The sequence below is a fragment of the Eubalaena glacialis genome, chromosome 9 (assembly GCF_028564815.1).
Source record: "Eubalaena glacialis isolate mEubGla1 chromosome 9, mEubGla1.1.hap2.+ XY, whole genome shotgun sequence".
Taxonomy (NCBI): domain Eukaryota; kingdom Metazoa; phylum Chordata; class Mammalia; order Artiodactyla; family Balaenidae; genus Eubalaena; species Eubalaena glacialis.
The window spans coordinates 6614280-6864553 of NC_083724.1; the positions used below are offsets into that span (position 1 = coordinate 6614280).

The 250274-nt window shown below is 53.7% G+C and overlaps 2 protein-coding genes across 2 annotated transcripts; both read right to left on the minus strand.

The window, feature by feature from the left end:
- Positions 1-30541: 30541 nt before the first annotated feature.
- On the minus strand, positions 30542-81408 carry ASS1 (argininosuccinate synthase 1). The gene is made up of 15 exons (XM_061199761.1): positions 81300-81408; positions 74178-74287; positions 72179-72247; positions 70314-70502; positions 64408-64464; positions 62324-62398; positions 58945-59015; positions 58339-58369; positions 52988-53078; positions 50012-50096; positions 49416-49480; positions 41150-41281; positions 36123-36279; positions 32057-32122; positions 30542-30829 (listed from the first exon to the last, which is right to left on the minus strand). The coding sequence occupies exons 2-15, from the start codon at positions 74280-74282 to the stop codon at positions 30784-30786; spliced, it is 1239 nt and encodes a 412-aa protein (XP_061055744.1). The 5' UTR covers positions 74283-74287; positions 81300-81408; the 3' UTR covers positions 30542-30783.
- Positions 81409-91931: 10523 nt separating this feature from the next.
- HMCN2 (hemicentin 2) lies at positions 91932-242750 on the minus strand. The gene is made up of 98 exons (XM_061200924.1): positions 242501-242750; positions 222893-222963; positions 221488-221646; positions 220538-220660; positions 214294-214465; positions 213526-213632; positions 212508-212628; positions 210215-210478; positions 207660-207804; positions 207024-207145; positions 204879-205151; positions 203637-203778; positions 203032-203159; positions 202191-202304; positions 199805-199954; positions 192684-192872; positions 191086-191181; positions 190653-190780; positions 188540-188684; positions 185314-185426; positions 185030-185189; positions 183811-183976; positions 174415-174542; positions 171962-172216; positions 171218-171304; positions 167675-167869; positions 166564-166694; positions 166080-166227; positions 165530-165656; positions 164543-164697; positions 163290-163568; positions 161504-161785; positions 160739-160847; positions 160324-160493; positions 159287-159441; positions 158748-158844; positions 158035-158130; positions 156317-156493; positions 154446-154603; positions 153475-153598; positions 152873-153048; positions 151748-151844; positions 151436-151555; positions 148775-148936; positions 147668-147949; positions 146473-146640; positions 145216-145329; positions 144685-144771; positions 143744-143935; positions 142711-142884; positions 142468-142581; positions 141817-141959; positions 141299-141449; positions 140469-140687; positions 138710-138823; positions 138113-138300; positions 137373-137469; positions 136443-136604; positions 136155-136268; positions 134979-135181; positions 134187-134268; positions 133719-133850; positions 131366-131509; positions 131118-131277; positions 130905-131029; positions 130262-130445; positions 127847-127944; positions 127035-127301; positions 126325-126515; positions 125779-125860; positions 125547-125683; positions 124786-124927; positions 124556-124700; positions 123555-123682; positions 122778-122934; positions 121829-121950; positions 120812-120976; positions 119439-119546; positions 119070-119204; positions 118622-118756; positions 117877-118067; positions 116292-116505; positions 114897-115031; positions 113712-113902; positions 112078-112159; positions 103242-103511; positions 101067-101216; positions 99497-99634; positions 99275-99396; positions 98704-98941; positions 98498-98560; positions 98265-98387; positions 97423-97557; positions 96211-96339; positions 95335-95652; positions 94270-94389; positions 93283-93409; positions 91932-92277 (listed from the first exon to the last, which is right to left on the minus strand). Exons 1-98 carry the CDS (start codon positions 242748-242750, stop codon positions 91932-91934), a joined length of 15219 nt encoding a protein of 5072 aa, XP_061056907.1.
- Positions 242751-250274: the final 7524 nt, after the last annotated feature.

Consider the following 250274-nt stretch of genomic DNA (forward strand, 5'->3'; position numbering starts at 1 on the left):
CAGGTATCCCTGAAATGTTCCCTCCTCAAGCAGCCTTCCCAGCTCACTCCTGTCCGCCATCAGGGCGGGCCCTCAAAGCTCTCTGTAGCCTCTGTACCTGGGGGTACCGCACAAAATCCTGAATGGCTGCATGGACCAGGTACAGCCAATCACAATGGGCGCTGACTGCAGCCCTGCAGCAGGGGCCTGGAGACCCCCAGGTGGGCAGGCTTTAACTCTTTAGTTAGTGGGCCTGGTGAGGCCTGTGCGGTGGGTCCCAGGGGACGGAAATGGACACAGACACATCGCCATAGTTCGACCACCATTCCTGCCAGTGAACATCAGCTTGCCCGTCCCTGTCCAACGCGGCTCTCCACCCACTGGTCATTCTTGGTTTGATGTCCATCACCTCCACGAGCTGTAAGCCCCGTGCGGACGGGCTGTGCTCCCTGTTGTACCTACAGGGCAGTGCACAGCGCAGGTGCTGGATAAATAGCTGTTGACAGGGACTTCCCTGGCGGTCCAGTGGTTAAGACTCCGCCCTTCTAATGCAGGGGTGCGGGTTCGATCCCTGGTCGGGGAACTAGGATCCCACATGCCGTGCGGCATGGTCAAAAAGTTTTTAAAAATTAAAAAAAAAAATAGCTGTTGATGGACTGAAAGGCCTTTGGGACAAGGTTCTTTCTGGGGACCACTGATTTCTGTGTCCACCGGTCCCCTCTTATGCCTGCATGTAGCTTAGCCGCGTGTGGGCAGCCAAAAGGTAAGTAAGTCAGGTGGAACAGGACATGTGTAGGACCCATGACATCATAGTTGTTCTTCAAAGGTTCAGGGTCAAAGGGCCTGGATGCAAATTCCAGCCTCAGAGCTCTCTCTCTCTCTCTGGGTGGCCTTGGGCAATTGATTGAGCCTCTGTGCCCTCACCTGTAAATGGGCAGGGAAAATGCTATTGTGTGTAAGTTACTTAACCTTTTGTGCTGGCTTATAGCATTTTGATTATTGAATTAGCTTTATTTCTTATTTTCTTATCCTCTTGTCTTCCGTAATCAAGAGGGATCCCTGGTTGATCCCTGCTTGCCTCTCCAATCCACTGTCTACTTCTCCATTCACTTGACATGTATTTACTGCATGTCTATTATTTCCGGGTGTGAAGATGCAGCAGTGAGCAAATCAAGCAAAAAGCCTGCCCACAGAAGATACCGTCCATGGAGCGCCCACTGCATGTGGGTTCTAGGCTGATGGCTTCACACAGTGTCTCAGTGACTCCTCTCCACATCTCTTGGTGGTAGAACCTATGACTGTCCCCATTTTATAGCTGGAGAAACTGAGGCTCAGAGCTTGAGCAATTTGCCCGAGGTCAATGGTTAGTGTCAGAATTGAGATTTGAATTCAAACCCTTCTGAAGCCAGATCCTGAACATTCCTCCACTAATCACGCATCCGATTGGGCCACTCCCTTGCATAATCCTCCTCTATGGCCTCCATACTCCTGAACTCGGCCCAAGGGTCCAGCAAGACCTGACCCCTGCCTTCATCTTCTCCCTCAAGTCTCTCCTGTCCCCCTTGAGCCCCTTCACCCTGGCTGGGTACTTCCCTCCAGCCACACGGATCTATCAGGTCCCCAGACAGGTCTGTGGCTCCCTGACCTCCTAGCCTTTGCACGTGCTGTTCCCTCCACCCAGAACACCCTTCCCCTCCTCTTGGTCTGGTTAACATTCCTTCTCCTCCAGATCCCAGCCAGACCTGACCTCCTCAGGGATGCTCTCCTCCTTTCCCTGAGGCTATTATACTAACTGGCTAATCCCTCTACTAGCCTGTGAGTTCCCAAGGTCAGGGCCTTTGTTTGCCCTTTTCAAAGTTATATCCTGAGCACGTAACACAGGGCCTGCCTGGCACACAACAGGAACTCAACAATATTTGCCGAATTAACGAGTCAATGAAAAATTGCAGAAGTCACTCTCCCAGCCTCCTCTTCTCACCCATGTACTGCAAAAGTGAGCTGTAACATAAACATAGGGGATATTTTTTTATGAGACATGAAGATGGGCAGTTGTTAACAGGCTTATTGACTGTATATAAACTTGACATATCTGGGGAACAGGAAAATGAGCATTCCACTAGCATTTAAAGAATTATCTTCCCCTTAAAAAAGAAAGATGTGAACAACCTGGGAAAGATCAATGAGCTCCCTGTGCAGAGGGAATATTCCATAAAAGCGCCCATGACGACATACTTTGTAGAGGCGGCAGCGCTGAAAAGCAGAGCGGCTCCTCCAGAGGGGAGCACACTTCCCCAGTCGTGGTACCCCATGTGGGTTACCGCGCAGCTTAATCCAGCATCAGTGTTGCAAAACAATGTGCCTCAGGGGCAGACTTACTGGAACTCCGTGCCAAACCACGCAGCAGCTTTCTCAAGCTGGGGCTGGAGGAGAGTTCCAGGAGGGGCCCAAGACATCAGGGGTGTCGGGAGGTGCCCTGCAGAGCAGAGGGAGAAGAATTGGGGGTCTTTGGGGCTGGGGGTGAGGAGCAGAGGTGTGGGGGGAGCACGGGCTTCTCTGGGACCCCCTAGCCCAACCATCTCCAGGAAAGGCCACAAAATCCATAGATGCCGGTGTGAGCGACTCTACAGCAGGAGATGAGGATGGAACCGGGGATCCTCTTGTAGTTGCTGTGAGAGAAGATGGACCCCCAGAGGCAGAGCAGGAGGCCAAGAGGAAGGACCCCTAATGCTGCCCCCAGCACAGGCATCCTGGGCAGCCTCCAGGGCCCACATCCCAGGATTGGAAATGACCACCCACAGTCAAGGGCAGGGAGGCAATTAAGTTATTCTCATTTGCAAGATTTTTGTGTGTGTGTGTGGTGCCTCTGAAATCACACGCACCAAGGACGGTTAAAGATAGCAAAGCAAAAATAAAGGAGGCATCAGAAGCAGTGATGAAGGGGGTGGTAATTATACCAGGAACCTGGGAAGAGTGAGTTATTTTGACCAACGGTTCACTTTGACTTTGAGCTTCCAAAGACAAGGCCAAAAGGGAAACTGGCAGAAGCGAAAGATCGGGTGATAATAATAACCAGCACCTCGCAATGTAGAAAGGCAGGCGACAGAAGTAAGGAATATGATAGCAGCTCCGGTGTGCTGGGCACTTCCTTGAAGCCTAGGGCCTTGTTGAGACCTCTCCGTGGCCTCCTGGGGAGGCTGCCATCACCATTTTCACCGTGCAGATGAGAGAGCTGAAGCTCAGGGAACTGAGCATCATATCCGAGGTCCAGGAGCTGCAGAGGCAGGCTTCAAAGTGGGGCTGCTCAGACCCAAGCCCACACATGCTGCCTGCACCCATGGCTCTCCTGCCTCTGGGGAGGCTGCAGCGTGGACCAGCGGACAGGGCTATCTTCACATGCAGGTGCAGTGGGGTAAGGACTTGCCGTCCTCAAGACCCCTGGCCTGACAGCTGCCAGCCAGCGCCTGGGCCCCCTAAATGGAGTCCTGATACAGTGCACAGCGGTGACAGTTGAGCCCAGAGATAGCAGGGTGCGTCGCACCTGTCTGACAGAAGGGACAGGTCACCCGCAACCCTGTAATCCTCTGATTTCTGCAAGACTGTGGCGCTTAACCCCTGCCTCTCCAGACTGGGCAGCGGCCACACCAGCAGGGCCAGCGAGCTGGGGGTCCTGAGGATCCAGAGCAGGGAACACTGGCTCCTCCCTCTTCCCATCCCAGGGAGGACCCTTCACTTCTGCCACCCAGCCAGCGCCTGCTTGGGCTGTTGGAGCAGCAGAGGGAGAGCTCCCTGCCTCCCAACTCCTTCTCCACCTGGAAGCCAGTAGGGGTCTTTGAAAAAGAGAAATTTCGTGAGAACACCTTGTTGTTCTCATCCCTTCCGTGGCTCCCTATTGCCCTCAAGATAAAGCCAAGCTCCTTACTGTATCCTGCAGGGTCCTTCTGGCCAGGTTCTTGTCACTTCACGAGCCTTTCCCCTGGGCTCCTTTCCGGTCCTCCAGTTCAGCCCTGCCTCAGGACCTTTGCATATACCGTTCCTTCCAACTGCGATCCCGCCCCACCTCACCTCTGCCCACACGGTGTGCAGGCTCAGCTCTTAACCTTCAGGTCTCAGCTTAACCTGCCTGATTCCTGAGATTGGGTCAGGGTGCCCTGTAATGGTCCCCAGCAGCCCCCATCCTTCAGACTGTGATTCTTTGAGAGCTGGGGAGGACCTGTGCTCACGGCTCCAAGATCCAAACAGGCACCACCTCAGTGAATCCTCATAGCATCCGTGAGGGCTGACATTGCAACTATCCTGTTTTCCCCACCAGGAAAGTGATGCTCTGAGAGGCTGGGACTACAGGTCACATGGCCTGTCTGGAGCAGAGTGAAGATTTGAACCCGGGTCTGTCCGAGGCTCTGGAGCACTACACCAGACAGACTTTGGGAGCTGGGAGAGACCTTAGACGCCACAGTCCAAAACCCTCCAGGGATGTAAGTGGAAACTGAGTCCTAGAGTTGGGCAGTGACCCCTCCCCCTCCCAGGGTCCCGTCGCAAGTTGGTGGGGTGCTGGGAGAGAATCCTGAGCCCCCACCCAGGCCTGTATTCTTCTCTGCCCCCCACCCAGTGAGCCCTGTCTCTTCTCTCCTAGCGAGAGCCTCCCGGTGCAGAGGCAGGAGAGGGAGGCGATGCCTGGGCTAGGACCCTTCGCTAGGAGCTGGGCTGGGAGCAAAGGGGCTTCTCGCAGAGGTCCCCTCCTCACCCCTCCCCCAGCCCTGCCAGCAGCTGCTTAGCACAATTAGCCAACAAGTGGCTGTTTTGTGGAGTTACTGTTGATGTGTTTTAAGTGGCTTTCTGAGTGGGGAATGTTCAGTAGGAGAGTCAGGCAGACAAAGGGGAGCAAATGCATTAGGTTTTATCGGTCTGTTTTGCACACATCTGACAGCACTCTTTGAAACAAGTTCTCTTTAGCCCTGGGAGAATGATAAAGAGACAAGAGGAGAGAGTGCAGACAGGCAGGCACGCTCGCTCGCTTGCACACGCACCCGTCCTCCGAGTGGAGGCATAATGGCCGGAGACATTGGAGCGAACTGTCCGACAGATGGGGCCTGCCCTGCTCCGAAGGAGAGGCTCAGGCAGCAAAGACAGTCTTCAGGTGAAACAGAATAACTGAATTAGCCAACCATTGTGCAGTGAGAGGGTAATGCGTCCGCCTCTTCCTAATGGCCGCCCAGTTGCCAGAGAATGAAACTTCTTCTGATCACGCAGACGATCCAAGGACAAAAGTCACCGAGAGATGGCAGAGGGAGTGGGGAGGAGGGCGCCCCCCTACCTGGGTTGAGGCTTGGACAAAGGGTCCATCTCCTGGCCACACTCATGCCCAGGGCTTCTGCTCTAGGTTTGGTAAGAAGTAGTGAGCAAGGAAGTAGCTACTTGTGAGGGGATGCTGGAGTCGGGGGCAGGGGTCCGGGGAGCAGGAAGGAGTGTGGCAGACAGGCAGTTGACACAAGGGTACATAGACAGTGGGATATGGTCTAGAGTTAAAGCAGTTTTCCTTAACCTCAATTCAATGCAGCCATCTTTATTAATCCTCTTTTCTCCCAGGTCTTGTTTCTTAAAAGGAGAGGATTTGATTTAACCCATTGTCCATCCATCCATCCACTCAATTATTCATCCATCCAGATGGACAGTCATTCATTTAACAAGCCCTTTTGTTCAATAAAGGTTAAAAATATTTTATTTTGCTGTACATACAGCTTTGAGTACTGAGGTTGACATATACGTTCCTACTATCATTCCTTTTTCATGGTGAGCTCTCTCCCTGGAAACCCCCATCTTTCCTCCTTTGTTGATTGACATTTTATCTACTTTCAAAGTCCATTTTGCATGCTAGCTCCTGGGTGGCTCTTTTTCAGATTCACTCCTCTCTATTTGAGTTATAGATCATTTAATAAGTATTTTTTGAGCCCGGATTATGGGCCAGGCATTCTGCTAGGGGCTGGGAATACAGAGTGAACGAGAAGCTCACAGGCTAGCAGAGGGACAGATGATAATTAAAAATCCCAGAGATAATCATTAATTATAGTTGTGATGTGTACTCCATGGAGAAGCTGCACGGACCTGTAGGGCACCTTGGTGGAGGGTCGGGAAGACTGCCTGGAGGAAGAGACCTTGTGGGGGGGACGGTGCTGGGAAGTGGGGCAGGAGGAGGGGGATGGGGGACACTGAGAGCCTCAGATGGGCAGAGAGGGAAGGAAAGGAGACATCTGGGCAGCAGAAGGGTAGTGAGAAGGCTCCGAGGAGGGACAGAGCCCTGAGGAGTGGGAGGGGACACACTGAGGGCCAGTGAACCCACGTGAGCCTGGGCGCAGGGGTGAGACCAGGATGGGTCTCTGTTCTCCACGTTTCAATGGTAAACACTGGCAGTGACAGAGGGGCGGATGAAGGGAGATGCCAAGGACAGTCCTTGCCCAGGAGGAACTGTCCTTGGAGGGGAACCCAGTCTGTGCTGGGAATCTAGTTGATGGAGGAGAATGACGCTCTTTTCATCAAAAGCAAGAATTTCATTCAACTCACCAAAACCTTCTTGCTGCCCCTGTTCCTCACCCAACCCCCAGTCCTCTGTTCTGGACCTTCTTCTGCTCTGTGCATCCCTGTGGGCCTTGGTCAGAGGCTGGAGGACAGGAAGGGCATAGAATGAACAAGGACAATAAGAGACCGACGTGTGTAGCAGGCAGGTTCGGACCCGCCCTGCTTAAAGTTCCCTAAGTTGGATAAACCATCTTCAAGGGGCACCTGGGGAAAGATGGTGCCTCCTGTAATGCGCTCCCCTCAGGATCGCTTTCAACGAAGAGGATGCTTTTTTCTCCCTTCAGTAAAAGATGTACTTTCTTTTTTCTTTCTCATTACAATAGTAACAGGTATTTGCTGAAAGAAAAGGTCAAAAGTCACAGAACTCAACAGACCAGAAACCTTGGGGCCCCCTTTTCTCCCACCCCCATGTCCAGTCCATCAGCTAATCCTGTTGGCTCCACCTTCAGAATCAATCCTGACTCCAACCCTGGCTCTACTACTGCCACCCTATCGCCTGGCCCAAGCCCCCATCATGGGTCTTCTAGACCTGGCAGTAGCTTCCTAATGGTCTCCAGACTGAGCTCCTGCTTCAGGCTCTTCACTCAGCAGCCAGTGGAAACCATGCCACTGTGGCGGGGGAACAGCGAGGGACCATGACACATCTCTGCCTAAGAGCCTCTGGTGCCTTTTGTCTCACTCAGAGCAAAAGTCAAAGTCCTGGGACTTCCCTGGTGGCACAGTGGTTAAGAATCTGCCTGCTAAGACAGGGGACACAGATTCGAGCCCTGGTCCGGGAGGATCCCACATGCCGCGGAGCAACTAAGCCCGTGTGCCACAACTACTGAGCCTGCGCTCCAGAGCCCGCGAGTCACAACTACTGAAGCCCGCGTGCCTAGAGCCCGTGCTCCGCAACAAGAGAAGCCACCTCAATAAGAAGCCCGTGCACCGCAACGAAGAGTAGCCCCCGCTCGCCCCTACTAGAGAAAGCCCGCGTGCAGCAACGAAGACCCAACGCAGCCAAAAAAAAAAAAAAAAAAAAAGTCAAAGTCCCCTTCTCTACCCACAAGACACTATATGATCTGCCCTCCATCTCTCTCCTCTTCTCTCCCTGCCTTCCTCCCTATTCTTTCTCCCCTTCTGTCCTCTACCCACCCCCTTCCCCACTAGCAACTTCCTTGCTGCTCTTTAAACCCATGACCCCACTCCCGCCTCAGGGCCTTTGCACCTGCTACTTTGAACATCCCTCCCCCACCCCCCATCTGGAGGGCTAGCTCAGGTTGCTCCCCAAATGTCACCACTTCAGAAAGGCTTCCCTCACTGCCTTGTTTAAAATAACCCCTTCCCGGGCTGAGGGGAGAGGGAAATGGAGAGTTACTGTTTAATGGGCACAGAGTTTCAGTTTAACAAGGTGAAAACTGTTCTGGAGATGATGGTGGTGATGGCTGCATGACAACGTGAATGTATTTAATGCCACTGAACTGTACACTTAAAGATGCTAAGATGGTAAATTTTACGTTATATGTATTTACCACGATTAAAAATAAAAATTCAATCAGGTATGCAAATACAGCAGATGGTACTCCCATGGGTAGAACTCATAGGAGGTATAAATACCTGAAATGCAGCCTCTAACCTATGAGCAGATATTTTCATTCTTTGGGACTCTAACGTGGAAACAAGTGGATGGTTTAAATGCCATTTTCAGTTACCAAGTAATGTAATGGCTCTAGGGGAGAGGGCAATGCCAGCATTCACTGCCATGGAGCTAATTATAATAGAGCAAGTCCCAATGAAAGAAAAAAAAAAAATAGTCCCTTACCATCACTCTCCACCTCTTTGCTCTGCTTCATGTATCTTACTAGCCCTCATCATCATCTGACGTTTTATTCTATTTGTTTCCAAGTCCGTGATCTGCTCCCCTGCCTCTTGAGTGTGGGCCCCATGGGCATAAAAACTTGGTTTGCCAACCAGGGCATCCTCAATGCCTGGTGGAGTGGAAGTTCACAGAATGACTGTGGCTGGACCAAACGCTGACCTTCCACCACCTTCCTTTCCCTCCTTCTCCATTCTGGCCGTCAGAGCAGGAAAGGGGGTGGCTTCTCCAGCCTCGTTCGTTCGTTCTTTCATTCATTTATTCAGTGCATGTTTATTAACTCCTGCTCTGCCCCAGTTGTCCTCCCCTTTAGGATCAGGACAAGATCTTATTCGTTTCTGTCCCTTCTGGTTCCCCCCAGGGTTAGCCCAATAGCTGGCACACAGCCCATCAGTGCCCACTGTGTGCAGTGCCTTGTGCCACAACTGAACTCCCTCCCGTTGGTCTCTGCCCCCTTGGCTTCTGAGATGAGCCTGGCTGTGATGGGTTCCTTGCTATCATCCAGTGTGAGTGAGATAAGGAAGCAAGGCGGTGGGTAGAGGGGGATAGACACTTGCAGAGCTTGCGGGTCAGGGAACACAGGTTTTATTTTTCTAAGGATAGTTTGTCCAAATGAATCAGGTGTGATTTTATTTTCCTTCTCCTTGGCCTGACTCTGGCGGTGCAGGAGAGATTTAGAACAACAATGACAAAAATGTTGGGTTTCATCTGAGGGCACCGACTCCAGCCCACACTGAGGGAGAGACAAGAGACATCAGGGAGATGGAGGCCCTCAAGGGCCCTGCCCAGCATTCTCCTGGTAAAAACTCACAGGCTATGGAGCCCAGAGTTGGGTACTGATTGCCCCTCGTAGACACATTAAAATAGTCTGAAGACTAGGGGACAGGCTGGGTTTGGGGTTCCTTCCTCTTAACCTCTCAAGCAGCTGAATGAATAATTTTAGCAAAACAACAGTGAGACCCAGCAATTCCACTCCTGAGTGGTAATAGATGAGTGCCTATGAAACTAATGTACAAGAATGTTCAAAGGAGCTTTACTCCTGTGCCTCTAGTAATTTTTGATTATATACTGGACATTGTAATGATGCGTTGTAGAGACTCTGGATTCTGTAATCTTCTTAGGAAGACTATTGGTTCTTATTGGAGCAGGCAGTTTCATTGCTAGCTGATCACCTTGGGCTCATGCATGCTTGGTTTTGTACCTTGTTAGAGCAGATCTGTAGAGAGCCCAAGGTGTTTCTCAAATCCCTCTAACATGGCAGGTCTGAAACTCTTAATTTTGCTTCCCCTGTGGATCTTGTCAGGGCTTGTTTTTTTGTTATTAGGACATGTAGACCTTACTGCAGGGCACAGTCCTCATTCCTAAGGGGAGACTCTTCTGATGTCAGAGCTGGAGGCCCACGAGGTTAATGAGGTCCCTCCTCTCTGGCTGGACCAGAATGCCAACATCCCCCAGCATTGTTTGATTTCAGTATCTCTGTTCCACTCCCCACCCTATAGCAGCTGCTCTCTGGGAAGACCCAAGGGGTCTTGTCCTGAGCACATACAGCCCAGATCTGGACCAAGGACTTGCTTAGAAACCCATCGCTGTGCAGCAACTTATTCTCCAGCCCCACAGATTCCAGCTGCTTTAGCAGCTCCAAACTCTGACCTCTGCCTCCCCAGCTCAGTGGGATGACTGTATTCAGCTTGGACCCCAGCTCTCTGATCTGTGGTTGGGGCACTGGCCCCAGGCAGAGGGCCAGGTGAGTGCAGAGCTCACCTCACAGGTTTCCCTTCTCCCGGGGATTGCAGTCTTGTACTTCCTGAAAATAACTGCCTCATATATTTGATCCAGTTTTATGGATGTTTATAGTGGGAGGGTTAGTTGGTACCTATTACTCCACCATGGCCAGTAGCAGATGGTTGCTAGCAGCATTATTCATTTGCTTCTTAAGTAAAATGTTTATTTTGGGATAATTTGAGCTCTATAGAAAAGTTGCAAAGATAGTACAGAGAGCGCCTCCATGTGCTTCACCCAGTTTCCCCTGCAGTTAACATCTCATATGTAACCATGGCACATTTGTCAAAACTCAGAAACTAACATTGGTCCAATATTATTAAATCAGACTTAGATCTGATTTTACCAGTTTTTCCATTAATGTCCTTTTACTCTTCTAGAATCCAAACCAGAATCCCAAGTGCTAGCAGCTCGATTTGACTAGCCAGAAACTAGGAACAACTGAAATATCCATCAACAGAGGATGGGTGAATAAATCATGGTACATTCATGTAATGAAATACTATGTAACAGTGAAAGGAAACAAATTGCTATATAGGCAACAACATGGATAGATATCGTAGACACAATGTTGAGTGAAAGGAGTCTTACACAAAGAGACACTGATTCCTTTAATGTAAAGTTCAAATTGATGATGATAGAGGTCAGGATAGTCATTACCATTTGTGGGAGACAGATCCTAGGATGAGCCCCATAATTCCTGGTGTCTACATCCTGTATAATCCTCTTCTCTTAACTGTGGGCGGGACCAGTGATTTGCTTTTAGCCAATAGACTGTGACAAAGGGGAAGGAGTTTTGTGGATGTAATTAAGGTCCCAAATCAGTTGGATTTTGAGTTCACCCAAAGGGTGGGCCGGACTTAATCAGCCAAAAGCCTTAAAAAGAGAGATTCTCCTTTTTAAGCAAGCTTCTGTGGTGTGAACTGCCTGTGTGAGGGCCACATGGCAAAAGCAGCCGCAGCTGACAGCCAGCAGGAAAACAGAGACCTCAGTCCTACTGCTGCAAGGACCTGGATGCTGCCAACAACCAGGAGGTCTCGGAAGACAGTTCTGGGCCCCAGAAAGGGACACGGCCTGGCCGACACCTTGACTGCAGCCATGGGAGATCCTGAGCAGAGGATCACAAAGGTGGGCCCAGACTCCTGACCCACGGAGACTGTGAGATCATAAATGGATGTTGTTTCAAGCTGCTAAGTTTGTGATCGTTTGTTGTGCTGTGATAGGTACCTAATACACCCTTGGAAGGAGAGTGACTGGGAGAGGGTATAAGGGGGCTTCCAGGATGCTGGAAATGTTCATATCTGGATCTGGGTGGTGGTTATGTAGGTGTATTAAGTAGTAAAAATTCATCAAGTACACTTAAGATTTGTGTAATTTATCATATGTAACTTATACCTAAATTAAAAAAAATTTTTTTTTTCCATTGGCGAGCACAGTGGATGGCCAGCCCTGGTTTTCTATCCCTCCCTCCCTCTCCCACCCACCATCTTCTCTTATCTATCCAGGCACTCAGGACCACCAAGGCCTCCCTCCAAGTGTCAGACATCCTCTCTCCTCTTTCCCTATTAGTCATCACTTGCAGAAAATCTCACTTACTTGGGCAGCATTTAGAGAGCAGAGGCGGTAGCCCTTCCCAGGTGACCATCTTTCCAAAAATTTAAATCAAAACCTGTCACCCCTATCCAAAATCCTCCAGTGGCCCGAGACTCTGAGTGATTAGGGTCCTGCCCAAACTACCGCCCATCTGGGACCACCCCTGTCTCAGCCACCCCACCTCTCTCTGCTTTGTTCAGGTGGGATCTATTTTGTTTTTCTTTTTTGTTTGTTTGGCCACACCGCATGGCTTACGGGATCTTAGTTCCCCGACCAGGGATCAAACCTGGGGCCCCAACAGTGAAAGCACCGAGTCCTAACCACTGGACAGCCAGGGAATTCCCTATTTTGTTTTTCTTCAAGTGAGTTGCCATGTGCTGTTCTGAAGTTACATCAAATACTTTTGGACACAAAAGAGTATCCTCCCTCCATCCCCCTTCTTCCCTCTCTTCTTTCTTTCTTCATCTTTAGGCTCTTTCTTTAGGGTAAAGATCTTAACATGTACACATGCCCCCTCCACACACACACCTACTTATTTAACTTTACGAGACCAGCACCTCTCATTCCTTAACATGTATGTGAATCAGCTGAGGACCTTGCTAAAATACTTCTGATTAGTACATCCTAGGGAAATGGGCCCCTGATTCTGCTTTTCTAGTAAGTTTCCAGGTGACCCCTTTGGTCCATGGGCACTGCTTGGTGTAGGAGATTGGAGCACCCGCTCTTCCTGCTGGCCCCACTGGTGAGGGTGGCAAGTCACATGATGACTGAGGAAAATTTGGACTCAAGGCCCTCCAGCTTTTGGTAAACTTCTTCCCTAAAATAAAGGCCACTGTCCTCTCTGGGGAGTGAGAGGGTCTGAACACAGGGTGGCTCATTGCCTCTGGCCTCTGCCCTCGGTGGGATGTTTCAGCTGAGACAGAAGACTGTCCTGAGGTCTGGTTTCTACACGTGGAGTTAAGGGCAGGGAGCTCCATCCTGCTGGCACGTTGGATCCACTGAGGTCCGATTTGAAGGCTGTGGGAGAGACAAGCTTGGCCTTCCAAGGTGCCAGTGACACCCCAAATACCAGGACTGCCACCCTTGCCCACAGGAAAAGGCAGAAGTGCTGAGCAGGGAGAGGAAAAACCAGAGACCTCCTTGAACTTGCTCTGTGACCTTGAGGAGCTCCCTCAGCCTCAGTTTCCCCATCTGAAACCTAGGTGGCTGGGCTCAGTAATCTCCAGCTCTTGTGGGCTCGTGCCTGAGACACTTTGGTGGACAAGCCTGGAGCTGTCCTGCGCCCACGTGTGCACACAGACCTCAGCTCAGTGGCTGCCACGGTGGGGTTTCTGGGGGAAGGGGTCCTTCTCTGCTGTCCTAACTGGTCCACTTGGGGCTGTTTTTCACAGCTCCGCTGATCCAGCTAAACCAGGGAGATGCATTACATCTCCTCCCGAGGTCAGGGGTTGGGCAGCCCAGCTGGTAAATCGCCCAGGGGCAGCGTTTTAAAGCCCTGCCCTGTGTTTTGCCTCCTTGGGGCCTAGCTTGGGAGCAGCGAGGCTGCTGAAGTTTGATATGGCTCTGGGGGCTGGCAGGGGCAAAGGGCTCCAGCCAAGGGAGGGACAAATAGATCAATGGGAAACTGCCATGACCTCATGACCTCAGAGATGGCTTCAAACCATGTTCTTAACATGCCCTAGTAAATCTGGGAGTGGATCTACCTCCCCTGGGGACAGTGGGGGCTGTGGAGACAGGGGCAAGGGGGAGGTGAGACAGGAGATGCCAGGGAAGTGACAGACAATGGCCCAAGTGGCTAGATGCCCAGCATCCCTGGGCAGCCTGGGTTTGTCTGCTCTCCTTTGTCATCATAGAATGGGGTTCACAGCATTTTACAGTTTGCATGGAACTCTCCACGCCCTGTCCTTGTGGCAGCAGCCTCCGAGGGGGTGGGGTTCATGGCCTCCTCTGACAGTGGGGAAACTGGGCTCAGACTTGGCTCAGCTTGCTGGTGGCAGAGCTTTTGAGGAACTACAAAAGGGCCAGTTTGGCTGGGGGACAAAATACAAGGAGGTCCAGACAAGTGGGAGTGAGGCCCCAGAGGTGGCCAGAGACCAGCTTCACTCTTTAAGGAGCCACAGGAGGATGCCAGCTCAGGATGGGGAGGGGCACGGCATGATGCGTTTACTGTTCTGGAATGCTCGCAGGGCGTGGGTGTGGCGAAGGCTCACGTGGGCATCCTGGGGCTGTTGGTGGATGATGGGGTTTAAACTTCCCTCCCAGCACCACTCCTGGCCCCCACCATCTTCCCAGGCAATCACCCCACAGTTCCCGGACAGACCTGAGTTCCATCTCTGCCCCCGACTTGCTGTGTGGATGTGGGCAAGGGACTTCGCCTTCCTGAGCCTCCGTTTCCCCAAACTTACCTCTACGAGTGTGAAAGGTTTAGCAGCGCCTGGGGTGGAGAAGTGAGTATGGCTGTTGTCTTTATATCCCATTTCCCCTTTCCTCGACCTCAGCACCCCTCCCCCAGATGACTCAGTGCTCCTGGCCTTGGACTTCTCTAGCTGTCCTCCAAGGGGGCCTCCAGAGGTAAAGACATCACACCTGCAGGTCCCTGGTGCCCAACACGGTGGGCTGAGGGCACAGATGCAATGCAGAAGACTGGGCATCTGCCTCCTGGCGGCACTAACTGTCCTTGCTGGACCCTCCAGCCCTCCGGGTGAGATTCATCCAGACGCCAGTGGGCCCAGGTTCCAGCCTAGGCTTTGCTACAACTGGCCCTGCACTGCATCTTCTCTTTGGGCCTCAGTCTCCCCATTTGTATGATGACTGGTGTTTCCCCAAAACAACAGGCACAGCTGGTGGCCCACAAGCTGAGCTAGGATTTTGCATGTAATAACATCGGACCCTGTTGTGATAAATATACTGTCCTTTCAATTCTCTTCCAACCCTTCTCATTATGTCAGGGAGACTTGGGTTGGTGTTGATTTGTCTTTAGTGGCTTTTTAAAAAAAACTTTTTATTTTATATTGGAGTGTAGTTGATTAACAACGTTGTGTTAGTTTCAGGTGTACAGCAAAGTGATTCAGTTATACATGTATCTATTCTTTTTCAAATTCTTTTCCCATTTCGGTTGTTACATAATATTGAGCAGGGTTCCCTGTGCTATCTAGTAGGTCCTTGTTGGTAATCCATTTTAAAGATAGCAGTGTGGACATGGAAATCTCAAACCCCCTAACCATCCCTTCCCCCTACCCTTCTCCCCTGGTAACCGTAAGTTCATTCTCTAAGTCTGTGAGTCTGTTTCCGTTCTGTAAATAAGTTCATTTGCATCATTTCCTTTTAGATTCCACATATAAGCAAGGTCATATTTCTCTTTCTCTGTCTGACTTACTTCACTCCATATGACAACCTCTAGGTCCATCCATGTTGCTGCAAATGGCATTATTTCATTCTTTTTAATGGCTGAGTAATATTCCATTGTATATACGTTTAGTGCCTTTTTAATCCTTGCTAAACTCACTTTTAAAAAATGTTTGGGGCTTCCCTGGTGGCGCAGTGGTTAAGAATCCGCCTCCCAATGCAGGGGACATGAGTTCAAGCCCTGGTCCAGGAAGATCCCACATGCCGTGGAGCAACTAAGCCCATGCACCACAACTACTGAGCCTGTGCTGCAGAGCCTGCGAGCCACAACTCCTGAAGCCCAGACGTCTAGAGCCCGTGCTCTGCAACAAGAGAAGCCACCGCAATGAGAAGCCCGCTCACCGCAACTAGAGAAAGCCCACGCGCAGCAACAGAGACCCAACACAGCCAAAAATAAAAAAAATAATAATTTTTAAAAAATTTTTAAAAATGTTTGAACATTAAAAATTGTTTTTAAAAATGTGGTAAAATACACATAACATAAAATTTACCATTTAACCATTAAGTGTATAGTTCTGTAGTGCTAATAATCTCACTTTTTATCAGAGAGAGCAGAGTCCCTTAAAGAAATAAGGGCAAGTAAGTAGATAATAGCAGTAAGTTGGTCCCCTGCGGGAGGATGACCAGGTGTCCTCCCAATTCTTACACCTGCTGTGTCCACAGATGGAACTGACATGGGGCTTCTGCACACACCTGCAGCAGGCATTAAACATATAGACAATGGAATACTACTCAGCCATTAAAAAGAATGAAATAGTGCCATTTACAGCAACATGGATGGACCTAGAGGTTGTCGTATGGAGTGAAGTAAGTTGGCTGGTGGGCAGACCCAGCTCAGCCGGGAGGCCCGGCGCTCAGGGCCTGGGCTCTGGCCTCTGACAGTCCCGGGTTCGAATCCTGACTCTGCGTCTCCCCAGCTGGGTGGCTTTAGGCAGAGAGTCTAACCTCTCGGCTGCTGTATCCACACCTGTGAAACAGGGCTGCCATCCCCTGCCACAGAGGGTCTTGTGGACCTCAGAGGTAATCTCCGAGGAGGCACGTCATGGACACCACGGCTGCCATGGTCAGCATTAACCAGGGCTAAGCAGGGGTGACAGATGCAGCTGGAAGGCATCTCTTTCTGGTTCCCGTCCTCATCTCCAGACTGCCCGATGGTGGCTTAGGGCATAGGTCTTTCTTGAGGCTCCTTTTCATTTGGAAGACTGCCCTCCTTGACGGTTGTTCCCACCCTGACGCTTCCCAGGACAAGAGAAAAGGAGTGGGGAGCAGGCCCGGGAGATCTGGTTACAGGTGGCTCAGCCTCACCTGTCTCCCTTCTCCCAAAGGGCAGGGGCTGCACAAAGGGCCATGTCACTGACCAGTGCGATGGAGTGACCAGATTGCAAAAGGGTGCCTGTGTAGTTCTCTTGTCCCCCTCTGAGGTGGGGGACAGCTTTGACAGGCTCCCCCCCCAGGGCACTCGTTTGTCCCCGGCCTCTTTCTGCATCTGCGGCCTCAGGAGTCAAGGCTGAGGCTGCCGCCTGGCCCATGTGCCAGCCCCGGCCATCCGCTTCCCAGCGATCTGCCCCGAGACACACATAAAGCCGCCTTTCAGAGCTTCGTTCAGGCCACTGCAGGGGGCCGGGGAGGAGTCCTGGGGTCCTTGGAGCTGGCAGACAAAGCTGCCTTGTTGGCAGGGTTCAGAGAGAGCAGGGACCACCACCCCCCCCCCTGCCAACCGCTCCGGTGAGACCCTTCCCCTTAGGGTCTCTCCAGGGTGCATGGGGCCAGCTGCTCCCAGGGGCAGGGCATCGGCCTCACTGAGTCCTGGGCGCAGGAGGGCAGAGAGGGTGGGGCTAAGGGTCCTGGATCCCTGAGAGCAGGGGTCCTGGATTTGGGGGTGCTCTTCTCAACCACATAAGCCACCCGTTACCCTGGATGCTCTTAGAGCAAACCCAAGGCCCATGAGGCTGTGGGTGACCTGGCTGAGCCCACCTCCTCAGGCCCTCATTCTCTCTCTCTCCTGAACCCACTCAGCCCTTTCGGATGCTTGAACCTCAGGTCTTGGAACGTGCTGTTCCCTCTGCCTGGAATGCCCTTCCCAGCACTTCTCACATGGCTGCCCCCTGCTCACCGTCCTCGGAGGCCTCCCTGGCTCCCCTGTCCAACCCCGCCCCCACCTCAGATCCCATTTATTCCCCCTCTAACGTCCCTCCAGGACACAGTGGAGGTGAGGCAGCTTGTTTTCTTCACCTACAACAGTGAAGAATCTAGAACAGCCAAGCACCTAGGACATGGGCAGTAAATAATTGTCGAATAAAAGAAGCAGCCCCGTTTCTGACTTACATCACTTACCATATGACATCACGTATATGTGGAATCTAAAATATGGCACAAATGAACCTACCTACGAAACAGAAACAGACTCACAGACATGGAGAAAACACTTGTGGTTGCCAAGGGGGAGGGATGGACTGAGAGTTTGGGTTTAGTAGATGCAAACTATTACGTATAGAAGGGATAAACGGCAGGGTCCTGCTGTAGAGCGCAGGGAACTATATTTAACACCCTGGGATAAACCATCATGAAAAAGAATATAAAAAAGAACGTATATATGTGTATAACTGAGTCACTTTGCTGGGCAGCAGAAACTAACGCAGCATTGTAAATCAACTATACTTCAATAAAAAAATTAAAAAAGAAAAAAAGACGCAGTCCTCTTCCCCGAGGGGGTGTCACCCAGCGAGTGGAAGCAGTGGCCAGGGCCTGGAGCCTGCCCGTGTTTATCCCAAAGCTTTTCTAGGGGCTCACAATCTCCCACTCACAGCTGTAGAGTGTCGCCCTTGGGCCACTCCCACCCCAGGAAAGGGGAGAGGTCCCCGTACCCCTACCTCTGTCTCATCACCCACCCCGTCCTCTGAGTGGTGCTGAAGGGCTGGGGGCTGCCTCTCCACAGCCATGGCCGGGACATCTGTCTTCATGATTGGGGCCTGGCAGGGGCAGGGCGAGGCCCAGGGGAAGACCAGCAAAGACAAATGGGAGGTGGGAACCGGGGCCGTGCCTGTGTAACATGGACGTAAATAAATGATCACACCAGGCATAAACAGCCGGGCTGGGGGGTTTGGAGTCCACACGGTGATTTCTCAAACCTCAGGCAGGAGTCGGGTCAGCCGGGGTCCCAGATGGGAAGGCATCCTGTGTCACAGCCGCTTCATTACCGTCTTAACTGAGTGGCCGGCTGGGTCCCTAGGAGCCCCAGTGGAGGTGACTAATGTCGTGATTAGTCACAATTGGTGCCTGCGCCCACCCTCAGGGTCAGGGTGTGTGTGTGGGGGGGGCGGAAGCAAGTGTGTGGGGTGCTGGTGCAGTTGTGATCATTAATAATAATAGAACAGCAGTTCTCGTTTCTTGGACAGTTACCAGGGGGCCTGGCCTGGTTTAAGCTCTTTAAGTGCGTTATTTATTCCTCAGGCCAGCCTCAAAAGGTCAGTACTATTATTGGACCCATTTTACAGATGAGGAAACTGAGACTCAGAGAGATGAAGTGATCGGCTCCAAATCCAGGTCCACCTGAGTTCTAACTGGAGTTTGCAGCCACTGTGCTCTCCATTGTTACCGTGGCTCTGCAGGGAGCCCTCAGAGGCCCTGGCAGCTCTGGCCCTCTTCCCCAGGGAGGCTGGTGAACACGGCCAGTGACGGCTGAGTCTGCACAGTCCTGGTTAAACACACAGGTATTTGGCCCCACCTAGATCCTATGGAGGCGAGATGGGTAAAGAGGAACCATCACAGAACACATTTATCAGGCCTCCCCCTCGGTGGATGCAATCAGCCACCATCTCTCCAGGCCTATGGTTTTCAAGTTTCAGTGAGCATCAGAATCACACAGGTAGCTTGTTAAACAGACAAGAAAGGCCCAAATCAGGAATCTGCCTGTTTATCAAGAAACATCGCACCACCAGTGGCAAAACACAGCTCCACCATTTCAGAAGTCACAAAGGAAATGAGCCCAGAGTGCTGTCTCATTGGCCTCCCTGAGCTGGTCCAGAACGCAGACAAGTGGGCTGGAACCACGTCTAAAATTCTGACTTGTCCTCACTGAGCTCTCCAGGCTGTCACCAGCTGGGACTGTGGAGATTCACAGGGAGGATGCTGGAGTGGCTTTCACAGCCTCACAAGCTGTAAAAAGAACATTTGAAAAGAAAAGGAACCTAGAGGTCGTGAAATCTAAGCCCTTTGTTTTACATTTGGGGAAACTAAGGTCCCTAAAGTTAAGGGACCTACCTAAGGCCACACAGCACGTTAGTGGTAGAGTCATTTCAACAATTTTCCACGATGTCAAGCTGCCTGGGGCAACAGGTGTCTGGGGTTCCATCCCTGGAGGGCTAGTACTTACTGCCAAGTTCTCTCAGGTGCACATGAAGCCATTAAAATAAAGGGCTTTGTGTTAGCTGGGCTGATGTGTTCCAGCCTGGCACGGGGCCTGGAATATAGAAATTGCTCAGTTAATATTTTAGAGATATGCACTGAACATCATCCACAGCAGTGGGCAAAACAGACGCAGCCCTTGCTGTTACGGGGCTCACAGCCGGTCAGGCTTCCGTGGCCTGTGAGCCAGGGTAAGGAAGATTAGGCAGTGGCTCCTCTTTTCCAGGGGAGAAGGCTGATTCTCTTCCTTCTCCTCACCCCTCTATGCCAAGACCTCAGTTTCACTGATCCCAGGTCAGACAGGGAACTAAATGTATGAAGCAGGTGGAGTGTGAGACATTAGGGAGAGGTAGGGACTGTGGCCAACAGTGATGGCCTTTGAATCCTAGTTTTTTTCAAGAAGCATCGAGCCAGACAATGGAAAACACTGACATACCTAAAGGCCAAGTATGGCCCATGGCCATGGGTTTGCCATGGCCAGCATGCTGTGTAGTACTGGATCAGGAGTCTGAAGACCAGATATTTCTGGTCCTTGGCTGACTGAGTGACATTGGGTGAATCACTGGCTTCAGTCTCCTCAAGCATGCCCAGAAGAACTGGGTCATGGTCACCTCTGAGGCTTTGTGCCAGGAAGCTGCCGGGAAACCAGGACGGACACCAGCATGCAGCGAGGCTGCTGTGGCTTTAAAAGTGCCTGGACAGCCCCAGTGGCAGCAGCTAGCGGTGCGGGCCACCTGCGGAGCCCGCCACAGCTGGGAAGATTAGTCTCTTCCACTAGACAACACCCATTACCATGTTCCAATAGCCATCACTTCCGCTAGGAGAGCTGCAGATGAGATATCGATTGCACTGACCCCAGATGAGCCCTTTCCCCAGCCTGAGAGGCGTGCAGATCAGCTCTGCACCCGGCTGGCGGCTGCCAGGGCCCTGCCGACTCCTATCCGCAGCTCCCCCCCCCCCCAACCGTGTGCTCAGGATCCAGGGGAAGCTGACAGCAGCCCCGCCAGGTGCGCTGATCTGGGTTGGCCAAGGTCTAGGCTCCACAGGTTCTTTGCTTTCAAGAGGGAGATGGGGAGGGGGCAGTTCACATGATCAAAGGTGAGAAGGTGGGAAAGGACAGTCAGTGGAGAACCTCGAGAGTGAGGTCTGGCTGGGCCCCCGGGAGAGGGAGAAGCAGGAGGCCAGGCTGCAGGCGGGGGAGGACGGCCTGATGCCAGCATTTGGGTGGGCAGTGCAAACTTTGGGACAGGAGGTGACACGACCTCAACTCCACCTTTGCCTCTTGAGAATCCAGCCTCCTCTCCAGGCAGCCTGGCCTGCTGGCAGCTCCTAAGGTCTGTTCCTTCTCCCTCAGTTCAGGCACTGGAGCACCGGAAATGGAAAGGGGATGCCCACGGGCCTGGGTCCTGGAGGTAGGCTCCCTGAGGGCAGAGGCTGTGTCTGCCCCACCCTGCCCACCCCGCCACACCGCCCCCACCATGGCACGGGGCTGGACGCATTGCCCACATGAGAGGTGGAATGTCTTAGTAGAAATCAGCTGACCGTCAGAGGCAGGTGCAGTCTCCTTCACCCATTCACTCATTTGTGGAATCCTGCAGGGCAGGAACCAATCAGAGCTCAGAGCTCTTCTCCCACAAGCAAGATGCTCTCGCTGGCCCCGGCCATCCATGGGCACTGTGACGGCAGCAGCCCAGATGGCTTGAAGCTTTCTTATTTGCCCAGCACACCCCCATACATTTTTTAAAAGAAGAAAGGCATTCTCCTTTTCTTTTTTTAACCCTGTGATGTCCACCAGTCTCACCATGGCACCAAGGAGCCTTCTGGGCACTGGAAAGTTTCCGTAGCTTCACCTGGGTGGTGGTTACACAGGTGGATACACTGGGGAAATTTATCAAGCTGTCCACCTCAGATGTATGCACTTTTCTGTGTGTGTACGTGTCTATGCGAGTGTATGCATGTGTACGTGTACACGTGTATGTGCATATGTGTACATGTTTATATGCACGTGTCTGTGTATGTATATTTTACCTCAACAAAAACCAACTCTATCTTCCGCCTTTGAACAGGAATGTTTTGTTTCTTCCAGGGAAGCAGGAGGGGCCTGGAAGGTGGGTTTGGCTGGCCGGTGGCCTGGACCCCTCCTCAGCTCCCCAGCCACAGAAGGTGAGGGGGCCTGGGGTCCTTGCTTGACCCACCCTGCTGAAGCCCAACCTCCCAACACCTGACTTCTCAAGATTCCCCCAGACATGAGAAACCCCCCATTGCCCAGCCAGGAGCTAGAGGAAGGAGGGGGGGATTTACAAACAGTAAAGAAAATAATAAAATGATAACCAAGAGGGGATGGGAGAATCCCATCATTCATTCAATACAATTTCATTGAGAGCCTCTTACCTGCTAAGCCCTGTGCTGAGTGCCAGGTGATACAGTGGTGGGCACAGCAGACATGGTCACTGCTCCCAGGGTTGCCTGCAGCCTGCAAGGAAATGGAATCCATCCCAGGAATGTCCAGGGCTGGGCATTTAAGGAAAGCTGGAAGATGTGGTTTTTAACCTCAAAGGCCAAGAAGGTCGCCCTTGTCAGGTCCCAGGCTCACCAGCTCAGAGGCAGCAGCCACCAATAAACAAAGTGCACCCAACTGCCATGTTGTGACTTTATAACAAAAAATTGAATTGTCACACACACAGGCCAAGCTCGCACCGACAGCTCCTGCCCCCTGTAAGCGTGCTGCACGGGCTGGCACACCGTGGTTAGGAGCCAGGAGCCCTGAGACCCACAGTTGCTGAATAAAAAAGTGCTCCTGCAGGGTGGGCACTATTGTTATCCTGTTTTGATAGCCAAGGACACTGAGGGCCATCAGAAATACTGAAGAAGTCACCCCAGGTCCCCAGTTAGGAAGTGGCAGAGGCAAGATTTGAACTCAGGTCTGTGCAGCCTCACCTGTAAAATGGGGATTCCCCTCCCCGCTTCCCTCACCATGATGGTTTTCCATGGCATAAAGGAGAAAAAGAAAGGATCTTCTCACAGGCTTCCCTGGTGGCGCAGTGGTTAAGAATCCATCTGCCAATGCAGGGGACACGGGTTCGAGCCCTGGTCCGGGAAGATCCCACATGCCGCGGAGCAACTAGGCCCGTGCGCCGCAACTACTGAGCCTGTACTCTAGAGCCCACGAGCCACAACTACTGAAGCCCGTGTGCCACAACTACTGAAGCCTGCATGCCTAGAGCCTGTGCTCCACCACAAGAGAAGCCACTGCAATGAAAAGCCCTCGCACCGCAATGAAGAGTAGCCCCCGCTCGCTGCAACTAGAGAAAGCCAGCGCACAGCAACGGAAGACCCAACGCAGCCAATAAAATAAATAAATAAATAAATAAAATAAATCTTAAAAAAAAGAAAGAAAGGATCTTCTGAACTGTCCACCCAGGGCACACATGAAGGGCAGCTTTTATTTGCCTTGACCAGATTTTGTAATGCTTTCGTGCCTGTACGTGGAGTGGTGACTGAGACCAGGCTCTGTCTCTGATGTCCCGCTGGGTGCCTCAGTGGGGCCTCCAATATCCCAGGAGGAAGGGCCCCTTAAGGTCCCATCCTACAAACGGAGAAACTGAGGCTCAGGGGGAGTGAAGTCCTTGCCCAAGTTCTCACAATGGAGGGGAGTAGCCAGGATTTAGCATGAGTCTAGCCTAAGTCTGGTCCCTGAGCTGGGGATCCATCCCCCGCACTGCCCTGCCACCCTACCTGCTTGCCCACAGTTGCCTTTCGAGGATCCGGTGCTCCACTCTGGCCGAACACCTTCTCTGTACTTCCCAGAGGCTTGCTCCAGCCCAGCGCTTTCCTGGCCCATGCTCTTTTCCATTCCTTTCTTTAACACTGGCCATCTTCCCCCTACCCCTTATCTTTAAAAATTTATTTATTTTTAACAGCTTTATTGAGATGCAATTTATATCTCATACAAGATTCACCCATTTTAAGTATACAATTTAAGTTTGTTAAGAAGCCTATTAACAATGTGGAAAATTAATTGCACTATTGTGGTAAAAAGGGAGAAAATGAAGCAAATGTGCAGGTACACAATGTAAACAAATTACGTTACCTGCATGAAAACATTTTGCACATGCAAAATGACTAGCAGGAAACTCATAAAAATATTAACCAAAACGTTTTGGTTAACATGTTGGATTCAGAAATGAAATTTTTTCCTAACGATTTTCCTTAGTTTCTGTAATTTTCGATATTATTCTACTAGGACACTCTGGCTGAGCCCGGTAAAAAATGGTGTGAGACTCCAACACCCCCATCTATACCCCAATATCTATTTGCATTTCCTGATTGAGTCGAGCTAAGAACATGCCTAGAAAAAGATCTCCAGCATTGGGAGTGACCTGATTCAGACATACTCAGCCTTCTGTAATGGGCTGGGGGCAACACCATAAAAGCCTTATAGCCAGGGATGGGGAGACCTAGGGTCTCCCAAGGGCAGAATCTACCCTGAGAAGGCAGAATCAGTCCAGACCAGCTAACCCCTGCGATAGGATCTGCTAGCTGGGGGACGAGGTGGTTGTAGTGGCAGCTGGGGGGTATTGATTGAAACTACTGCCAATCCAGACCATTTGGCGACACCTGCATGCTCAGGTGGAGAGCGGCTGTGTACACGAAAAAGTAAGAGTTCTAACATCTCGGTGTCCAAACAACCCTACTCCAGATCCCCTAAAGTGGTGGTTTCCTACCCACTTCTCAGTGGAGCTGGGGTTAATGGTCTTGAGAGCTGGGGCAGCAGCCAGTGGCATGGGCTGGGGCTGAAGTGGAGTGACAGGAGGGGCAGGTCCTGGGCTGTGGCACGAGGACTGGATTGGAATGGCTCCTGAGCACCTACGCACCACTCCTTGGGCTTCCAGAGCAGAGAAAGCCCTGAAGTGGGGGGAGGGAGTGTGTGTTCCTCAAGTTCTTTGGATGTGGCTTCTGAGCTAGTAAAGGTTGGATTGATAGTCATTCATTCAAGAAATATTTATTGAGTAAATCTTGTGGACCAGACATGGTTTTGGCACCTGAGACACAGCTGTGAACCAGACAGAGCCAGTCTCTTCCCACATGGAGTTTCCTGTCTAGTGGGAGAGACATTCAACAATGCCCAGCACCCAATAAAAAATTATTAGACACACAAAGCAAATCAGTGCATAATGTCAGGTGCTGATATGTGCTATGGAGAAGAAAAAGGCAGGGTAAAGGGTATAGCAAATGCCAGATTTAGGCTCTATAACAAGTGAGCCTCGTGGCTATCGGGGGGAGGGAGGAGGAGGCTCCAGGCAGAGCTTGGCCTGTTTGAGGAATAGCAAGTAACACAGTGGGCTGGAGCAGAGTGAGAGGGAGAGTGAAGGGAGGTGAGGAAGAGAGGGAGTAGCGAGCCAGATCATGAAGGAATTTGAAGGTCATAGTAAGTGTATCAATTATCTGTTGCAGCAAAATAAATAATGAAAACTTAGTGCAATAGAGCAGAACTTTATTTATTCATTCTCATGTACCTATAGGTTGTCAGTCTGGAGGTTCTTCTGCTGGTCTCATGTGGGATCATTTAAGCAGCTACTGTCATCTTATGGCTTGCCTGGGTCTGGAGGTTCCCATGCACTTCCATGTCAGGGAGTTGGTGCTGGCTACAGTAAGGACTTTGGATTTCATGTTGAGTGAGACGGAAGCCATGGTGGGTGGGTGTTGGTTCAACAAGGATGAGAAATTATGTGACTTATGCTAATGAGATAGTAAATGTGACCCCAGGCCAGGGTGGCCTATGGGTATTTGGATTGTATTATTGTTAAATTGAAAAAAAAAATCAACTTCCACTTCTGTCCACGAAGCAGTAAGGTGGTCTAGAATCATACTCCCATTGTAGACAATAGAAACTGGACAAAACACAAGGAACAACTATTTTCAGACATTCAACAACAGGCAGCACAGGACTGTGAAAAAAGAAAAACAAGATGAGTCCTACTATTGTCTACCTTCCTGCCTGGAGATAATTCCCAAAATGCAGAATGGAGAAGGCAAGACAAAAAAGTCCAGTGATCTTACTGAGCTAAGAAGACAGATGGGATTTGGGGAGACCAAGGCAGCTGGAATTGATAGGACTGATGACCAGAGAGGAGGGAGTTACTAAGAGAAAGAACTCCAATCATCTGCATAGTGTCCAGTTGAGACTTTGGCAGGTGCCACTCTCTTCAAGCAAAATCCCATGAGCATACACAAGAACAATTTTCAAGGAAAGAAAAATTACTAGGAATCTCATACAGGACTGGGAATTGTTTAAGAGTCCTCCAGCTAGAGGAGAGAGACCTCATTGACTACAAGTCATCAAGTAAGAACACTAGAAAGGCTACACCTTAGAAGTAGAACTAAATTATCCCTAGAATAAAAACTAGAGCTGCTCTAAAAGAGCTTAAAAACAAATCTTTCAAGGATCAAACTAATCTATAAGTAACTAAACTGCCTTCTCTAAAAAAGTCCAATACTCTTTAAGGAAATACAAGAAAACCCAACCATGTATTGTTACAATGCCCAGTGTCAAAGTTTTAAAAATTATGAGCTATACAAAGAAGTAGGAAAAAATCCCATAGTTAAGAGAAAAATCAGTCAATAGGAGCAGACCAAGCAGTAATGGGGACGATAGAATTAACAGAAAAGGCCATGAAAGCAGCCATTATGAATATGTTCCATATGCTTAAGGATGTAAAGGAAAACATAACCATGAAATTGGATATATAAAAATGACTCATATAGTGATGAAAAAAATACCTGAAATGAAAAATACACTTGATGAGATTAATAGCAGATTTGATAGTGTCGAAGGTCAGTGAAGGTGAACACATAGCAACAGATTCTGTACAAAATGAAGCTCAGGAACTTCCCTGGTGGTCCAGTGGTTAAGAATCTGCCTTCTAATGCAGGGGACTAGGGTTCGATCCCTGGCTGGGGAACTAAGATCCCACATGCCTCCAGGCAACTAAGTCCGAGCGCCGCAATTGAGACCCGACGCAGCCAAAAATAAATAAATAAATATTTTTTAAAAAGATACCAGAAAACTATTAAAAAAATGAAGCTCAGAGAGAAAATAGACTAAGCAAAGAAGAATGAACTGAGTCTCAGCGACTTATGGAACGATTCAAATGGTCTATGATATGTATAATTAGAGTGCCAGAACGGAGAGGAGGGTAGACAAACAAATTTGAGGAAAAAACTCCCGCAAATGTTCAAATTTGATAAAAATCCACAGGTTGAAGCTCAATGAATGTCAAGTAGAACAAACATAAGAAAACCATAACAAGGCACATCATAATCAGATTGCTGAAGATCAGCAATAAAGAGAAAGTCTGAAAAGCAGGCAGAAAAAAGACACATTACATATCGAGGAACAACAACAAAAGCTTTTAGTTACTTTGATCAAGAATAAGGGAGATTGATACAGCCACTATGGAGAACAGTATGGAGGTTCCTTAAAAAACTAAAAATAGAACTACCATACGACCCAGCAATCCCACTACTGGGCATATACCCTGAGAAAACCATAACTCAAAAAGAGTCATGTACCACAGTGTTCATTGCAGCTCTATTTACAATAGCCAGGACATGGAAGCAACCTAGGTGTCCATCATCGGATGAATGGATAAAGAAGATGTGGCACATATATACAATGGAATATTACTCAGCCATAAAAAGAAACGAAATTGAGTTATTTGTAGCGAGGTGGATGGACCTACAGTCTGTCATACAGAGTGAAATAAGTCAGAAAGAGAAAAACAAATACCGTATGCTAACACGCATATATGGAATCTAAAAAAAAAAAATGGTCATGAAGAACCTAGGGGCAGGATGGGTGGGAATAAAGACGCAGACCTACTAGAGAATGGACTTGAGGACACGGGGAGGGGGAAGGGTAAGCTGGGACAAAGTGAGAGAGTGGCATGGACATATATACACTACCAAATGTAAAACCGATAGCTCGTGGGAAGCAGCTGCATAGCACAGGGAGATCAGCTTGGTGCTTTGTGACCACCTAGAGGGGTGGGATAGGGAGGGTGGGAGGGAGGGAGATGCAAGAGGGAAGAGATATGGGGATATATGTATATGTATAGCTGATTCACTTTGTTATAAAGCAGAAACTAACACACCATTGTAAAGCAATTATACTCCAATAAAGATGTTTAAAAAAAAAAAAGAATAAGGGAGGACAACCTACTATGTACTAGATGCTATGATAGATCCCTGAGCTCTACTAATACCTACTAACAGCCTGCTCTTCTATCTGTGACTCTGTTCTACAAGTAAAAATAAGTAGTAACATATGTGATAAATAAAAATTCTCAGAATTCCCTGGCAGTCCAGTGGTTAGGACTCTGTGCTCTCACTGCCTAGGGCCCGGGTTCGACCCCTGGTTGGGGAACTAAGATCCCACAAACCACGTGGCATGGCCAAAAAAAAAAAAAAATCTCTGCATGTCTCAGCAATCCCTGGGGGGGAAAAAAAAGAATACAGGAGGACACAAATCACCAAGGTAAGTAATGAAACAGGGACATTGCTATCAATCCTGCAAACAGTTAAGGATAATAAGAAAATATGAAAAGCTTTATGCCAATAAAATTGACAATCTAAATGGAATGGGCAAATTCCTCAAAAGACACAAATTACCCAAAGTTGACCCAAGAGGAAATGGACAACATGAATAACCCAATATAAATAAAAGAAACTGAATTTATACCTTAAAAGCATCCGCCAAGAAAATTCTAGGCCCAGATGGTTTCACTAGTGAATTCTATCAGATACTTAAGAAAGAAACATTACCAATCCTACACAGGATAAATATAAAACACATACCTTTCTTATTTTTAATCTTTTAAAAACGATATTTGACTACCTAAAGAAAAAATAGCAACATATTGTGGGTTTTTGTAGAAGCAATATATATGACAACAAAAGCACAAACTGAAATGTTCTAAGATTGTACTGTTGTAAGATTCTTATATTACACATGAGACGGTACAACATTAATGAACGTAGCCCGTTGTAAACTAAAGATATATGGATACTGTAGACCCTAGAGAAACCACTGAAAAGACAAAAAGCATAGCTAATAAACCAGCTACCAAGAATACTCAATTAAATCCAACAAAAGGCAGGAAAATAGTTTAGAGTGAAAAACTAAATCTATAAATGGGGAAAGGTTAACAGCTATCAATATAATAGAATATTACATAGTTGTTGAAAGTGTTTAAGAGTTTTTGATGAAGAAAACTGTTTATGATGCAATGTTAATTTAAAAGCAGGGCAAAACACTTGCTTTTAAAATACTTTAGGGACTTCCCTGGCCGTCCCGTGGTTAAGGCTCCCCACTTCCACTGCAGGGGGCATGGGTTCGATCCCTGGTGGGGGAATTAAGATCCCGCATGCTACGTGGCACAGCCAAAAAGAAAAAAGAATACTTCATCCTAAATAACTCTGTAAAAATATTTATAAGCGTAGAAAAATTTGACTGAGAAGAAATTCACTAAGTATAAGTAGTGTTTATAATTGGGTGGTGAGATGATGGGTGATAGTTATTTCCATAAGATTGTGTTTTGTTTTGTTTTGTTTTTTAATAAGGTGCAGCCCAATGATGGTTAAGGACATAAACACACAAGATTTGGGGGGTCAGCCAGGCCAGAGTTTGGTTCTTGGCTCTGTCACTTGCTAGCTGTCTGAAAGCTGGCAAAGCAATTCCTCTGCATCTCAGTTGCCTCCTCCACCAAACAGAGATAAAAGCATCTACTTCAGTGTCATTTTGAAGATTCAAAGAGATAATGTGAATAAAGTGTGTAGCAAAGTGTCTGGCACAAAGTTAAGATTCACTGAATAATTCATTTGTAACCTTCACAATAGGAGGAAAACAAGTTTTAAAAACAAAATTTCTTTTGAAAGAAACCCCCATTAACGAAGGCAATGGAGTGGAGGTCAGAACCAGGGAAGGGTCCAGAGCAACCAGCACTCAAGCCTTCCCGGTAGCAGTGCTTCTGTCTGCAAATACCACAAACTGTCTCACCAGCTTAATTAAGCTCTAAATGGTAATTGGTTATGAGAACACCACAGTGTCTCAGAGAATCCAAGTTAAGAAACGCCGCCAGCTTCCATGAGGCCTACCAGGATGGGAACTGGGATTCTAAACCGGACACCCACTCTTCCCATCACTCCCTTTTCCCTCTCTGCTTTTCCAGCCACAGGGCATCCCACCACGCCTAAATTCCCTTGTCCTCGCTTCTGGCCGGTTCCCTGGGCCCCCTTGCTGGGACTGAGATTCTGATTGGCCCAGCTCTAGTCAGTGCCCAGCCATGGTCCAATCAGATATGACCAAAGGGGCGGAGTCAAGTACAAACATGGTGGCTTTGGGCCGTGGTTTGAGGAGGAAGGGTGGAGGGAACATTGTAAGCCAGGTAAACACTCCCCACCACCACCACCACCACCAAATCATGTCTGTGCTTTTGTCCTCTGTGCTCAGGCTGCTCTTCGTACTTGGGTTCTTTCTCCTCCTTGATGTAGGACACTTAAGGCCACCCAGCCACGGTGGGGAAGCCTGGTGTGGCCAGTCGTGGCCACCATTCCCGGGAGTTCACTGCGGGCTGTGGGCACGACTGCCCCCAAGTTTGTCACCTAAACTCTCCTCGGTTTCCCTGGCACGTGCCACAGGGGCACAGCTGGTAACAAAATGCCAGGCTGCTGGGCTAGGGTCTGACGCGGGTGGGTGCTTCTGGATTCCATGCTTTTTGCTGGAGAGAGGGGTCGATTCTTCTAGATAAACAGGTTCTCTGGCAAAAGGTGGCCTTCGGCAGTGCATAAGTCAGAAAACACAAAGGTCGGTCTAAGAAAAGCATGATTCACCACACACACACACACACACACACACACACACTCTTACTCCTCTCTCTGCAGAAATAAACAAAAGACCAATGTATCATTTTTTTTAATCGTCATTTTACAGCTCCTGACTGCAGCCGGCCCCCGCCCCTTCCGTTTGCTGACCACTTCTGCAGGCTCCAGGGGACCAGGGAACAAAGCCGGGGCCTGGCACCCGCACTGCACTGCCAGCCCTGGAGGACAAGTCACAACTACAAATTATCACAACAATTAGCAGCCGTACTTGGGAGATGGGCAAAGCGAGGAGGCCCAGCTCCCCATTGTCAGCCGGTTTATTTGGCGGTGACCTTGCTCTGGAGGCGATGATATTCCTTCAGCCTGTAAACCAGATTCAAAACAAAGAAAAATGTAAATTAACAATAACAACATGCACTCAGTTCAATTAATTCAGGCAGAGCTGGGCTGGCGGGGCAGCTGTTTGTTAAGATGTGTGTGGAGTTGTCTTTTTTTCTCCCTCTCTCCCTCTCCTGCCCTGGCCCCTCCTGCCCTCCAATCAGGATAATGTAATTAATTTATCTTAGGGGGAAAACATTGCTTGCCATTGTTTAAGACAAAGCGTTAAACTGGCAATGGGAGAAATGAAGAGGCCATTATGAAAACCCGGTGTGTTCGGAGCCATTTAAAAGGGTTTATAGAGTCATAAAACACAAACAGGGTGATGGAGGCGGGGAGGTGGAGGTGACTGTCGGGCTGGAATCCATGTCTCTCCCAGTCTCGGCTCCAGGGACAGGAGGCTGGCTCTGAGAGAAAATGGTTTTGTGCTGGGGGCATGTTATCAGCGAGAGGAGAGAAACTCATGCCTTCTTCCTGACCCCAAGCCCCAGGAGAAGGAAGCTGGGGATTAAGAACCCAGAGCTGGACAGACAGGCCTTCTGGACTCAGCCCCACTGAGCACTTGCCGCTAGGCACTGTGCCCTCCCTGGGTGCCAGGGTCTGGGCAGAGTGCTTGATTTCCACGGACTCAGATCAAACTTTCACTGCACCTGTGAGGCAGGTATGGTTAACATCCTATGATTTCCAGAAGTTCAGAAGGGTTCTGAGACCAAACTGCAGAGGCAGGATTCAAACCCAGGTCTGAGTGGCTTCAGATGGTGTGTATCACCCCACTGGGCCATGGAGATCCATGGTTCCAGTTAGACCTGAAGCTCATGTATGTGGACGTGAAGGCAGGAGCCAGCCAGGTGACCTTCTGTGGCTTCTTTCTACCCCTCGGCCATTTCCCTTGCTAACCTGCCCAGGAAAGGGGCTCCTAGTGGCTGGAGAGGGTGGGAGTGAGTGTCAGAGGCAGAGAGCAGAACCCAGAAACCCGGAACTCAGGTGCCCAGGACCCTCTGTTGCTCTTGGCTGTCACAAGTGGGCCTTCTGGCCCCGCAGAGGATGGGAGCAGGCTGGGTCCAAAGCAGGCGCTGAGGATGTGGTGGGTGGAGGGACAGGAGGGTGGGGCTTGTCTAGGGCAGAGCAGTGGTCAGAGCATTGAGGTCCCATCAGAGCCTGCTCCCCACACCTGGAGGGTCTGAGGACCCATCAGGGCCCAGAGCGTCTCACCTGAGGGAGTTGATGTTGATGAAACCAGTGGCATCAACTGGCTCGTAATCTCCCTGCACATTCATGCTGCAAAAGAGTAGGAGCTCGTCAGCACCCCCCGGGCCTTGGCCTTGGCATCCAAGGGACCTCAGCCTCCCAGACACTCAGGCATTTCCTCAGTATTGATGCAACTCCCTGCACTTTGGCTTTTCATTCCATTCCTTCCAATTCAGGGAGCCCTACCCTGGGCCGGGGATCATGCCGGGGCTGGAGAGCAGGGAGCCATATCCCTGCTACGTAAATGAGCAGGTTGGGTCCTGGTCCAGCCAGCGCCAGCCCAGTGAACTCCTCCCATGAACCAGAGCACTGCATCTGTAACCTCAGGACATGCCCTGGAGCCAGCTCTGCCCTCGGGCTGTGGAGGGCTTCGACGAGTGCCCAGGAACAGCTGGTGATGTCCAGTGGCCTGAAGGCCTGGGAGGCCAGGAGTTACACACCAAACAGCCTCAGATATGCGTGACGGCATCCCTCAAGCTGCAGAGAGGCCCCAGCAGTTAAGATCTGTCCACGAAGTCTTTTTCACCTTGTTTGCACATTGAGTGAGACCGAGTCTAATCCATCCTCAAACATGGGCACCCACCCCATGCCAGCTGGTTCTGAAAAGTGCCCAGTCAACCCCTGCTATACTCAATGGAACAGATTTTTTTCCCCCCATCTGCAGTTTCCATCTTCCAGATTCGACAGCCTTCATCTTTTGGGTGTTCTCACTTAGCTGCGCTTTGGAACCCTTCCCAACCACAGTCAGTCAGGTCCAGCCGCCTGGGTGAGCATCCTGGCTCCACCCCTGCCATAGACCTTTGGGCAAATGTTCTTGCTCTTTGAGCTTCAGTCTTTCACTTGTGAGATGGGGCTCTCAGCCTTATCACTGGCTCCACATGAAATGATGTAGCTGCCACCTGGCACCAGGTAAGCACTCAGTTTTACTAACATCATTCAGTCACTCATTCATTTACTCAGGTGTTTATTAAGCACCTACTACCTGCCAGGCGCTGTGCCAGGTGCTGAGGAAACAAGAACAAAACAAGAACAGCACCCACATGGGGGGCAGGTGGTGGTGGGGTGGCGAGTGCAGACATAAGCAATCAATCATCCATCTGCCTTCAACAATTACGACTGTGATATGCTCTTTGAGGACAAGTTCAGGGCGCTGTGGTCTCAGATCTGACTCCACGAGGCCACCCTCTGAGCCCCCTGGGGGAAGGGGGTCCCTCCCGTTTCTCACGGGCCCCTTATTGCGTCCTGCCCTGAATCAGCCCCTTGTCTTCATGTCTGCAGAACTCCAGCCTCAGGACAAAGCAGTCTCAAGGTTCGATGACAAGGAGGTGGCCTGTCCCCTCAGGAGCCTTCTCCAGAGAGGTGAGATCGGGGAGGAGGAGGGCAGAGGGGTTCTGCCATTTTTCTGAGACCCTGAGGCTGTGCCTCTGACTGGCTCTTTGTGGACTGTGGGCTTTGTACAACAAACGGGGTCTCTGCGCCCGGCTGCCCTGCAGCTTGTCGGGACTTGGGCTCTGTGCCTCCCCCTGCCACGCCCTCGCCCTGACCTTCAGGGGACCTTGAGGCGGGAACTCCCACGCTCTCAGTGCTCCCTCCTTTTCACCTCCACTGGCCCCTCCAGGGCTCAGGTGGCTGAAGCCACCAGGAATCGACTAGCAAGCTCCCCGTGAAGGGAGAAGATGTCAGACATCCGAGGGGCTGAGCTCGGCACCCCTCACCAGGCAGGGGAAAGGCTGGACCCACCTAAAGCGTCAGCCTCCTCGACTAGCTTTTACAGACCTTGATGGGGTGATAAACGAAGCTTCACACGACCCCGCCCTGTGCCTCCACACCCCCATCCCAAACCATCGCACGGGCTTCGGACTCCTGGCCTCGCTCCCGCTGTCTGAGGTGCTCGTCCCCTTTGGAAGGGCCCCTGCGCTCAGCCCAGGGAGAAAGCAGGGCTTGGATCCCCTTCCTGCTCCCCGTGTGCATCCGTCCTTTCACCTCCGTCTCTCACGAGTCGAAACAAACTCTGCCACCCCCTTGCCCCGAAACAGGCCCTTCAGACCACCCCAGCAGCCCCTGCAAAGAGAGGCCCACATCCGGGGACAAACTTGTCCAACGGGACTGCTGAAGTATTCCCAGAGGTGTTTCTCGGGAACCGAAAAACCTCTTTTAAAATCTGTGGTTTTGGGGGGTAGGGGGTACCGGTGGAAAAAGAGTTTACAATGATTTTTTTTTTTTTTACCTCCCCTGACAGTCTACAGAAAACCTCTGTGCTTTTATTTTTGTTCATTCGAGTGGCTCTGACCTGCTCTATAATTACGGTACTTTCTACCTACTGTGCCGCGGCATTTCCAGTTCTGCTACCTCTCGCGGTTTCCTCGCTGGTCCCTGTGACGCTGTCACTCAAGGGCTTTCAAGTCAGCGATGTAGAAATCAGAAAGAAAAGGGAAATGGTCGGAGACACAGTGAGAATAAATGCTCCTGCTTTTCTCTCTTTTTTTCCCCTTTCCCTTTTTACTTTATTCATTTAATCTCCCTGAGTGAGACTGTAAGGCTTAATGAAGGGTTGGACAGATTATTAGAGGCTGTTGATTTGGAGGGGGAGGGAAGAAAGAGCCAGAGAGAGAAAGAGAGAAGATAATTTGACATTTACCCCGACTGATCTAAACTGATTCGGTTATATTTATGGCTTCTAAAGTGTTTAGGAAGATTGAAGAGGGGGAGAGAAACGCAACACGGCAAAGAGAAGGGAGAGAGAAAAATAATATTGACCGCTAAACAAAACTCGTACTGTAATTCCTGACCGGCTTCCGGGAGGGGAGAGCTGGCCTCAGCCTGAGCCAAGCTGGACCTGGGACTTGTATCAGGTGGGGTTGCCTGTTCCCACCTCTTGTTTGGCCAGGTGAACTCCAGAGGGAACACCTTGCTCCTCGGTCAAGGCCAGTCTATCATTCAGGATGCAAACACAGGTGCAGCTAATAGGCAACTGCTACCTTGGACCCAGCCCGCCAGGGCTCCCCAGCCTCTCCCGCGTCCTTTCAGCGCCCTCAGCCTGGCCCGTCGGGAGGCAGCTCCTCAAGGTTCCCTCCTGGCTCCCTCTCATCCAACTCTGCCGCTCCCCTGGGCTGTCTCCTCTGGGCCCCATCATCCAGTGTCCTCAGACCACGTTTCTCCTCAACTCTAGCCCTGTGTGTCCAGTGGCCGACTATAGTTCTCCTGGCCTATCTCAAAGAAAACTCATCCTGCAGATGTCCAAATCCAAATGCATGATTTCCGCCCCCCACCCATTCCCTCAACTCAGTCATCGCCACCAAAGTGTACCCAGCGGCTCGTGCCAGAAAACCCAGGGTGGTTCTGAACTTTTCCATCTCCCTCCCCATCCAAGCCCTTTCAATCCCACCTCCTAAATATTTGCCAAATCCACCTGCTGCTCTCTATTCCCAGAACCAGCAGCCTGGTCCCAGCCACCAGCATGTCCCACGGGGAGCCCTTGTGTCCACCCTTGCCAGTTCCCACCTCCCTCAAATCCAGAGCAGCAAGAGGGGCTTCAAAAACCCACAGGTCTGATGTGTCCTTCCCTTTAAGATCTGGCTCCAGGACCCTCACACTCTGGAGTTCTTGTAGTGCCTGGGATGTTCTGGGTTCTTCCAAGGCTCAGAACCTCCGCACAGGACAGTCTCTCTGGAAACTCTCCTGCCCCCTCTCCACCTGGTTCACTCCTTTCTTTTGGAGACCAGCTCAGAAATGACTTCCATGGGGAAACTTCCCCACACCCCCGTTATTATACCCAGCCCAAGTATCCTGTATCTCCCCACAGCCCGGCACCTCCTTCCCTAATCCTGCACTCGGGTGATCCTTTGATTGGGGCCTTTCTCCCCATCTAGCCTGTACATTCCATGAGGGCAGAGGTGGTGCGGATAATCTTCAGGACTGTCTCCCCCATACCCTACATGTGCTTGGGCATATCTTTGCTGAGAAAGCCAGTTGGAGGAGATACCGGACATGAGGGTCTGTGCCCAGCTGGGGGCAGGGGTGGGGCGCCTACCTCACCAGCTCCTCGTTGTAGAGGGACAGTGGGGACTCCCGGCCGAGGATGTACACCTGGCCCTTGAAGACGGACACCCGCACTTTCCCTTCCACGTGCTCCTGGGACTTGGCGATGCAGTGGCGGACAAATTCACACTCGGGGCTGTGCCAGAAACCTGCAGGGAGGAAGAAGCGAGGGTGCTGGGGAGGCGCACCGTGTGCCTGCCTCGGGCCAGGACGTGGGGAGGACTGGGGTCCAGGAAAGGCACCCTGCGCCTCACCCCGTCATGGCAGACGTGAGCCTGGGAGGGCAGTCCTGCATCTGCCTTGTTCACTGTGGAGTTCTGGCACGACATGCACTTGTAAATGACAACAGTGAGGACCAAGCCCGCCTGCCCCTGTCCTGTGACCTTGTAGGGCTCCTGGGGGTAAGGAGGCATCCCCTACACCCTGCAATGCAGTCACCCCCAAAGGGTCAGGAGGAGGGGATCTAACCTGCTGCTTCACACCACAGACATTCAGTGCTGAAGGGACCCCATCCTTTGCCCACAGGGGGCTCAGTCTTATCAGGGCAGCAGACAGTTGGGCAGGAGACCTCAAGCAAGACTCAGACATATGTTACCGGGGCCCAGTGATGGGGGTGCCCAGCTGGGTGGTGGGTTTGGGGTCAGAAAGACCAGGTGTGTGGGGCCTTCACCTCTCTGTGCCTCTATTTCCCCATCTGTTGAGTGGGGATGACACTGCCTCGCCCTCCCAGGACTAGCAGGCTTATTGTGCGTGGAGGCCCTGGGCTCAGGGGCTGCTGTGAACGCTGCTGGGAAGAGCCCCACCCCTCAGGATGGACAGACCCCTTGGAAATAAGTGACCTGTCCTTAAAATACTGCTAATATTTTCACATGCAAAGATTTCTGCAGATGAAGCACAGGCACCATGCTAATTCTTTACCTGGACCAGCTCTTTGAATCCTCCCAGTCGCAAGAGAAAAACCTCTCTTAGCCTCTTTCTTTTCTGCCTGAGGAAGTTAGGCTCAGGGAATTTGAGAGACTCTTCCACGATCACACAGGCTGTAGTGGGGGGCCTGGACCTTACCTCAGTCGGCCCAAGTTCTAACAACTGTGCTTCATATGATCATTTTGGAGCTTTCCCGTCTACATCTGCGACATCCCCGAGCTGCCTGAGAAGTGCGCTGCCCCCATCCCCCGTTACCCATATCTGTCCCCCAGATCCCTCAGGCCAAAGAGGGCCACGTGCTCAGTCCCCCGTCTGCCCAGGGTCTGGACGGTGGCTCCTCTCAGTTTCTGCCGAGGGCAGGGGGGCCGTGGCCAGGGTTGGGGGAGGGACAGCGAGAGGGGTAGGGTTTCTCTGAAACGGAGCCGGGAAGGTGAGCCCACCTGGGCAGCTGTGAGGCCAGATGGTGCGCGATCTCCTGCCCTGATAAAGGGGTGGGTCAGCCCCGGCTCTGTGGCTATTGTTGGAAGCCCTGGCCTCCAGGGGCACCTGCTGAGGCCCTCCGTGGGAAAGGGGAGCAGGCCTTCTCCACGATGGGTCCGGTGGCTTCCAAACGTGGGGGAGGGACAGGCAGGGAGAGAAGGGGTTGTGTCCTCACTCTCCGATGTCCTGCCTTTTGAGTTCACCTCTGGTTCCACCTTGACAAGCCACGTGATCTCTTTGTGCCTCAGTTTCCTCATTTGCACAAGGAGGTAATACTAACCATTCTCGGGGGGGGGGGTTGTGTGGATTCAGTGAGAGTTTTTGCCTTCAAGATTTGAACATGGCCTCTGCCAGCCCTCACTGTATACAGGGAGACAGACACCCAGAGAGGGAAAGAACCTTTCCAAAGCCACACAGCGAGATCCAGAGTGCTCCTGACTCTAGCCCAGAGCCCCATGGGAGGGGACACTGATGGCCACCCCCCACCATGCCCCAGTGGCTCGGCCATCTTTCTAAGTCAGGATAATTAGACCATTAGGTTCCCAGGCGGGAAGAGAGGTGGGAGATGGAGCCAGAGATACGGGGGCAGAGACCCCTGTGGGAGTGCCTGGCCTGGGCTTTATCTCAGGATCTCTCCCCTCCCACCATGGGGGCCTTGTGCTCAGATTTCTCTTCCCAGCAGACCCAATCTGGGGTGGAGGGCAGTGAGTCCTGAGTGCTGCACTGGGGAGAGCCTGCATGTCCCAGGCTGGGGGATGCACAGTGGGTGGGGCCTGGAGCTGGGCCAAATTCTGTACTAATCAGGACGACAACCCTCTGTGCATTATACCCATTTTACTGCTGAAGAAACTGAGGTGAGGGGAGAGGTGAGCTATACCCACTAAATGAGATGGGTCTTGAAGCTGGGGTCCTGCCAGAATGACCCTGTGGGGTGAGGCCAGTGTGCTCCTGGAGGGAGGGGGTCTGTACAAACCTCATACAGGCAGATCAGGAAATTTGGGGATGGCATGAGAGGAGGGGGAGACAGTGGTCACAGTAGTCAGGGCAGCTAGGAGTGGGACCGAGGCAGAAGGGCTTCCCCGGGCCTCAGTCTCCCTTGGCCCCGAGACCACAGGGGCTCCGAGGAAGCTGAGTGCCATAGCAGAGTGGTGGCTCTATAACTGGGGAGCTAGACAGAATGGAGAAGGGACCTGGGCCCGTGCCCTTTATTTTACAGGAGGGGAAACTGAGGCTCGGGGAGGAGACAGACCTACTCAAGATCATAAAGCCAGCCAGAGGCAAGGCCCCATTCTCCTGCGTCCATGCTCAGAGACCATGCCAGGCACTGTCCTGGAGGCTTTGCAAATATCCATGCATTGAGTCCTCACTGTAAGACAGGCAGAATTATCCCCATTCTTCAGATGAGGAAACCAAGGCACAGGGAGGTCAAGTAAGTTGCTCAAGCTAATCCCTGCTCTCTAACCTTTATGCATCCCAAATGTGAGAAATCCCCTCAAACAGACCCTCTGAGTTGTTGGGGCCTGGGGACAGGCTGCTGCCAGAGGCCGACCTTGACACCTGTGGGGGGCCTGGACGTCAGGGGCACCTGGGCGAAGTTCATGTTAATAACAACTACCTGGGAGGAGCCTCCACTCTGAGATTTTATTTCCTTTTAAACCTAATCACTGTGACATTTGGGGATTTAGAGGGCTCGGTGGGTGACAGCAAGGACTCAACCCAGGCAGCCTGGTCCAGGGATGCCAGCCCCACACCAAGGGCCAAGCTGTGCTCCTGACACCCAGGGCTGCCCTGTACACACCACTGCGCCCCTTGATCACCCCTTGCTAATGGCCCCAGCCCAGCTTCCTACCCACCTCGGATCTGCTGGAGTGGCCGAGAACTTGGCCTCTGAAGCCGGCCTGTCCTGGGCTCCAAGCCACTGCTCAGCAGCTGTGAAACCTTGGGCAAGCGTCTTCATCTCCCCTCTGTGCAGCTAAGATTAGATAATACCCGTCAGTGCCCAGCTCAGGGCTGGGCAGCAAGAGAGGTGGCAGCCGATCTAGCGTGGGGAGGGAGGCTGGCGGCCCGGCCCCCGCTCGGCCTCCACGGATGCTCCCTGGCCAGGTGCTGTCCCCCCGTCGCAGCCTGCCGCGTCTTAATGACTCTCCCACTTTGTAACCAAAATCCACCTTTCAGTGTGGAAACCCCGCTGAGCAAGAGAGCCCGCAGGAGACGATGTTATTTAAACACCTGTCTGTACCTGGGAAGGGGGGGAACTGGGCTTCAAAGCTCCTGGGAACAATGGGAGGGAAAAATAATGCCAGCCAATAACCACCATGTCCCCTTGAAATCCCGAGATGAGTTCCAGCGATTAGGAGGTTTCAGAGGAAACAAAACCTCCGAGTGGGGGACGAGGGGAAGAGGTGAGGGCGGTGGAGGCTTCTACCAGGCAGTTACTATTACTATTAACTTTCCTGGGTTCCCTCTGACATCCAGGCCCCCATACACGGCAGCCTGTCCCCCCCAACAGCTCAGAGGGGCTGTCTGATGTGATTTCTCAAATTAGGGAGATGTTAATGTCATAGAATAGAGTCAGCCCTTTCTGGAAAGGGCCAGATAGTAAATATTTTAGGCTCTGCAGGCCATGTGGCCCCTCTAGCAACTACTCTGCTCTGCCAGTGTAGCTCTGAAGTAGCCACAGGCAACATGTACACGAATGAGCAAGGTGGTGCCCAAAAAACTACTTATGGACACTGAAATTTGAATTTCCTATAATTTGCACGTGCCATGAAATAGTATTATTTTTTTAAAATTTCCCCAACCATTGAAGAATGTAAAAACTAGTCTTAGCTCATGGGCTGAACAAAAACAGGCAATGGGCTGGATTTGGTCACCCCTGTTATAACGTGTGGGATGGATTTGGAGTCGGGAGGACTGGATTTCTACTCTGTGACAGCAGGTAAGGCACGGAAACTCAGTCTCCTCACCCGTAGAATGGAGCCCAGCCCACACTCCACACATGGGCTGGGCATTCGGCCGTCCCGGTGGCTTCCCAGTGCGGATCTGGCCCAGGCAATGCCCAGGCCTGGGGCCCCGTTCTTGGTCAAGGTAGGCTTTCCCTTGCTTGAGGCAGTTCATGTAGCGGCTCCGGGTTCCGCCTGGAAACAGGCTGACCTGGGCTCAAACCCAGCTAAGCCATGTCCAGTTGTGTAACTTTAGATAAGCTCCTTTTGTTCGGAGCCTCAGTTTCTGGCCGCAGCTCTCTTAGGAAACTTGGGAAGCCCCCTAGGATGACTTGTGTTCCCACACAGTGCCAGGTACCCGGCACGTGCTGGATAAAACTTGGCAGCCATAGGCATGACACAAGATGCTTCCCTGGCCCTGCGGCCGTCATGCGGGTCGCAGGTGGCGGAGGCAGCGGGACAGCCCGGGGCACTGGCGCATTTCCCTCTACACCTTGTGAATAAGGCAGGTCCCGACGTCCCCTCCTCACTTCCTCGTCCCCTGCCCTCTCTCCACCCCCTTCACCCTGCATCTTCCGGGCTCTCTCGAGCAAGTGGCAGTGGGCAAGGCGGGACTGGAGGAGGGTGCCCCTGGGTGAGGGAGGGGAGGGGAGCAGCTGCAGGGTCTACGCACCCGTGTACACCAGCTCGGCGAATTTCAAGCCCAGGCCTTGTTTGATTTTTCGCACTTCCCGATCCATGGTGAAGGCCTCGATGTCTAAATGAGCGTGGTAAAGGATCGTCCCCGCTGGGGTCTCGTAGATACCTAGCCATTTTTCCAGGCAGGGGGAGAAGAAGAAAAAAGAGAGAAACGCATGAAACCCAAACTGTCAGCAAATGACAAAAAGAAAAAAATAATAATGACTCGTCTGACAGGAGACAAGCCAGTCGGACCCATTCACTCCCAGCTTGCTGCAAAATGCATCCGTCATTATATTCATGCTGGGGCCACGACAGTCCACTCTGCAGCTTGTGGAGAAAATGTCTAGATGCCCCCCTTTGAAGAGGCCCTCAGACGCTGGAAAATGACAGGGTTTCAGAGCTGCTCCCCCCTCCTTCCCAACTCGTGCCCACCGGCCCGCAGCTGAAAACCTGTAATTAAACCGAGTCTGGTCGAGCCCAGGGCCCCGGACGTCCCTTCCTGCCTTCCACCAGGGAGCCAGGGGAGGGGACGGCTGTGCACACGCATGCACGCGCGTGGACGTGTGCCCACACATGCCACCTTCAGCCGGCGGCTCCCCTGCAGCCGTGTCTCTGCAGAGAAATCCTGACTGCCTTGGTCACCTGTGCTGACCCCACTGTACAGCCGGGGAAACTGAGCCCTGGAGGAGAAGGGACTTGGCTGAAGTGGAGCTGGGAACCGAATCTAGGCCCCCGAGTCCCTGAGCAGCGCTGTCTGCTGCCCTGTGGACCAGCAGGTGATGGGGGCCAAACCCAAAAGGTCACGGGAAGACGCTCTTGCTAGGTCCCCTCCCCGTCACCTCAGGCCCCAATCCTCCATTTGCTAAACAATCTGCTTGAACCCATGGTCTCCAAGTGACACGGGGCGCCTGGCCCTGGCTGAGTGTAGCCCTGAGAGGAAGGTCTTATAAGTAGCACCACCCCAGATTTGGGGGCACTAAGGTTCCAAGAGGCAGGATGGCCGCCGGGCACATGGCCGGGCTCCCTCTTCCCAGCAGTGCAGCCTCGTGAATCAAGTTCCGGTGAGCACCTTGGATAAACCTGCCCCGCGTCCGCTGTCCTGATGGAGGGGTAATAACCGCCCCATCCCCACAAATGCCGCCCCCCAAAGTCCCTTTCTTCCCACCACATAACGTTAACAGCATTAAAGGGGCAAGTTTTCAGTTATCCTCAAAATTTACCACCATCGTCTTTCCACAGAAAGGATTTGTACACCCAGGTTCATGGCAGCATTATTCACAAGAGCCAAAAGGTGGAAGCAACCAAAACGCCCATCAACAGATGAGTGGATAAACAAAGTGAGATAACTACATACAATGAAATGTTCAGCCTTAAAAAGGAAGGACGTTCTGACACACGCTACACCATGGATGAACCCTGAGGACAGGACGCTCAGTGAAATAAACCAGTCACCAAAAGACAAATACTGTGTGATCCCACTTACGTGAGGTTCCTAGAAGAGGCCAATTCATAGGAACTAAGTAGGATGCTGGGTGCCAGGGGCTGAGGAGGGGAAATGGGGAGTTAGTGCTTAACGGGGCTTCACTTTGGGAAGACGAAGTTCTGGAGATGGGGGGTGGTGATGGTTACACAGCAACGTGAATGCTGTACTTAAGGCCACTGAACTGTACACTCAAAACAGTTACAATGGTAAGCTTTATGTTTTCTATATTTTACCACAATTTAGAAAAATGCTTAAAAAACCCCCAAAACCAGAAAGGCGATTGTTTCAACTCTGAAGTCCAAAGGGGACATGGGCAAGGCTGTGTCTGATGTGAGTAGCCAGAAACTTTCGCCTTAGAGAACTTCTCTAGTCTTTAATCTTTAAGTCTGGAAACCACAGGAATGTCAGGGCCCTTGAGGATCACCTGCGTTCTCCTAACTTAGCTGCAAATGCTGTATTCGAACAGTCTTAGGTGGAAGCTCAGCATATACAATCGAAAACAACGTCCCACTGAGGGGGGCAGAGGCCCCTCTGCAAACCCTGGGCTCCACCAAGCAGTGCTTAAAACGCTAATCTGGCCCAACATACCAATTGCACAGATGGGAAGACAGAGGCCCGGGGGAGGGACATGACTTGCCCAGGGGGAGTGGAACCTGCATCTAGGTTTTCCATCTCTGCTCTAGGTTGCCTCTTAGGGCCTTTGCCAAGTGATCCAGTGCTCACCAGGCATGAAAAGGACACCCAAGTCTGAGGTGCTGTGGCCGAGGAAGACCCTGGGCTGTTCCCAAGTCTCCGAGGTGTTCCCTAGCGGAAAAGAGCCTCTTGGCAGGGGCGGGGGGTGAGTCTCTCATCTGCAAACCCCTGATATCCTGGTCTCGGGGGACATGCACATCAAAGAGACCAGGAGCTAATGTGATTACAGTGTGCCTGTCCTGTTTCACTTGTGTGGCCGCAGCTCTTGGGCCACCTCTGCTGTCCTGAATCAGTTGTGGGAGTAAATGCCTCCCCAGTAGGACAACACCCACATCCCCAAGTTTATGCACCAGGCCCAAGCCCTCGATTCTCTGGGGAGTTCCTCAGGCCCTCACTAGGCCTCGTCGTTACCCTTATAAACATGGTTCAGACAGGCTCTGTCATCCACTTCTGCAAAATGGCTCAGAGACACAACCCAGAAAGGGCTTAGAAAGGTTGATGGGGTTGGAGTCAGATGGGTGGCCGAGAAAATGACAGCATGAGAGGGGGGGTGCGGGGACACAAAAAAACCTATGAAAAGCAGACAAGAATTCAGCACAGGATTTGGGGCTGCTCCATTTGGGGACACTATGGTGCCACAAACAAGTGGCTCCCAATGGCCCCAGGTCACTGAGAAAGGCCTGACGGTTCAGCAGTCTGTTTCCAAACATAGAGATGTGCAGAACTTTTGGAAATATTTGCCTCCCCAAAATGGCAGAAATGACCGCAATGTGAAAGGATTCAATTATCCCATGAACTTTATCACCTAGAGCCACCAAAAGCAAGACAAGAACAAAGCCCTATTTGTCTTCTCATCCTAGTATATACTAAGAACTCAATATATATTGGACTAGAAATGGGCCTTCTGATTCCTCCTCATTATTACTTTTGCCACATTTTGGGAAAAACTCAGAAACTTTCAAAGCCTTCCTTATGCTGGCACACACACTCACAACGGCAGGCCAATAGCAGGGGCCCTCCTCATTTTCAGCTCCTGGAGAACCTAGCTGTCTCCCTGCTCTCCTGTCCTCATCTGGCCAGCTGTGGGCAGGGTGCAAGCTGTATTTGTAGGGCCGGAGCTGTAGACCAGAAGTCCCTCGCAACTTATACTTTTACGGAGAGTGCACAGCTATGTGACCTTGGGCCACCTCATTCCCCTCTGAGGCCCCGGCCACCTGTCTGGAAAAGGAGAAGGTGGCAAGTGTCTGCTGCTTTTCCTTCTAACTTCCACCGAGACCTGCCTGAAGGTGAGCACCCAGACACTGTTCCCCAGTGCATACTGGTGGGTTTGTCTCTGGAACACTGTAGCCAGCTCCCCAGCATCACTTCCCCGCAGTCCAGAGAGGGAACAGCACCGGTGGTTTGCAGGGCGAGAGGACACCCATACTTTCCATCGAGGAAGAGCTATGCTTGCCCTAGGGTCCCCCGCTATCGCCCCACCTTAGAGGCTCCCCAGGAAAAGAGCAGAGAGTGCCTGGCGGGCAGAGTCACCCATTCTTGAGCCCTTAGAACCAGCCTCACAGCGGTCAACCCTCCAAGGCCGCCGCAGGAAGAGTCATAGGCAAGAAGAAAAGCCGCAGCCGTGAAACACACCAGCACAGTTAATATTCCTGTTCCTTTTCTTAGAAGGTGTAAAAGTTAATTGTGACTGATCAAAAAGCTTCTTTTCAGGTTGCTGCTGTCGTGTGTGTGTGTGTGTGTGTGTGTGTGTGTGTGTGTGTGTGTGTATCTTAAAGATCTTCCCTCTCCTCTCCACAGGGGTAGGGGGTACAGATGATTTCTGTGTATTTCTTCTGGGAAAAAAAAATGACTTTAAAAAAACCAGTGACAGAAACCTGATGCTAAAAGACGATGGATTTGGGGCTTTTGACAGTCGGCATACAAACCACTGCGCAAAAAGAAGGAGGAAATGACAGGTGAGTCCCGGTGTCGCTGTGGAAGAGACAGCAGACATCTTCGGAGTGACACGCGCAGCGGATTCAAGTGTCTATTTTCATCTCTCCGTGTTTACAGGAAAAAGACAGAGGTGTCAGCGGTTCTCCGTGGAGCAGCTTCAATCACACCATAATTACTGCCAAGGAGCGGGTGGGGAAGAAGGGCGAAGAGCTGGGGGGTGGCCGAGGTTGGGGGAGAGTGGACCAAGGAGGAAGAGGTGGGGACCAAAACAGCTGCCGCCGCTTAAATCCTTCTCATCTGTTCCTGAGGCTGCCAGGTTAGCCCAGATTGAGCAATTCGGCAGAATTGAGTGGGACCCGCCAACTCGGCTGGGGGGCGGGGGTGGGGCTGGGGGCTAAGGCACCTGGACCAGAGCCTCTGATCCTTTGGGAAAGCAGTATCCAGAGGGAGGGATTTGGAAAGGCCAGGGGAAGGGAGCTTGGCTGGAGCCCAAGGGCTCCCCTCTTAGGTACCAGGGCCAAGGATAGAGGCGGTCGCCATGGTGAGGGGGAGGCAAGTCCTGGTGGGGCTCTAGCCATCCTCTATGCTCCTGGTACCCCGCAGGCCCCATCCTGGGAATCAGGGCAGGCCTCTGAGTCTGGCCATTCCAGGCTTCTGGGAATGCAAACACCTTTGCTTCACAGGTCTCCCTCCACTCTGGAACATTCCATCTGAGTGGAGCCTCTGGGAGGCCTGGACAGGTGGGTGGCAACCCTTGTTCCTTCTTAGCCAGAAAGTGGAGGAGTAAGGAGGAAGTGAGGGACGACGGGAGAGTGGGAGAGAGATGGGAAGGGTGGAGGAAAGGAGGAGTGGAGGGAAGAAGAGAAAGCAGGCAGTGAGGAGAGGGCGGAGTGAGTCGGCAGAGGGAAGCAGTGGCAGCAGGCAGAGGTGAGCCCCACAGGGCAGGGCTGGGAGGAGAGGAACCAGCCGGAGAGAAGGTGAGGGAAAGACCAGTGCTGGCTCCTTCCCTGCTTCCCTCCTGCCTTCCTTGCCCCCCTTCTCCTCCCCACTGATTACATTTACTTCACTTAATTAGCCCCCCTCCAGAATTAAAAAGATAATGTGATAATGACGATGTGAACAGCCACGATACAGCAAAAGCTACGCCATCTGCAGCTTCCCCAGCCCCCGGCCCGCTGACCCCGTGGCCCCGAGTGCTGCCGACCCGGCCACCCCAGACCCAGGGCACTAGCACTGCCCAACTTCCTACCCATCCACCGCCACCCACCCCCACCCCAAAAAACCCCAAGCCCTTAACGAATTTCAATTGCGAGCTTTGTAAAATCAATACAAATGACATTTTCCCCTTGTATACCAAGGTACAAACAATAGCATTTTCCCTGCTGTGCCTTCAATATAATTGACAATTAACAGCTTCTCCCGTGACCATAGACCTGTGGGTGAATCCACATCGTCCTCATTTATTGCCCCCAACCCCTGCCTTTCTTTCTCACAGTGAATTATTGGGAGTGGAGAAATAAAAAACAAGACCTCCCCCTAAAATTATGAAGCAACTTTCTTTTCTCACCCCCCCCAACCCAAGTCAGAAAATAGGCAAATTAGAACTTCCAGAGGGAGATGGTGAGATCACCTAGTGTGCCCACCTTTGTTGGTGAGAGTCATAGAGAGGGAAAGCAACTTGCCTAAGGTCACACAGCAAGTTCTTGGGACTTAGAACCCTGGTTGTCTTCCCCAAAGACTGTACCGCTCTCAGGCTAAATTCTATGCTTTTAGGGACAGCCCCCCACAGGTACACACATGGTACCTGGGCAGAGTGAGGCCTGTGCTCCAGGAATCTTTTCCTCAGGTGGGTGGTCAGAAGCCAAGGGAGTTGGAACTGAGTGCTAATCTCATGACTCCCACCTTCAGTGGTGATGACGCCCCCAGTTCTGGGGAAAAGGTAGGAAGTCTACCATCCAGGCACAGCTCCTGCTATGGGTCAACAGGTCTCTGATCTGCACCACAACCCATTTCACAGATGAAGAAGTTGAGGCTCAGAGAGGCTATGTTGCTTTCCCAACGGTGATGGAGCCAAGATGGGGAGTCAAGTGTGGTAAACAGGGCCTGGCCCCTGACACCAGCCCTTCAATGTGCCTCCCCAAGGCCTCCAGGGGGTCAGTCAGCCTCAGACCCAACCCACCACCCAGCTGGCCACTTGGGGCTCCTCCTACCTTCTCTACCTTTCCCGCTGGAAGTCTCCCACTCCACTCTATTCCACGTTCTACCAGTTGAAGCCTATTCTCCTGCCACCTCTTTCAGGATGTCTTCCCAGATTAGCCCAGTTCGCACCTTTATGACTACCTCCTTCTGTTCAAGTTCACTTGCGTGCCATTTCACAGAGTGACCTCAGGCCAGTCCTTATCTTTCCATTGTCAGCAGCACTGATCTACATCCACAATCAATTAGTGATGCCTGCCTTGGGCATGGGAGGGACGTGACAATAGATGCAGAGTGGACATCTCTGAGCCACTCGGATGGTACCCAGAGGGCATAGGCTGCCTTTGCCCTTTCAGCATCCCTGTGGGGCTGCTGCCATTTATGAAGTTCCTCCACTGGGCCATTTCCTGCTATTACACATGGGCTAGAACCCAGATCTAGCAGAGTTCAAGCTCTCAGCCCTCCACTCCATGCCTCTCTGTGTCTGGACATCAGTCCTGGTCCTGGTGCCTGTGACTTTGAGCCTTGGTTTCCCTGCCTGTAAAATGAGGGTGCTGGTCTCTGGCTCCCCAAGGTCCCTCCAGGGTCTGCCTTGGATAGTTTGTATTGTGCTGGCTCCCAAGGGCAGACTGAGACAAAGGGACATTTAATCAGATGTTAATATAGGTAAGATACAAAGGTAAGTGAGGATAAAAGGGAGCAGCTAATTAGTAATATTGTTCTCCACAAGGCCTTCCGGAGAGAGTTTCAATTAGATTGTTTCTCACAGAGTATATGTGTAACAAAGAGGAAAAAGCACACAAAAGAGGCAAAGCCACTTTCCTTCCTTCCTCCCCTTTTGAGATAAATTCAAACAGGTCAGAGCCAGAATGATCCAACTCCCATCCCCATGCCTACCGCATTACACCTGGGGAAACTGAGGCCCAGAGATAACAAGTCCAAGGTCATCTAGCAAGGCACGGCGAACCTGGCATGAAAGCCCCAGCACCCTGCCTCCGGACCAGTGCCCTTTCTAACCGCTGAAATCCAGCCATCGGCTCTCTTTGGATTTTAGAATCGTAGTAAAAACACCCTGAAAGACAAAGGGCCATGGCTCTACCCTGGCCTGGTTTTATTTGGCTGTGTCATCCTTTTAAATTGACCCTAAGCAGAGTTAAACACCTGCCCACACAAGAGGCCTCAACCCCACCCCCGGTGCTTAAAGACTCGAGTGCCCAACCCAGGGACTCTGACTGCTTGAAAGCTTGCCCCTCCATCCTGAAGTCCGGAAGCACGCAGCGCTTGCTTTACCACCGGGGAACAGGAGATCCCCTCATATGGACGGGGGGAGGGTGTGGCCCAGACAACACGATGAGTGACTGATAGGGAACCATGGGGCTCTGCTTACTAAGAGAAGACAGAGCCCCTGCTTGGGGACCAGGCTATCCTCCCTCCAGGCCCAGCCCGAGGTGGATATGGGCCGGGCAGCTTAGCCAAGGTGGCAGCCACTCAGCACCAAGGCAGAGCCCCGCCCCCATGCCATGCCAGACCCTGGAACAGGCCCTCAGGCCTTGGCTGGCTCGCAGCGCCCACCCCTGGCGGGATTCCCACCCCACCAGGCCAGCTGGCCTCGTCAACGCAGCCTTAATGACCACGAAATCAGCTCTGCATGGTCTGCCTCTAAGCCTGGCCGACCCGCCCCAGGGCCACAGGAGAGCCTGACCTCCAGGCCTGGCCCGCGTCTCCTCTGTCCTCTGAGCCTCTCCCTGCTCCTGGGGCAGCTCTTCTCGTGATGCCTTCAGACATCAGTGGCCAAGGGCCCCTCATCCCCCCTTCACAGGAGGGAAACAGTCTGGCGGGGTGAAAGGACTTGCCCAAAGTCAGCCTGGGAGTAGAAACACCCGAATGTGACTGGGGCATTAGGGGCCGCTAGGAGCCGAGGCATGCCCCTGAGGGTGGCGAGCAGACTTACCCCGGGACTTCATCCCGATGAAGCGGTTCTCCACGATGTCGATGCGGCCCACGCCATGCTTGCCCCTGGGGGGAGAACCGGTCACTCGGGGTCACAGGCAGGGCGTCAGGCACCGTCTCGGGATCCAAGACTCAGAGGACATCTGAGCCAGGCCCCCTGGTCCAACCACCCATTGGACAGGTGGGGAAACTGAGGCCCAAGGAGGGAAGGGCTATCCTAGGACACACAGCGAGTTCAACGTGCAACTTCCTTTATCTCTGTCCTGGGGCTCACGTGGCACCCAGCCCTATCCACTGCTCATCTTTCCCTCTACCCTGGTCTCAGATCCAGTAGAGAGCTTGGAAGTTCCGGACCATCCCTAGGGGGCAGTAGACCCCTGGGGTTGTTACCTTCCAAGGCTGAGGGCCACCAGGACTCTCCCACGGAACCAGAGGACCCCATGGCTATGGGGCTGTGCCGAGGCTGACTGCAGGACACTGGCCTGTCCTCCCTGGCCCCTCAGCCTCAGGCTGGGACCATCAGCCCCAGTGGTCCGGGCTGGTGCTTGCCCAAGATGGTGGTTTCCCAGGAGGCCGGGCAGGGCTGCGGGCACTCACGCGACTTCATTCAGGTACAGGAAGAGCTCCAAGGCCGTGCTGTGGGTGGTGCCATCCCTGATGTTGGTCACCTTCACAGGGACCCCTAGGGCGGGAGGAGAGGGCAGTGGCCCGTGGCTGGAGCTCAGCGGACGAGCCTGTGCCTGCAACCCCGCCCCTTCCCTCCGCCCGAAACGCCTTAAATGGATGTGACAGATATGGACTCCAAATGACTCCTTGAAAAGCCCTGTGCAGGTTGAGGCCTGCTGGGGAGAGAGAAGGGGCGAGAAAGCCCCCCAGAATGAAAGGGAAAATGCAATAAAAACCTCTCCCCCACCCTTCCCATTCTCTTTGCCCCTTTTGCATTTAGGGGCTGTGAAATTGGAACCAGGCCCTGAACTAATTGAATTTCACGCTCCACCATTGTCTTAGGAGGGAGTACCGGAGTACCTTCTGTCCCACCAGTTACGGGGCGGGGGGAGCGCCTGGCTGAGGTGCGGCTGAGCTCACACACACACACACACACACACGCACACACACACACACACACACACACACACGGCCCCCGGCCACGTCTGTCAGGCGGACCCCCGAGCCCCAACCCTGTACCCCAGACCCGCACGCAGCCATCTGATTGATGGGGGTGAAATGATGCCCGCGCCAGCAGGCGAGGTGCTGGAGGCGTCTGCATTCTGAGAAGTTGGGTCTGGGGTGGCAGGAGGGCAGGAGGGAGGCAGCCGCTCGGGGAGGGAAGGGCCAAGTCAGGGGGGGTGGCTGGAGGGGGGCAGTGTGTGGGTTCGGGGTTGACTTTGAATAGCAAGGGGCACTTTCTCGAGTGGTGTGAAATGAGCAATAAATGTATTAGAGGACTAACAAGAGAGCTGTAACAGTGACAAAGAAAAGCTGTTCAAAGTTGGCGGCTAATCCCCCACCCATCTGCCCAGCTCATTACCATGTAGCCAGCCATCGGGTGCCAATCAGGCCTCAATAGCGGCTTTCGAGTCTTTATTAGCCAGGCGCCGCTTGGAGGGGCTTCGCTCAGGGGCTGTCAGCCTCGCCATTCTTAACCCCCATTTCCAGGGGTTTTATAACTTGGTTGTAAATTGCTATTAAATGTAAGTCTGCCCAATAATGAACCTTAAGCCCCTCTAGCCACCCCCCCGCCTCTCCCCTCTCCCTTTCTCTCCCTCCCGGTCCTATTATGGCCCTTGCGGGGCCTTGGATGGGGCCTGCCCCAGAGAGGAACTGACATTGTTGGTGCTGCTGCCAGAGAAAGCCTCTTAGCCTTTAAAATAGTTAATAATTAGATTAAAACTTCAAATAAATTAACTAGAGAGTGAATGGGAAGTAGCCGAGGAGGGTTCCTCCCGTCTACTTTTTTTTTTTTTTTTTCCAGACAGTCCGCAAATCATTAAAATGGATCACGTTTCTTCTCGGGCTCAGCCCTCAGAGCTGCCCTATTCCTGGAGGAAAGGGGGTCAGAGCCTGTGTTCAGGACCCTCTGCTGCCTCCTGCCCACCTCCCACGCTCACCGCCCTCCCAGTTTTCCGGGAGACCTGGGGTGGGGCGTGCTGCCTGGGTTCATCTCACCATCTTCTCAGAGATGATGCCCAAAGAGGCCCCACGCCAGCACAGCCCGGGGTCAGAGAGAGTGGGCATAAGATGGCCTTAGTGCTCCAGCTACCTTTAGGGGCCTTAGACTAAGGGCCTTTTGGTCCCAGGGGGCATGAAATTCAAGGGTTTGAACTGATAGCGGCGGGCCGGGGTTGGGGGGGAGCGATGAAAATGCCCATTGACTTGGCCAGGCTCTTGGGAAAGGCCAGGAGGAGGCAGATTATTAAAGTATCAACAGGCTTTTTTCCCAGCGCCTCACTCCATACCCCGTGCTCGGCACCTGCGAGCATCCATTTCTGTGGCCCATTTTATAGGCGAGTGAGCCTGAGGCCCAGAAAGGTGAAGCTGGTTGTCAAGGTCACACTGGCAGGTGAGAGCAGGGGATCTTTCTTGGGAAAGGCCTCTCTGCAGAGCCCCCTCCCCCTGCTTGCCCCTCCCCATCCTCCGTCTCAGGTGCCTTGGGAAAGGCCTCTCTGCAGAGCCCCCTCCCCCTGCTCCCTCCCTGCAGCTGCCTTGTGCACAGAAGGGCCAGCCTCCCTGCCTGGGCTTGGGATGCCCTCATGCCCCCTCTTGGTTCCTCCATCTCTGCCTCTCCGACTTCTGCAGCCTCCTGGAAAAGTCCTCTCCTTGGACACTCTGAGCCCTCACCTTGAACCTGGTCCTGCTCCTTCCATTACCCAGCATGCCTTACTTTCTCTCCATCTTTCAGGGCAAGGGGGTTGTCCCTGGTGCCAGGCTCAAGGCTGGGCACTCAGTTCAGGCCAGCAAACACTTCTTGATGGTAGCAGACAAGATGAGGAGATCAGGACACAAGCAAGAGTGGTAGCAGCTTTGAACCCAGGATGGGGGGTAGGGAGACGCATCAAGCAGCTAACTTAGGACTAGCTATGGAGTCAGGGGGGCCCCCGAGGCTGGCTCTGTAAGACTCGTACTGGCTGAGCACCTCTGTGGTGCAGGGCCCTGCGCTGGATACACCTCATCCAGATCTTATTCTACACCATGAAAACACGAGGCAGTGGATACTCTTTTATCCCCAGTTTACAGATGAGGAAACTGAGGCCAGGAAAGTGGAGTGACTTCCCCAAAGGGCCAAAGCAGTTGGCAAGTGGTGGCTCAGGAACTAGAACGTTCCCTCCAGACCTGGTGCCCACGAACTGATGGACATCAGCAGAGGGTGCTTTCTTCCCAAGCCTGGAGGCTTCCACAGATCACGCCATCTGGGGAGGGGGCAGTTGGGAACATCTGAAGCCCCAGCCTGGACCCTGGCTTCCAGGAACACAGGAGGGATGCAGAGGGCCCGTGCCCAGGCTCCCAGGCAAGGAGGGGAAAAGAGCCAGGGCCCCAAGAGTCCACGCCTTGGAGTCCCGACAGGCGGGCACCTACCTTTCTTGAACTCGATCTCAAGGATGTCTGGGCTGTTGGGGGCTTTGGCCGGGTCCTGGGTCTTTGTGTAGAGGCCTGGAGGTGCTTGGTTCTGACAAAAGACAGAAAGAGGTTGGAGGGCGGTGTGCCAGAGCCAAACCGTGCCATGCCAGTCCCTGGACACCCTGCACGCCGCCTCCTGCGCCCCTCTCCAGAACCAGGGCCCTGCTGGCACTTGCCATCGGCTGGCCAGTCCAGCAGGCCTCCCAGCCCCCCACCCAGAGCCAGCCCCGCTTGCCAGGGGCCTGGGAAACAAAGGGCTCAAGAAATCAGACAATTTTTCCCCTCAACTTGATCTCATCTTTTTCTTTGACGCCCCCGCAGCTGGAGGTAGAATATAGCAGGAGGAGCCAGTCAGGCAGGAAAAGCGTGACTTTGGGGGAGCGAGGCGCTAGGCGGGCTTCCCGGGAGCGGGCTCAGGCGCACACGCTCTCCCCGGCACCGGGAATTGGGGTTTATTCTGCACTGACCGCAAAGCTAATGACTGCGCGTGACCCCAGCAGGTGCTCTGGCGAGCAGAGCCGTCCCCGGGGTCCCCGAGGTTAATACTCACAGGGAGAAAAGAGAAGAGCAAAGCAAAAACCCATTTGAAAACACATCAACCTTTATGTATATTTTTTTCTTGGGCGTGTTGGAAAATGGGCCTCTCCCTCGTCTTGATGCAGCGCGGAGGGGCCGCTGGCTGCCTGGAACTCTCCAAGTCCCTCCTGCCTCCCACTCCCGAGGCCCTGACCCGCCCCGCCCCACCCCCAACCCAGGCTGTGGCTTGGACACTTGCCACGGTGGGGGCCCTTTGGGCCTGACTGCTCAAGTCCATCCCCGGGGGCATGCCAGGGCCCAGCGCTGTTATCCACCTGCCGACATCCTTGGAAGTGCAGTCCCTTAAATCTTGCCTTTCAAAACCCTGCAAACATTCCCATGCCACTTTGCATCTGCAGCTTCCTTTGTGTTCTCTGCAGCCCCGTTTAGTAAGAAGGTCAAGTACTGTTACCCCACCTATGGAGGAAGCACTAGAGGCGGAGGGGGACTGTAGGTGCAACCCTGTATGCTGTGCGGAGGTGGGGGCCACATGGCCCAGGGCAGGAAGCCCACGAGGCCCTCAACAATGATGTGTTGGATTTCAGAGTGGTGGAAAATACCCCCAAAGCCGGTAGTCGAGACCTCAGGCTGTGGGGCCTTGGGCAAGTTGCTTCACCAGTTTGAGCCTCGGTTTTCTCATCTGTAAAATGGGGGGAAATGATACCTGCCTTCGACTGCCTTACAATTTAAATGTATAGACAATTTTTATATTTTTTTACTGGACATGAAAATCACCTGGTACAAGCTGTAACCTGCCCTGCAGGTGACAGGACTGCTGGAACAGCCTCCTGGTGATGCCACCCTCCGAGAAGAGCTGCTCCAGGAGAGGTGGGGCCACCAGGAGTGCCTCAGATCCCTCATCTGTGGTCACTTTGCTTGTTGGCTCTATGTCAGGGTGACCAACCATCCTGGTTCCCATACCCTGAGAAACCCCCCAGTCCTGGGCAAACAGGGACAGTTGATCCTTCTAGCTTTACTTCTGAGCTCAGATGGGGCCGGTGATGAAGCCCTCACACCTCCAAAGGGCTGTGTGGCTTGAGGCCAGCTGCATCCCTTCATTTGTGGGGCAGGAACATTTGTGGGGCAGGAACAAGAACCCAGAACGGACCTCCAAGACAGACCCAAGGAGGAGGAGGGTCCTTAAGGACCTCCAGCCTGATGCCTCCATGGACCAGTTGGAAAACTAAAGCCAAAGAAGCTGCTTGTCCAGGGGCTTCCCTGGTGGCGCAGTGGTTGAGAGTCCGCCTGCCAATGCAGGGGACGCGGGTTCGAGCCCTGGTCTGGGAAGATCCCACATGCTGCGGAGCGGCTGGACCCGTGAGCCACAATTGCTGAGCCTGCGCGTCTGGAGCCTGTGCTCCACAACAAGAGAGGCCGCGATAGTGAGGGGCCCGCGCACTGCGATGAAGAGTGGCACCTACTTGCCACAACTGGAGAAAGCCCTCACACAGGAACTAAGACCCAACACAGCCATAAATAAAAATAAATAAATAAATAAATAAATAAAAATTTTTAAAAAATTATGGAAAAAAAAAAGAAGCTGCTTGTCCAAATCATACCACCCCACCCCATCGGCATGGGAGTCAGCCCCGAGGACCCTAGAATCCCTATCTTGTGCTCTTTCCATCACCCCATGCTGTTTCCCAGCCGCTCTGCCGAGAAACAGCACCAGGGATGTGGCCAGAGACAGCTCGGGCATCAGGTTGGTTTCAGAGAAATGCCTGGCTCCCCAGGCCCTACTGGGTCCTGCCGACCACCACATTCGTTGGGAACAGACAGGCCCGAGGGCCATCCTTGGCCATAAGGCAAAGTGAACCAGGGCTTGGGACCTCTGGGTGACCAACAGGACTCCAGAGCTCCTTTCCCACCTGCCCGGGGCTCCTCACTGGCTGTCCAGCCCAGCCTGAACTCAAAGCAGGTACCAGCGCTGAGAGCCCCGGCGCCTCCACCTGAGGCCGCCTCCCTCCCACCTCCACCTGTTCTGCCCCTGCCGGCCCATCAGTTTCCAAACACTTAACGGAGCCACAGACAGGATGAGAATATCTGCATTGGAAGGAGAGAGGAGGTGGGAAGCCCTCGAGGGACCAGCATCCCAGCTCTCTGCAATGTGAAGTAGGAGGCTTCTGACACCCTGACAGCACCGATTAAATAAAATAACTAAATAGAAATAAAGTGACATTTGCTTTGCATTCCAAGGTGGCTCACGCCTGCCTTCTTTTTACTCTCCCTCCTAAAAGCCCAGTTCAAATGACAAATAGTTTGTTGCTGAGTATCAATAACATCTATTTATCCATCCCAGCGGGAGGGCTCACTTCCAATGTCATCTTGGGGGGATGTGTTGGGGGAGGGAAGAGAGTGAAGAAAAAAAAGAGAGAGAGAGTGGGGGGGGGTGATGGGGAGAGGGCAAAAGAAAGCATGAAACAGGGCCGAGAAGGAGAAATTGAAAGCAAATGGCCCATGAACTAAACCATGATGTACAGGCATGATCGATGCTGCAAATGGTTTATTCATCCATCAGATATGGCGGGCCGGCAACTGAATGCACGCTTTCACTGTGGGCCGTATGAAGTTAAAGCAAGTAAATTTCTATCTTTCTTCGCATTAGCTGCCTCATTGCCCTTCAATCAGCCCTCACGGAGGCAGAAAATGGCTCCGCCATCTGCCTTCAAACCCTCCCCTCGGCAGGTCTCGGGCTCTTTTTGGAGAGGGGGAGGGGGCACTGGTTCCCTGAAGCTCTGTCTCCCCAGCGCCTCCCAAGGGGCCCGGGTCTGCCCCCTCGTTCCTGGGATCTACTGGTGGCAACGGGAGGACAGCAGGCTCCCCTGGCCCGCACCCTGCAGCGGAGCTGCCTGGGAAAGCAGGGCCAGAGTGGCCAGACCCTGGGTCCCTTGGCCTGGCCCTACACTTCTCAGAGGGAATGTTGTCTCCCCCTCGACTCACACGCAGCCCAGCCTTTCCTGCCTGATGAGAGGGGTCCTGAGAGAACCTTCACTCCTTCCTCCCCAAATAATCTTAGCCGGCCTGAGGAGGGAGGGCAGGACCCCTGGCTCCACGATTGAGGCCTTGCCCTGTGCTAGGAACTGGCCAAGTGCTTTCGATGCCCCAGGAGAGAGGTGTTGTGATTTCCCACTGTTTGCATAAAGAGTCAGAGGTTCAGAGAGGTTGGGTAACTTGCCCAAGGTTGCACAGCAATAGAAGCAGAGTCAGGATTCAGACCCAGGTTTCAGATCTCTGGGAGCCAAGCACTAACTTTCCCACCTTGACTGGGTGGTAGAATCCTGAAAAATGCACTCTTTAGCACTTACTTACCCATCCACTGCCCTCATTAGAAAGGAGGCCTGAGAGGGGAGGGGACCTGCACTGCCTGGCACTGCCTGAGGGGCGATTTCCCCTCTGGCCTTGGCTCTGCCCCCCTAGTCCTGAGGTGAGAGCACCACAGGCCGCTACAGAAGCGGTGGGATGGTTGCCCAGCGGGCCTGGAGCCTGGTGGACACCCGCCTCGAAGCCGCGCTGTTGCGCTCAGCCCCCTCCGCCCCCCTGGGCGCTGGCTGACTGGCTGATTAGGGGTGGCTGGCCTGAGTGCCGTGGGGTCGGCAGAGCATGAACTGGAAAAGCCCGGGCCGGCAGGCAGCCCCCAGGGGGCGAAGGCGCAGGCTCTCCTGAGTGACACGGCTGGGCTGAGCTGGTGGGGAAGGGAGGTGCGGGTCGCTGGGGAACCACAGAGGCCGGAGGGCCACTCCTGCGATGGGGCGACACGGGCACCAGGCCTGCTCCCTTGCTGAGCAGCTGGCAACCAGGAGGCTCAGAGGCAGGAGCCGAGGAAAGTGAGCCGGGAAAATGCGAATGCCAGGCCTGGCTCCAGAAACGGTCACTGGTACGTGTTATATTATTGCCAACTCCGACCAAGAGGCCTGGTGCCTGCGGGGAGCCACCCTGGGACTGGGCAGGGCTCCAGCTCAACCCACCGCCCCCAACCACCCGGGCCTCCTCCACTCCAGCTGATCTTCCTGGACCCCCCAGGCCTGGCCCCCCAGCACACTTCTCCCCTAACATCAGACGAGCACCGCACCCCCAAAGCAGCCGCCTGCCCGGCGTGGGGGGGGGGGTGCTGAGCCAGGCAATGGAGACACAGTCCCTCAGGGACAAAGAGACTTTTCTCTTCCCAGGGTAGATCTCGCCCCATCTCCCACGGGGGGCGGGGGCAGATACAAAGGAAAACCCCCCCAGGGAGAGAAATCCTAAACTTCAAACACGGCCGAGGCCCAGCCTGGGAGGCTGGGGACAGGGGCATCAGGGCGGCCTGACGCGGGCGGGCACAGGCCCAGACGAATGGGTCCTGAGGCTCTGATCTGTGCCACCTCCCCCGATGGCAGCAGCGGCCTGAGAGGGCACAGGCTGGGCCCTCCCGCAAGTGTCTCATCTGCCTAATTGCTTCTTTATTGTCTCACAATCACACTCTGGCTCTGTGCTGCCCTGAAATATTTCCTTCTCCTATTCATCCCGACAGCAATTAGAAAAAGAGCACCAGAGAGGGGGGTGGATCTTAAAACGCAGTGTGGAGTGGCCAGGCGGCGGGGCGCCCGGTGGGGAGGGTCGGGGAACACAGGCAGGACTCGGCCCCAGCCCCACGCCCGGCCCCCCGTGAAATTTCAAATTAGGCTACAAACACACCAGACAGTGTCGGCACGGAGCAGCCACCGCTAGACAGCCGGCTTGGGGAAATGGGGAATTACCTTGGGGTTCTCCAGGATTCCAGCCTCGTAGCTGCAGGGGAGAAGAAAGATGGGGGTCAGTGGAGTGGGGCAGAGGGACACAGCCTTGACACCCCTACCCCCAATGTTAAGTCCGGTCTGTCCTCTTATCTCTGCCAAAGCAACTGCTGCCAAGCCCGCCTGGAACATTCTGGGCCCACCGCAGCTGGCCGTGGGAGCTGCAGGCTACAAGTAAGGGCCTGGGACACTTCCCTCAGTCTTCAGGGCGCCAGATCCAGGGGGCCTTCTCAGAGGGTTGTTCCCAGATGCTGTTCCCTCTGCTTTCGATGCCCTTCCCTGAGCCCCGGCTGGTCCCTCCTCATCCTTAAGGTTTTAACCTCAAATGCCACTTGCTCAGAGAAGCCCTCCCTGACACCCCAGCTGAGGCCAGGTGCCCTTTATCTACGGCTGGCACTCAGCAGAACTGCAGCAAGAGCTGGGAATGAGGTGGCCTGTCCTCCTCGAGGCCCCCGGGCTCCGTAAGGGCAGGGACCATGTGTCGTGTGGGCCACCACTACGTCCCGGCCCGACGCAGACAGGCGCTCACTGACGCTGAGCAGGGCAGCGGGCAGGTGGGCGGCGTCTTACCTGATGTGCATCAGGTTCTCGTCCATGCTCCACGGGTTCTTGGGGGTGACTGGGACGGGAATTCCATGTTGCTGCAGATAAGAGGCAACACCGTGTTGGCGTGAGGCAGCGTGAAGTAGACACAAGGGTCAGGCCCAGCTGCCTTGGTTTTCTTTCAAGGTCAAAGACATCCCCAAACTCTGGCTCCCATGCAGGCGAGGCCCTGGACGTACCCCTGGTTTCCTTCCCCTCCCCCAGGCTGCTCAGGGAGGGAGTGAGGGCCCCATTTCCAGACATGCCCAGGCAGAAACTATAAGACCCTGTGTCTGAGATGCTGTGGAGTGGACGCTGGCCTTGGAGGTTTCTTCCAGAAGATTCTGAGTCTATACTTCAAGTGCCCCCCGAAGCACTTAAGAGTGTGCCAGGCAGTGTGCCGAGGGTCTCCCAGCACCACCGGCTGACCCCCACCGTGGCCCTATGAGCCGGGAGCTGGAATGGACCCAACTTCCAATATGGATCTCAACCAAGGCATCTGCACCCACAGGGGTGCTTACTGTTCACCCAAGGAAGCGAGAGGCGCCCATGAGAGCTGCTTGCTCAGGATGCTTGTTTACGGGGCGTGGCCGGGCGCTTCCCGGGGCCACTTCTCCCCACTGCCCAGCAGTCACCACACACATCACTCTGCAACCCTGAATAGGAATAGCCCCCATCCTCCCTGTTGGTTCTGATTATGCTTTGCTTCCCAGATGATCCATGCCTTGGTTCAAGGAGAAAAGTTATCCCTCCGGAGACCCTGGGCCTGAAAGGCTGTTGGTGACACTCGGAAGGCCTTTTGGATTAAAGATGTGGCTGGCTTCCTGAGCTGCCCCGTGCTGCCCTGGCTGACACCTGGTTGGATCCAGCACATGCATTACATCCTGCTTTCCCCTCCTGGGCTTACTGGGCACAAAAGCTGAGTGGCCCAGCCCGGCCCCTTTAAGTCAGCGAGACTGTCCACTCCGCCTCCCAGGCCCCCTTTCAGCACCTCGCCCCCTGGGTGGGTCCCCCAACCTGGCCAGCCCAGGGTCCCACAGCCTCCACCAGCATTGCCCTGTCTCTCTTAATGGGGCTCTGCCCAGGCTCAGCTCATGCCCACGACTAAGATTCTAGAGGCGTCCTCCAGGGAGTCGCTGTTTCCTTCATCAGCACCTTAAAATTTCAAAATATATTAGGTTATCCCCCTTGATTTTTGTCAAGCTTTACCCAGAGGCTTGTTTTAAAAGAAACAGCCCACACCCACTCTAAAATTTGCATACTCTTCAACGTAAACCACATGGGCAAACGGAACACCCCATTTAGAGGCTGATCAATGTCAGGGGGCTCCTTGTCCCCCATGAAGCTGCCCAGAGTCAAATCCACACGCTTGCCCTGTGCCGTCTCCAGGTAGAGTGGCCAGGTGTGGGGACCAGGGGATGGGCTGAAATCCCCTCAGAGAGGACTCCCCGGGCTGGGGGCTGAGAAAACCAGCAGGTGGGTTCCCTGGAGGCTTTCTTCTGGGGGGTGGTTTGGAAACACTCTTGCCTTTCCTCTTTCCCACTGGGGCTCCATCCGAGCGAGGAGAGAAGAACGGGAGGTAAGGGGCGGAGGAGGAAGAACAGGATGGGCAGCCCTTCCTCAGCAGGGAGATATATACAAATGCCAAACGTAGTCCCTCAACCAAAGAGATTTGTTTCCCCTCCTCTCTCCATCCTGAGCTCCCCGCCAGCACACACACACTGGAAATTCTGGATGCAATTGAGAACAGAAAACAAAACCATCTCAGCATGTACACAGGAGACTGCCCTGCTTTCCAGCCCCCGACCTTGCACGCTGGCTTTAAAAGAATTATGGTGACAGGGATAAGGATGGGGTGATTCTGAGTGTTTTTCCCTGTTTTTCCTTGGATGATGGATTTGCGGGGAGGTGGAAAGTGATGCAAATGCATGTTTTTGATGAGTCTCCTAACAGCACCTTGTGGCCTTGGCGACTTACGAATCTTGAAAGCAGGGCTTTTCAAAGCCCCATTGATTTTCGTCTCAGCTGAAGCAGCTGCCTGGCTCTGAATTTTGGACAGAGTCTGCTTGCTGCTCAGTCATTCTGGTCACTCCCCGGGTGCAGGGACACTGCCTCCGTCCTAGAATGTGGTCAGATTGCCGAGAGCTCAATTCTGACCCCAGCCTCCGAGGGAGGGTCGGTGGCCGGGGACACAGACTCATTTCTCCGGGGCAAACTTTCCTGTTTAAAAGGTTCTTTGAGACAGAAGCTGAGCCAAGGGCCTTCTCCCCAAAATCTGGGAAGGAGGGACAACAATACTCCTGAAATTCATCTTTTCTGGAAAAACCAGGAGCCGCTTTTGTTTGGGAGCTTCACGGAAATGGAGGGCAGCGTATGGGTCAGCCCTCTCTTGAACCACAACCGCAGGCGTAAGAATGTAGATGGGCGGGGGTCTCAATTCATTGCTCTTAAAGATAAAATGTGCTTCGTGTTCTGTATCCTCAAGGAGACCAAGGAGGGGAAAAAAGCCTCTAACCTTGTTCTCTTAAGAGCTCTGCTATTTGAAAATTTGTTTGGCAACATATGGGCTTGCTCTTGTAAACTCCCCTTTTAATAATAAAACAACAGATGGTAGAGGAGATCTTTCCTCCAAGCTCTCCAGGTCTTAATGGGATGCTGGCGGTAGGGGCAGGGCTGCGTCCCCGCCGTGTCCCCTACCACGCGGCCCCTTGGCCGCGGCAAGAGCTCACAGCCAGCCCTGGTGACTGCTGTTTAAAACCCCAAGCAATTTTCTGGTGTATGCATGGGGTTGCTTTCCCCTGTCTGACTGATTGAGGCTGTTTGTCAAGGGCTGCCATCGAGTCGCTAAAAAGAAAGGTACCCTGGGGAGTGGCTAAGGATCTTGATGCAAAACTTCTAATATGTTTTACTGCAACTTGTACTTCAAAAGGGCTGGTGCGACAAAAGTCTTTGTCTGCCTCTGCCTCTGCCCCTCGGAGCGCCTACCTGTCCCTGGGAAAGCACTGGGGACAATTAGGTAACGGAGGGGCACAGAACAGTCGCGCCCAGCCCCCCGTCCACCCGTCCCCTGAGTGACACACCCCGCAGAGGTGGCAGCTGGAACAGGAAGCAGAGGGGGCCCGTCGCCCTCCTGCTTGGCGGACTGGGGGCTCCCTTGGGAGATGCCCCTGGCAGTGACCACACCTCTGCAGAGCCGGCCCAGGGAACAGGCGTTACGGGGCGGAGGGTAGTAGCCAGGGCAGAGGTTCAGTCTCCAGGCGTGGGTATCAGTCCCAGCCTCGTGCCTCTGGCCCAGACAACCCCCTTGGAGGGCTGTGCCTGGAGGGCACTGGGCCAGGGCCGGGGTGATGGTGGGGTCTGGCCATACCTTTGCGTACTCCATCAGATCGTTGCGGCCCTGGAACCGGTTGTAGAACTCGGGCATCCTCCAAGGAGCGATGACCTGGACACGGGGCAAGGAGTCAGGCCCGGGCAGCCTCTCCTGGCTTTAAGCTGCAGAGCTGGCCACTCTGGTAAGGGGCCTGAGGCTCCACTGGGCACCTGGGTGGGGGCTCTATGTAGCCCACGGGGTGTGGGCAGGGGGACCCCGTTGGGCAGGGGAATGACACGGCCTGCCGCCCTAGAGGGTGGCTTTGGAGAGGCCCGAGCTCTGTGGCAGAATGGCCGTGCGTCCCCAGGCGGGTCCCTGCCCCTCTGGGCTTCAGTCTCTGCCACTGAGACTTGAGGGTTTGAACTAGATAGGCCTCAAGTCTCTTGATGGCACCCCTGTCCAGAGGGCCAGGACCCCGCATCCCTGGTGACTAAGGAGGGGTTCACATTGCTGCAGCTGCCCAGCCTGGCCCTGCTGCGGGGCAGTGAGGCCCATACGACATGCAACGTCCCCTGACCCACTCCTCTTGCTTCCCTCCCTTCCCCCTCCCCCGGGGCTGCTCTGGGTGGGGAAAGGAGGGGAGTCGGAGCCTGACTGAAGGGACCGAATTCATCCCACCAGCCTGGGGGGTCGGGGACAAGTCCCCAACAAAAGCCCCCACTCAGCCATGAAGCCAGCCAGGCCCCTGCCTCTGCCGACAGCAGCCTAATTGGGGTGGAGGTGTCATCTAGACGGAGAAGCTGGTGTGACTTCTGGGCTGGGAACCTGATGAGAGTGGCGTGAGTGGGGTCCCCCAGGCCTGGAATGAGCAGTGCCTGGGCGCGGAGCACCCTCTGGCCTCATCCTAGTTCCCGGAGACCAGCCTGGGGCCCTGTCCCCAGCCCCATCCCACCCCTGGCCTTGGCCTCTGCAGACAAAGACCCAGAAACCGGACACCCTGGCCCCCCAAGCTGCTGGGGGAACAGAGAACGGGGGTTGGGGGAGGGCCTCACGCCCACCCGCCTACAGTATCAACAGGCAGCTACTTTCCAGGGGCTTCTCTGCCGCCTGGTGTTTGGGGTCAAAACAGATCATTAGAGTTCATTACCGCTCACCTCCAGGCCACTCTCACCCCCCAAGCAGCTGCTGGCTGGTTAAAGGGACAGAGAAAGATGTTCCACTTAAAAGAAAAAAAATGAAACCCCTTAGGGACCCTTGTGGGCTTGGGAGGGGCACGTTTTCTGTAGCTTTAGCCCGAAGTGGCCTCAAAGGAGCTGGACCCACGCCTGCCTGTGCCGTCCAAGATGGCACCAGGGCGCCACGTGTGACCACCAAGGCCCGAATCGTAGCCAGTCCCAGCTAAGTGTAGAGCACACAGTGGGTCTCAAAGGGTTAGTACCAAAAGAATGTAAAACATCTCAATAATTTTTTTACATCGATAACATGTTGAATGGTACCATTTTGGATACATAGGGTTCAATAAACCATAGTAAAATGATGTCACCTGTTGCTTTTTATCTTTTTTTTTTTTTTTTTTTTTTTTACGTGGCCACTAGAAAAACTGAAATCACCCTTGGGCCTTGTGTTTGTGGCATTTAGGGTATTTCTATGGCTCGGCCTTGTGCACTGGATGCCCAGAGGCCTGATCCTGCTGATTCCACCCCAGGAAAGAATCCAAGACCCCGGGGATCAGGGCTCAGGCAGCCGGGAGGAGGAGGGCCTTAGCTGGGTGGCCCCCACTGGGGCCGAGAGGGCTGTGAGCAGCCCAGATATTGGCCAACCGTGTCTCAGAATGGTTCCAATCTGCAGCCGGGAAGCCAGACCCGGCATTGCGAGGACCCTGGCGGACGGGCCGCCTCATCTTTCCGTCCAGTGCCTGACCCACCCAGGCACCTGGGCGGTGTCTCGGGAAGGACAAATGGTCAGGGACAGAGTGCTGTCCCCCTGCAGTTGGCGTGAGTGAAGGGAGCTCTCCATGGGAAAGAAGGGCGCCACCCACCACAAGGTCCCTGTCTGGAGAACCTCCCAGAACCCCGTGCCCCACACCCCCAGGGGCCTCAGCCCCCAGCGCCCACCCTCTAGGGGGAGGAGCAACGTCTTACCTTAATCTGGGGGGCCAGCGAGTAGCAAGTGAGCTCAAACCGGATCTGGTCGTTCCCCTGAAACGTGGAACGGGATGGTCAGGAGCCACAGGACAGGGACCAGTTGCGGGGTGTGGGGGGGGGCAATGCCACGTGACCTTCAACGATGCACCCGAGGGCCACTCAGGGCGGACCCCCGGGGTGGTTCCCTTCTCCGCATGTGCTCACCCCCAACCTCACAGCCTTCTGAGGTGGGTCCTACGAGCCTGTTTGAAAGATGAAGACTGGGCTTTCTTGGAGAGGGCTTTCTGCTCTGGACTGGAACCCAGGACTCCCCGAGTACACAGCTGAGCTGTGCGGGCACTCAGGTGTGCAGGACGTGTGTCTACGCGCCCGAAAGATGCCCACGTGCCCGCTGTGTGCTGAGCTGTGATGGTCGTGACCTTGTGCGCACTGGCGTGTGAGGGGGCGTGCACACGGGTCATCACGTGTGTCTGCACTTCAGGGGGTGCACACACGTGCAGGGCCGGAGGCCTGGCCCCGCTGAGACTCCAGGCAGCCCCCGAGCTGCCCACACGTCAGCCTCTTCCTGAGGGCCTCCCACCTGCCCCACTCCCATGGTTCCACGGTGCTTTGTCCAGAAAACCGGGAATCCTGTCTCCTCTGGGAGTCTCAGTTTCCCTGTCTAGACAGTGGCTGGCTGGGGGAGGGGTGGATCCAGGTGACCACCGAGGGCTCCTCAGCACCTCTGCACAGAGAGGGAAACAGGCCCAGAGGTAGAAGGGACAAGTCCGAGGGCACGGAGCCTGGCCCAAGCCCAGGCACTGGGCCCCCACGGCCCCCACCAGCCTTGGGCAGGCGGCCCTGCCTCCCTGTGCCTGTGTCCTGTCCTCAGAGACAATGGCTGCCAGCCGCCCGCCCGCTTCCCATCAGCTCGGCAGCCTGGAGGGAGGCTTAAGCGCTGTGGAAATAACAGAGGGACCTCTTGCCTACTGTGAAAACTGCACAGGCGCAGCGAGGCAGCGGCGGGAATAACATGTTATTTTCCAGAGTCTTGTCAGGCGACGCGGAAATACAGGTTTCAGCCCCTCTGCTCGGAGCCAGGAGCTAAGGGGCCAAGGCCGCTCCTCTCTTGGTGTCTCCCCGGGGCCACAAGCTGTGCCGGACCAGCCACCCCACTCACCCTCCATCCCATCCCTTCAGTGAGCACCTACCATGCGCTGGCTGTCACACGGGAGAGCCACCTGGCACCAGCGGGATTTTTAACCCTGTTTTACAGATGAGGCAATTCAGGCTCAGAGAGGTGGAGTCACTTGCCCAGGGACACACAGCCAGCAGGCACCACTCCCATCCTAATAGCTCACAGTCAGGTTACGGGTCTGAGCTTCACGCATAACTCATTGAACCCTTACGGCAGCCCCTGAGGTGGGTTCTATTATTATCCCCATCTCATGGATGGGGAAACTGAGGCACAGGCGGTAATACTTGCCCGAGGGCCAGTGACCAGCACAGTTCCTGGAGCAATGGTGTCTACAATAAAAAGCAGACTTATTTTAGATTCGTAAAGCATATGGTCTACTGTTGCATATCCTGGTGATTTTTTTCTCCAGGGCTTCAAGTTTCCCCCAGCACAATGGCAGCTTGTGCCTCCTTGGACGGGCATGCCGGGCTGGGGTCTGCCATCAGGATCGCCATGGGGACACCCATCTGTTCCCGAGCCAGAGACCCTCGCAGAAGCCAAACAGGCTCCCCAGGTTCAAACTCTGTCCCAGACAAGAGCCAAGGCCTGTCCGGTCCTTCCCTCCCTGACCCCAGGAGCCCCAGCCCCAGGGTGGCCCTGTCAGGTTCCCCGGGGGCCGGGGAGGAGGTGTAGCAGGTCCCACACACCCCGTGTGTGTCCATGTGCTGATATACATGTGTAAGTGCGGGTGCCGCACCCTCGGGGACTCTCCCATCTGCTCCTGGCCTCGCCATACAGATGGCACCATTTACAAAACCCCTGCTGCCCACACCCCTTCCCGAGTCTCAGGCTCCTATTTCCAGGCCCCTCTTCCAAAACTGGGGGGAGGAAGGGGGCCCTCGAAGGGCCATCCCAGCTTCTGTGCAGCTCTCTGGTGGGGAGGATTCAGGGTCCCCGAGGGGTATGAAGGGGTGGACCCCAGCTCTCTCTGCACCAGGTGCCGCCTGGGCTGGGCCCTGGGTGAGAAGCTGCCTCTGGCCTCCAGGCCTTTGCACAAGCTGTTCCTGCGGCCTGGGATGCCCTTCTTCCTTGGCGTCACTGGCTAACTCTTGCTCCCCTGGATGTCTCAGCATCACTGTTACCCCCTGCTGGGTCAGGGCTCCCAAGTCCCCTGTATGGGTGTCCCAGTGTGTGGAGGACAGCCAGGGATGGGTAGGTATTCAGTGGGGGGTTCAGTGAGCCAATGCATGAAGGCGACATCGGCAGGGCTGGAACAAGGGCCCGGAGGCCCTGGGTCTCTCCATCGCCCGACTCGGGAGCCAGAAGCTGGGAGAGGCCGGGGGCTCAGGACGGCCCATGCTAGAATCTCCCCATCTGGGGAAGCCCCCCTGCAGTCTGCTTACACCCAGCTCTTTCTCTTCACTGTGAACCCCTTGCAGAAAGTTCGGCCAACTGTCCTGCCCAGATCTGTCTCTGGGTGCCAGCCTCCTGCAGGCCACACTCACTCACTCTGGACACCCATCTCCTGACGTGTAAAGTCACTGATGCGCCCCCCCAGCCCCCCTCCCCCTGAGCCAAGCAGACCACCAGCCCCTGCAGGTAGCTGGCCCCTCCTTCCCCACCCCACCCCCGCCTCAAGCCTGGCATCCCTCTGGGCCCCAGTCCAGGCCCTCCTGCCCCTCCTCACTCACACCCCCTCTTCTAGGAGACTGTCTGCAGAGGCTGTTGGGGGCTTCCCCAGGTCCTATTAAATAAGGGGAAACTGAGGCACAGGAGTACGCCTTGCCCATCAACCCCCAGAAGAGATGGGAGATTTCGGGGTGGGGGACACCGGGCCCCACCATCCCCTGTGGCCTTCCTGCTGCTGGTCTCGGAGGCCCCCCCCAGTGCTGTTTCAAGTCTGACTGTCCCTATTGTGGACACTGAGCATGAACTGCAGGGACGTCCCCGAATCTCAAGAGGCTACAGAACCGCCGCAGAGGGTGTTCTTCTCAGAACCGAAGCCCCGAAGAACCAGAGTGGGAAACAGGACCCTGCGTGGCCAGGGCCTCCTCCAGCCGCTTCCCTGCAGGGTCAGCCTCGGGAGGCCTCAAACCCAAACCTCTGGTGCCCTCTTGTGGCCAAATGGAGCAGCGCACACAGCCGCTGGCAGCTATTCCCAGCTGCATGTGAGCTAGTCTAGTGCAGGGTGGGGAGGGTGGGGGGGTCTCTCCCTGGACCCCAAGAGCCTCCCAGGCCAGGGGCAGACGCACCACACACACATTCACTCCACTAGCCCTGAAAGCCACCCTTCCTCAGTCCTGATGGTACTTCCGGAGGGACCTTCTCCAGGCAGGAGCCCTTCCATAATCCTCACTTCCTGGCCTCAGCTTGAATACCTCCTGGAACAGGGAGCTCACTGCCCAGCTCATTTCATCACGGACAGGTGAGATGTCTCAGAGGTTCATTCTGCACTGATGTTTGTTCTCAAAGCCCCAGTACAGGTCTGATGATCGTGCGATCAGGGCACTTCCCTCTCATTGAGTGTTTACGACGTGCCAGGTCTATGCTGAGCTCTTTACTGGAATGATCCTACTCACTGCTCCCAACTGCCCCATAAGCGGGTTCTATTTTATTCCCATTTTACAGATAAGGAAACTGAGACTCATGGGGTGAAGTCACACAGTGTGAAAGCAGGGGAGCCAGGATCTGAACCCAGCTGTACTGGCCCCAAAGTCCCAAGTCCTGAACCTCTGGATTCCTCTGTACTCTCTCCTACCGCCCGAGTGGAAGGCGGCATGCAGGTCTCTGCCCAAACGGCCCGGTCCACCCACTGCTCCGCCTATGATTCCCACCACCCCGCTCAAAAGGTGCTCACGACTAGGGTGTTAGTGAAAACTAGGGCCACGCTCACCAGTCTGCTTCTTTTACAGGAGCCCATGGTTTCAGTCCAGAACAATCCCCTACATACCATGGGGGTGGGGGAGGGTCACTGGCCACCCCCATCCAGCCTGGGGGTTTGAAGCCAAACCCCGCAGCGTGGCCCCGGCCCAGCCCTGGCCCTGCTGCTTCTCCCAAGGCTACAGCTCACACTACATGTTCAGGACCCTCGTCTCCAGGCTTTTGCTCAGGCTGTTCCCTCCGCCTGGCACTCTTTTCCTGTACCCATTCCTCCTCCCTCAGGGCCGTGCTCTACAGGACAGCCTTCCCGCGGCCCCTGCCTGCTGCCCCCATGGCTCCCCCTTGGCTCCCCTGGCACCGACCCTACGGCCACCCTCTCCTGCATCCATTCTCTCCCTCGCTAGGACACAGGCCCCCTGAGGGCAGGAAAAAGGGCCCGCGAAGTTCAACACTGTTCCGGTGTCCAGCACGTACTCAGCCCTGTACAGACGCCAGTACAAGCTGGCTGACCGAGCACCAAGCAAATGAGTGAGCTTCCAAAGACACCACTACCACCTGGTGGGGCGACTGTCTGCAAGGCCACCCCCAAATCACACCTCCTCCGTCACAGTCTGAGCTGTGAGTGTCCCTAGGTCACCCTGAGCCAGGGCCTGCTCCCCCACTCCCGACTGCCTCGACCAGCCTTGCGGGGGGCGGGCCTGGGTCAGGTCAGGACACGCGTGCTGAGAGGTAGGCCCCCTGCCCCCCCATCTGGAGCAAGCCGTTGGCGGCGTGTCCGCTAACTGCGAGCTCATGACTCCAGAGTAACACTGCCTACAGTCGCCTACATTGTTAGGAATCTTGTTTCTTGAGCCCTGCCACCTGCGGGACGGGGCTGAGGGCTTTCCTGCCTTCTACCCCCAGGGTCGTCCTTCAGTCTGCACTCCTGCACACAAGGGCCAGAAGTAGCGGGTGTGTTCTGGGTTGAACTGTGGCTCCCACAAAAGATAAGTTGAAGCTCTAACCCCCCCTCCAATACTTCAGAATGTGACCTTATTTGGAGATAGAGCCTTTACGGAAGTAATCAAGTTAAGATGAGGTCATTAGGGCAGGCCCTAATCCTGTGTGACCGGTGTCCTGATAAAAAGGAGAAATTTGGACACAGAATCAGACACGTGCAGAGGGCAGGCGATGTGAAGATGACCCGAGGAGACGGCCACGTGAAGATGGAGGCCTGGAGTGATGCACCCACAAGCCAAGGACACCTGAGTTACCCAAAGCCAGGGGAGAGCCCGGAAGCGGCCTTTCCCTAGCGCCTTCAGGGGGAGCATGGCAGCCAACACCTTGATTTTGGACTTCCGAAACCTCCAGAACTATGAGAGAATCCATTCCTGGTGTTTACGCTGCCCAGTCTGTGGTGCTGTTGCCCCGGGAAACCAAGACAAGGCCTCATCCCCATTTTGCAAGTGAAGAAGCTGAGGCTCAGGAAGGGCAAGGGCCTCGCCCAAGGCCACACAGCTGGGATTCAAGCCCTTTGCTACCTCGTGGTCTCTGACCCTGCCTATTGCATTGCACGGAGACTCCCACGGTGACCTTGGTCCCTGCGCCTCAGCAGCAAGTTTGCAAAACGGGGTGACACTGCTCAAACCGCCTGTGGAACAGGCACACGGGACTCACACCTCGGGGTACAGGGCAGAGCCGTCCCTAACTCACCGCTAAAAACATTCCTCTTATTCAGACTGGACGGGCCAGTCCGTCCACTGCATTCCTGACTGTGCTGGGGGAGAACCTACAACTGCTTGAGGACCATCCATTGCCTGGCTGCCTGTGTGCCCCTCGCAGGCCCCCTGCCTCCTTCTCCGTCCCCAGCCGTCCATCCTGGCCTCACCTTTCCTGTGGCGCCGTGTGACACGTACTTGGCTCCCTCCTGCTGGGCGATCTCCACCTGTTTGCGGGCAATGCAGGGCCTGGCGAGAGAGGTACCCAGGAGGTAGCGGTCCTCGTACAGCGCGCTGGACTGGATGGCGGGCCAGACGAACTCCTCCACAAACTCCTTGCTGACGTCCTCGATGAACACCTATGGGGAGAGGAGCCCATGAGAGGGAGCCTCGGCAGGGACGGGATGCAGCCAGAAAGCAGAGTCCCAGGGGCCTCAAGTGGCCTGCATCTAAGGCAGACGCTGTTAATGGATCCCAGGGCAAGCTGTACCTCCACTTTTCCTTCCGCATCTGTAGTAGACATCATAAATCAATCCAGCATACAGTGCAGTTACTCTCCCTCCTGCACTCATGGCAGACATTACTAATCGATCCTGATATACCATCCAGGTGAAACTGGATGTGGTCCTTAAATCCCTCCCACCATAGCTTTCTGGGCCTGAGATGAAACAAGATCTAAATCTAAGATCTAAATCTAGATGCAATCCACAAAAGCCAGGGATTATTTTGTCCCACAGGTGGCAGTTGGCAATATCTGGAGATATTTTTGGTTGTCATAACTGATGGGTTGTGGGGGTCATTCTGGCCTCTAGTGGGTAAAGGCCAGTGATGCTGCTAAACATCCTACAATGCACAGGACAGCCAGCCACATGTCAATAGTGTCGAGGTTGAGAAACCCTAATCTAGAGGAATTATTCTCAAAATGTAGACCCCCTAGAGTTCCCCAGACCCTTTCAGGGAGAGACTGAAAACATTTTTTATGATACTCAGTTGATATTTGCCTTTTTCACTCTGTTGACATTCACATTGAATATGCAAAAGTGATGACGGGGGAAGGGGCTGGCACCTTAGCACAAATCAGGGCAGAGGAACCACACTCCTCAGAGACACGGTGTTCCTCACGCCTTGCTCTCACAGTGCAGATTTCTCTTAAGAGTGGTCTTGAAAATGCAGTAAAAAATGATTAACTTTTGTTATATCTCGACTCGAGTACAAAATGTGAAATATACACGAAGCATATCTGCTGCATTCACAAGTGAATTATTAGCTCAACTAGCCCCTTTTCTCATAGAACATTGTTCTTGAACAAAGGACCGACAGACAAGTCAGGGTCAATGCAGACTTGGGTTTTTGGCCAACATTTTCATAAGAATGAAGTGACCCTATCACTTCAAGGAAAACTGAGAATTTGTTGCCAATGATAAAACTCAAGCTTTCCAGTAAAAGTTAGAACTATGGAAAACTTGTATCTGACACCGTGAACTTGAGAGCTTCCTGATACTTCTGATGTGAGTTTTATTGCGTTTTATGGTGCTTCGCAGATATTGCGTTTCTTTTGTACTGTTAGCCTATGTGAGCAGGGACCACGCTGGCCACGTTCACCTTATGGGTCTGCTCACCACATGATTAGATGCTCAATCAATGCACTGATTCTGTTGAATGGGTGGAAGGATGGGTGGATGAGAGCTAGGAGGGATGGATAGTTAGATGGATGAGGGATGGATGAGTGAGTGGATGTGTGAATGGACAGCGAGATAAAAGAGGGATGGGCAGGTGGATGGATGGTTGAGGAAGAGACAGATGGCTGGGGAGGTGGGCTGGGGAGGTGATTGGGTAGAAGAGTGGCTGGGGGAGACCAGAAGATGATGCCCTTTGCACACCAAAAGCAGAAGGAATTGACCTTATACTCCTGGAAGCAAGAGGACCCGTTGGAAGGCGTGGAGGAGACAAGGAGCTTTGGGACAGGACCCCCCACAGCTGCCTCCACCAGGTCAAATCCCATTTCCAGCCCCAAACCCTGCCTCCCGCTTGGTACCTTTTTAGCCCCAAGCTTCAGCGCCTTCTTCCTGGCTTCCTCAAAGTCTTCCTTCTGGCCGACGTTGGCCTGAGGAGCAGCAGAGAGGACCCATCAACCCAGGGGCAGAAAGAAGAGCTGAGAAGAATGTCCCCCCCGGCCCCTCCGCTCCCCTGGGGTGAGCCCTGGGCAAGTGCGTTTCACACACAACAGCCCTCAGATGGTGGTGGTTTCGACTGGATCGCTGAGGTCAAAGTAGGAAGGAGAAAGGGCGCCAACCAGGGTCTGGAGAAGCTGTAACACTCTCCAGAGCTAATACTTGGTTGAAGGACGGGCCGAGCCTGGCCCTGTGCACCCAGGCTGCTAGGTTGCAACATTTGCTGTCACTGCCTTGAAGGTCTAAGGCTTCCCTTGAACTCTTCTAACTCTTCCCCCAATTCCCCCAAAGTCAGTACAAAGGTTGGATAGTCAGCAGCTGCCCGACTCTCAGCTCACTTCCCCAGCCAAGTGCGGCAACTTGACTGTCCCAGGGCGCCTGAGCCGGCTCGAGGCTGAGGCCTGGGCTCTGGGCACCCAGCTGTCCCCCTGCTGGAGCCCAGCCTCCGGTTCCGACAGCCCCATCTAGACACGGGCATTTTTTTCTGCTGGCTGCACTCTGGCCTCCTGCCTAGACTTTGGCCCTGGCTTCTGCTCAACAGACTCTGGAATCTTCCCAGAGTCCAGCTGCAGGTGCTTTTCTGAGGTCACTCAGCTTTTAAATCCGCCTGGTGGGAGCCCGGGATCTGGACGGCCCACCGCTGCTGCTGACAGGGTGCACACACCCCAGACTCTCTGCATCCGCTCAGAGCCCTGGCTCTCTCTCAGCTGGCAACTGTGAGCCAGGCACTTCCCCTCCCCCACCTGAGGGACACGGGGTCAGCACTGTTACGGATGGTAGATTGACTTCAACTGCAAACAAACGGTTCTTGACAACAGCTGAACTTTTCCTGTCCAGAGTGCCATCCTTACTTCCTCTGCAAAGAGAACCTTCTCTCCTGGGACCTCTTTCCACAGGGATGGGTGACAGCACATCATGTCACCTGCTCACTGTAGGGACGAGCCCTCTGAGACACAACCATACTGACAAATGCATGGTGGGCAGGGACTCAGGCCAGTCAATGAGAGTCCCCCCTGGCCCTTCTGTCAGAGCCTCTGTAGGAAGCTCTCCTTTCTCTGGGAAAACTTGGGTATGATGATGTGAGCCTTGCCTGCCCTGTGGAGAGGCCAAGAATGAAGCCAAGCAGAGATGGAGGCAGATCTGGATAAGTACCTGGATCCAGCCTTGCCTGAAGCCATTATACCCCTGATCTTCTCAGTTACATGAAGAACTGTATTATTTTGGTTTTCTTTTTTGTTTGTTTTTGGTTTTGTTTGGCTTAAGCTGGGTTTCTAGAATTTGCACAGTCATATGGACAAAGATTCAGAGGTTATGTCCAGGTTTATCAGAAGTTGAGCTGGTTTAATTAGGGATGTCTACTATGGACCCTGGATGGGGGATGGCATCATACATAACCTATGGCCCGTGACCTATTTGCTATCTCAGAATTAGGTGATCTCCAAGGGCTCGTCTAGTTTAGCCAGTGTAGGATCCTACACTCTTTGCTGAATTATTGAGGGCTTTGGGAAAGGGGAAGATTGTATGCCTTCTTGTGGCCTTCAGCAGATCCAAGCCCTTGGTCCCTCTCCAGGCAGGCTGGCCCAGCAGCTCTGCCACGCGCACTCCTGTGCCCCCGTCCAGTTACTCGTATGGAGACTCGGCCTCCTCCGTGATCTGGGGGGCATCTCAGACCTGGGGGACTTCCAAGGTGTTCACTCAACAGATGAAGAGAAAGAGGCAGTAAGTGAGAAGCATTTTCCTACAGTTCAAGACAGGCTTAGAGAGGGGGAGCTGGGCTTGGATGAGTGACAATGGGCAGGTGGGCAGGCTGCATGGACAGCAGGGCCGACAGTAGAAAGACACACATGCCAGGCGCCCCCTCACCAGGTAGGCAATGACGTCATAGCCCTGCTCCTTCAGCCACACGAGGATGCAGGAGGTGTCCAGGCCCCCGCTGTAGGCCAGAACCACGGAGCCTTTGCCGGACATCTCGTCTGGAGGGAGGAGACGAGGAAGAATGTGAGTGACCCAGAGCCAGCCCTGCCCCCTCCCCGTCTGCCAGCCCCTCCCGACAGCTCCCTTCTGGCCTGTCCCCCAGCCCTGACCTCGGCCTTGGGCAGTCTTATCCCTTGGACAAGCCGCCACCGTGAGGTGTGAAACAGGATGTTCGTCAGTCATCAGGACCAGCTGAGCTGCTCCTTCCTGCAGCCTCACGCCTTCCACCCCCGACACCCTCTCAGGGGACCCACACACACCACGCTGGGGCCTGGCAGGTGGAGGCATGTCTTGGAGCCAGTTCCCCACCAGCTAGAGAAGACGACAGGGTCAAGGTCAAGACGCGGAGGGTGCACAGCATCAGGAGACTTGGGAGAGGCCGTGGCCCTGAGGCTCGGGCAGCCCACACATCTCCAGTCAGAACTGCTCCTTGCTAGGCTGGGCCAGTGCGAGTGAGGCATGGCCCTAGGGGCCTCATATAGATCACCCTGCACCCCGATTATGACCGCATGAGGTAGGAGCTGTCATGCATGTCGGGGCAGCAGAGACTGGGGCTCAGAGAGGTCAATGGCCAGCTCGAGGTCACAGAGCACGTGTCTGTCTGGCTCCAGAACCTGGGTTCTTCCCAGCATGCAGGGCTGCCTCCCAGCTCTACAGGGAATAGGATGCCCCCCTGGACCTCTCCCACCTGGGCCCCAGTGAACCTTCACACAATGGGACTTTAGGCTCTTTTTAAAAGCAAGTACCTCTGAGAGGGGAAACACAAGAGACCCCAAACACCTCAATGAACTCAGCTCCAAAATGATTAGTTGGGAGGAGCTCAGAGACCAACTTCCCTATGTGCAGAGGGGGAAACTGAGGCCCAGAGGAGGAAGGTAACCAGGATGTACAGATGGTAGATCTGTCCTTCTGCAGCAGGACAGATGTGTCCCACGCTATCCCTCCCTCTCTTCAGCTACACTGAAGCTTCCAGAAGGCACCAGGGCCTCCTCACTCCTTGCCTTTGCAGCCACTGTTCCTTCGGCCCAGAAGGCTCTCCCTGAACCCTCGGGCTGCATCAGGCCCTGCCTCCCCCCCACTCTCCACATGTCCCTGAGAGTAGATGCTGTTATGTGCCCACTTTGCTGAAGAGGAGACCGAGGGTCAGAGAGGCGAGGTCACTTGCTTGAGGTCCTATGGTCAGCAGGTGGCAGGGCCAGATGTGGATCCAGTCCATCTGTCTCCAGCCTCCATGGACATGGCCACAGCCTCCTGCATTTCCTGGGTTTGTGCTTGTGTCTGGTGGGAGCATTTGCACTGGAGACTGACCGAACTCAGGGTCCTTAATAGAATCTATTGGGAAAGGCTGTGGACATCACTGCACAGATCCATGTGGGCCTCATCCAGAAGGGCCTCTCCCCAAGGATGCAGGCTCCTGTATACGGAAGGTTTCTCGTGTGCCTGGAGGTTTAGAGGCAAAGTGGTCACCCAGCCCTTTGCAGTAGAACCCAGCCCAACCGAGGGACAAGAACACATCCTATGTGCTGTCCCCAGCATCTCACCAGGCCACCTGCCAGCCAATCCCAGGGCTCACATGTCTTTACTGCCCTTTGGACTTGAAAGGGGAAACACCTCATGGAACAGCGAGGTTGGGGGCGGTTCTGAGGGATGGATGTCCACAATTCCCCCCTTCAGTGGGCATTCGGCCACCTGCCAGGCTGTCCCAGGCCAGCCGGGGCCAGCAGACATGCCCATGGCAACCGCAGCCAGGCAACAGGCCATCCAGGATGGAGGGGCGGAGGTGGGAGGGAGGCAGGAAGCACTCAAGGTAGGAAGTGCCTGGGGCTGAAGGTGTGGGTTGCAGCTTCCAGAATCTGTCTTGATGGCTCAGCGAACCACCTTGCAAATGCAAGGGCCACTCGGCTGCCTGGCACAGCAGCTGGGTGACACCAGAGGCCGCGAACCCAGCCTACCCAGCCCCTGGACTCCCCCTGGGCAGCCTCGCTGAGTGGGGAGACTCAGGAGCCCCAGAGCCCCGTCCAGCGCCCCGCTGCAGTGTGCGTGCTCCCAGCCGTGTGTTCGTGTGCGAAGGGGCTGGTGGTGTGGTCGGGTGGGGGGTGTAATGTTGCGTATTTGTGAAGCTCTATTGAGATATAATTGACATGCAATAAACCGCATATATCTAAAGCGTACAATTTAGTAGGTTTCGGCATGTGTCTACAGCCAGGAAATCATCACCTCAATCAAGATAATGAAGGCATCCATTATAAGCCGAGTCCTCCATTTGTGTTATCCCCAGTTTAGAGACAGGGAAACTGAGGCTCAGGTTAAGGAACTTGCTCAAGGCCTTGCTTGGCTGGAGAGTGGCAGAGCCAGGATTCAAACTCAGATCAGCTAGACTCCTAAGTGCAAGGCTTCCCCTCTCTGGGAGGTGCAAGGAAGGGGATCCCTGGGACAAGGTGTGGTCTGGGAAGCCACAGGTGGCTCAGACACCCTGGAGTGACAGGGAGAGATGATGCGGGCCCAAGAGTCACCCCTGCTGTGCCACCTCCCAAAGGCCCTGGAGCCAGAGGATGGGCACCGGAGTGGGGGAGGGGCAGCTCCATGGAAACAGACCTCCTGGGCCTGCCCTGTTCTGCCTCAGTGATCCCCCTGAGCCTGATGCGTGGCCCATCACAGCACAGTCACAGTGTATTCTAACTGCCCCCGCTGCCCACTGTGAGCTCTGTGGGGACAGCGACCATCTCTCAGTGCCTGGCACATGGCAGGCACTCAGAGCAAGGCTGCTGATTCTGCGGCCTGGAGGTCAGTTCCTCACCTATAAAAAGAGAGGGTTACAATCCCCTCCAAGTCTGGAATCCCACACGCTCTCATCCGGAAACTTGTGAGCCCCTCCTGCCTGCCAGGCCACGTGCATGCACGGCTACAGAGGGCCTCAGCCTCTGGGTCTGAGACACGTGATGGAATGGGTGCACCCAGGAGAATGTGCCTGAGTGCAGGGGGGTGTGTGTGTGTGTGTGTGCGCGCGTGTACACATGTGTGCCTGCATTTCTTGGGGAGAATGTACCTGAGACTGCATGCATTCACGTGTGTGTGTGGGTGGGTGGGTGGGTGGCGTTTGAGTCTGCGTGTGCACGTCCAGAGATTAGCTGGGCAGGTGGGCTGAGACAATGATATAATCTGACACTGGCATTGCTCCGCCCTTCCTGGCGAAGCTCCCTCCTCCCTCAGCCAGTGAGGTCCCTGCCAGTGAGGTTCCGGCAGACTATGTGGGGCAGAAACTAAAGGAAGCTGAGGCCTCAATTTGGGGGAGGGGGAGGGAGAGTGGAAGAGACTAGGGGCAGAGCACAGCGGCTGGGTCCTCCAGACCTGGGTTCAAGCAGCTTAAGCTGCTCACCTGCAAAACGGGAGCAAGAAAAGCCCATCCCTCCACAGGGCGACCGTGGGTTCCGTGAGATTCCAGGAGGAGCCCAGAGCTGGGTACCACACCTGTGCCCACCAAACTCTCCTTACCACTGGGTCCTGGCTGACCTTGGGCAAGCCCCTCACTCTCTAGGCCTCAATATCGCCGTCTGCACAAGAACCTGAAAGCCTGAAAGCCCTTCTGGTTCTGACACCCCAGGACACCCCAGTTCCTGCCTGAGGACTCGGCCTCCCCCAGCCCAGGGGGGCTGGACTCCTGGGGCTCTGGGGCTCCTGAGTCTCGGCCTCCCCCAGCCCCAGCCTGGCCGCCACTCCACCCTCCATGAAGGGCGCAGGGCAGGTGCCCCAGCTCCCAGGCACATGACCACTGCCAAGAACATTCATGCCCCCAGCTTCCGGGGCCAGCCCAGACATCCTGCTCCAGAAGAGGGACACCTGGGAAGGGAAGAAGAGGGCCTCATGCCAAGATGCCTGCCAGCCGGGCCTTAGTTGGCAAGGCAGGGGGCATTCTCCAGTGCCCCCGCCAGAGCCATCCCGCCAGCTCCCAGTGAACGTGCCAGGCCAGCCTGGGCAGTTGCTTAGCACTAAGAAAATTCATGCGGCTCTAAAACGTCAAAGCTAGAAGGATGACAAGAGCAGTTACTATGTTTAGTGCCACACGTGCATCATTTCAAGGCGGGGACTATTATTACCACCTATTTACAGATGATGAACCTGAGGCTCAGAAAAGTTAGTGACTTGCCCAGGTCTCAAGCTAGCGGATGGCAGTGCTGGGATAGAAACCCAGGCTGACTGTAGACCACCTGTTCTTTACTGCTCTCTGCCCTACACTCTCTGGTCTCTAGGAGACCACAGACTGCCTCCCCCTCCCATTACTTGTCTGCCAGAAGACAAAATCCTCAACGAACCATCACCAGTCAGTATTCTATTTCTCTGTGCTGCAGCAACACGAACGTTCCCCTGGAACCCCTCCCCTTCCATTCTAACTCAGTCGAGCTGAGTTCATTATAGTTTCTAGGCTTTTTAAATAGCCTAGCTCCACCAAGGCCATAGAATTCTCCCTGACTTAGGGGTTTGCTCGTTTTAGGACTGCAACTCTTATCCTTTTGCTGCCCTCATTCATGTCTGATAGAGCTAGGCTGCAATTCCACACTTTGACCAGGAGGTCAAAGTGTCAGGATTCAGCCTGAACATTTGTTTGCCTGACACACTCAGCTCATTTCATCTGCATACTTGGCGAGACACAGAGGAAGGATTTCTGTGTCTGATGAGAAAGCTGAGGGCAGTAGGGGTGCTCTAGGCTACATACTGAGCTGGCTCTCAGCTGCAAATTCCTGGGGCCTGAGATTCAAATCAGGAATGCCAGGCTCTCTTGGGGACACCAGCACTCCAGCAAACTTCCTCTGCCCAGGGTAGGGGGAGTCCTTTGGGAGTGCCTTGGCTTAGGAAGATTGGGTCTCCAGTTTCGACGAGAATGTCCTGAGGTAGGAGATAGGAAGACTAAGTGGACCTCATCAGTCCCCAGTGACAGGCACTTAAACCCTTTCCAGAGCATTTGGTTATGGAAGAAAGCATGAGTTCATTCATTTGTTTACTATATTGAAATGCCTATGGATGCCTGGCCTATCCCAAGTCGGGGGAGGGCGTCTGCCCCACAGGAAGGAGCCAAGGCCTGGTGGATCAACTTTGCCCAAAGTGTTTCAGCAGAAATCAGAGCCTTAGACCTTGAATTCCAGAGGTTATCTCTCTCCACATGGATGCCCACAGGCAAGGCGCTCGCTTCTGAGGCTGTGCGCTCAGCTTTCGGATGAAGGCATCTGGCTGTCTTGGCTTGCCTCCCAGGACCCACGGGACGAAGACGAGATGGGGTATGGGAAAGTGCTTGCACAACAGGTGAGTCTGGGCCTGGCCCCCCCCGCAAGTCAGGCTCCTGGGGCCCTGGGCCAGGGAAACGGTTACCAACGGAGCCAACTGACCACACAAGCTCCGGGGAGGCAGGCAGCTGATGGGGGCACCTGTGGGTACTCAGGGGGGCTCAGACTGTGCTGAGTGGGGGCCTCCCTCCACCCCATCCTGTGTCTGGCCTGGGGTCTAGGCGCTCAGCCGGAAGGATTCACCACTCATTCACGAGCACTCAGCAGAGCCAGAGTTACTTCTCAGCATAAGGCACAGGTGGCTCCACCAGGACAGGACCCCCTGCCCTGGCTCTGAGACCGGGATGGGCGGGGGGAGGGAGTGTAGAATGGAGACTCCTCCAGTTCCTATCCAGTTCCCATGCCCTTTGTGGCTGTTCCTGCCTCTACTGTCTCCCTCCCCCACCAGAACCTAAGACAGGAGGGCAGGGACCCTGTCTCCTGTTCTGAACGCCCAGCATGGTAGCACCCGGTGAGTCACTCCCCAGACACAGGGAGTGAACGGACCCGGGCACCCTTCTCAACAGTATACATCCCCTTACTGTTTCCTGAGCCCTGAGCCCGTGCCAGCCATGACGAATGGAGAAACTGAGGCTTAGGACTCTGGGAGGCTGGCCCGAAGGCTCACCCAGTTGTGGCGTTGTGCCTGCCTTCCGGGCTGGGGTCTGCGGGCCTCCAGAACCTGCCCTCTTCTGTCACCAGCCTGGGCGTGGCGGGGAGGGATCAAAGCCCAGGGCCGATTTGATCCATCCCTGGGGAAAGGACAGGTTTGCTCCTGCCCAGGATGTGCAGCCAGACCGTGCTGCTCTCGGGAGGAGACGCCCCACTTTGCAGAGAGGAGCACTGAGGCGGCCGGGTCACGGGACCTCCTCAGGAAGAGCCCTGGCGGGATGGGAGAGGAGCTTCCTGCTTTTCACGGAGACTCTCCTTCCCTGGAGGGCGAGGCCGCCCCAGGGGCCAAAGGCAACAGGCATCAGGACGGCTGACATTTCCTGACGAGCGGTCCCTCCCCCAGGCCAGTGCCAGCCGGAAACCGGGCACCGCGGCCAGGCGAGGCCCCCGCCCCACCGGCCAGAGAACGCAGTGCCCTTTCAGAAGGCAGAGCCGCGCGACTGACGCCCCCTGCAGGGGAGGGAGCCCAGCCACACCCAAGGCACCGGGTGGGCCGCCCGGAGCCCGGAGCGACCCGCCCGGGGGAAACTGAGGCTGGGGCTGTGGGAGGGGCCGAGATGCCCAAGCCCCGGGGGCGCGCGAGGCGCAGCGGTGAGGCTGGACCCCTGGTTGCGAGCAGAGGAAAAGAGGCGGAGACAGAGACCAGGGCCAGAGAGGGGCCGAGAGAATCGGGAATCCTCGCACCCTCCGGGTTCCCAAGGTCTCCATTTGTGGGGCTCGCGGCATAAGGGAAATTGGATCGGAGAAGGAAAATCCAGAAAGGACCTCGGCCCGCAAAGGCGACAGGTAACCCGACCTGCCCCTCAGACCCCCGGCCTCGCGCCCCGGGCCCCTCTCCGCGGCCCAAGGGCGCCAGGAATCCGGCCGCCAAGCGTTCGAGCAACAGGAGTCCGGGCGTCGGCCCCCTGCGCGCCCGTCCAGGTGCGAGCCGGGGCGCGCGGTCCCCTCCGCCTCCTCGGCTCGTTCTCGGTGGGGTCCGGGCAGAGGGCGACGTAGGCTGGGGAGTGGGAAGGGGACGCCTTACCGGGAGGCAGGCGGCGGCGGCAGGCGGCAGAGCAGGGCTGGTTGCGGCGCGCATCCCGGGTTATAAGCCCGGGGCAGAGGGCAGGGCCGGGGGCCCGGGGACAAGTCGGAGGAAGAGAGCAGCAGACCCCGCCCCCGGGCCCGGCCCCCTCGCGGAGCGGCTCGGCGTTCGCGGCCATCGGCGGGGGATCGGGGCCAGGCCTTTCCCTCCCTCCTCGCCCCTCCCCTTTCCCTCCTTCCCTCCTGCCCTCCCAGCTGCCGACACACCCTCCCGGCCGGTCCCCCGCCCTGGCCGCAGGGTCTGGCGGCCCCGGCCCGCGGGCTGGCGGCTCCCCTGGGCGCGGTAGTGGCTGGAATCCTCGCGACTGACAGGGTGACAAGCCCTCCTGCCAGACTTGCCGCCTGGCCCGTGGGAAACGCTCAAGCGCTTCGCCGTGGGAGTGGAATAAAAGTCCCTTAGGCTCGTGAGTTTCATGCCCATTTTTGTCTCGTGGTGGCCTTTCTACAGACCTCAAAGCCCCTCCCTTCCCCCCTCTCTAGTCCCCGTGAGCCGGAGCCCATTGTACTGGTGAAAAAACTGAGGTGGAGGTGGCCCTAGAAGGTCGGGGTTTTATCCCTCAGTCCAGGGCTGGTTCCTGGCTGTCTCCCCAGAGCCTGGCACCTGACCAAACTCCCGAGGGCACCCAATAAATAGTGAATAGAAGACTGGCCCACTGCTAACCCATTGAACAGCAGGGAAAATTGAGGTTCACACAATAAACGGGGAGTTGTGTCTCCAGTCCGGCCTCCAGAAGTTTGTGTCAGGAGTTTCCCAGCCTGGTTTATAGGCCCCAAAGCACCAATCACTGCAACCACAACCCAGTAAAACAGCTGGTCCCAACCTGTCCAAGGCAATGCCTTGGTTAGGACTGACCCCCAGAGGGAAGCTTCCCAAATCCTCCCAGCCCTGAACCTGCCCTGGAGGTGGAAGCCCTGAGGCAGCCCTGCCAGGTTAGCCATCCAGCCATCATGGAAAAGATGTAGGGGTGTAGGTCACGGTAAGGAGGCGGCCCTGTCCCAGGCCCCTTCCTGCAACCAAGAAGCAGCCAGAGAAAGGGAGCCTCTGCAGAGAGGGGTGAAGGCTGCTGGTCTAGTCACTCTTAGTCCTTCTGCCTCCCAGTCCCCTGTCCCACTGCCCCACACTCCCGTCCAGTCACTCAAGCACCTCGGCCAGATGAGTAGCTGTGAGTCCTTCAGGAGGGAGAAAGCATCAAACCAACTTAAAAGCAAAACCACAGCTTCCTGTGAGCCCCCCAGCCTCTGGCACCCAAGCCCCAGAAGTGACTGTGATGGCAAGGGGTCCCCTGTGAGCCCAGTGGGTCTGGGTGACTGTGGTGACTTGAGTCACCTTCCCGCAGGAGGTTGGGATGGTGGCTGAACCCCCTTAGCCCACTCACTGGGCCACCTCGGGGTCTCGCAGAGCCGCCCCTGGCCTTCCACACTAGCAGCGGGCAAGTGAGGGGCAGCCACAAAACAACACTCCTTCAAGGGTCCCTGACCAGGGATCGAACCCATGCCCCCTGCAGTGGAAGCCCAGAGTCCTAACCACTGGACCACCAGGGAATCCCCTCTGCCCTGTCTTTAAGTCTCCATCCCCTGACTTTGTGCTCTGTCCTCGTTTCTTCCTCTAAGATGTCACTGCCCTTCGAGAAAGTTGGGGAAGGCATGGATGGAGAGGGGCCACCTCCTTGGACTTATTGCAGAGGAAGTGGAGAGGGAAACTGGGGCAGGAAGACCTAATGTTCTCCCAAGCTCCCCAAAGTCATGGTGGCCCCAGAGAGAATCCCCATTACCCAGACCTTAGTAAGAGGTTAGGGTGAGGGCTGAGCCCCTCCAGTCTAGGATGGATGGGTGGGGGGCATGGGGTGGAAGAAGAGGTAAGGTCAGCATTCCCTAGGATGTCTGGTTGGATCTGGGCCATAACCACAACCCTCACGGTTATCACTAAACACTCTTTTATGCTTCCGTTCATTTGATTTTCACGACTACCCTGTATGAAGTCGCTATTATTGTCATCCCCATTTTACAGACAGGAACCTGCAGCTCAGAGAGAGGGTGTATCTTCCCCAAGGCCAAGGCAGAGTAGGACTAGAACCCAGGGTCTGGAGCTCTAGCCCAAACCCTCTGCTCTAGCTCAGGCTTAAATTGAATTGGTGGAGGAGCCAGAGCCTCAGTCCCAGGGCCACAGGCTGTGGGGACCTTTACTCCCTGCTGCAGAAATGGCTCCAGCCCAGAGGACTGTCCCTTCCTGATGCATAGGCACTGGATACGTGAGGAGCAGTGAGGTCACAGCTCTCCTGAGAGGAAAACAGGCCCAACTGCCAGCAGGGGCCCTGCCCACTGGGCACCAGGGTGGATAGTTGCCCAGGGGCACAGATCAAGGTGAGAAGAGACTGAACTTGGATGGTTCATTTTTTACCCATATCGGTTCCCCATTGTTCTAGCAACATTAGTTGGAGACTTTTCTCTCCCCATTGAGCTGTGTTGGCACCTTTGTTGAAAATTAATTGACCATGTAAGTGTTGGTCGATTTCTGGATTCCCTCTTCTGTTCTACTGTTTATTTATCCTAATGCCAATACCGCACCATCTTGATTGCTATAGCTTTACGGTAAGGCTCGAAGTCAGATAGTATAGATCTTCCAACTTTGTTCTGTTTCAAAACTATTTTAGCTATTCCAGGTCCTTTGCATTTCCATACAAATAGTAGAAACAGCTTGCCTGTTTATATAAAAAGCCTGCTGGGATTTTGATTGGGATTGCAATAAATCTATATATCAGCTAGGGGAGAATGGACATCTTAACAATATTGAGTTTTTCAATCCATGATCATGGTATATCTCTCCATTTATTTATATCTTCATAAATTTCCCAACATTAAAAAATACCAAAACTTAAAACTGTTTATTCAAAAGTATTAATTGCTGTTTATATGAGCAATGAGAAAGAAACTCAGGTCAGTCTACATCTTGAGATGGTCTTCATTTGTGGTGAATTCAATATGTGCTTTAGATCAGAAGTGTATCTCGGAGATAATGTTGAAATATAGCAAGTGTCACAAAACAGCTCCTTATTTGACATGAAATCTCAGGTGAGAATCTTTTAAGGATATAGACCAGCAGGACTCAGAGCTACAAGAGCTAGAGTTTCAAAGGTCCCTGCTGAGGGCTTCCCTGGTGGCACAGTGCTTAAGAATCCGCCTGCCAATGCAGGGGACACGGGTTCGATCCCTGGTCTGAGAAGATCCCACATGCCGCGGAGCAACTAAGCCCGTGCTCCACAACTACTGAGCCTGCGCTCTAGAGCCCGTGAGTCACAACTACTGAGCCCGAGTGCCACAACTGCAACAAGAGAAGCCACCCAATGAGAAGCCCGCGCACCGCAGTGAAGAGTAGCCCCGCTCGCCACAACTACAGAAAAGCCTGCGCGCAGCAACAGAGACCCAACGCAGCCAAAAATAAAAATAAATAAATAAATTTATTTTTTAAAAAAGCAAAAGGTCCCTGCTGAGCATCTTTTCATGTGTTTGTTGGCCATCTGTATGTCTTCTTGGGAAAAATGTCTATTTAGGTCTTCCACCCCTTTTTTTGATTAGGTTGTTTGTTTTTTTGATATTGAGCTGCATGAGCTGTTTGTATATTTTGGAAATTAGTCCCTTGTCAGTTGCTTCATTTGTAAATATTTTCTCCTCTTCTGAGGGTTGTCTTTTCCTTTTGTTTATGGTTTCCTTTGCTGTGCAAAAGCTTTTAAGTTTAATTAGGTCCCATTTGTTTATTTTTGTTTTTATTTTCATTACTCTAGCGGTGGATCAAAAAAGATCTTGCTGTGATTTATGTCAAAGAGTGTTCTGCCTCTATTTTCCTCTAAGAGTTTTATAGTATCTGGCCTTACATTTAGGTCTTTAATCCATTTTGAGTTTATTTTTGTGTATGGTGTCAGGGAGTGTTCTAACTTCATTCTTTTACATGTGGCTGTCCAATTTTCCCAGCACCACTTATTGAAGAGACTGTCTTTTCTCCATTGTATATTCTTGCCTCCTTGGTCATAGATTAGCTGGCCATAGGTGCATGGGTTTATCTCTGGACTTTCTATCCTGTTCTATTGATCTACATTTCTGTAAATCAAAACTACAATGAAGTATCACCTCACACCGGTCAGAATGGCCATCATCAAAAAACCTACAAACAATAAATGCTGGAGAGGGTGTGGAGAAAAGGGAAGCCTCCTACACTGTTGTCGGGAATGTAAATTGGTACAGCCACTATGGAGAACGTTATGGAGGGTCCTTAAAAAAACTAAAAACAGAGCTACCATATAACCCAGCAATTCCACTCCTAGGCATATATCTGGAGAAAACCAGAATTCAAAAGGATGCATGCACCCCAATGTTCATTGCAGCACTATTTACAATAGCCAGGACACGGAAGCAACCTAAATGTCTATTGACAGAGGAATGGATAAAGATGTGGTACATATATACAATGGAATATTACTCAACCATAAAAAGGAATGAAATAGTGGCATTTGTAGAGACATGGATGGACCTAGAGATTGTCATTCAGAGTGAAGTAAGTCAGAAAGAGAAAAACAAATATCACATAATATCGCTTATATGTGGAATCTAGAAAAATGGTACAGATGAACTTATTTGCAAAGCAGAAATAGAGTCACAGATGTAGAGAAACAAACTTATGGTTACCAAGGGGGGAAGGAGAAGTGGGATGAATTGGGAGATTGGGATTGACATATATACACTACTATGTATAAAATAGATAACTAATGAAAACCTACTGAATAGCACGGGGAACTCTACTTAATGCTCTGTGGTGACCTAAATGGGAAGGAAATCTAAGAAAGAGTGGATGTATGTATATGTATAGCTGGTTCACTTTGCTGCACAGCAGAAACTAACACAACATTGTAAAGCAACTATACTCCAATAAAAATTAATTAAAAAAAAAAAGGTCCCTGCTGGTGATCAGGGGTTGTAAATGGACTAGGCGAGAGTAGACGTGCTCTATTTGGGAAAGAATGTGTGGCTATTATGGGAAAGGGCTGGGATCTGTGGCATCAGTGTGAACAGGTCACCTCTTGTGCTAGAAGAGATAGGGCTTCTTGGGGTCACAGGTATGGCTGCTCCAGAGCCCAGCTTTGAGACAGATATTTTATTGGACACCTTGGATGACTTTCCAGATGGAAGCTTATTCTCAGGCGAATGCCCAAGTCTTTTATTTAGAGAAGACGAAGACCTGGCATGTGGGGCATCTCTGATGGGTGGCACAAATGTCCTCATTTTCAATAGGAGTGCCGAAAGATCCATCTTGACTCAGATGTCTAAGCAATGTTTTATAGTTTTCAGTGTACAGGTCTTGCTTATCTTTCATTAAATTTATTTCTAAGTATTTTAAGTTTTTTGATACTATTGTAAACAATATTTTAAATTTTATTTTCCAATAAGTTGTTGCTAATATATAGAAATACAACTGATTTTTGTTTACTGGCCTTGTCTTCTGCACTTGCTAAATTTGCTGATTAATTCTAGTAGATTTTTGTAAATACCTTAGGGTTTTCTATATAGACAATAATGTTGACTGTGAATAGAGACAGTTTTACTCTTTCCCTGTATTATCTTTGTGCCTTTTTTCTTGCCTTATTTCAATGGTGAGGACCCCAGTACAATGTTGAATAGAATTGGTGAGAGTGGATATCCTTGGCTTGTTCATGATCTTAGAGGATCATTCATTCAGTCTTTCACCATTAAGTATGATGTTAGTTGTAGGTTTTTATTAGATGTTTTTCACAGGTGAAGAAGTTCACTTTTATGTTTTTGTCATGAGTAGGGGCTGAATTTTGTCAAATGTTTTTTTCTGCATCTATTGAGATGATATGATTTTCTCTTTATTCTGTAAATGCGGTAAATTACATTGCTTGATTTTCAGGTGTTGAACCAACCTTGCATTCCCAGACTAATTTAAAGTTTGTTTTTAAGAAAAAAATAAAAGAGACAGGGGAACTTTGAGTTAAAAGACACACAGAGGACGTAATCAATCATAACATGTAGACTTTATTTGGATCCTGGGTTGTTTTTTTTTTAAGCAAAAAAGAAATACCATCTTTATGAGCAATTGGAAGTTTGAACACTGACAGGATGCTTGATGATAGCAAGGAATTATTGTTGATTTTTTAAAGTATGATAATGGTATTGTAGATATCTTTTTTAAAAAGATTTTTTAAAGTTTAGAGATATATTCTGAAATATTAATGAATTGAAATGATTTCTATGAAGACTTTGATGGTCCCCCATCATTCTTAGGATAAAATCTAGAACCCTGTACTTCCTCTTCTGCCCTCACCCACTGCACTCCAGCTGCACTGGTCTGCTTGCAATTTCTTCAATGTGCCAACCTCTTCCTTGTCTTACGGTCTTTGCACATACTATTCCTTGGGGATGCTTCTCTGACCCCTTCTCCTCCTCCCACCAGATTGGTCCCTTGTCATATGCTATCTCTCATGCTGGCACACAGTAGCTGCCTGAAATCTCCGGCAACAAAACAGATGAAAATGAGGGCTCTGGTCCCTTCCCCCTCTCCCCACTGCTGTTAGACAAAATTTCTTTTTTTTTTTCCCCCTCTCCCCACTGCTGTTGTCTTTCTTTTTTTTTTTTCCCCCTTTTTATTTTATTTATTTATTTATTTATTTTTGGCTGTGCCATGCAGCCTGCGGGATCCTAGTTCCCCAGCCAGGGATTGAACTTGGGCCTATGGCAGTGAAAGTGTCAAGTCCTAACCACTGGACCACCAGGGAATTCCCCTCACTGCTGTGGTCTTAGATCACCATCACCTCTCACCCGTACCTCTGCAGGAGACACCTAACCTGTCTTCCTGTCTGCTCTAATGCACCCTCCACACTGCAGCCAGGGTGCCTTTTCCAAGGGTCAGCTCTGACTGTAGGGTCAACTTGTCTGAACTGAAGGGCACACTCAATGGACGTGACCTTGTTAAATCCCCCGGCGACCTAAAAACATAGATGCAGCCTGTGTACGTAACCGTGGAGTAGGTCCCTCTTATCCTCCCTCTCTCCTCTGCCACTCAAGGGCTCTGCACTTGCAGGTCGTGGAGGTGCCTGGGTGTGTCGTGACCCCAAGCACCTCGCCCTGCAACCATCTCATGGTTGGCACCAGAAGCCACTTTGCTGCTGTCCTGGCCTGGGCACTGGCCCCAGGAACAAAGAGTGTCCTCTGGGCTGGACCCCAGGTTGCCAGTCCCTGCCCAGAAGGAACACAGAGTCCAGTGTGGGTTCTTGGAAAAGCTGCATCAGGGAGTTTAATGAGTGACCTGCAGGGCTGTTTTCCACCCCTGATGGTTCAGAGCAGCCTCAGAGGTCAGACAGCACCAGGAGGCCGGGCAGCTGGATGGGGCCCTGGCCAATGGTGGCGGCAGCTGGAAAAGCAGAGTGGAAAACACCCCTTTGGAGCCGGCTGAGCTCCCTTGGGAGGCACCTCCTCTCCTCGGCAACCATCCTGTGGATGTGGGTGGAGTGGGGAGCACAGGACTTGGAATCACAGCCTGGATTCCAGGCCAAGTCTGCCCCTGGCTTGCTGTAGGACCTTGAGCAATCACTCCTTCTCACTTGCCTCTGTTTCAGAGCCTCAAATGGGAAATTTAAGAGAAGGTGGGAGAGAAGGGAGGCCGACAGAACACACACTCCCTTGGCAGCTCCTCTGGTCTCGAGTTGCTGATGTCCCTCCTTTTCATCCCGCTCCTGGACCTTCCTCTCCTCCCCATCTTCCTTCCTCGGAGAATGGAGGCAGGGGAGCCTGGAGGCTGGAGGCCTGGGCTGCAGAGTCAGATGGGCCTGCATCGAGTCCTTCTCTTCCCCTCCCCTCCATGCTGTGTGAGCTTGGACAAGTGGCTCACCTTCTCTGAGCCCCCATCGCTCATCTGTGAAATAATATTCTCTGCCTCTGGAGTTCCTGGAAGAATTAAATAAACTCAGGTCTATAGGGCATTGAACAGTCAACAAATGGTATTTTGACAAACATGAAGGGCCAGGGTGAGTCTGGGGAGCAGGAGGCAGGAGAGAGCAGCAGTTCTCAGCGCTCAATGCCACGGCCCCAGGGCTGACACTTTCATGGGCTGCAAAGTCCCTGGCTCCATAAAATATTAACAGCCCAGCAAACGGCAGGGGTAAAGTTGTGACCCATGGCCCCTAGGGCTGCACAAAGAGGGTAGTTCAGTCCAAGTCAAGTCTCTACAGGTGGGCCCTGGACAAATGGAGTATGAGGGGGAACTGGGAAGCCCCTCCCTCCCTCCCTGCTTCCCTCCTTCCTGGAATCTCTCCCCACCCAGCCTGAAATTTCACCATTGGTAACTTCTGTGCTTTAAACCAGGCATTGGCAAACTATGGTCCCTAACTGGTTTTGCAAAGCTTGCAGGCTAAGAATGGTTTTTGCATTTGTAAATGGTTGAAAAAAAATCAAAAAAATATTTCCACGACACATGAAAATTATATGAATTCAAAGTCAGAGTTCACAAACAAAGTGTTACTGGAACTCAGCCACGCTCCTCCTTTGTGTGTTGACTGTGGCTGCTTTTGCGCTGCAATGGCCAAGGGAGTCGTTTAATACGTTCCCCAAAGCCAAAAGGATTCACTATCTGGTCCTTTACAGAAGACGTTTGCAGACCTCTGATTCAAAAGAAACCAGCTTTGAAAGTGGGAGTGCCCTGGGGAAGATTCAGTTGGGGCTGTTGGTGGGAGTCAGGAGTCCCCGTCTAACCATTAACCCGTCACCTATCAAGCAAGTGACTGGGCCATGTTCCCTCTGGGCGTCCTTTTCTCCATCTGTAAAATGCACACAGAGATTCCTTCTCTGTTCACCCCAGCATTGCTGGAAGGCTCCGTTTATGAAGTCTGATGGTCATTCATACCTTAGTGGGAAATAACTCAGCTTTCCTTGTTGCCCAGATGAGAGACTGGGGATGCTAAGAGGTAGGTGACAGAGTCACACTGACCAAAGACAGCCGGAAGAAAGGATCCCTCCTCTCCAGAACCACGTGCAAGAGAGACAGCCTCCTTCTGCCAGAGGCTGTGTTGAGGGACAGCTGGCAGGGGCTGCAGGCAGCCCAGGCAGGAGGGCAGGGACAGGGTCGGGGGGAGTGAGAGGAGCAGCCGCGCTGGGCTTCTCAGGAGTCCTGTCCCAGCACACTGCAGACACGTCAATACATACATAGACATTTTAATCGTGTCCCTCCCCGGCCCACCCTGTCAAAGCCAAGAGCCCTACAGAGGCCCAGAGGCTCCCAGGATCTGCCCCAACCCGCTTACCTTTCTAATCACACCTCCCTCTTCCTTCCCCCCACCGACCCCCAGCTCCAGCTACGCCCCCCCCCAACCTCCTTGCCAGACCTCCACCCCCGAGCATCCTCCTGCCAGAGGGCCCTGGTATTTGCCGTTCCCTCTGCCAGAACACCCTTCCCGCAGATGTCTGCACGGCTGTCTCCCTCACCTTCCTCAGGTCTCTGCTCCGATGCCGCCTTCTCAGCGAGGCCCGCGCTGACGGCCTATTAAAAACTGCCCCCTAACCCGCACTTCCCAACAGGTTTTCTCCCCAGCACCCTCACTAACGGACAAGTACACATTTCACTCTTCATTTCCTTGCTGTTTATAAACCCTTCGCCCCGAAGAACGTAACCTCACAAGCACAGGGATTTTTACCTTCACTGCCTGGCACATAAGCAGGACCTAATGAATCTTTGGTGGATGACGGAATGATTAAATTTAATTAATTCATTAAATATAATTAGGAATTATAATTCTTAATTAAGCATTACTTTTTGCTACCATGGATAGCTGCTGTCTGTGTGATAAATTTCCTTCTCATTTAATTCTCCCCACAGCCCTGGGGGTGGGGACACTGTCGTATTTTCATATTTTTGGATGAGTAAACTGAGCCCAGAAAGGTGCCAGAGCCACCCTACAAATAAAGCGCAGAGGCTCCTGGACTCTTCCTCTGGTGCTCCTGGACCAGAAGGTGGTGGTCTCCCTCCCAGCCAAAGCCCTTCCTTACCAAAGCAAAATAACTGGATCAAGAAATCGAATTGGTAAAAACAAACGTTTTTATAGTATACATACACACACCGGGTTCAGGATGACAGTGCCAGGTATGGGCGGGTGACAGTTGCTGCCGTCCCCACCGGGTAGGGTCTGCCCCTCCCCTCGGGTGTCTTGGTGCCCTGTGTCCCGGCCCAGGTTCCCCTGGGGCTTGGGGCAAGCCTGGAGAAGCTGGTCAGGCTTCACCCCAACCCTTTGCCCTTTGCCACCTAAGGGCAGCCTTTGTCACCTGCCTGCCGGGCTCCACCCCCACGGGGGGGTGGGGGAATAGGGGGAGCTCGGGTTCTCGCTGTCCCGGGGTCAAGGCTGCGCGCAGGGTCGTGTTTGCTGCAGGTCTCGCTGACGCACGGGGACGGGAGAAGATGACGTCGCTTGCCACAGCAGGTGGCGTGGGCAAGGGCCACCTGGGCGGTGCGGCCGGGGCCTCTCCACCCACCATCCCCGGAGGTCGCTGGCCCCAAAGCCGCTGCCCATGACCGCGGCCCTCAGTAGGGGTAGGGGGACACGGCGATGAGCAGGACGAAGACGCTTTGGTGGCGCGGCGCCACGGCGTGCACGGTGAGCCGGTAGAGGCCCGCGCGGGTGAGCGCGCGGCGGGTGTAGACCGCGCCGCGGCCGGCGCGCAGCGGGCGCAGGGCGAAGGGGCTGCGCGGGTCGGGCTCGAGCACGCTGAGCTCCGTGCGGTTGGCGGGGACGCCGGCCTCGGAGAGGGCGGCCAGGCGGGCCACGTCTTGGAGGGCGCGCACGCCCAGGGGCAGCGGCAGCAGCTTGTACTGCAGCGTGGAGGGGCCGCCCGCGCTGCAGTCCTGCGAGCAGCGCCGGAAGCACGTCCTGCGGGCGGGACAGACCAACGGACTCTGGGTTGCCATCTGAGCGTGCCTAGTCGCATAAACCGGATCTCACCCCCGACCCCCGCAGTTCAGCCATGCGCCGACCCCCCCACCCCACGCGCCCCGTGCCTCTCTACAAGCGCCACTGTTAGCCCGTTTTAGAGAGCGGCAAACTGAGGCCCCAGGAAGCCAGAGACGTGCCCTTTCCCATCCGAGCAGGTCCCCCATAGGTGATAAAATTTACAGCCCTCCAGGTCCCCCGGAGCCCCGGAGCTGAGTCACGGGCTCTGGATTTGGGGGGGTGGGGTTGTGCTCAAGGACTCGTGCTCAGCCTTGCCAAGGGCGCCCACTCCCTCTCACCCCCCACCTCAGCCTAGGCTTCCTGGTTAGTAGAGTCCGGGGCAAGTCGCCACCCCAGGATCCTTTCCCTAACAGCTGCAGCTGGTGCCAGCCAAGGTCCCCATGTCTGTGCGTGTTTAGGAGTATCTGTAGCCACAGTGAGAGAAATGTATTTTGTGTTTGTGTAGCTGCACGTGTCTGAGCCCTGGGGTTTTGTGTGGGATTCTGGGTGGGGTTTATGCGCCTGCACATGTGTTCCTGTGTCCAGAGTTTCCTGAATGTATTCATGTGTTCCCATGTGTCCCTGTGTGTCCATCTCCCAGCACCCCTCCCTCCAGTTCTCTCCCGACTCTGGCGTCTCCCAGCCCCCCTGTGCTCCATGCATGGCCCAAGCACCACTGTGCAGGAAATGATACTGTCCAGGTGAGCTCACACCCCAAGTGGCTGCAGGAAAGTGCTTGAGGGCATACTGCCCCTTGAGCTCAGGGGCCCCGCCCAGGAGTCCTGGCAGGGTTGACCCACTGACCCTAAGAGGGTCTCTGCCTGAGACAGGGCCTTCCTGGAGGCCCTCCTTCCTCCTTCTGGCTATACGGGAGCCAGAGTGTCGGCTGCCCAGATCCTGGCAGGGAATCCTCCCCATTCACCCCCCAGCCAACTCAGCCCTTACCCAGGGCTGGAGCCCTGCCGGAAGGTGGCAGGACACGGCGTGTTCACACACTGGTAGCTCCCGCGGGTGTTGAAGCACATCTGGCTGGGCCCGCACTCGATGCTGTCCTCCTCACACTCGTTGATGTCTGGGCAGGGAGGTAGGTGAAGAGATAGGGGGTGAAAAGATGGAGCAAAGTGGGGAGGGGCCCAAGGAGGAGCCAGGGAAGGCGTGGGGGGAGGGTTAAGTGGGAGAGAGATGCCTTCAGAGGGCAGCGAGGTGCACGGCCCCTTCCCCGGTCCCCAGCCAGCCTGACCCATGACAGCCCAAGTGGCAGTCTCCTAGCACCTCCCCATTTCCCCAGGTGGGCACTCTGGGGACCGCCTGAGCCTAGAGCTGGGGTGGAGAGGCTGGGGGAGATGAGGGCTGCCCTCGGACCCAGAGGAGCCACTGCCCGTGATCCTTCTCTGCCCCCCGTAGGAGCACCCCCCTCTCAGAGGACATTCACTGACCTCCGTGACAGAGAGGTAGGGATGGAGACTGGCAAGGCAGACATGATTCCTGCTTTACAGGGAAGAAGCAGCATGACTGGCCGGACCCCAGAGCGCCTTAGTTAGGGAAAATGCACTGGCCTGGGCGTTGGAGGACTTCCCTGCTACTCCCAGCAGTAGCTGCCTTGCTGCGAGCACCGGCTCTGTGCCCGCCCTCCACACGTCTCTGCCCAACATTTAGGGGAGGGCTCTGTTAGCCCCATCTCACCAGGAGACTGAGGCACAGAGAGGTGAAGTGAGTTGCCCAGTGACACACAGCAGAGCAGCAGTCGACCCCCAGGGCTGGTTTCAGCGCCTGCCCATGCGGTTTCTTAGCTCCTGCTTGGAGTATGGGTCCCGGCCTGGCTCTGGCCACCTGGGGGCGGCACTTACCCCCTCCCTGCCCCTCCCTCACATGAGATGGTTGGGAAGGGGCTGGAGAGAGCAGACTGGGTGAGAGAAGCCCCTTCCTGCTCACCCTGGCAGTTCTTCCCGCTGGGGAGGAGGCGGTAGCCAGCGGGGCAGAGGCACTGGTAGCTGCCCTCGGTGTTTCGGCAGGCGTGCTGGCACAAGTTCCTCACCCGGCACTCGTCCAGGTCTGGCCCGGGGCATGGGGGTGGGGTGGGGGGATGGGGCAGAGAAACACTGAGTCACAGGTGCCCAGGTGGCCACACGACTAACTGCAGGGCTCAGGACAAGCCAGGGAAGTCCCTGCCTTAGGCACCCGGGCCTTCTCCCTGCCCGGCCCCACCCAACCCTGGATTGCGAGGTTAGGAGAGTCCCTGGGCTTGATGCGCACCAAGGCATGGGGGGTGGAGACAGGGCTCCCAGGACAGACCCCGCTGCCCAGGTGGCAACGCTGAAGCACATCCACCCTCCAGGCTACCCTCCCCCTTCGCCTCTCTGCAGCCCGGCGCCAGTCTCCGCAGGGCCCAGGGACTCTCCTCGACACCCCCTGCCCCTGTAGCACCCCCAGTCCCTGTTCACATTCTCACGTCAACCTGGAACATACTTCTTCCCTCCCTGACTGCTTCACCTCTGCACACCGAGAGGAATGTTCTCAAAGTGGGTTCCTGGGAACATCTGCCCTCCCTCTGGGTAAAGTGTCCTGAAGTCAAATGGTTCGGAAAGGACTCCACCCACTTTGGAAGCCCCTTGCCGGTGAGCACAGCCAAGACTCCAAGAAACCTTGTAGCGAGGAGGCTTCCGTCCGCCTGAGCCGCCTACCCCGCTTGCCTGTGAACCCTGGGTTTCTTTTTATTTTTTTAACATCTTTATTGGAGTATAATTGCTTTACAATGGTGTGTTAGTTTCTGCTTTATAATAAAGTGAAACAGTTATACATATACATATGTTCCCATATCTCTTCCCTCTTGCATCTCCCTCCCTCCCACCCCTCTAGGTGGTCACAAAGCACAGAGCTGATCTCCCTGTGAACCCTGGGTTTCTGAACACGGGCGCGGTTCCCACACGCCCAGCCCAGGAGCCTGAGACAACATAGCGGGGTGTGTCCCCGGTGGGCATGGCCGGGGCTCGGTCTTACCCGTGCAGACACCGTTCTGCCGGATGAAGCCAGGCGGGCACCAGGCCCGGCCCACGCTCAGGGCTCTGGGGCCCGGTCGGAGGGAGACCCAGGCGCGGTAGGACCCACTGGGGATGGGGGTGCGGGGACGCAGCCAGGCCACCAAGCGGTCCCGGTGGCTGACGGTGGTCACGTTTGGTCCACTGCGCTCCAGCGGGGTGCAAGTCTTGCCGTCTCGGAGGAGGGTCTGGCCTGGCGGGCACAGGCAGCGGTAGCTGCCCTGGAGGTTGTGGCACTGGTAGGCACAGCTCTGGGGCAGCTGCCGGCACTCGTCGATATCTGGAGAGGAGCAGGCCCAGGCAGGGTGCCGAGGTGGCTCAGGGCGCGCTGCAGCCGCCCCACCGGGCTCCAGCCGCCTCTGTCGCTCTCCGGCCCTCCCCAGAATCCAGCTGCCTCACCCGCTGCACACAGGCCTGCCTCCAAGCCCTCCCGCTCCTGGACCACCCCCAGCCTCCTCTCCCGCTCCAGCCTCTACTACTCAGAGAGGCCCCACCCTCCCCCAGCTCTGAACTCCGGACCCCAATGTCCCTCAGCACCCCTCCCTTCAGCCTCCTGGTGAGGTCCATTCCACCTGCAAAGCCTCTCTGAGACCCACCCACTTCTCTCCACCCGCCTCCTCCTCCTGGGCTCCCAGGGAAGGCGACCTTGCCGGGCAGGGGGTGAGGTTTCGGTGGGAAACAGCAGGCAAAGCACGGATCAGGCACATGGTGGGCACGCAATCGGTGTTGGCTGCTGTGCTATTCACAGAACTCAGTGTCACCCCTGTCATAACCGATCCCTGCCCGTGAGCTGTGGGCGCTGACCCGGGTCCCAGGGACGGGGTGGCTCTCCCCATACCTAGGCAGGGCAGGCCGGGGCCCTGGACCCGGTACCCCCTGGGGCAGCCGCAGCGGTGCCCGCCTGGGGTGTTCTCACAGATCTGGTTGTAGTGACACTCGTCCGTCTGCTCCAGACACTCGTCCACATCTGGAAAGGCAGGGGCAAGGGCGGGGGCGCGCTGAGCCCACAGTCCCTCCCCCTAGGACATACCACGCGTCTCCGCATCTGGGCCTCATCCCCGTCCCCATCTCCAACTTCAGTGCCACCAGGAGGAATGCCAGCGTTTGCAACCACCCTTCCTAATTATACCAGCTTTGGAGGGTAAGAAGGTTCTGGGTCCAAAAGAAGGAAGGGGCTTAAAAGGTGGGCTTTGGAGGCAGAGTCCTGGGTTTGGACTCAGCTCTGCCATGTCTCTTGATCCTTGAGCCAGTAACTCTCCCTCTCTGAGCCTCAGTTTCCTCATCTGTAAAAAGGGGTCACGATAGGACTCCTTCATGGGATCATGGGGAGAAAACTGGATCATGCACATGAAGGGCTTAGGACCCTGGTATATGGGCCGAGCTCAAAAACTGGTGAGAAGGAAGGAAGGGAGGGCGGGAGGAAGGCAGGAGAAGCCCTAGAAATGGGATGAAATGGGATGACTGCCTCTTCTGAGTCCAAGTTTACCACGCTCTCCCCCTCCACTGACGGCCTCTCTTGGGGAAACCAGGAGGACCCACAGTCATGAAAGCCTAGAATTCTAGAACAGGAAGGACCCTAGAGGTCACCCATCCAGGGGTGGCACCTAGGTTTTGTCTCAAAGGCCCACTGCAACTGATTCATAGTAGCCACTGTAGCTGGAGAAGCTGTGTTGAGAAGGATTCAGAGGCTGCCTGTGGGCTGGACCATGATCCACGAGGGGAAAGAGGGGAAGTGGCAGTAGATGTAGCATATGTTTGCCATCCCTGACCTGGTCCCCCTTCATCAGACAGATGAGAAACCTGAGACCCACAAAGGAAAAGACACTTGCCAAAGGGACTCAAGTCACCAGCAGCCAGGCTGGGTCAGGACTCAGACCTCCTGAGCCCAGCTCAGGCTTTCTCCCCGGCCTCACTCGACTCCTTCTGCCAAGAGAGTTCCGGTTTCCCTGAAGGCCCAGCGTCCCAGTGACACACAGCATGCCCTCTGCTGAACCCTGGCAACCACTGGGTTCCCGGGAGTCGGGACAGCCCGGCACCATGCCCCTGTCACCTTCACAACCGGCTCCATCAGTGGCCACCCGGAAGCCAGGCCCGCAGTTAGGGAGGCAGCGGTAGGACCCCAGCAGGTTCACGCAGCGCTGCCCCTCTCGGCAAGGATCGGCCTCCCAAGCACACTCGTCCACATCTGTGGGGTGGACGGGGGCAGGGGCTGCATGAACACTTGTCCCCAGGCCCAGCCTACCCACACAGGCTTTGTCCTTAGGCCCAGAAGCCCCTGGCAGGAAGGTCCCCACCCCTCCTGCTAGCTCTGTCCATCATCTCGGCATCCCCAGAAACACAGAGCCTCCTCTGAGGGACCCGGCGGGCCTGGCCAGTAGCATCTGAAGTGAGGCTGCAGACAATGCCCTTTGGGTGCCCCAAAGAGACTTGGCCACGCCAGGCCCCACTGGTGGGATGGAGGGACACAGGTGCGGGATCAGAGTCCAGACAGCGTCTCAGGGTCAGATTTATCGTCCAGCAACCTCGTTATGGGGGCAAGCAGGGCAAGAGGGCCAGATGGTATCAGCTCACTTCCAAGCCCGGTGGACTGGAGATGCCCGCCGAGGGCTGGGAAAGCTTCTGAGGCCACGTCCAGGCTCAGCGGGTGTGCGTGCCGTGAGCACGTGGTGGCCACATGCATGTCTTTAGAGAGCCCCATCGCCCCTCAGTACTTGAGCCTCTCCCCTCTGTGGCCCTCAAAATAAGAAGTTCTCAGTGGGAACAGGGCATGGGAACCCCTAGGCTCACATCCCCTGAGGGATGTGCCCCCTGGCCAGGGTCCCAGCCCCGGAATCTCCCTGAGCACACCTGGGCCAGGTCCAAGACGAGCCTCTCCACCTGGGGCCCACTCACCTCTGCAGGTCCTTTCGTCCCTGGCCAGGGTGAAGCCAGCTGGGCAGGAGCAGGAGAAGCGGCCGGGCACATTGCGGCAGGAGTGGGCGCAGGGGCTGGGACTGCCCGAGCACTCGTCCCTGTCTGCGGGGTGGGCAGAGGTCTGGTGGTCTGCGCTCACAGGCCCTCCAGCCCTCAGTCCCTCCCAGGCGGAGGCCTCCCTCGTCCCTGCCGGGGTGGGGAGGCGTGCTCACCCACGCAAAACTCTCCCGGGGCGTCCAGCTCAAAGCCCTCTGGGCAGCCGACTTCATTCTCTTCTGCTAGGCAAAGGGGACAGACCCTGAGGACACGAGGGCCCCAGTGCCCAAGGCGCCCGGGGATAGAGAGCCCAGGCCCATCTGGGGGCCCTGGCAGGATCTGGCTGGGGCAGTGGGGGGTGGAGACGGGACGGGGGCCTCACCAGCTTGCAGGGCCGTGGAGAGCTGGAAGCGCAGGGCCTTGGCCTCGGGGTCGAAGGCCGAGCTGATAGCGGAGGCCCGCAGGTGCTGCACCAGCTGGGGCTGGGGGCCCCGGGCCACGTCGTACCGGATGCTGTGGTTGCAGCGCAGGAACGACAGGAGGCTCTCCTGCCGGAAGTTCTGCGTGGAGCCCACAAAGAGCCGGCCGGGCCCCGTCTGCACGTACTGCTCCTGGAAGTCCTGGAAGAGGCGGGTGGGGAGGAGGACATCACGATATCAACTTCCAAGGGCCGAGGGGCCCTCAGCCCCCAGTGCGGATGCTGGGGTGTGGGCCGGGTGGGCCTTTCGGCTCTTCTTCCAACCAGCTGGGCACCCTCGAGCTGTCTGCGAAGCTGGGCCTGAGCATCCTCCTGCTGCGGGGTTCGTCCTCCCCGTAGCCCAGCCAGGCCACGCCCCAGACCCCGCTGGGGAGTCAGGAAGGAAAGTGGGCCCAGCTGCCCGGGGAGGGTTGGGGCAGGACACGCCACTCTCTCGCGTGCACCCCATCTGCACACCCCAGGGCTCTCCCCCCACCTGCACTTGCAGATCTGCGTCCGCCAGGCTCTCGGGGACGATGCCATTGACCACCACGTCGAGGAGCAGGAGGCCATCGGGATCCAGGCCCCGGGCCACCTGGGTCATCGTGAGCAGCTCCCCTGCAATCCATCCCCACCCAGCCTGGAGTCACCTCGGGGGAGAGGCCCTGGGCTCAGACCTCAGCCCCACCTGGCCCACCTTGGGGAGACCCCCGCTCACCTGTGGCAAACTCCACATGCGACTCCTGCTGGAAGCGGCCGCCCGTCAGGGAGTGGCCGTTCAGGGCATCGCCACTCTCTCTGGCCAGAGCCCAGTAGATGGGGGCGATGGTGACCACGAGCACCCGCATCAGAGGCCCTGGACGGGGTGGACACCGAGGCTAGGCTAGAGCCAGACGCCGAGGGCAGCCGCTCTCCTGCTCAAGGTCCCTCTGCAGCTCCCTACCGCCCCCAGGAGAGCTCAGCCCCTTCCCTCCCTACCCAGGCCTAGCCCGTGATTGCCTGGGCCGGTAATCAGATCAGAAGGTGGGAAGTGGTGAAAACTACTTCGTGGAGTAGCGGTGAAAATGAGCAAAATATATTTATACAAAGAAGTGCCTTTAATATTCAGCTGAATTCAATAAATATTGAGGGCTACTGGGTCACCACACAGCATGGGACTGCATCGACCGTCACTACATGCATGCTGGACCAAGTAGAAAATCAACTGTCTCCTAACTTGCAGACACCTTCCAGAAGAGCCTGGGAGAGGGAGGATGGTTCTAAACCACTGACTTGGAAAAAAGAGCCCAAAAGTGCCCTGGACACGGATTCTCAGACCTTCCCACGATGCCCGGCCCTCCTCTCAGGGCACGTGGGGTCTGGGACTGGGGAAGGGGGAACGTTGTATGCTTGGGGCCAGGGATGGTCCAGCTTCTCAGCCAAACTGCTGGCTCAGAAGAGGTACAAGAGGGCTGATGTTCACAGGAGCCAGCTGGGCCCCTGCCCCTGGGAGCAGAAACTTCTCGGCCTCTCTGTGCCTCTGCTTCCACTAAACAGAGCCAGGCACGCCTGGCCTGGAGCCAGATGCTTCTCCATGGCTCCTGCTCCTGAAGCTGGAAGAAGCAGCCACACCTGGGCAGTGTCTCACTTCACTCCCTCTCTGCCGACAGCCAGCCCGGAGTGACCCCCCCTCCCCAAGCCAGAGTCCCCTGACCCCCCCACTGCTCACACAGTCTGTGGTCAAGGGCAGCTCTGGAGGGGCTGCTTTTAGCAAAGCCGCTGTCAACACTGCCCTCTCCCTGCTCTGGACCCCCACGAGGGGATGCAGGACCCCCTGGGCAGGGTGAGATGGCAGAGTCCATTACAGCAGCGTCTGTAATGTCTCTTCAGAACATTCCATTTGCTTAGGACACACTATTTTATGAATCTGTTTGAAAGTGGACATTTCTTGGTTCTCTGGGCCTTCTAGCTAATTTTATTCTCCACGTTTCCTTCCCCTTTTCTGTCCCCTGCAGCCCATATCCCTTACTCCTTACTAGTGATCCCTTCACTTCGCTAGCAGCTCTTGCCTTAACAGTGGGAAAAAAACCTCACATAGCAATCAGTGGTTTCAAAAGTCACAATCTGACCCTGCATTCACATAATACTGGTAATTTCGCACTCTCGGGCTGATCTTAAATGCAGTTATTTTGTTTGGTTGGGGGCTGTGGGGTGGAGAGGAAGTGGCCTGCACCTCGATCCACTTTGGCTGAGACTCAGCTCAGGTCGGAGGGTCCCCAGACGCAGGAGATGCTCTGGCCCCCACTTACCCACACTCGCAGGGATGTGGCTGATGCTGCTGCAGAGGGTGGTGACCCCAGAACGTGCCTCCTGTTGCACGCTGGTGTTGAGGACAGCCATGCCAAATTTCTGCCCATTGATCACCCCAATCATGCTGCCCCGGCTCCCCCGGGGCTCCCCTGTGAGGAAGGAAGAGAATAAGAGGGACACTATCCACCTCTGTGCCCTCAGGGATATGCAGGTACTGTTTTCCATTTCATGAAGGCGTAAACTGAGGCTCAGAGAGGGGCAGTAACTTGCCCAAGGACACACAGCTAATGGGTGATGAACTCAACACTCAGGGGATCCTGGCTTCGAGAGAGAAGGGAGACATTTAAGAGGAGCCCCACACAGGGATGGTGCCAGCTTCTAATTCTGGCTCTGCCATCACCTTCTTGAAAACCTGGGCAAGTCCGGCCCCCAAGCCACACTTGAGTTGGCTTATCTATAAAATGAGGAGGCGGGCACCACAGATGCACCAAAGACCTGTTGGGTTCTAAAATGCCAAGTGATGGGGGCGGGGGGCCTGGCACACTGGAGGAGCCAGGGAGGAGAGGCAGGGCACCGGGCCAGGAAACGAATGCTGCCACCTGAACACCTCCCATTCCGTCAGTGGCCCTGGCTCCAGCTGCCCTGCCGCTGGCCCAGCTGGGGTGGGCTGAATTTCTAGCAGCCGTCAGGCAGTCTGCTAGCAGATGCTCTTCAGCACTAATCAAATGGATTGTACAGGCACAGGGGGATGCTTCCTCTGGCTAATGGGCCAGCTGTCTCGTTTGGACAGATGGCAAGAGACAGAAGCTAGCCTGACTCTCCACTCACCAGCCCTCAGGGGAAATTGACAACAAATTGCCAATATCTGTCAAAAAAATAACATACAACACTCAACTGCCAAGATCCTAAGTGGGTAGATCAGGGGGCTGGTTAATTTTGGATTCCAGGAAGCAATGCCATTTCCTGCAGCCCTTAGCTGGGGTTTGATGAGATTTGATGCCCATCTGGGATGTCTCTCGTCAATATCCGCAGCTCTGGGATTTATGGGGGGGACAGGAAATTGGAGGCCAGGAATGACAAGCCGCTGGCAACCTTCTCAGACATGAGGTGACTCAGCAGCCTCTTGTTCCCCACAAGGCCAGGATGCCCCTCCCCAGACTTATGGGAAAGGAGGGAGAGAGTTAGGGGGCCTCAACGCCTTTGAATATCTTTTATATAGCAACGTCCCTTGAAGGAATTTATCCTATAGAAATATTCAGTCCAGCACACAAAGATGTGCACCACAGGATGGTTTCTGGAGGGGAAACTGGAAAAAAAAAAACCCCACAAACCTGTTGTTTATTTAATGAAGCCAACAGCAATTAAGTTTAAAACATGTTCCTATGGAATGGTATGAAATCATTACAGAAGGTGTGGGCTAGGCTTATTGTCATGGGCTACTGTCCATGATAGAGTAAGGAAATATGGCAGGTTGTAAACACAACTTGTACATTTGACCTCATTTGTAAAAAGAAAAAAGTGTATCTCTTTACATTCAGAGAAAAAGTGTAGAAATATATACCTCAAATAATTACCTGAGCTATTTCTAAGTGAATTATGGGAGATAACTGATCATTACTTTTTTCTTCACACGTTTTTAAAAATTATCTGGCCTTTCTACAATTAAAATATACAAGGTACAAATTAGTTGTTTCCATTAAAAAAGCAAGGATGCTGTTATGGGTTGAATTGTGTCCTCCTAAAAGGATGTGCTGAAGTCCTAACCCTCGGTACCTGAGCACGTGACCTTATTTGAATGTAGGGTCTGTACAGAGGTAACCATGTTAACATGAGGTCATGAGGGTGGGCCCTAACCTAATATGACTGGTGTCCTTATATAAAGGGGAAATTTAGAGACAGACACGAGCGCAGGGAGGATGCCACGTGATCATGAAGGCAGAGAGAGGGGTGACGCTTCTACAATCAAAGAACTCCAGCAAACTACCAGAAGCTAAGGGAGAGGCCTAGAATAGATTCTCTATCACATATCTCAGAAGCAACCAACCCTGCTGACACCTTGACCTTAGATTTTCACCCTCCAGAACGGCAAGATCATACACTTCTGTTGTTTTAGGCCCCACTGGGCAGGGAATCCCACCCCTGTCCACAAAGGTCTGGGCAGGGAGGCTCCATACCTCTCACGGCCAGGAACGCCTGGGCTGTGGCAGAGCCCAGGAGGTTGTGAGCAACGCACTGATATGCGCCCGCATCCCCAGTCTCCACTCGCTCCAGCCACAGGCTCCCGTCCGTTAGGGTCCTGAGCCGCCGGCTGGCCCGCAAGGGCTGGCCCGCTCGCAGCCACTCCACCGTGGGCACTGGCTCTCCAGAGGCCTGGCACCGCAGGGCCACGGCATCCCCAGATCTCACTGTCACATCTTGGGGCTTCACCTGGAACACCGGGGCACCTGTGGGAGGCCCAGGGCAGCTTTTAGAAACATCTTATTATTTTTGTATACAGGCACACCTTGGAGATACTGTGAGTTCAGTTCCAGACCACCGCAAAAGAGCAAATATCACAATAAAGTGAATCACATGAATTTTTTGGTTTCCTAGAGCATATAAACAGTATGTTTACACTATACTGTAGTCTATTACGTGTGCAATAGCATTATGTCTAAAAATACAACCTATATATCTTAATTTAAAAATAACTGATTGCTAGAAAATGCTAACCATCATCTGGGCCTTCAGTGAGTCACAATCTTTTTGCTGGGAGGGTTTGAAATATTTTGAGAATTACCAAAACGTGACACAGAGACACAAAGTGAGCCAATGCTGTTGGGAAAATGGTGCCAACAGACTTGCCCGATGCAGGGTTGCCACAAACCTTCAGTCTATAAAAAATGCAATATTTGCAAAATGCAATAAAGTGAAGCACAATAAAATGAGGTGTGCCTCTATTCAAGTGGTACATATTCATTCAGACAGATTAGAAAATACAGAGGCAAACGATCCTCCCACCCACTTACCATTCCTGAGTATTTCCTTCTAGACACTGTTTCCTTATGAGAATGTGACCATATTACCCTTTCTTTCTTCCTTCCTTCCTCCCTCCCTCCCTTTCTTTCTTTCTTTCTCTCTCTCTCTTTCTTCTTCCTTAATTCTATAATAGATCATAACTACCTTTCACGGCATTAAATATTTGTTTTTAGTGTCTACTTGGTATTCCATTGTTGGATCTGTTATGATTTGCTTAACCAGGTCCCTATTATAGGACATTTAGCTTGTTTCCAGTGAAGGGGTGACATTTGCCAGAATTGCCTCTACTTGATGCCAGGTGACATGGCAGACCTGGGCTCTGTCACTTGACTGGTGAGAGATTCTCAAGTCACTCCCTGATCCTCAGGTTTCTCATCTGAAAGATGATACTTCCTGCCCACTTACTACTATGGACCCTCCAGCATGGCTAAAATGAAAAGGATGGAAAATGCCCAGTGCTGGTGAGGATGCAGTGCCACCAGAACTCTCACGCTGCGGGCAGAAGTGTACAACCACTGTGGAAACCGTTTGCCAGTGTATCAGTTTCCCTTGGCTGCTGTAACAAATGGCCACAAACTTGGTGGTTTAAAACAGCAAAAATTTTTTCTCTCACAGTTCTGGAGGCCAGAAGTCCAAGATCAATCGTTTCTCAAGGCTAAAGTCAAGGTGTTGTGCTCCTTCCAGAGGCTCCACGGGAGGAGATGTTCCTTGCCTCTTATGGCTTTTGGTGGCTTCTAGCATTCTGTGGCTTGAATTCCGCAGCTGAATCACTGCATTCTCTGTCTCAACTTAACATGGTCTTCCCTCCTCTCTCACCCTCTCTCTGTGTCTCTGTGTCTCTCTCTAATCTCCCTCTGCTTCTCTCTTATAAGAACACTTGTGGGACTTCCCTGGAGGTCCAGTGGTTAAGACTCCACGCTTCCAATGCAGGGGGAGTGGGTTCAATCACTGGTCAGGGAACTAAGATCCCACATGCTGCGAGGCGCAGCCAAAAAATAAAACAAACAAACAAACAAAAGAACACTTGTGATAGCATTTAGAGCTCACCAAGACAATTTAAGACAACCTCCTTTTCTCAAGATCTTTAACTTAATCGCATCTGCAAAGATCCTTTTTCCAAGTAAGATAACACTATATGGGAAAAGAATCTGAAAAAGAATAGATATATGTATAACTGAATCACTTTGCTGTATACCTGAAACTAACACAACATTGTAAATCAACTATACTCCAATATAAAATAAAAATTAAATTTAAAAAAAAATTCACAGGTCCTGGAGACTAGAACATGGTCATATCTTTGGGAGCCATTTATAGCCTCCCACAGCCAGTATGTCCTAAAGCTGAACCGGTGTGTCCTGTATGACTCAGCAATTCTGCTCTTGGAATTCCGCTCTTGGAATTCCGCTCTTGGAATCTCCCTACGCGTGTTCACGGAAAGGCGTGCCTAAGGACTTCGCAGCAGCACTGTTGACATTTGCCCCCAGCTGGAGACTAACCTACGCCGAATGCATGAATCAACTGTGGTGTAGCCACAGAGTGGAAACCACACAGCCACGAGAAGGAATAAACTCATCCCGTGTGCAATCTCACACACTGGGAAGGCGCAAGAAGCCCGACACAGAGTACACGCGACATGATTCCACTTCAACAAAGGTCAAAAACAAGCAAGAGCGGGACTTTGGCTATGGCCGAGCAAAGAGGTCAGCAAGTTGGCCCCCCAAAAAACAAGTACAAAACTTGACAAAATTGTCAAAACCAAATATTCCAGGGCTCTAGAAATCGACTAAGAGCAAACAACAAATTGAGAATTGTTTACTTCTGAAAAGCTTCTAGAACTCTAGGCACAAACAGTGTAAGGGTGTGGCCTTCCTGCCTGGGGCTGCTCCCATCTCCCAGCCCCACCCCACCCCATCATCACACTAGTTTTACGCGGGCAGGGCTGGCGGAGAAACCAGGGGCTAACTTGATTTGCAGCAGAGGATGGAGGCAGACTCTGAGAAATGGGGGTGTCATCAGGGACAGGAGCAAAACTCTAGAAAGCAAGTGGGGACCTGGCACCTCTGCTGGCCTGCAGTCCTGGCCCTGGTTGAGGAAACCAAGGACCAGCCAGCAACGCAATAAGGAGAACCTGGGAATAAGGGAGCCCCGGAGAGGCTGGATCTGCTCTCCACACACCCCTGGCTGATGTGGGAAATATGCACCTAGGCAGGGGGACCCGAAAGGGCCAGGGGAGAGTCAGAGCCAGGGCTGACTTGAAAGCTGCCTGAACTTTTTTTTTTTTTAATGTCAATTAGATCTCAATAAAGTGGTTTGAAAAACAAATCAATAAATATCAAGGGCTTCCCTGGTGGCACAGAGAATCTGCCTGCCAATGCAGGGGACACGGGTTCGAGCCCTGGTCTGGGAAGATCCCACATGCCGCAGAGCAACTGGGCCCGTGAGCCACAATTACTGAGCCTGCGCGTCTGGAGCCTGTGCTCTGCAGCAAGAGAGGCCGCGATAGTGAGAGGCCCGCGCACCGCGATGAAGAGTGGCCCCTGCTTGCCACAACTAGAGAAAGCCCTCGCACAGAAACGAAGACCCAAACACAGCCATAAATAAATAAATAAATAAATAAATTTTAAAAATAAATAAATAAATATCAAAAGTTTGAAAACAACAGTAATACTAGGTGGCATTTGTTGATTACTTACTGTGTGCCAGGCACTGTTTGAAGCACTTTACATGCATTATTCCATTTAAACTTCACACGACTTATGAGACCTGTTCTATTATTATCCCTATTTTAAAGATAAGAAAACTTAAGTACAGAGAAATTAAATGATTTGCCTAAGGTCACAGAGCAGATGGGCGAACCAATAACAATTCCGAGTGGACTGAGTCCAGAACCTGCCCTCTCAACCACTAGGATTGAAGCAAGAATGACCTATTCCTGCCTCAGGGCCTTTGCACTTGCTATTCTTTCTGCTTAAAGCAATTTCTCTTACACTGTCTCATGGATGGATGCCTCCTTCTCATCATTTAGATCTCAACTTAAATTTTAAAATATAAAAAATAAAAATAAAAAGAGGTCTTTCCTGATCACCCCCCAAAATTGCCTGAACTTTGAATTACTCCACAACCACGCTCCACTTCATTGATGGAAGATGGGAGTTTTATTTTAATTTTCAGAAGTTTGCCTTTAATTTTCAGCAGTTTGATAGCGATGTGTCTCAGTGCAGACATCTTTGAGTTTATCCTGTTTGAGTTTTCCTCAGCTCCTTGAATTTGTAGGTTTATGTATCTGGTGAAATTCTGGGGAATTTCAGCTCTTGTTTCTTTGACTACTTCTCACCTGTCTTTCTCCTTTCCTTCTGAGGCTCTAATGAACGAATGTGAGATCTTTTGGGGGTAGTCCCACAGATCGCTGAGGCCCTCTTCATTTTTTTCCCCAGTCTATTTTCTCTCTGTTGTTCAGACTAGTTAAATTCTACTGTTATATCTTCAAATTTGCTAATTCTTTCCTCTGTCCTCTTTGTACTATTACACCCAACCACTGAGTTTTTAATTTTGTTTATTATAAATTTAGTGCTAATTTGGTTCTTCTTTATATCAATTTCCTTGCTGAGATCTTCTACTTTTTCACGTTTAAGCATGTTCACAGCTGCTCATGGCCACTTTAAAGTCCTTGTTGAGTTGAGATTTTCCTTGTTCTTGGTATGATGACTGAGTTTCAAGTGTATACTAAACATTCTGAGTTGAAAGACTCTAGTTCTAGTTCTTTCGTTTTAACAGGCTGCCTCTAACGCTGCCACGGGAAGGAGGTGTGGCCTCATTATTTCCAGGTGAAGGTAGAAACCCCGCTTCCCCAGCTGGCCTCCACTGACACCCCAGAACAAGAAGGGGTGCTTTACCATCACTGGGCAGGCACGGAGTTCAGAGTTCACACTAGGCCTCCACGGATATCAGACCTGGCTGGGAGGGTTACTGCCCCCACTTGGCCTCTTCTGACACCATTACCCCCTGCCCACCCCGCAGTGTGGGGAGAGGGGTGCCTCGGGACAGCAAGGAAAAGGCAGAAGTGTAGGCCTCCCGCTTGGTCTTTGTTGATGGGGTTTGGGGTGAGGCTGCAGTTTTTCATAGTGTTTGGCTGGAATAGGGTGTTATTACCTAAGTATTCTAGCTTGATATGCTGTCCTTTTTCTGGTCCTTTAGCAAGAGATAGCAGACTTTTGGGGGGGGGCCCTCATTTTTTTTTTTTTTTTTTTTTGTCTGAGCCCATCGGTATTTCCAGGTTGCCGGCTTCTCAAGCATCCTGCCCAGGATATATGAGGCAAAAAGAAAAACTAGGGATTTTGCTGCCATATCATCCCATAGGTCCCAAGATCCTTGGCCCATCCTTCTTTCCTCTACCTTTCAGAGTCTTTCAGTGTTTGTTTTCTATATAAAGTCTAGAGTTTTTAAGCTGTCCTTAGCAAGAGGAATAAGCAGAAGTGCCTCTAATGCCATCTTGTCTGGAACCAGAAACCTCCCTCCCTCACCCCCATCCACGACAAAAGCTCTCAACAAACTAGGTATAAAAGGGAATTTCCTCAACCTGATAAAGGGCATCTATAAAAACCCATAGCTGACATCATACTCAATAGTGTAAGACTGAATGCTCTCCTCCTAAAGCTGGCAACAAGGCAAGGCTGCCTGCTCTGGCCACTCCTATTTAACCTTGTGTCAGAGGGTCTAATCAATGCCATAGGCAACACAGAGAAATTAAAGGCATCCAGAGGAGAAAGGAAGAGGTAAAACCACTCTACTCATAGAGGACATGTAGAAAATCCTAAGGAACCTGCCAAAAAATTACTAGAACTAAATACTAATTTAGCAAGGTTGCAGGATTTAAGATCGAGATAACAAAAATCAATTGTATTTCTATATACTAGCAATGAAAAATCCAAAAAATCAAACTAAGAGAAGAATTCCACTTACAATAGCGTCAAAAATCATGCAATACTTAGTAATCAATTTAACAAAAGTACAAGACTTGTACCCTGAAAACTGCAAAATATCACTGAGAGAAATGGAAAAGATCTAAATAAATGGTACAGAACAACTGGATATCCATATGCCAAAAAAAAAAAAGAGGAATTTAGATCCTTATCTCACACAAACATTAACTCGAATGGATTTGGCCTAAATATAAGAAAACTGTAAAAATTACAGAAGACGATGTGACCTTAGGTTAAACAAAGATTTTTAAAATATAACACAATCCATAAAATACTATTGGACTTCACCAAATTTTAACACTTTTGCTCTTCAAAGGCAAAATACAGGAAATGCAAATACAGGCCACAGACTGGGAGAAAATATTTGCAAATCATCTATCTGATAAAGGACCTGTATCCAGACTATGTAAACGACTCTTAGAACTCATTAATAAGACAATCCAATTTAAAAATGAGCAAAAGACCTAAATGGACACTTAGCCAAAGAAGTCATACGAAAGAGTAATAAACACATGAAAAGATGCTCAATATCATTAGTTATTAGGGAAATGCAAATTAAAACCACAGTGAGATACTACTTTGTAACCACAAGGATGGTTAAAATTTAAAAGACTGACATGGGCTTCCTTGGTGGCGCAGTGGTTGAGAATCTGCCTGCCAATGTGGGGGACACGGGTTCGAGCCCTGGTCTGGGAAGATCCCACATACCGCGGCGCGACTAGGCCCGTGAGCCACAGTTGCTGAGCCTGCGCGTCTGGAGCCTGTGCTCCGCAACGAGAGGCTGCGATAGTGAGAGGCCTGCGCACTGCGATGAAGAGTGGCCCCCACTTGCCGCAACTAGAGAAAGCCCTCGCACAGAAACGAAGACCCAACACAGCCATAAATAAATAAAATTAAACAAAAAAAAACAAAACTTTAAAAAAAAAAAAAAAAGACTGACATTACCAAGCGTTGGCAAGGATGTGGAGAAACCAAAACCTCATACACTACTGGAAGGAAAGTAAAACAATACAGCTAGTTTGGTGATTTCTTAAAAAGTGACCTATACAGTGATCAGGTCACGCAGCAATTAGACTCCCAGGAATCTCAAGAGAAAGAACATATATCCACACAAAGATGTATACACAGATGTTCACAGCAGCATTATTCATAAGAACCAAAAACTAGAAACAATCTGAATGTCTAGTAACTGGGGAATGGATAAACATAATGTGGTCAATCCAGACCATGGAATACTATCAATGTAATACTATGGAGCAATAAAAGGGAACGATGTACTGACATACGCTGTAATGTGGATGAACCCCCAAAACATCGCTAAGTGAAAGAAGTCGGAACGAAAAACTGCATATGATTCCATGTATGTGACATTACCAGAAAAGGTACATCTATAGGGACAGAAGGCAGATCAGCAGTTGCCTGGGGCTGGAGGTGGGAACGGAGATTGACTACGAATGGGCAGAGGCAACTTGGAAATATTCTAAAAATGGGTTGTACAATGCTATACATTTACTAAGAATCACCAAACTGTATACTTATAATGGGTGGATTTTTTCACTTAAAAATTGTGGTAAAAAAACATATAACATAAAATTTACCATCTTACTCGTTTTTAAGTGTACCGTTCAGCAGTGTTAAATGTATTCACATTGTTGTACAACCATCACCACCATCCATCTCCAGAACTTTTTCATCTTGCCAAACTGAAACTATATCCATTAAACACTAATTCTCATTCCCCTTCCCCCAGCCCCCTGGCAACCAGCATTCTGCTGCCCGTCTCTGAGAATTCGACTACTCTAGGGACCTCATACAATTAGAATTATACAGTATTTGTCTTTTTGTGACTGGTTAATTCACTTAACATAACATCCTCAAAGTTCATCCATGTTGTAGCATGTGACAGAGTTTCCTTCTTTTTTAAGGGTGAATAATACGAATGGGTGAATTTTATGGTATGTAAATTATGTCTCAATAAAGCTATTTTTTAAAAAGGCAAAATTCTGGATGGTGATTCCCTCGAGAGGGGGTAGAGACTGGAAGGGGGCATGATGGGGGGGGCGGGTCTGGGAACTGTTACTGCTCTATTTTTGGATCTGGGTGCAGGTTACCTGGGTGGGTTCATGTTATGAAAATTCATTGAGCTGTACTCTTGTGACATGTGCCCTCCTCCTTGTGTGTTAATCTTCAATGAAAAGTTTCATTAAAAATCCTTATTTATTCCTGTTTTGTAAATAAGTTCATTTGTATCATTTTTTTAGATTCCACATATAAGCGATATCATATGATATTTGTCTTTCTCTGTCTAACTTACTTCACTCAGTATGACAAGCTCTAGGTTCATCCATGTTGCTGCAAATGGCATTATTTCATTCTGGCAGGGGAGGGATAAATTGGGAGACTGGGACTGACATATACACACTACTATATATAAAATAGATAACTAATAAGGACCTAGTGTATAGCACAGGGAACTCAATACTCTGTAATGACCTATATGGGAAAAGAATCTAAAAAAGTGTGGAGATATATATATATATATATATATATATATATATATAACTGATTCACTTTGCTGTACAGCAGAAACTAACAACATTGTAAATCAATGATACTCCAATAAAATTTTTTTTTTAATCCCTATTTAGACTATTTCACAGGGTTACTTTGAGGCTCACATAGTGCTATAACCTGCTTGGCAAACACAGGAGCTGTCACTATGATCTCAATGACAGTTTTGAGTTCTGAATAAACAGGTCCCCCAGGCCTGGCTGTTGGGTCCCCAGTACTCACCAGCCCCTAATTCCCATTCCACGTTGGGAAGACAGTTCATGGGACTTCAACTGTGTGTTCTGAATAAATATTCAGAATGGCCCTCCTTTCCCATCACACAGCCCGGGGGGCGGCAGCCACAGCCTCAGCACAGCTGCCCCCTGGGTGCCCACCTCACTGCGTGCCCACCTCACCCGGTCCCCACCCAGGGCCCAGGAAAGGTGGGGCTGAGACTCACTCTGTAGCACGAGGACCACCACTTTCTCCACCGCGCCCAGCTCATTCTCCGCCAGGCACTGGTATTGTCCCGCGTCGTCCTTCTGTGGGTGGGCACGGGAGCGGGGGCGTGGCATTCAGGAGAGGAGGACGAGGGGGCGGGGAGCATCTGGGGACAGCTGGGCACAGACAGGGGCACCTGGAGCAAGACCCATCTAACCAGGAGGAGCTTAGAGCATCAACCAGCCAGGGGCCCGCAGATCCCACCAGAGGGGCTTCCATGGCTGCTTGTCAAGAGAATCCAAAGAGAATCCAGCCCCCTTCACCCCTGGAACTTGGGGTGATGACAACCCATTGCTCTAAGGGGAGCTATATGCTGCAGAAGCATGATTTAGATCCACCTCTTCCAAATTGTGCACGTTAAAGTATTATGACTCCACGGCACATTATTAGGAATTCCTTAAAAAACGGGTTTTGTGTTTGAGCAAGTTTGGGAAACACTGAGTTAGACAAGAACAGGTTTCGGCCCTGCAGGCTCCCGGGGGCTTTTATTGTGCGAGTGCGCACTGCGAGTCTTCCAGAGGGGGAGGGTTTGCAGCACTTCCTGGCCTTGGTGATAGGGAAGTTTCTTCCCAGGATATCCACGACCATGGCAGTGATGCAACTCAGGAAGAATGCTGGCTCAGATTCGCTTCCGTGTGGCAGCACCACCATGAGATGCAGCTGGGGCAGCCTGAGGCCACTGTCCACGCCCAGAAGATAATATCCCAGAGGCCACTCCCAAGGGACTGTCAGCGGGCAGCACGGCACACAATTAAGAGTATAGATTTGGGCATCAGTCCAAGATGGGACCGAATCCGGGCTCCACTGTTCACCATGTCTCCGGAGCCTCAGTTTCCCCATCTCTAAAACGGGGATAATAACCGATAAGATTGTTGTAAGCATCAAATGAAATCATGCTCCCTAAACGCGAGGCACGGTGCCTGGTCCACAGCAAATACTCAGGTCACGGCAACCCTTACTGCTGCTGCTGCTGCTGCCTTTACCAGTCTGAGACAGGCTCCCAGATGGGCAAGATCAAGGACCCCTAAGATGAGTCCTTGACATCATCGAACTGTGGAATTCTGCAGGACCACTGGGACTTGGGACACAGAAGGGAAGGTAAGCAGGGTCTGCCCCCGAGCTCAAGGCTTTGGAAATGGCGTGGAGTAGGAATCAGAAGACCTGGGCTGGGGTCCTGCCTCTGGTGCTTACTGGCTGTGGGCCTCTCTGACCCTCAGTGTCTTCATCTGCAAAATGAGGCACTCTTATCCGCTTACTCTGCTCCATGGGGTTGTTATTAGTAACATATATTGGCATTACTGAGGGACCAGTCACTCTTAACTACCTGGTGTGGGTCATCTCACTGATTTCTCACTATAAATCTATGAGGTAGAACAATTATTAGCCCCATTGAATGGATGAGGTAATTGAGGCACAGAGAAGTTAAGCCACTGGCTAGAGGTCACCCTAGTTAGTCAGGCGAGAATCTCTGGGTACAGGCAGGAAAGTGCTTTGTAGGCTGTAGAGGGTGGTGCCAACCTAAAGAACCGTCTTGGATAATCAGACAAAGTGGAGGGTTGTCCCAGGTGGCCCCAGCCCAGGCCCCCGCCTTGCCTCGGTCCTATGGATGGTCAACGAGCCATTCTGCAGCCAGTGCCGGAGCTGGCTGCCCTGCAGCAGAAGGCCATCTTTGATCCAGTGGATGTTGGGTGCTGGGTCTCCACGGACCACACAGTCCAGCCGGACGCTGCCCCCAACGGGTTCCACCAGGTAGGAAAAAGCCTCCCCTTGTAGGACAGGAGCCTCTGCACAAGGTGACAGTGGACAAGGAGTGAGAAAGGAGGTTTCCTTCAGGCTAAAATTCCCATAAATCCATCCCCAAAAGCCTGCCAGACAGACCCCAGGAACCTATGGAGGCTCCTGCTGGCTCAGCACGGCTGTGTAGAGTCAATACATCTGGGATGGCATACAGCTTCCGTGTCGCAGGTCGAGTGAACTAGACTGGCAGTGGCTGCCAGGAACACTGTGCTGAGAAGGATTTGAAGTTGAGTGGGAATAGTGCTATGATTGATTAGTGATGCCTGAGACAGGCACAGGAGGGGAGAAAGTGTATGAGTGTCATACACTCGCGCTCAGAGATAGATTAGCCCAACGGCAGGGTACTTTGGAAAACAAGGACTACACAATCATTAGGACACCTCTGTTGGACATAGTAACACTAAGACATCCCTGATTCTCATTTCATGCAACTCTTAAACCGCTCTTGGATGCCCTGTGCGGGTTTTCATCCTTGCCGGTTTCCTGAGGTTGAATCTACCAACAGTACAGTTGAATCCTGGTGCCTTGGGCAGCTCATTCCCCTCCATCGAGCCCCACCCTCCCATCCTAAAGTTGGACATACAAGTCACAGTGCCATGAGGGTTACTGTGCAGGGCTGTGGGGAGCAACCGGCAGGCTGGCGAGATTCACGCATCGTTTGCCAGGGTACCTTGGCCCCCATCCCCCTCCCACATTGACACCATCCAGCTGAGGGTAGTGCTTCAGGCTGATGAGTCAGATCTCAGTTCTGCCTACAGCCGGTCATCTGGGGAGGGCAAAAAATACTGATGTCGAGGCCTCACCTTTACTGAGTCGGGGGTAGAACCTGGGCCTCGGTATTTTATAAAGTCCCCCAGGAGATCCTAATGCCCAGCCAGGGTGGAGAGGTACTAGTTCAGAGATCAGGAGGCCAGTTTCTTAGAAAAACCACTAGGTTGGGTCAGCAGAGGTCTGGAGAAAGACCACGTGGTCACTCCCTACCCTTCACGTGGACGAAGCTGACCGCCTGCACTCGGCCCATTCTGTTCTTGGCCCAGCAGACGTAGGTCCCGCTGTCCTCTCTGGTGACTGCCATCCGCTGCAGTGTGCTGCCCCCGTCCTTCTCGGACACCCCCTCTGTGGCAGAGAAAGAGACGCCCCAGGGGGCTCTGAGCTCAGGGTGCCAGGGACCTCCTGCCCTGAACACTTAACTCAGGCCTCGGTATCCAGCAGGTGCTTCATAAAGGCACAAAGTGTTCCCTCCCTGCTGGAAGTCTAAGCAAGTGGGATCCGATCGTGGCAGGCACAGGATCGGATGAGGAGGATGAGGTTGAAGACCTGCCTTTTCTCATTTTCAAGTCCACACCGAGAGTATGATGAGTGGCCAAGGGTAGGTCTTCGGGGGCCTATTAACATGTGCCACTTATAGAGATATTGTCATGAGTTACATATAGATGGATGCTATTTTTTTTAATTAATTTTTTTGGGGGGGGCTGTACCACACCGCATGTGGGATCTTATTTCCCTGACCAGGAATCGAACCCGTGCCCCCTGCAGTGGAAGCGCAGAGTCTTAACCACTGGACCTCCAGGGAAGTCCCTAGATGGATGCTATTAACAGCCTTTGTTTTCCCTGTAATCCTTAGACACTGCCCCTACACCAGGAATAAGGACAAGTGCTACACGGATGGGGCATTTACTCTGGGCGAGGCCCTGCCAAGCGAGCCTCCTGCATTAAATCATTCCGCCCTCAGGACGCCTGTTATCTCTATTTCAAGACGAAGAGCTGGGCTCAGAGAGGCTGAATCTCTCTCCTGATCTCTCCGCCCAGGAAGCAGTGAGGTTGAGGCAAAGCCTTCTGCACAGGTGTGCAAAGGTGAGCCGCACACGTTTCCCAGCACCTGGACTTGGGTATAGGAGGGTATGAAAATATCACTTTGTAGTGGAGGAGACTTAGCAATTCATCCATTCGGCAGACATTTATTGAGTACCTACTATATACACCACAGGGCCTGTGCAGGCCTTGGACCTCCCTAAACATCACTGGGGACCCAGGTGAGAGGAAAGAGCCCCCCATGGATGGAGTTTGTTGAGGGGCCCACAATGGGAGCAACAGCGCTGGGCTGGAGCACAGGCCCCTCTCCTGGCCCTGAGGTCTCCAGGGTTGAGTCTTTTTCACAGGTGGCTTCTTGCTGGGTCTGACATGTGACTGGTCACATAGGGCCACATGTGTGTTTGCCCTGTGCCCCAACGCACGGCCAAGTCTGGAGACCCAGAACCCACAGGCTGACTGGTACCCTCTTCCTCTTCACCAGGTTGGGTCATCCCCCCCCGCCCATCCTCTTCAACCTCCCAGGGTCCTGGGCCCCTGTCCCACCCGCCCCCAGCAAGCCCAGACCTGTGACTGGCTGGTTGTTGACAGTCCAGCCTATTCGGGGTGTAGGGCTGCCCCGGGCCGCACAGTGAAGCCACAGCCTGTCCCCAAGGTTCAGGCTGCGGTCCCCAGGCAGGCTGGTGAAGACAGGCGGTGCCAAGATGGCGAGGTGCATGCGGCGGCGGGCGCGGCCCACGGCATTCTCGGCAGTGCAGGTGTAGGTGCCAGCGTCCTGGCTCTGTGGGCAAAGGGAGGGGTCTGCCTGAGAACTGCCCCCACCCCAACATGGGCCAGAATGCCCCTGGGGACCTGCTCCCTGGCAGGTTCCCATGGACCATCCAGCCCAGAGAGGCAAAGTGACTTGCCCAAGGTCACACAGCTAGCAAACAGCTCGGCTTCACCACTGCACCTCCCTGCAGCGTTCATATGCCTATGCGCTCTGATGAAATACAATTTATATTTTAAGGCAGGACAAGAAAAATTAAACATAAAATTCTCTGTCTTTTTGGGCCTCCTCCTTCCATCCCTAATGTGCAGTGTGTATCTGCATTACACATTAACCAGAGCTCCTCAAGGACGGGTGTGCCTGCTCAGCTGTAAAGATCATTTTTTTTTTCCTTTCCTCTGACACTAGCAATGTAACTTCTTAAAAGAATAGCGTTCTTTCCCAGCTCTGTAAGGGCTCATGGTGACTCGCTGTTCACTCTGTACCTGCTTACCCGACCTATGTGTCTTTGGCGAACTTTATGTAAAATACGAGTATGTCATTCTGATGTATGATTCTTTGTCTTGAAAATGTATGTGACTGTGCCTTTACTTCTAACAGGTCTCCCCGGTTATAATCCTCAGTTTGGCTCCAAAAAATTCCCTTTTTTTCCTTCTTAATTTGATTGTTAATTAAATTTTCAGCCTTCATAATCTAAGCCTGACCACACATTTGTAACAGTCACCATTTACTAAGCACCTCCTATGTGCTCAGAACGGAACCTGCACTCCGCTCACCTGTGCTCACCTCATCCATCATCCCTGAGGCGGGTGCTGCTTTCGGTGCCTTCTCCGAGAGGAGAAGTTCTGTGGTGCATCCCAGCAGGGCTGGTGCGCTCACCCCTGCACATCTGGTTCCCTGTGTGGCAGGATCCCCACCCCATGGCCCCCTCGAGATGTGCCCACCCATCCATCTGGACAGCGGCTTCTTTTGTAATTACAGAACATGATGAGTACTGATGGCGGAAGGGAGCCGGGGTCCCACCCACGCCTGTAGCTCAGGTTGAGAACATTTGGGGCAGTTTGGGGACACAAAGTCATCGCCACGCTCCCCCCTCCCTCTCTTCCAGGGCTCCTTCCCTCCCCTAGGGACTAGCCATAGAGGCCCTGATTCAAATCTTGGTTCTGCCTCTTGGCAGTAGCATGTCTTCAAAACCTGGGTACACTCTGAACCTCGGTTTCCTCATCTGTAGCTAGGGTGATAACACCTACTTCCCCAGGTTCCAGGATTAAGAAACTGCACAGCATTCAGCACAGAGCACGACACACAGGGGGGTGCTCAGCAGGTTTTGCTGCTCCGGCTGTCACTATTATTCCCCTCTGCTCCCTGGGGCCAGGCCCTCACCTCTGAGTTCTTCACCAGCAGCTCCCCGGAAGGCTGGATGGTGAACTTCCCCTCGGCTCCAGACACAGGCTGGCCGTCCTTTTCCCAGGTGATGTCGGGCTCAGGACTGCCGCTGGCCGTACAGGGCAAGAGGGCGTGGGAGCCTTCGGTGGCGGACAGGTCGGGAAGGCCAGTCTCGATCACAGGCGGGACTGTGGGGAGAGGGAGGTCCCCTCGGTGACGGGGCTGGGCTGGGGTAGGCTGGGGTGGGCCATCCCTGCCCCAGTGCCCTTGGCACTTGACACATCCTCAGCCCCTTCCTCCACCCCTGTCTGCTGCCCCCACCGGCCCCTGGTCATAGGCCCCGTGGTCTGGATAATCTGGGGACTCTCTCGAGTTTGGTGAAGCTGTGACAGAGTGACCCATTCACCCACATGCACACACAGTGTAAAGGGACAGAAATGGCTATTGCTACTGGAAAGCCAAAATGAATGAAGAATGACCAGACTAGTTTCCCAGGAGGGGCCAGAGGAGGCAGAGGGGACTCTGGAGTTACTGTCTGAAGCCAGACCATGGGTGCAAAATGGGAGCCATTTTTTTCTTGAATTCCTTCTAGAACCACAAGCCGTGCTGGGGTAGGGGTGGACGCGGGGACATGCCCCGCCAGGGACCAGGGCTGGGCAGAGAAGGGAGGGGCTCTCAGGAGCCTCAAAGCCCCTAGCTCACTGAGGTCCACGTCAGCCCCACGCACACCCCCGGGGCCCACCTTGCACCACCAGCCGAGTCTTCCCCAGGGCACTGCCTGCGCTGTTCTGGGCGATGCAGAAGTAGTTCCCGGCATCCTCTGGGCTGACATGGATAATCCGCAGCTGTCCACTGGTTAGGACCTGGGTACTCACCCCTGGATTTGGCGGGAAGGAATTGGGGGCCGGTCGCTGGGGCGACAGGACCCCCGAGGAGGGCAGGAAGGCTGCTTGGGCTGTTCTGTCTGACCAGACGAGTGACCTGCTGTGGCCACAGGGGGACGAGGGGGCAGAGCGAGCACGGAAGCCGGACCCAACCTCCCAACCCAGCCACCGAGTGCTCAGGCAGAACCAAGGGCTCTGGGGTGGTGAGGGGAGACGGGAGGGCAGGAGGTGAAGCGGGGGCAGGAAGGAGGACCGCAGGTTCATACTGTCTTCCTCCCACCCACGCTGGCTGCCAAGGAGACTCACCTGCAGGCACGCTGAGCCCCTCCTTCTGCCAGGTGATGCTCGGCCGGGGGATGCCCGAGGCCTCGCAGGGCAGCAGCACCTCCTCCTCTGCCACCGCCCGGACCACACTGGGTAGTGGCTTTACCACGGGGGAGGCTGCAAAGGAACAGGGCTGCAGAGGTCCCTGGGGACACCGTTAACACCCAGGCCTCTCCAACCAGGGGCCGTCTGAGCACCGGAGAGAGAGGCTGCTAAAGGGAACAAGGGGTTCCGGAAACGTCGGAAAGGAGGACACGGGCGGGCTATTTCTTTTCTCCCAAAGAATCCTCTGGCCCTCCACCGGTTTCCCTGCCCCAAGAGCCATGGCTGTCTGGCCTGGGGGACGCTTACCTTGCACGGTGAGGACCACGTGCTTGTGGGCCACGCCCGCAGAGCTGCGGGCCGTGCAGGTGTATCGGCTGGCATGGATGGGGAGGGCCTGCCCGATCTCCAGGGCACCTGTAGGCGGGAATAGGGCACAGAGAGGGGTGAGGGGACCTGGGACAGATGTCCCAGGGGTGGAGCCGGCAGGGCTCTTACACACCCAACACTGGTGTCTCTGTTACAGGCCACTCAATCTGCCTCCCTGCCCATTTGTAAGCAGCACGGGGGAACCTGGGCCTGCCTCTGCTCCCTGCTCAGACCATTACCATAGGCAAGTCCCTTCTACTCTCTGGTACTTCTAGTCTCTGGGCCAGGTGTACAATGAGGAATCAGACAGGATGATCTCTAGACCCTTCTGGCTGTGATGTGCCGGGATCTGCCACTACCCGGCCTGGAATCCCTGGACCGCCCGCGCCTGGTTCCACGGGCCCTCACCCTGCTATCCTTGCTGCACTCTGTGCAAAACTTGCCTCTTCCAGGAAGCCTCCCCGGATTGCTGCCTCCTCTGTCCTCCCTTTGCCCTCTCTCCCTCAGCCTTGGCTGCTCAATGAATACCATTTTAACCTTCCCAGACCACAGGCTGCAACAGTCAGGTAAGGTGGTTTCTAAACCATCCCCTGTGGACCCCTAAGGGCCTGCTGAGGGGGCAAAGGGAGCGAGGCCCACCTGACTCTGGACCACCCCACAGCCCCCATCCCAGCCCCAGATGGAACCAGAACCTAGTTTCTCTCACGTGTTGGGCTTCCCCATAACCACTTGTCAGAAGGAAGTGTTCTATTGCTTTGGAAGAGTTTGAAAACCACAGATCCGGCCAGTGGTTCACAGACTTTAGGATTTCACTAACCAACCAACTAAAAACTACATTTAATTTAGAGAATCCCCATAAAGTTGCCAGCTTTTTATTTTAATAAGCAAAGACACTTAAAAAATTACCATGTACTATCACCTTAATTTCATAAAAGAAAGGCACTTTCAACACCAAATTATTAAGAAAAGCATTATTGCAGAATAAAGGACAATCCTTCTAATGAGCTAAAACTAGCTTTATGAAAACTCTCATGTAGCTATTATTTTTCTCATTCTGCCATAAGGAGCACCAATTTACCAACTAGCATCAGGGACTGAATGATGGTTATCAATACTCTAGTGCGTGGATGGGGATACTGAGGCCCGGCGGGGCAAGGGGGTTCTCCCAGGTCACACAGTGAGGGAATGGCAGAGCCAGGCCAGGACTTTCCATCTTCTCAACCACCGGCCCCAGCAGGCTGCTTTCACAGCCTCTGCCCAATGGCCCTTAGTGTCCCCTCAGCAGCAGGTCCACGTGGCTCACCCTTACTTACCCAAAGGTGACACACGGTAGCCATTCCCCCGCAACCCCAGCTGGGTGCCTGCTTTGCTCCAGGACACAACTGGGGCTGGCACCCCTGTGCTGTGGCACGTGAGGACCACGGGCGCCATCATGGTCACGGTGAAGTCTGTCTGGTCGTCGGCAATGGTGGGAGGCACTGAAACGCAAGTCAAGGCTTGAGGCCCTGCTGAGGTCCCCTGGGGAACACACAACCATGGGGCCAGGTGGACGAGAAGGATAAACAGACTAAGACACAAGGTGACATCAGTGACGAAGCTCCAGGGAGGGAGGTGCAGCAGTCACATTTCCTCACTCAGACGTGTTTTGCTGGGCGTGTGGGATAGTTATGAACTGCTTTCTATAGATACCAGCCAGGTATCTCAGGGAGCGTTTCACAAGACAAGGGAGCTTGGTGGAGGCACAGAGTGAGGGAGGCCAGAGAAGGCCTCTGGGGCATGCGGTATTTAACCTGAGATCTGAAGGAAGAGCAAATATTGCCTGGGTGAAGGGAGAAGTGTTCAGCAGAGGGAACAGCATATGCAAAGGCCCTGAGGTAAGGAACAAAAAGCTGAGAGACATGACTGCATCCCAGAGTGAGGCAGGCCATGGGGTGAGCTGAACCTGGGGGGTCAGCAGGGCTGACCTTCTGGGCCCAGGTGACACCATGCATTCTATCCTGAGGGCAGTGGGCAGCCATGGTGGGAGGGATTTTAACTGGGGTGATGACAAGGTCAGATTTGGGTTCAGAACATTCTGGACTGGGGAGAGGCCTCGCCTACGAGCTCCCACAGGCCAGGAACTGTGCTGGAGTTGGGTTATGTCAGTGTGGGAGGGCAGGATCAGAGAGGGCTTCCTGGAGGTGGTGACCCGGGAAGCACAGAAAGGCTCAGAGGGAACCCGTGCAGGTCCCTGGAGGCAGAGAGAGCGCCCAGGAGAGGGAGGCACTGTCCCCATCCCGGCTTCCTCATCTGCCCTCGCCGGGAACAGTCACTCCTGACCGTGAACTCACCGTGAACCGTCACCCAGTAGAGCCTGTGGGCCTCGCCCACTTCATTGGTCGCCACACACTCAAACTGGGCTGAATCCTGGGGGCTGGGGGCTGTGAGGAGCAAGGCGTTGGAGGGCAGGAGCCTGGACAGACAGACGGACGGTTGTCTGCTAAGTGACTGGCCGGGCTGACCTGAAACCAGCCAGCCGTGGCCTCCCTACCCGGGGAATTTGGAGGCAAGGGATGTGTTTCATGACTATTTTCCCTTCCTGTAACCGGCCCCCAGCCTTGACTCTAGAAGTTTCTCCTAGAATTTTCTACCTCCCAAGGGTAGAAAGGTAGAAGGTAGAAAATTTCTACCTCCCTGTCCAGTTTGTGGGCAATTTTAATGTTTGCCTCTGGGTTTCTCCATAATCCTAAAAATTTTCTACAGTCACCACCTATGATAACTTCTGTAATAGTAACCATATCCAAAGCCCTGATCAGAACTGCTTGTGTTCACTGAACACCTGCTTAGTCACAAACCTCCACGATGATCTGGCGCCTAACACAACAAATATTTGGTGAATTAATTGGTGAACTGACCCCTTAATACTCCCAGGGATCATTTCAGGATCAGCTGCATTTGAGAAACGGGGAGACCGAGGCTCCTGCAGGAGCCATGGGTTCAGGCTCAACCGGCATGAACTTGGGCTTCTACGTGGGTTCTTAAATAGTGACTAAAGTGGTTGCAAAGGCCATATATTTTCCATTTGGCTGTATGTCCCAAATGCCCCCACCTCCGACCAGGTATCTTAGTGTAAAGACCCTCCTGGCCCTTTGAAGTCAGGACACAAGTTCTGGTGCTGGCTTTGGTGAGACCCGAGCGCGCCCCTGCCTTGGTTCTGGCCTGGCTCCCCTTCTCTGAGACGGGCACGCCCTTCCCCACCCCGGGCATCTCATGACATTCCCACAAGGACCAGCTCAGTACCGGTAGGCTCCCTGCTGCAGGCGGAAGTCTAGCTTCTGTCCATCCTTCCACCAGACCACAAGGGGCTTGGGTGAGCCTCTGGCCTCACAGGGCAGTGAGGCGGCAGTGTCAGCAGTCAGGGTCAGGTTGGAGGGGCCGGGGGTGATGGCTGGAGGCTCTGGGGAGAGAACAGTAACCAGGAGATGGGGTGTGGGATGGGGGCAGGGCGGGGGTCTCTAAGGTGAAGCCCAGGAGCAGGAGATACTCCAACCACCTTCAGCCCATCCCCGAGGAAGCAGGAGCAAGGAGGCAGGAGAAACTCCCCGAGCGGATCTTCCAACGGGCTCCCAAAGCTGGGGCGATGGGGCCTTTGACCACCCCTGAGGCTGGCATCCCCGTAACTACATCTCCTTGAATGGGGCCTCCAGGGCACAACTCCCCAGCAGCCCCACCCGAGGCTAGGGCCCAGCAGCCTCCACCCAGGTGATCAATGGGATTGAAGAGCAGATTAGAGCACCTGGCTCAGTGATTCTGAGTGTTTTACAGCTTGTGCATGTTTTGTCATTCAATATAATAGTATAGTAGTAAGTGTATATAACGTATGCATAAAGATAAATATGCATCTTTGAGTGTACATGCTCAAAACTTTTTATTAATAGGATTCATGGTCAAAAACATTTGGAGATCGTTGCTCTTGGCTCCTGACAGCTAAGATGACCCAGAAACTAAGCAGGACCCGGTCCAGACAAGGGGGTGGATGCTGAAGGCAAAAAAACACACCTTCCCTCCTCTACCTACCGAAGACCCGGAGGTCACGGCCCTGCCGATCGGAACCTGCAGGGTTGGACGCCAGGCAGAGGTAGTGGCCGGCATCCTGGGCGAGGACTGGCTGGATCCTCAGGGAACCCTCAGGCAGAACCTGAAACCTGGAACACAGGGAGGGGTTGCCATGGATACCGGCAAACCAGCAAGTCCCTACGGAGGAGCTGGACCCCTGATGGTGTCTCCAGCAAGACCCTCCCCTTGGTCTCTGGTTTTCGGAGCAAGAGGATGCTAACTCAGGAGTCCTGCATCTGTGAGGCCAAGGTCAGTGGGCGGGTGAGGCGTGGGGCCACAGCCTTGGGCAGCAACCTGCACCACAACCCAGCATCAGAAAGGGTGAGAGGGGCTGCTTCGGGCCTCCCGTGCTCCCACCTGGGCCCAGCCTCCCCCCAAGAGCCAGAGGGCAGTGGTACCCCAACCTTTTCTGAGAACAGCCCCTCGATAAGGTCGGAAAACTGCCCTTTCCCAGGGGTGATGTCTGTACTGTGTGACCCCGCCCCTAGCCACAGCCGGTTGGACGGGGGATGAACACATCATGCAGTCTGAGCCAATGGAATTCTCTGCCCTGGGAATTTGGAACCGGGATTCACAGACAGCTCACGGGGTCTGCAGATGTGTGAACAGAGCAGCTATAACTTGGCCGGGGGCGGGGGGGCGGGGGGGAGGTGTGTGGAGGGAGCCGTTCTGCCATGTTCCCATGTTCTTAGAGAAAGAAGGTGTAGAAAATCGGTCTGAGAGGGAGAGAGGCATGAAGCCCCCCCACACAGAAACAGAGGTTAGCAACCAAGAGTCAAAACTAGACAGTCAGCCAGCCAGCCACCAGGGGTTCTCACGCCCTTAAGGAATGGGCATGTATGTCCTTGGGTTCTGAGAAGACCCATGTCCTTTCTGCTCCAACTGCCCAGGTGGGCTTCCGTTTACAACCCGTAAAGAGGTAGCTGAGCCCCTCCCTGATGCCCTCCCCTACCAGCTCCCACCTGGGGCTCTCAGGATCCAGAGGGATGCCGTCCTTCCGCCAGTGCACAAGGGGCGGGGGGTCACCGTCGGCCTTGCAGGGCAGCAGAGCCGTCTGGTTCACGGAGGCATTCACTGCAGGTGGTCCCGGCCGGATGGTGGGCACCGCTGGAGGAGGCACAGAGGGAGCGGGTGCTGGGACCCTGTCGCTCTCAGGGGGGTGGGCAGGGCGGGTGGGGTGGGGGCCACTCACTGTGGACCTCCACGTGGAAGGCCACGCTGGTGCTGCCTGCAGCATTGCTGGCTGTGCAGCTGTAGTTGCCACTGTCGGCCGTGCTCAGGGCCTGCAGCTGGAGGAATCTGCCCTGCTCTGGGAACTGGGTGTGGGCATCTGCCTGTAGACACCCCCAGGGTGGAGAGACCCTCATCAGTGCTGGGCTGGGCCAGGCCAGCCCCCCACGCACCAGGACCAAGGAACCAGCGGGGCCGGACAGTGGTCTCTGCCCATTCATTCTGGGCCGGCCTGCAACCCCTGAACTGATGCCCAGCTGAGGACTTTCTGGGGAAATAGGCTCCTTTGGGAGGGAAAGAGCATCTTTCCTGGAGCTCTGCCTGTCGGGCATGTTGCAGGGGGGACTCATGCTCACACTAGGAGCTGGAGCTTCCACCAGATCTACAATCCTTGGGTCCACAGCAGCAAATTGGCCCCATTTCAGGGGTGAGCACAGAGAACCTCAGTAACTGGCCCCAGGCCACACAGCCACTAAGCATAGCTCAAAGGTACAGCACAGATATGCATCAGAAGCCCTGGGGTGCAAATCTTAGCCTTGCCTCGGTGTCCCCATCCACAGTATGGGGGTGACAATAGTAACAGGGGTGGAAAACATCAGGAGAGCAGGTATGCAAAGTGCCGGCACAGAATAGGCCCTCGGCACCTGGGATCCAGTCTGGTCAGGGTCTGCGGCCTGAGAGGGACAGAAGGCGGTGCCCCTGGGTCCCCAGCCTGGCACCCACCTGCAGCAGGATGCCATCACGGTGCCACTCAATCTCCAGTGCTGGATCTGCCTCCACCGAGCACTCTAGAACCAGCTGTCCCGGGGCCAGGCCAACCACAAAGCGGGGGCCTTGGGGCCCAATGACATTTGGGGGGGCTGGTGAGGTGGGTAGAGAGGACATGAGAGATGGACCCACCCCTGCAGGTCCCATCCTGCCTCCCTCTCCTGCACCCACTCTGGCACCCCCCTACCTTGAACTCTGACCCGGAAGCTCTTCTCGATTTCACCAGCAGGGCTGTGGGCCAGGCAAGTGTACAGCCCAGCATCACCCACCTGGGGATGGAGCAGGGTGAGCAGCTACCTCTGGCCCCACTCTGCCCACCTCCTGATCTGATTTCCCTCCTACACAGCTGAGGACCCAGGATTTAGACTCAGGCCTGCTGAGTCAGCCATCCTGCCTTTCCCACCAACCCCTTCTCCTCTCTGGGACGTTTCTTCCCTATTACTGTCTCACCCTTGCTTTAGGGCTAGGGCAGAGTCTGCCTCCTCCAGGAAGTCCCCCTTGACTGTACCAGTTCTTTTCTGGTGGGGTTCGGGATTTATCTGGTTTCTGCATCAGCCTTGGGTCTGACCTGACTGGGAGCTCCCAGGGGCATGGCCCGGGGTCAGGGTGGGGGGTCCTCTTCACATCCTCACACCCCGAATAAAAGTGGAGCTTGGGCAAACCTTGCCAAGTGCCACTGGGTCCCTCCCCTCCCATGCCCAGCTTCACCCCACAGCAGGCGGGGCAGCAGCACCTGTACATCCTCCACCCGGAGCACCCTCCCGGCCCTCTTCCTGTCCTTCGGCCTGTCCAGGGCCTGCCCATCCTTGTGCCAGGTGATGTTGGGTTGGGGGGTGCCCCGGGCATCACAGAGGAGCTCCAAGGGGGTGCCGGGGGTCAGCAACAGCTCTGCAGGCTGGCCTGAGTCCTCGATGTGGGGGGGATCTGCAAGACACCCCACCCTGGGTCAGCCACGGGGGCCGTGCCCAGAGCACCAGGAGCTGGGGTTCATCCCCCTCCCCCACCACCCAGATGCCGACAGCACATGGGCCTGCAAACAGGCAGGTGGTGATTGTGTTGGAGGGTCCTAAAAACGTCAGACCATGGGCCCACCTGCCTGGGACAATGATTTGCGCTTAAAAACCAACAAGGATACAGTATGGCGGGAAACGCATCTTTCCAATAGGGCACAACACTTGCAAAATCTTGTGCTTGAGACTTAGAGCCCCAAGATTTCGGTGGCTTTGTTTCTGCTTTACGAGGTTCCGAGGACAAGACAGAGGGGCACAGCCCCAGGAGAATGAAGCGTCCTGGCCCCCAGCCCCTGCAGCCAGGTCAGCGAGGCCTGTTCCCTAAGCCCCAAGCCTCCAGGGTGCTCACCTCTCTCACCACCTCCATCGCCCCCAGAGGGTCCCTGTCCCGTCCCTGGCCCAGAGAAGCTGGCGCTGGGGGCAGGTGACCCACCCATCACCGTCAGCTGGAAATGCCTCCTCGCTTCCCCTGCCTCGCTCACGGCCACGCAGGAGTAGGTCCCTGAGTCGCCAACTCCCGCTGTCTCCAGCTGTAGGCCAGGCCCCTGTTCCAGGCTCTGGGGCAAAAAGGGTTCCCCATCCTTCATCCACAACACGAGGGGCAGGGGGCTGCCCCGGGCTTCACAGGGGAGGACCACCGGGGAGCCACGGACCACCGCCACGTCATTCTGGAACTCGACCGGCTCCAGGACAGGGGGAACTGCACAGGGCAAAAGAGTGGGCACGAGCCAATTTATTCAATGCCAGGTGGCCCTCGCCCCTGGACCTTTGCACAGACTGTAACTATTGGTCAGAATGCCCTTCTCCCGGACTATTCCTTCTCATCTCCAGTCCTCAGCTTAGACCTCACCTCCTCCAGGAAGCCTTCCCTGAACCCCCGGGGTCAGGTGAGGTGCCCTCCTCTGTGCTCCTGTGGCACCCTCTCCTTACCCTGGTATCACTAGTTGCGTGGAATTTTAATTTTACAGAGCTGTTTCCCTCACCGACTTCCTGGTGTCAGGGCTACCTCTGCTCACTGCCATATTCCAGGGCCTGGCAAGGCCCTGGCACACTAGTGTCCAACAACTACTTGTGAGATCAATGAATGAGTGACCGAATGAATCAGAGACTGAGTATTTGCCCTGCCTTGACATCCCTGAGGGCCAACCCTTGGTTTCACCCAGATGGGCAGAGGGGAGGGGACAAGAGCCTTGATTCTCGCCCCTAAGGCCAAAGGACCCGCTAACCCACTCCCCTGCTCCGTACCGTGCACCTGCAAGGTAAAGTTCCTGTCAGCCACGCCCGCTGGGCTCGAAGCCACACAGGTGAAGATGCCGGAATCTGCCAGCTGCACCTGGGAAATCCTGAAGCCCACGAGCAAAAGGGGGCATGAGAGAGAGAGAGAGACAGAGAGACAGAGAGAGAGAGAGGGAGAGAGAGAGAGGGTGGGAGAGGGAGGGAGAGAGAGGGAGAGAGAGAGAGAGAGAGAGAGAGAGAGAGAGAGAGGCTCCCCACCTCACCCCCCGCCCCTGCTGCCTTCTCTGCCCACCTCACTCTGCAGCCAGACTTCCTGCTTCCCAAATTCTGGAAGCTCCACTGGCCCACCCCCGGACAGCCTGCTACTCCCACCCCCTTCTTCTAGACAATTCCTCTCAGACTTCAGGACTCGCCAGACTCGTCTCCACTCACTGTCTCCACTGCCTGAACCCTCACTGTCTCTCAAACCCCCTTTTGCCCTGACCACTCCTCCCGAGCCGCCCTTGTCAACGTCCCCAGTGACCCTGAAACGTCTGTTATACCCACCCTAACGCTGGCAGCCCAGGCTCAGTCCACCCTCGCTTCCCGGGGCCTGCAGCCCATCCTGGCTTCCAACACCACCTGTTCACTGACAATCCCCAAACATCTACCTCCTAAACTCCCAACAGGAGTATCAAATGCCTGGTTTCCATCTTCCCTGTATGTCCAAGAACCTCTCCAACCAACAGGTTGGAACAGAACACTGGTCTCGCCCCTCAGCTTGCCCCTCCCACTGTGGACGCATCTCAGAAAACAGGACTTCAGCCTTCCGGGTTCCCAGATAGAGACCCCAGAGCCCTGCTCAACCCCTCCCCGTCTCTCTGCAAACACCGCCAGCCGGAGCACCTCCACCACCTCCACCACATGGCTCTGATCCAGGCCCCACCACGTCTCACCTGGCTTGTGGCCGCAGCCCTAAAATGCCCTCCCACTCTGCCCTTGGCCCTACAGTCTGCTGTCCACACTGCAGCCAGAAGGATCGTCTAAAAACCTAAGTCACAACCCCAAAGAAATGAAAGTAGAAGCTCAAACAGATAAGCGAACTACCCATGTTCACAGCAGCATTATTCACAACTGCTAAAATGTGGAAGCAATCCAAGTGTCCATGGATGGGTGAATGGTTAAACAAAATGTGTTCTACACATACCAGGTGATATTATTCAGCCTTAAAAATTAGGATGGAAAATTTGACACGTGCTACAACATGGATGAAAACATGATGCTAAGTGAAATAAACCAGTCACAGAAGGACAACGATTGCATGATTCCACTTATATGAGGTACTCAGAATAAGGCAGGTTCATAGACAGAAAGTACAGTGCTGGGTGCCAGGGGCTGGGGAGGGGGATGGGGAATTAGTGTTTAATGGGGCAGAGTTTCAGTTTGGGGAGATGAAAAGGTCTGGAGATGGATGGTGGTGATGGTTGCACAACACCGTGAATGTACTTAATGCCACTGAACAGTACACTTAAAAATGGTTAAAATGGTAAATTTTCTATTATGTGTATTTTACCACATACACAAAATTTAAGTCACATCATGATGCTTCTCTGCTGAAAACCCTCTCAGGGCTTCCCTTCTCTCCTTAGGAAAGCCTAAGTCTTTTGAAGGACTTACGAGGCCCTATGTCACCTGACTGCCCCCTTCATAACCGACCCTCCAACTCTGTTTCTAGAACACACAGCCAAACGCTCACCGCAGGGCCTTTGAACCTGCTCTTCCTGCCTGGAAGGAATGGAATTCTTCCTACCATGGAATCCACTCACCTCCCCTTCTCATCGCCTTCCATCTCTGCTCAAGTGTCACCTCATCTGAGTGTCTACTGCTGGCCACCCTAAAATAGCACCCTCCACTGCCACCTCCCATCCCCTCACCCTACTTTATTCTTCTGAGCACACATCCCTTGTGACATGTCACTTTTATATCTGTTTATTTTCCATTCCCCTCCCTCCCCAAAGCTGCAGGAGCAAAGGCTTCATCTTGCTCACTGCTCCATCCCAGTACCTGGAACTGCACCTGGAACAGCAAGCACTCCGTTAAGTGCTGCTGAAGGCATGAAGACGTTGCTCAGGCATTTTCTTCCAGGAAGCCTTCCCAGATTTCTTCTACCTGGGGCCAGGCTGAGTCAGGTGCCACCAGATGTCATCACCCGCATCTGTACCTCCCCCACTGGGCTGTGAAAGCCTGAGGGCAGAGGCCCCTTTCATCTCTGAAGTTCCCTTTCGGGGGTGGGGTCCTCTCACTCTCCCCATCAAAAACCTCTGTATGTTTATGTTATTTTTAGTCTAAAAACCATTCAGACGTGCTTTTAAGCCCAAGCTGCCTGAGGAGTGTATCTGGGGCCTGCCATCCGCTGGCTGGTGGGCAGGGGAGCCACTCCCTTACCTGAGGGTGCGGCCCGAGCCGTGGAGGTGGGTGCGCTGGGAGAGCGCAAGGGGCAGGCCATCCTTGAGCCAGCTCACGTGGATGCGCGGGGAGCCCCGGACAGGGCACGCCATGGTCACCAGCTCCCCAGGCCTGCTCACCAGGGTCCCCGTGCCCTCTGCCCCCTGCTCGATGATGGGAGGCACTGGTGGGTGGGCAGAGAGGAAAAACGGGGGCAGTGAGGGGGTCTGGGCGGGGAGGTGGGCTCCTCTCAGGGAAGTCCCAGGAGGTGGCGTCGACACCTCGACTTTTGCCACGTGCAGCTATCGTGTGGCAATCATCATGTGGGTCTTAGACCCGCGCCCAACCCAGGTGAGGATGAAGCCCACTGCCTGGGGGCGTGGGTCTCTTCTTTATCCCGACTCCCCCACTGCGCCCCTGGGCTGGAGCGGTTGTGCCCCTAGTCTGAGGATGGGGCAGAGGCCCGGAGAGGTCAGACTGGCCTGGCTCACGGAGTGGGCACGGCTGGGGCTTCACCAGGGCTCCCGTATCCGGGCCCTGGCACCACCCTCCAGGTGCCCCAGTGGAGGCCCCACGGCGGCCAGGCTGCTGCCGCCCTGGAACGGTGGGGCGGCCTCGCTCTCCTCGCCCCTCAGCTGCTCACCCAGCACGTTCACGGTGTGCAGCCTGGCGTCCTCCCCGGCCGCGTTGCGGGCCACGCAGGTGTAGGCCCCCGAGTCCGAGGCCCTCAGGCCCTTCAGCACCAGGGAGCTGCCGTCCAGGTAGAACCTGCCCCGGGGAGGGAGAGCCGGGAGCAGGTGCGTGAGGGCCTGCAGGCTTGCCTCCTGGGGCGGGGATGTCACAGGCTGGGTCTTACCGGAGGTGGGGGCCGGCGCCCTGGCCCAGCGGGCGACCATCCTTGAGCCAGGCCATGTCGGGTGGTGGCTGCCCGTCAGCCCCGCAGTCCAGCCGCACCTCCTGCCCCTCCAGGACGCTGTGCTCCTGCGTGGCGCCCGAGCTCCGGATCCGGGGGGCCACTGTGGCAGAGGGGGTGTGGTGAGGCCTGGGGCAGTGGCTGGGGCTGGCATGGGGGTGGGACACGGGGGGCGCAGGGCGCAGACGTACCCAGCACGGCCACCACGAAGTCCTTGCGGGCCTCTGCCTGGGCGTTCTTGGCCACACACGTGTAGGTGCCAGCCTGGTCTGGCCGCAGGTGACTCAGCTGGAGGCGGCCCCCCCGGGAGACCACACCACGTGCCACACTGCTTTCTGTGGGACGGAGGGGTGTGGCAGGACTTCACCTGCTCAGACCCACCGCCCCAGGTGCCACCACTGGGCCCTCATCTCCCGCCTCCTTCCAACCTTTCCCTCCCCACATTGATTAAGGTGAACCAGCCACTCACTAACTCCAACATAAGTCCAGTGAGGGGCTTCCCCTGGGCCTCTGCTCAGGCTGCACCCCTTCCCCAGCCTAGAATGCCTCCCCCTCACGTTCTCCAGCAGCACCTCTGCCCCAAAGCCTTCTCTAACTGCACCAGTCCAGGCTGGTCTGCCCTCCCCCAGATCCTCATCTGTCCAGCCAGTCTTTCAACACAAAATGTATTGAGCAACTACTACATGTCCAACAGCGAAAGAGCTCGGGAATCAAAGATGAGTGAAACATGGTCCCTGTCCTCAAGGAAGCCCTGTGAAACCCTGATGGAGCATGGAGAGACCAGGCCAGGCTTCTGGAGGAGGTGAGTCTCAGCTGAGACTTGAAGGTGAGTCTGAATCAGCCAGGTAAAAGTGGAGGTGGTCCGGGGAGCCTGGGATGAGTATTTCAGGGAGGAAACAGCGCGTGCCAAGAGCTGGAGCCACGAGAGAACAGGGTCCACAGCAACTCCACTCCCAGGTATACATCAAAGAGGAAGGACAGCATATGCCATACAAACACTTGTACACGAACATTCACAGCACCCTATCCATCATAGCCAAAAGGTGGAAACAACACAAATGTCCATCAACTAGTGGATGGATAAACAGAACATGATATATCTACACAGTGGAATGTTCAGCCATAAAAAAGAAAGAAAAAAATTAACTTAAAAAAAGAATGAAGAATTGACACATGCTACAACATGGATGAACCTTGAAGACACGATGCTAAGTGGAAGAAGCCAATCACAAGAGGTCACGTGTTGTATGATTCCATGTGTTATATGAATTGTCCAGAACAGGCAAGTCTATAGAGACAGAAAGTAGGTTAGTGGCTGCCTAAGGCTGGGGCGGCTGGAAGTGAAGGCGATGGGTAAGGGATATCCCTTGGGGTGATAAAAATGTTCCAAAATTATAAACAACAAGGTTCTACTGTATAGCACAGGGAACTATATTCAATATCCTATGATAAACCATTATGGAAAAGAATATAAAAAGAATGTATATATGTAAAGCTGAATCACTTTGCTGTATAGCAGAAATTAACACAACATTGTAAATCAACTATACTTCAATTTTTTAAAAAAGAAAAAAATAAAATATACAGTTGGAAAAAAAATGTTGCAAAATTGATTGTGGGGATGGTCTGTGATTATACAAAAAAAATTGATTTATATGCTTTCATTGAGTAAATTGTAGAGTATGTGAATTACATCTCAATAAGGCTGTTATTGAGAGAGAGAAAGACAGAGACAGACAGACAGACAGACATAGGCATATGCAAGGAGTCAAGAGCAGCTGGGTCTGTCTGGAGTACGCAGCAGGGCAGGGAGAGGGGGGCTGGCCCCAGCCCCAAAGGGCCTCCTGGGCTGTGGTTCTGAGGACTCCAGCCACGAAAGGATTTTCAGTTTCAACAGACAACTGACCCACTCAGAGCTGCACTTTGTGATCCCTGCTGCCCCGGTGGAGCCTGCACTGGAGGCATGGAGTAGACCCAAGAAACCAGTGTAGGGGCTGCTGCCCTCACCCAGGGGTGTGGACAGTGGTGGCTGGAACGGGAAAGGCTATGGATGGAGGGCAGGGCTGGCACCGGAGGCATTTATGTTGACAAGACGAGGTGTCTACTGACTGATGGGTGGGTGGGTCGGGGGAGAGGAAGAGAGCGGGGCAAGGTTGAAGGCCTGGATGGGGGTGACCAACAGCTGGGCCGAATGGAGCTGAGTTACTGGAGAAGGAGCAGCTTTGGGGGCCAATGCCAAGCCCAGGGTCGGGCCAGCTAGACCCTCAGCACCCACTCTGCATTTCTGTCCCGTGGGAGCTGACTATGGATACAAACACAAGGAGCAGTGCACTAAGCCCCCACTCAAATGGTCCTCAGTGTCGGGATTTCAAGGCCAACAGGGTTGAAAGACAAATTGGGGGGGATGGGACCAACAGGGCGCTGCCAGCTTTTGATGTTGCCAAGTAAGAACCGTTAACAACCAACTACCCCTTCTGCTTTCATTGCCATTTCATTAAATAAAGGACTACTTGGCACCAAAAAGATAAGGACTAAGGCACTCACCAACAGGCATTCTGTCCTTCAGCCAAGTAACACTAGGTGCAGGGACCGCAGTCACGTCACAGCTCAGGACCAGGGGGCTTCCAGCCACCTGACTCACGGTCTCCGTCTTGGGGTTCTCAAATGTTGGGGGCACTGCAGGAGAGAAGTCAGATTCCAGCACTTTCTAGACACAGTCATGGCAGACCACAGATGGAGCACTTCCTGTGTGCCAAACAGGCAGTTACTACTTTTAGCTCCTTTTACTGAAGATAAATCTGAGGCTCAAAGGGATAAAGTCACTCTACTAAGTCCCACAGAGCAAGTCATTGGCAGAGTCCTATTCGGATCCTGGTCTTTTCAATTCCAGATCTTGTGCCCTAAACACTCAGCCACACCTTCCCTTTCCAGCTATGGCCCTTCCCATCCTTGGCAACTCCCTGTGCTGCTAGAGGTACCACAGCGACGCTCGCAGCCTGGTCTCCAGCTTACCCTGGACCGTGAGGATGAAGGCCCGCACGGCCTCCCCGGCTGTATTGTTGACTCTACAGCTGTATAAACCTTTATCCGACACCTGGGACAGAGAGAGCACATGGTGACAGTGTGCGGCTGCAGTGGGGATACCTACGGCTCTCCCAAAGCATCCAGGTCCCAGAACCTTCCACAGCAGGGACTCCCCAAATATGCTGGTCCTGCCTGGGAAGCCAAAGGGGAGATGGGACCCTCTGGCCTTTCCCAAGAGCCTTAAGATGCAGGAGGGCCGATGGAAGGTGAGTGCACAGGATCCAGACCCCACCCTTCCCTGGGGCTGCATGTCTGTCAGCGGAGCCTGGAGGAGAAGGTTCCCTCACTGTGGGGATGGCGCTGAGTCAGGAGACGGAGCCCGGGTGCATTTCCAGAGGAGCAGCAAACGTTCATCCAAAGAACACTTGTGAGTGTCTAATCCATACCAGGGAGGGGCGTGGGCAGGTGGAACAGACTCCCAGGGAGTCATAACCAGAGGGACCTGGAAAGGCTTCCGGATTCTGGGGCAACAGGCAGGCGGATCTGCTCAAAGTCATTCTGTGAGTCAGTGTGGAGCCGGATCTGGGGCCCTGTGCTCTTCCCACGTCTCCCACCCCGGACACTGCTAATCACCTTGGATTGGGGTCCTGCAGGCCAAGGAGGCAGCAGCCCCCCCATCTTGCCACCCAGCTGCCCCCCACGCCCATCCTTGGCTCACCAGGACCAGGAGGTGACATTCCCAGGGCTGCCCATGGCTGCCCGCACCACCAGACATCTCACCTGGGTGTCCTGGATCTCCAGCCTCTGCCCACCCAGCAGAGCTTGGGTCCTCTGTGCCAGGACCAGGGGCTGCCCGTCCTTGTGCCAGGTCACGGCTGGCTCGGGAAGTGAGTCTGTCTCGCAGCTCAGGACGGCCTTGTGCCCCGCCTTCACCAGGACCACACCCTGGGGGCCACTGGGAGCCTGCCTGAAGGTTGGGGGAACTGGGGAAGGAGATGAGTTGAGCGAGGGGCGTGGCCTTCCCCATGTCCTCCCTGGCCCCAGCCGCAGGCTAACAGCCTATGGAGAGACAAGGTCATGTGGTGGACCCCGCCGCAGGGGATGGCACAGACCCAGGGAGCTGGAAGAAGAGAATCCAGGCCAGCATGCCAAGGGCCTGCTGGGTGACCTGGGAAAAGCCTCTTGCCCTCTCTGGGTTCAGCCTCCCAGTTGGGGGAGATGCTATGACAACCCTCCGAGGCTCCTTCCTATACAGGGCAGGCCCCAGCTAGGTTAGGGCCCTCCATGGGGGTCCACAGGCCCATGGCCCTCCAGCAAACCAATGTAGAAGCTCCCACCCCAGCTGTGAGCCCACAAGACCTGGCACGGTGCCGGGCGCACAGTAGGTGAACAGGCACAAATGAATGAACTTGCCCCAGGGCTTGAAAGAACCCTCCAGGGAGTGCTGGCTCGTGACATCTTGGGCCAGCTTTTCCCCAAGAGGATTCTGAAGACCAGAAGCCCCCAAAAAGGTTCCATGAGGAGAAGTTCATGATCAATCAGGCTTGGGAAGGGCCCTTCCTGGGCCAGCTCTGGCTGTTATCCTGCTGTCCCTTCCTCAGCTTCACAGCTCACAGGGCACCAGGCACTGGGCTAAGGGCTCACATACCATCTTCTTACCCTTATACCAACCATCACCTTACAGATGAGAGACCCAAGGCTCAGGGAGGGGAAGTGACTTGCCCAAGGTCACAGAGCAAATAAGTGCACAGCTGAGTTTCAAACTCAAGCATGTCCAAACTCTAAAAACTAGGATCTTAACCACCATGCCCCCCAGATACCACTGCAGCAGAGGGCACAGGGCATCCCAGGCTCCCCCAGGGCCGGCTGCCCCTCTCCTGGCTGTGCTGCCTGAGGGCATGAGGGCTGAGTGAAGGAGTGGGGGACAGTGCAGGTCGGGGGACAGACAGGACATACCCAGCACGCTAAGCTGCACCAGCTTTTGGTCTCGGCCGGCGGCATTGAGGGCCTCACACATGTACATTCCAGAGTCCGATGGCTGCGCCCGAGCCAGCTGCAGCGTGTGGGTGCCTGCCAGGGGTGGGGGAGATAGCCCCTGGCACCAGTGAACAGGCCCCAGCCCCCAGACCCCACGCCCACAGTCCTAAAGCCCTCCCAGACATCCAGTCCGGTCCCAGGTTTGGGGAGGCAGCTCTGCTTTCCCACAGAGCCTCAGAGCTGGGTCCCCAGCCTCAGTTTACTCACCAGGCAGGAGGAAGACTTCTTCTCCCAGGGAGAGGGCCCGGCTGTCCTTGTACCACGTGACTTCGGGGCTCGGGTGAGCGTGGACCTCGCATGGGAAGGAGACGCTGCTGTCGAGGATGGCGGTGACCTGCTCCAAGTTCAGACCCGCGATTCGTGGTGGGACTGTCCCCGCGGCCACCAGGATAAAGAAAGACACATGACAACGCATACCGGCAGGGAGCGGACGGCCACAGAGTGAAACACAGGGCCTTCACGAGCTCTTGGCGCTTCAAACCTCACTGTGCAGCAGCTCCTATTTGTCATAACCATCTTACAGCTGCGAACACTGGGGCTTAGAGATCAGAGAGGGAGAGTCACTTTTCCAAGGTCACTCAGCTGCTCAGTGGCAGAGCCAGAATATCAATTCAGGTTTGAGTGCTAGACCTTGAGTAACACCAACATCCCTCCGCCCCTGAGGCCACAGCTGCCCCACATCTGGAGGCAGAGCTCATGGCCACTGAGATGTATATGTGTCACAAGAATGCAGAAGTTGAGAGGGCCGACTCCAGGGCGGGGAGACCCCCACTGGGTGACATCTCTGAGTCTGTTTCCACAGCCCTAAAATTGGGCTAACCTCTCAGCTTTGAGTCCAGGGAAAGTACTCAGCCCCATGCCAGGTACACAGTAAATGCGCAATCATGGTGCTGCAAGGCCTCAGAAGAGCCATTCTTCCGGCAGCCTCCGAAGCTGCTTAAAATTATCTAGTGATCAGGGTCCCCCAGCTGCGCTCCTGGGGTATGGCTGGCACAGGCCCAGAGCCCAGGACACTGGAAGGACGGAGGCGCTGTGTCTGCCCGCACGGTGAGTCCTCGGAGCGTGTGGGGCAGACCCAGAGCACCAGCCCCTCCTCAGCTGGGGAACCCAGGGGGCTTCCTGCTCAGCCCAGCTCACCTTGCACCCTGAGGGTGAAGAGCTTCTCCGCGGAGCCTGCCGGGTTCTCGGCCACACACATGTAGCTGGCAGCGTCAGACACCTCTGCCGTGGACACCTGTGGGCGCATGCCACCGGCCGGATGGCTCTGAGTCCCACCAGGAACTAGTGTGAGGGTTCCCTCCCACCTATTCCAGGCACGGCAGGGACCAGGAGGAGCCCCCTCAGAAGACCACCTTTGCCTACATGGAGCAATGCTTAGGGGGTCACCCCACAGCCATCTAGGGCTTTCTGTGACATCTGGGGGGATGTGAAGCTGAGGGATGATTCCCTGTAGCAAACTAGATGGTGACAACAGTCCCCGCCCCCAGCCCCAAGGAGGGTGCTCTGTGCTGTGTTGGACTCCAGGGGTCCCGTGGGGCTGTGTCTGGACACTGGGTGGCCGAGGAGCTGCCTGAGGTCCTAGGTGCTGGGCACAGCTCTGTAAGCGTCCAATGGCATTCCCGAGGAAGGCTGCCCTGTGCCGTGCTGGGCTCCAAGTGTGGCATGCCTGTGCGTCCTTTCCAGGTGCCATGCGTAGCCCAGCAAGGCTGCTCACGTACGATTATCTGGTGGGCTGAATTAAATCCCAGGGGCTCCAGCATGGCTTCAGGCAAAGAGCCTCATTTGGCACAGAGAGTGGTTAGCTCATTGGTCCTCAGACAAGCAGCACTGAGTCACAGCAGTCGCTGCCTTCAGCCCGAGCAGGGGGTCGCCCTGACCTGCAAGACTTGCCCGTCCTCCAGGACCTGCAGCCACGGGCTTGGGGAGAAAGGCAGCCCGTTCTGGAGCCACGAGATGGTGGGCACAGGGTTGCCCAGGGCTGGGCACTGTAGGCTGACGGTGCTGCTGGCGTTGACAGTCACCTCCTCCACCAGCTCCTCTGTGTCACCCAGGATCACAGGTGGGGCTGGGCGGGGGGAGAAGAGGGTGAGGAGCGGGCAGCCTCCCTGGGAAAGGTCCCGGGGGGAGGCAGCCGTGGAGGCAAGAACACCACTTGGTGCCGGGCACTGGCTGGGGCTCCTTGAACCCTGCCCACCAAGCCCTCCCAGGCCCTGCCGCAGCTAAGGAATCTGAGGCACAGAGAGCACTGTGATTTGCTCAAGGTCACACAGCTAGGAAGCAGCTCACTTGCAATTTGAATCCAGTCCTGTCTGGTTTTAGAGCCCAAGCTCGTAACCCCTACCTCACCAACCTCTGAGTACAGTAGGACTGAACATGCTCTCTACTTGGACCCCCTTTGGGAGGGGGCCCCTCATGGGACCTGTAGACATGAGACCACACCCCCCCCCCGCCCGCGCCCAGGCCGGGCCACTCACTCAGCACCAGCAGCTGGTAGTGCAGCCAGTCCTCGCCCACCTCATTGGAGGCCTTGCAAGAGTACCTGCCGGCATCTTCCGCACGTACCAGGGGGATCTGCAGGACCCGGCCTCCTGCGGGGACATGGGGACAGAGGCCTGAGCCAGGGCAAGGAAACCCGTTCTTCCCCCTGGAGGGGACCTGGGACGTATCACTTCCCCCCCCCCACACTCCCGCTCCCCCACCTCATCTGTGAAACGCAGAGAATCGCCTGCTCTGCTCAGGTCACGGGTCAAGGGGATCAAATAAAGCGCAGTAGCGGCTTACTCTGTGCCAGGCCCTGGGCTGAGCATTTCCCTGGCCTCTGACTGCGTGTGCTGTTACTACTCCCATCTTACAGATGGAAAAACTGAGGCTCCCAAAGAGTGCCCAGCAGGGCTGAGCCCAGCTCCTCATTGAAGGCAGAGGGAAGGGGCAGAGAGCTTGGCAAATGTCGGCAGAGGCTCTCAGGAGGCGGTGGTGGTTGGGCGTGGGGGCAATTGGGGGGTATCACCTGGGACCCTCTGTGCACAAGAGCCAGCCAGGGCCAGACCCTGGCATCTGTGGGGCTGGAGCTGGTCTCTAGTGGAAGCTGGGCTAGGGTCGCTGTGTGCTCAGGACTCTGGGTTGGGGGATATCTGACCCAGGATGCAGTGGGCTGTGAGCAGGGTTAGAACCAGGGGCTCATTATGTGCGGAGCCAGGAGACAGTACCCGGGATTTGGGGAGGCAGTGGCCATGGCTGGGGGAGGGGTCACTCGATACATGAGGTTGATCTGTGATCAGGGCCAGAATTAAAGTCAGCTGTGACTGTGACCACTGTGTACCCAGGATTAGGGGTCAGTGGCCAGGGCCAGAGGCCAATCAGCATGTGACTGAGCTCACTGTGTCCCTAGATCAGAGGGCAGTGCCAAGTTAAGAGGTCAATCGAGCTTTCCGTAAGCATTGCCTCTCCCAGATCTCCAAGGGGCCACCTTCTTCTGCAAGTACCAAAGTACAAACCCTGGAATGACCCTGTTCATCCTGCAACCCACGTCATCCCCCTCTGCTGGACAGCGCCACAACCGGCCCAAGCCTGGAAGGACCAGGCAGGACCAGGCAGGACCTGGCAGGACCCGGCAGGACCCCATCCGGGCTCTGTGTCTCGAATACCTCCCAGTTCTGGGCCCCCCTAGGGAAGCCAGGCATTTCTAAGTCCCACCCCCGGAGCCTTTTAATTCAAAGTCATCCACAAAAAGCTATTCTGAAATAAAGCCGTTGTTTACAAAAATTAAATAACCTTAAAGAAATATTTAAAGTTGTAAGAAGAAATTTAAAAGGTCACATAAGCCATGAGCTTGGACTCTGGGTGGTCATCAGAGCCCAGTGAGAGATTCTTCAGCATCTGGGGTCACGAGATCTTAATAAAGGAACCGGCCACACCTCCAGAGAAAGGGGCCAGGACATTACAGATCTTGAAGCCCAGAGGTGGGCACGGCCGAGATGAGAACCTCTGTTCTAAAAACCAGAGGCAGAAGGGGACCCCATTCTTGCCTTCAAACCGGTAAAGAACTTCTAGCCCCGGTTTACAAAAGGCAGCTAAGGTCCAGAGTGGTCACGTGCCCTGCCCGGGGTCACACAGCAAGCAGCACACAGGAGAGCTCAAGGACTTACAGAAAGGCAGAGGAGACCAGCTCTGATGTGGGCGTGACCCTGGTGCCTGCCTGCAAATGCCCTGCTTCTCTGTGCAGCCCTGGCCTACCTTGCAGAACAGACACCCCATCTGTGGCCGAGAGGGGCTGGTCTTCCCTGTACCAGGTGAGCTCCGGGGGTGGGACCGCGTTGGTGTCACAGTACAGGTAGGCGGGGTTGTTCTCCACGATCTCCCGGTATTCTGTCACCCCACCCCGGGCCTCTTCCTCCCGGGACAGGGTCTCAAAGGCTGCACTGGCATCTCCCACCTTCTGGAACACGGGGGGTACTGGGGAGTGGGGGACAAAGCCATTAGGACCCACAGCCGAGGGACGGGGATGAACTTCCGCTCAGAGAGATTCCCGTCCCAGCCTCCCCCAGGCACAGAAATTCTACCGTTTGAGCCAATCCCTTCAGTCAAGGCAGTTTTTAAATTCACTCACTCCTTCAACCAGTGTTTACTGAGCAACTACTATGCGGGGCACTAGGATAAGTTTCCTCTCTCTGGAGCTCGTGTCTAATGGACTCAGTCTTGTGACACGCTGGTATTTCTCAGAGGAGAATGCCAGATACTAAGCGTTAGCCAGAGTGTATGCCTTGGAGCACGGAGGCCCCCCATCACTGGCTTTTTGAACTGGGGGGGCCCTCAAGGTCACCTGATTTGATCACCCACACTTTACAAAGGTAAAACCAAGGCCTGGGGGGCAACGATGTCCTTGTCACAAGGTCAGTTCATAAAAGAGTCCAGGCCAGGGGCGTGGGGGCCAGACATGCAGACAGCGATGAGACCAGAGCCCTCCCGCCAGGCCACCCCAGAAGCACTGATACTCCCCACCCCCAGCTATGCGGCCTCCCGGTCCTACTGGCCCACGCTCCACCCCTCTCTGTGGCCCTACACACCCTGGATGAGCACGTTGAAGTCCTGGTCATCCTCGCCAACCACATTGGTGGCCACGCACACGTATCGCCCGGAATCTGAGACCTGCGTGGGCCGGATCTGGAGTAGCTGCCCTTCACCAAGGATGTGGACACGCTGGTTGGTGGTCACGGGCTGAGGGTGGAAAGAGGGGAAACAGACATCAGAAATGCGGGGCAGAAGGCCCCCAGACGAGTGTACTTCTATTTTCACACAATTTTTAGAATACAACATAAAGTGATAAGAACACCCCGACAATTTTGTAACACCAAATCCATACAACTTAAAAATTAGAAGAGAATTCAGTGGGTGAATATAGGATTTAATGTTCGTGAGACTTGTTTCCTATAAAGAGTTGAATTTCTTGTTAAAATACAAAGGGCGGGGCAGGGCCCAGGCCAGCTCTGGGACCTGATGCCTTGACTGCCTTTTCTGGAAGCTTCCAAGCAGACGAGGGGGACCAGACTGAGAGCCTGAGGCCGCCAGGGGGTCCCGGGCTCACCTGTCCGTCTTTGTACCAGCTGATGGTGGGTGGGGGCATGGCCCAGCACTCACACTCCAGGGTCAAAGTACTATCGACCTTGGTCTTCACTTCCTTCACGCCGACCTCCCCGGAGGGGTCAGCTTTGGAGATGGAAGGGGGGACTGAAAACCACAAAGCAGTCTGAGGAGGAGGCCAGCAGAAGACGTGCTGAGACCCTGCGCTCCCCCTGGTCCCGGCTCTGTCCCAGAAACGGGGTGTTGGCTCTCTGAGAGTGGAGGAACAGGGACTCTGGAAACCCACCCGCTCCTGGGGAGAGATGGTTACGGGACAGGTCAGGTCCGAGGTGAGGGGATTCCTGGGGTGACCTCTGGGAGCCCTCTTGGGGGTACCAGGTCTCAAGTTGTGGGGTCTCTGGCTGCACCACAGTGTGAGTGGCAGAAGGAAGCCAGGACTGGTGTGGCTCTGGGCGTCCACGTGGCCCAAGTCCTAGCTCACTGGTTCCCTCCTCCTAGGTCCTTGGCCCTAAAATGACTGAGCCGGCCCTGGCTGGCCACTGACCATCAGAGGAGACAAGCCATGTGAAGGCATCTGGGGTGTCAAAAGCAGCCCTAGGGTTCCCAAGCCGCCTCCTGCCCACCCGACTGGTGCCCTGGAGGGTCCCTGACTCACTGAGGACTTCCACGTGGTAGTTCTTCATGGCCTCGCCAAGCTCATTGGTGACCACGCAGGTGTACTGGCCCGCGTCTTCCTTCTGGGCATTCAGGATCTGCAGCCCGTGGGTGCCTGTTTAGGGGGCGGGGGGCAGCGGCCAGGGTCACCCCCAGGCATTCATTTAGGCTCCCTTCCTCTGACCCAGCCCGATGACGCGTCACCTGCCCCCTCTCTCCCTCCTCCCCGCCCCGAGGGCGTCACCTGGGAGCAGCTGGATGTTGTTCACGCCCTCCAACGGGGCCCCATCCTTCATCCAGGTGATGGTGGGGGAGGGAAAGGCCAGCGCCTCGCAGATCAGAGAGATGGGGTTGTTGATGGTCACGGTCACCTCCTCGTCCGCACTGTCCTTGCTCATTCCCAGGATGGTGGGAACCACTGCGGTGGGGCAGGGAGCGTGCTCGTTAACGGAGGTCCCCCACCCTGGGCCCAAGGACCCAGGAAAGCCTCAGACCCTGGTGCTTGGCTTCAGTGCTTTTGCTACTTGCATCGCACAGAGGGGAAACTGAAGCTCAGAGGAACCACGCACTGTGTGGCCACACTTGAATTCAGGCCTGGGTGACCCAGAGCCCAGGCTCTCCATCACTAAGCAATACCATAGGGGAAGCTGGTCAGTTGTGCCTCAATTTCCCTAATAGTCTCTTAACATCCAGAATCTACTCATTTAACCAGAGCCTTCTCAATTCTGTTTGTGGTTCCAATTTTTACCACTCTCTGAGCAGAGGTGGGAATGGAGTTTTACTCCCTGCTGGGTAGAATAGCTCTGCTTTCAACGGTCCCCAAATTTTCTCTTTCAGCTCTCGCTGGGGACCCTCCCTTTTACTAACAGCATTTTAAGAAACAGATCTGTGCTCCTCTCAACTTCTAGACCCCTGTTTCTCCTAACGAGACAGTTCATGCTGACGGCCCTTGGGAGACTGACTGCCTGGGTGTGAGCCCCGACCCTGGGGCCTGGAGTCTTGTCACCTCTCTAAGCCTCAGGGCTTCATTGGTGACATGGGGACAAGCACATCTCCCACCTCCTAGGGTTGTTGAAAAGATTCAACTAATCAGGCCTGTCCAAATGCCTGGCCCATGGTAGATGTTCAGCCAATAGGGCTGTTATTATTATTTTTGTTGTTGTTGACGTGGAAGAAAAAATAGTAAAGTGCTTTGTGGGAAGCTGTCTGTAAGGAGCTGGTCACCTTGGTACCAGCCTGCCGGCACCTAGGGCGGCCAGAAGATGCTTAGCACTTACCCAGGATGCTAAGCTGGAAATGTTTGGTCTTCTCTCCTATGGCGTTGGCCGCAATACAGGAGTAGTGGCCTGCACTAGACAGGTTGGCCTGGAGGACCTGCAGGAGGGCTCCATCTGGAGAGATGCGGTGGGCATCTCCGCCAGCCAGGGGCCTGCCATCTTTGAACCATGTGACCTTGGGCTGTGGGTGGCCTGTATGCAGAGGGGAGAGGCAAGTGAAATGCTTCAGCAGGTTTTGACCAGGTCAAACAAGAGGTCAGAGGCTGCTCCAAGATGGGGCAGGGGACATCAATTCTCCATCTTAGTCCAGAGGCCCATGCAGCAGGGCAAGACACAGAAGCAGCCACCAAGCCTGGCCTGGGCCCTTTCTTATGTGGTTTGATTGCCTTTTCCTTACCCAGGTTGTGGGCAGGAATGGCTTGGTACAGACAGGCAGGACAGAAAGGCAAGTTATCCCTTCCATCCATCCATCCATCTATCCATCCATCCATCCATCCATCCATCCATCCATCCATCCATCTCTCCCAGCCCACAAGCATTAATGGGAGCCTACTCTGCTGGGCACTGGGGGAAGCATGGTGACAAGGTAGCCCTTGGTCCTCAAGGAGCTCAGAGCCTGGCTGGGGTACACAGATGTCACAAGGCCACTATGGTCCCGTGTGGTCAGTGCTGGGATAGGGGAGCACTGGACCTGTAGGAGCCCATGGGCCCAAAGGGTCAGCCAAGGACTCCTTGTGGAGGGTCCTGGAAGCTGAGCTCTGTAGTCAGATGAGGAGTAGGGAAGAGTGTTTGGGGCAGAGGCACAGAGAGTGCAAAGGCCAAGATGGTGAGAGACCCTCCGTGGGGAGCAGTAGGGCTGGGGGCAGGCAGATCGCCGGGGACCCCCTCCTTCTCGCAGCTGCCTCTCACCCTTCTTCCAGCTCACTGCATGTGCCCCTTACCCGTGACATTGCACGTCAGGTGAGCCGTCCGCCCCTCGGGAACCTTGATTGCCTCCTCCAGGTCCTCGTTCTCGATACTGGGAGGAACTGGGAGAAGCAGGGAAGACAGACACTAACTGACCATGCTGAACAACCACGGAGCAGGAAGCTAAGAGCCCACGGCACCTCTCTTCCATTTCCCCATCCCCTCACGCCTGCCTCCATGGGGCTGTGAGTTTAATAAACCCTAACCCTAACCCCAACCCTAACCCTCAGCAGCCGGCTGAGGGAAGTACCAGTGCCTCTGGGAGAAGGCCCTGATCAGAGGAAGGCAGTTGGGTGGTATTGAACATCTTTTCCCCCTTTCATCTGGGGTTAGTTCTAGCTGTTTCTGGAAAGTTCTATGGCAGCCTCAGAGAAGAGGTTGCTGATGAGGCAAAGAAAACAAGGCTTGGCTTCTCCCTCCTGCCGGTGCCAGACCCCACCCCCAGAAGCTCCCAGGCCGGAGGGAAAGGATTGGTGGGTGCCCATGAGAATGGGGCGGTGACACACCCAGAACCTCCACGCTGAAGTTCCTCCGCACCTCCCCAGCCTCGTTGCTTGCCAGGCACGAGTAGAGGCCTCTGTCTTGCTCCTGGGCCCGGGTCATCTTCAGTATCCAGCCACCTGGGGAGGGGGGGAGTGGGCTCCAAGCACAGCTATGAGCAGCCTTCTGTCCCAAGCTGAGCCCAGGCTGCCCGCCAGGAAGAGGAGCATGCCAGGCATTATATTTAGAGGTATAGCTGTCTGCCTCCCACAATGTTCCATTCCTCAGATGGGTAAACTGAGGCCCAGGAGGGTAAACAGATAGATGGAGCCCCCTGGACATTAGACCTACACCAGGGTAAACTTGAGGACCCTGTTGTAGTAAGAAGGATCTGTCACCTGGCTACCCTCTCTTCTGTGGGTTGGCTGGGGCTAAAAGGACAGCAATGGTTTATGTAGTCCTGGCTCAGATCAGAACCCTCATTTGACTCTGATGGACCTGGTAAAAGGCCACCTTCTCCCAAGGACCTCTCAGAGGTGAACCAGCTCCTCTCAGAGGAATGCAAGGATCTCCTAAGACCAGCCCAAGGAAGGCAGATACACATCATCACTGCTATTCTTGCACCCAGGGCAGACATCACTAATCGATCGCCACTCTCCTTTCTGCTTGGCCCAGATGCAGTCTCTGAATTCATATCATCACACTGAATCTGGCGGCCCCCACCAAGTGCTCAGAAGCGGTGCACAAGGGGAAACTTATTTACCATCCCAGCTTTGGCTGCATGGAACAACTGACGGGTCATTGAGGCTGAGCTTCAGGGGGCCTGGAAGTCCCTGCAAGATTCTGATGGGATATTGCCTCTTGGGCCTCAGTTTCCCCATTTGTATTCCAGCAAGAACCATCACAAACCAACTTTGTGAGGAAGATGAATATTCAAAGGAGAAAGTGCTTAGATCAGCATTTCCCAAAGTTTGTTACAGTTCCATGCTATGTTTCATAGGTGCCGTGAGAATTTTTTTCTGCAGGACTTATCAGAACCTTGACTATACAGATGGTCACTGTGAGTCTCCAGGACAGCAGAACAGGAAGCCTTTTCCAGACTTATTTAAATCTGATTTTTTTTTCCTGGAGCACCTCACCTGACCAGTGTTTATGGGGACCAACAGCTAAAACGGTTATCCCAACCAAGCCTGGCAGTGCAGGATCAGAGGTCACAGGCATGTGATGGACAGAGGTAGAGGGCCAGATCCGATAACCAGATACTCCCCCGACTGGCACCTTACCTGCCAAGAGGTAGGTGTCCTCCCCAGGGCGGATGGGTTCCTCCCCTCGGAACCAGAGGACCCCTGGAGGTGGGATGCCTGTGGCTTGACAGAGCAGCGTCAAGGGGCTGTGCAAGGCAGCCGTGACGTTGGTCAGTGGGTCCAAGTCTCCAATGAGCTCTGGGGGCACTAGACACAGAGAAGAAGCCGCATTCAGGATGCAGACGGGAGCTGTACGCTCCTGCTTGGCTCCCCACAAATGCCCTCCCCGAGGACCCCCGCCCCCCAGTCAGGGGAGCCTGAGGAGCAGGAGCGACAAGATCAGAGGGCGTGAGTGATGGCCACGGGCTGGGCTTTGGCATCAGGCTTGGGCCCCAGTTTCCCCAACCCCTCGTTGGAATGCCAGGAGAATTCAACAAGGACATGTGTAGAGCACTTAGCACAGAGCCTGGCACGGAGCAAAGACTGAGCAAATGAGACGGGAATTAGAGCAAATGGGAACACCAGATGGGTCCCTAAATCCACAGAGCAGAGTTCCATTCAGAAAGGAAGCCACACCCTATCAGGCAGGGATAGGTGGGCGAGACTGGGGATCCCAGCAATGATGGAGACATGAGAGGGTCCTCCCTAAAGGACCCCTGCCCACCTCTCCCTCCTTGCCTCTCTCCACTCCCTGCCTCCACCCTGAGGCATGCAGTAGAAGCTCAGTAAGAGATTGGAATCACAAGGCTCTTCTAGCCACCGTGAACGTGCTCCAGCCCTCCGCAGAGTCTGTTCCTTCTGCCTGGCACTCTTCCTCTCACCCCGGCTCCCGATGAACCCCTACTCAGCCTTTGCATTTCAGCTAAAAGGTCACCTCCTACAGGAAGCTGCCCTGACTTCCCAGGACAGCGGTCAGGATCTTCCTGATCTCTCGGGGAACCCCCGAATTCCCCCATTACATACGAGTCATGCAGGATAAAGAATGCCCGGAACAGAGATGGGGAGCAGCAAACACGGGAGACAGGGAGGGAGGGAAATGAGGGCTATTTGGAGCCAATCCTGATTTTGAGAGCAGCGTTTGCAGCTTCTTCCAACAGGTGCCCTACCCAGAGGGGTCTGACTCCTGGCAGAACAAGGGGGTGGCCCCAGGAGCACAGCTTGGGGACGGAAGCAGCCTTGCCTTCTGCAGTCTGGTCCCCTTCCTGCCCTCCTCCAGCAGGCCGCCGGTCCTCACCCAGCACAGAGAGCGAAAATCTCCTCTCGGCCCTCCCGGCCACGTTCTCGGCCACGCAGCTGTAGCGCCCGGCGTGGGCAGCCCGAGCCCGCTGCACGTGCAGCCTCTGACCCTGGCTCTGCAGCCGCAGGCCAGGCGCGGCCCCCGCCGGCTCGCCGTCCCGCTCCCACGTCACCCTGGGCGGGGGGTTCCCTGTGGCGTTGCATTCCAGAGTGGCCTCCTCGCCCTGGACCACGGACACCTGTGTGTGGGGCTCGCGGGGGCCCGCGATCTGAGGGGGAACTGGCATGGGGAGAAAGCACGTCAGGGAAAGTGGGCCGCCGGGCACCAAACACGCGCCACGTGCCAGGCTCTGGGCTCGCCTCCATTTGGCCTGTGTTCCTCCATGTCCCTCGCTGGCTGTGTGACCTCAGCCAGGTGACCTCGCCTCTCTGGGCCTCCACTTTGCATCTCTATAATGGGGTCAGAAAAGTACCCCATGGCCCCCTCTCCCACACCCTGTGAATCACAGGAAGGCCTGCCGTTTGGACAATGAGCTCACAGAACAGCCCTGAAGATTTGTGAGGGGTTTTCTTCCTTAGAAACCAGAGGCTTCCCAGAACTTAAACAGCTGTTAGGACTGGCCGAGGGCGGGGGATTATTCCACAGGTGGGGTTCTCCCCAAGATGCTGAACAGCATTTTTCTTGGTTTTATTTTCTAGAATGATTTTTACAAGGTTGAGATATTTAATTTCATCTCGGCAGGACAAGTAGATGGAGACTTATGTTTCCATCACATATAGGAGCTTCATATCAATTTTACATTTCTTTAGTTTCCAACTGTTTCAAGCTGTGTTTTTTCCCCCCTCTGGACCATTGGGGGCTTCTTGGGATCACGCTGCCCCCTCTCTCACGCTGAGGTCAGGAGCTGTAAGAAGCTGGCTGGGGGTAGGGGGCAGTTGAAATGCCAGAGAGCTAAGGGGTAACAGGAAAGTGCTCTCATCAGCCCTGTTTTGTCTTTGCTTGGGTTTGGGGGTGAGGTCTGCCCTGCCAGGGCACCTGGCTGCCCACCCTTTGGGCCCCTTCTGGCCCCTTCCGCCTGGTTCAGGTCATCCCAGCCTGACTCACCATGCACCTCCAGCTGCTGGTCCTGGCTGCTATTTCCGGCCACGTTGCTGCACTCACAGGTGTACGTTCCCTCCTGGGTCGGCTGGGCCTGTGCTAGATACAGCAGCCGCCCCACAGCTGACACCTGCCCAGGGCCGGCCCCGTCCATGGGCAGAGGCTGACCTGGAGGCATGAGAAAGAAGCCCCTGGTCCTTGGTCCTTCCACCTCGAACACTTGTCCTCCCATCCATCCTGGCCAGCTCCTGCTCATGCATCAGGTGCCCACTTAGATGTCACCTCCACCAGGAAGCCTTCCCTGAGCACCAAATGTGATCCCGGAACCCACTCTGAGCTCCCATAACACTGAGCCTCTCCCCAACACAGATAAGCCTGCAGGTGGCACGTCCGAATCCTGCCCTGGCGTGGGCTGTCCTGGAGGGCAGACCCTGCCTCACTTTCCCCCTGGGATCCTTAGAGGCTCTCTGGGGCCTGGCATATAATAGCGCTCAGTGAAGGCTATCGAATGAATGACCCATCCATCTAGCTACAGAGATGGGCGAGGGAGACCAAGCAGCTGGCACACCTGGCAGCAAGGAGACCCCGATGCAGGGAAGGATTTTGTAAACCAAGAGGCACTGGATTAAACACTAACTTCCAACATCCTGCACCTGTTCACAGCAGAGCGGCCCTCTGGGCTCTGGCCATCCATCAGCATGTGTCCCAGCAGGGGGAGGAGACTAGGTGGCCACATGACATTCTTCCTCGCTCTTACATTCTATTCTCTGTCCATGCTCTCTCCCCTGGTGACCTCGACTTGTCTTGTCACTTTTGGATTTATTCTTAGTCCAGACCTCTCTTCTGAGCTCCAGACACCTATGTCTGACTGCCCACTTGACAACCTGTTGGGTGTCTAACAGATCTCAAAATTAAATGCCCCAAACTCCCTATCTGCTCCCCGAAACCTGCCCTTGCAGCCTCTCCATCTCGGTGATGGCAGAACCACTCTCCCGACTACCAGGTCAAAAGTCATTCCCCGACTCCTCCTTCTTCTTAGCCCCCATCCCAGCCGTCAGAAAATCCGGCCAGCACCACCTTTGAAATGCATCCAGACTATGGCCCCCTCCCAACACCTCATGGATACCCACCTAGTCCAAGTGCCAGCATCTCTTGCCCAAAGTCCCTGCAGGAGCCCCCTCACTGGCCACCCTGCTCCCACCCTTGCTCCCAATGCTCTATTCTCATCATGCTGGCAGGAACCATCTAGAGTACAAACCAGACCCCTACAGAAGCCCCATCTCACTCAAGGTAAAAGTTGAGATCCTTACAGCCTTTGATCCACCCCCATCGCTCAGGTGACCATCTCCTGCTACCGTCCCCTTGCTGAATCTGCTCCAGCCCCACTGGCCTCTTTGCTGTTCTTCAAACATGCTTGGCTCACCCCTGCCCCAGGGCCTTTGCACCTGCCATCACCTCTGCCTGGAATGCTTTTCCCTACAATATCCTCATGCTCATCCTTCACACCTTCTCCACATCTGCTTGGTCAAATGTCCCTGGCCACCCAACTTAAAATTGCAAATCCCACCTCCCTCCCCCCTCACAACTTCTCCCCTTTCCTGGCTTTTATTTCTCTCCATAGCACTTATCATGTCAGGTATTAAGTCATTTACAGGCATACCTCGGAGATATCATAGGTTCGGTTCCAGACCACCGCAAAAAGCAAATATCGAAATAAAGCAAGTCACGTGATTTTTTGGTTTCCCAGTACATATAAAGATTATGTTTAGTCTATTAAGTGTGCACTATTATGTTTAAAAAAACAATGTACGTAACTTAATGAAAAATACTTTAAAATGCTAACCATCATCTGAGCCTTCAGCAAGCCATAATCTTTTTTCAATAGTAATATCAAAGATCACTAATCACAGACCACCATGACAAACATAATTATAATAATGAAAAAGTTATAAATATTGGGAGAATTATCAAAATGTGACAGAGACCCAAAGTGAGCAAATGCTGGAAAATGTTGGGAAAATGGTACCAGTAGACTTGCTGGAGGCAGGGTTGCCATAAACCTTCAATTTATGAAAAACACGACATCTGCGAAACTCAGTAAAGCAAAGCACAATAAAACGAGGTATGCCTGTACTAACTTCGCATTTATTATCTGACTGCGTCAATCCACTGCTGTATGTCCAGCACCTAGAATGGGGCCTGGCACAGAGAGGCTCTCAACAAATACTGGTTAAATGAATGAATTCCAAATATTTATCGAGCACCTGTTTTGTACCGGGCACTGTCTTAGCCACTGCTGAATTCCCAGACAGTGCCTCCCAGGGCTCACGGGCTCACGGGCTCACGGAGGAGCAGACACTGAAGGACTAAGGCGGGTAATATGACAAGCTAACATACAGGGGTGGCATCAAGGAGGCCTAGACTGGGGTGGAGGTCAGGGAGGGCTTCCTGGAAGAAGAGACATCTGAAGTGAGGCCTGAGGATCAATCCAGCTCTCACTGGCTGAGAAGGGGCTGAAGGGTCTTCTGTAACCAGCACCCGCACCCCCCAGGGCTGTAAGCCCACCCACCTCCAACTCAGCTAGAGTGGGGGCACCCAGCGAGGGCAGGGAGCAGCCTCCTTGGGTGGGGAAATGAGGGTAGGGCTGGGCGAGGTCAGCCATCCTACCGTCCTTCCTCCAGGAGATCTTGGGGAAAGGGACGCCCCGACATTCGCAGGACAGCCTGGCGGGGTGCCCCTCAGTCACAGTCAGGGTGCGAGGCTCTGGTGAGGGGAACACTGGAGGGACTGAGTAAAAGAGAGGAGGTGAGGTGGGCAGGAAGTTGTGGGCTGGGATAAGAAAGGGACCCCGGGGGGAGAGGGTGGGGGAGGAGGGCTGTATCCTAGAACCCATTCAAGGCAGCCCCAACCCCAGGGCTTGAGAGCCAGCCCTAACAGGGGCAGGGGGAGGGACCCCAGCCCAGCCCAGGAGACCCTCACCCCAGACATTTAGGTTGTAGTGTTTCTCCGATCGGCCTGCCTGGTTCAGCGCCTCGCAGGTATAGCAGCCTGCGTCCGCCACCCCGGCTCTGTCCACCTGGCCGAGAGTAAAAACAACCCATCAGCGGGGGCAGCACAGATGCGATTACCCCTGGACAGACTGTGTGACCTTGGGCATGTCACTTTACGTTGCTGAGTCCCCCCTCCCACCTGGAACCAGGGAGCAGTGGTGGCACCTGCTGTGCCTCTTGTACCGGGAAGTTTCTGGAAGCCAGGGCCTTGGTGGCCTGACACGGACTGGGCACAAATGGCGGCCCTGCCAGCCTCACCCCACTTCACATCCACAGCCCAGTCCTGTTCCAAGGAGGAGGCGGAGGGGACCCTGTCCTCAGGGGTCAGATCCTGACCTAGGCAGGTGATGGAGCTAGGCTGTGGCTTTGCAGAATGAAGGGAAGGAGGGGGCGGTATTCCAGGCAGAGGAAACCAAACAAAGGGGCTCAGAGTTGGGAATGATCATATCACAAGATGTAGAGGGGTGGGAGAAGGAGGGGCAGGCTGGAGTGGAGGGTTCTCCCAGCACCTTGGAGAGGTACTTCCCCTCCCCCAGCTGACATGGATGAGCTCTTCTCTGGGGCAGGTGGGACCTCACAGGCATTCTATAGAACTCTCCCAGAAGAAAGGCACCAGGTGCTCACAGGTGAGAGACGGGAGGCCAGTGTGGTCAGAACACGACCCAACCCAACGGCGCAGTAGTCGGGAGGAGGTGGAGCTAAAATTTAAATCCAGGCTGACTCCAGAGTCCCTGACCCTAACTAACCCCTGCCTTGCTGGGCCAGATGAAGGGCCTTAAATGCCCAAAGGCAAGGCGGCTTTCGAACAAGGAGTGAAAAACTCGTGGGGGTCCTGAGGGAAGTGCCCCCACCTCCCGCACTGAGGGCTCAGTCCTGGGGCTTCGCTCTCCATCCCTGTTTGGCTGGAAGCAGCTCTGATGGGTCCTGGGACTGGAGGGGCCTGAGGGTCACAGTGAGCTGAACTGATGCTCATGGGGGCACCTCAGCCCGCCCTGTTCAGGGCTCAGCTCTGCTCACAGTGGGGGCCCCCTTGGTGGCCTGGGAGGCCGCACACCTCCAGCAAGGCCTTGTCTGCAGAGAGGCGGATGCCAGGCCGGGGCTCCAGGGGGCGGCCGTCCTTCCGCCAGCTCAGCACGGGAGGGGGCACAGCGTGGCTCTGGCACTCCAGGGTCACTGACTCGTTGGCCACGACGGACACATTCAGCTCTTCTCCAGGGATGCTTGGGGGCACTGCGGGAGGGGGTGGGGCAGGGGCTGTCTCAGCAGCCAGGAGCAAACACCAGGGATGGGAAGTCACCATTAGGATGAGGGCCCACCCCCTGAGCTGCAGCCCTCTTGTCCTCCCCTTGATGACCTTTAGAGGAGGCCCCCAAACCTGAATAGGATCGTGCATTATAACAACATCAATATCCTGAATATGATTTTGTACTTTAGTTGTACCAGATGTTACCACTGAGGAAAGAGCCCACCTGCCCACCTATCTACAACAGGGGAGTTCACACTCTAGGAGAGGGCTCTGGGGGTCCAACTGACCCTTACATGAAGGCAGACACAGTCTCAGGCCAGACCTCCCACATCCAACCCCCGGGGTTGCCCCAGCCCCGCCTTCTTGAGCCGCCGGCCTGCACCCGGCAGAGTCCAGGGCCTGACACTCACTGTGGACGTGCAGGATGACGTCCCGGCGGTCCTCGCCCACTACATTCACGGCCACGCAGGAGTAGCTGCCGGAGTCGGAAGCCCGGGCACTGGCCAGCGTGAGGACCCGGCCCCCAGGGAAGACCTGTGGCCCAGAAGGAAGTCCACATGAGGTCAGGCCCTGCTAGCAGGCACAGCGGGCAGCTTGCCCCAGACCCCCGGGGCCCGCCACAATGCAGAGGAACCTCGAGCTCCACCCAGACCTCAGGACCTCTGCTGGCTGGTGGGGAATAACATCGGTCCTGAGAAAGAGTCCCCTGGAGTAGGGCTATGGCTAGGGAGCCCTTGAAATAGGGCTGGTCCCCAAGTGTAAGATGCACAACTGATTTCAAAGAGTTTGTACAAAAAGGAGAATGTAAAATGTCTGGTTAATGATTTTTTATAATGATCACGTGATGCAATGATACTTTTTGGATATATTGGGTGAACTAAAATGTATATTTTTATACAGCAGTTTTTTTTTTAATATTCACTTTTTATTTATTTATAAATAAATAAATAAATAAAGTAGCCAAAGGACACTTTTATTTATTTATGCCTCACTGAGAGGCTTTCGGGATCTTAGTTCCCCGACCAGGGATCAAACCCGTGCCCCCTGCAGTGGAAGCAAGGAGTCCTAACCACTGGACCACCAGGGAATTCCTTAAAAATGCATTATTAAAACTGGTTTCACCTGCTTCTTTTTATTCGTCCTAATGCAGCTACTAGAAATTTTTAAATTACATACTCGGTTCACCTTGGTGGTGCACATTATGTTTCTGGAGACCACCTGGCTCTGGACTCCGTTCAGCAGATCCCCTTCCTCCCTCCAGCCGACCATCCTGGGCCATCACTGTCTCCCTCTCCCCCCGGCACTCCCAGGCCCTGACCTCTGCTCCCAGCACCTACTGAGGCACCCGGGAGGCAAGTCAGGGCCCCCCAGCCCTACTGACCTGGAGGCCAGAGGTCCCTGCAGTGGACACGGGGTTTCCATCCTTCAGCCACATCAGCATGGGGCTGGGGGCTCCCGTGGCGTTACAGGTCAGCCGAACCGGGGTGTGGAGCAGCACGGGGCCCGGCAGGCTGGGTGGCACAGTGATGCGCGGAGGCACTGCAGGGTGAGGGCGGCACAGGGCACAGGCTGAGCCCCGCTGGGGGTGAAGCAGGCAGGGTCCCGGGCTGGGTACCCACACAGGAGCACACGGCCACAAACAAAAGCTTAGGGACAGCCACTCCCAACACGGGCACAGCACTCCACAGTAATTGAGGTTGCTCATCTCATCCCTCCAGCTCCACCACGCGGCTTCCACAGATGGGAAACTGAGGCTCAGAGAGGGAAGTCACCTGCCCGAGGCTGACCAGCTAGGAAGTGGCAGAAGCAGCACCTGAACTGGGGCCTTCTGGTCAGCATGAGGTCATTATCATGGGGATGGTAGAGGGGTAACCAGGGTTGAGAATCCCTGGGCAGGTTTTGCTTTCCAACTCAGAGGTATCAGCCTATAGACAGCCTCTCGTGGGCAGAAAACGGTCAGAAGATTCAGTTGTATCTGGGAGGCATGAGGCATGACACCCAGGGTCCCAGCCTCCTGTCCAGCTACCTACCCCCTGCTCTTAGGATAAAGACCCAATCTTTCCAGCCTCCATCTGGTACCCAGCACCACCCTGGCCCCTCCTCTCACTGTTCTGTAAGCTCCGAGCCCCCAGCCTCCTTTCAGTTTCTCAAATTCTCTATAGCCTTAGCGTTTTGCACATGGTCTCTGTTTAGGCATCCAGCTCTCAAAGATGCCTTCTGGGACCCCCCAGGCCAGGTCAGCGCTCCAGTTCCAGGCATTCAGTTGTACCTCACTTTTCCTAGCTCTTATCACAGTTGTCATGAACCAATACTTTGGGTAAGTATCCAATTACTATATCCTCCACTAGACTGAAGGCTCCTGGGTCCGTCTTGTTCAGGGCTGCAGCCCCAGGGTCTGCCCAGACCACGTACAGGCACACCTCATTTTATTGTGCTTCACCTCACCGCACTTTGCAGATGTTGTGTTTTTTACAAACTGAAGGTTTGTGGCAACCCTGCCTTGAGCAAGTCTATCGGTGCCATTTTTCCAACAGCATTGGCTCACTTCTGGTCTCTGGGTCACATTTTGGTAATCCTCGCAATATTTCAAACTTTTCCTTTACTGTTCTATTTGTTATAGCGATCTGTGAACAGTGACCTTTGATGTTACTACTACGACTCACCAAAGGCTCAGATGATGGTTAGCATTTTTTAGCAATAAAATACTTTTTAATTAAGGTCTGTACTTTCTTTAGACATAATGCTACTGCACAGTTACTAGACTACAGTATAGTGTAAACAGAACTTTTCTATGCAATGGGAAACCAAAACATTCATGTGACTTGCTTTATTCTGATATTCGCTTTATTGCGGTGGTCTGGAACTGAATGAACCTGCAGTATCTCTGAGGGACGCCTGTACTCAGTAGATGGAGGAATTGATGTTTGAATAAATGGATGGTTGAGGGGATGGACAGCTGGATGGGTAGATGGGTGGATGGATGGATAGGCAGAGGATTGGATGGATGGTTGAATCAGTGGAAGAACAGTTGGGTGTTTCCATGCATGGATAGAAGAATGGATGGATGAATGAATGGATGGATAAATTATAAATGGATGGAAGGAAGGAAAGATGAATGAAAGGAAGGATGGATGAATGGATGATGGATGGAAGGAAGGATGGATGGATGACAGATGGATGAACAGACTGAGGGACAAATGGATGGAAGACAACTTTTGGGACAAGGATCCCTTTAGTCGCAGGGCAGCTCACCATTGACCCGTAGGCCATACTGCAGCTCTGTGCTGCCTGCCACATTGGATGCCACACAGCGGTAGATCCCAGCGTCAGAAAATTGGGCTCGCTCAATGAGGAGAACTCTCCCATCAGCTGACACTGTCACTCCCTTCTGGGCAGAGACAGGCTGGTGGCCCTTGAACCAGGAGATATCTGGTGAAGAGAAGAGAGATGAAAGGGTCCCTGCCAGCCCTTCAGACTGTGCCTGTGTCATGGGCATCCAGGAGAGGCTTCCTGGGTGGTCATATGGTGTGCCTTTATTTCAGGCACTGGAGAAAGCCAATGTTCTCCAGGAAGGGGGGCGGGGCAGAACAGGGCAGCGTTGTCTGAGATGGAACCGAAGGCAGAGAGGGATGCAGGCGGGGCAGCCAGGAGCAAGGATAGTCGAAGTCAGCCCAGCCCCTCACGTCCTCCCCCTGCCAGGAGACCACCTATGAGGGAGATCTTTAGAGGAGAACATGGTATACCCCAAAACAGCAGTCTCATAAATATGGACTGATTATAAAAAGCTACATGCACCCCCATGTTCACAGCAGCACTATTCACAATAGTCAAGACATGGAAACAACCTAAATGTCCATCAACAGATGAATGGATAAAGAAGATGTGGCACATATATACAATGGAATATTACTCAGCCATAAAAAAAGAACAAAATAATGCCATTTGCAGCAACATGGATGGAACCAGAGATTATCATACTAAGTGAAGTAAGAAAGAGAAAGACAAATACCATATGATATCACTTATATGTGCAATCTAAAATATGACACAAATGAACCTATCTACAAAATAGACTCGTGGACATAGAGAACAGACTGGTGGTTGCCAAGGGAAAGGGGGTTGGGGGAGGGATGGAGTGGGAGGTTGGGGTCAGCAGATGTAAGCTATCATATATAGAATGGATAAACAACAAGGTCCTACTGTATAACACAGAGAACTAAATTCAATATCCTATGATAAACCATAATGGAAAAGCATATAAAAAAAGAATGTATATATATATATATATATACACACAACTGAATCACTTTGCTGTACAGCAGAAATTAACACAACATTGTAAACCAATATACTTCAATTTAAAAATAAATTTAAAAAATAAAGTTAATAAAGAGATAATAAATAAATTAGTAACGACCGATTGTAGCTTCAACTTCCTTACCTCCTGCCAGGGTCCATCCCAGAAGATGGTTTCCCCATGGCAGAGGGCAAATACCTCCAGGGCTCACCACCCCAGGCAAAGCAGGATTGACCTGGTTCAGATGGGGGACAGGAAACGGACCCTCTTCCTGGGCCCATCCTGTCTGCCGGGCACCCACACCTAGCCCTAGCTCCCAGACCTTTGCTCAACTGCTGGTCTAGAGAAGAGGCCCAGATGGAGGTCTTGGTTCTCACCGCCAGCCCCGGGGCAGCCCCGTGAAGCCACAAACTCAGCAGAAACCCGGCAGGTTTGTTTCAGACACCAGTGCAAAGGCTCTGGGCCCTGGCAGGGACTGGCATGTAATGGGCATTGGATAAACAGCTGTTGAGAAGGAAGAGGGGAACGCTGGGGAGGGAAGGGGAAGGACTGCTGATCTCATCCTGCTTTGTCCACAGCCAGAGTGGTGCCTGCGGCACTGCCCCACCTCTTTGGATGGGGAAGTGGGGTTGGCTGGAGGTGGCTTTCAGCCAAGAGGAGGGGTCTTACTTACCAGGAGGGGGTACGCCTGAAGCCAGACACTCCAAGTTTACGGAGGCATTTTCCAGCACTGCTTTTCTGACCAGGCCCGGCTCGATATTGGGGGGCACTAGGGGAGACGAGGAGAGCCCTGGCTTGGCGAGGGTACAGGCTCTGGGTGGCTCATCTCAGCCTCCCCAGTGCCCCTCCCCAGCCTTCCCAAGGTGGGCTGGGCAACAAGGACAACCCTGGAGTCCGACCCCCCAGGAACAGCCAGCATCAGGCACACTGGGGAGGTGGACCCCAGGCAGTCACGAGGAGTGACAAGTGCCCCTTGTCACTCAGTGCCCCTACCCAGCCTTCCCAAGGTGGGCTGGGCAACAAGGACGACCCTGGCGCCTGACCCCCCAGGAACAGCCAGCATCAGGCACACCGGGGAGGTGGACCCCCGACAGTCATGAGGAGTGACAAGGGCAAGGATTTGCCCATATACACAAGGACCTAAATGAGCCCCCAAATGAATAGAACAAGCAAAGATAAATATGAATGAGAACAAGGCTGTCCACTGAAAATCCGGCAGAAAACAACCAAAAGTGGCCACGGAGCAAATGATTTTCTACTTCTAAAGTTAAGTACGTGACATTAATTTTAGAACCCCCAGCCGTCCCCAACCCCCCACGGCAGCCCTGCGGGCCCTCAATCACCCACCACCCCAGGTCCAGGCTCCACCTCCACCCACATCCTCACCCAACACCTTGAGCGCCACGTCCCTCCTGCTCTCCCCAGCCAGGTTAGTGGCAGCACAAGTGTAGATGCCTTCGTCCCTCAGGTCCACCTTCTCGATCTGGTGGAGAGGAGGAAGGGCAGGTGTGTGCCAGGATGTGGGTGGAGCCTGGGGTCAGAGCAACACTGGGACATGGCAAGTGGCCAGGCTGCTGCTGACCCCAGCGCAGGAGACGTGAGGCATGGGCACAAGCTTGGTTCCGGGTGGAGCTCTGAGCCACACATTAGGATTCCAGGGGATCCCTCTGGTCTTGGGGATACTCCCCTCTCCCCATTTTCTCCCTCTGGGAGCTCAAACTCCGGGGACCTGGACTAGGCTTAGGGCTCCCTTCCTTCTTCAGACCCAGCACCCCAAGGTCCACTGAGCATTTCTAGGGTGAGTGGACTCTGTTTGTCCTGCCCCCAGGCTGCCAGAGCTCCGCCTGGGCTCCCCGGGGCCACTAAAAAGCAGCCCCTCCACCTGTGCAAGGTTGGCCTGCCAGCCCTGGGGCCCTTGCACGTACCTGCAGGTTCCCCCCCGAGGCTGCCAGGGACACACCATCCTTCCACCAGCGGAGGCTTGGGGTAGGTACCCCAGTCCCTGCACATTGGAGGGTCACAGGCTGCAGGAAAGGGGCTGTGATGTTCTCACCCCCAACTACGACCACCGATGGGAGCTCTGGGCAGAGGGAGAGGCAGGGAGGCCCAGTCAGGGTTAGGAGGGGTGCAGTGGGCACCCAGAAACCTCTTCAATGCCTGGGGAGGGAGGGAGTGGCCTTGCAGGGCTGGCCTCTAGCTTCCCCCCACTCAACCCTCCAGACACCTGGCCTTAGGGGAAAGAGCACCAGACTGAGAGCCGGCAGAGCTAGTCTTCCCCTTTAAAATTCTCCCATCCATCATCCATCCATCCATCATCCATCCATCCATCATTCATCCATCCATTATCCGTCCATATGTGCACTGAGCATCTACTCTGTGTCCCACACTGCACTATGCACAGGGACACAACAGAGAAAGTTCTGTGCTGCCCTCAGAGCTCCCAAGCTGGGCAGTGGAGATGAACAGCCAAACGAGAAATCCCAATACAGTAGGTGGGGGGCTATGGCCACGAGAGGCTGGGCAGTGCAGATTATAACCATGGTGGAATCAAGCAGGGCTTCCTGGAGGAAGGGGTGTTTTTTAGGACAGACCTGAAAGATAGGGAGGAGCTAATCAGACAAAGAGGAAGAATGTTCCAGGCAGAGGGAACAGCATTTGCAGGACTGGAGGTAAGAAAGCCAACGTATTTAAACAGTTGAATGAAGTTCAGCATGGTCAGCATAAAGACAGCAAGCCGGGGTCGGGGGGAGGCTGGGGAGGGGATCGAAGGCCTGTAGACAAGTGTGGTGAGCAGCTGAGACCACCTTCTCACACCTGTGTCTCTTTGGGGAGCTGGGAAGTCCAGACCAGAAATGCTGTCCAGAGAAGACCAGCTCCATGCCCTTCCCATGTCTGACAGGCTGGCTTCACCCACTCCGGCATCTCGGGCTGTCATTGCCCCAGAACCCCAGGCCGCCCTCACCGTGCACAGACAACTCCACTTCAGCCCCTGCAGTGCCCGCTTCATTGGTGGCCTGGCAGGCGAACAGGCCCGCGTGGTCCAGCTCCACGTGGTCGATGTGCAGTGTGGTCCCCTGCGAGGTCAGCTGCACCCCGGCCAGCTCCTCGGCTGGGCGGCCATTCTGCAGCCACCTAAGGTGTGTGGGGAGGGGAACAGGTCAGCCTGAGGCTAGGGAAGGTAGGGGAAACAGGACAGGCCAAGAGGCCAGGCAGCATCTCTCTCCCGTTCTCACGTCCCTGGCTCCATGGTCCCTGGCTCCATGGCCTCTTTCATGCTCCTGGGAGGGGTAGCATCTCCCGTCCCCACCCACCCCCAAAGCATGCTCTCTGCCTGTCCCCCAGCCCCCCAGTTCTGGCCTCCACCACCCCATACGCACTGGATCGTGGGAACTGGGGAGCCTGAGGCCTGGCAGGGAAGGTCCAGGGGCTGTCCCACGAGGGTGGTCACCAGGCCCAAGCCTTCTGCCAACAGGAGCTGCGGGGGCACTGTGGGCAGAAGCCACCATTGGATGTCTGGAGCTGAGGAAATTCCGGCCTACAGCCCGCCCAAGTCCCAGTGCCGCCAGAGTCAGGCCCAAGCCTCACCTCACCCTTCAAGCACTCCCATAAATGGCCCCTCGTCCAGAAGGCCTTCTAGGACCACCCAAATTCAGCCTCCCCACGGGACTGGTCTGTTTATTCAATGTCTTCCCACCAGACCCAGGGCTCAGGAGTCCCGTCTGCCTGTTCCCTGCCTTATCCAGAGTTAATGGCTGTGAAGTGTCTGTGAAATGGAAGAAGCAGGAGAAGGGCCCGCCCACCCATCCCCGGGACCAGCGCCCACCACCCAGCTTTGGGCCTCGGGGTATAAATGTCCATCCCATTGACCGGGAGCATCTCCTGGAAGGCAGAGCGGTGTCCTTCACCCTGGATGACCTGGCCCAGGGTCATGGGCAGGAGCAGGGACCCTTGACCCCGGGAATCAACCCTGCCCACCCTGTATCCCTGAGGGGCCCCAGCCCAGGTCGCAGTGTCCTCATCTGTCCCCTTTTCTGTCTCATGCAGTCCAGGACACTGGTCACTTCCATTCCCTCTGCACACACTAGGCGTGGGAGGAGGGGTCCACGGCCCAGGTGACTCGGGTGGGGCAGGCCTGGGCTCACCCTGCACCTCCACGGAGTACTGCAGCACGGCCTCCCCGGCGGGGCTGCTGGCCACGCAGCTGTACAGGCCTCCAGACGCCTCCCCCAGGCTCTCCAGGCTCAGCACGCCGCCGCCCGCCTCCAGCCACGTGTCATTGCTCTCTGCCACAGGTAGCCCCTCGTGGTGCCAGGAGAGGGTGGGGGGTGGGTGGCCTCTGGCCACACACTCCAGCGCCAAGGGCCTCCCGGCCACGGCCTTCACCACACGGGGCCCTCCGCCAGCGCCCTCGATGGTGGGCGGGACTAGGGAAGAGGCAGGGGGTGCTCAGGGACCAGCAGCCTGGTTAAGTCCCTCACAGACCCCAACCCATGTGAAATGCCTTCTCCTCCCCTCCACTAGCTGGAACCCCTGTTCAGACATCCCCTCCTCCGGGGAGCCTCCCCCAGCACCCTGGCTGGAAGCACTCTCTCCCTCCTCTGCCCCTTGGTGCCATCCCCACCCCCCCTGCGCTGCCTGCATCTTCCCTCCACACGCTGCTACCCCCGTGAGCTCAGCCTGAGCAGAACCACACTTGTCTCTGTGCGTCTTCAGTATCTGCACACAGTAGGTCTCAAGATCCGCCGAACCCAAAGTGATGGGCTCCCCAGGGCCCAAGACCAGAGCCTCTGCTCCTCCTACTGGTCCCCTCCCTGGCCTGAGGAAGCGAGCAGACCCTAGCCCAGACGGCCCAGCCTCTGGGGGCTCCTAACTCAGCCAGTGATGGCCAAGGGGGTAGCCAGAGGGGGGGGCTTCTCTCTTCCCCTTGGGGAGGGCCCCCAAGTTGCTAAGCCCACAGAGTCGTTGCCAGGAGACATGGGGCGATGAGGGAACGGGATGGGCTTCTCAACATTGCCTGGGTCACTAGCCCCACTGAAAATATAATGAAAACACACACGTGCATTTTCCATCAATTTCCAGAAGGTTCTCAGATCCCTGAATAAGAATCCCGGAGTTGGCTGCTGGGCTCAACCTCAGAGGCTGCCCGTAGACCCCACACACCCCAACTTCCCTTTGGGGTCCCCAGGACTCTAGCATCCAAGCCCTTTGTATCTTTGGGGACCAGAGCTCCGGAGCAGATTCCTCGAGAGGGACCAGAAGGACCCCACCAGGCTGCATTCTGCCTTCTCAGACTTCATCTGTTCAGACCCATCCCTGCCCTCCTACACACACCCTGTCCTCTGATTTCTTCACATGTCCTCAGAGCCAACCCCCTCCAGGCAGGCCAACGCTGACGTTAACAGAGCACAAGTCAGACCCTCGAGGTAGGAACCGGGTCCTCTCACCTCCCAGTGGGGTGACCTGGGCCAGCCCCAGAGCCCACCGCACTCACCCATGAGTGGGGGGACCAGGGCCCTAGTCCCTGTGCCGTGATTAAATTAGCTAGCACTGTGACGAGCCCCAGGGCGTCTGGACCACAGTACGTGGCTAATTAAGAGCAGTCAGTTATTAGCTGTGGTCATGGGGGTGTGGGCGCAATTTCCTGGGAAGCCCTAAACCACGAGGGGGAGACCTGGATTCTCGACTCAGCTCCGCTGGGGCCCCGAGACAGGCCCTTCCCCTGGCGTTGGTTTCCTCACCTGCCTGAGGAAGGCTGGACGAGCTGAGATGACCCTTCTCCCTGGGTAACCCCTCATTCGCATTTTCCTGGGCCTCTGGGTGCTCCCTTCACCCACCTTTAGAGCCAGACGGAGGCCACCCCGGCCCAGAGTCCCTCCCACCGCTCGCCCCAGCTGACCACTGCTCCTGCTGCGATCCTGGGCCACTCACCGAAAACCTCCAGCCGGGTGGCCTTCTCCATGACCCCCACAGGGTTGCTGGCCCTGCAGGTGTAGATCCCAGTGTCCGAGCCCTGGACCCTCTCCAGCTGCAGCTGCCGGCCACCCCTGGTGTAGACGGCCCCGGCACTGGGGAGCAGGGGGTCCCCATCCTTGAACCAGGTGATGTCAGGCGTGGGCACTCCTCGGGCTTCACACAGGAACCGCATGGGGTGGCCCTCCATGACGGCCACCTCACTTGTCTCGTTGGAGCCCCAGATGGTGGGAGGTGCTGAGGACAATGGGGGGCGGGGGGCAATCACAGGGAGCCTGCCCAGCACCGAGGTGGCTGGTGTCCCATCCCTTGCAGCCCCATGCACCTGTCTGTGGGCCACAAGCCCCGCACATGTCACAGGCTTCTACTGCAGGGGTGGGAGGAGGGGTGGGGGGCTCTGGGGACAGACAGGAGATACCGGCCAGGGACACGCTGACGTGGGGGGCAAGCCCGGCCATCACAAGAGGCCCAGAAAGCAGGGGAGGGGCCACAGGTCAGGCTCCGGACCCCACTTTGCCTCTGACTCGCTGTATGACCCGCATAGGTCACTTCCCCTCTCTGGGGCTCAGTCTCCCCATCTGTAAAACGAGGGGCCGAACTGGATCCGGGGTTCCTACGGGGCAGGTCACACACCTTGGGTGGTACCTAAGCTGATCCTCAGGGCACGTGGGCATGCAGCTCGTAACAGAACAGCTACACCCTCCCCAAATCTCCTTCCTGCCTGATTACGACAAAGGAAAAGGCCGTTTGGTGCGACTATGTTCGTAACCTTTCTAGAACTTTCTACTCTGCCCTTTTTACCACATGCAGGCAGCTCACGCCTAAGGGTTTCCAAAATCCCTCTTTGGTTGCATTTGTTTTCACAGCTTCCTCCCACGAAGGCCAAGCAGCCCTGGTTCCCACTTCCCTTTGATGTATTAAACATCCTTTTACATAAATGAGTTTCAGTGTAAAGAAAAGTGACTTCATTTAAACAAACAATCATCCTGAGTGGTATCAGGAATAGGAAAACTTGTGAAGCTCAGATGGGGACAGTGGGATTTGGGAAACGTTGGGCCAGATTCCCTCTGTTCTTCCCGGTCCACCCCACCCCCCCGCCCCCCAGCTTCACTGGACCGGGGGCTCGCTCCTCATAGGCCCCCGTTTCTGCCCTGTCTTCCCTCCATGCAGTGAGCAGCCCATGGTGGGGGCCGGGAAGGGGCTGGGCTCACAGTGGATTCTGAGCTGAAAGTCCTTGGCCTGCTGGCCGGCTGGGCTGAAGGCCACGCACTGGTACCGCCCTTCATCCCCCAGGTGACTGGTGGTGATTCTGAGAACCTGGCCTTCCTCCTGCAGCTGGATGCGAGGGTCCCCCGGAAGGACAGGTCTGGAAAGATGGTCAAGAGAAGACTGTCAGTAAGGCCAGCTGGCAGGGGCAGGCTACACAGAGGGGAGCCTGCTGTTTGGGAAAAGGAAGCCTGGAAGATTCACAGTCGCTGAAAGGTACCAACAATCCAAGTGCCCATCAATGGATAAACAGATAAGCAAAAAGTTGTCCATCCCTACAATGGAATATTGTTCAGCCATTAAAAGGAATGAAGTACTGAAACCTGCTACAACATGAAAAAAACCTCGAAAACTGTGCGCTAGGTGAAAGAAGCCAGACACGAAAGACTACATATGTATGACTGCATGAAATTTATATGAAATACAGGGAAATTCACAGAGACAGAGGTTAGTGGTTGCCAGGGGCTGGGGCGGGGGAGGAACAGGGCAGTGATTGCTAATGGGTATAGGGCCTCCTTTGGGGGTGATGAAATGTTCTGGAACCAGATAGAGGCGACGGATGTGCAACACTGTGGATGTACTTGTATTTAGTACTGAACACAGCGTACTGAATTGTGTACTTTGGAATGGTAAACATCATATTAATTCCTTAAAACTTAAAATACCTTAAAAAACACCTTTGAAAAAGTTTTAAAAATGAAAGGAAGGCTGGCTAAGTGATGAGAAAACCCTGCCATTTGAAAGCGGGGTCTCACCTGGGTGATCTCAGGCTGGGGGGTGGATGTGCCCCACACCGCCCTCTGCCTGGGCCCTGGCTGGCTCGTGCAATGCCTGTCAAGCTCCAACCCTGCAGAGTTCCATCTCCCCAGAGGCCCTCTCCACCAGCCCAGGCCGAGGCTCCACCCCAACACTACCCGTCAGGGGTCACTCACTGCCCATCCTTGGTCCATTCCATCTGGGGCGTGGGGACCCCCGAGGTCTGGCACTCCAGCTCCACCCCTACACCAGCCAGGCCCAGCACCTCCTGAGCGGCCTCGGCTCCAAGCACGGACGGTGGGACTGGGGGCGAGAAAGGGTCGGGGGAGAAAAATCCTCAACCCCTCCAAGCCCCGCCTGCTGCAGGGCCTTTGCATGTGCAGGTCCCCTGCCTGGTCACCCTTCCCTTCTCCTACCCGGCCCTCATGGGAAGCTCCCCCAAACCCCTGGCTGGATCGGCCCCTGCTCTGTGCGTCCTCAGCTGCCGGCGCTGCTCTTTTGTAGCACATAATACACATACATGATGCATAATGTAATTACAAGGCTAATGATGTGATTGTCTAATGTCTGCCCCCATAGCTCTGTGAAGACAGGGACCAGGTCTGCCATGTGCCCCTCTATGCCCCCGGCTCTCAGCCGGTAGTTTCCGTCCCCTGCTCCACCTAAAAGGGGAGGGGTTGCAGGGCCAGACACACTTGGGAGCTGGGAGGGCTCAGCCTCACTCACTGAGCACGAGGAGATCGAAGTCCCTCTGCGCAGTCCCAGCCTGGTTCTCGGCCCTGCAGGAGTAGAGGCCAGAATCGTCCTCCTGGATCCTGGGAAAGTGGAGGGCCCGGGCCCCGTCCAGGAGGCGGTGGCTGCCCACCTCAGGGATCTGGGCAGAAGAGGCCAGAAGGAGCTGGTGAGCGGGGTCTGGCCACCCCCAACCCCCCATCAGCAATGAGGAAACTGAGGCCCAGGGAGCTGGTTGGTGACCGGAACCCAGGGCTTCTGATTCCCAGAACGGTGCCGTGCCCTCTCCACCATGCAGCCCCTCAGGCTTCATCATGGGCCCACGGTCTTCCATGGCCCTGAGCCCCAGTGCATCCCCAAAGACACCTGCCACTTGTCACACCTCCCCGCCACACCTGGCACATGCAGGAACCCGTCCAGAAGGTCTGTACCCTATCCAAATCCCACCCACAGCCCATCCACCCCAGAGGACACCCACCTGCTGCCCATCCTTGAGCCACGTGATCTCGGGGGCCGGAAAGCCATTTGCGTCACACTCCAGCGTCAGGGACTGCCCAGCCATGCCTGACACGTTGGCCCTGTGCCCGTTCTCCCGGATGCTGGGGGGCACTTGGGAGCAAGGAGAAGCAGAGGAGCTGCCCCCTCCCCAGGACAGCCACGGCCACCCGGACCCCTTCTGGGCCATTCTTCCCCACCTGGACGGGCAGCCCCAACTCCCGCCCTTCCCCAGATTCTGGGGTTCCAGGATGCCCGCCCCAGCCCCTGATGTGGCCATCAGGAGCCACGTGGACCTGGGAATGGCCACAGCGGCCTCGCCCTGGGACCTCGCCCTGGTCGTGCCCAGGAACTGTCTACAGGCTCTGACATTCAGCTTTGTAAGATGCGGGAGCCCCGGGATCCATCTGGCTCTACACCCAAACTGCTGTCATGGTCACCTAGGGGGGGTACCCTCCCCCACCCCGAGTCAGAATCTCTGAAGATGGGGCCTAGGTATGTCTTTGAAACAAACTTCCCAGGCAAGTCATTTCACGGCAAGCTGGGGTGGCTGCTTACAGGGAGGCGGAAGGTGCTCCCTAGGAACCATAAAACTGCTTCTCCCACCCCCTCCATGAGCCCGTGTGAAGGAGAAGGGCTCCCCTCCCCCTGCACACAGCACCAGGGGCAGGGGGAGGGGTACGGGGCGGGAGCTGTGGGAAGCTCTTCCTGCTGCAGGGAAGAATAGGAGCCTTGGGTAGTTTCAGCAGCTTCAGCGGGAGGTGGGCTTTGGGACTCTCATTTGCCATCAGTGAGCCTTCTAAAATAAACTCACTACTAGACCATTTTAAAGCCATTTATGGAGTTCCAGGTTCTTCTCCTTACACTGTCTCCGTGGGGCTCTCTCTGGGGAAGGGGATGCCCATGCAACCTGCCACTTTCCTAACACCCTCAAGCCCTCCCCAACAAGCACGCGGTAGGGGAGGACAGGGACCTGCGGCCTCCCCTGCGGTGAGTTCTCGGGCTGGGGAGCTGGCGCTGCCCCACCCCGGCATCCATGGGTACCACTGGGAGGTGTGTACAAGCCATTCCCCAGCTCTGGGGTCCCTGCTCACCATGGACTACCAGCTTGGCTCTCCTGGATGCGGAGCCCGCCTCGTTGGTGGCCTGACACTCGTAGTCTCCACCGTCCGTGGGAGAGACGGAGGCCAGAAACAGAGAGCCTTCATCCAGCACTGCCAGGCCCGGCCGGCCACGCAGGGGCTCTGAGGACGGGCCCCTCCGCCACGTGACCTGCGGCTTGGGCGTCCCTGGCAGGGCATAGAGTCATCAGCGCGAAACCCTGTCCCCTTCCCTGTCCACACCCACACTGCCCCCACCCCCGTGTTGCTGACCCTCCGGGGGGCGGGTCTCAGGTACCTCCCTGCCCCCCAGGCTGGAGGAGCAGCCCCTGGAGAAGCAGGTGCTCACACACCTGCCACCTCCTCACCCGGTGCTGGCGTCCACGTGGCCTCCCAGCGGCCCGCGGGCCACAGGCACAGGGGCCAGAGCCTTTTCTGGTTCCCTTCGCAGAGGCTCCACCTCATCTGCACTCCCAACCCCCTCACCCGCCCTGTGTTTTCTCTTTTGCCTGCCATCTCCAACTTTCTAACGTACATAAGATGCACTTCTTTAGGCTTTTTTTTTTTTTTTTTGGTCTATTGTCTGTCTCCCCCCCACAAGGTCCAAAGTCTTTGCTTTGTTCCCTGCTGCACCCCCAGCTGCAAGCCCAGCGCCTGGCACACAGTAGGTGCTACATGAATGAATGAGCCCGCCGTGCTCAGTACCCATATTGTCCCATCGGATCCGCGCATAAATGGTGGAGGCCCCAGGTGGACCGGGCTGTGCTTCCCCTCACAGGCTCGAGGCGGGCACCGCTGGCCACACACCCCTAGCCCCACCGTGAGCGCCGCAGTCTCCCTGGAGGCCCTTCTCCGACATGAGGAGTGTCTGGCTCTGCCACCAGCCTGTCGGCTCACACGGCCTGGCGCACAGTGGGTGCGGGATGAACGGCTGCCCCACTGGGCCAGGGCACACAGTAGGTCCTCAGATCGGTGTTGAAGGAATGACCCAGCATTCCAAGCAGCACACATGCCCATGAGGCATGGCGCCCAGTGGTCACAGCGAGGCCTGGGTCACGTGAGCCCCAACTCTGCAGACTTGCTGAGTGATCTCAGGACAAGGGCAGCCCTTACCTACTGCCCTGCCTGCTGGGCCCTCACCTGCCTTCCTACCTCTGCTAGCGCCGAGTAGGAGGGCAGCCTGCAGCCCCTCCGTCACCCCCCATCGGGGTCATAATCGTTGCTAAATACCAGTTATCATGCACCACACCCCCCACTTGATCTGCCGACTCCCCTGGCAGCTCGGGGCTCTTTGGAAGCACATTCTCTCTGCCTCACTTGCTCTTTTATCCTCACCTTCGGAGGGACGGGTGAGACACCCCATCTGGGGGGAATGGGGCTGCGATCAAGATGGGGCACCTCCAAGGCATCCTGGGTGTCGTCTCGATCGGGAGGGCCCCTGCCCCACCCCACCCTGTACTGACTGCTCTTGCTTAAGTGCTGGGGACTCTGCCTGCTGGCCCTGAGGGAAAAGGAGGGCCACCCATGCTCTGCGATCTTTGGGCTACTTAATCCTCTGTGTCTGTTTTCTCATAGAACCCTCTGCCGTTTCCTCTGTGCCTGCCCAGGATGCCTGCTGGAGTGTCCCAGCTGCTCCCCACCATGGAGACACATGTGTGAACACATACACACAACATACACACATACACCCCACAGACACACACATGCCCCTCCCAGCTCCTCATCTTTTCCCAAAGGCCCCAGCCCATCCTCCCACCACCCAGAGACCAGGACTTCAGAGCTGCCGGCCTTGAGGGGTATTGAGTTTTGAACCCTGGAGGCTTTTTTTTTTTTTTTTTTGTAAATGCAAACATCTAACGCCTAAATGAGCTCTAACCACACAGAACTGCACCACTGCTCTGTGACGGGAAGACTCCAGGGACTCAGGGCTGCTGCTGAAAAATCACTCATCTTACCTCCACTCCCATTTTACAGGGACCAAGAGAGGAGCAATGTCCAAAATCACCAGCAAGTTGGTGGCCAGGCTCCTGGCCTCTGTCCCACCCCATGAGGAGGAGGCGGATGGTGCCACCCACTGCAGGTACCAGGGCTCCCATGGGTCACGCCCTCTGGTGCTCCAGGCTTTCTCCTTTCTCCCTCAGAGCCCTCCGAGCCCAAGGTCACATGGCTGGTGAATACCAGCGCCCAACACTGCCCACCGGGCAGCCACCTACTTGAAAGAGAGAAGGCCAAGGGGGGTGGGGGGTGGCGTGGGGCGGGGACAGGCAGTTTTGATGGAGGGAACTTGGCTTATGCTGACTTGGCTTATGCTTGGCTTATGCTTGGCTTATGCTGAAGTCAGGCCCAGAGGACAGGCCCCTGGCTGACCAGGGATGATGCTGGGGTTGTGAGTGACTGTGGGGTATCAGGGCAGGAGGCCGGGGCTGGTGGTCTCACCTCCCACCTCCCGTGTCCCAGGAGGGCCCTAAAGGTTCCTTGCTGTTACCAGATACTGACACAAGGTGGCGCCCTGGTCAAGAGCGGGACGATGGCCCCTCCAGGTAGGTGGTCTGCTCCCACCTGCCTCCTTCCTGGCCCTCCCTCTGTCCCATTCCAAGGACTTCCCTGGGTCCCGTGGCATGAGGAGGTGCAGTGCAGACTAGAACAAGCTGTCCTGGCTCCTGCCAGGCTTTTTGTAAGCTATCACTTGCTTCTTAGACACCCAGACACCTGCCCTTCTAGACAGCACCATCCGTGCACAGGGGAGACATTTTGGCCATTTTGACCCAAAGCCAGAAGCAACTCTGGCAGCCAGTGGGATCCACTGGGTGCCGCAGGGAGATTTTACAGAAAAGTAGAATCCATTCAACACATTTCCCCAAGCTCCTACTGTGTGCCAGGCACGGTGCTGGGACCTAAACTTTCTGTTGTCCACTGGGCCTTCACAGCAGCCCTGTGTGGAGGGACAGGTGTGACCCCACTGGACAGCTGAGAAAACGGAGGCTCAGAAAGGAGGTGTGAACTGCCTGGCACCGGGCAATTGACCCAGGGGTGGCTATCTCGACCCCACACTGTGCTGTAGCCCAAAGGGGGTCCCAAAGGACTGGTTTGCCCAGCACTGCATGAATCCATGCCCTGTGAGAAAGCCTGGGGCTCGGGGAGAGGCAGGGGCCACCAATCACCGATCCTAGGACCCTGGGGCCTTCCTCAGCCCCAGCTGTTACAATCCCCAGGCGCAGAGGGGCCCAGGGTTTAACGGGCACTGCTCGGGGCTGGGGTTAAAGCAGATTATACTGAGTCATCTTCTGGCTGTGACCTCAGGCAACCCTCTTAACCGCTCTGGGCCTAAATTGCCCCTAATTTAAAAAAAAAAAAAAGAGCTAATGCTAATACCCATCCTATAGGGCTGTTGATGGGATGAAGTGCCTGGCATGGTCTTGGCCAGGAGTGGGGACCCCATAAGCCTCCATACCCACGCGCACTGCCCACAGTGACCGAGGGCGCTGAAACATGGGTGGGTTTTCTCCCCCTCCCAGCCCACCCAGGGCCCAGCCTCACCTCTGGCAGGGCACGGCAAGCTGGCGTTCTCTCCTGCTACCCTCTCCAGCAGGCCACTGGTCTCATCGGCCCCCCAGTATGGCGGCTCTGGTGGAAGGTAATGCGGCCACACTCACACGCCCAAACCCAAAGCCTGATGCTCCCCCCACCAGGAGCCCAGGGCTGGTGGAGGGGGCATTCCCATCCAGAACCCCAGCTGGAATAAGGGGGTACAAGCCCTGTGTTCCAGCCCTCAGCCTCAGGGAGAGTCAGGGCCATGGCTCCAGCTCACCCCCTGCAGGGTGGTCCATGGAACAGCCCCCAGTGCCAAGAACGACCCCGTGGGCTCGGGGGGCTGAGCTCAGGATCGTCCTGCCCTGCCTTCTCTGAGTGTGTTTCAAATTCATCATAGTGAAAATGCTAGCACCAGGGATCCAGAACTTTCTATGCACCAGGCACTTCACACACATTCTCTCACTGACCCCTCACATGTTACTGGACCCATGTTACAGGGTCAGAGAGTGTAAATGACTGGCCGATGGTTGTGCAGCTGGAAAGCGAGAGAAGCTGGCCCGCTGCTCTTCAATCACCACCTCACGGTGCCTGCACCCCACCCCGAGGACGGAGCCCCCCCAGGGCTGGTGAAAGCGGCCCGACACGGCTTCGGGGGCTGGGAGGAAGGAAGGGGTCCAGCAGCTCAGAAGCCCAGGCTGCTGCTGGGGAAGGAGTGGGGAGGTGAGCTCTGGGGGTTCAGGGGAGACTCACCCAGCACCCTGAGCTCCAGCTCCCAGGCATCCAGCCCAGCGCTACTGGAGGCCTCACAGCGGTACATCCCAGCGTCCGAGGTTCGGATGGCCATGAAGTGGACGGAGCCCTCGGGCCCCCCGCCCCGCAGGGCCACCCCATCCTTGGACCAGGTCAGCTGGGGCTCCGGGTTGCCCTCGGCCACGCAGTTCAGGTCCAGAGCCTCTCCCACCAGTGCCTTCAGGACCCGCGGGCCCTGCTGCACCTGGGGGGGCACTGACAGGGCCACGGAGAGGGGTGTCAAGGCAGGGGCCCCGGGTGGGGGGAGTCACAGAGCCCAGACTTACAGAGAGGGCCTGGCCTGCTGCAGGGCTCCCTACACCCCTGGACGTCGCCAACCAGCAGAAATCGTCATTGTGGGGGGCGACCGTGTGGACCCCCCGCAAGAGTAGAATCAGCCTTTCCCTTGAACACACGTGTTGCCATCAAAAAATCACTCCTCCGTGCTCAGCTTACTCCCCCCCCCCAGCCCCCACCCCCATCCCTACCCCCAGGCTTGCACCCAGCACCATTTGAGAACCACCAGCTGGGAAACACCAGCTCAGTGCTGGATGGGGACATTGAGGCCCAGGGTGCGGCGGGACTGACTCAGCCCAGGGGGCAGCATGCACAGAAGGGGAGGTTCAAATCCCAGCCCTGCCCCTCTCGGCCGCAGGACCCCGCACTGGCTGGAGCCTCGGTTTCCCCTCCTCACAAAGAAGCCCTGGGATGAAATGAGATGCAGCACTAGAGCAGCCAGCATGGAGCCTGCTCCACAGTGGTGCCTAAAACATTGCGGCTAGACTCACTCTCAGGGTTCCCAGCTCACTCTTTCCCTTTCCTGGCTTGGGGAGGATAGTGGGTATTGTTTCTTCCGCATTTGTGTTTTTCAAGCAACTTTCCCATCCTCCATCCCAGTTGGTCCCTCCTACGGGGTGGGTGATGCTATGTCAATTTTGCAGATGAAGAAACTGAGGCTCAGAAAGGTTGTGTGACTTGACCAGAGTCACCCACTGCGTCGGCTCATAGGAGCTGGACCAGCCCCAAGGCTGGGTCTGTGTGACCAGGAATCCAGGTGGCTTCCATGGGGCCAGACTGGATGAGCCCGGGAGAATTCTCGAAGACGAGGACAAGTGTCCTGGGCCCTCGGGGGAAGCTGAGGACACCCACTCCCTTCCCAGCTTCAGAGTAGGAGCCCGAAGATAAGACCATCTATGGAAGCTGGCCCCTGGGCAGAGATCAGCTCCCCGACCCGGAGCCCAGAGCCTCGCTGTCCAGGAGCACGAGGGTGTACATGCCCTGCCCGCCACCCCCCTAAAAACACTTGCTGAAAACAGCAGCAGTTTCCACCGTGCTGAGTGCCTGATGTCATCGATACCCTTTCTGACAACTACGGGATAGGCATTATTGCCTCCACTTTATAGAAGAAGAATCCAAGGCTCAGAGAAGCCAAGCAGCTGGCCTAAGGTCACACAGCCAGTCCGTGGCAGAGTCAGCATTCAAACCCAGCTCTGCCGACTCTGAGGCCCTGCTCATCACCCTGCTTCCTGCTTCTCTGTTTCTCTCCTACGCTCATGCAAACTCATAGCGAAGCTTTGAGCCTCTCCCTCTGAACCTCAGCCTGTCCACCTGTAAAATGGGGAGTCAGCTTAGATCAGGGGTTGGCTTTTTCTGGAAAGGGCTTTTTCTGAAAAGGCTTTGCAGACCAGATGGTCTCTGTCTCAACTACTCAACTCTGCCATGACGGCGTGAAAGCAGCCACAGACGCTACGTAACTGAACGCGTGTGGTGGCACTCCAATAAAGCTTGTATTTGTGGACACTGAAACCTGAATTCCATATAATTTTCATATGTCACATTATTTGTCTTTTTTCCCCCAATCATTTAAAAATGTAGACATCATTCTTCACTCGTGAGCCACGTGAAAACGGCATGTAGGTCAGTAGTGGCTGAGGGCTGCAGTCAGAGGACCCCTGTCTCAGACAACTCATCCCCGTGCTCCTGCAGATGACAAGGTCCCCGCCTCTTTGGTGGAGTGACCCCACTGGGTGGCTTCTGTGAATGGAACCTGGACACCCAGGTGAACACGCACTCCTGGGCCCCCACCCGAGCCAGGAACCAGAACCCCCTCCGTGGGTCCCCCTCCCAACGCCCAAGTCCCCATCGCCACGGGGCCCTGCCCTCTGCTCTCAGGGGGCCTCTGAACAGCCTCTCTGGGCTCAACCAAGGGGTGCAGGAGAGGGGAAGAAGGGGGGTGAGGAGAAGGAGAGATAAGGCTTGAAAAAGACAGGAAATAGAGTTGATGGAAGAAACACTGGAGGGCCATGAAGAGGTGACAGAGCCTGGCGTGGAGATGGGGGAGGGGCACGAGAGGCCTAAGAAAGATGGGGGTTGGGGGAGCGGTGTGACACAGAGGCTGCCAGCCAGGGCCTTACCTTGCACCCTGAGGATGTAGTACCGAGCAGCGGACCCCGCAGGGTTACTGGCTGTGCATTCGTAGAGGCCGCTGTCACTCACCTGGGCCTGGGCCAGATGCAGGGAGCCCGATGGGAGGAGGCGATGCCTGTGGGAGTGAGGGGCACTGGTAAGACCCCAACCGACCCCACCTCTGCTGGAAAGGCCCCAAGACCCAACTTGAACCAGCTGCCTCCTCCAGGAAGCCTGCCAGGACTGAGGCAGTGTCCGCCACCCACCCTTCACTCCTCCCCCTGCCCTGCCTCCCCCAAACCACCAGGCCAAGGCCAGGTCCCCTCCAACTGGCGTAACAGACAAAGAGCACTAGGCTAGGAGTCCACTGGCTGGGTTTAACTTTGAACCCTTCCCAGCTGGGTGAAGCAAGTCCCTTCACCTCTTGGAGCCTCCATTTCCTCATCTGTAAAATCGGCATATTAAGAAGTTCTGTGGCTGAGGCTGGTGAACAGATTCCATGTGGGCTCAGCCCAGGGCCTGGTACCTAGTCACCAATAACTCCCCCTCCTCTAATGCACACGCCTACCGTTCTCGACCCTGCTGTGAGAGGGGGGATGAGGCCTCAATTGGAGGCCCCCCCCACAGCTTCCAGGGAGAAGCTGCAGCCCAGAGGCCCCCTGCATCTAAGTGCCAGGTCTGGCCAGGCTCTGAATCCAGGGCTTTTCAGTGTCCTGTTGTCCGGCGCTGTATTGGGTCCTCAGGAGGAAGCTGTAAAAGTCCCCCATCACTGCGCTCCCCAATCTGGCCCACCTTGCTGAAGTCACCTGGCCCCCATCCCACAGGGATCTGGGACCCCCAGCCAGGCTCCTGCAGCTGGGCTGGACCCGAGGGGGCCCCTGCAGATATGATGTCACCAGCCCACATGTGCTGGCTCCATGCAGCCCCTGCCCCCGTAGAACTGGGTGGGCAGCTGCGGCCACTGGCCACAGCAGGGCCCCAAGCGCAAGCAGCTGGCACGGGGGTGGGGAGTGGGGGCGGTAACCTCCAAGGGCCAGCCCCTCCCCCGCCTATGCTCATCAGGGTACAGCTGGGCTCCAGTCCTGGTCTCCACTCCCCTCTCTACTGAATCTCAGATTCCTCCTCTGCAAAACGGGGATGACAATAGCCCCCATCTCCCAAGCAGGTGCAAGCCAAGTGCTGGACATGCACTTATTAAACAGGTCAATATTGCTAGCAATTCACTCTCTGGACAACCACGGGTGACTAGCTTTGCCCTCCTGGTCTTCTGTCTCCCCATGTGTAAAGTGGGCTTGTAATCCCCCTACCCAGCAAACCCTTCGTCCAGTTTGCCCTGAGCAACCAGCAGGCACCTGGGGCAAGTTCTCTGAGGACAGTTGTGAATGATACACCAGGCAGTGGTCTCTAGAGCCCAGGCACTGGGCTGGGACAACTAGGACTGACTGTTCTGCCATGTGCTTGCTGTGTGAGGCTGGGCAAGTCACTTAACCTTTCTGTGCCTCGGTTGTCTCCTTTTGGAAAAAAGAGACAACAGTGGTACTTATCCCTCATAGGGTTGTCCAGAGTACTGAAAGACCTAATTCACACACAGTGCCTGGAACAGAGACGTATTCAACAAAGGTCAGCTGTTGTCATGGTGACGACAGTGCATCCATAACAATACGCAATGCAGTTTTGCATCGTTTAAAACTCTTATATAAATGGCATCACGTGTATGTGTGTGGGTCTAATTCATTCATTTTTCACTGTTGTATAGTAGCCTGTTGTGTGATCGTACCACAATTGGATTAATTTGTTCTCCTTTTGGTGGGCATTTAAACATTTAGGTTTTTCTTTCCTCCCTCCCTCTCTTCTTTCCTTCATTCGTTCTTTCTTTCTTTCACCACCAGGGTTCTCTGCACACTGATGTATGTGTCCCCACGCACAGGAGCAGGACTCCTGCGCCACAGGCTCACACACCATCAGCTCTCACAGGTAGAGTCCATCATTCCCCCTTGTAGAGCAGGGCTTCTTATCAGAATCTTCCAGCTATATATGAAACATACAGATTCCCAGGACCCACCCAGAGACTCTGATCTGTGGGGGGAGGCTGGAATCGGGGTTTTACCAAGGTCCTCAGAGGGGACCACCCCTTGGGAGCACTGCCCCAGGACACAGGGAAGTGCCCCTGCCCTGAGAAGCAGCCCGGCGGAGCAGATGGGAACAGGGCTTTGACAGCAAGTGGCCCCCGCATCCACCACCATTCGGCCTCTTGAAGGCTGACCTTGGGCCAAGGACTCCGTCTCCCTGAGCCTCGGTGTCTTCACCTGGGATCACAGGAGATGGCACGTATGGAGTGACATGATGCACACAAAGCCCATGGTCCCTGGGACATAGTAAGTGCTCGATAAACAGCCCTGCTGCTAGTAAAAACCACGCCCCCCTCAACATGTCTGTGTTTCGCCCCCCAGCCCCCAATCAGCTGGGCAGCCCTAAGTAGGTCCCTTAATCTTCCAAAGTGGAAGAAAAAAGGAAAAAACACAACACAGATGCTTTTTTGTCTCAGTGACAAGTAAACATTTCCCCTGTGTGGCTCCCCTCCCCTGGCTTGGCTTTTCTCATCCACAAATTTTTTTTTTAAGTTAAATAACGTTGATATCCACCAAACACGAGCCAAATCAGTTTGAGGCTGAAACATACACACTGAGTCACACTTGGTGCAGGGACACGGTTCCTTCAGGGGACTTTGCTGCAAACCTCGACTAGCCAAGCAGGGACGCATGGATCTGCAAAAAGAGGTCTAGGCTGAGCACCAGAGTTCTGGATCTGAGGTCCAATTCTGCTATAGACATGCTGAGCAAGCCCAGGCAGGGCAGACAACGTCTCTGAACCCCAATTTCTTCATATTTGAAAAGGCTGCTCTGGGCTCCTTTATCTCAGAGGTTGCCTTCTAGTTCTTCTAAGAACTTTAGAGAAGTTGCTTCCTCCCTCACCAAGCCCTTAAAAGGATAGGAAGTGGGAGCTTCTGGGATAAAAAAAATAATGAAAGAAACTTCCAAAAGTGGAAACAATTCTCAACAATAAATGTAGGCATCTTGTCTTTCTCATGATGACCCCCAGGTCATTTCCTAGAAAGGGAAGGCTGCTCGCTATACCACAAAGGAGAAAATGGAAAGAATGGAAATTTCATCTTATAAACGGTCAAGCTGAGGCCTGCAGAGCCCTCCCCATCACAACCCTCACTGCACCAGCTTGTGACCACCTGTCACCTGTGGGCCCTAAGAGGACACAACCCCAGCCATCTTATTTGCCTTTGTATCCCCAGAACCTAGCCCAGACCTGGCACAGAGCAAACCTCACTCGGACCAGATATAGGAAAAAGGCATGGGGCCTGGGGCAGACCAAACAGGACCTAGAGGTCTAGTGGTTCCAGGGCAGCCCTTCTGCACCGCCCCCCGCCCCACGCCCCGGGCGCTCTCTCTCCACATTCCCAAGGCTCCTTGGGGTTTGGGGGCTGCAGCCCCAGGAGGGGTGTCAGAGGCAGGGTGTAGGTGGGAGGAAGCGGGGAGAGCGCTGCCGTGTGCCCTGTGCCTGTGGTGTAATTAGCAGCAGCCTCCCCGCCGAGGCGAGAGCAGCCAGATGGCTCCGTGTGGTGCCCAGATGAAAACGTGGAGAGGTTCAAGGGGAATTTCCTGTTTATGACATCCACTGCGCTCGAGGCTTCGCTGTTGGCTGTGAGGATCACACAGCCATGCAGATCATGGGGGACGGGGAGGGAGATCCACCTACCCTGCCGTGTCCCCCTGGTCCTATGAGCTCCAAGGGGGATGTATCCGCCTGGAGAGGCCAAAGGGCATCTGATAGAAAGTGCAAATCCCAGGCCACACCTTCGCTGCAACCCAGCTTGGGGTCCCCTCTCCAGCTCCTCTGTGGCTCAGGGAAGCTGCCCCTGCTGCCCCAGCTGGACCCCTGCTCTCACTTACACACTCCTGGAGGCTTTATGGCATTTAACACACCTGTAATCACCTGTCGCTGTCTGATGGCTCCGTGAAGGGAGCGGCCAGGTTGCCCAGGTGGTTGCTGCCATGTTCCCAGCGCTTAGCACAGGTGTTGGCCCACAACAGGTGCTCGATAAATATCTGATGGCAAATCCCAGCTGTCCGTGTCCACACACGCACCCCTTCCCACCTTCGCTCACACTGTTTCCCTCACCCCACCCTGTCTCGATGCTGCTCTCCTGCCCCCAGACCCCCTTCAAGGCAGCACAGCCTCTAGCTCCTCCATGAACCCTTCCCTGACAAGTGCAGGCACGTTACACTTCCCCTGCTCTGAGTTCCATGGAGCCGAGGTCAGCCAATTTCTCGTACATTCATTCATTCACTCGTATGACAAAGAGCCACTGGGTTCAAGGTGAGCCGGCTGCCGCTGGGGTGAAGGAAATGCTCCCCGCCCTCAGGCTGCTCAGAATCTGGGTGGTTGGCCTGCACCCAGTCCCTCTTGCTGTGTCCCACGCTCATCCTGCTGCCCCCGTTTCTAAAGGGCCCGTCCAACCTCACTGAGTGAGCAGAGCCTCCTGGGCGGAGGCTGTCAAATGAATGAACAGCACCCCCTGCAGAACCGAGCCCACCAGAGGCTGATCCTCACCCACAGCACGCAGTCGAACCGCGCTCAACAGACGTCCACCACATGCAAATACATGCTGGGCGCTTGTCTGCTGGGCCAGGGTGGGGTCTGAGCCTGCAGCAGGGATTGCCCGTCCCCCCCCACCACCCCACCAGCACCAGTCAGCCTGGACAGCACCTTCAACCACCAGTGGCCACTCTGACCCTGACCCACACTGTAGACCCTTATAAGGAAGCCCCAAACGGAAACCCCAAGCTGGAGCAGTTTAGGAAGAGGGGCCTGATACCAACGAAAGGGCCAAGCACAATATATGAGCGAGGGGGAGAATACACATCCTCTGGGCCCGTGCAACATAAACCCAGAGATGCTAACAGGTGACAGCTGTCTACACTTGAGCGCTTCCTATGCGCCACCGCACAGCTAAGCACTTCCGCGCACACTGTCACTTGAAACTCTCAACAGCCAAACTTGCAAGGCAGGCAGATCCTAATCTCATCACCCCTTTTGCAGAGCCCCACAGAGATGAAGTCCCGCTGTCCATGGTCACCCAGCCACCAGGCCAGGAATCAGATGAGCTCTGAAGATCCACCAAGGTAAAGACCCCACGAGGGGCCCCTGGGCAGTCCATGACATGCCACTGGCTTCCAAGGAGGAAGCAGCTTTTCTCCTGGATCATCAGACCCCAGCTGCAGCCCCCCACCTCTCCACTGGGCCATGAGAGGGAGTGGGTGTGCCGACTGCCCCGTGGCATCCTCGGGGTGCTTCATCCTCTCCCTGTCCCCTCCCCTCCCCCAGATGCGGCTGGTTTGGCCCCGTGTGGGACCCTGGCCGGCTGCCCCCGGGAGCCAGTGCTGAAGCCAGGAGCACTCGCAGCTGTCCCAGCTACACATCAGAACCACAAACAAACACTGTTGCCTAGCAACACCACCTCGCCCCAGCATCCCTGGGCTGAATCATGGGACCAGAGCCACTAGGCACTTCTCTGGCCACCATCGCCTGTCCAACCCTTTCATTTCTCAGACGGGAAGACTGAGGCCCACAGAGGGGAAGGGTCTTGCTCAGGTTCATTCAGAGAGTTGGGGGCAAGGCTGGGATGGGACCCTAGGTCTTTTGCTACCTGATGTCACACACAGCCGGAGCCCATGTCTTCTCTCTCCTAGACAGTTTCGGCACAGTCCTGGGCACATGAGATGCTCAATAAATCCTGCGGACTTCAATTCTGAATTCACAACTCAAATGGTCTTTTCACAAACAGCAGTCCTACAGGGTAAGAGGCACCCGATAACCATTCCCAGCCTTGGACTCAGCCATTGGCTTTCAGGGCTATACCCTAAGGAAATGACCCAGGAGATAAAGAGAAGCATTTGTGCAAAAATGTTCCAACAGCCCCATTTATTACCGCCAAAAACTGGCAACGGAGCATCTGCCCCAAACAGAGAAAGAGCTTAGCAACGATGAGAGCTGAACGCCCTGGAATGTTATCTTGCCCTTTAAATGAAAAGCAATGACGTGAGCCAGGATGAATCTAGAAAATGGGTAAATGTGGAAAAATATCAATGATAAGGGCAGAATGGAAGATGCACTAAATTTAATTCTCTAGAAGCATCTACAAGAACACACTGGAAGGGGTCGTGGACACAGGTGGGTGGGTGGTCTAGAGTTTCATGGGTACTCAAGCTCCTACTATGTTTTCTTTCCATTAGGACTTTCTGACTCAGGAGGTCAAGGCTCCCTGAGTTCAGAATATTCTCTAGAATCTCCAGAAAGAGCAGTGGCCTGCCCGACCTTGGCCCAGAAGCCTGATATGTATGTGTCCACGTGTTCTCATGTCTGCATCTCTGGTGTGTCTGTGTGCATGTCCACATGTGTTTGTATCTGTGTTTGTGTCAGTCTGCGTGGCTGTGTGTCTGTGTGTGTCTGTGTCTGTCTGTGTGCCTGTCCATGTGCATTCATGTCTATATGTGTCCGTGCATGTCTGTATATGTCTGTGCATGTCTATGTGTGTCTGTGGGTGTGTGGGTGTGCACGTTAGGGGACAGCCTGGGAAGTGGGAAGATCAGGATCCCAGTTCCCCACACCCCATGGCTTGTTTCCCCCTCAAGGCACTGGGCATAATGCCGCTCACCCCACCCACCTCCAGGATGGCCAGCCGGAGAAGAGGGCCCCGCCCCGCCCAAACAGAGATGCAGGAGGCCTCAGAGGCTCGGCCACGTTGTGGTTCTCAGCCCCGATTGCAGCAGAGTTACCAAGGAGCTTTGAAGAAGCACCAGCGCTGGAGGTCTGTTGGTGACCCTGACCGCAGCCCTTGGCCAAGGTTGGCACAGGTTCAGGAAAGAGAGGCCCCGGGCAACCCGAATAGGTTCAGGCCTTCCCCCATCCAAGGACAGAGAAGGGGGCCACCACAGAAGAGGGGGCAGCTCAGCCAGGCAGAAGGAGCACAGAATCTGGAGGTAGACGAATACCCATGACTCATCAGAATAAGTTCTCAAGCTTCCAGAACGGCAGCTTTGAAGCTGAGCCTTGGGGGTCCCTCGGAGAAGGAAGAGGAAGAGGTGGAGGAGGTAGAGGGGAAGGGGAGCAGACAGACAGCAAAGCCACCCCCCGCACCACCACTGCTCCCTGTGTGTTTCCCATGGGTTTTTTTAAACCTGCATCTTCTGTCTGAATGGCTGTGGGACTAAGGGGAACTGTGTGTCTGGCAGAAAAGGGAGCTTTGTTCTGCGTGGGGAAGTTGTCAGATGCCACAGCGAGGCCCAAAGAACCACGGGGACCCAGAGCCCGCAAATGAAGTGTCAATACAATCAAAGGTCTATGAGGTTATTCACAATCGCCAGCAAGTGGAAACAGCGCAAGTGTCCATCAGCTGGTGAATAAATCGACAAAAGGTGCTCTATCCAGGCAACGGAATATTATTCAGCCATAAAGAGGACCAAAGTCCTGACACCTGCTACAACATGCAAGAACCTCAAAAACATGACGCTAAGTGAAAGCAGCCAGACACAAAAAGCCACATAGCGCATGATTCCATTTACATGAGACGTCCCGAAGAGATCAATCTAAAGACAGAAAGCAGATGAGTGGTTGCGGGGGGCTGGGCTGGGGTCGGGCAGGGATGGGAAGTGGCTGCCAGTGAGTGTGGGGATTTTTTTTGTGGAGGAGGGTGCTGGAAATGTTCTAAAGTTAATTGTGGTGATGGTTGCACAACTCAGAATTTACTAAAAAACAGAATTGGAAAGCATGTGATTTATATCTCAATAAAGCTTTTCCATTGAAAAAAGCTGGTGAGAATTAAATAACAGATAGGATGATGATAATTTTTGAAAGCTGGAAATGATGCTTTAGTTTATAGCAGCAGCAGGAAAATGCTATCAAAGGGAGTGATTTTCCACCACTGACAATGTCCTAAGCATCGCACATCCATCACTGTATCTCGAGAACAGGGTTTAAACCTTGTCCGCTTTACAGATGGAGAAACGGTCCAAGAGGAACCAGTGGCCACCTGAGGCCACACGACTAATACAGAACCAGCCGGGATCTGCACTCAGGTCTGATGAACTCCAGGGTCTGAGCCCTTCACCCCAGCCCCACCCTCCAGGCATATTTTCCCACCTCATGTAGGTGAACTCCTGGAATCTCATAAATCTCAAGAGAAAGCCGTAAGCCAGCACGAAGTGGAGGGGGCCAGGGGAGAAGGAACAGAACAAAACTGCAGCATTGCAAAAGCAGCTCTCACAGATTTATGGCTCCCGGCTGATCTATTAACGCATCACAACAAGGAGGGGTGAACAAATGGGAAATGCGGCGTGCTATTTCAGTAACAAACCATAAATAAACAAGCACCCGCCAGGCGGCTGCCCAGCCAAGGAGCCAGGACCAGGCTTTCTGCGGAGAGATGCAGGCTCCCCAGACGACCACTCCCACCCTCACCTACGACCTGGGCTGCAGAGACACCAAAGGGCGCGCGGATGGGGGCAGCACAGCGCCAGCCCAGCCCCAGGACCCCAGCCGCGTTCAGGTGTGCAGGCTTCAAGGACGGGAGGGCGCACCAAACAGATGTCCTGAGAGGTAGAGACCCATGTGTGGGGGTCAGGAGCTTGCACAGCAGGCTACTCCGAGACCTCCTCCATCTGGAACTTCTCAAAGGCCCCGCCAGGGCTGATGTCACCGGCCAGAGCTGCCCCCTCGCCACAGCCCCACTCCTCGAGGGTCAAGGGTCCCAGGAGTTTGAGGCCTTCTTGTCTGGAACCACCCCGCCCGACACCCCTGCCTGGGGAGGTACAGCCAGGCTTTGAAGGATGCCCAAGCCACCTCCTCCCTCTCCGCCCACTCTCACGATCCCTGAAATCCCGGCTGCCAGACACCTGGCCCGCGGAGCAGGCAAGGACGGACGGAGCACGTGTCTCGTTCAGGAGGCTGTCTCGACCGTGGCATTACTCTCTCCTAGCTGAGTGACCACGAGCTGCTCAGCCCACCTCGCTGAGCCTCAGTTCCGCGCAGAAAACTGAGTTCCGCTAAGTTCTGTTCTGCTGAGCAGACTGAAGGCGATCCTGCACGCAGCGCCCCCCGGCCGTGCGTGAAGCACTGGGTGCGTGTTATGTCAGAGGCCTTCCCCCACTGAAGGGCACCCATGCTCCCTTAGAGGCCAATGGCCAAAAGTGCTGTGTGTGTCATCGGACTGCATGCCCCTGGGGGTGTCCACAGGGTCCCACACACTGGCCGGGTCACTGGTCACCTGGAGGTCAGTTTCCTCAAACCCCAAGCTCTGTCCATCCCCAGACGCAAGGCCCCGCGATTGGGGTTACCTGTCGGTGACGGGTGGCACAGGGAGGGAGTCCTTGGCCCAGGTGACCAGTGGGGGCGGAGAGCCCTGGGCCTCGCAGTCCAGGGTCACCTCGTCACTGGCCTTGGCTGTGACCCTCAGAGGCTTGTCTGCGTCACGTGACCCATTCACAAGGATCCTGGGCTTGGCTGTTGGGAGAATCATGCAGGAAGTGTGAGCAGAGCAGGAAGCCAGGGGTTGCGGCCCAGAGGGGACCAGCGCGGCTCCCCCAGGAAGCTCAGGTGGTACTGCCACCCCAGAGATGCAGAAGGTGAGTGGGCTCTATTATAATGGCAGAGTGTAGGTTTCAGGGTGGGCCCAGACCCCATGGTTTCCCCCAGTCATACCCCACCCTACCTGTCTACCCCAACCTCCCGCTGGAAGCTCGTCTTGCTTTGATGACCCTGACATGGTCCCTCCTGCCCCAGTGTCCTCCTCTTGCTTCTCTCCATCCTGCTTCCCTTCCCTGGGGACATTCTGGCAGGTTCTGTCCTCCCTCTCCTCTCTCTCCCTTCTCGCCCTTGATTATCCCATTTATTCTCAGGAATAAATGGGATTAACCATCAGATGATGCCCAGTTTCCCTCTGTGCCAAGGGCCCCAGGGAAACACTGGTTCCAAACAGTTCAACACACAGTTAATTATTTAATCACAGTTGTGACGGGCACTAAGAAAGGGACATTCCAGAGAGTTCACAGCAAGGTGATCTGACTCAGCCTCAGAGATCAGAGAGAACTGAAATCTGACTGATGGGAGAAGTAGGCTGGACCAGGTAAGGGAAGGGCATTCCAACAGAAGGAACTGCACGTGCAAAGGCCCTGAGGCAGGATGGATCATTTAAGAAATTGAAAGGAGGCCAAAGGGTCTGGGCACAAACAGCTGGGGAGAAAGGTGGGCGAAGGGGTTGCCAAGATGGGAGGGGGTCCAGTGTAGGGCCTTGTGTCTTTCCAAGGCTTATTAATGTGACGCTTTCCCCCCCATCCGGTGACAAAGGGCTGAGTTGCAACCACTCTTAGAGCATGCCCACACTACGGGGGACAGTGCTCTGAAGGACAGCTTTAGTCTACATGCCCTTCAGACGTGAGGAATTTAGAGGCAGGGTTGACGAGATGCAAGGAAGATGCAGGTGAGGTCAGACTGTCCATGCCCCTGCCTCAATGCCTGCCAAGCCCCTCTCCCAGGACAGGGGCGGCCATCACTCACTGTTGACAGAAAGCTGCATCTCCTGGCTGGAGAAGCCCACGGCGTTGGTGGCTGTGCAGACATAGGCCCCTGCATCCTGGGCAGATGGCCGGGCGATGACCAGGGTACCATCCTTGCTCACATTGTAGTGGGGATCCCTGGAGGCCAGGGCATTGGTTTCCTGTGGTAGAGTCACAGGTGACATCAGCAGAGCCCACACCCCACAGCGATTTGCATCATTCCTCTCCCCATGATGCACTGGGCCTACCTCTCTGGTTACCTTTATGGTAACAGGCTTCACCTACCTTGGTCCAGGTGACGGTAGGGGTGGGCACTCCTGAGGCTACACAGGGGAGAGAGGCTGGAACGCCTTCATTGGTGCTATGGTGGGTGGCAGTGGGCTGGATTCTAGGTGGCACTTTTAAAAACAAACCAATTTCATAAACCAAAGTTCATAGCAGCATTATTCACAACAGCCAAAAGGTGGAAACAATCCGAACAGAGGGTGATGGATAAATAGAATGTGATGTGTACATATGGAATATTTTTCAGCCTTAAAAAGGAATAAACATGTGATACGTGTTACACCATGGAGGAACCTTGAAAATATTATGCTAAGTGAAATAAGCCAGACGCAGAAGGACAAATACTGTATGATTCCACTTACACGAGATACCTAGAACAGGCAAATTCATAGAGACAGGAAGCAGAATGGTGGTGACCAGTGGCTAGGGGAGGGGGAAATGGGGAATTGGTGGGTACAGAGTTTCAGTTTGGGAAGGTGAAAAAGTTCTGGAGATGGATGGTGGTGATGGTTGTGAAACTGTAACCCATAGGGTTAAAAAAACCCATCCTGAAACTGTGTTAACAGAAATTCTTGGCCTGTCTTACAGCTTGCTAAAAACCCCTCTGCTTGAGCCCGCCTTCACTGAGCAAGCTCGCTTAATTGTTTCGTTGCAAACTGCAGACCCTCCAAGCTTCATGTAGCCTAAACAATAAGATGTTTGTCTGAGTTGTTTTCCAGGAACTTGGAGTCAGCTGTGTCCAGTTTGAGCTCAAGCCAGCTAAGACTGGTTGGTACCACGGACCCTAAAACTGGGCCTGCACAGGTATCTGGTGAATGACATTTTGACACCAGAGGGCCAAAAACCCCACCGTCAGATCATGCTAGGCGCCTCCATTTTTGAACATGCATCCCATGAAGAAGCATGTAACCCAGATACACCTGCACACGACACTGACTACCTCACCTTTTCCCTACCTGCAATCACCTTTCCCCACGCCTAAGACCACCCTGCTTCCTTATCCCATAAATATTCCAAGCCCCTGGCCTTTGCGGAGGTGGACCTGAGGCTTGTTCTCCTGTCTCCTCACTTGGCTGCCTTGTGAATACATCCTTTCTCCACTGCAAGCCTTTTGGCTTCCTGTGCATTGGGTAAACGAACCTGGTGGCACAACAATGTGAATGCCACTTATGCCACTAAACTGTAGGCTTTAAAATGGTTAAAATGGTAAGTTTTATATTATGTATATTTTATCATGATTTTTAAATTTTTTTTATTTTTTGGCCGTGCCACGTGGCATGTGGGATCTTAGTTCCCCGACCAGGGATCGAACCCGTGCCCCCTGCAGTGGAAGCACAGAGTCTTAACCACTGGACTGCCAGGGAAGTCCCTATTTTACCATGATTTTTAAAAAAAAGAACAATTTTAACAGAAGAAGACAGCCACCACTGCTGTAAATTCATGCCCCCCACATAGGGCAGCCTGTGTTTAGGAACCAGCTGTGCCGTTTCTTAACTGTGGGACTTTGGATAAACCACTTAATCTTTTGGTACCCGTATTCCTTGATCAGCTAAAAAGCTAAATTAACCCTAATTCCCTGCTCACCCTCTGGGAATGGACGGATGAGAAACGGCAGAAAATAGTGTTCACAGGACACAGTGAACTTGAAAACAAGTGCAAAATCCGTCCTGGGCACCGTCCAGATCTGCAGGCATTAAAACAGGGCGGGAAGGGGGGATGTCTCCAAGAGGAGCAGGGGAGGGGGAAACGGGCATGGAAAAATCACAACCAGGAGGGAAAGTCAGAAGCCAAGGGCTCTGACGGTAACACTCAGTTACTTCAGGGCGGGAAATGCCGTTCTGGATTTTCCCAGGTGGCCAAAGCCAGCAAGTCGATTAGCATTTGTTGAATGGAAATGAAATTAGCCAAGAGAGACAGGCTTGATCGCCACCGCACAGAGGAGGCTGTGCGGCAGGGTGGGAAGTTAGGGGGTGAGGCTTTCTACAGAGGCAGCCTTTGCTGATCCTGTGACTTGGTGAGTTACCTCCATCTCGGAGCCTCAGCTTCCTTAATTTCAAAGAAGCATGGAGTCTTTTAAACCCACCTCTTGGAGCAGTTAGGAAAATTAAGTGAAACCTGCACACAACCTCTCAGAGGTCTGGCACATGACACATGCCCAACCTTTGATCACTCTTATTAATTGGAATTATGAGGAGACAGGACAGCTGGGTTCTAAACCCAGCCTCCTTCTGAACCTCAGATTTCCTCTACAAAATGGGGAATGATGAGTTCTTCCCACTCATCCCTCGGGGTTTTAATAAAACAAGTGAAACAAACAAACAAAAAGAAGATATTAACATATGCGGTAAATGACAAAACATAACCAGACTTAGTTTAAACTTCTTGTTTTACATTAAAAAGAACGGTGGGACCCGGCTGGGTGGGTGAAGGGAAACAGGGACTCTCCAACGCTGTGGGTGGGAAAGTAACTGGGCAAAATACACAAAAAGCCCTAAAAACGTGCGATCTCTGTGAGTCAAAACTCAATTCCACAACAATAGTTTATCCTAGGGAAAGAATTGGTCACATGGGCAAAGGTGGGGCATGAGGATGTTTATCCCCAGGTGTTCACGCTGGTGAGAAACAGGACACGAGGGGACAGGTTAGGTACTCCTGGCTCATCCAAACAGGGGACATGCAGTCTTAAACCACTGCTTCTGAGTATTACTGACAGAAAAGAGTCATAAAATATTGTCACAAGAAACACTCAGGTTGCAAGACAGTAATACTACCTGGTTCCAGTTGGTTTCTAAATATTTCTATGTATGTGTACACAAAGGATTTATACCTAATTTATATAAAGGATATATATCATGCAAAAATAATTTATATACAACATATCTAAAGAATATATATAATGTATATATTATATATATATATACAGTGTGTGTATATGTACATGTGCAAACTCATGTGTGTATAAAGTATGAAAGATACACACCAAAATGTAAAATTATTCTGGTTCTTCTTAGCTACTGGTATTAAGGGAGGTTTCTTTTTGTTTGTTTGGTTTTGTTTTCGGGTTTTTGGGGGGTTTTTTTTTAGGGGGGGGTTTGTCCAATCTCTAAATTTCCTACAGTGAATATGTACTATTTGTGCAATTTGTCTAAACGAAGATGTTCAAGATCAAGCTCCCCTCGGGTGTCTTCCCCCATCGCATCCTGTCCCCCATCACCCCAGGACTCACCCTGGACAACCAGCTCCACGTCCCTGTGCTGAGAGCCGGCCGTGTTGTTGACCAAACAGGTGTACCTCCCTGCATCCTCCAACAGCGCCTGGTCAAGGTGGAGACTGCCATCTGCTCGGACGGAATGCTGGCTGCCCGGTGGGAGCTGGTGAGAGTGAGGAAGCACCAGCTTGGGCCGAGGGCCCCGCTCAGAGCCAGCTAAGAGAGAGCACTCCAGAAACCTCACTGCCCACCAGGCCAGCAGGGAGCAGCCTGGACAGAGAGGCCAGGGGTTTGGAGAGGGTGGGGGACTCTGGGGGGGCTTGATGCTCCTACCCTTTCCCTGATATTCATCCACCCCCCACACACACACAGACCCTCAGGGCCAGGTGGGCCTGACCCCCGGCCCACCACTGACCCCACTCTCCCAGGGCCAACTGGTCCAGGGCAAGACACCTGACCCAAGGGGGCTGATGGGAGCCTCTCCCAGGAGTGCAGGGTTGGAGCCAGAGCCTTTACTGAGTCGGGGCTGAAGCTCCAAGGCCCTTCCACACCGAGGCCACAGAGAGAAGGGACAACCCGTCTGTGGAGAGAGAAAAGAGCCATGCAGAGCAGAGCAGAGGTGTGGCCGCATCAGGTGTGGTCCCAGAGAGAGAAGCAGAGAAAGCAACTCCTGGTGGCTGCCCAGGTCTGTCCCCATCAGGACCGGGGTGGGGCAGGTGGCGCTGGTCCAGAATGGGGCCTGGGGCAACCTCTATAAAGATGTCCAGGGACTTCCCTGGTGGTGCAGTGGTTAAGAATCTGCCTGCCAATGCAGGGGATATGGGTTCAAGCCCTGGTCCGGGAAGATCCCACATGCCGCGGAGCAACTAAGCCCGTGCGCCACAACTACTGAGCCCACGTGCCACAACTACTGAAGCCCACGCGCCTAGAGCCCGTGCTCTGCCACATGAGAAGCCTGCGCACCACAATGAAGAGTAGCCCCCGCTCGCCGCAACTAGAGAAAGCCCGTGAGCAGCAACGAAGACCTAACGCAGCCAAAAATAAATAAATAGATTTATTAAAAAAAAAAAAAAAAAGATGTCCAGCCAGTCCATCGTTGGTGAGGGGCCCGAGCCCGCTTCCACCAGGCCTGAGCCCGCTTTCAGCCTCCCTGTCTCTGTCCCTGTCCCGTGACCCGATTTCACATTCTGCACGCCGGTTCCAGGAGAGGCTCCTGGGCTGTCTCGGTACCAGGCCCTTTCAGGCTGAGAGAGCTTGAGGGGGGCTCTGCTCCTCGCACTCGGCAGCTGGGCAGGCGCAGGTCCACCCAGCGTCCCCGCTGAACTAAACAAGCTCTGCGTCTCCAGCTACTTCCTATCCTGGTGTGGACGAGGCCCAGGGCCACCCCTCCCCGCATGCCCATCGGATTCTACTGAGGAAGGCTCCTCACCGCCCCAGCCTACGCGCCCAGGCAGGGTCCTCCTCGGGGTCACATCTAATTACACAGGCTGCGGAAGGAGTCACCCACTCGAGCAGCCTCGGCAAAGCCTCCCTGCTCCGGGAGCTGCACCCTGTCTGCACTGCATCAGACACTGGAACGACGGGCCCGGGACCAGGGCAGCCATCTGGTCACACAGTCACTGCCTCTCTGGGTGTCCAGCGTCTGCTGTCTGCTGGGGCGAGGGCACCTCTTTTATAGCTTCCAGGGCACAAGGACCCCGGGATGTCTGAGGATAGGCCAGAAGGATGGAGGGAAAGGGAGAGGCAAAGAAGGAGTGAATGGCAGAAAGGAAACAGAAAGAAAACCAAATGGATAGGAATGGACGAAGCAGCCCCTGTGCACCCAGCAGTGTGCCAGGCAGCCGGGGCAGATGTTCAGCCGCTCGGGTCACGTCTCTGCCCTGGAATCATCTGAACGGGGGTGACGAATGCATTGCGTCTGTGCCCCCGCCCACAGCACTAATGATGCACAAGCTCCTCCGACCAAGGACTCTAGAGGGTGAAGGATGCTATCAGTGCGTTATCAGAGAAGGTTCTGGAAAGAAGCAGGAAGGAAGAGGACGTTCCAAAACAGGGGAACCGCAAAGCAGAGACCGAGGTGTGAACGTGACAGCGCGCTCCTCCCCTGCACCCAGAGGGGCCCTGCACTTACGGGCCGGCCGGCCTTGAGCCAGCGCCTCTCGGGGCGGGGCCTCCCAGCCAGGATGATGCAGGGCAGGGACACGGGCTGCCTCTCCAGCACCCGGATGGTGGAGGCGCTGCTGGCGATCTGTGGAGGTGCTATAGGGAGAGGAGACAGTGTGGGTACACGAGACTCCTGTGGGAGGGCGTCCGGGGGACAGAGGCCCCCACTCCCCACTGTCTCCTCCCCAGGGAACCAGTGGAAGCATCAGGACTGGGGACCCTAAAGGGTCAAAGGGTGCACTTCTTGGGGCACACTGCCCAGGAAGTAGGGGTCCAGATGCTCCTCCTGGAGAACCTGGCTGTGGACACACCTGTCCCAAAGGATGGGCAGTCATGAGGGGGTGTCTCTGGGGGTGTCTGGTGTCCCCCCCAAACCCTCCTCTCCAGATCCACCAGCGAACCATGTCCAGTCACAAGGAGGTGGGCCTCTGCCTGGACCTTCCCGAAGACGTTTTGAGCTTCACAGACATACGGGGCCTGGTCTTCGGGAATCACACCTGAGGGGCAGGAAAGAGGCAGGCCTGACTGTCAGAGCACATCACGGCTCCAGCCCCCACAGGCTCCAGCTCCCCAGGTGCAGACGCGCCCTTGTCACAGTCTGGCCCTGCGGAGGTTAGGTAGGAGGGCTGGGATGGCAGGGAGGAGAGGGATGGGGGATACAGCCAGGCCTTGGAAGGGTGAGAAGGCCTCAGCTTGTTCATGTGTAGCATGGGGATAATTTATCAATAACTGCACCCTGTAGTGTGATTGGGAGGGGTCAATAGATAATGCAAATACAGTGCTCAGCATCCAGCCTGGCACATAGTAAATAGAAGCAGTAGTAGTGACGATGATGATGATGGTGATAATGATGGTGGTGAGGACGATGGTGGTGATGGTGATGATGGTGGTGATGGTGATGATGGTGATGATGGTGGTGATGGTGATGATGGTGGTGATGGTGATGATGGTGGTGGTGATGGTGATGATGGTGAGGATGATGGTGATGGTGATGATGGTGATGATGGTGGTGATGGTGATGGTGATGGTGATGGTGGTGATGGTGATGATGGTGATGATGGTGGTGATGGTGATGATGGTGATGATGGTGGTGATGGTGATGATGGTGATGGTGATGATGGTGATGATGATGGTGGTGATGGTGATGATGGTGGTGATGGTGATGATGGTGATGGTGATGATGGTGATGATGGTGGTGATGGTGGTGATGGTGATGGTGATGATGGTGATGATGATGGTGGTGATGGTGATGATGGTGGTGATGGTGATGATGGTGATGGTGATGATGGTGATGATGGTGGTGATGGTGGTGATGGTGATGATGGTGGTGGTGATGATGATGGTGGTGATGGTGATGATGGTGGTGGTGGTGATGATGGTGATGGTGATGATGGTGATGATGGTGGTGATGGTGATGGTGATGATGATGGTGGTGATGGTGATGATGGTGGTGATGGTGATGATGGTGAGGATGATGGTGATGGTGATGATGGTGATGATGGTGGTGATGGTGATGATGGTGATGGTGATGATGGTGATGATGATGGTGGTGATGGTGATGATGGTGGTGATGGTGATGATGGTGGTGATGGTGGTGATGGTGATGATGGTGGTGGTGGTGAGGATGGTGGTGATGGTGAGGATGATGGTGAGGATGATGGTGATGATGAGGATGATGATGATGGTTACCACATATGACACTTAATATGTGTCAGGAACTGTGCTAAGGGATTTATGTGTACTATTCATGCAATAGCTCCTTAAGGTGGCCTGTTATTAAACCCAGGTGGTAGGTATTGTCATTATCACTATTGTGACTAGTTCAGAGTAGTGGGATGATGTGACCAGAGTCACCCAACTGAAATATGACCCTGCAACAGCCTGACCTATGGTCAGCACTGGGGGTCAGGGCCCTGCTCCCGGCCACCCAGTCTGGGGGCTGAGGGTGTCGGAAGCCATTGTCTCCCCTGCCCACCCTCCCTCAGCCCCAATCTCTTACTTTCAAAGAACAGCACTCCTGAATCGGGCCGCCCACTCCTGCTGCCCCGCCCAGGCCCCAGCAGCTGGCCATCTCCACGGTGCCAGGTGACCATAGGGGGTGGGCGGCCTGTGGCCCGGCACGCCAGGAGGGCACTCCTCCCCAGTTCCACGGTGACATTCTGGGGCAGCTCTGTCAGCTGGGGCGCATCTGCAGGGAGGTGAGCGGTCAGCCTCACCCAGCGGCTGGACCCGCCCAGCCCCCAGGGCACTGCCTCCCCTCCCGTCGCTGGGGGGTTTTCCCTCTTCCAGCCGCGCCCTCATGAACCTGACTCATATCCAGGGCTCCCAGGGCCAACTTGGGTTTGGCAGGGTCCACCCTGAAGAGCTCCTGAGGATGATGAGGCAGAGCAAGTGCCCTTTGGCAGGATGAAGTCCTCATACCCTACATGGGGTCTCAGGGACCCCGCTTAGCCCAGCCATACAGGGGAGCAACATTCCTGTTTCTGCTGGTTACACCTCCTGGGAAGCCCACCTCAGAGGGGCTGCAAGTCACCCTCAGCCACAGAAGCCCCACCAGCCCTGAGCGTCACCTCCCTTGCCCTCTTCCTGGGCCACGGGAGCTTCCTTTCATGGGTCTCCTAGACTCCGGCAACCATTTCCCAAAGAGCCAACTTCGTGGGGAGATTCTAGCTCATCTTTACCTTGCTTCATCCTTCTCTGCTGTTGAACGTTTTGTAATAAGCACATAAATCTCTACTACAAAATCAAAACAAGCCTATTAATAACTTGACCTTATACTTTATGGTCCAAATGGGACACTTAAGAGTGAAAAGAGCCATATTAATTAATTACACCAGGATAACAGATGCAAACAAGGGCAGCCCTGCTCACCTGAGTTATAAAACATCCAAGCAACACACGAGGATTTATTTCCTTAACATTTGCTCCACACACTCTAAATCCCATGCCCTTCCACAAGGTAACCACTGTTAATGGTTTGTAGTGTTTCTTCCCAACTTTTTTTCTAAGCATTGTCTTACTTTTATGATTGGGGGGGGGGTGGGCATGGAAATAAGTTATTTCCCAAAACAGAAGCTCACGATCCTTTCCACCTTTCTGCTGGCCAGAAGCAGGTCCAACGCCAGACAGGTCCAGGCCCTGTTCCCTGCAGTTTCTGGGCACTGTCCTCAGGTCCCTGTCCCCAGACCCACAACCAGGAAGGTCCCCGGCCTCTTTTGAACCCATTGCGTCCAGCATTGTGGAAAAACCTCCACCTCTTTTGTTCTTGCTGTCTCTCTCCAGAAATCTCCCCCATCCATCCAAATCATGACATCAAATTTCCCTCTTGGCCTCAGGGAGTAGGGAAGTTCCAAGGAGATAGAAGCACAACTTGGAAAATCACTGCAAGGAGGAAGACAGTCTTGGACCCAACCGCAGACACCACCCGCACGTTGCTTTTCTTCCTCATTTGGGGCCTGGCAGCTGCCTCGGCTCAGAATCCAAGAAAGTCTTCTATCCAGGTGCCTCAGATGTCGTCACTGGTCCTGCAGAGCCTTGGCCCCGGGGGCAGAGGTTTCTATTCCCCTCTTCCCATCCTGAGCAGAGCCGTGGCTCAGCTCCAGGGCCAGGTACCCCCAGAGCCTGCCTCCCCGGCTCTGCCCAGCCCACGGCAGGGCCCAGCTCAAACCTCCCTCCTCCAGGCAGGCCTCGTCCTGAATTCCTCCCCTGAGAGAAGACAGCTGACTTATAATAGTAAGCAAATAACATGTACAAAGGGTAGCATTTGGAAAACCTACTAAGTGACAGGCATGGTGATGGTGCTTTTAGAGTTCATTCATGGCCTCAATAAACTCATGAAGTGGGCATTATCACAACCCCATTTTACAGATGGGGAAACTGAGGATCAGAGAGATTAAGGAACCTGCCCCAGGTGCAACTCAAAGTCAGTGGCAGAGCTGGGATCAGGGCCCAGGTCTGGTTGGTGCTAAGACCCAGGCTCTCAGTCACTGCACCCCCGTACCCCCAGTACTCAGGGGTAACCTGGCATCTCTTTCGTCTTCTTTCAGAGGTGAATCCCGACTCACATCCTGCCCAGAAAACTGTGACTCCATCTCCTGTGCAGCCATCCCCCTGCTCCTCATTGAAGTCCCCCAAATAAGGCGGGACCTCAGAACCCTGTACACCGAAGCTGAAGGTCCTCTGGTCTCCTCATTGTGCAGATGGGAGACTGAAGCCCGAGGGAGGGGCGGGGCAGGGGCAGGGCGGGGGCGGGGCCCACCCTGATCCTGCAGCATGTCGGGTGTGGGGACGGGTTCCCAGCCCCATGCCCTTTCCAGGGTCCCATCGCGAGGCTCAGCCGCCTCTGCTTTCAGGCTCGAAGACCCCTCCTCACAGACTCTCAGGTGACCTTCGGCAGGGAGGGATCGTGAGCTGGCTCCACAGCCACCAGATTTCCCCATGGACAGCCCTTTCTGCCTTGACCTTGTGCAGGTTTCCGGGTCAGGAGCTGCGAGTGCCCAGAGACAGCTAGACATCACAGCAGCTGCCGCGCTCCCTGGAGAGGCCCAGGTCTCATCACCTGACAGCTGCAGCGCTTTTGCGGGGACGCAGCTCTGTGCGGGGGAACCGGGAACACCACAGAAGACAGAACGGCCCCACCAAGGATGCCAGCCACCAGGCTGGGAGGGGGCAGGACAGGAGGGTGTGGCCAAAGCTGAGACTTCCTTTAACAGCACTGCTGGCCACTCCCTCCACCCCTAGGGATTTCCCAGCGAAGTGAAATTGACAGAGGTGATGCCATCCCTTCCTCTTACTTGGGCCCCAGGGCAAGGGACACCAGCCTGAAGGCCTGAAGCCTGGGCAGGGCCCCCCTGCTGTCCCTGCCCCACTGGACACCCGTGGATGAACCCCTTCACCACTCTGAGCCTCAGTTCCCCATCCAGAAAGAGGTAACTATTTTCACCCTGATTCCAGTACCTTAAAGTTCCAGGACTCTTTATCATTGTCTGGAGACCCTGTAGCCCCCCAGCCTCCTCCACCATCCCCCCAGTTCCTGTGGCTCAGAGCCCTGGGGCAGAGCTGGTGGGGATGTACCAGCTCAGGAAGGAGAGCTCCAATCAGTCCTGACTCAGTTCAGTCAGAAGAGGGAGGGGGTCTCAGGCCCAAAGACTGTCTAGACAGGCAGGGTGGCCATGGGAGAGGCTGGCCTCAGCCCCTGCCCTGCATTTAGAGGGAATTCCAGGGTATCTGTGAGTGAGACAATGCTGGGGATGGCCTCCGAATCCGCCTCCCGGGAAGACTCCTTTCCCCATAGAAAGATCGTCAGTCGAGCCTGGAGCCACAGCCCCATTGGCCAGGGCTGCAGGATGACTTTCCTCCCTAAAAAAATATTTTAAATGATATTTTATGACTGTTTATAAAGACAAACACAATCTGGATTCGTTTTTAATCTATTTATTATTCTTCACTTTTTTCTTCTGATGGCAATAAAATCAGAGCCCTATCCAGCAGCCCTAAAAGTATCACGGGCTCTGGGCCCTTGCCTGTTGTGCCTGATAGAGAAGCCACCCAGATACTGACCACACTGGCCACAGAGCCCAGCTCTGCTTCTAACCTGCTCCCCCAGGCTGGCCAGAGGGTCTTTGCTCCCACAAAAGCACACCCCCTGCTCCCCTGCTCACTCACCCAGCAATCAGGGGCTTCCGAGTTGGGAATAAGAAGCAGAGACTAAAATGAGAGGATAGAAAGAGGGCTGAGTGAACAGCCACTTAGAGAGAAATCCAGCAGGGCAAAGGGAACTTAGCTCAGGGCAGTTGTAAAGTAATAGAAAGAGTGGGACTTCCCTGGCGGTCCAGTGGTTAAGACTCAGTCTGTACTTCCACTGAAGGGGGCACGGGTTCGATCCCTGGTCAGGGAACTAAGATCCCGAACGCCGAGTGGCGTGGCCAAAAAAAAAAAAGTAATAGAAAGAGCACTGAGCTCCACGAGCAGGCGCTGACCGTGGAGCCCAGTCACCAGCCGTGTGATAATCACTCCGCCTCACTCTGCCTCGCCAGGCCCTTGTCAGCCTGGTCCAGCCCACGGGCCGTGTATTGATTATGTATTCTATTCAAGCCCTGAGTGAAGCACATTATCTCATTAAATCTCTCAAGGACCTTGTGAACAGCCTCTATCAGTATCATCCCCATTTTACAGATGACGAAAGTGAGGCTCAGAAAGGTAAATAACTTGGCCAAACAAGCAGCAGGACCAGGACATTGATCCAGGACTCTTATCAGCCAAATGCCAGGTCCAGAGGGGATGCAAAAATCACCTCGCAGGCTTGGTACACAAATACAGGCACCTGCTGGCAGTACAGGAGGAGGCTGCCGTCCTCCCTGTGCCCCAAATACCACCAGGAAGCCAGCTCCCAGCTGAACAGCAGGAAGTGGGCACAGTGCCCACGCGTTCTCAGCCCTGGCAGGCTCTGCCAGCCTGGCCAGGAAGGTTGCACCACAGCTGCCACCCAGATGGGCAGGAAATTGAATTTCCCACCACTGCTGCCAGGCCAGCTCACCCCAGACACACAGGTGTTGGGCCACTGTCCATGCCGTCCCTGACCTCAAGGCCAGAGGCCACCAGTGGCCCCATGCCCCAGAAGCCTGCCTCTGGGATGCCAGCCATCCCCCCACCTCTCACCTGGGGAAATGGCCCCAAGACCAATGGCTAACAGGTGAAGGAACAGGCATGTCAGCCTGGGCCCCAAAGAAATAAGGTTTTGCTGGACAGAAATTAGACACAGAGCAAAGGATGACCGCTTGTAACAATGCCAAGGGCAGCCCTCCCTGGAGCACCCTCTCTGCTCATCCAGAACCTACTGACTAATCACAATGACAGTGACATTTGTCAGAGCCCATTGTGTCCGAGGCCTTTCTTATCTCTCACTCACACAACATCCAGAAATATCTTGCAGGTGAGGAGCCCGAGGCTCACAGTGGGGAAGCAACATCCAAGCCCACCTTGCTGGGAGCATCAAGATCAAGTCCAGGGGCTAAAGGCCCGGACCCTGGGTTCAGATCTCAGCTCTGCCACTCACCAGCTGTGTGACTTTGGGCAAGGCACTTAACCTCTCTGTGCCTCGTTTTCTCCATCTATAAAAGGGATAATGTAGAACCCATCTCAAAAGGTTGTTACGAGGATTATATGTTAGTACGTGAAATGTGCTTAGAGCTGGCCCTGGCATGTGGAAGATTTCATGGAAGCCTTATTATATTTTTATTATCAGGCTCTAGGCCTATGGCTTTCCATACCCACCCCACCCCACCCAAGAGCTCAGCAACACACTGTACTCTCGATAGGGAAAGTCTGAGCACATCAATCTCCTCCTTAGAAAACTCTCACCGCCTCCACAGAACAAAGCCCAAACTCCACCAGGCTCCCTAGCCCAAGGCCGGGAGTGACCCAAAACTGGGCAGCTGCCCCGGCCTCCCCTCCCCACCCTCTCTATGCCTCACTTGCTGCCTTGCTTCTCTTGCCATGGGGAGATCGGCACATGCTGTTCCCTCTGCCTGGAACACTGTTCCCTCTGCCTGGAACACTGTTCCCCAGCTCGTCACCTGACTGTTTCTGGGCTCAGCTTAGACATCACCTTCTCCAAGAAGCCTTCCCGGCCTCCAGTGTTGGCTTAGCCCCCTTCTCTGGGCGCAGGACCCAAGGATGCCACTTCCAAATTCTCAGTACACTGAGTGTTCTAATGGTCTGTTTACCATCTCTCTTCTGGACACCAAGAACAACACAAAGGCAGATGCCATTGTAGCCCCAACACAGGGTCTGGGGCACAGGGCCTGGCTATCAGGTGACCACATGTTGGAGGAATAGATGATGGAACAGATGGGGAGGATCCCCAAGCCTGAGTTGGCACCATCTCCCCCAGGGCCAGACCCTCCTGATTGAGCCTCACTGGGGAGCCCCTTGGCCATCCCACCCGGCCCAGTCAAGTCCATTCTCTATTCTCTGCACTTCCCTAGAACTCCCAGCACCTGTCTCTCCCATCATGGCCGCAGTCAACCCTCAGAGCACAATCCGCTCCGGCTCAGCACGCCAAGGAGCTGTGCCCACAACTTCCGAGCAATTCCCAGTGCCCAGGATCCAGGCCTGGAACTTAGACATCATGACAATCACAGCCAAGGCCATGTACCAGCCACAGAAGAATTCAAACTTCCCATCTGTAAAAAGAGGATAATAGCTTCTCCCTTTATTAAGCACTCACAATGGGCCAAACCCTGTGCTAAGCATTGTGTGTCTGATTTCATTGAAGCCTCACAGCCACCCAACAAAGGAAGTAGTGTGGTCAGCTCCATTTTACAGATGGGGAAACTGAGGGTCAATGATTTGACCAAAGCACACAGATGGTAAGTGATGAAGACAAGACTGGAACTCAGGTCTCAGGGATGACGACACCCATGCTGGAACCAAACTATCTCTGTGATGGGCAGTGACCCCTGCCTCTTGGGATTCTCACACTTGAGTGGTCCCTCCCACTCAGCACATACCAGTGTTGGTCTGTGTGACCAATAGAATATAGTAGAAGTGATGGTATGTCACTTCCAAGACTGCGACTGGTTATAAAGACTGCAGCTTCCATCTTGGATGTTATCTCTATCTCTATCCCTCTTGACTCACTTTCTCTGGGAAAACCCATGTTCCAAGAAGCCTTCTGGAGAAGCCTATCTGGGTAAGGGACAGAGGCCTCCTGCCAACAGCCACATGAGTGAACTTAGGGTGGATTCTCCAGCCCCAGTCAAGCCTTCAGATGACCACATCCCCGGCCAAGGTATTAACTGCCATCCCATGAGAGACCTGGAGCTAGAACCACCCAGCAAAGCCACTCCCAGAATCACAGAACCATGAGACAATAGATGCTTATTGTTTTAAGCCACATAGTTTTAAGGCAATTTGTTACACAGCAAGAGGTAACACATACACCATCTCCCTCTAAAATCCCCATCCCACGTGCTCTGGATCCAAATGATGCAAATACCCCACTGGCAGGCTACATGGTACCACTCTCTCCTCCCTGCTCAGAAATAGGGCAGGTGGTGGGGGACGGGGAAGGGGGAAGGCAGGAGGGGTAGGGCAAGTGGGGACAAGGTGTACACTCACGTCCAACCTCCAGCCGGATTTCTGCAGAGGCATCGCCAAACTCATTGACTGCTCGGCAGGTATAGACGCCAGCATCCCTCTCCCGGGCCACCGGGATTCGCAGCATCCCAGAGCTGGAGCCCTCAGAGGCCAGGATCATTTCAAGACCCTCTGGACCAAAGATGAGAAAACAACAGGCAGGTACCCATGGTTACCACAGGAGGCCAGGGGATCAGGCTGCCTTCCTGACCCTGGGTTCCTGCAACTCCACAAAGCAGGGACCTTGGAGGGGTGTGGGTGAGGGAAAGATTTCCCCCCAGAATCAGGACCCCTATTGTTTAATGAGTACAGATTTTTAGTTTTGCTAAATGTAAAGGGTTCTGGAGATGGATGGTGGTGATGGTTGTACAACAATGTAAATATACTTAATGCTACTGAACTGTACACCTAAAAATGGTTAAGACGGTAAATGTTATGTTAGGCGAATTTTGTCCCAATTTTAAAGTCAGCACCCTTGGGTCCAGTTCCCTGAGCCCCTTTGTTGACCACGAGTGAGCCTCAGCCTGTTCCATTGCATGCGGCAGGTTCATCACCCAAGAACTCCTTGCCTGGGCCTCCCTCCTGGCTCTCCACCCTCTGCTCAGGTGCAGACTGAGGCTTGGATCAGCTCTGGGAGGAGCCCAGGGTCACGGAGACGACCACTCTCCCCCCAGTTCTGCCTCTTTGAGGCCTTATTCTCATTTCCCTTGTGCACTGTTCCCCTACCCCAACTCCAGGCCTCCCCCTCCTGAGGCCTGAGGGACCACCCTGATTCTGAACTCTTTTTACAACTTAATATTTTACACTTAAAATTGTGGTACATACATATACATAACACAAAATTTTACCATTTTAAGCATTTTGAGTGTCCAATTCAGTGGCATTAAGTTCATTCACATTGTCATGCAACCATTCCCACCACCCATCCACAAAACTTTTTCATCTTCTTAAACTGAAACCCTACTTATTAAACACTAACTCCCCATTTCCCCATCCCCCAGCCCCTGGCAACCACCATTCTCCTTTCGGTCTCTATAAATTTGTATATTCTAGGCATCTCATATATGAGATTCCACTCAAATAACTGGAATCATTTAATACTTGTCCTTCCGTGTCTGGTTTATTTCACTTAGCATAATGTTTTCAAGGTTCATCTATGTTGTGTCAAAACTTCATTCCTTTTTTCCAAATTAAGAAAAAATTTTTTTTCTTTTACTTTTTTACTACTTAAATGCACCATACTAGAGCAAATGTCTCTGAAAATATCATAAGTAAAAGATTCTTTTCTCCATTCAGCAAATTAGAAGTAGGGGGAAATTTCTACACAGCAGCTGCTATGAGCCTGATTTATTTTCCTTTTTTTTTTTTTGCTTTTTTTCATTCTTTTTTTTTCTTTGCCATAGGAGTCAAATTAAGAAAAAATTTAATTTAATTTTAAATAAAGCTCATAAAATTTATTATCTTAACCATTTTTAAGTGGTAACTGTATTCTCATCATTGTACAACTTGAATTTCATTCCTTTTTAAGGCTGAGCAACATCTCATTGAGAGATCCCCCTTTATCAAGGGGCTCCCGGGCTGGGCTGGTAGAGCTCTCAGCCACCACAGGCAGCGACCTGGGCACAGAGTAAGGAGTCCTGAGGCCTCTGCCACCACTAGCTGGTGACCGTGGACAAAATGCTCAAACTCTGAGCTAACTCTGCCTGTCAATGTCAAGGTGAGGCTCTGACAAGATCACAGACAGGTGCTGCAAAGGCTGGAGTGCATCCAGGTGGGAGGTGCCTGTGCTTGAGAAGGAGCCCAGTGTTCTGCCCCTGGAAAGTCTGAGGCAGGAGCCCCAGGACCCAGGTCCACTGGTGTGGGCGCAAGAGCAGCTCCTGTCAATCAAACTCCAGCTCCACGTCTGGCACAGACAAAACCCTCTACACTCGTTAACTCAGGAGAGCCTCAGAACAGCCCTCTTACCATTACTGCTGGCTCTCAGATAACCACATCGCCATCGTCACCATCATTAAGAACACTGAGCCCTGCCCGTGTGCCAGGCTCGTTCTAAACAATTTGCACATATGGACTCATTTAATCCTCATACAACCACCTATCTTTGACTCTCCAGCTAAGGAAGCAGGCTCAGAGATACCAAGTCACTTGTCTGAGGTCACCCAGGGGAGCCAGAATTCAAATCGGGGTCTATTCTAGATCCTGCTCCTAACCACGGAGCCAACCTGCATTAGCTGCGTGGACGCCGGCCTGGGGATGGGAGTGGGGCTGCCAGAAACGGTCCTCTCTCTCCAGACACCCCATTCGGAGTGCCCCCCACGACCGTCCTGGAAAGCTGACCCTCCAGGGACCCTCCCCCCACCCAGTGTACCTCGATACCAGATGACCCGGGGCGGAGGCACCCCGGACGCCTCACACGCCAGCACGGCTTCCTCCCCGACGGCGGCCAGCACCACCGCATTCATGGCCGAGACGGACGGTGGGTCTGTGTGGGGAGCAGATGGGGAATTGGGGACCAACCCGCAGACTCCCTAGAGAGAGAATGCAGCTGGGGGAGGGGCGGCGGGGACAAGGTGGGGCTGAGCACCTACCTCCTCCCCATCCCCCACCAACCGGGACAGTCACCCCAGAAAGATGTAGCCTCGGCTGGTTTCTAAAAAGCCAGTTACTCCCGGGACCAAACCCCCTTTTGTTCCTCATTGATCTTGAGATAAAAGCCGAAATCCTACAAGGTTCTAAAAGGCCCTACAGGGGCAGGCTGCCTGCCCCTCCCCCGCCCCCTCACTCCAGCCAGCCTCCTTGCAGCCCCTTGGGCAGCCCGGACTCATTCCCACCTCCAGGCTTTTGCCCCACCCGATCCCTCTACTTGGAACGCTGTTCCCATTCCCATCTGCGGGCAAGGGTCTGGTCCTGTGTGTACCAGCCCGTTTCCCTCTCTGCCCAGGGGCACGTCACTCCATCACACCACCCTGCTCTGCGCTCGTTCTAGTACCTTCACCATCTGAAAGCACCTTATTTATCTGTTTGCATGTTTGCTTTGTGCCTCCCCATTAGAATATAAGCTCCACCCGGATGGGGACCCTGTGTTCACTGCTGTAGCCCCAGTGCCTGCCACACGGTAGATGCTCAATAAGTATCTGGGGATGGGAGGGAGGGAGGGAGGGAGGGTGGGCTGGAGATCCTTCTCCTGCAGATACCCTTGACCCGAGTACCTGCATAGTAGAGGGTGACCGTCTTCTCGTCTGTGCCAACGTCATTAGCAGCCTGGCAGCTGTAATTCCCAGCATCCTCTGGGGCCACTCCCTGAATGATCAGGGTTCCCTGGGCATCCACGCGGACTCTGGAGTCGTGCCATGAAACGTGTTCAACAGCAAGGGGCTGGTTAGGTCGGGTCACATGCGGTTGCCCCAGTCATTATTAATAACAAATTAACTAACGACATCACTGGTGACACCATTCTACACTGACCGCTTGCTCTGTGCCAGGCTGTGTGTTCAGCACTTTACGTATGTTCTTTTTTCATTCATGGGGCTCAGAAAGGTATGGTGACTTGCCCAAGGTCACACAGCCTGAATGGCAGAGGCAGAATTCAAGTACAGGTCTGTTGGATTCTGCAGCTGTAGCTCCTGACCCCTGAGCCCACACTGTTATGTTTCCCAAGTGATCTCTCTCCTCAGCCTCAAATCATCCCCAGGAAGAAGGCAGGGCAAATGCTACTCCCCCATTTATATTAATAGTTAAGAAGACTGAGGCTCAGAGAGGTCCCCTGGGAGTCCACCTGTTCCCAGTCCCAGACCTCCAAGCCCTGAGCCCTCACCTGCTGTCCTCTTGCAGGGCATGACCCTCATGGCTCCAGGAAATGTGGGGTGCAGGGTATCCAGAGGCCGAGCAGCTGACCCTCATCTCCATGCCCTGGGAAAAGCGCTGTGACCTGGTGTGGATGCTGACCTGTGGGGCCTCTGTAGTTCAGAGAGTGGACAGGTGGGGAGGAGCTTGTCAGAGCAGTTGTGCTGTCCCAGGCACCCAGCCCTGGGCCCCCGGCCCCTCCCGGCAGCCACAGACGGTGTAGACAAAGGAAGCAAAGGTCCCAAGGGGCCTGCATCCTTGGGAGCGGCTTGCTGGGGAACTGGGGAGTGTTGCCAGGCAGCCTCCCAGGCACATCCCCAGGCCACACGGGGACCTGAATTCCCAATACCCCCCAGGGGGAGCCTTGAGCTCCCTGGATTTCTGCTCTGAGCTGAGCACCCTGAAGAGGCTTAGGGAGCTGTCGAGATGCCGGGGCTGGAGACCTGAGTGGACCTCAAGGTCTGCCCAAGTATCGACTGCAAACGTAGGTTCTATCCTGGCCCTCGGAAAGCTCACAGTGCAGCGGACCTGTCAGGCTCAAACAGACATCGTGGGCCATCTCATCTAGACATGGCAAACACGCCCCTCCCATACCAGCGGCCTAGATATGGCCTCAGAATCCTTCTCAACACACTCTAGGCAGTCAATCAACAGTCACTAGCATAAGGGAGAAAACTTGTTCCAACACACTCACTTTTACAGTTGGGGAGATAGCACCCCGGGGAGGAGGATCTGTCTAAATCCTGGGTGGACCTAAATCCTAGGTTAGTACCTAATCCAGGCACCAACACTCCCGACGTGGGTTCTTCCCACTGCCTCCCCCACCCCCATCTGGTCGGTGCTACCCAACCCCTGCCAAGGACGTCTGATCTCTGGGCTTTCGGAAGTTTCCACTGTTCCATCTCTGTCCTGCATATTGAGAGGGGTAGGTAATGGAGGTGTTCAACGGCAGGGGAAGAGGACAGGACTCAATGAAACTGGCTTGGCCTACAGCAGTAGAAATTTAGGTCAGATATGAGGATGAACTTCCCAACAGTGAGAACCACTACACTTAGGCTGGAAGGCTACAGAATCCTCTTCCTCTGAAGGTTGAGAAAACACTGAAAGGGCTGACATTGCCTGCCAGAGGTGACGTCTGGGCAGAGGGATGGATTGATGGGCTTTGGAGGGAAATGCTAGGTATTGTGTTGAATTGGGAGGACAGCAGCCTCACCTCGCACCAGGAGCCAGACGGACGCCCTCGTGACCCCGTTGGAGTTGCTGGCCATGCACTGGTACCGCCCGCCGTCGCTGGGGGTGATGTCCCTGACCTCCAGAGACAGGTTGGCCAACTGGGTGACTCTGCCCGTCGAGGGCGACAGGACTCGCCAGTCCCGGACCCACGTCAGGTTGTAGGGGGCCTCGCCCAGGACCCGGCAGGACAGAACGGCGGTCTCTCCAGAGGACACGGTCACGTTGGGGACAGGGACCACCTGTGGCGGGGGGTCTGCAGGAACAGGAGTACAGGAGGCACTGAGGGGTTGACACAGGAGGCACTGAGGGGTTGACACAGGGAGGGGGCCATCCTGCAGGCCCTGGCGGTGTCCAGACCCCGGAGCCCACCGCATTCCTCAGGACACATCAGCCAGCAGAGCAGTTCACCAGCATCTGCTCACCATGCCCGGACGGCGCCACCCCACGGCCATCACACACCCGTCGAGGGGGCTGCGTGCATGCGTGCGTGCGTGCGCGTGTGTGTGTGTGCGCATGCGTGCGTGTGCGTCCGCGCGTGCACGCCTACCTTCCGCACAACACCCAACTGCGATATTTAGCAAGAGCTACACCACTCTTCACACCCTTTGAGCCAATAATTCCGCCCTGGGGGATAAAGCCTCGGAAATCACCCTCAAGAGGGAAAGAGTAACAAGTACAGAGCGATTCTCTGTACAAGTAGCAGCCAAATGTGGAACTAAGGAAGGCCACTGCCCCAAAGGAGGAAAGAGCTAAGAAACCCACACTCTCAACAAGAAAAGGTCGTAAGAAGTGGCAGGTCAGAGACCGTCTATCCAGGGACAGTCTGCAGGACCTGCAGGAAAAAAGCTGGATCCACATGTCAATGACCATGATGTGCAAGTATACTAATGGGGAAATTTGACTCCGGACAAAATTAAGTAGTATTAAGGCATTACTTACTATTCATTTTATTAGGTGTAATCATAGAGTCTTTATTATATGGGAAAATCTATGTTTTTAAAAGAGATACATACTGAAATGTCAGGATGCCTACAATTTAGTTTAAAATAGTTTAGCCATATCTGTGATAACCTACAGGAGAAAAGAATCTAAAAAAAGAATGAATATATGTATAACTGAATATACATATATTCAGTTATATGTATATAAAGAATATATTCAGTTATGTGTATAACTGAATCACTTTGCTGTACACCTGAAACTAATTCAACGTTGTAAATCTATTACACTCCAATAAAATTAAAATTTAAAATAAAATAGTTTGGCCATAAAATGAAAAGGCAAATATGGCAAAAGATTAGCAATCATTAAGTCTAATAAATGCACGTGCAAATTTCCTTATACTGTTCTACTTTTCTGTACTTACCATTTATAGTAAAATATTTGCTGACCCGCTACAGTGTTAGATGACAACAAATCAGGTTGTTTTAAGTACGTATAATATTATCCCATTTTTGTTAAAATGCACACATAGATAAAGGTCTGAAAGAAAGTAAATCAAAATGCTATCAAGGTCATCTCTAGAACAGAGGGATCACAGGTCATTCCGATCTTTTCTGCTGGTTTATATTTTCCAGTCTTCCTACAGGGAGTATGCGTGATTTTGTGTGAGTTTAGGACAACTTAGAGTGGCTGATCTCTCCCTGTTCGTTGGGCCCCTTTTCTTCTCTTCAAGACAGCTTAGGTTCATTATTTTAAAAATAAAGCCCATTCATTATAGGAGGGTCTGTGGCATTGCCAGCCTCCCGGAGCTCAATGGTGCCACGGCGGCGGGACCTGGAAGCATTAAGGGTTGGGAACGACGGGATGGACGGCGGCCCCTGGGAGGGCCTGGGGGCTGGCCAAGAGGTCAGGGGTGGGATTGAGGCTGGTGGCGGGGGACACAGCCCGAGCTGCAGCTGAGACTCACAGGCCATTCATGGGTGAAACAGCCCAAACGGGGAGGGGGGGGTGGGGAGCCAGCAAGCAGGTGCAGTGTGGGCATCAGACTCTGGATGACGGACAGGCCCCGGCAGCTGGCTGGCATGCTTGCCCACAGATGGAGAAACCCTGGGAGGAAATCCTAGAGGGAAAAATCAGGAAGGGGGTGGGGAGGGGATACACGGACAGGCCCAAAGAGACAGACCTGTGACGACAATCTGGGCCTTTGCTCGTCCGGCCCCAGCCCTGCTGACCGCTGTGCATTCATATGTGCCTTCCTCAGCCTTGGAGGCCCGTGGGATCTCCCAACTGCTGTTCCCTGACCCCCTGTGGACAAAGAACAGCTGGAGACACACAGTCGCACTGCCCCCAGCCTCGTCCAGACACTGGGGGGGCTTGGTCCCCTGAATCTTGCCCAGAAGGGAGGTCACAAATCCTCCTGGAGACTTGGTAAGAAGAGGCAGACGGCCAAGGACATGCCAATCCCATGATATGCTATGTGACTCTAAGTGCCTTCCCCTCTCTGAGCCCTGGACTTCCAACCATAGCGGGGAGGGTCTCAAGAGGGTCCTTGCTGCCCTGACCAGCACAGAGCTGGGCCTGCATGGGTTGAGTCTTCAGAAGCTGAGGAAGGCCCATCCCATGAGGATGGCCCAGCAGCAGGGGGAGCCTCAGGGAACCACCCTCCCCCATCCCTGGCCAAGCTGGGAGGTGCCCAGGAGGACAATATGACTGAGACCAAGGTCCCACTCCTGCCACCCACTCCCCTTAGATCCCTCCAGGGCATCAGGCCCCCAGGAGCCCTGGGGCTGGGAACAACGGGCGGCCCTCAGCCACTCACTGAAAGTGCCTCTCCTCGCCCAGCCTGGCTCCATCCCGCCGCAGCTGTAGCCAGAAGGGGAGGGCGCTGTGCACAGAGCAGGAGATCACCAGGGGCTGGTGCAGGTAGCCGTGGATCCTGGGGGGCATGCTGACCAGGGGGGCACCTGTGGGCAAGGACCAGCACTCAGGATTCCTCCCGTGACACAGAGACCCACAGGGATGAGCCAGGGGAGAGAAGGCCGGGATACAATCTCTGGCACCACCATCCAGTGGTCACCAAGAGCAGGTCGCGTCGCCTCCTGAAGCTTCAGTTTCCACCTCTGTAAAATGGGGTTAATTGGGTTACTGACCTCATCGTGTTGCTGTGAGGAGTTGGTGAGAGATGGGGTGTGGAAAGCACCTGGCACATGCACGTGGCAGGACCGGCTCCGTCAATGAAAACTCATGGGGTTTTTATGGTTTGTGAGAAGCCTGGCCAGGACGGACCAGCCTGTGCCACCATTTTAGCAATTCTGTGGGGCAAAGAAGTCAAACCAGCCCTGAAATCTGACGAAATGCTACCCAGACAGGACTCTCCAGGGGTGTGGGTAGGGCTGTGAGTCTGCTCGTCTGCCTGGAGGGTCAGTTTTACCCAAAGTTGTGGGAGGGAAACCTTTTTTATTGAAAAATAAGCATACTTGGAGCATGGCTGTGAATACAAAATTCACACGCATTTTTGAGATAAGAGACTTCCATGAAATCTCACAGCTTGGGATGAGCCTCTTGGGAACCCCATCAGATGCCACTGCCCCCCTCGCCTGACCCTGGCCTTGGGGTGATACATATTCTTTCCTTGGCTCTTGGAATTACTTCAGTGGAAAAGTCTGAGAACTGTCCCCCAGGGTCAGTCTTGGACTGTCAGTGCCTCACTGGGCGATCACGGACGTGTGCTCAACCCTCTCCCCCATCCCCACCAGAAATGCTCCGAGGCTGAGGCAATGTGCCAGACCTCCTCTGAGCATAGAGCTGGAGGTGGGAGGGCGGCGGGTGACATCATGCTACAGGCTCCCTGCCACATCCCAGGGGAGAGGGGCGTTGGACCATCCAGCCACGTCCTCAGCTGCGTGCACAGCAGCCACCACTCACCCCCACGCACTGGAAGCCTCTGCCGGGCCAGCTCCGGCTCCTTCTTTCTTGAGCTCAAAGAGCCCAGGGACCTGAGGCCCCGCCCTCCCCACCCCCATGTCTCCAAACCCAGAGCCTCCTGCTCTCAGTCAAACTCCCAGCCTCCCAGACCCGGAAAGTAGGGGAGGCACATCCCCCCCGCAACCCCACCTCCACACTTTAATCTACAGCTGACATGGAGACCAAAAGCCAGCGCTAAACTCAAAACTCTGGGAGCCATCTGAAAGAACAGGAGAGAGAAACGGAGGCTGCTGAAATTGCTTCCTGAAAATTCCTCCTCAAAGCTGTAAAGGCCAAGGGAGGAGAAGCCCAGGGGCCGCAGCAGGGGAGTGGAGGCCAGGAGACTGAAAGAAGGGGTCCCAAGCCCCCGACCCTGCCCTGACCCACTCGGGTCCTCCAAGTCCTCCACCTCGCCACCGGCACATTGGCACCCTCCCTGCATCCTTAAATGAAGTGGGATGACCCCCAGCAAAGTTGATGATGGAATGCCAGTGTCATCCACCTCTGAACTCCTCCCCATCACTGCCAGGGGAGGGGGGAGTGGGCTGGAAGAGGGAACGAAGCCCAATAAGGAGGCCGATGGCCAGTGAACTCAGACCCCACCCCACCCCAGGACCAGAGGCAGATCTGGAAAGCCAAAGACTTTGCCCTGACCTCTGGGAGCTTCCAACCCGGATGGTGAGACCTCAGGGACACACGGGAAACCAGCAAAAGCCACACACATGGGAACCAACACAACATGACCTACAATGACGTCACAGTAACAGCAGCCGTGTGGAGGGCCCCGGTCCACGGTTCCCACGTCTTGTGTGCAGCCTCTTGAGTACCCAAGAGCCGTCTTGTTATGTGCATTAGCTTATGGAACCCTTCGAGCAACCCTATAAAATGGGTGACCTCAGCTTCCCCAGCTATAAAATGGGGACACATCTCAGAACTGATGTAAGCATTCAATGAGCTAATGCGTGGCAAGTGCTTGGCCCAGGACTGTCCCACGGAAAGTGTTCAAAATGGTGACTAGATTAGTATTACCATGATTTTGACTATGATAGTAATTATGATTAGGGAAGGGCATACCCACACCCACTGCCCTGCCCACTGCTGTGTCTACAGTGCCTAGTACCATTGACCGACACAAAATGAATGTTGAATGCACAGGTGGATGGATGGACAGACAGACAGATGGATGCATGGATGGATGCGTGGATGGGTGGATGACTTTGCAGCAAATCCTTCAGCCGAAAGCTACATCTCAAGCATCTCAGTATTTGGCATAATGCCTTGCAGAGCCTGCTGCCCAGAGAAGTTTAATGAAAACATATTTCCTAATCTAATCCAATCTAATCTAATCAGGAAAGAAATGAGCCTCCAAGGGAACCAGGGAGCTGGGGGTGGTAAGAGCCAATCACTCACCTGGGGCCACCCCACGGTAGGAAACTCCAGAGACACGGAGGAGGGGGTTTCCCTCATGGTCCTTGCCCTTCACCTTGAGGTAGAAGCGCTCCTGGGGGGTGCGGAAGGGCGGCCCGCCCCACAGCTGGTGCGTGGATCCGTTGGAGAGGAGCCACGTGGGCAAAGTCAGGAGGGACCGCCCTGAGCTGTGTGAGAGCTCCATCGAGTCCAGGCGGCCAGGCGCCTGCAGGCCTGTGGAGTTGATCACCAGGGAGATGGGCACCCCTGCAGAGGAAAGGGCGAGGAAGGAGATGCTGCCATCTGTGCTGGGCTCCAAGATCCTCCCCAAGCAGGGGCTCTAGGACCACAGTCAGAGACCAGCCTGCTTGTCCGGCCGTCACCGGCTCCCTCACCTTCTCTTCCCTGGGCTAACTAATGCTGGGTGGGATAAGGAGAGAAGCGGGGGCTTGCTACTGTCCGTGGTCCTGAAACACCAGTGTCTCTCCAACCCACGGCTTCCCATGGCTACATCCCCTCCACTGTGCAGACTGGGGTGCTCATTGAGCAGAACTGGGAAGGGGTACCCCCACCCCTGCCCCGCCACTAACTCTGGTGCTGGCTGTCGTCAGGCAGGCTCTGGGACCGGCCGAGGTGAGACACACGCCCCGGTTTGGGAATGCTGACTCCTGCCCATCCTTTCCCCATGCTCATCTTTCTTTTGGTTTCCTTTTCTATCTTGTTGAAATGTACTTTCCACACTATCCCAGGACAGACAGAACTGGACTTGGGTTTTATAATCTCCTAAGTTGATGTGGGAACGGTCAGGTCGCTCCCTTTGCAGATGGCTCTTCATTGTTTTTTTTCCTCTCACTGATCATAAACCGGGGCCCAGAGGATGTGGTCCAGGAAGTGCCTTCAAATTTTTGAAAAAATATCAAACAATCTGGAAGGGGCATATACAAATCTAGAAGTCCAGATTCCTTTGAAAAATCAAGTGTGTCAGTGCTGGGCACCATTCCCACGTTGCAACAAGCAGCCAACGGCGTGTAGCAGCTGTTCCTGTGGCCCAGACCCCCACTGTCCAGTTAGCCACAGCCTCGCCCACTCCCTGGTGCCCCTGGCACTGAGACCAATCGCTATTTATCATTTGCAATTGCCCTGTTGTTTCTCTGTCTCTTTTGGATGTCTGGGACCCACATCTTTATCAAAAGCAGAAACCAAAGAGGGTCACAGATGGCCCCCTTCACCCTCTTCCACTGGAGACTGGCCAGTTTTCAATCCCCACTGTAGCACTTCATGTAGGATTTCTTTTCTCTCTTGGCTTTAGAATAGGAACTAAGTTTCTCTGCCTCGCGCCCTCCCTCCTACTGGCAAAAACAAACACGACATGAGCAAGCAGACCCCTTTTCATTTTGAAGATATTACTGCTGGTCCTGGCAAGGAAACCTACAAGGGCTGACAAGAATGACAGACATTAGAGGAGATACAGACTAGAAAGAAAGCCCTAAGGATCCAGCACACACCATTTTGGGTCACTATTCTGTGGTCCAAAGTTAGCCTGACCTGGTCTAGTCTCCCCCATCTCTGCTCAGCTGGTCCTAGCAAAATCCTCTGGATGGACCTGTGGCAAGACACCGTATTTTCCAAACTATAAATTGGGACCCTGGTCTGGCTACCAGATGGCATTTTCTGGCATGAAGCTCTGGCACCCTGAGCCAGAAGCCTCTGCCTGCTCGGGGGCCCAGCCTTCTCCAGGTGGAGCCATGATGGGGTATGTAGGCAACCTCAGAACCCAGTGGGCGGCTTCTCATTGGAAAACTGATCCTACGCCTCCAACGTCCCCCTAGGCTATCAGCCTCCAGGGGCATCTAGATGTCCATCAGGACACTCGTTCCCTTGGAGTGAGACACTGGTCCCCCTTTCGGGGAAGGTGTCCACTCAAGCACCTCTGAATGTATTGGACCAGCCTGATGTTCACTGGAAGAAGTGGGGCTCTGGACAGACAAATGTCGACAAAGAGCAAGGGGAAGGAGTAGCAAGAGGGACTGCGTGAGGTCCTGGAGGCCTTGGGGGGCAGGGAGGAAGTTCTAAAGGTAAATGGTCCCACGGTCACCTGGGCTGGAGCCGACAGAGGGAGTGCTGGCCCTGGGCGCAGTTCACTGTGATGTGACAGAGAGGCTGGACCCAGCCTCTGCAGGCCCGTTCCATAGTCACACACTCACGGCTCCCCCCAGAGCTCCCCCCACTTCCCAAAGGCGAGCCCCACCTCCGCGGAAGGCGGCCCTGAATCGCCCTGGGGCCAGGAACACCGTACCTTGCAGGGGCCACTCGATGGTGTGGCTGAGGTCCAGGGAGGGCTGAGTGGAGAAGCCAGCTCGGAAGTCGATGTTGCTGATGCCCGTGATCCTGACCGAATGGCGGCCGCTGCTATAGACCTAGCACAGGCCCAGGCCCACGTCACCGGGGCATCCGAACCCAGCACCCCAGCTCCAGGCAGGAGGCGGGCGACCTGACCCGGCCTGGAGTCGGCAGCTGGAATTCTCCCGCCGTTGCATACAGGTGGGCAACTTACCTGCTCCCTGGGGGCCCAGCACGATGCTCCCCAAATGAAGTGGAAGAAACCCAGCTAGAGCACTGTCCTGAGCGGCACTCAAGCTGCCCTGCCTTTCCCACTACCACCGCCCCCAACACCCGCGGGTCTGGTCTGTCCCCCTGCACGTCTAACCCCTGCCTTGCCTTCCCCACTGGCATGAGAGCTCTTGGCTCAAAGATGCTCAGAGTTTGAAGGATAGCGGTGCCTGCAGCACACAGCACTGTGCCTGGCGCCCAGTAGGGGCTCCATACATGTTTGCCTGATCAGCAAGAGGCATATCCTCCTGAAGCAGCAGCCTGCCCCATCCCAGGATACTTTGTCAGGAGCCCAGCCTGCCCCCAGCACCCTGCAGATCAGAGCAGACCCTGCTCCCCTGCCGGTCCTGTCCCTCTGAGCCCAAGGTCACCCTTGCTGCTTCTGTGCACTCTTCACAGGACAGGGTTCTGAACCACAGGCCAGCTCAGTCACCCACCTCTGGACACTCAAGTGGTTTCTATAAGCCCTTCTCAGAAGTTCCCTAACTAACCCCAAACCACTCCACTTCCTCTCACTGATGCAAGGCAGAATACTCCTCCTCTGTTCTTGACCCTTTACTTCTATTGATATGCCCACATCACTATCCACGCTCCAGCTCTCAGCTTCGCAGGGCCCCAGGCTCCCTGGAGCCAGGCAAGAGGGAGGTGGTATCTCAGGCCGGTGAAGCTGGTCTCCCCAGCCCCGGGAACCCAAGGCCCCCTACCTTGATGGACCACAGCCCAGGATGCTCAGGCTTAAAGGCCACAACCTTGGCCGAGTCAGGGATGTTGAGGAGCACGTTGAGGCCCTCGTCCCTCTGCAGGATCCTCCCTGTGGAAGCCCCAAGGACCGCTCAGTCCCCAACCATTTCCTGGGGGTGACAGCGGCCCACCCCGTCCCCTGGAACCCACAGTGCTCCAAACACCAGCCTCGGGCTTCCTAGAGGAACTGACAAGAGGCCTTTGGTGGTACCCGGGCCTCTACCTTATCCTGATCTCCATCCTCATCCCTCCCCAGGTGCCGGCTGTACCCCTGGCCTCTGGACCTGAATACTCAGGACATCCTCAGAGCACCATGGGGCCAGGAGACCGGGTCCAAATCACACTGACCCTGGGCAACCCGACAAGTCACTCCACCTCCCAGAGCCCCAGCTTCCCATCTCTACGATGTGCCACTAATTCTTGCCCCCACTGACTCTCCAGGCCACGGAAGAGTTCCACTGAGAGAACATGGGGAAGATGCCATGTGATCCTTGAAGCCCAGGGACTGTCATTATTTTAATTCCCCTAGCTGGGCTGCTAATGGCCTTCCTGCTTCCTCACCTACTATGGGCACCCTCTCTGCCCTTCACTTGGCATCCCCCCTACCCTCCTTGCTCCTGGAGCCTTGTGTCCAAACCCCCCATCACCCCAGGGCCTCTCTCTTTGTCCCATTCTGGACTCCCAGCTCAGTCTCAGGGCCAAGATGGAGTCCAGCCCTGGGGCGCACGTACCCAGCGGGTCTTGGACTTCGATCTCGGGTCCCGGGCCACTCAGGGAGATGGTGACCTCCTTCAGGCTGGGGTCAAAGGGGATCTTCCACGTGTGCTCGCCGCCTTCCTCGTGGTCTGTGGACAGCAGGTGCACCTTGGAGGCCTGGATTGCTGACTCCACCCACTTCAGCACCTGGAAGGCAGGTGTGAGAAGCTGACACTAGCAGGTGCCCGTGATGTCTTGCTTGTGTCTGGCCCACAGGAGGTGGGTCCCTAACACGCTGCCAGCTGTGTGCAAAATCCGGTCCCCCAGTGGGTTTTAGGCAGCATACAGGCTTTCCAGGTCACCTGAGGCCACCCCACTCCCCACTGCCCTATACTAGGCCCGATTCACACGTCACTACCCTCTTGGCCTGTGGGCTCAGAACTGTGACACTTGAATGAAGGCATCCAGAGGACTCAGCTGGGACAGAAGGAGCAAAGGGTGCCCTCTGCTGGGAAGACTTCCCTCCTTCTTCACATGGCCAACTTCTGTGACACCCATCACTTCCTCCAGGAAGCCCTCCTGATGCCTCCTACACACTGATGAACTCTGGAGATCCGGAATCTCTCCCAGAGCAATGTGGTTCACCATCCCCTGCCCAAGGGGCCTCAGACCACACCCTCACCTGGACACCATGCTCTCTAAGCAGGACCATGTCTCTAAGCAGACAGCAAAGACAGTCTCCTCCTGACCCTTATCACAACACTGAGAAATCTTATATCCTTTGTTTCTACAACTGCTTATTCATTCTAAAATCTTACTCTTTCAGACAGGTCCCATTGAAAATCAGGTAACAGGTAACTCTCTCTCCAAAATACCATACCACTTGTTTTCCTGAATAAGGAAACAATCAGATGAATCTGCAACACGGGACGTTGTATAATCAATGCCTCTCCAACAAGTTAGCGGCATGAAAAAAGGGTGGACTACTCCAGATTTAAGGAAACTTAACAGACATAAGAACCCAGCGAAATGCACATCCCTTGATTAAATCCTGATTTGACATTTTGAGGACAAATAGGGAAAGTTGAATATGGGTTTGGCATCAGCTGATACTAGCAAAAAGTACTAGTCATTTTATCAGGTGATATTGTGGGTTACGCTGGAGTCTATCTTTTTTTTTTTTTTTAATTTATTTTTGGCTGCATTGGGTCTTCGTTGCTGCGCGCGGGCTTTGTCTCTAGTTGCGGCGAGCAGGGGCTACTCTTCGTTGCAGTGTAAGGGCTTCTCATTGCGGTGGCTTCTCTTGCTGCGGAGCACGGACTCTAGGCGAGTGGGCTTCAGTAGTTGTGGCACTTGGGCTCAGTAGTTGTGGCTCACGGGCTCTAGAGCGCAGGCTCAGTAGTTGTGGCACATGGGCTTAGTTGCTCTGCGGCTTGTGGGATCTTCCCGGACCAGGGCTCGAAGCCGTGTCCCCTGCATCGGCAGGCAGATTCTTAACCACTGCGCCACCAGGGAAGTCCCTGTTTTTACTTTTCTATATCTTTGACACTTCTCATAGAAAATTTTTAAGCAAAAATCAATTAAAAGGAACAAGTATGCCTTTACAAGCATGACTTTAGAATATACCTGAGCAACCATAGGGGTATCCTGTCGCTTACCAGTTCTAATCAACAGGAAGTGACTTCCTGGAATACTGTTTGGAGAAATGTGAAGCCACATTCAGCCTCAATTAGAAAAAGGTCTGTGATTGATTAGCAATGTCTGCCATGGATCTGGAATTAGAACGTGGTGTCTGGCGTGCTACATATTGGCCATCCTCGCTCTAAATGACAGTCCTCCAGCTCTGCCTACCATGTGATCTTCCATGGAAGGGAAAGGGAACAGAAGGGAATTGGAAGAATTGCTCGAGATTTGGAAAATGAATATGTTTTGGTCAGACTGAGCTGGAACATATGCGCCTAGACTTAACAGCTAGATTTCAGTTATCACTGGACAAGAATTCTGTGTTCTGAAAACTCCTCTGTTTTTATATTTGGAGCTACTTCATTCTTCTGTTTTTGCCTAACTTTCTAAGTGATGTTTCTCTTGAAAAGATCCCACCTATTTTGGTTAAGAAATGAGGACAAGGCTCTTTGTCCACGCGGAGGTAGACCAGAAGCAGCAGCCAAGGCTCCCAGCTAGAAAGGCAGACAGAAGCTGGCGAAGTAAGTGAGGCAGCTCCCCGACAGCAAAGCAACAGCTCTGTGACCACTGTCTTCCTCCCCCGGGGCCAGGCCTTGTCAGGGGTCAGGAGGAAATCAGAAATGAGCAAAGCTGCCAGGAGGTGGTGGCAGCACCAGTTGACAATTACCCAGACGAGTCACACCCGCTACTGTGTTGCAACTGTCATTACAAGCTCTTTCTAGGATTTCTTGATGGAGATAAGATGCCCAAGAGCTCAAGCTACTGCATGGAGAGGGCTGAGATGGGACAGGAGGCCAGCGACCCCATCAGGAGGCGGGCCGCCCATGAGGGCTGCCCTGTAAGCATATCACCACTCGGGAGCTGGGGGTGCTGACCCTCTTGCCCACAGCAAGGCCAGACGGCTGCAGGCCCAGGCCTGGGGGCAAAGCCTTCTGGACCTGGCGATGGCCCGGGGACTCAGAGAGGAATCGAGGGAAACTTCTGAGCAGAGAGCCTTCATCGAGCAAGCTTAATATTTATTTGCGAAGGTAATGGCTTCCAGATGCTAGCAGGACAGGGGGTGCCTGGGAGCCAGCAATGCACTGGGGCTCATCTCTGTTGCTGATGGGGAAGGAATGAGAGAATCTGGCGCTGCTACCCCGGCCAGATGGTTGCCGCTCAGCCGTTCACAGCGGATAAATCATCCCCCGAGGCTCCTCCCAAAGCATCTGACAGTCAGGGTGAGGAAGCCGAGAGGGGAAGCTGGGGACGGGGGCGCCAAATGGGCCTCAAGAACCACAGATCAGAAAACTGAGGGCCTTTGACAACTGGGCACCACGGGGCACTGGGCCCAGGCTCTATCTTCCTGAGAACCTTTTCCAGAGAAAGCTCTTACCCTTGAGGGGGCTTCGCTAGAGCTGGGGTGTGTGTATTCTGTGCTCCACACAGAAGCACAGGAGCTGGAGGTATGGCCACCACTAACCCTCACCCAGTGCTCCCTGGTGCCTGGCCTCATGCAGAGGTCTTCCTCCTACCCTTGTCACCATCTCTCCAGGCAGTAGCCCTCATAACCCAACTGCGCACCTGAGGAAACAGAGGCCCAGAGAGGTTAAGTGCTGTGCTCAAGGTCACACAGCAGACAGGTGGCAGAGCTGGGGTCTGAAGACAGCATGTGACCTTAACCCCCCACCACCCCACCTCCCCTGGGGAGGGTCCAGGATGAGGTCATCTCCAGGGCTTGTGTCTCCTGATCTGTTAATCCAAACCACCAGTTAATCTGACCTCCCCTCCCCCTCCCCTTTACTGTCTTAGAGGGCAGTTCACCTTTCCCCTGGTTAACGCCCAGATTCTGAGCAATTTGTCATATTTGTACCTGCTGATGCTGGACAGGGAAAGGGCCTGAGCCCCCAGAATGGGACTTCCCAGGAGCCCAGAGGGCTTCAGGATGATGGGTTTTCCCAGAAATTCTGACCATTCTGTTGGAGCTGGGGACAGGACGCTGAGCTGGGTCTGAGCTGGGGGGAAGCCTGTGGGAAAGATATGCTAGGGCAAGGAGGCTCTTGGACCTAGCTAAGTCCTAATTAAAAATGCACACCTCTGGGGACTTTCCTGGTGGTCCAAGGGTTAAGACTCCGTGCTTCCAATGCAGGGGGCACAGTTTCAATCCGAGGTCGGGGAACTAAGACCCCACATGCTGCGCAGCATGGCCAAAAAAAAAATGCACACCTCTGGGACAGGCCCAAGGGGTCACACTGCCTGCCTCCCATGTCCGTTGAAGGATGGCAAAAGCTACAGATTACCCCTCCCAGGGGGAGAGGATCTTCGCCTTCCTTTAGTTACTCTGGAATCTCAAAGGTGGAAAAAGCTAAACGCCCGAAAGCACAGAGACCTAAGCTTGATGGATTATCTCTCGGCGCCCAGCACCTAAAGCTGCACCAGCGCAGAGTAGGTGCTCGATAAATGAAGGGAAGAGAGAACGCAAAATGTGTCGTTCCTGCCATACTGGACATACTTTGAAATGGTCAAAGAACTGACTACACAGGCAGGGTTTGAGGGACTTTTGCAGCTTCTTCTAGCCGGAGCCCCCTTGGCTTGGGCAAAGGCACTGTTCCCTCTCCTGGGGGGATGACCACAGCCCTGGCTGCCCCGGCTACTTTCCCAGGCTTGCCAAATGTCTGGGGACATCTGGAAGGGGCCAGGTACAAGGCATGAAGCTAACGAATGACAGAGCTCTATTCAGGGGGGAGAGGGATCCAGGTCCTTAGCCAGGGGCAGCCAATCTTGGCCATCGGATGTCCTACCACGTCAGACGTGTCCTGCCCAGCCAGGCTGCCACAGCAAAAGGCTGGCACCATGGCCAGGAGCCAGGGGCTCGCCCCAGGTTCCATGGCTCGAGGGAGAGGCTAGGAGAGTCCAGCCCCACACCTGAGCAAGCGGTCCTCCACCGACCCACCCAGATGCCTGACATCTGATTTGCCCCAGCAGGAACCCAGTTCCCGAGCAACTGCCCAGATAGGACACCCCCAAAACAAGGACCAAGCCATCGTTCCACTCTGAAATGCCTCCCACCCTTGCTTGGGCGGCTTAGTGCCAGAGCAAGCTGACATGCCAAAAGAAATAAATCCTAATGTGTAGCAGAGAACCATAAACGCCATCTTTCAACAGGGAGCGAAGGTGCTAACCTAAACATGGCCCTGGAGATCATAAATATACAACATACCATACCCTCTCCCGGAGGCAAGAGCAGGGCTGGCTCGAGGCCGCGGTGGCCTCAGAGATGCTGTTCCTCTCATCTTCCTCTTCCTCACGCACAAGGGACTCCATGTCATCCATTCACCAGCTACTTACCAAACACCTACTCCATGCTGGTGGCTGTACCAGGTGCTGGAGATACAGTAGCAAACAGGAACTTAAGGGCCCTGCCCTCAGGGAGCTCACAGCCTAATGGCATTAAATAATCGCACAGCTGCAAAATTACGATTATATAAAGCAGTACAGAGAGCTGGGAGAGGGTATGAAAGGAGACTTAATCTTGATGGGAAATCGAGGAAGGTGCATTTCAGCTAAGACTGGGAAGATGAGGAGCCAGGGGAGGAGGAGCTGGAAAAACAAGCCACACGAGCAAAGGCCCTGGGGGAGGAAAGACACGGGGCATTGAAGAAAGAGCAGAGAGGCTAGCAGGGCGGCAGCAGCAGGCAAGGGGAAGAACACAGGCGATAGGCTCAGAGAGGCGGAGCTCAGATAAGGGTCTGGACCTGTTCCAGAGGACAATGGGGTGGGACCTGTTGGTCAGATTTGTTTTAGAGGATCCAGTGGGATGCAGGAGCCGGCTCATACAGGCTCAAGAAAGCCGATTATGAGCATCACTTCCCATGCTCTGTGACTTCATGACGGCAGCTTGAAACCAGCCAAAGTAGGAGTATTTACACCATGGAAGCGGGCATTCTTGTTCCTTCCAGAGAGAGATGGTTGTGAAACATTTACCAACATGCCACTGGAAGGATCCCTCTGGCTCCTGGGGAGGAATGGACGTGCTGGGCAAAGGGAAAGCGGGGAGAGACCTGAGCCACTGATGGAGCCTGGAGGGGAGGAAGGGCAGGCACCTGGTCCAAGACCGAGATGAGGACACAGACACCTGGTCAGCGCTGGGGCATCAGCAGCCCTGCACATCAGGCTTCAGGGCCAAGCAAGCCTCTCCCTGCCAAGTCCCCAAGCTCGACTTCCTGTCTCAGCAACACAGCCCGAATCTGATGCCCCCCCCCCCATGCTCCTCCATCCACTCCTGGGCTCCTCGACCCTGGGGAGAAGCTCCCCCTACACCCCCGCTCTGCCAACCTTTGTTAGATCTATCCTACCAGCCTGGACCTCCTGGGGGACCCGGGCTAAAACCCAGGGTGCTCCTTCAAGCCCCAATCTTTTTACCGGCAAAACTGAGAAACCCGCAGCACCTGCTTTTGGGGTGAGTGAGAGGGTTGGGCCAGATGATGCCAAAAATCCCTGAGCGCCGGGCTTCCTGCGCTTCCTGCTGTGGCGTGAGCGCTCAGCACTGCTCGTCCCTGATGGCAAGCAACCCATGGGCCGAGCCGCCCAGAGATGCAGATGTCAGGGCCGGCTCACCTCGGTCACCCGCTCCCTGTCCAAGTGGAACACCTGCCCGGAGCTGGCAGCAGCAATCTCCTCGTAGGCCAGGTAGCCAGGATGAGTACGGTCACCACAGTCCCCCGTCAGCACGAAGACCACCTAGAAGAGAGGCAGGCAGCCTGGCTCATGGCTCCTCTGCCACCTTCTACAGGTGTGAGTAGCAGGGCCAGAACCAGGGAGGAGTGACCTGGAGAAAGCCCCTTCCTCTCTCTGGGCTCAGGCGATGCATCTGTAAAATGGGAATGATAAGAGTTCCCACCCCGTGGGGGTCAGGATTGATGCAGGTCACGTGTTCATCACAGGGTCAGGAATACAGTAGGTGCTCGATAAATGGGAGCCGTTATCAAATCTACGAGGAAGGGAATGGAAATCGACTCTGCTCCAAGTGGCCCCTGGAGGCCGCAGAGCTAGAAGAACCTTGGAGAACCCGAGTTCCTTCTAGAGGGGAGAGCAGAGAGGCGTCCCAGCCCGTGAGGTCTTTCCCAAGGATTCCAGCGGGCGGGCCCTCCTCCCTTCCCTGCACGCATCTCCTTCCCAACCCCTCCCTGTGAAAGCAAGAAGCAAAAGCCCCAGCACATCTTCCAGACCCTTAGACAACGGGAGAAGAATGGCGGAGAGCAGAGGCGATGCCAGGAGGAAGATGGATTGCCCAGACTCTGGCGGGGTGTGAAGGGAGCAGGGTGGTGTGGTCTTTATCAAACATGGGTCTCGCCAGGGAGGCATGCGGCCTGGCGGACGGGGCGGGAGCATGAGAACACACTTGGACTTCACAGCCCAGCTCGGTCAGTGGGCTGCTCGGCACTGCTGGCGGAGGCCGGACCCAGAGAAGCACCAGCTCAGCTCTCGGGCGGGGCGGGGGAGGAGGGGGGGTTTGGGGCGGCCCTCGGAGACCCCAGCTTCCCCAGCACCCCCTCGTGGAGGCTCACCTGTGACTGTTTAAGCTGCAGCAGCTGCAGCACCTCGTCTTTCTTGTGGTAGTCCTTGGCGCGGGCGTCCGAGAAAACGTAGATGAAGGAGCCGGGGTTGGCGACCTCCACGGCAGCCTTGATGGCCCCCATGCTCATCTCTGGGCAGTCCCCGCCTCCCTGCAGGACAGGGCAGGTCAGCGGCTGCTGCCCACCTCCTCGCCGTGGGGACCACCCAGGGAGGTGGGGGTCCCCTCCAGTGGCCTCTGTCCCGCCCGTCCAGGGTCAGGCCAGGGCCCCAGCCACTCCCTTCCCTGAGACACAGTGTAGCATCCAATCCGCTTCATCTCTCATCCATTCACTCATTCCTTCATTCCTTCATTCACTCATTCACTCATTCATTCACTCATTCACTCACTCATTCCTTCATTCCTTCATTCACTCATTCACTCATTCATTCACTCATTCACTCACCCATGCCCGAGCGACATGGTCCCTCCCACAGAGTCTGGATGGGAGGCAAACTTTACACTAATAAGCACAACACAAGCATTTAGTTACCATTGTGAGGAGTGCTACTAGTGGGATAGGAGGGACGGGAGCCACCGGGACATCTAACAGATACGCCAAAGAAGCCACGTGTTAGCCAAGGCTTGGAGCATAGAGGGGTAGAGGGGTCGCCAGGAGAAGGAGAGGTGAGGGGTGGGCAGAGGAAAACATTCAAAGCCGCCTCCTCAGATCCTCTCTGTAACCCGCCCTGGAACCGATTCCAAATAAACACACAGCCCTCCCCTCCCCACCCACCAGCCAGGAGCTCTCTGCCCCCCCAGGTTCGCACACCCAGCACCGGAAGCAGGGTGTGCACGTGGTAACTTCAGTAAACGCTTCTCTCTTTGGTTCACTCATCCCTTCTGTGTGCCGGGCCCTGTTCTGGGCCCTGGGGGACTTGGCGGTGAGCTAGACCGATCCGTGGGGTCCCTGCCTTCAGGAAGCTGGGTCGGGGAGACATATGCTGAACCAGGGTGTTCAGTGTGGCCCAAAAGCCGAGGAGGCCATGGGACGTCTGACCCAGTCTCGGGCCAGGTTTTGGGGGTCTGAACTGACCCCTCTTGAATCCTCCCTCAGCTACCACATACCCCCTCTTTCCAAGCCTGCATCCAAGCAGTAAGTAATAACCACCTTCTACATGCCAGGCACAGGGAGTCCTGTAGGTACTTGGTTCACTGAATAAAGGAAGGAAACCCCCAAAATACAAAATCTGCAGGACCCCCAAGCTGGGGGGCAGCCCCAGGCAGAGCTGGGAGGCAGGTCATAGCGGTTGCAGGAAGCACCACGTTGGCCCCCAGGTGGGGCAAAGACCTTGGCCTCTGGCATGGACTGGGCAGAAGGACACAGAGGGCCAGCAGCCAGGGGCGGGGCAGCCTACCTGCACGTAGAGTTCTCTCAGCTCCCTCTGAAACACCGCTGGGTCGGCCGTGAGGGTCACCGGGCCAATATCTGCAGGGAAGAGAGAGAGGACCAGGTGGGCTTGGACCCCCAGACGCATAGCCCCCGTGGGCTGGGGCAGCAACTGCGTGATGTGCCACCCATCACAGGGGAGAGGAGCTGAGGCCTGGACCTCAGAGACCTCCACAAATGGGGAAGTGGTAGGGGAGCAGCTTCCAGGGTTGCCAGGGTCAGATCTGGAAGGGAGGTCAGGCCACTTGGCCCCCTGCCTGCTCCAAACTGGACCCAGAGTTCCAGGGGAGCACAGAGATGGAGCAGGGGGCAAACCTCCAGTCCCGCCCCCAGACCCACAGTTCCCGATCTTTTGTGACTATGACTCCCCTGGAAACCTCCCCTCTACCAGCCCACCCACCCCCTGCATCAGCGGGAAGGGAATTCTGGGAAGACAAAGAAACAAAGAATTGAGCAAATAAAGTTTTGGACCACAGAGCAACTGGCCGACACCAGACTGACCAACAGAAGCTAAACCTTCCAGAAACTCCATCCACATATTAGCTCACTTGAAAAGAGCAGGATTAATTACAAGGGCTGATCCCAAATGTTGGCGAGGATATGGAGCAACTGAAACTTTCACGCACTGCCGGTGGGAATGCAAAAACGGTTCAACCGCTTTGGAAAACAAATGGAAGTTTCTACAAAGTTAAACGTGCACCTACCATAGGATCCAGTCTTTCCACTCCTAGGTATTTACCCAAGACAAATGAAAACATACGTCCACACCAAGACTTGTACTCAAATGTTCATAGCAGCTGTTTTCATAATAGCCCAGAACTGGAAACAAGCCAGATGTCCATCAACTGGTGAATGAATAAACAAACTGAGGTACATTCGTATAATCAAATACCACTCAGCCAGAAAACGGAACAAGCTACCAATACAGGCAACCAGATGGATGAATCTCGCAGACATAATCCTGCACGAAAGAAGCCAGACACAGAAGAGTGCCTACTATATGGTTCCATTTACAGAAAGCTCTGGAACTGGCAGAATTAATCAAAGGTGAAAAGAGTCAGAACGGAGGTTGTCTGTGGGATAGGGAGATCCAAGGAACTGTCTGGGAAGGCAGAAACGCTCTATATTGTGATGGGAATGTGGGTTCCACAGGTGTATCCGTTTGTCAAAAGTGTAAAGCGAAGATTTGCCCATTTCAATGTATGTTAATTTTACCTCACAAAAAAAGAAACATAAAAAATGATCATTGTTGAGTGGGGGAGTGGAGGGTGGGAGGAGATATAGATGAAACAAGAATGGCAGATTTTTCTGAATATTTGGTGATCCTGGGTGAGGGGGATATAGGGATTCATATATAGGGATTCATACGGCCAGAATTCCAACTCGCCATGCGGACGTGTGCACAGTGCGGGTTTTGCAAGATGATGTGGACATCAGATTTCTTCAGGAAATATTTCATTTGAGTCCTTGGTGACAATTTTTAGTTCAAAAATTCTAAATTCCAGTCACCCTAAAAAAATTCCCATACTTGGCAACTCGTCAACAGACCTTAGTCCTTCTTAGAAAAGGAAGCACATGGAACTATCCGGCATTCATCCACCATTACCAAGGAAGGGTCTGGACACCAGCTCTTCCGCTGTATACTTTCAGAATCACCGCCTGGAGGGCCCTGCCTCTCTGCTCTGTATTTATTCCCACACCCAACGGCCCCTTCCACACCTGCTCTGGCCTTTACCAAGCCTTCTCCACTGCCTTCCTCCTGAACTCTGCAGTGACTAATTCAGCCGAACCCTCACCTTTGACCTCAGGCAGAGCTGACTGGAATCCTGGTTCCACCCTTCACCAGTCTTGCGGCTTCTCAGAGCTTACTTCACCGTCCCAAGCCTCAGTTTCCCCATCTGTAAAATGATGCATTTCTCCTAGCTGAGAACCATCATTGTGAGAATCCGGTAAACGCAGGGAGGGAAACACCTCGCTTGGGTTAGAGCAAAGGCTCAGCAAACAGGAGCTGGCCCTGCTGATCTGAACATACAATTCTTTTTTTTTTCTTTTCTTTTTTTAAATTTTATTGAAGTATAGTTGATTTACAATGTTGTGTTAATTTCTGCTATACAGCAAAGTGATTCAGTTATACATATATATATTCTTTTCCATTATGGTTTATCACAGGATATTGAATATAGTTCCCTGGGCTATACAGTAGGTCCTTGTTGTTTATCCATCCTGTATATACTAGTTTGCATCTGCTAATCCCAAACTCCCAATCCTTCTCTCTCCCATCCCCCCTCACCTTTGGCAACTACAAGTCTGTTCTCTGTCTGTGAGTCTGTTTCTGTTTCGTAGATATGTTCATTTGTGTCATATTGTAGATTCCACATATAAGTGACATTACAAGGTATTTGTCTTTCTCTTTCTGACTTACTTAGTATGATAATCTCTAGGTCCATCCATGTTGCTACAAATGGTATTATTTCATTCTGTTTTATGGTCTATTTCTTAATTTTAAAATATGCTGATATGCCTTAAACTGTAGTTGTAGATCATTGTCATTTTGCTGTTTGAAAATAACCAATGTGTTTTTAAAACTTGTGTAATCTACTTTCAGTGTTAATGCAGAATTGTCATATATGTAAACTGCATGTTAGACACTTGTCTTTTTTAAAAAACTAAAATAATTGTAAAAAAAAAAAAAAGGCTACTTATGGTTGAGTAGTATTCCATTGTGTGTATATATATATATATATATCACATCTTCTTTATCCATTCATCTGTTGATGGACATTTAGGTTGTTTCCATATCTTGGCTATTATGAATAGTGCTGCTATGAACATAGGGGTGCATGTATCTTTTTGAATTACAGTTTTGTCTGGATATATGCCCAGGAGTGGGATTGCTAGATCATATGGCAACTCTATTTTTAGTTTTTTGAGGAACCTCCATACTGTTTTCCATAGTGGCTGCACCAATTTACATTCCCACTAACAGTGTAGGAGGGTTCCCTTTTCTCCACCCCCCCTCCAGCATTTGTTATTTGTAGACTTTAGTGATGGCCATTCTGGCCAGTTGAACACACAATTGCTGGGCAATCTCACACGAGGCAGACAGACAAAGACAGTCTTGCTCCAATGAGGTCCTCAAATTCTAGTTTGACTGAGGAGAGTAATAATTTTACTCAATATTGGTTATTTCTTTATTACATAATAATATACATTCATTAAAAAATATATGACATTAATGATTCTGACATTTCCTAAGCACTTACTATGTACCAGCCTATGTGCTGAGATGCTTCCTGTGTTATTAGCTCACTGAATCCTCCCTCCCACCTGGTAAGTCCAACTCTTACCCACATATTACAGGGGAGAAATGAAAGCCCAGAGAGGCTAAGTAACTTGCCCAAAGACACACAGTCAGTAAGCAGCAGAGCTAGAGTATTAGCTCAGGTCTGTACAACTCCAGAATCTGAGCTCTTTTTTTTCTTTTTTAAATTAATTAATTAATTAATTAATTTTGGCTGCATTGAGTCTTTGTTGCTGCACGCGGGCTTTCTCTAGTTGCGAAGAGCGGGCTTCTCATTGTTGTGGCTTCTCTTGTTGTGGAGCACGGGCTCTAGGCGCGCAGGCTTCAGTAATTGTGGCACGCGGGCTCAGTAGTTGTGGTGCACGGGCTTAGTTGTTCCGCGGCATGTGGGATCTTCCCGGACCAGGGCTCGAACCTGTGTCCCCTGCACTGGCAGGCGGATTCTTAACCACTGCGCCACCAGGGAAGTCCCAGAATCTGAGCTCTTGACAACTGTGAACTGTACATACAAATTCCTGACATGCAGAAAAAGAAGGGAATTCTACCAACCAGAGATACTCTTATTTTTATATATAACCTTCAAAACTTTCATGCATATTTGTAAATCTTATATAAGTGCACACTATTTGAAGCAGAATTTCTATTTAAGTATAAATAACATACTATTTTTAATTTGACTCTTTTCACTGAACAACATATTGTAAGCATCCTTCCAGAAGGTCAAATACTCAGTTCAAAACCATTTTTAATGGCTACAAAGTATTTCCTTTGTATAAATGTCCAATAATGGTCTTGCCCATATTGTTTTGTTTCCAATTTTTATAATGAACAATGTTATTAAGAACATCTTTATATCCACTACATTCAAGCACTAGTTCCATTGTTTCCTTGGGATACACGCCCATAAGCAGAATTGCTGGGCCAAAGGTAAGGGCATTTGTAAAGACTTTGGATGCAAATTCAGTAACCTCATAACTGCCCTCCTCATCCCCAGACGTTCCTGCCTCTGATTCATCTACCTGTCGGTGCCAGAGAAGCCGCCCTTGGGGCCAGTTTTGCTCACATCACCCCTGCTCAAAAATCGACAGCAACTTCTCCTTGCCTGGAAACTGAGAGAAGCCTCTGCGGTACCCAGTTCTGAATCTGGGTGGCCCTTCCCTCTCCCATCACAATCTATCACAGGTGTCAGACTACCCAACAGTTCCCAAGGCTGGACCAGCGCTAGGCTGACCACATTCTCTCCCATTCACAGCAACATGAGAAAAATTAAGTTGGTAAAGTGGGTTATCATAAGTTAAATGTGCTCCAATTGGAAGGACCACCCTTTATTCTTCGGTCCATCTGCTTCCTGCTTGCTTCCTGCTTGGGGAGTTGACAATCGCTCTTTCTTTCATGGAAGAACAATAATAGCCAAAGGGATTTGATTCTCTTCGTGGTTCTACGGGCTTTCTCTAGTTGTGAAGAGCGGGCTTCACAAGTTAAAATGTTATGTGTATGGTGTTAAAATTTTTGTGTATGGTGTTAAAATGTTGGTCACCTATGTCAGCTCCCTCTGGGCTTTTTGCGCCGCCTTTTCTTTTCTTTTAGCTTTAAAAAAAAATGACTTTATTGGGTTGAGAAACCCAAAATGAGCAGCCCTGTGGTGGAAGGTGGGGAGAATGCCAGACGTAGCATCTAAGGTCTGACCTTCCATTGCCAAGGCCGTTCTGAGATATTCTATGCTTTGAGAGGGAGGAAGATTCTTCTGGGAAATTGCCCAATTCCAACTCCCGCACACCTCTCATCAATGCTCCTCAACAGTGACCGCCTCATGCAACCTCCTGGTATCCCAAGCACTCGGCCAGCACATGCTGAAGACTAGGGATTGTATGCAAACACAGGAGGCAGGAAATTCCAGAAGCCCTGGAGGAGCCCCTGGGTTGGAGATCCCTGGAAAGGACTTTAAGGACTCTGTCTTAGTTTCCTATTACTGCTGTGACAGATTACTACAGACTCAGTGTCTTAAAACAACACACATTCATTTCTGGAGGTCAGAAGCCCTAAAATCAAGGTGTCGGCAGGGCTGTGTTCCTTCCAGAGGCTCTAGGGGAGAATCCATTTCTTTGTCTTTTCCAGCTTTTGGAAGCTTCCTTCATTCCTTGATCATGGTCCTTTTCCTCCATCTTCAAAGCCAGTAATGTAGCATCTTTAAATATCTCCCTCTCCCTCCGCCTCTGTCATCACATCTCCTTCTCTGACTCTGATCCTCCTGCCTCCCTCTTAAAAGGACACTTGTGATCACAATGGGCCCAACTAGACAATCCAGGATCATCTCTCCATCTCAAGATTCCTAACTTAATCACTTCTGCGAAGTCCTTTTTGCCATGTCAAGTATGAGATTTACAGGTTCTATGGACATCTGCAGGGGTGGGGGCGCATTTTCCTGCCTATCATAGCCTCCACCATCCTGTCTCCTTCAAGAATGGGCTTAGACCCCTATGTTCATAGCAGCACTATTCACAATAGCCAAGACATGGAAACAACCTAAATGTCCATCGACAGAGGAATGGATAAAGAAGATGTGGTACATATATACAATGGAATACTACTCAGCCATAAAAAAGAATGAAATAATGCCATTTGCAGCAACATGGATGGACCTAGAGATTATCATACTAAGTGAAGTAAGAAAAAGACAAATAACATATGATATACTTATATGTGAAATCTAAAATACAACACAAATGAACTTATCCATGAAATGGAAACAGACGCACAGACATAGAGAACAGACTTGTGGTTGCAGGGGGCAGGGGGGAGGGAAGGACTGGGAGTTTGGGATTAGCAGGTGCAAACTATTATATACAGAATGGGTAAAAAACAAGGTCCTACACACACACACACACACACACACACACGAATCACTTTGCTGTATCAAAGAAATTAACACAACATCATAAATCAACCATACTTCAATAAAATAAATTTTTAAAAAAGGAATGGGCATCTTTTCATGTGCCTCTTAGCCACCTGTATGTCTTCTTTGGAGAAATGTCTATTTAGGTCTTCTGCCCATTTTGTGATTGGGTTGTTTGTTTTGATATTAAGCTGCATGAGCTGTTTATAAATTTTGGAGACTAATCCCTTGTCAGTCACATCATTTGTAAATGTTTTCTCCCGTTCTGTGGGTTGTCTTTTTGTTTTGTTTATGGTTCCCTTTGCTGTGCAAAAGCTTTTGAGTTTAATTAAGTCCCATTTGTTCATTTTTGTTTTTATTTCCATTACTCTGGGAGACGGATCAAAAAAGATATTGCTGTGATTTATTATGTCAGAGAGTATTCTGCCTATGTTTTCCTCTAAGAGTTTTATAGTGTCCAGTCTCACATTTAGGTATTTAATCCATTTTGAGTTTATTTTTGTGTATGGTGTTAAAGAATGTTCTAACTTCCTTTTTTTTACATGTAGCTGTCCAGTTTTCCCAGCACCGTTTATTGAAGAGGCTGTCTTTCCTCCGTCGTATAGTCTTGCCTCCTTTGTCGTAGATTAATTGACCAGGATGGACCTAGACATTGTCATACTAAGTGAAGTAAGTCAGACAGAGAAAGAGAAATATCGTATGATCTCGCTTATATACGGAATCTAAAAAAAAAAATGATACAAATGAGCTTATTTACAAAACAGAAACAGACTCACAGACTTAGCAAACTTATGGTTTCCAGGGGGGAAGGGTGGAAGGAGGGATAGTTAGGGAGATTGGGATTGATATGTACACACTGTTATATTTTAAATGGATAACCAACAAGGACCTACTTTATAGCACAGTAAACTCTGCTCAGTATTCTGTAACAACCTAATTGGGAAAGCAATTTGAAAAAGAATAGATACATGTATATGTATAACTGAATCACTTTGTTGTACACCTGAAACTAACACAACATTGTTAATCAACTGTACTCCAATATAAAATAAAAAGTAAAAAAAAAAAGGAATGCGCTTGGGAAAAAAATGATTTGACTACAAACTTATGTGCCAAACATAACAATGTTGAGAATGAAGAGATCCGAAGACCCCCACCTTTAAAAAGATGGGGAAACTGAGGCCAGAGAGGGGAAGAGAGTCCTTCAAGGTCAGGTGGGAAGATTTGGCACCAGGGTTGATTGGCTACATCACACCAACAGTGACCCCCTTCTCTTGTTCATCATCATAGACCTCCTGCCAACCTCAGCGTCTGGCACATGGTAAGTGCTTAATAAATACTGTTCACATGAGTAAATGAATAACATTTATTAACTCATAACAAATACTGTTTGAGTATACTGTTTGAGCAGCTCCAAGTCAGGACCCTTTATCTTTTTTTTTTTTAATTTTTATTTATTTATTTTTGGCTGCATGGGGTCTTTTGTTGCTGCGCGCGGGCTTTCTCTAGTTGTGGTGAGCGGGACTGCTCTTCATTGTGGCGCACGGGCTTCTCACTGTGGTGGCTTCTCTTGTTGCGGAGCATGGGCTCTAGGTGCGTGGACTTCACTAGTTGTGGCACACAGGCTTAGCTGCTCCGCAGCATGTGGGATCTTCCCAGACTGGGGCTCGAACCCGTGTCCCCTGCATTGGCAGGAGTATTCTTAACCACTGCGCCACCAGGTAAGTCCAGGACCCTTTATCTTTATACCCTGTACCTAGCACAATGCCAGGCATACAATCAACACCCAGCAAATATTTCTGAATGCCAAGCCTGCCTGATCCCCAGGCCCTCCCACCACAGCACGCTGCTGCCCATCACTCAGAGAAACAGATCCAAAATGAGGCAGGAAACCAAATGTGGTTATTTGGGGCATGCAGAGGGGTTGGCCATATTAAGGGAGAGCTGGCCAGATGGACAAAAGTGTTTGTGATTCCTCTTGAGTTAGAGGGCAGGGCATTTTAAAAGCTCTGCCCCAAGCTCTGAACAAAGAAGGCTCTCAGGGGAGAGCACACTTACATACACAGACGCACTGATGTGCAAAAACTAGTCTGATTTCTTCCTTTTACTGAACAGATAATCCCCAAACCAGCTCTGGGCGCTGGTTGCTACTGACCAGTCCCATCATTCCAGGGCTGGACCAGCTTTCAAGATGCCCAGACGGGGCTGGAGGCACAGAGGTCTTCCCTCCACCTGTCTTCCTTGCTGCCCGACTGTCCACCTGCCCACCCATCCACCTACAGCTCCAGGCAATGCGACAGAGACAGATGCCTTCTTGTCGTTAATTAATGCTGGTCCACGGCTTCATTTGTCATTCCTGGGACCTACCGCACCGTCATCACTCATCATGCCAAAGCTCCCCAGGACAGGGTGTTTTCAGCAGGGTAACCATTTCAAGACCTGTCTTCCAGCAGGACAGAGTGAGGTACCAGGACAGGGCAGGACACCTGGCATGTCCCCATGTGAGTTTGCCCACTGAGAGGGGTTGCTTGAGCCCCTCTCCATCTCCCTCCTTCACCCGGTCCAGGAAGGACTGGATCTGGATAAAAAGCCCTTCTTAGCATGATGTTGATGTGGATGATGATGTGATGATGATGGTGATGATGATGCTGATGGTGATGATGATGGTGATGATGATGTGATGATGATGATGATGGTGATGATGATGGTGATGATGATGGTGATGATGATGTGATGATGATGATGATGGTGATGATGATGGTGATGATGATGCTGATGTTGATGGTGATGATGATGTGATGATGATGATGATGGTGATGATGATGGTGATGATGATGATGATGGTGATGATGATGGTGATGATGATGCTGATGTTGATGGTGATGATGATGTGATGATGATGATGGTGGTGGAGGTAGAAGTGGGTGATGATGCTAACAGCAGCTTCAATGCATCGAGTACTTATTATTTTACAGAGTTTAGCTCAGTCCTATTAACAGCTCCCTGTTAGAATTGAGGATGCCAAGACCTTGCTGAAGGTCATATACAGCTAGCAAGTGATAATCAATAACTGTACTAGTTTCCTGTGGTCACCGTAATAAAATATCACAAACCCTGTGGCTTTAAACAATGGAAATACATTCTCTCACAGTCTTGGAGGCTAGAAGTCCAAAATCAAGGTGTCAGCAGCCCACGCTTTCTCTGAAGGCTCTTGGGGAGAATCTGCTCCATGCCTTCTTCCTCTTCACTTCTCGTGATACTAGCAATCCTTGGTATTCCTTGACTTGTAAACACACCATCACTCCAATCCTTCTCCCTGTGTCTCTTCTCTCCTTATAAGGACACCAGTCACATTGGATTAAGGGCTCACTCTACTTCAGTATGACTTCATCTTAACTAATTACATCTTCATTTACCCTATTTCCAAAAAAGGTCACATTCTGAGGTTCTAGGAAAGACAGGAATTCTGTGACGACACTGTTCAATCTAGAATAATGTCCAAATCCACATATTTGGCTCCGAAGCCTGTTCTATTTGCCACTGGCTATACTGCCTCCAAAAATGAGGGTGATGATGATGATGATGACAGCTACCATTGTTTTAATATTTATTAAGCACCAGATTCTGTTCTATGCACTTGACATACATTCACTCAGAAAAACGTTACAGAAACCTATGAAGTCTCCTATTTACTATCTCCATTCTATAGGTGAGAATTTGAGGGCTAGCGAGGTAGAGCAAACTGCCAAAGGTCTTACAATGAGGAAGCATCAGAGATAGGATTCAAACCTGGGTCCGTCTGACCCCAGATCCAAGCTCTCAACCATGCATGAAGCTGCAGACATATGGCACTTGTTCCCCAGCCCCTCGTTCCTGTTCCTGGAGGGGGCGGGAGGTTCGTGACTGAAGGTGGGCACCTGCCAAACAGCTGGGCAGATGTGGTGTGGGTTACCTCTGAGCAGGGCTTGCCAGGTGCAGGGATGATTACACCCATGACCTTGTCTCCCCTTGTGCTGCCCTTGAGCATATGAGCCCCAGAAGCTTGGCCCAGAACCATCTCTCCATAGGGAAATACTTTCCACTCCATAAGACGAGGGTGTGGAGCCTCTAGGACACATGAGGATCACGCACGAGAAGAACCACCCAGCTCTTCACGTGGGTGATCCTACAGTCCCTCCCCCAGTCTGTGTGTCCCAGAGGTCACGGTCACAGCCAGGCGCTACAGAGCCAGTCTCAGAAAGACCTCACGTCCAGGACTCTTCCCCGAGCCTGCCTTTCCCACCTCCTTGAAAGCAGGGCTTGAACCCTGGGGCCACTCTGGGCGTGCACATACCCCCTTCTCCCGCTGCAGGGGCCCCAAGCAGGGTCTCACCATCTGCCACCATTGTGGGCACATTGTGTCCCCTCTCCGGAACTCAGTCCTTCCGTTTCTTTTCTTTTCTTCTTTTTTTTTATAAACATTTTTTTTATAACAGAACATACTTTATTATTTTTTAAAATTTATTTATTTATTTTTATTTTGGGCTGCTTTGGGTCTTTGTTGCTGCGCGGGCTTTATCTCTAGCTGCAGCGAGCGGGGGCTACTCTTCGTTGCGGTGCGCGGGCTGCTCACTTCGGTGGCTTCTCTTGTTGCAGAGCACAGGCTCGATAGTTGTGGCTCTCAGGCTCTAGAGCACAGGCTCAGCAGTTGTGGCGCATGGGCTTAGTTGCTCCGCGGCATGTAGGATCTTCCCGGACCAGGGCTTGAACCCATGTCCCCTGCATTGGCAGGCAGATTCTTAACCACTGCGCCACTAGGGAAGTCCCTAAAACCACCTCTTCCCTGGGGAAAGTTGACAGCACACCTGGCGACCCAGAGAAGATGTTCAAACTCACTCTCTATCAGACATATGCAAATTAAAACAGGTCACCATTTCTCACTTATCAAATTAGCAAAAAAGGGAAGAGTGACGTCCCCATATGCCAGCAAGTGTTTGGGAAGGTCTCACACTCTCTTGGTAAGAGGGTTAGATGGTAGAGCATTTTTGGAGGACGGTTTGCTGATACCAGTTAAAATTTTTAAAATGTTCATATGCTTTAACAACGAACCAATTGCAGTTCTGAGAATCTATCCTATAGATATGTTGTGGTTTTTTAATATTTATTCATTTTGGCTGCACCGGGTCTTGGTTGCGGCATGAGGGATCTTTAGTTGTGGCATGCAAACTCTTAGTTGCGGCATGCATGCAGGATCTAATTCCCGGACCAGGGATCGAACCCGGGCCCCCTGCATTGGGAGCACAGAGTCTTACCCACTGGGAACACCAGGGAAGTCCCGTTCCTATAGATATGTTTTTGCAAATGTGTGTGTATATTGTAAGGAAATTGAAAGCAAACTATTTTTCATAATGCGGGAATGGTTGGATAAATCGAGGTAAGATAAATTAAGATCCCTCCTGTAACACCTTCTGTAGTCATTAAAACAATGCGGTGTTTCGATATTTCCTAACATAAAAAGAGATTCATGATATAGCATGTGGGGAAGAAAAAGCAAGTTGCAAAACAGTACGCATAGTATAATCCCGTTTTTTATATAATAAAAAAACTAAGTGTATATACGTATACAAGTGAATGACATGCACACACGGTCTGGAAGCACACAAAATGATTAAAAGTGTTTGCATCTCTTGAGAGTCGTGTTATTAGAACATTTAACAAGCATGTATTAAATTTGTAATTTTTTGAGGAAACTTAATAATTTCAGTTATTCACTGAAAGAGCTAAGCCCTGATGCCAAATTTGACAAAGAGCACAAAGAAAGAATATCATTTACTGATCATACATATTGAAATAAATGGAAAACTCCTAAAGAAGACACTGGCAAACAGAATCCAGCTCTATATTAAAGAATAATCCACAATGACTGAGCAGGGCTTATGCAAGGAATGTGGAAATGGTTTAAAATGAAGGAATCACATCCAGAGGTCAACAGGAGAAAGATCTTACAAATATCTCAACAAAGCCAGAAAGTCACTGGCTAAAATTCAGCACCAGCCTCATTTGGGATTTTTGTTTTGGGGGTGTTTTTTTCTACCTTTAGAAAATTAAGAATGAAAGTATCTTCCTTCACCCGATGAAGAAAACCTCAAACCAAGAACCAATATCATACAATGATATACAATCAGAAGCAAGACGAGACCGACTTCAGCTACCACCATGACTTAACACTGTGCTAAATACCACCAAACATTCCAAACAAGCAAAAAATTTGATTGGAAAAGAGGAGACAATATTACAATTTGGACAGGCTGTGATTGTCAACCTAGAAAACTCAAGACATTACCCCCCAAAAAATTAGAACTAGTTTTTTTACAAAGTCTTCAGTAAGAAAGTTGGAAACAAAATAAATATATGAAAATAAGTTGCTTTCCAACATACTAGCAATACTCATTTGCAAAAAATGTAATGAAAAAAATTCCTGGTCAAAATAGTCATACAAAACCCAAAACATTTAGAAATGATCTTAAAAAGAAATGGGTGGAACCTATACGGAAAAAAAAAAACCTATACGTTTTTTACAAAAAGAAATAAATATGTAAAAAAAAAAAAAAAGGAAGAGGTCTCCTAGAGGAAAACAATTAAATTTTTTAAAATGATAATTCTTCCCCAAATCAAGATTTAACACAATTCTGAGCAAATTCACAGTAGGAATTTTTTTTTTTGGACGTTGACTACGTTTTCTACTTTTCATCTGAAAAGAAAACATGCTCAAGAATATTTTGAAAATGAAGAAGATGAATAAAAAGAACATGAAGAAGCTGCAGGGCTAAGTAACTCTGGAAATGAGTTGCGTCTATAAGACTAAAGGCAAAAGAACTGTACTCTAGTTAACAAAGTTGTTTTCCACGGGGTGCAATTTAGCAATGCTAAAAGCACTATAAATGTAGACTGGAACTGAAAATTAAGTAAATGACGAGTGAGTGGTGAATGGTGAGGGCCAGGTTAGTCACTGTCAGAGTGGGAGGTTATAGATAAGCAAGTATAGGAGGCTAGAAGGATCCACGTGGTAATCAATGAGAGCTGGAGACATCAGAATTAACTCATGTTCAGCTTAATACAGATACAGACAGTTAAACAGAGAAATATTTATAGATACGGGTATACACAAAGGTTACATATAAAACATGTATCTCCTTGCTCTGTCAGCTAAAGATGCAGAAGCGGTGACACCCCAGTAGCAACAAGCACACCTAGCACTCAGATGCTGGTGTCTAATACCATTTTTTAATCAATGGAACCAGGGCTCCTTGGAGAAATTACTAACTCTAGGACTGGGGAAGGAAATACATAAGATGAGTCTGAAATATCCTGTACTGCCAGAAAGTAAGAAAGTGCTTTAAAAAAATTCACAACAATAGGGGTATGTCAAAGGCACACAGAGGCCAAATGAAAGAGCTCCCAATGACTGAAGTTGGAAAAATTTGAGCAACAAAATAAAGTAGAATTGGATTATAACCCAAAGTATAAAACTATGATGAGTCCATACTGATATATATAAATGATTGAATAAACAAATAAATGGAAAAGAATCAACTCTCTCACGCAGAAGATTTCCAAACAATTTATGTAAATACCCCATGTTCAAGAAGGTGGATCACAACTCCCTACTTCTTAAGTGTGGGCTGCGTGTAAGTGACTTTCTTCCAAAGAGGACAGTACAGAAAAGGAGAAAGAATAGAGTACGCTTACAGTGAAGACACCTGACAACCTCAACCAGGTGATCAAGGTCAGCGTCAACAGTGATAAGTCATAATGATAGCATGTACCCTTGACATGATATGATGAGAATGGCATTGTTCCTCTGTGGTCTTCCTCCCATTACCCAGTCTAACCGGAGAAGAACATCAGGCAAATCATGACTGAGGGACAAAACATCTGGGCAATACTCGTCAAAACTGTCAAGGTCATCAAAAACAAAGTTTGAAAAACCATCACAACCAAAAGAAGCCTTAAGGGACATGACAACTAAATGGGATCCTGAATGGGCTCCTGGAACAAATGTTAGGGGGAAATTGAGGAAATCTGAATAAAGAATGGACTTTAGGACTTCCCTGGGGGCGCAGTGGTTACGAATCCACCTGCCAATGCAGGGGACACGGGTTCAAGCCCTGGTCTGGGAAGATCCCACATGCCGTGGAGCAACTAAGCCCGTGTGCCACAACTACTCAGCCTGCGCTCTAGAGCCCGTGAGCCACAACTACTGAAGCCTGTGTGACACAACTACTGAAGCCTGCGTGCCTAGAGCCCGTGCTCCGCAATAAGAGAAGCCACCGCAGTGAGAAGCTCGCGCACCACAACGAAGAGTAGCCCCAGCTCGCCGCAACTAGAGACAAAGCCCGCGCGCAGCAACGAAGACACAGTGCAGTCCAAAAAAAAAAAGTAACGGACTTTAGTTAATAATAACATATGGGGACTTCCCTGGCGGTCCAGTGGTTAAGACTTCACCTTCCGATGCCAGGGGTGCGGGTTCGATCCCTGGTCGGGATCCCTAAGATCCCACATGCCTCCAGGCCAAAAAACCAAAACATAAAACAGAAGCAATATTGTAACAAATTCAATAAAGACTTTAAAATTGGTCCATATCAAAAAAAATCTTAAAAAAAAAATAACATATCAGTACGGTTTGTTAATTGTGATAAATGTACCACTGTAATATAAGATGTTAATAAAAGGGAAAACTGGGTGTTGGGTATATGGGAACTTCTTTGCAATAATTCTGTAAATTTAAAACTGTTTTAGGGCTTCCCTGGTGGCACAGTGGTTAAGAATCCGCCTGCCAATGCAGGGGACACGGGCTCGAGCCCTGGTCTGAGAAGATCCCACACGCCACGGAGTAACTAAGCCCGTGTGCCACAACTACTCAGCCTGCGCTCCAGAGCCCAAGAGCCACAACTACTGAAGCCCACGCGCCTAGAGCCCATGCTCCGCAACAAGAGACGCCACTGCAATGAGAAGCCCGCGCACCACAACAAAGAGTAGCCCCAGCTTGCTGCAACTAGAGAAAGCCCACACACAGCAGCGAAGACCCAAAGCAGCCAAAGATAAATTTATTAAAAAAAAAAAAAAAACTGTTCTAAAAATAAAAGTTTATTAAAATTTTAAAACTGTCAGCCAATGAAAAGATAAAGAAGATACAGCTTATATACACAATGGAGTACTATTCAGCCACGAGAAAGAAGGAAATCCTGCTGTTTGGGACAACTTGGATGGACCTTGAGGGCATTATGCTAAGTGAAATGAGTCAGACAGAGAAAGACAAACACTGTATGATCTCATTTATATGTGGAATCTAAAAAAAAAAAAAGTGAAACTCAGAGAAACAGAGAGTAGAGTGGTGGTTTCCAGGAATCAGGGAGTGGGAGAAATGGGGAGATGTTAGTCACAGGGTACAAACTTACAGTTATAAGATGAATAAGTTCTGGGAATCGAATGTACAGCATAGTAATTATCACTAATAATACTGTATTATGTACTTGAATATTGCCAAGAAAGTAGATCCTAAATGTTCTCAGCACAAAAAAAGAAATGGTAATTATGTGACATGATGGAGGCATTAGCTAACTGCTATGGTGGTAATCATTTTGCAATATATAAATGTATCAAATCAATACATTGGACATCTTAAACTAACCCAATATTATGTGTCAATTATATTTCAATAAGGCTGGGGGTAAATTTCTTTTTTAAGAATAGGAGGAAGGATTTACCCTACTATAAGGCCAAATATTATGAAGCCAAATACAATGTGCTCCTGGCACAAGAACTGTCATACAATGGGACAGGATGGAAAGCCCAGGTAAATTAATGGATATAAAGTAATTTTGGATAAAGGCAGGATCTAAATGAATGAAAAAGGATTATTTGATAAACTGTAACTGTACCATCAATTATCCTGTTCTAGAAGAATTACATCAAATTATTTTTAATACCAGTGCCAATTTTTTTTAAATTCCAGGCTAAAAAATTAAATATGAAGAGAAAAAAAAGAAAACAAATGAAAAAACCTAGAACATGTACGTAACTGATTTTGTGATAGAAAAAAAATCTTTCTGAGAATGAAAGTGAAGAAATTACAAAGGGAAAAAGGCAATAGATCTTGCTACATAAACATCTAAAACTTCAAAACATCAGGAATCACAAATATTAAAAGACAAACAACTAGGAAAAATGCTAACCACATAACAAAGAACAACTAATATCATCAATATAAAGTCCCCATACTGACTGATAAGAAAACCACTAAAAACCCCGAATGGAAAAATGAGTAAAGGAACTGACAATTTACAAAAGAAGAAATTCACACACAAAAACATCTAGTAAACACTTGAGAACTTACTGAAACTCACTAGCAATTAAAATAAGAAGATATCATTTTCCATCTTTTGAATTAGGAAAAAAAATGTTATCCTAATCCCTAGGGTTGGGGGCAGCTGCTCTGAAACAGTCCCCTCAAATGCCTCTGGTAGAAGTTTAAACTCCCAAAACATTGGAAAACAATTTGAAGAGCTGCCTACCCACTCAGTGTGTTTATAACGACCTAGGAATTCCACTTCCAAAAACTTAATCCAATGAAAAAACCAATCAAAGATGCAAAGATTTACACACCAGAGTGCTTTTTGCAACATTTTAATAGAGAAAAACTGAAAACAACCTAAATTTCAGCCAAAATAAAACCATTAGCAAAAGCCTAACTTTGCAGTTCGAGAACATACCACTTTTTTTCATTTAAAAACTTTAAAAAATATTTCCAAAGCACAGGTTCTGGTTTATCTCCAAGCATGTGCAGTCCAGAACCACTGAAACTTGCACTGCAAAATGTGGTCTTTGGGGTTGAAGGTAGGAGGTTCCTTTATGAAGCCTCCCCCAGAACGCAGCCCTGGGGGGCCTGAACTGTCAGCTAAAACCCCTGACTCTCAGCTCCTCTTCCACCAAAGGGAATTCCATTGGTTGATTCAAAAGACACAGCCTAACCTAAACCATAGATCCAATCCCTGCTCAGAAGCCCTCAGTGGCTGCTCACAGCCCATAGAAGGAAATCTAAGCAGTCACAGCCAGGACCAATCTCGCCTCTCCCCGCTTTCCCATTTCACCCCTCCTACGCCCTGGCTCCACACCCACACACACCTGCCCCTACATGTCAGCCACCACCCAGGGAGTTTCATGTGCTCAGGCAGACCTCCATCCCACTGCATCCCTAGCACCTAGCATTGCCAAATGGTCCAAAGCTGATAAATTTCCCTTCATCTTCTTCAAGTCCTGCTCCAATGATGCTTCCTCAGAGAGCCTTTGGTTAGTCCTTTCCCTTGCTAGCTGATAGTCAGGAGCTGTCAGGAGTGACACCTTCCACCCTCTGCCTGGCTTGTCGCCAGCAGACTGCCGGCTCCTTGGTGTGAACCCTGCCCCCTTCACGCTGGAAGCCTCACAAGATTGTGCACACAGCAGAGGCTCAATAAACGCTGAGGTCCCCCTCCACTGGACCTGCGGTGTCTGTAGGGAGTATGGTTTGGGGAGCAGGGGCGGGGAGAAGGATGGGATTTTTTTGTTTCATAGAAGATGGAGTGAAGGCTGGAGAGTCAGGCACGCGCTCGGCGCCCAGAGAGGAGCGGTTGGGGATGGCACAAGGGCTTCATGACGATGATGGCCAGAGAGGGGGCAGTGAGGACACTATGGGTCCCGGGACACTATGTCTGGCTCCAACAGGCTGCTCTCCTGCCCTACAACTGCAGCCAAGCATTTTAGAGACAAATACGGGTTATGAATCAGAAATTACATCAGCCTGGCAGGTGGCCTTGCATAATTCCCATCCGTGTCCTGAGCCTCAGTTTCTCCAATTGCAAGAGAAGCGTTGGATTAAATGATCCCTAAGCTCTCTCAATGCAATATCTTTGGAAGCCCAAGAATGACCCAGAAAGGGAGCGAGAAAGTTAGGGGGGGGGGTAGAGGGTGAACTGCGTCAGAGCTGAAACCCCCAGGACACACCTCACACCCCACATCTTCACAATTCCACCAACCTTGCTGCCCCCTGACCCCCAGGTGGGAGCTGTCCTTCTGATGTTCCCAGGAAACTTTTTCTAGACCCCTGACTTCTGTGCTTTGAGCTGCAGAGCCCTACAGAGCCCAGAACTCCTGGAAGCAGAGGGACTCCACACTCAGCCTGAGGGCTGCGTGGGATTATGTACACCGACTGTGGCCCATTTCTCAAATATCTGTAATGATGCTGTGATTAATAAAGAAAAATTCTTCTAAAAGGGCTTACTAGCTCATATAGCCTCAGGCCATTGTGTATTTTTTCAACACAAGAACACTTTGCAGAGCAATTCTGCAAGGAATCTGCCATTTTTATTTTGTTTTTTGGCTTTATAAAGCTATCCTGCTAGATAGAGAGGTGACTAATAGAGAGAAACGTGATAAGAAGAGTAAAATTAATCACAGGATCTGGGCGGTGGGCAGACAGGTGTTTATGCATTTCCCACCCACCCCCACCCCCACCCCCATTTTGCTGTAAGTCTGAAGTTTTTCATTAAAAATGTTGGAGAAAAAGCAGTCCTGCCACTCAAAGTTGGGAGTCTAAGCACGCTCCACAGCTGTTTTCCCTGAAACTCCCCACAGTGGGGTCTCCCAGGGGTCTTTTCAAGGGCATGCCCCTAACACCGAGCTGAAAGACAGGGGGCTGCAGGGGAGGAGGTGCTGTGTGCAGGGTAGAAGGGGTTAGGTGGGGGGACCTGGCAGTGAGAATACTGCGGGTAGAGGCGACCTGGCTGCTGTTTTTCTCGCGAGAACAGGCTGAGGGGCAAGACGCGAAGTTCTCCTGCCTGGATGGCTCTTCTGGCCCCCGAAGCCCACGACGGGAGCGAATTTGAAGAATTAACAAAGGCAAATGCGCAAACCTTGCGGAGGCTCATGCGTGCCAGGCCCTGGACGCGAAGGACCCATTTCAACATCTCAGCAAGTTTGGGAGGCAGTTCTCGCCCCGTTGCCTAAAGGGGGAAGGTGCGGCTCCGGAAGGTGAGGTCACTTGCTCAAGTCGCAGAGCCAGGAGGTGGCTGCGCGGCATTTGAACGCAGTGCCCCCGCCTCTCCGTCACTGGCCTGACGACGCAAGCCGGGAGGCGCGGGAGAAGGGGAGAGCAGGTTCCCGGGGAAAGGACCCGGCGGCTGCAAGGCCTGCCCCAGGTGCCCAGGCTCGGGCAGAGTGAAGGCGTCGAGAAGGCGCCCCCGCCGGGCCGCGGTGCAGCCTGCGGGCGTCCAGTGCGCCCGGGGCGCAATGCGGGCGGGTGAGCGCACCGCGCCAGGGCGCCGGGCCAGGGCGCGGCGGACGCCGGGGGCGCGGGGGGACGCTACCTGGATCACGGAAGGGCACCAGCGCGTAGTTGCCGATGGCCTGGCTGCCACGGCTCAGGCTGCGCTCCAGAATGCGCGAGGCGCCGTGCATCACCTGCATCAGGTCGTCCCACATGGAGCCGGTAACGTCTAAGACGATGGCCAGGGTGGCGTCCCCCGTGGTAGGGGGCAGCGCCGTCCCGGGCTCGCCGGCCACCGCCGCTGCCGCCGAGGCCGCCAGCAGCAGCCGCAGGAGCGGCGCCCGGGGCATCCTTGCTGAGCGCGGCCGAGGGGCTGCGGCGGCCGCGGTGGAGGCTCGCGGGGCCTTGAGAGCGCGACCGCCCTGGTGCGCCCAGCGGCCACCCGACGCACGGCTGCAGCGCGGCGCCTCGCTCCGTCGGACCGCGGCCGGTGCGCGCGGGACGTGGGTTTGCGGCGGGGTCCCCCTGCTGGGAGACCGAGGCGGTCTTAGAGCCCACCCCGTTCAGGGTCACGGGCCCCGCCTCCTCCGCTCCTCTCACTGTGACTCAAACTTTCCCGGCCCCGCTGCTCGCCAGTCCAGACCCGAGGTTAGGGGAGGACGCGGGGCGGACGGCAGAAGGGAGCTGGGCCCTCGGCCAAGGCCGCAAGGGATGGGGACCCATGGGAGGCACTGGACACCTGCGCCTCCCGCCGACCGCGCGCCTCGCTGCGGGTGCGGGAGAGGGAGGGGGAACGGCGCTGCCCCTGCCCTGGAGGGCTGCCCACGGGCCCTGGCTTTTGTGGCTCCCTCCACCCAGCCCCCTAAAAACTGACCCGCAAACACACACACACACACACACACACACAGAGTAACTCCCTTTCTTTCCTCAGGAATCTGTGCTTCCCAGTTGTTGTCTATTACTGTTATTATAATCAAGCAACGGAAGTTGAGCAGCTACTATGTGCTAAGAGTTTTCACATAGTTATTATTTCCTCGAGTGCTCGCTGCAACCCTAGAGGGAGGCACTAACACTAAACCCATTTTACAGATGAGCAGACTGAAGCTCAGTCATTAGCCCAAAGTCACTCAGCTCTCAAGTAGTAGAGAGTCGATTAGAAGCCAGCTCTGGAAAGATTCCAAAGCCCCTGGGCTCTGCTGCCTCTTCTAAGTGTTATCAGACATTGTCTAAGGTCATCTGATGACTCCAGAGGATGGGGGATGCCCCTCTGCCCACCTGCCTCGCTAGATCCCCTGGATCCCATGGGGGGGTTCTGGGACACATGTGAGATGCTAGTGGTGCTGCCTGGGTGCCTATAGCCATCCCCTCCCAGACAGTGCTCCCTCCCAGCACCTGGAGAGGGTCGGGCACCCCACCACTGCTCAGCTCAGCCTGTGCTCTCATGGCTTATTTCTACGTCTCTCTCCCTACTGGCCCAGGAGCCCCTTGAGGGCAGGGCTGCATCTTGTTTCCCCCAGTCAGCCTCCAGTTCCCCAGCCCAGTCCCTGGCACGTGGTGGGGACTCACTCAATATTGACTGAATAAATAAAGAAGAGACAGCTTTTGTGGGCCTTCCTGGTTTTGAGAAGCATGCGAGGGAGCCCAGCTTGGTCCTCTCACTTTTCAGCCCCTCCCCTGAGAAAATCATGCTCCCAGGAGAGGGACAGGCAGCCCCATGGACATGGCTGAAAGTTCTGGGTCTGTAGGGGGGCGGGGGTGGGGCGGTGGATTTCTCCAGCCCCTCCCTTCCGGAGCCCTCAACCAGGAGAAAGCCCCCCCGCCACCTCCTGCCCATAACTTCTCCTTCCCCCTCCATCTCAGCTCAGACCCCACCTCTGAGGTTACTTCGGCACCTTGCCCTGTGACCCCACAGCCCCTCGTCTGACCCCTTGCCCTAGTGGTGACCACACTATATCACCAATGTCTTCTCTGCCCCTCCCACCCCGACTCTGAGCTCTGGGGCAGCAGAGACCCAGTACCTGCACATGGTAGGTGCCCGATGAAGGTTTGCCACCTAAATGGGTCAGCGGGTATCAGAGAAGCCCTATGTCTGGGCGCTGGCCATGGGGAAGAAGTGACACACATCCTCAGGGACCCAGTTCTAGACCAGGGCAAGGACCTTTTATAAGAAGGACTAGGGTCCAGGGAAAATGGTCTCCGGGGAGCTGCCGGTCTCATGGGATATGGTAGGAACCAAGTGCCTAGACCCAGGTGACAGTAGAACTCACGGTCCAGCTCATGGGCGGTTGAGTCACCTGCACTTCTGAACACTGGCTCTTTAAATCTCCCTGTGCTAAGGCTGTGGCTGGCCCCAGAATCTGGGCAGGGCTGGGCCAGCTGTTGGAGAGAGAAAAGAGGCCCCAGCTGTGGGAAGGCAAAGGCGAACAGGAGCCAGGAACCAGGCAGGGCTCACAGACGGTAACATTTCAGGCACCGTGCAGGGGACCTTTGAGGACAAGTGAGTCCTTCGGTCATTCACTCTGCATACATACATTGGCTGAGCCCAAGCTGGGTGTCCAGCACTCTGCTAGGCCCTGCTGGGGAAGGGGGGACATACAGATGTGTAAGACATGCTTCCTACCCAGGGGAGAAGAGACATGTAAACAAATAATTCTAAGTCAATGAGCTAAGTGCTAATAGAGGAATTACCAAGAGCTCTGGGAGCTCAGAGGAAGGAGTGGTTGAGCCCAGGAGTCAGAAGAGGCCACGGAGTGAGCCTGAGAAGCCTTCAAGGACAAGAGGGGAAGGGCATTCGAGGAGTAGGAACAGCATGTGCAAAGGCAGGAGGACACGAGAGACCCACTGCTAGCCCGTACAACTGGAGGGTGGTGGCAGAGGAGAGGACAAAGGCCAGATCTTGAGGGGCCTTACGTGTCTTACAAAGGGCGTTGGGTTTCTGCAGAGGCCCTGGGGAGCTACTGAAGACTGTCCCTCAGGAAGCAACCTGTTCCAGTTTGCATTTCAGAAAGGTCGAAGTTCAGAGGGTCGAACTTGTAGATGCCAAGAAGCCATGAATCTTCTTCCCGAGGAGCCGAGAGCAGAACTGGTCCCAAGGAAAGCAAGGTGCTTCTCCTCAGGCTGATCACAAGAACAGGTTGGACCAATGGATTTGAGTCCCCAAATAGCCTTGTGACCTTGAGCGAGGTCCTCGCCCTCTCTGTCTTGGTTCCTCGTTTGTAGAATCTGGGAGATGGAAGGGGGCTGACAAGATGGCCTCCAGTGGTTCTTGCAACTCCCCCACTCTAGAACCATCTCTGGGGTCCCTTGGAGACACAAGAAGGATGCAAGGGAACGTCTGAGTTCATGGTAGCAAAGCCTCCCCCAGTTGCCGTGGAAGGGAGCCTTGGGAAGGCACCTGTCATCCAGGATGGCCTAGCTGACCCTTTCCCAGCACTCAATGCTCCCGGGAACGTAAACATGGTCACCCAAGTGACAAGGCCCTCAGTGCAGAGCCTGAGCACAGGAGGCCCAGGAGGTCAGAGAAAACACAACCAAACCTCATCAACCAACTTTCATCCCGCCACCTCGACTTTACAGACCTCCTGGGAGCCCACATTTTTGAACTCGAGATAATCCACATTTTCCCCCTGTTTCCAGAAGGAGCAGTCTCAGTGGAGTTGTTTGTTTCCTAGCATACCACATGTTTGCTATGGAGAGCACCGTGAGTCTGGCCCGTCAGCTTAAAGGAGGCATGCACTGTTATGGCTTCCCCCCACCCGTCACCTTCTCTCAGCCTTGGCTTGGAAATCCAGGCCTGTCTACTGTGTCCACACTGGGATCCAAGACCAGCTGAGCGTCTGGATCAGAACCCAGGGCTCTAGATACTTGGCTGGTCCAAGAAAAGCGGCCCCTCCCTACCAATGGGCCTTCCTTTTGCTTCCTCACGTCCCACTCCCTAAAGGCATCCTAGTCTCGGTCATATCAGAGCCTCTGTGATTCTAACACCCACCTCTCACCTCATCCCACCCCAGCCCTCTCCCTGAAGGAAACTGCTTTATTCCTCTGAAAGAGTAAAAAGACTAATGATGGATAGCAGTTGCCAGATCCTTATTGAGTGCCAGACACTCTGCCAAACACCCCCTTAGATCTCCGCTGAGGTCAATATTTACCCTTCATGTGACAGGTGGGGAAACTGAGGCTCAGAGAGATGAAGTCCTGTGTCCAGGCTGGACTTGGCATCCACGCCTGCCTTTCTACAGGACCCGTGATCAGCTCCTCCACTTCCCGCTGCCTCAGAGACATAGGGGGATGATTTGTACAGGATTCCCAGCAAGCAGAACTTCTAGAGCTAACATGGACCTGGGTGGGCAGCTCCTTGGGCTGGACTTGGACTCAAGTTTCAGACCCTCAGCACCTTTGAAATGCCGTAAAGTCATATCCTACCATGTCTCACCAAAGTGCCTGGGGAAAATGAAAGGAGAGAGAGAAGCAATGGTGTACATAAGTCTGCCCGTCCTTCTGTGGTCACACGCCCAGGGCCTGAGAAGTAGAAACAGCCTCAAAGCCTTGTTTCTCTCTTCTAGAAGGAATTGAAGAATTAAGTGAGGGCCCCGGGGGACAGGACTAGCGGGGAGTCGAAGGAGCTGACAAATAAGTCGGGAAGATGGAGCTACTGAGGATAAGGAGGGGGACTAGGGAGTCAGAATCGGCATAACTGTGTGAGGGCACTTGAGTGATTTACTGCTGAAGCCACCCCTCTGTGGGACCAGCCTCCAAGTCACATGTACCATAAGGAATGGTTTGAGATGGTCCCAAGAAATATTTGAGTAGCTCAAGAGTTACAGGAGCTGTTACTCATCCCCATGCCTTCAAGAACGAACAACGACAAGAGCTAAGCCAGAGCACAGCTCAAAGACTCGCTCCCCACCACCCAGACCTGGCCTGTCATCCCCGGGTGGAGCTCATGTATTGCCGAGCCCCTGATGCTGTCGTCGGGGGAGAAGGAGCCCACCTCGTTGGCCTCGTTGGCAGGGGTCGTTGCTCACTGTGCTGTATGCTAAGCCTTGTTGTCACTTATGGCCATGATGTCACCTTTGTCATTGTCATCAGTGGCTGGGAGGAATATCCGGAATGAGTTGAGGTTTACTGTATGTCCCTTTTATTCCTTTGTTCTATCTCTCTCTCTCTCTCCTATAATTAAAAATTCCACTGAGCTGCTTTGTGCATTTTGGCAGACACTGTTGGCTTCTTACCCTAAAGTTTTCCCCACTTCTTCCTGGAAAGCCTGGCTTTCCCCCCTGACTTTCGGGTTCAGGTGTCTACTCTTCTTCCACATGATTTGAAGAAGAAGTGACCCATTCCCCTCTCCAAGGGAAATTCTGATGGGCTAGGTCACCCATGTGGTCCCAGTCCCCTGGCCAGTGGTTGAGCTGGGAATGGGCATTTGAGGCTGTCCTGGCCAATGGGACATGAAGGAACCCTGCTAGTGTGTCTCCAGAAGAGACACAAAAGAACAAAGTCAGAGGTCTTACACTACCTGATTGGAAGGCTTATTCTAAAGCAACAGTAATTAAGACAGAGTAATATAGGCAAAAAGAAAGATGAATCAGCCAATAGAACAGAAAAGAGTCCTGAAATAGATCTGCACATCCCTGGGCAATTGATTTTTGACAGAGGTGCCAATGGGAAAGGAAAGTCTTTTTGAGCTAATGGTGTTGGATATCTGTATGGAAAAAGAATGAACCTGGATCCCAACCACACACCATACACTAAAATTAAGTTGAGATGACTCATAGGCCAAAGTGTAAAAGCTAAGCTCTAAAGCTTCTAGAAAAAGAGGCACAAGGAAGAAAGAGCCCCTCTTCTTCCACTCAGTGATGTCGTGTCTGCATAGGACCCCTGGAACTTTGCAGCCTGAAACCATGAGGAAAGCCAGCCTGGGGAGAAGAAAAGAGCAAAGAGAAGAGAACTTTGGAGCTGCCCTATGTATGCCTTTCTCATCACACGTGATGATGCATTTTCCTTCAGAGTTAAGCCAATTGCATTGCATTCTCTGTTACTTGCAGCCAAAAGCATTCTCACCGTGACGTGCCTGTCCTTCTGTTTCCCCTCATATGGTGCACAGCTTTACCCAAAACTATTTCTACTCAAGCAGCACACAAAAAACCCATGTACAGTGATCTTCATGAGTAGTTAAAGGAATCAACAAACAATTTTTCTATACCTAGACTTCTTATGTTTTGCCTTTGGAATCCAACCCCTGGAGGAGGTGCTGAGGTGCCCTGAGGAAAGAGCTGTGATTGTCCACTGCAGAAAGTGACCCACGAGAAAGTGTCCCCCAAAGGACAAAGACCACATTTGACTCAGTCTCCTTCATGTCCCCAAGCCCTCGCACTCACGGGCACATAGTAGGAGCTCAATAAATAAGTGTTGTGTGAATGGATGGATAGAACAAGAAGAGTCCAAGCCCCTTCATTCATTGTTTGATAAACTCACGAGCTTAATCAGTACATTTAAAACACCATAAGCTGTATCCAAGTTTCTTTAGTAATTCCCCTTAATTTATACTCTCCCATTATTTGAATAATTTCCCGCAGATGCTTGTAGAACAAGGTCAGAATTGGACAGTCTTTGTATTGGGGACAGGGTCATTAAAGCCAGCGATTCTATAAAGCCCCACCTGCCCCCAAATCGGGACCCCCCCCCCACTCCTGTCACAGCCATAGTTCCCTTCCTACCAGGACTAAATGCCCACTGTCAGCACCACTTCCTCTGTGTTAAGTGGCACAGATGAAGGGATTCACTCCAGAAGCCCCTGTGATACAGCACTTGGCTCAGACAAGACATCCCTAACCCTCTCCCAGGACATTAGCTTGGACTGTTCAGCAGACTGGCTCTGGTCAACCAAAAGATTCTGAAAGCCTGTCTCCAAGGTAATGGAAGGGAAGCGTGACAGCCAAGAAAAATCACTGCAAAACATTTAAAGACGCCAGGTCAAGAAGAGCAGGGCAGTGGGAATGTAAGATGGGGCAGCCACGGTGAAAACAGTTTGGCAGTTCCTCAAAAAATTAAACACAGAATTACCATATGGTCCAACAATTCCACTCCTAGGTGTATACCCCAAAGAATAGAAAACAGGTGTTCAAACAAAAACTTGTACACCAACACAGCAGCATTATTCGCACTAGCCAAAAGGTGGAAACAACCCAAATGTCCATCACAGATAAATGGATAAACAAAATATGTCATATTATTCAATAATAAGAAGGAATGGAGTACTGACGCATGCTACAATATGAATGAACCTCAAAAACATTATGAAAGAAACTAGACACAAAAGGCCACGTATGTATGATTCCACGTATATGGAATCACATGCATCAAATCTGGAAATATCCAGAATGTAAAATAGGCAAACCCATGGAGACAGAAAGCAGATCTGTGGTTGCCCAGGGCTGGGGGGAGGGGCCGGGGGGGAGCCACTGCTTAGTGGGTATGGGGTTTCCTTTTGGAGTGATGAAAATGTTCTGCAACTGGACAGTAGTGGTGTTGCACGACATTGTAAATGTACAAATTGTCACCGAACTGTATGTTTTTAAGTAATTTAAATGGCGACTTTTACGGTATGTGTATTTCACCACAATAAAAAGATTTTTTTTTAAGGCAGGGCCTGGCTCCCTGAGGAGGGTGGATGGAAAAGCAGAGTAAGGCGTTCCCAGTGACCAGGGGATCTGGGGAGGGCAGCCAGGGCCTCCCTCTGCCTCTGAGTGAAGCTGAGCTCAGCCGCTGCAGTGAGGATAATGAATTCTCCCACCACCCTGGACCCCCGCCCCCGTGTCTCCTTTCACTTCCTGCCAATTCAGTTTGCCCTCAGGAAATCTCCAGCAAAGGATCCA

What these genes read in the sequence shown, in the direction of transcription:
- ASS1 (XM_061199761.1), bottom strand. Translation starts at nt 74,282, where the DNA reads ATGTCCGGCAAAGGCTCCGTGGTTCTGGCCTACAGCGGGGGCCTGGAC. An exon ending in CACACGGCGCCACAGGAAAG is followed by an intron (nt 64,465 to 70,313) that starts GTGAGGCCAGGA and finishes TCCACGTTTCAG; the next exon opens with GGGAACGACCAGATCCGGTT. An exon ending in TGAGATCGAGTTCAAGAAAG is followed by an intron (nt 50,097 to 52,987) that starts GTAGGTGCCCGC and finishes CTCCCGCCCTAG; the next exon opens with GGGTCCCTGTGAAGGTGACC.
- HMCN2 (XM_061200924.1), bottom strand. Translation starts at nt 242,750, where the DNA reads ATGCCCCGGGCGCCGCTCCTGCGGCTGCTGCTGGCGGCCTCGGCGGCA. An exon ending in CTTGCCGTGCCCTGCCAGAG is followed by an intron (nt 167,870 to 171,217) that starts GTGAGGCTGGGC and finishes ATGCCCTGCCAG; the next exon opens with GGACGCCCAAGCCGCAGGTC. An exon ending in CTTCACCCTCAGGGTGCAAG is followed by an intron (nt 136,605 to 137,372) that starts GTGAGCTGGGCT and finishes CCGCGGGGACAG; the next exon opens with TCCCACCACGAATCGCGGGT.